We start from the raw sequence: 273,136 nt of genomic DNA, 5'->3' as shown, positions 1-273,136 counted from the left end.
TCCGAGATTAAAATCATTCAAATAATGTTCACAGAGTCGACTTTTCCCTTTTCGTTTACAAATGAAATCCTATCCTAAACATAGACTCAATATAACAATACTGTGCAGTAGGGAATCTAGACCATACCTGTTTGTAAAGCCAGGATGACAGAGTGCATTAGCCCTGCAGTGAAATGACAGGGCTGGGCATATTGTTAATAAAAAGCATACCTGAGACAGGTGCAGCATGAGATGGTGCTATGCTGCTGGGCCTGTGTGTGATATACAAGGGACCCGCCTATAAACCCAAACTGCCCCAAGAGGCATTACCAGAACACCCCTGCACTTGGCACCTGTCTCCGGGGAGCTTGCCAGCAGCAGAAAGGGATAAGCCAGCTTGTACCTGACTCTAAATCCACTCTGTTCAATTAATTCTTTTTTTTTTTTCATTACACCACAGGACTCAATGGGAAAAAAGAAGGGAAAAGGGGAACTTGATTGAAATGTATACAATCCTAAATTAAGCAAACTATTTATTCAACTGAGGGTTCAGCTAATTAAGAGCGCAGATGGAATGAAAACCAAAAGACACTGAGGTCCCGAGGAGCGGGTTTGAGAAACCCTGGTATACATAAAGTTAACCCAAATCACTACTTCAAATTAAGCACAGGGAGTGGAAAAAGAGGGCATGGGTGGAAGCTGAGTAAAGGTAAGGTTAGACTAGACAACAGGAGGCACTGTTTTAACACAGAGAGCTATAAATACATGGAATAGCCCACCGGGTGATGTGTTGCATCTAAAACACCGGGGACATACAAAGACAATCCTGTTACATTAAATTAGACCCACTTAGCAGAGGGATGCTTGATGGTCTGAACAGCCTCTTCTCTTTCCAAGGTGCATAAAAGGCAGAACTTCATAAAACTATCCCTTCTAACACAGGGGTGGCCAACGTAGGGTATTCCAGTCCTGTTTTTTGTTCCAACCCTCTTCTAATTTGCTTAATTGAACCTCCATCCAGACCCTGAAGTAGTTAATTATATCATTTTTACCTTGTAAACCTGGAGTGGACCTCCGTGACTGTGATTGGAGACCCCTGTTCTAACGTCATGCTGGGTCAGTGGTCGGACTCAGAGAGAAGAGATCTTGAACCTTGATTCCACTTGGCGGCCTGCATGAATAGCCATGCTGAGAAGGGTTATGGTGGATTTATGCTGGATACATGGGGAATTCCTTTTGTGAAATCTCTGACATCACTACAGCAAAGCAACTACGCTGCCACAAAGCTGCACTTCAATGCAGCTCAAAGGAGGCACACGACATTAATTGCATTTCCACGAGGTCCCTGCATGCGTGTGCAAGCAATTACTGAAGAAGCAGAACATAGAGAAAAGTGCAAGCTTCGCTCATGGCATAATTGGACGAAACTGTAACCAGGGGAGAGTTACTGTGAGGAGGCGGGTATACCATTCTGGATGGGGTTGGACACGTCACCTTTCCATTATTACTGACCATTACAAAAGGGACTAGCACATTATTTTCTGTGCAGAATGGAGAAAAAAAGAACTTGGTGTCACCTATTAATGTTTCCTCTTCTAGGGTTTGACACCTCAACTGGAATGACTGGAGTTTCATGTATGAAGATGGTCAGTACTGCGTGACAAGGCATGGGCTTATCACAAATTATAATGTTGGAGTGATTCTAATTGTAATTACTCAAATACGGTGTAAGGGGCTTTACCTCTTCAGTTCTAGTAGTCAGTCTTAGATGTGCTAGGTCATCCATAGCCTCTTTTGAGAAGCAAGAGGGCCAACTAGTGATCTGCCACTTTCGATGAGGTTTCTCTTTGTTTGGCAGGCAATACACTGAAGTATACTAGATGGCGCTGGGGCTTACTAATATAAAGACTGATCTTGCCTACTCTACATATGTCTGTGGCAGAACTGAAGAGCAGCTCCTGAACTCACAGGCAAAGCACCTTAACCACCCAGGCCAACGTTTTAAACAGGTAAGGGGTACACTAAACTGCTTCCACTTTAAATCTGTGTTATAGTGAAAGGAACATCAGTGGATATATAGACTCATTACCCCAATGCCTGAATGTTTAAATAGAATAGGGTCCCCAAATGGCTCACCTGCTAAAAGCACAGCCTCACAGCGTGCAGGGTGAGTCATGCCACCAGAGATTGCAAGTTCAAATCCTGGTTGTGTGGGACAGCCGTTCTTTCCATTGACAAAGGTATGTTAAACATACCAAAACGACAGGACGTGGCTCCTTTGAGCAAAAACTTATAGAACTGTCTAATATTCCTTTTCTTAAGCTTTTATATATACCTTATTATGGTCGTTTTTCACTCCACCAAAATAAATGTAATACATTTGCTGAAACAGTAACTATTTTTTTTCAAGATGATTTCATCTAACCTCTTTTAAATTAAAAAAAAAAATAATAATAATACAGAGGAAGCTAGCAAAAAAAGTTTCGGAAGGGGATTTTGTTTCAAGTCTACGGTCAATGAAATCGCAGGGGAAATTACAGTGAATGCACACTGAACACCTGATCACATCAGGGTATTCTGTATCATAGATAACCACAGGATGTAGAGGAATGATGCTTGATCTGTATATGATGTCAGCCAAGATGCTGTGATTCTTAGAAATGGGGCAGCCTACATCTTGGGCTGATCTGTTGCAACTCAATGACTCATGTGGTGTATTTCTCTTGCTTGGAAATGAATCCCTTTTATGGCCTTATAATTGATATTAGTAAATATTACTAATAGTTGATTCGCTTGAAGCACATGCAACAGGAATGTCTTAAGGTAGCAAGTGGAAAAATAAGGTCACACAATACCATAATGCCTCTAATTTATTTTAAAATATTTTAAATATCCTTGGCTTTTTAGTAAATGCTCTTCTAAAAGTATTTTTGCACTGTACTGTTTGCGTGGTTTTTGTGCAGTTTTCCCATGCATTTCCCATAGTTTACCCTGGTTTGCCATACCTCGTTATTCTTTTCAATGCTTGTCTATGCTTTACCATGCTTTCACTGTGTTTTATTACATTTTGCTGTGCTTTTACTGTGGGGAACTTTTATAAGGGTGTTTAGTGCCATCTGTAGCGTCTAGCTACTTCAAAGAAATACCACATAACAAAACAATGATTCGCAATTTCAGCATTGCAGCTTGACATAATTGCAATGATCTTTATCATAAATTGTGTTATTTATTTCTCTCTGTATACCGGCGCCACTTTGAAATGTTATCGCGGTATCTATCATAATCACTTTAAGTTAACAAAATGGCAATTAAAGCATTTGCAAAACTGATACAGCAGAGTTATCATCCCATGTTAATGTACTACAGTATTATAACTGATTGCAATTTGGGCCATTTTGAATGACTGGCCTCTTAGGTGTTTTGCTTGACGTCTCAGCACACCATTCTCACAGTGTTGGAAGCTGACCCCTCTTGCCCTCTCCCGGTCACTGTGTTCGTTCCCATGGCCTTAGCATGGACGTCCTGTTTTGTTTAATTTATCAATGCTCCAATCAATCTGGACAGGAGCCTAATAGTCACTTGAACGGAAAGGACTAAGGCAGGTCCTCACTCATATACTGTGCTTCATTGTGCACTATCTAAAAAGCACAATACATAATGCATTGATCCTAACCTAAGGGGAGTGGGGTGGCAGGGGGGTTCTGTTTTTCCACTCCTTACTTGGTTTCATGCTTGATTTATAGAATACCAAATTACATAAATATAATTAGAAATACAAAAAGAAACTTCATAAATTCAATGACATACGTTTTGACTAGCAGCCTGTCTCTGTGTCTTCGAAATGACTGTCATTGATAGTTTCTTTTAGTATTCCTAAACATAGCATGATTGGATTTTTAATAGTTTAATACAGTAGTCTCGGGCTAAGAGAACACCCATCGGGAAGCAAGCGAAGTGTTCTCTAAGACGGAGTTGACCGCCAGACACGATATGAATCAATATATAAATATTTATTACTTGTCATGACGCACGTGCATCAACATTAAAAAGAGAAAAGCAATAGGCAAGTGTATGTTAATAAACTATAATAATAAAGTAACAGACAAACTAAATTAACACAGCACCCCTACACATTAAAAAATGCAGCAGTAGCAGCTATAGATTCATTATGAATACCTGTACAGGAGCAATTTTCAAGACATGCACACAGATATTTAACAGAATGGTGAAGCAACTCGCCAGAACGGAAAACACCAAATTGCTCGGCGACTTGTGTCTGACTTGGGTTGCGCTTCCCTGTTTGTTTACATGCACTTGTGGAAATCAGAATAAAAAACGAGGGAATTTTTAATGATGGCAGTTCTGGAAAGATAAACCAGTCCATAAACCAATCGGCATGCCTCAAGACACTCTTGCGATGACAAGTCACATTTGAAAAGATTTAAGTGAAGTTCCTGTTCCTGTAGGCGGAGCATTTACAAAGGGGAAAAATCAGTTTCACCACAAGGCTGTTCTCTTAGCCGAAGTGTTCTCTTATGAGGTGTTCCTATACACGGAGACCACTGTATTACAAAAGTACATAGATAGAAAAAAGCATTACCTCAAATTAGGTTTCTGGTCAAAGGAGGCCTTACCAAATACTTGGCCTGACTGTATAACACCTGTGGTTTTTAGAGCAGTTTACAGCACCATAGAATCGACCTGGATTGAATCACAACCACTTATTTGGTTGATTCTAGTATTCAGGATAGAAAATATTAACAAGAGGGCGTTATTGGTTTACAGAACAGATACAGATTATGTTGTCTGCACACAAAATTGTGTATCTCCAAACCACAGCAGTATATAATTAGTAAAATCTAAAGCCAAATGCAATAAATAACAAAGTAATGGCAGAATGCCCTCCAAAAACAATATATAATCACACAATTCAATGCTAATAAGCTCTATAATTGCAGTTAAATTTGTCTGTAGCGTTCACCGCGTAATCATACCCTGTAATTAAGGTTACTTTCCACACACCCCCTTGAGAATTTTTTTTACTGATGATCTCCAGCTTCCCCCGGTCACAGTTCACTTCCATGAATATAATTTTACGCTGCGGAGCACAATCCAAGCATGGATTTAATAATTATGAACGCTGCATTAAGGTTATGGATTTAATATGCGGATATCTGTAGATTCGAATCTGCATTTCAATCATCTTACTCTGCCAAGCGGGAATTGCATTGTTAGTTTTTTTTTATTTTTTATTATCGTGAGGCGTTTAAAGTCAAGGGCTTACAACAGTATGCGGCTCTTTGATCACGAACAAATGGTATATGAGCTGTTTGTGACTTGCCCTAGTTGGTTTTACCATCTTGACTTCATTCATTTTTATAATTGTGGTTTGTTGGAACAATCTTTACAAAAGAGCTTTAGGCACGAAAATTGCATTAAAAAAATGTTTGTATAATTGTGCGGTTCCCAAAATGTAACTGTATTGCTTTTATTCTGTTTAGTTTTGCATGTGATGCTTTCAATTAGGATTGCCACCTGTTCCCCTTTTCCCTCCAACAACTCAATGCTATTACCGTAAATTAAGCACAAGTTAGATAAATCAGGATACAATATTACTGCAATAGACGCTTAATGTTAACTGGTTGTCAATACTATAGTAGTCATATTATCTATGTGGGTATAAATAGCATTTCTAAAGAGAGTTTAAACTTTTAACAGCCACCCTTCTGTTTGGATAGGACGTTTTTTTTTTGTACCTCAGATGTGGCAACTCTGTGTAACGCTAATTTCCTTCCCCAACTCACTTCCCCCCTGAGGTGTCATTTCACAGGCAGGTTTTTTCTGGAATGGTTATTAAGCACAGCGTGATCTAAGGAGTAGAAACAACATTAGCGAATGATACAGAACTCACATACCTAATACAATATTAAACAAATACAAAATTAAACCAGAGGAAAATGATAGCTAGCAGCCTTTTAAACAAGGCGGTACAGGGTGTCCTCGTGTAACATTATTTAAAAGCTTTTTCATCACAGGCACTTTCACGGTCACACCCAGCGTGGAATTTCCTGTGATTTTGAAGCATTTTTTTTTTTACATTTTTTTTCTTGACTTTGAGAACCGACAAGCTTGGGGAACGGCCAACAAACCTGGTGAAACGATTAGGCCAGTTGTTCTTCTGGCTTCCTTTAGCTTTGACAAGACAACAGAGCTGATGTAAAAAAAAAACAACACCTTTTGATTGTGGGACAAGGAAACAGCTGGGGTCAGGCCTAGGTCAGTGCTGTGGTTCCACTGTCATTCTCACACAATGGTAAATTTGTTTGATAATAACAAAATACAGCACCCTGTTATTACTGTCATATTCTTCCTTCTGTTTAATAGTGCCAGTCTTTGAAAAGCTATACCGCACCTTACAATGATTTTTCCACCATACATTCTTGGGGCTTCGAAATGAGTGTAAAAACTTGCCCCTCGCTTGTAACCTTTATTTTTGTGATTTATTTGTGTTAATTGCTTATTTTATACCGGTACTTATTATGCTTAATATTCTACAGTATACAATGTGTGTAATTCTACAAGCTACATCAGCAACAGTGTTATCTTCATCTTCATATTTGTTTATTTTTTATATAAATGTTTGATCGTGTTAGTTGTTGCTAAATATGTATGTTAACCAGACCCAGGAAAGGGTTAATGTTGAGACTTATTTAAAATATTTCCACGTGAGAATATGGCTGAAATGGAGTAAAATGTGGGCCTGGCACAGTGGGCCAGTCAATTATTCAATTTGGTTTAACTGATGCAGTTGCATATAAAAGGCTACACCTGGCCTGTATGCTCATTCCTGCACAGACTGGGGCTGAGGAAGGAACTCCAGAGGGCTGCTGCCAAACACCATGTAAAAGTGTGACTGTATACTGTTACCATGGGTTTAAAAATAATTGGCTTTATTTGTGTTAAGTAGTAACATCACTATTTCAACGGCTGCCTGATTTCCTGCCTTTTTTTGCCTAATCATTTTTCACCTAATCCTCACAACCACATTTTGTTTTCCTTAGATAACCTATGCTCCTGTCCAATTCCCAACCAACTGTCTGAAAACTCAAATGCTAAAGTTTTGCGATCATTGTCTCAGTGCTAGAGCACAATACCACATACTCTGCAGAGGTTCAATATGGAAATGAAGCTCAGAATGATTTGCCACTTGGTAGCATAGGCTTTTCCAAATTGCATTGGCTAGAACAGATATCCTCTGCCCGGACTCCCCAGTTCAGAGCTGTTCTCCGCACTCAGGGGTTTCCTGCACTGTAGTTGCTGGCACTGAGATTGCTGTGCTGTGATTTCTCCATCATGAAACGACTGGCTCTGCCCAAATTATATTGGACATATCTGGCTCAGACTCTCACCAGCTGTGCAGCACAGTGAGGCAGGGAATTCAAACCAAGTGATGTCTGTCCAGAGAGGGCTGGTCCAGGACACATTGCCAAGGCCTTCTGGACACAGTGCTAGTGTCTTTTTACGTAACACTTTACAGTAAGTGCCTCTGATTACAGTGTGTTCACATAGCAGTTACTTAGTAAATACATGTGTACTTACACATAGTTACAATGTTATTATGCATAGTTGCAATGCTCTTAATCTTTTTTGTCGGACACAACTAACCCTTTTCTGATACAGTTGTGCAGTTGTGTACAGTACTTGCATATATCATGCAAACCCCATTCAATGCCTTCTTTCTTGTCGTAACCCAACCAGCTGCTTCACCTGTTCACTGACATGTTTTCAGTCAATCGCTTTGACCCATAAGACACTGCTCAGGGGAAACGAGTTAAGAAGTGAAGCAGTAACAGACTTCTTGAGAGACAGGAATGGAAACTAAGAATAATCATTTAAAAAAAACAAAACATTTTCATATCTGGATTATATCATCCCTTAAAACACAATAGATCAATCTGACTTTACTGGAAAGTCTTTATTTTTTTTTCATTAGATACATTTTACAATATTTGTACAAACTGTCGAAAATAGATTCTTCTGTTTTGAGTTTCCACGGTGATTGTCAGTTTTTTTATGCGGAGTGCGCCTGTTTAAACATTCCAGTTTGATGCTGCCATTGCCTCCTCGAAAGCCAATAAATCAGTTTTCCAGCAGCTGTATATGAACATGCTCCAAAACCCAGAGCACAGCAAAGCAACAATTTTTAACAGATTTAGATTTGATTGATATTAAACAGATTGTAAACAGAAGCAACTGATATATATATATATATATATCACTGAAGCCCATCTATATATATATATATATATATATATATATATATATATATATATATATATATATATATATATATCTATATATATATATATACTTTGCTTTTTCTTTGTTAGCAGTGCCCTGCTGTGAACTACAGTGGCTGACTTGCCCTACATTATACTGTACTGCATCAAAGTCAAAGCACTTAACACACACACACAAAAAATTGGGTTTCAATTTCAACAAGAAGCCCTGACGTCTGACTTTAAACATTCTCTTAATGGGCAGGTTTCAATGGAAGCTGCCTATATTTTAATCATAAGCATGGAAGCCCAGCCTTAAAGATTACAACTATAGGACCCGGTTACAGCGCTCCATACCCCAATACCTGCCATGTTTTCCATAGTAGTATGGCAAAGGATCTGCCTTGTACTACCAGTAGGGGGAGTTGTGTTCCTTGAAAAATTAGCTTAGAGTGGAACCTTAAGATTAGTCTTCTTGTCCAAGGAACGGCAGACAGAATCAACACGAAGCTAAGACATTGCTAACCACACCACACAGCTATGCAATGTGTTTATAGGGTAAATATTTCACATCGTTACGGAAAACCATTAAGCAGTGGTTTGAGCGCACAACTGCTGTGCTAGCCTGAGCTGACTGCATCGATTGCTGTAATAACAAAGTGTCTGTGTCACTCGTGGGCGTTGTGGTGAAAAGCAATTATTACTAGATTTAAAAATGAGGTGATTGTTATAACTCGCACAATGCATGGGGTGTGCTATGAACAGGAAGTTTTTGCGTGCCGATTATTTGGAGGTAATAAAACAGTCAAGCAAAGTATTTAAGCAGCCAGAAGTGGCACAGATGCCGTTCTCTTTGCGGTTTCAAAGGTTAAATATCTTAGCACGCACTTCTTTCTAACTTCCTCATTCTTTTTGCAAGCCCTGAGATGCTTCAACAGATTACTGGCAGGGAATTATATTCAGAGTATTTGAAGCACATTGCATATTTCTACACATGTGTGTATTGCATGTTCTATTATATTTTTCTATACTTTTACATTATAATTCATGATTGAACTATATATATATATATATATATATATATATATATATATATATATATATATATATATATATATGACCATATGGATCCGTGTTCACTGGGACAGTTTGGGACAGTTCAGGATTTTCAACTCACAACTCACAGGCCAAGGCATTCTGGTACGTTTTACCTGTCTCAGGTACCATTCTTTCCTTTAAGAGAAGCAGGACTACGCTTACCAGAATGCATTGTTGTGAGTTGAAAATCCTGGACTGTCCCACAGTGAACACAGAGCCATATTCTCTTGTGGTTTTGAAGGTTAAATATCTTAGCAAATCAACAGTACGAAGGTCATTCTTGAAATCAGGACTGCGTTGCAGTAAGAATACCTCTGTTAAGAAAGGGGAACAAGACTAAAAGGCAAAAATATGAACAAGAACACAGACTGTGGAACGATGGTCAAAGGTGCTTCAGACGTTGATGGACGGACAACGACACCTGTGTCTTCTGTCAGTTCTGTTGTCAATTCAACGCAGGTCTTCTTTCTGTTCTTTAAGGATATTATCTTCAAGTATTGCTCATCCTTGTTAGACAGCTTTTTGGGTTTTCCAGTCCTGGGTTTGTCAATTACAGATGATGTTTCTCTGTACTTGATTATGCTTTGGATATCACACTTTGAAAATCAAGTGATGCAAGCTATTTCACTCAATGTTTTCCTTCTTTATGCAAGTCAAGGTTGTTATAATAGTAGAAAACACTAGTGGAGGCTTTGAGTAAAGTGTTGATGCTCATAATGCATCAGAGTAGAAAAATTGAACATGTCTAAGACTTTTGCACAGCAGTATATATATACACATACACACACACACACATTGGCTCATTGAGAACATGGAAAGAAATAAGGACAAAAATACATTATCTGGTCATCTCACCATAACACATTGAAGTGGTGAGATCCTGAGATGATTTATCTTGTGGTCAACATTTCTCTCCCTGCTTTGCCCTTAATGAGCCACTGTAGAATTGAGGAATGTGCAAAAAGAAAAATAAATACAATGTGTTCAACTAAAGCACCACATAGTCCACCAAATATAGTTTGTTTTCATACACAATAAATATAAAGAAAATCTATTCATATATAGAAAAGTTTTTGGTCGAAAGAGCCATCTTCCCAGTGTTTCACTATGTTTAACTTTGTCAAGGGAACGTGTTTGAAAACAAACAGTGGAGGTACTTGCTATAGTAACTACACTCTATTTAAATCTATTAATGTGCTTGTGATGTCCTTTACTACACAGTTACCTTTTTACTAATATATATTATAGACATTTACTTTTTTGCTACCTGTTCCACAGTATTTCAAAAAATAAGCAAGCAGCAAAAAAATCTTAAAGCGTGGTATTACTTTATTGAATTTTACTCCAAATACCAAAGACAGGTAAACCACTGAGCTACAACATGATACAAGGGTAAAAAAAACATGCCAGGTACAATCATATATGTTTTAAGCAATAGCAGCCCCTATTTTTGAAGAAGCAGAGAGAGTTGAGAGTATGTCATATCATAATTAAAAAGTCTGCTGCTGTGCTCTGATAGGAAAACAAGCCTGTCTGCTGTATAATGACTGTGTCATGGAAGAGGTAGTTAGCTGTGTTTTACAATGCTGTTAACTAAACACACCCATATTTTTACTGTAAATTGCATGTTGAAATGTCAGGGTGGAAAATGACAGAGGAGTGAGCTGTTTATCCTCTGTGCCAATCACGTGGAGCAAGAAATTCTGGTGAAGAATGCTGGACCAATTCGCCATTCAGCAATTTCTTGCACTTCAATTGACTACATAGGTATCAAATGTGCAGTTTTGAAAGAAACACCTTTTAATGCATTTTCATTTAAAAGCATCAGGTACAGTACTAGTATAATTACAATGTTATTATGCATAGTTATTATTATTATTATTTATTTCTTAGCAGACGCCCTTATCCAGGGCGAGTACTAGTTACGATGTACTTAATGAGTACATCTTTTTGCATGATATATGTAAGTACACAATTGTATCAGGTTAGGGATAGGGGTTTATACTGCAAAAAGATTTACACATCAAGTACATTGTAACTATGCATAATAATATTGTATTAATGTGTGAGTACACATGTATTTACTAAGTAATTACTATGTAAATCCACAGTAATTGGAGACACAATGCAAAGTGTTTCTGGAAGTGCAACACTATCTGAAAGCAAGGCTTGCAAACAGAGAATAACCTAGTGAAGTACAAGACGTTTCAAAATAAAAATACACATTCACTTTAACATGTGTTTCTTTCAAAACTGCACATATGAGACCTATATAACGACTAGAAGCACACAACACTGCAATCACTTTAAAGGGGAGTAGAGGACGTTTTGCTGTGTAAAAACATATCAAGGTGTATTAAAACATAGTGAAGGCATGAAAAAACATAGGAATGGCAACGCATGGGGGGAAAAAAAAAGTGGTAGTATATTGGCCTTTTTGGTAGGTTTAAAAAATAACAGAGCTATAGCACCCATAGCTAAATAAAACAAACCAGTCTCATTAATTATATTAAAGCAATCGTCCTGACCAAGTTTTTTGTCCCAATGGTTTGTAACTGTTCTCATGACTGCACAAGAGATCTGGTATGCTGGAGCTGAGTCTTATAGGCTAAGTTGAAACGACAGCTCTGGGTATTTCAGCATGAGAGAATAATTGCATCGCTATTCATTTAACATCTGCAATGGGCTGTCTTGTATTATATTCTGTCATATCTAGTTACTATAACACTCACTTGCTGTCTGATAAAAAACAAACCTGGAACCTGATGAATCTGCAGTAATACAATGTGGGGAAAGAAAAATGACTAATACAGACCATTGCAAGTACCCAATCTGTAGCGGTTTCTCAAACTCATGGTGAAATTAATGCTTGCTTTGCTGACTGTCCTCCATCTAACCCGACATTATCCTTTTTTTTTTATTTAGTAGCCGGCAATTATTTTTTGTATTTTCTCCCAATTTAGAATATCCAATTATTTTTAGGCTCAGCTCACCGCTACCACACCCGCGCTGACTTGGGAGCGGCGAAGACGAACGAACACATGCCGTCCTCCGAAGCGTGTGCCGTCAGCCGACCGCTTCTTTTCACACTGCAGACTCACCATGCAGCCACCTCAGAGCTACAGCGTTGGAGGACAATGCAGCTCTGGGCAGCTTGCAGGCAAGCCCGCAGGTGCCCGGCCAGCCTACAGGGATCGCTGGTGCGCGGTGAGCGGAGGACACCCTGGCCGACCTAAGCCCTCCCCCCCTGAGAGCTCCCGTCCACAGTCGGCAGTGGAATAGCCTGGACTCAAACCGGCGACGTCCAGGCTATAGGGTGCATCCTGCACGTGGAGCGTCTTTACCGGATAAGCCACTCTATCAGATTAAAACCAGATAGGATTTGTAAAAATGAACTACAAACATGAATGATCCCGGACAACTTGATACCCCAAAAGAAAACATGCAGGGGCAGCAGTATGGAGTAGTGGTTAGGGCTCTGGACTCTGGACCGGTCGTGGGTTCAATCCCTGGTGGGGGGACACTGCTGCTGTACCCTTGAGCAAGGTACTTTACCTAGATTGCTCCAGTAAAAACCCAACTGTATAAATAGGTAATTGTATGTAAAAATAATGTGATATCTTGTAACAATTGTAAGTCGCCCTGGATAAGAAATAAATAATAATAATAAAGGGGTGATTGAGTCTTGCCAGGGCTCTGTCAATTACTGTTCATAGCACTGCAATTACTAAGCTACTGTAAAATGAATCGCTACATACTGTGCAGGTCACTGTATTAGGAACAATTAAAAAATGAAAAAGACACATTATCGTGAGGAAATGTAAGCAAACCACGGAATGTGTCACAAAAATAAACCATGCTGTATATCAGGCCGAGAATAGTGAGCTGTTGGCTAGCTTACTGTAAAATTGGTAGATGCAGATTTTGAAATGGACATAGTATTATTATTTATTTCTTAGCAGACGCCCTTATCCAGGGCGACTTACAATTGTTACAAGATATCACATTATTTTTTACATACAATTACCCATTTATACAGTTGGGTTTTTACTGGAGCAATCTAGGTAAAGAACCATGCTTAAGGGTACAGCAGCAGCGTCCCCCACCTGGGATTGAACCCACGGTCCTCCGGTCAAGAGTCCAGAGCCCTAACCACTACTCCACACTGCCCATAGGATCAGTGATTGGCCTACATGCAGTCAGAGGCAAATGCTAACTGGTAAGGGAAGAAGACGGTTGCAGAGGATAACCGTAACAATACAAACCCAAACACTAAATGCGAGTGAGCAAATTGTTTCGATTAGAAAAATGCCCAGGGAGTTACTCGCTATGGACCCAACTGTTCCAGATTAGCGAAAGTCTACTATGTAAAATGAAGCAAGGATTCTGAATGTGAATGGGGCCTGGTAAACACATTAATTCACTGCAAGCCTTGCTGGTCCCCAGGAGATGAATAAACAGTACTTCGTATGTGGATTAATTCCAGAACAGTAAAAATGAGTGATAGTGCATGTTCAAGCAGTCAACGTTAAAAAATAAAAGCCAAAAAGCACTGGAATGGAATCTTCCACAATCATCATTTCTTAAAAGTCTACAGTGACACAACAAAAAGCTGGAAAAAGCAGCTTGTCTGAGGCACTGATACTGATAGGGCAGAGAACACGCTGTTTCGTGGGCTACTGCACAAATATAAATTCAAATGAGAAATGCATGCTGAAATCAGGGTTTAAATAGGGTTCTGTTCAAAAAATAAAAAACGTTTGGGACAGTTCAGGCTTTTTAACACACCCCAGTGCATTCTGGTAAGTGTACGTGACAGGTACCTGAAACGGGTAAAATGTACCAGCATGCATTGGGCGTGTGAGTTGAAAAGCCTGAACTGTCCCAAACTATTCTAGTGTACACAGAGTCATATGGTAATCTTTTCTTGGTTTCAACTTTTGTGCTCTGCTGAAAATTCAAGCAACTAGGGGCATGTGCAGGTTTAATTCTAGATACCCTGGCCTTATGGTTTATAAAACTCCAAGTTTATAGCAATTAGATTAATTTCATGAATGTAGTCACTTGAGACAATGACGAAACGTTTGTCTTCTTGATTCAAACAAATCCTACAGCATTGGCTTATAATCGCCGCTATTTACCGGTTCTGTTGGTCATTCAATGAAACTTCCATACGTAGGTCTAAAACATGGCACTATGTAAAAGAAAACACTAAAAAACATTTGATACGTTTTTAAAACACACATTTAGCTCCTGTAGAAAGTGTTACCAGTAGAATGGAAATAATAACTGTGTGCATTTTTTAAATAAACACCTCTTATAAAGCCAGGATGAACCCATTAGTCTTGTGACGGAGATAACCCATTCCACTGTACTCCCTGGGGAGCAGAATGTACATCGAAAAAACGACTCGCGTCCCTGACTGGGAGTTAAAGTTTGTGTAAAAAAGTTCAGTGAACAGGAAATGCCTGGGAACCAACTTGGGAATCTGCAGCCTATTTTTACATTCTTTTTCTTTTTTTTTCTTTTCCATCTGAACATTGGGCTCCCCAGGGCCTTCTGAGACCAATTTAGCTTGGAAACCGTTCCAGCAATTTTTCACAACTGCTCCAGGCCAGTGGCAACCGCTATACATTATCTTTAAAAAGGGTCGCCGTGACTAACAGGGGTTGTATTGTGCACCCCTAGCACAAACTTCAACCTTGGACACCCGTGTGTGTCTTTCAAAACGCAGTAGGAAAATATGGGTACCTTATTTTTAAACACTGGGTCTCTGATTTTTGTTTCTCTATCAACAGCAAGATTGGTTGAGCTTTATCCCTAACAGAAGAGACGGAGCTGATACATGTAAGAACTACAATAGCTGGTGGATAGCCAACTACCACTCAATACAGAAGAAATTCAAAGTTGTGAAACCCACATTTACAAACTGACAACCAAACATAGCACTTGAACTCAGAAACAGATGCGTTTTCCTAATATTCGCCCTCGTGTTAAAGATGTAGGGCTTTTATTTACATAGCACACACAGATTAATGAAAATAATACACATTTCAGTTTATGAACAACCTCAATTGCCACTGGTTCATAACCTTGGGTTCTCTACTTTAAAATGGCTGTCGGAGTCTACAGTACAGGCAAGCATAAGGACCAGCGCTCCCTGCAGGAGAGAGAAGGAAATGCAGTTGCTTTACTGAAAACCTGTTTGGTGCAAGGGCTGAAGGAACTGATAAGAAGACACAGTGTGCCTCCTAGAATAAACCAGCCCTGGACAGTCTGATAAGATCTAATCAACTCGCCTGATGTTTTGCAATACTCTATTAGATTGCTCTGTGCCACAGGGCAATGAAATATAGAATATATATCCAGTGAACTATACATTGAGATCTGTTTTGGTTTTAGACCCACTGAGATGATTGGCTCAGAAAGTTCTCCAGTGAAAAGTTTCCACGAGTTTTATTTTTAAAAACTTTTTTTTTTTCAAGTGAATGAATAACTTTGTTGTGTGAGCAAGATACAATGCAATATCTTTGTTGCAGCATCAATTTATTATTTTACAAAAATTTAAGCTAATTGCTAGTCCGTTTTAGTACAAAAAAAACCAAACACTTTTTGTAAAACTGTGATGTAGAAATGTTTCAAAGTGGGGTGTGTTGACATATATTTCAGTTTTCAGAACATTATATTTGGTTGGTAATGGGATGCACGCTTTCCAGGGCACCTCAATTGATGCCTAAAATATCTTCCCCTTTCAGGTGATATTGATTACCTTTGATCCTACTTTGCAAGCTTGAGTCATACTGGAGTGGAGAGCCAAATATTGGAGATGCCTGTGAATTCTATACCTTGTGTAAACAAAGCTGATGAGAGATGACTGACACACATCTTATTATTATTACCACACACTGACATCAGACACACCACACAGGTGCTGATGTGTCTGTAAATAATCTCTGCGATCACTCCACAGATAAGGAGGTATCGTAACTTTGCAGCTCAAGCACAGTGCACAGCAGGTCTGGTCTTTGCTTACATGTCAAAAAGGCGCATTTGATTTACAGCAAAGGTTACCTGCCGTGAAAAGAAAACACAAAAAAGATGCAAATAGTTCAAATCCAACTTGATCATTTGTTTCTGATTATCTACATGGAGTGAATTATTATTTTATTGAATTTGAAATGACAATAGAATAAAGCATGTGAAGAAATAACACACCTTCTAAGCACTTAAAGATTTTTTACCATCTGCATTCTAACCAGTTGTCCAGTTGTCTCCTTTTAACAGAGAGATGCTTGTCTTTCAAATTATTTTAGAAATATTTTCTTGTTGCCTCATTAAACGTTACAATGCCACGATAAAATAATTGTACAGTGTAGTAAAACACAGAGCATGTTAATGGATAGCCAAGCACTACAAGGAAGTAAGCTACACATACCTCAGCCTAAAAATATAGATTTTTTAAAATATAATTTCCTGTTTACAAGTGAAGGTTTATTATCATCTGTTCGCCGGGTTTCACAAGTGAGCAGAAGCATGAAAGTATCACCACACATCCTGTTGAAAAGCTGCAACATTCCTTTGCACATACATATTATATAGAGCGTACTATAGACTAATGACACCCCAGTGAGCAGCTTAATGCAAGTTCAGCACAATGCTTATAGTTTTCAAACATCGATTTCAGTAACCTAGTGTAGTTCCAGATGTTTTAAAATGAAAATAAATGTCTGCTGTAACATATGTTCATTTTAAGCATATAACGATATAACGAAGTACGCAACAACTAAAATATATGGAATTATTTTGTTGGCTACAAGGAACGATTTCATTGCTAGATGTATATTGGTATATATTTTGCTTATGAAAATTTAACATTTCTTTAATGTGGTTGTTTGCATGTCGGGCCTGGTCTGTATGAAAGTTATTATGGCTAACGAAATAAATCCATGAATCTAATCTTACCGTTTAATTGCTTTCATGAGCTACAGAGGTCTCAAATGTGCAGTTTTGAAAGAAACACACGTGTTTTCATTTTAAAACGTGGTATCTGGTACTAAATTAGGTTAAAGAAAGTTATCATATTCCGTGCATGAAGCACTGTTTGTGTGGGATTAGCCAAGAGTTTTGTCTAGTCTAGATTCTTGTTTTACCTCCATGTTAATATTTTACATGGATTCACATGGTAACTCATGGATGGAAAGAATAATCCCATTCCATAGCAGTTTGATCCATGCCTGGCTTTACTATGAGTTTATTAGGACACCGCTGAGCTTGACACCTATACACTGGGGCTAATCAAGCTTGTATTAAAATCTGGAATGGGTACAACTGCTATGCAATGGGAGTCTTATTTCCATCCTTTTAATGACGTGGATTGAAAATATTAGTACATGTTAAATATGCCAGGCAGCAAGATTGTAAGGAGATACACTATACTTTCACTGTCTGTACAAACATTATAGCTCTGTTTGAAAAGTCAAAGATCAAGCTCTCTTCTACAGTACCATGAGCACCAAAAATCTTAATAATATCAAGCATGGTCTGTACTGTTGCCCTCCACTGCTCCAGCATAACAAACCACATTGAAAGAAACCCTGGAATGTTTTCGACAAGCCTTTGTCTGTTTAAAAATGATCAGCCTAATGAACTGTGCTCCTTTTATAGCCTGCATCCTTCTAATAACTATACAACTATTGGCGCAGGTCATGTGCCTCCCAAGTCTTTGTTCAGCGCAGAAGAAAGTTGAATAGCCCTCCGTCTGTTCCACCCTGGCACCCTGCTTAAAAGGTCTCCACTGCCCTGAGGTTGCATGGAACACACATTAACAAACACAGGCCCTGCTACAGCGAGTGCTGCTGAATAACAATCTGCCCTTTTTGCACGGCAGGTTTAAACGATTGCAAACAGGCAGCAGCAGTGATACATTTGGAGGTAAAACCTGTATTTCTAGACGAACTTTACGGATAATGCATTCGTCAGATTTATTTCAAAATCGAATTGAAAGTCTTTTTTAATGGAGTTCCTCTTTAAAATACACAGTTTTTTTTTGTTTCTGAGTTTCATCAAGGTTAAATAGGTTTGTGTATATATATATACATAAGCTATCTGTAGAAACACTTCACTGGGATGTGCTGCATTTCCCTCAGCTGTAACCCTACCTCTGTAAAAATCACGTGGGCTTGAGTCAGCATTAAAACTTACCTGACGAAATAAAGGTGAAATAAAGGTGGCCTAAGCATTAACTAAGGCAATCACTTTGAAGAGTTTTATATATTTACCCTGCCTGGCTACTTTATTATCAAACTGGCATCTCCCTGATGTGGGGCATGTTCTCCTGGTATACACTGGGTCCCTTGATCACTGTGGAAAGCCAAACTGCTTTACTTAAACTTTGTTGTGGAACAAGTTCGTCCAACAGTTCTGCTCTTGTGCCTTGATAGTGATAGAGACTTTGAAAATGGTAATGCACCTCTCCACTGTGCCAGAATTGTACTGTATGTGAGGTGAATTCCTGCAAATCATTTTACAAATAGAATCAGGGAGTTCTATTTATTTCATTCATGTTTTCATTTGCTTTCTTACAGGTGTGAGAAAGTATGTGCGCACTTTCTTTCCTTTGTCCTTTGTCAATGAGGACTCAAGGGGAAGCTAGGTATAACCTTAAACTGCCCTCAGAAGTCTGCCTTGAAGAGTTTACTTAACTGTCTTGCTCAATTCCTGCCATTTGTGTGGTCACAACTGCTTACATTTTTCAAGCATGACTTCAAAGTTGTTTTAGTGCCATTAAAATGACTCATGAGATGTTTGAGTAAGGCGAGAAATACACTCCACCCCAAGGACAGGCCTTGAGGTTGTTTCTTAGATAACGATGAATCCATGCTAGGTCATGTGGGGATGTTTGTAGCATGGTGTAAGAGGATCTCTTTCAGTTTGAGTAGATTTATTTTCTACAGGGCAATATAGTAATAGATTAAAGAGATAGCAACTTAAAATGTAATTTAAATGGAGTTTTTACATTTTGCTTGTTATTTTATGGCGTGGCTCTGAGTTTTGTTGCTCCAGTAGGAGGTTCTTACGATTTTTCTCTAAAAGTCTAACCTGGCTGGTCTGGTGAATCTGAGAGTAAAAGCCTACATTATTCAATTCAAATCACGTGACAATGCAACCTTTCAACTCTGTCAGCCCCGCCTACTCTCTCTGACTTTATGTATGTAGCGAAGGTGGGACTAGCAGAGTTGAAAAGTCACATTGTCACATGGTTTGAATGAAATGAGGAAGATTTTCAGTGTTAGAACTTAGGCCAGCCAAGTTCAAATCAGCTCAAAGCTGGATATAGGCATAAAACATCAAATATTAAGGGAAATGTACAAAAAGCAATACAAATTAAATATGAAGCTGCTTACTCTTATTTTTATCACAATACTCTTTTTGCTATCATACCAACAGTATATATATAAATGCAAGACAAAAACCTTGCAATCATTGTAAAATATATATATATATATATATATATATATATATATATATATATATATATATATATATATATATATATTGTACTGTGATTCTTGATATATATTTTTTGTATACAACTGTAAGACGCCCTGGGTAAGGGTGTCTGCTAAGAAATAAATAATAATAATAATAATAATAATAATAATAATAATAATAATAATTTTGCTCGTTTTAATTTTCGCTACCATTTTGCTCGTTTTAGTAAAAACATGTTTTAACTAATAAAAGACTACAGTAAATCCTGTCCTATTTTTGAGTGTGCTACCAATTGCTGGTCTCTGGGACTTCAATCTACAAACTAAAGTTGGTGTACCTAACTATATATAGTGCAAAGAAGACCGGCAAAGATCCTAAGTGCCACTCATCTGCCCTCTATAAGAAACTGGGGAAATTGTTCTCTTGTTGTTAAAAAGCTCTATTTTGAGCAGAGCAGAGCCACTCTACCCTGAGCTGTGGGGTTTCCGTCTGGGTGATTGTCCCACTGTCATCCATCTACAGGTGTCTCTATTTACTAGAGCTACACCTACCTTCTGTGTAAATCTGTCTTCAGAAGATTTCAATCAACGTTGTCACAACAGTATGCAGTGTGTTGCATGTAGGGTTGCCATATGACTCCATGTACACAGTTTGGGACAGTTCAGGCATTTTCTAGTGTACATGGAGTCACATGGCAACCCTAGTTGCGTGTCTTATGTTCTTAAAAGAGTTAGCCAATTGAGGTTTTAAAATAGATTTCTAATGGTAATTTGACAAAGGAGGCCAAGTGTATTGAGCTTTCATATCTCTCTCTCCCCCCCCCCCCCCCCCCTGCAAATTTGCATTCCTTTTTTTAATTTGGAGTTTCCCCCACTCCCTTTTTTAAAATATCCAGTTATGCTCCCTCATCACAGCAACTCCCCTCATAAGTTCAGTAGAAATGACGGTCAAGCCAATCAATTGTCTTTTTTACAAATCTGTTCAAATAAGCAACTTGACCCAGCATAAGGTAATCTTTCTAGGTTTGAGTTAAACTCTTTTCATTTCCACTGCAATAAATATATTATTTCTGTTGCTTCTATTTATAATTCCATAAATGCTTTTTAATCTACCATTTTGTAAACTTTCCATACAGAGATGTAGAAGCCAGCTGAAACTGTCAGAATAGACTATATTGGCACTGCTTCAAGATAACCCTGACACTGTGTTCATAGGTTTGCCTAATGATATACCGTTTAACATTGGAACGAAATTCATGGCCTTTCTTTGTAGTATACTCTTAGTGCAATATTTTTCTGACAACGAGTCATGTAACAGGTTTAGGAAAGACCCCTTAGGGCTCAGTATAAATGAAAAACTCTTTGTAAGGAAGTATTTTACTGCGTTTCCAATTCACAGCTATTGTACTTCTTTTACAACTTATGCAATTTTGGTAAGAGGTGGGTTTTATAAATGGACTGGCAGACCAAGAAATAGTATTTCTCATTTCTCTGAAGACTAGAGACAGCCCATTTAAAAGAGGTTGCGCTTTAGGTTAATGACAATGACAACCCAGGCTCTTAAAACATGTTTTTAACGAGACAAGACTTGTGGCAGCAATGACTTAACCCTTTCAGTCCTGGAAGGACCTCAAGGCCTTAGTGCCTTATGTTAACATACGCTGTCTGATATCACATTTGAATCTCACAGGGCTCCTTTCCAAGTCTGAGGCAGGGTATAACATTTATAAGGGTTGTTCCCAACTGTGTGGTGATGAGCTGGTACATTAACTCACCACACCAATTACAGTAGTCTCACATTTTTTGCATATAGACATCCATATAAAAAAAATGTATACTATAGCTCTATTAGTACCCCAATTCTGGGATCTGGTTATGGGTGCTTTTGGACAGAATTTAGTTAATCATTAGAGTCCTCATTCAAAATGTGGACCTGTATTCACTGATCGTGTTTGTCTGTCTGTCTGTCTAGCACATTCTAGGGAATGCCGTGGATTTTTACCAGTGTTCACCATACTTTTATCATTGTTCATTTTATAAGCATTCTGTATTTAATAGTGAGAGTATGCTTGTGCATTGGTGATCCATGTGAAGTGTCGATAGACAAGCAAAGTGCATACAAATCCAAACAGTCCAGCATTCCAGAGGACCATCTGCATTTCATAGCTTACCAGCTAAAAAAAGCCAAGTGTGAAAGCCAAGTTCTTTGATAGTGAAACTTTCAGAACTCACAAACAGATCAATCAACTTTGTTTTCAAATGGATTGCATAACACTTAATAGGAAGCAAATCACTTGATGAGTTATGGGTTTTTTGGGGTTTTTTTTTGGTCTGTATCGTATTTCTTAAATACCCTGCGTTTGACATTAAAATCTAGTTGAGAAATACATGTCTTTCCTTCTTGTGAGAAATGCCTACGCTACGTATGAATAGCCACGTTTATATTGTATGGTATTATTTGTTTTTGATAGATCCACCGATCGGCAATTGAATGTTTTAAAAACTGAAGCAAAATGCAGTATCTGTCTGTGAATCTAGCTTCATATCGCCTTTGAAGTCTAGACTTACTGCCAATCCTCTTTATTATTACTATTATTTTGTTGTAGTAAATATTCGACAGATTCTTTCTGAAGAAGGGGGAGAATTCCTGCACCCTTTGTCTGTAGGCCGCATTCTTCCTCGTTCCCAGAAGTTGCCATGGCAACGCTCACGTGGCGATAATATGGCACTGTGCAGTTAGGAAACAATTGAGCACTCACAAACCTTCCACAGAAACCCTCATGCATTAGAAAATAAAAGAATTTTTCAAAATTAAATTGGGTTGAAATTGTGTGGCAAGCCATCAAACCCACAAAGGCCAGCAGTTCTCATCCTCAAACGGGCCAAGAAATTTGCTTGTAGAGAAATCTGACAAATGGTGCATTCAACTATTCAAATCCAGGGCCATGAGCGAGATAAATGTAATGAATCTGTAATGAGCCCAAGCACTGGGGTAATGCTTCTGTTTTTTACAAAGATTTGCTGCAAGGGGTCCTTGGCAGTCGTCTATCAGCGGGAGGTTCGGCTGCAGGTTCGATGAGAAACTACAAGCACACAGACACTTTTCAGGGAATTCAACTGAAGACTCTTATTATGTCTCATGAGTTGTTCATAACTCGGTTCCCTTCTGTAGCAGTATCAATCCTATCCACATATAGGTATTGGGCATACTGTCTCTACATCCATAACATAACAAAGGAGGGACCGAGCAACAAAATATACGTCCTCCATTTACACCTTCTCTCATTAGACTCTCATGTGACTTTTAGCCTCTTGCACGAGAGACTGTCATGTCTTAAAGGTACAGCACTCCAAACATAATACCATGATCGTCACAACATGCTGTACAGAAATCCTGTTGGGCAGCAGAGTGAGGTTCTGGCTTAACAAGATATTTCTGCTGCTGGTTTGGTCGTTCAAAGCATCAGTGTGTAAGTGCATTGACCCTTTGCAGCACAGAGCCACGGTTTTGCATTCCAACACGAATTATTATGAGTTCCCATTTTATCAGAGTCTGTAACATACTTTTTTTTCTCCCAGGCCTTGTCTGGCCTACTCATGTCCTTTTGGGATGTTATGATAGTAGACGGATGTTATTTAAACAAAAAAAAATAATTCTAAAGCTAAGTTTGCAAGTTCTCTGATATTCCAGCCTCTATGTCAGTGTAGCAGGCAGTGTGATGCATTGTAAAATGAATTGATCCGATGGGATATAAACTCGCTTATGAGTTGCATGGTTATCCCCCAGTCTCTGCTTGTTAATTAATTAACGCTTGTATTGTTATGCAACCTGTTGACATTTTCATTCCAGTTGGGTGCAGTTGGTTAAGTTGAGTATAATAACTATAGTTTCAATAATTAATGTTACATAGTGAAAAAAAAAAAAAATCCCTTTAGTTTATCCCAGGGTACCTAAGGTAACATCATTTATTAAAAACAAGAAGTGCTGTTGTTGGAAAAAAAAAACACTCCTAAAGGTATTATGTCATTTTTAAAAAAAACTTTATGTTTTTAATTTTTCCACTTTTTAAAGGTGAAAATACAGTAGTGTGCTCTTGTCTCTCTCAATGTATTTATTTATTTATTTGTTTATTTATTTTTATAGCACTTTAAGACAGTGCAGTAAAAACGGTCATAAAATGCTTGGCTGTGGAGTTACACCTATGGCTGTGTGGTCCAGTGGTTAAAGAAAAGGGCTTGTAATCAGGAGGTCCCCGGTTCAAATCCCACCTCAGCCACTGACTCATTGTGTGACCCTGAGCAAGTCACTTAACCACCGTCTTTCGGGTGACACGTAGTTGTAAGTGACTCTGCAGCTTAGTTCACACACCCTAGTCTCTGTAAGTCGCCTTGGATAAAGGCGTCTGCTAAATAAACAAATAATAATAATAATAATGACAAAAACGCTTGGCTGGAAAGGGGTTAAAAACGTAATGCGTTGTTGGGATGCTTTAACTTCATGGCGGCTGTTGGAGATACGCACACCAGAGACCTGGGCTCTCTGCCGTGGCTCTACGTAACATAAGCTGGCTCTTACTGAACAAGTGTGTTACAGAAGAGAGAGCTTTTAAAATGATGGAAGATTGTGCAGAAAATCTACTGTTTAATGCCTCTATTGCACTTGCATCGAGAGCCGGCACCATGGCTTTAGCGGCAGTGAATTCAAACACACGACACTGATGCTAACCAAGAGCTTGGCAATGCAGAGGCTGATTGCACAGCACAAAGCAAAAGAGACCATATTGCCAATCTATTGGCCTAGGGATATCAATGTTGGTTTAATTAAGTGTATTTCATACATAACTTTTTTGCAGCATGATCTTGATGTGAATTGGAAAGTTTTTCCATTTTGAGCATGGGTATGCATGCACGTTATGTGATTTTTCATGTTTGCTGTACTTATATATATTCCTACTTTTTTGGGGGATTTTTTTGGAGTTTTTTGGATGAATTACCCTGCTGGCCTTGCTGAATGCAGACTGGACAGCTGTTCTAGCGACAGTCCTAGCTGCTACGCCTTTTATTCAAACTACATTCTTCCCTGTTGAAGCCAAAAACCCGGGTTGTTCTCTGGGGCTTCTGATAAAAAAGAAACAGCAGACTGAGAAACAAGCTGCGTCTTTAAAAAGAACAAAAAAAAAACAAAAAAAAAAACACACATACCAGCCAGATCGCTAAATTATCATCTTTGTCTCGGATGTGACGGCTGCATATGTTTAGACTATGATTTATCCGTAGCTATCCCAGGCTTGAAATAAATATCTGACAGGGGATTGCTGGACTCAAATATTTCAATTTGTCAGTCCTGGGGAAAAAGCCAGGACAGAAGTATCCTATCAACCAGCCATTCCAAATCCTTAACGCTCTGGCAATTCCTTAGCTGACGTGATGCAGAAACCAAGTTTGATTTAAACGTCTCTGCATGACTCTAATTGCCAGATCCCATACCATGTTTAAATATGGGTTAGGTTAGTGAGAGAATACAGAGAACAGTCGTACAGGGGTATTATTTCATCTCATTTCAGGGAGCTTTACATCAATCATGTCAATCTAATGTAGTTTAAACATGTCTACAGCATACAGTTATATTTTTCTTTCTTGGAGAAACTACCTGAGTAAAGTATCACATAACACTGCATTTCAAAATGTTATGTCACATGAGAAATATGATAAAGGTAAACACGCTCACAGCTCAAGTTACACTCCTGAAAATGCATGTGAATTTAATTCGCTACATAGATTTCAAAAGTGCAGTTTGAAAGAAACACGTTTTTAGGTATCAGGTACTACAATGGGGTTAAAGAAAAGAAATGGCTTGAACACATTTTTTTTTTAAAACCTCACATTTTAGACCAATGTAGGGATTGGAAATGCATGACAAGTAGGGTTTGTGGAATTATATAGGAGGAGGCTGTGTGGTCCAGTGGTTAAAGAAAAGGGCTTGTAACCAGGAGGTTCCCAGTTCAAATCCCACCTCAGCCACTGACTCATTGTGTGACCCTGAGCAAGTCACTTAACCTCCTTGTGCTCCGTCTTTCGGGGGAGACGTAATTGTAAGTGACTCTGCAGCTGATGCATAGATCACACACCCTAGTCTCTGTAAGTCGCCTTGGATAAAGGCTTCTGCTAAATAAACTAATAATAATAATAATAATTATATGCACCTTACTTAGCTTAACCTTTGTATACTTAGTTGTGCTGATACTCCTACTGGGAAATTGCCTTAAAGTATTTATCGGCAGGTATATATATATATTTACGTCAGTCAGTATGGCAATATACATTTTAGAGAGCGGAAAATTAACTTCCAATCAGCTTTTAAAACATTCAGTGCAGATGTTAATTCCCATTGATTGGTACTCAATTGAAAATGTGAGGGAAGGACGGCTAATCTTGTTTTGAAATCAACACATTAATGAATGGATTTATTTAATACCTGCCGATAAATACTTCTCAAAGGCAATTACATGAACATCAGCACAGCCCTAACTGTAAATTGGCTCAATAATGGAACCACTGTATAAGAGGATTCTTGAGTTGGAAATGGGTTAAATAACTTCAATACGTTCCAGTACAATATGCTGTACTGTTTTACTGCACAGAATCCTTTGGGACGCAGCCCCCTGAAAATGCTGATGTTTTACTATGTGGGGGAAAAAAAAGGAAATTGTGCAAATAATTGTGTCTGTGGGTTGCTCTGTTCAAGCAATGTACTCCAACTGGCACACAATGGGTCCTTTTTCTCAATGAGTTTTACTCCAAGGTGGCATTACTAGCAATGTCTTGAGGGGAAAAGAAAACAACACCGTTAATGTTTGAAAAACGACTTTAGGTGGATTTCCGTGTCCTGGCTGCGAGGTTTCTCACTAGTTTTTTTTTCTTTTCACAATAAATGGTATTGCATGTTTTTTTATACCACATTCATTCTGCTACAAAAAAAAGCTCAGCAACATTGCTTCTTCAGAGAACGTATGGTCAGGAACTATCTTTCAAGGTGCTCCCCACTACATCTAAAGCAACTTAATCATGACCGTGAGCCCTTGCAGAGAGTCATTTGTAAACAAAAAGGTACCTTATAATTAAAGAAGAGGGGTAGCATCTTTGCTTATACACCTAATGTCCTGACCTACAGTAGTTCCATTTATGGTTCAAGTTCTTATTTGCTTGGGTATCAAGGTTTCGTGCCTTATTGTTGGTAGCTGCATGCCAACCTTTGCCTCGCTGTGTTTTAGCATAATCTTCAGGGTTGAACAATACCAGCGTCGGTCCGATTCATCTGATGAACAGGAACGATGACACTGTACCTCAGGGTCGTCACACTGGGCCTGGCAAACTTGTTTTGGCGAAGCGTTACAGAAAGTTAAACCCAGGAAGGTGAATCACAGAGGAGAAGACAGGACTATCATAGGAATCCCTTCGAATTCTTCAGCTTAAAATTACATGTTCTTTTTTTTAAGGATGTTTCCAGTCCTTCTAGTTGGTTATTATTGCAGTTCTCAGATATCTGCGTTGAGTTGCTTTGACTATGAGTTCAGGAGTTCTTGTTGCCTGCCTAGGGTTACCAGACATCCTGGGAAGACTGGGGTTGTATCAGTTTTCAGCCTTCATTTTTTATCCTAGTTAGTAACAGTGACATTGTTAACTTGTCTCGGTTTTGCTGTTTTGCATTCACATTTTTTTGTACAAAACTGCAGTTTGTTGACAGCACAGTCATTTATTGTACAAAAATAAAATAAAGAAGCTTATGGATTACTTGTTTAATAATATGAATGATGTGTTTAACAATTCATATTCTGTTTAACTTCCTGGACCATGGCTAGGTTTTTTTTGTTTATCTTGGAAGTGCCACCAGCCAAGTTAGCCTTTTAAGCTAGTGCCTGTTGTGTTTTGATTAACACAGCCATTTTTATAACTGATTACATATATATATTTATATGCAGTATAATCAACAAGTACAGAGAAACATCATCTGACAAACCCAGGACTGGAAGACCCAAAAAGCTGTCTAACAAGGATGAGCAATACTTGAAGATAAATATTCTTAAGGAATAGAAAGAAGACACGCGTTGAATTGACAACAGAACTGTCAGAAGGCACAGGTGTCGATGTCCATCAAATCAACAGTACGAAGGTCACTCTTGAAATCAGGACTTAAAGGATGTGTTGCAGTAAGAATACCTCTGTTAAGAAAAGGGAACAAGACTAAAAGGCTAAAATATGCACAAGAACACAGAAATTGGACTGTGGAACAATGGTCAAAGGTGCTTTTGGACTGTTGATGGATGGACAACGACACCTGTGCCTTCTGTCAGTTCTGTTGTCAATTCAACGCTTGTCTTCTTTCTATTCCTTAAGGATATTATCTTCATGTATTGCTCATGCTTGTTAGACAGCTTTTTGGGTCTTCCAGTCCTGGGTTTGTCAATTACAGATGATGTTTCTCTGTACTTGTTGATTATGCTTCGGATACCACACCTTGAAAATCGAGTGATGCAAGCTATTTCGCTCAATGTGTTTCCTTCTTTATGCAAATCAAGGTTGTTGTTGTTATAGTAGTAGAAAACACTAGTGGAGCCTTTGAGTAAATTGTTGATGCTCATAATGCATCAGAGTAGAAAAATGCAACATGTCTAAGACTTTTGCACAGCAGTGTGTGTGTGTATATATATATATATATATATATATATACAGTGCCTTGCGAAAGTATTCGGCCCCCTTGAACTTTGCGACCTTTTGCCACATTTCAGGCTTCAAACATAACGATATGAAACTGTAATTTTTTGTGAAGAATCAACAACAAGTGGGACACAATCATGAAGTGGAACGAAATTTATTGGATATTTCAAACTTTTTTAACAAATAAAAAACTGAAAAATTGGGCGTGCAAAATTATTCAGCCCCCTTAAGTTAATACTTTGTAGCGCCACCTTTTGCTGCGATTACAGCTGTAAGTCGCTTGGGGTATGTCTCTATCAGTTTTGCACATCGAGAGACTGAAATTTTTGCCCATTCCTCCTTGCAAAATAGCTCGAGCTCAGTGAGGTTGGATGGAGAGCATTTGTGAACAGCAGTTTTCAGTTCTTTCCACAGATTCTCGATTGGATTCAGGTCTGGACTTTGACTTGGCCATTCTAACACCTGGATATGTTTATTTGTGAACCATTCCATTGTAGATTTTGCTTTATGTTTTGGATCATTGTCTTGTTGGAAGACAAATCTCCGTCCCAGTCTCAGGTCTTTTGCAGACTCCATCAGGTTTTCTTCCAGAATGGTCCTGTATTTGGCTCCATCCATCTTCCCATCAATTTTAACCATCTTCCCTGTCCCTGCTGAAGAAAAGCAGGCCCAAACCATGATGCTGCCACCACCATGTTTGACAGTGGGGATGGTGTGTTCAGGGTGATGAGCTGTGTTGCTTTTACGCCAAACATAACATTTTGCATTGTTGCCAAAAAGTTCGATTTTGGTTTCATCTGACCAGAGCACCTTCTTCCACATGTTTGGTGTGTCTCCCAGGTGGCTTGTGGCAAACTGTAAACGACACTTTTTATGGATATCTTTAAGAAATGGCTTTCTTCTTGCCACTCTTCCATAAAGGCCAGATTTGTGCAGTATACGACTGATTGTTGTCCTATGGACAGAGTCTCCCACCTCAGCTGTAGATCTCTGCAGTTCATCCAGAGTGATCATGGGCCTCTTGGCTGCATCTCTGATCAGTCTTCTCCTTGTATGAGCTGAAAGTTTAGAGGGACGGCCAGGTCTTGGTAGATTTGCAGTGGTCTGATACTCCTTCCATTTCAATATTATCGCTTGCACAGTGCTCCTTGGGATGTTTAAAGCTTGGGAAATCTTTTTGTATCCAAATCCGGCTTTAAACTTCTCCACAACAGTATCTCGGGCCTGCCTGGTGTGTTCCTTGTTCTTCATGATGCTCTCTGCGCTTTAAACGGACCTCTGAGACTATCACAGTGCAGGTGCATTTATACGGAGACTTGATTACACACAGGTGGATTCTATTTATCATCATTAGTCATTTAGGTCAACATTGGATCATTCAGAGATCCTCACTGAACTTCTGGAGAGAGTTTGCTGCACTGAAAGTAAAGGGGCTGAATAATTTTGCACGCCCAATTTTTCAGTTTTTTATTTGTTAAAAAAGTTTGAAATATCCAATAAATTTCGTTCCACTTCATGATTGTGTCCCACTTGTTGTTGATTCTTCACAAAAAATTACAGTTTCATATCTTTATGTTTGAAGCCTGAAATGTGGCAAAAGGTCGCAAAATTCAAGGGGGCCGAATACTTTCGCAAGGCACTGTATATATATATATATATATATATATATACACACACCCAATGTTTGATGATGTTGTTATTATATTATAAATGATTGTGTTATTATATTACTTATTTTAACTGCTTCAGAGTTGCTTCAATGTTTTTTTTTTTCAGTTTTTTTACTCTGGAAATCTGGTAACCCTATGCCTGCCATAGACATACAGTACAACTGTATATTCCTTTTTGAAAATAAATGGCTGTGAACTGGTTCCAAAGCAAAGTAAAACTGTCTCTTATCAAATATAAAATAAATAGTATTTTATAGGTGCCAAAACACTAAGGTCCTATTGTAAGTGACTCTGCAGCAGCAGTTGTTGATGCATAGTTCACCCCCTAGTCTCTGTAAATCGCTTTGGATAAAAGCGTCTGCTAAATGACTCATTTAATAATAATAATAATCTCTAAATGGAAGCTAAACTGTGATGTTAATGTCACTTTCATTGGAAGAACTGTAAAACAATGGGCACTAGGGACCACACAGGCCCTTCTCCCAGGTGTGAACTGGTAGTGGATAGAAGATAAGTCTATCACACAGTGTGCTATCACAGCAGGCAGAGATTGTGTGGTCCCAGAAGCTAGTGGTAATCTTTATCATTAACTGGCAGTGCAATAAGAGGTGTTAAAGTTGATTGTGACAGCATTGTTTTGTATAGGTGAACGAATGTTTTTCTCCCATTCAACTAGGAAGAGATCTGTCAAGTTAAAGTGTCAGACTGGAATGTTTGTTTTTTTTATTTGCATGACATTATTACTGCCTCTCCCCTTTCTTATGCTGAATCCCTATGCTTGATTATTTTGCTTTATTGTAAATATGCAGATTTTGGTTCCAGACAACTTCCTGCGTCGTAAGTCTCCTTTGCTCCAATCAGATGTGTGAACGACAGTACAGCAGGAAGTGATCAGGCGACAGAAATCGATAGCATCGTTTTTTGAAAACTCCTGAAATAAGCAAAAAGAAGAGCTATGAGAAGATTTTTGATAAAATAAAAAGGGCACTGATTCTGTTTCTTAAAAATAATTCATATCAAATAGTTATATTGCTAATAAGACAATTAAAGCCATGGTTTATATAAACCCAGTTTTATTTTAAAACGACACTGCAATGGTTAACAGTGAATCATTTTAATATTATCAATTATTTTTTTTTGGTGAAAGAAAACGCTCATTGGTAGATCATGTTATCAACTCCCAATACAGTTCCAGACGTCAGCAATCTCTCTCAATCTTTCGCACATAACTGTGGCTTTGTATTTATAGCCTGCGATATGCATCTTATTCCATATTGCTGCTAAATGTATCTAGGGAAATGCCACTGTACAGTAGGTCTTCAAGGTTATTTTTTAACAAATGCCCTGCAATGCAAGTTAGTTTATGCACAGAATATTGCATTTAAATAGTATTCAGATTACCCAAAATCCAGATATGTATACAAAGAAAAAGCTGTATTTTTCTATTAAAATATACAACCTGCACTACAGTGAGAGCACTGTTTTCCACAGGTGCTAATGAAAGCTACCATACATCTCCTGTGTATGTACACCACATGTGATGTCATTAAATAAACCCTGTCTGGATAATTTGTGTCTTTCTGTCACGGCTGAAAGGGCCAGGCATTTCAAAAGCAAATTCATCCATGCACAGAGTTGATAGAACACCGCTGCTTACGAAGTTGGTCGTTTAGATGATATATCTAATTCAGTTGTGCATTAGTCTTCCTTTATGGAACTCAGCTCCCCTTATCTGCAGCTGCACAAACAAACCCATTAAAACAAAACCTGCAGCCCTTGCACGTTATCATTAGCGTCAACCAAGCTTATTCACGATTGCAAAAATAGAGCCTTGTACGGAGAACATTTATTCTATCAGTCTGGAATGTTATATATAGATCTATAGTACCTGGTTGTGTAAACATCAGACTTCTGAGTTTACCCACTTCTTTTTCAAGAGGGTTCTCTTGAAACCCTAGCAGAACCATTAGCACACAACTGCACTGCCAGTAATGACAACACCATGGACTGGGAATACAGTACTGGTATATATATACTCCAGTATTGCATGGATTGCAAGCTTGTTTTGGTTCTGAAAACCTGTAAAGTTACGTAGAAAAACGTTTAGGCTAATGCCTTCATTAATGAATTGGTTCGTACCACTGTGGTGCTTTCCTATGTCAAAATAGAAAATATTTCCAGGGTACATTCTTTGCTCAGTGGCTTGGCTAAATTTCTCCAGACTTAGCGTAGAACATTTTAAACAAACTTCACTCAAGTGGGAAACTTTTGACTTGCTGAGAAGATATTGACCCTTTCAAGTTGTTGGCTTTCCGTTTGCATGAAATAGATTTGTGTGTTCCACTCCAGGCCGTTTTGGATCCACTATATAAACATGAGACAGGATGCAAGATAGAAGTATGGTTATTTAATGCTACACTTAAGTTGTCTAAATGACCTCTGCTTTTTGTTAGATTTTGGCTAATTAGGATTCAAGAACATCCAAGAGTGCAATTCAAAACAATGAAAAACAAATTCAAAAATAGCATGTTGCACTGGTTCTGTTCCCCCCTCCTGCCCCTTCCCCATAAGGAGAGTATAAATCTCATCTCTCCAACCCCTTTTCAAAACCAGACAAGGCAGCATTCTGAGACCTCAAGTGATTAAGAACAAATGCAGAATCCATAAACATCCCATATTAAAATGAATAATGGTCTGAAACACAATTGAAATTCCGGCTGTCCGGTCATTGATTCCATCTGTTAGAATTCCAACTATTTTTGGGCAAATGTCCCAGAAAAAAAAAAAAACAAAAAAAAAAAAAACTTGGTACTTGAAACCAAACAACTGTGTACTGACTGACGAGACAAAAAAAAAAAAAAACCCTCTTTAAGGTAAAAAGAAACAGATAACTGAAGAGCAGGATTAACCTTTTCTCATCTCCTGTTGACGAGCTCATTCAACGAGCTGTGAATTACCCAGGTGCTCATTTAAATAGGACCGACCAGACATTTTACTAATCCTGAATACGAACCCACCTCCTTCCTCACCCCAGCAACCCAAAACAGACCCCGGCTGTTCCATGGATGGGGGGGGTTTACCCCCTCCCTGTCTTGTTCACACCATAAATCTTTTCCTTAATCACATTAAGTAGTGTCGGGCACTGCCCGTTGCCCATATTCATAGCATTTGCATTTCAGAGGCTGACAATGAGTTCTGCAGTGTTCTCTACCCATCTATGAGCTAGCTGCCTCAACCCAGCTGATTGGACGCATCTCTGACAGATGCTGGTGGGCCCATGCTTTGTGGGTCATGGTATTTTTGACAGCCCAGTACAAAAGCCAACTGTGCTTAGTGTGGCGTGTGGAAGTTCATACAGCTACTTCAAACTGCCACAACTGTTCCTGCAGAGTATGCAAATGGAACACTTCCTTATCTGAGAATGCGTTGCTGACAATTATAATATACCCTTAAAAACGGCTACATAAACTGTATGAAGTTTATCTACAGCAAATTCAGTAACACTTTGTTTGATTTGTATGCTAGGCACATCCATAACACTATGGGCTTGATCAGGGTGTCCAATCACAGTCCTGGAGATCCACTCCAGGTTTAACAGGTAAAATGAGATAATGAGCGACTTCAGAGTTTGAATGGAGGTTTAATTGGTTCAATTAAACAATTTAGAACAGGGTTGGAGCAAAGACCAGGAGTGGAAGAGCCAACTTTGGCCACCCTTGACGTAGCCTAGATTCTCAAAGCGATTTGCTCCAAATCAGGGCTGTCAAACTCAGCTCCTGGGGGGCAGCAGTGTCTTCTGGCTTTCATTCCACCCGAGCTCTCAATGACTTAATTGGTCTAATTATTTGATTAACTGGACACATTTAACACTTCTCTACAGGCCTCAAAATGTTTCACAGGTAGTGTACCTTGAATCAAGTGCATTTTTAAAACCATGAACTGTAAAAGACCTTGAAAAATATTAAATACGTCAAATTAAACAAATAATTCGATCATTTATTTTAATTGAGAGCTTAAGTTGGAATGAAAACCAGAAGACCCTGCGGCCCTCGAGGACTGGAGTTTGACACCCCTGCTCCAAATCATCACCGGCACAAATTTTTATCTGAAAGGAAAAAAAAACAATTTACTTTCAAGTTCCTAAGTTAAAAGTCTGAGTTGTTTATGGTGTATCTGGTGTGGTGTGTCTCTCCTTTCTGGGTTGAAAACAATGTGGTAATGATGTTAAAAAGGTGGTAGTAATCTCTTTGAAAACTGTCCTACATTTTCAATTAGAGTACATTTGGTTTGCAACAGTGTTATGAATGCTTATATATATATATATATATATATATATATATATATATATATATATATATATATATATATGTTATGTTGATTTTCAAAGTGAAGGATCATGCATGAAGTCATACCTTTATAAAGGTGTTGACATTCTAGTAGAGCTTTACAGTGCTTTATTACAGAAAATGGTACAAAGCAAAATACTTCTTGAATGATACAGACATCTAGGTCAGGATGTGGTTGCTTAATCTAATTGGCTTCACCTTAACTTGGATTGCTGTGCCTTATCTTCAAATGTATGTGTCTGCTTTTCATCTGCATGTAGCTACTGCTGTTGTCAGCTCTTTCTAAAAACCTCATCCTGTTCTCCAGGTAGATGTTTTATTTCATTTTCTAATGGGTTTTGTATAATAAATGAACAGTTCCTTTTGGCATTTGGCTGCACCCTACTTTATAACTACAGTTAATGAGAATGAATTCACTATTAAGTGCTGCAATGCTCAACGACTTGAACGTAACCCTCAATCATTAGATACAAAGCCTCAAATACCAGCACTGCATAACATTTGTCAGATTGTGCAATTATTATACATTTGAAATGAACCTGCTGCAGATTGATTAGCATGTATTTAATGGGCAGCATGTAATGAATGACTCTCCTCAGTTAGTATATAGTTAGTATATTTTTGACAGCTACTAAAATTGACTACAGATATGCATTAGGCAAACCCTACACTCGCTTTAGATATAAGCACTTAGGTGTTGGTTTTGGCTCGTTTTCAAGGGGCTAAAAAGGGGCATCTTGCCCTGGGGGCCTGCCTAACAAATGTTTGCCTGTTTGAAACAGTGAACCTTGACCTCACGCTGCTAAGGGACCCAGCACCACTGCTACAATGCGAGAGAAACTGGATAAGTGGTGGCGCATTAAAAATGATCTGAAAATCAACGACTTTCAACAGAAATAACAAAAAAAAATAAAACAGCTGCAAAAAAACAGAAAAGAAAACAGTAAAGGAAAAAGTTTTTCCTCTCCCGAAAACACTGAGGTTATGTGTGCAGTGTTCTGAGTGTATCTTTAATAGGGATCATTGTAGTAAGTATTACAACAGCTGTCAAAAGCTTTTATAAGGAGAATGAAAGACCTGCAAGTAAAGCAGAATGCCACAATATTAGACTCTCCAAACATGAAAATGTTCCCACTGTGGCGGTACCATTCTATTAATGACTCGTGCCATTTTATAACAGAACCATTGCATTGCCACCATGGAAATGCCACTGCCATTAATAAGGGTTTGCGTTGTAGTGCAATCTTTCATTACAACTCCCTGTCCTGCTACTCTTGTTAGCCTTTCACCATAGGCAGTGCGGTACAGTGGTTAAAGTCCAGGGCTTGTAACCAGAAGGTCACCAATTCAAATCCCACCTCTGCTGCTGCCACTGACTCACTGTGTGACCCTGAGCAAGCCACTTAACTTTCTTGTGCTCCATCCTGCGGATGAGATGTTAAATCAATGTCCTATTGTAAGTGCCTATAATGCAGTTCACAGCCTACCTCTGTAAAGCACTTTGTGATGGTGGTCCACTATGAAAGGCGCTATATAAAAATAAAGATATTATTATAGCATTGTTGAGAGCATGATCCCATTGAGGAACACCATTAATTATTTTTTTTACCAATTGGCCATTGCCTTAGGCCACCTCTCATCACTGGATTTGTCTGACCTCATCATGTCATGGTGTTTTGACCAGAACCACTGTACTGAATGCCGAAGCTGCTGCCCTCCGACCCTGGTTCGCCTGCACAAAGGGGTGACACACTTGTGCAATCAGCTAGCACGGAATGAGCTGCATTTGACGCTTCTTTGACAAAACCACTTCTATTTGCTCTCTTGACCGTGTTTGCGATGCAGTAATGGAGGGAGAGAGTGGGAGCATTCAGACTTGATTAATTAGCTTGTAGATGCCACTGTATACTTATAAAGGTCTATACCCCCCCACCGGCCTTCAACATACAAAATGAACAGAAGTCAGTAGGAGAGCCAACTTTGGCTACCCCTGTCCTAGATCTTACTGCATGTTGAAAAAAATTAATAAAAATAAATAGCTTTTTTTTTTTTTTTTTTTTTAATGGTGAGCACTATTAGCTGGTCTGCATGCATATTTACTTCTGGGTTTTAAGAAACCGAAACATCGAGTGCTAAATTAATAGTTCCAGTACGCTATGTAAATGGCATCACCCACGACCAAAAAACAAACCTTTAATTTTTAAAAAAAGCGAGCAGAGATGTAAACATTAATTTTGAACTTGGCTGTCAAAACATATTTATACGAGAGGGCTACACACCCATTAATCATTTCGTATTTCAACACGTTTTGTAATTACTGGGTGCAAAAGACAGCTTGGTGTCACTGACTTTGGACTTCAAGCACCTTCAATCAAAATTCTAGTTGCTTAACTTATGTTACGCATAAAAACACACATACACGTAAACACGCGTCATCAGAGTAAATACATATTTTTTTTACTCCACTTACTTAAACGAGCACTGTTTTTTTTTTTTTTTGCTTTCATAGATACCATTTTAATTTGCTGGACCGTCTTATTTAATGTAGATCTCATAACTACACTACACTTCCCATGATCCACGAATGCAATACGAAATTAGAGGGTGTATCTAACTCCAGTCCTTCACCTTTCATTGGCTCCCACATTATACTTAAACTCATACTCGTCAATTCATATTGCAGCAGTAGAAGAGGAAACAACACGTGACTGGATATGACATGCCAATAAACTGAGATCTGGCTCAGCACCTGCCAAAGAGAGCGCGAGCGCTAGACTAGCCATGAAGAATTTCAAAGGATTTTCTTCCAATGTATCGGGACGCAGGATATTTGCTAGGAAATCGAGACTGTCCTGGCCATATAGGGACTGTTCGCATATATGCACACCCGGTTGTTTCATATAAATATGATATATAATAGACTACATTGAAAAGAGGTTCCCCTATAAAGATAACAAAGGGGGTTCTTTTAGGAAAACGTGTTCACTGCTCTTTTTCAGTTGTGTGTTTTTTTGTTTGTTTGTTTTTGTTACTGATAGATTATATAACATAAGGTTATGAACAGTGAGCTTCTGGGTATGGGGTAATATCATTTCGAGAAGAACCAAAGACATTTCCTAGCCTACGGAGATTGCCTGCCCTGGAGATTAGTGAATGGCACCAATCTGACCCGGGGCCATAAAAAAATAGAATCTGGAAATGTCAACGGAATAAAAGCATCCTCAGTTTAATTTCTCTGTCAAAACACAGGGGGGTGTGGCAGGAGCCGACAATTGAATAAATGAGTAAATGATTAATTAGGCACCAGCCACAGGTGTATAAAATAGGTGTTCATGGGTGTTAGTTCAGAATTAGTGTTGAGAATTAATGTGCGGTGTGCGTGGTGAAGGTTAGTGTTTGTGTACTGCCCAGTCGTTTTGTTTACGTTTTGTAGTCTTTGTTTTTTCAAGTGTGTTCAGTTAAATGTTTTGTCCTTGTTGTTTATTTTGTAAATAAAAGTGCAGAACAGCGCTTAAACCTGCACCTGGCTTGCCTGAGTATCGTTTCCTGCCGTAACAACTTGGGCCATGACGTCAACCTGTCACACTAACCAAATTACTGAAACAATGCTGAAAACTTCAAAGTCCTCATGTCGCTGAAATTTAGGTTGCACAGGCAACGTGACATTAAGTCAGTGCTAATGTGCAGAGTTTAATTGCGATTTATATAGCCTATCCTCATGTCTCAACCCTTGTAGAAATGTACAAAGGTTGTACGCATGGTAAAGCGTGTCAAATCGTAATTAAGATTAATTGTGCAAAGCAAACACAATATACCATGGAAATTACCCACAGTAAAAATGTATTTCGGGTATATTTATGTAACCATTTTTCAATATGCACTGTTTTATGATTTTTTTAATGATTTACACAGACAGTTGACTTTAACCCTGGTTGATAAACTCCAGTACATGACGTACAGTACAGTATGTACACTAGGCAGATATCGACTTTCATTTCAGGGAAACACGCAAACCAGTATTAATAACCATTTCGATCGTTTTTGACCTTTTAACATACAGCAACTTAAGATGATAAGAACGAGAAAATATATGAACATTTGTACCGCCCCTGCTCATCCTGCTCTTAGAAGCTGGCTCATCTCAAAACATTGTCAAGTTGGGTCTTAAACATCATGGGTACATAACCTATTTCATACCCCTACTATGTCTGCTTGGCTAAGTTCCAGCTGTGTCCTTTGGTCCTGGTTTCTCTGCTGCCCTTGAAACACTGGCTGCTAGTGTTAACTTGTCAGCTACTTTTACGATTTGAAAGACTTCAACTCTAATTCTTCTTTGTTCTTGGCTAAACATCTTCTGTTTCTTCAGAGCTTGTTCGTTTAAGCCCTGGGATAAGTCTGGTTGCTCTTCACTGGATTAGTAATGAAATAACTGAGCTGAGCAATATAAAGGAGCGTCTGTCAGCTTCGCCAATGGAGCCCGGATCTTTTAGGCCAGGCAGATGGACAATACCACCATTTTGTGTTATGGATGTGGAGGTATCCTCCCAGCATTTGTTAAACCCCCTGACCCCTGATGGTCAATTGGAATTCCACTTTATACTTACATTTACACAGCTATTGTTAGAGACACCCAGCGTTAGTATTTCTAGGAAGAAAGAGACACAAACAAGACACAGTTTCTCATGCAGTTTACTTGGCAAAATACCCTTTTCAGTACTGTATACTCGTAATTGCTGAAAAGGGTCTCGATAAAAGCTAGAGCAACAAGCGACAGTCTCCCTGTTGCTCAGAAAGTAGGCCTCACACAGTATTTCTTTTTTAATGCAGGGGTTATGACCCAGAGCCTATCGTGTCAGTGCCTGCTTAGCAGGGCAGTAAAGGCAATCAAACAGATTGTTTGTCTGGGATTCCCACCAGCAGTGTCACAATGCCTGCTGAACTGTAGCATGTGTGCATTGAGGGCTTCTCGCATCCTGGTGTCAGAATGAGTTTTGGTTTGGGGGCCTGCTTGTTTTTTCGGTAAACAAACAGCGGAGTTGTGCAGGGTCTGCATTGGGGCAGAATTCCACACTCCACTCCACTTGGAAGACATTTCTGGTTGAAAATCAGAGTCCTTAATGTAGCTGTATGGCCTTACTTAATAATCTTTCATGTTTTTGGTTCTGTGCTGAGAGTTGCTGACAGCACAAGGGATGGTACAACAGAGCCATTGATAGACAACAGTGGTCACATTTTCATATTGGCATCCATTGTGAATCACAGCGATGTTAACCAAGGCACCACAGTGCCATTATCAATTTTTCACAGCTTTTTTTGATGTGACAGCATTACTTATTATTAAAAAAAAGAAAAATGACGATACTGACAGAAAAAATGGACAAAAAAAGGACAAAACCACACAGAAAGCTCAGCATGGAAACCCTTTGCAGCCATTCAGAAATTGAAGAAAAATACCCACTCCTTTGCCAACCTAGTCCTACCAAATCAGAACCACTGAACAGTACTTGTTCCAAATCCTGTGTAATACCGTTGCTTGTAATTCTGTGGTCTGCTGTATTTTCCCAACTGTGATAGCTTGTCTAGCATTAACATGCAGGTGTAATATAACCCAGGCTGTTTGCCGAAAAAGAACAATGAAAAGGTATTGTCAAACTGTACAGGACATAAAATACAGTACATGTCCAGCCTAGCAAGTACTTACAGCTCTCTTATTATGACATCTTGGCAATAACACGCTGTACTTGGCAGAATGGCTCCACAATCTTGTACAGGAAATGAACAAACATTTGAACTTGTCACTTTTGATGGACAGAAGTGAAGTAGTTAAATATTACTTTGGATTAAAGACTTACAATATGTTGTTTGTGTTACGTAGATGTTTGACAGCTGAAAAATGATACCTTGGGGCTGTACATCAGTGCCATTCCGCAGTGGCAATAGGCAGAAATGTTGATTTAATAAAGAGATAAGGGAAATTACTTTTTCCCCAGGAGAAGAGTGTTGGTGCTACTACACATCTGAATATACCCAGTGTGCGATTTGTCAAATTTCCAGTGTGGGGGGGATAAAATAGACAGACAACAAAACATAATGACAAGCCTTGATACATCTGTTGTGCACAATTTAAACAGTTAAGAGAATCACTAAATTACTTATTTATACCGAATCAACTGCTAAAAAAATCTATAGGAATCACACATTTGCCAAACCTGCCATCATGCAGGAGAAATGCAGTTATTATTTTTATGGATAGGGTATCAAAAGGCATCTAAAATAATGTTAAAACACGCTCATGACCTCATTGACAACTAATCTCTTCATTGCTTTTTTCTTTAGTATAGTATGCACTTCCGATGACAATAAAAAATAAGTTTGAAATACAGCAATTGAATGACGTTGACAATAGTTGATTTTCATTGGTTAATTTGCCTTGCTACGGTGGGTACAGCACTACTGTTGGATGGTAATGATGGGTGAGTGGAATCCGAGCCTGATCCACTTTATACAGCCGAACCTCATGATCCGGCTCCAGTGAAACCAAACTCCATTCCTTTTTTTTTTTTTAATCGTGTTAATACAATGTGCTAGTGATCTTACGGTCTGAAGTGCTTGGACCAAGCTTTTTAAAAGACAGTTTGTGCAAAAATGAAGCAGCATACAGTTATAATTTTAAACATCAGATGTTTAAAATTTCCCAAAGAAAGCAATTGTAAATTTTAAATCTTTTATCCGGATAACAACTGAAAGTGGATCCCAGGGTGTCAGCTTCAACAACATTACAGGGGAGTTGGTTCTAGATTCCCACGATTCTCTGTGTAAAAAAGTTCCTCCTATTTTCTGTTCTGAATGCCCCTTTATCTAATCTCCATTTGTGACAAGTCATCCAAGTGTAATTAAACTTGGTAGGGACATTCCTTAGCACGAATTATCTGGGTCATAGTTACTTATATATATATATGATCACAAGATAATTGATCTTAGGATCTCAACCTAATGTTTTAAAATGTCGATATCCTGAGATCATTTATCATGTGATCTCGGCATATTTTTTTTTTCTTTTAGTTTTTTCATGTCCTTCATGGACCACCGGAGATACAGCTATACTAAACGTGTTTCAGCACTTAATGTATGTAACACAGAAGACTTCGATAACCACTTAGAAAAACGTTTCTTTTTTAGTCTTGTATATTGCGTGATAAAAATACACAATGTACTTTATTTAGAATGGTTTTCTTTCAAAGGAAACGAAGGCAAGTACAGTACAATCTCCATATCTACCTGCTGCCCGTTCACAGATATAGTGTGACTGCAGGAAATGGCACAAACCGATACTCATTATGATACAGGATATGGATGCCGCTAGAAGCAGAGCGTTTGTTGCTGTGCGTATACTGTGAACTTTTTCGGGTTGGACTGTGCCCGGAACCTCTTGTAAAAAAAAAAAGAAAGAAAAAAACTAAAATATTTCCATTTTAAAGAAAATAAACACTACAATCAAATATTATATATCAGAACGTCTAAACACAACCAGACCATTTATTTATGTAATTAAATGAATTCCAGGTTATTTTATTTGTCGACATCATTTTTATGTCTTCCACTATTCCTAAATCGTAACAAATCCATACTTAACCTTCAAAAACGTAGACTGTATTTATATTTTGGCCACCAGTAGGATTTTTACTTGAACTAAGGCAGATGATTCAGCTGCTGCCAATCACTGCACAAAATACCTTATAAATATAACCACCTATTTCACTTTCTCTAAAGTCAATAAAGTATTTCTCTTTCTTCAGCCCTATGTTAAACTACCGGCAGCAGTTAGGGGTTTCGTACAGGCAGTAGAATTTGTACTGGCGGAAACCCCAAAAGGCTGCTAGACTACTGGTTCGAATCACTTATATTTGACCTAAAAAACCAGTTTAATTATTTAGGATTTAAAACAACACAGAGGACAGCATTCTGGCTATACTGTAATTTGTGTAAAAACACTGGCGTGAAGCGTGTTATTCTATTTGTCTCCGAAATTAAAAGCACACAAGGTCGACTTTAACCAACTTCGAGTTTCACCGACTACACACTGTCGACCCCGCCCCTTGGCCTGCCATATGTTTGTTCTGCGTTGCGATTGGCTCTTTGGAATGAGACGTCATGACAGAAGGCTGGCTTCACAGGTTGCTTTGTGTTTTAGAATGTCTGGATGTGTTTAGACTAACACAGAGTTGTATAGATTGTAACTCTACTCTAGTGACCAAAATAAAGACACTTCTGCGGCGCGTTTATCATAACCCTGTCAATTTAACTCATACTATATATATATTTTTATTTATTTATTTTTATTTTTGTTATGAAATAGCCGCGTTTATATTTTAAAAAGTTATATCAAGCTCTGCTAAATGCTTAAAAGAAAAAGGATACAAATTAATTAAACGGCTGGTATTGTTTTCTTTAAAAAAAATACATAGTGTGGAAAACGGATTAAGGCATACATTTTACTCAATTAAGTAACAGATTTTTTTTTTTGTGTTCGTGCTTTTGTATTTTATTTTAAGGTTTCAGAAGCGTGTTTACTTCTGTGTGCTACACAGAACTGACACACACACACACACTCGCCCGCAGATATTTTTTTTAGATTTGCTTGAATCCTAAAAGAAGTGCAAATGATGAACCGAAACGGAATGGTGTCAGAAATCCAAACGCGAATACGAACGGACCCTTTCAAAAACAACTACGATTTGGTTGGCAAAGAGCTGGGAAGGTAAGTTTGTGATCATTTTTAATTTCATATTTATACCAGCTTTAGTTTGCGGAGAATTCACTTTTTTTTTTTTTTGCACGCGAGTAAAGTCAATAATCTCATTGAGGAGGCAATGTGTTTGCTGCCCTGGTTATTACATTTTCTAAATACGTGTATCTAGTCCAGATTATAGAAAAAGACATGTACAATTTTATTAAGGCTAGATAACGTTTGCATGACTAGGGGACCGAATTATTTTACAGTATGTGTATATCAACTATAAACGCGGTTGTTTAATAATTAGTGTAATTGGTCGAGTTCCCTGCATGTTTTGTATTCGGCTTTCTTGACAGTTCGTTGCTGAGGTGTTTTGCAGTATCTGTGCTCATTTGTTGCACTTGCTTGTTGTTGAGTCTCTGTAAAGGGCCAAAGGATTGGAATTGTTAATTTTCACAGTCTGCTACAACGACCGCAGTTCACCTGCTTCAAGGTAGTTGCCGAGACTTGCACGCTTGCTTGCTTCTGTGTACAGGCAGCGATAGCATTTGTGCACCTGGTATGAAACTGATGCGGTACTGAGAACGCCTATAGCTGCCGTTAGTTGGCACACTTTATCATTCTTGCTTGATGATGACTGTAGGCACACTCAGTGCTTTTCACAATAGAATGTGTAGGTGGTTTAGGAAGGAATTAACCTAACATTTGTCACTGTGCAGTACCGTACATGATATCTGAAGATAAAACGTATTAGTAATAAGGGAAGGAATGTTAACGACTTGTTAGCTAATATTTTGAGAAAAAAAAAATTAAACCACTAGATTTTAGGATCAGGAAACTCATTTTTTTGTTCTGACTTGACAACTATGTATAAAGCATCCAAATAGATTTTCAAAGTAGAAACGAAACTACTGCAATTTATCGGATTTTCCAATGTGACCCTAGCACACAACCAAATCCATTCCTCGGGTCTCTCTCCCTGAGTTAGAGGCGTGTCCTCTGGTTCCTCCTAGAACCACATCGTAAATCTTACTAACTGAATGAACATTGCCCATCTGATGGCAGGAGAGAGGATTGCAGAGATTAGTAGGAGAGGATTATCTGGAGTCTATCTTTACCTTCATCCACTGTCTTGCACTGTAGAGTATTCTCCCCATTGAACACAATGGGCTGATTTTCTTGAGATGTTTGTGTAGTGAATCTTGCATGATTGGCACCTGTATCTAGAGGAATGTACCCTCTTTCCCTCCCTCGCTCCTTCCTTTCATCCCTCAAGTCTCACTCAAACCCCAGGTAGCAGCCTCATTATGATTCATACCCGTCAGCTAGACGTTTGGTAGTGGCCCTTTGACCTACAAGAACATTACACTGACATTCCTCTAGGAATCTAAAAGAATGTTAAGAAAAGCTGAAGAATGTTCACAGCCACCAAGGGCATGCTCCTTAATTAGCACCAAATGGTCCTTCATGTATGACTGTTGCTACCATATGTTATCAAAAGCTTTTAGTGTGTGTGTATTGTAGCATCTGCCCCAAAAGCATTGCAAATGCTTTAAAACATTCTACAGTAGCTGTGAACCCCTTCGTTTCTTATAGGTCTACATCAGGAGTGCCCAATCCTGGTCCTGGAGGGCCGATGTCCCTCCTGGCTTTTGTTGCAACTGTGCCCTAAATTACTTAATTGGACCAATCAAGCCCTTATTAGAAGCTTAATTGGTCCAATTAATCAATTTAATGTACACTTTGAACAAAAACCAGGAGGGCATCGGCCCTCCAGGACCAGGATTGGGCACCCCTGGTCTACATGCAATGTCTTAATGGTACGTTTGTTCAGTTCTGTCTGTGATGCAGATTCAGCAGGTAAAACCAATACCTCAACACCGCAGTTTGTGTGATGTTTAAAAATGAACAACTGGAACTAGCCAAGCCGGGAAGTGGTGTTTCAGTATGAAGTATGGTCTCTAGAAATGAATCACTCATCCTGAGACAGCCTCTACTAGACACTGAAGCAGACAACAGGAAAACGTATTTCTCAGTTTTACATGCATGGGGCATTGTTACATCCTGTGCATGCAACCAGTCTATTGCTGTTAACCACCACAATTCACCCCACCGCATCACTGGTCTGAAGAATTCTTCTCAGGCTAATTGTATGCAGTATCCACACAAGTATGTAATATGGATGTGGACAACCATGCCATCTTTCACAATGAGTCTGTTACTCCTTGTTTAAAAAGGTTGCTGCATTGCACCAGACTGAATTAATGTGTGCTTTTTGTTACAACTTGGACTCGCACAAAGAGAAGATATTCCAAAATATACTTTAAATAATGCATAGATTATACAGTTCAGTAGACTATGTGAGAAATGATCCCTTTTACACCCTCATACCATGTGTAGTAGTTTAGCCTTTTTTTAAAAAAAATTTTTCAGTAATTCTGGATTTTCGGCATAGAATCAAGAAAGCACCCTTCTAAGTGTAGCAGAGATGCTCGTTGTTTTGTCTTTCTGTCTTGGCAGGTGGCTGTGTTTGTTTGCAGTGCAGTTGGCTCAGAGCACTCTGCACTTTCACGCTAATTGTTCTATCAGACGGCCTCCTGTTGAGGGAAATTAGAAGTGCACCAAAGCTCAAAGTGAAATTTAAAGTTCGGGCTATACTCTTGCTGGGTGTCTTTGGCTGTCACATAATGGTGGCGGGTTTCTTGAAACTTCAGTACTTGTATAGTGTACAAAGTTTATTAACCACGATTGCGCCCTATCTTCTACCCTATCACACATGACAAAAATCATTGTTCTTTGGTGCACAGTTCTTCCCTATCCTTTATTTCAGCGCTGGTCAGTTCAAGTGATTTCGTAACTCTCTATTGCACCAGGAACATGTAATGTCAATGCCATCAGTATTGTACAGCTTAGTGGCTCTGGCACTAGTTTGTTAATTTTAGCTTGATTTGCAACATTACAAATTAATTTGCATGAAAAAACCAATGCTTGGTGAATTTGCCCCATCGTGTTATATACTAGCTACGTTTGCACACAGCATGGTGATGTTTTATGTAAGGTGGAATTTAGCTATAAACACCAGCTTGTACCACTTTGCAAGCCCAGCAGGGGGGACAATGTTGCTTCGCCTTGTAATTTCCTTTCCCGCAAGAACAGTACGTGCCTCTCTCATTCATTTTGTATTTACAGTGCAGTGCGTCTTGAAATGAACTTGAACTTGTCCTGTTCCATCTGCAAGACATTATGTGCCTGGGTGAAGGATGTAAACGTTCCGCATTTTATTTATATAAGCTTATAGTTTGACCTGGCAAAGCTCTCCTAATGCAAAGGAGGAAGCGCAGTAATTTTAGACCTCTGTTTTGCGGTTGAATTTTCACGCAGCGATGTGGACGTCTGTCGAAACTTAATGATTTTCCAATAGGTGCTTCTTTGCTTTAGGACATTTTCTCATGGAGTTGTGTTTTTGTTGCTAGTTACTGTTACTGGCTCCAAGCTATACTGTAAATATAAGCGTCCTTTCTCACAAGGGGGCTGAAGAAAGAATGCAGCCTCCCCACCACCTCCACCTCCAGCGTCCAGCTCCCTCGGATTATTTGTGACAGCAGTAGGGAGTGACCCATGACAACTTTTTAACAAATAATCAGTCAGCCGTGATCATATGTGAACAATTGGGACTTGTTGTGGCAACCCTTCAAAACAAACCTTAGATGTTGAAAAAAGCAAGTGTTGGTTTGGCCACTACTTCTCTTAATGGTTGCTGCTTTTATATATATATATATATATATATATATATATATATATATATATATATATATATATATATATATATATTTTTTATTTTAGTCTTTGCCAATTATTTTCTCCCAATTTGGAATGGCCAATTATTTTTAGGCTCAGCTCACCGCTACCACCCCTGCGCTGACTCGGGAGGGTGAAGACGAACACATGCAGCCACCCAAGAGCTACAGCGTCGGAGGACAACGCAGCTCTTGGGCAGCTTACAGGCAAGCCCGCAGGTGCCCGGCCAGACTACAGGGGTCGCTGGTGCACGGTGAGCTAGCTGAGGACAGCCTGGCTGACCTAACCCTCCCTCCCCCCGGGCAGCGCTCTGCCAATTGAGCACCACCCCCTGGAAGCTCCCGTCCTCGGTCGGCAAAGGAATAATTGGTGCACATACTGTACATCCTAGCACCTAGTTATATGATACCTGGTCATATTTATTAAAGAAGGGGGGGGGGGGGGGGGGGGTACCACGAGTGATACCACCACGACTTGTTGACCTAATGAAGAAACAGGAATTTGTCTGGATTTAAATGGAACGGAGTGGGGAGTGTGGATTGAAGCAAGGTTGGGTGGTCTAAATTAGACACTGACGTTACCCTGCAGGCTGAAGGTACCTATTGTGTTAATGACACTTGGGGTGAGGCATTGACAAAGATCTTCAAGAGGAGCTGTCCTCAATTGGATTTGTCTATTTTACTTGCTACAAGAATGGGAAATGGGCAGTCACTGGTAACCTGCTGGGACAGGACCTTTCAGTGGTTCCCCCAGAAAGCAGTTCACTGGTTTTCTGACTGGATGTGCCACAATAGAAGCCACCAGTGTGATTTGCAAAGAGCGAGTCGGCACAAGCATGGGCTCTCCCTTGTTTGCCAGTTTTTGCTGACTCTCACTCTACACCAAGTCCAATTTTTACGTTTGCTTAAAATGAATATGCACAATTAAATAGCTAGTTTCCACTGCATTTCTTTTTTCAGTCTCACCCATGCACCTTCATCAGTGACAACAAGCAGTCTGTTTTGTCACCTGCTTTATTTGCAAAGCAAATGTTATGAGGCAGACTGGAGAGGATGTCTTATCAAATCTGGCTCCTGGCGTACAAAGTGATACAAAGTATTTGGTTGTCTTGGCTCTGGATGCCAGCTTTAGTCTCACCCTCCCTTGGGTTCAGGGCAGGTAGTAGTAGATGGCACTGGTTAGCCTAAGGGGAATTTGACTGGGCTAGGATTTGAAAAACACAATGTTTATAGTTTAATATCTGGGTTTTTTTTTTTTAAACGGTACCAGTCAGGGATAAGGGTTTGTTTGTAGTGCTGTTTGCCAGGGAGGTCTATTTGCATGAATGTTTGAGATCTTAGTAACCAGTTCTGTGGGTGTCTAATCAAATTTAAGGCAGTATATCTCTCCCTCCTTTTCTATCATTCCACTCTTCAACAAGCTAGTGAACGTTGACCAACTGATTTTGGTTGCTGTGGGTTATCTGTAAAAACAAACACTCTCAAAAATACATAAATACCATTTTGGAACAGTAAATGACTCCTAACTATACAGTAATTATGAGACCCAGCTATTGCAATAGGCTAGAATTACATTGCTTCAAAGTAAAGGAAAATAAAAAACAAACGTAACGCTAAAAAGAATGACATTTTGAATTGTTGATTACTATTTTTTCTTTTGAAACTAATTTTGCTTTCAGCTGCCCATGTGATACGAAAGACAATCTTTCTTTAAAAAGGGGAAAGTCCAATCTGAATGATCTCTATTTTTTTTTTTCTACAATACTATCCCACCACAACCACCCTGTACTAGTCAGAGCTTATAGTATTCTGGATAGCACACCCCCCAGAGTGGTTCAAATCAGACTGCCCGGTGGCCAAAATTGACCTTCAATTTTAATATGACCTTTTACCATAAAGTGGCCATGTTGCTGACCTAAGTATTTACAGGATAGACAACAGAACTTCGGTTCTGTAATAAAGGCGTTCTGCTTAACTCTCAGAATCCACATCTGGACAACTCCATGAAAATGAGTCTGTAACTGAAGATGAGGGGGAGGACTAATAGTATTTTAGCCAGTAACTGAAAAATAAAGACATGTGTTCACTTCCCTGGATTTTTTTATGTAGTTATCTTCCCTGGCATTTGATTAATATACTTGTATTTCCTGGCATTTAATGTATATTGTTCCCTGGCATTTAATGTACAGAATCCCCTGGAATTTTATGTATATAGTTCCCGAGAATTTTATGGTTGGTTCCCTGGCACATCGATTTATATATAGTTCCTCACACAATGTAAAGATAATTAAAAAAAAAACAAAAAAAAACACCCACTGCATGAAAACAAAGCATGCAAAAGCTACGTGTGTGCAACATATACATGTCTCCTCATGTTTGAAAATGTTGGCCACCATAAAAGTTCACTTGACCACCAGGTTTTGAAAACTAGTGGCCAAATGACCATCAGCACACAAAGTGATTTGTCTCACCCTGGCTCCCCCATACAGTATTTCTTTCTAGGAACTTTAGTCCCACCTACAGTCCTAGTTTCAGAACATATTTAATGTTTAAGTCTTTCGTGCCTTTGTGCTAATGAGTTAGAATGTCTGTTTGACATCCTTGAGCATAGAAACTGGGTCAGTGTTGTGGTCACATACTAGACTGTACTTGTGCTGTTTAGGTTAGGAAATCGTGTGTGTTTGCTGTTAAAGGAGAGAAAATCATGTTACTGTTACAAAACAAGACACAAAACACAGAGTGCTTAAGAGAGCTCGGATTACATTAATTCGTTGTCTGGTAAATGTAACTTTTTTTTTTTTTTTTTACCGCTTTCAAAAAACAGGAGCTAATTAGAGTGGAGTAAATGCTGTGAAAATATGGCTGTATACTTCTTAGAAGGTGCTCCCATTAATTCAGATGGAGTAAGTGGAAAACGAATAAGAACACGTTGTTTCAATAGTGTAAGCTGCAGCAAAAGCATGTTAAATTCTGTATAAATCCACTTGCTTCAGTGGGATTTCATTACCAGTTTACCATAAATCCTCATTTACAAACCCTATCAAGCTGTGGTGCATTCCTGGTGTCATTGCATCACACTGTTCCCTAATAAACACAAACTCTTAACAAGTTGTGCCTTGTTTGCTTTAATCACCTGCAGAATTTGATCTAGGTGTTTTGTATTTTATTATTATTGTGGTTGAACCGAACACGGTGAACTAAGCCTATCTATTCATGTTTGTTGTTTATAGGGGGAAGTTTGCTGTTGTAAAGAAGTGTGTCGAAAAGGCAACGGGCAACGAGCATGCGGCTAAATTCTTACGGAAACGACGAAAGGGCGAGGACTGCCGAATGGACATCATCAATGAGATAGCCATCCTGGAAATGGCAAAATCCAACCCTTACGTGGTCGCCCTGCACGAAGTCTACGAGACGACTTCTGAGATCATACTGGTCCTGGAATAGTAAGTATATATGCCACTGTCAGCAAAACAATTATTTGTTTATTTAGCAGACGCCTTTATCCAAGGCGACTTACAGAGACTAGGGTGTGTGAACTATTCATCAGCTGCAGAGTCACTTACAACTACGTCTTACCCGAAAGACGGAGCACAAGGAGGTTAAGTGACTTGCTCAGGGTCACACAATGAGTCAGTGGCTGAGGTGGGATTTGAACCAGGGACCTCCTGGTTACAAGCCCATTTCTTTAACCACTGGACCACACAGCCTCCTATAAAATACGCTGAGCTCTAGTGCTGCACAAAATGGTCTTTCTGTTATTCGGATGAGCTCTCCAGTGTTGGGGGTTGTTGGTGTGGATTGCAAATGAAGAAACAGCTCTTGGATTTGGGATGATTGCTGCTTTTCTTAGATTCCATGGATGATCTAATAATTGTTTCGTGCAGCTCTATCGAACCCGTAACTGTACTGGAACAGTAAACTAATCCTGTTTGCTAGTGCCATTTAAAATTAGTTTTTTATAAGCAAATGGGGGTTTTGAAATGCATTAAGGATGCCACATTTAAGCGTGCATTCTCTGTCTGGAAACCCTGGCATCAAATTATGATATCCACTGAGAAATAATATATAAATAAAAAAAAATTTTAAGTTGAGGTTTGCAATAGCATGCACAGACTCGCAGGAAGTGTTCAGCACGACACTCCGGGTGTGTTTCTGAGAAATAAAGGATTTCATCTAGCATGAGTACGCTGACTTCCTGAGCAAAGCAAGCCGCAGACACCAGCCGTGCTAAAACATGTCTCTGTTCCGCTTGCTACAGCGTCATCAAAATGACTATCTGCTGTAACTTTTTTCCATTACCTAATAAGGAAATCTCCATCTGATTAACTGCTTATGATAATTACTTACTAACCCGTTTTTAAAAAAGTCATTAAAAAAAGACTGATCTGCAAAAAGTTGTTATCTACAGTATAAAGAAACATGAATCAGTCATAATGAATTTATGTGGTTTTGAGGTTGAATTACTGGTATGAAAATGAGTCTGCTATCTTGGCCTATTTTTCTGTTTTTTTGTCTCCTCTCTCTCTCCACTTTCATCAACCTCTTTTTACATTATACAAGTTTAACTACTTAAATGTTCATTCATATATAATAATTAATGGCATTAACAGTACTTCTCAAACGCATATATTGTCCATCCATATTGATCTGTAGTAGTCTTGGTCCATTAATATTAAAACCTGTATAACTAGAGCTGTGCTGATACATGTAATTTGCTTTCATTTGTCGGCAGGTATTAAATAAATCCATTCATTGTGTTAATTTCAGAATAAGAAAAGCTGTCCTTCTCTCACCTTTACAATTGAGTACCAATCAATTGCAATTTTGGAAGCGAATTTTCAATCCGGTGCCCTGACATTTTTACTGCTGTCGGTTTACGGAAAATTGTAAATTCGGTGTGGCAGGTGTGGCAGAATTGAACTCCAGCTCAAACTGTGCAATTCCCTTTGCGCAAATCCTCATGCCGGCCAAGCCTGTGAAAATTAGTGTCTGTTGGAACCATGTGATAGGTGGGGAAACCAACAGTTTGTGATTGATCTACTTACCTGGCTTAACAGTAACCCTCAGTGCAAGGACTGTGACCAAAAACAGGATCCTGTGCTTCATGCTGTCGTGATAATTGGAGCGATGGTGTTGAGAAAGACGGAACCAAGCTGCCTTGGTAAACAAATCTCGCATTATGAAGACTCTGTCACTTGGGCTTTGTTCTTATCAAAGCAGGGACCTCAAGTTTCATATTTCCCTGCTGTAGAACCATTATCAAAATTCTGCGCAGCTGTTGCTGCAGGCAAGCCAAATGCGCATGCAACAACATGACTTTGTGACGCACTTCCAAAGAAAGGTGCCAGTATGTGTGAAAAACCATCCATCTATTTTGGCACGCTTTATTGATCCCAGATTTTGGAACAGAGCTGTATAGCAGTACTGTGTGTTGACGTGCCAGGCCATGGTGTATGCTGCATTTGTGTTGGCTTTCATTCACGTTCTTTCAACAATGCATACGTCATTAAAGTACGCCACAATCCCAGTAAATCTTATCTAATATCTGTTGCCATCACTGTGAAAGACCTAGATCAGGGATGGCAACTCTGGGCATTCGTAACCAGTTCATTGTTCCAAGTTAAACTGATATACACCTCCACCGAGGTCCTACCTGTCGTTAACTACTTGATTATACATGTGAAACCTATAAAATGATGGCTGTGGTCACTGTGTGCATAATCGTAGCATGTTATAAGTTTATCTACAGACATAGAAATAAGATTCCTGCTGCACAGCAGTTTCACCCATTCCAAGCTTTGCTACAAGCTTGATTAGCCACGGCGTATAGGTAACAAGCTCAAGTGTGTCCTATTAAACGTAGTAAAACTAGGAGTGGATCAAACTGCTATGCAATGGGAGTCTTATTTCCAGCCCTGTATCTAGACATCCATTTTATAATGCATAGATGTTTTGGCAGGGCAACTTCAACCCATGTTCACACAAAAAAGAAATAAGTGACAAGGGGATATATACTAGATTTATTTTGCTCTATGAACTTTAAGACCAGTTTCAAACCTTTTTAAAGCTTTTTACCAGGAAGCTAAGCTTGTAGGCAGTTGTGGTTCAATCTTAGCTAAATGAAATGCAAATATTGCCCTGCCTGAACAAAGATAGCTGTACCTTATTAACTGCAGCTGTTTCAGCTGGTATGAACACAGTGCTGCCTTTACTTTGGTAATTGGAGTCTAGACGCTTAGCTACCAAAGCATGCTGTGCATAAAAGCGGTCTTTTCAACTTAAGGAGCGTTTTGCAAACAAAACTTCTGTATTCTTGTATAGCTTCCTCCAGCCTCAGAACTTTTCTGGGGAAAAAACTGAATGCATAGTTTTGCCAACAAAGCCTTAAGAAGCAGCTAGCCATACAAGTATACTGGGGAAGGATTTAAAACATTTCTGCACATCACTGAACATCTGCAGTTAACCTCCAAAATTGTTTTGTAATATGTTTTGTACAAATAATGAATTAGTTGCATGCATTTTAAACTGCAATTCTTATTGCAAATGCTAGGGATGGAATAGACTGTTTGTAGCATTCATTCCTCTCTCTACCTGTTCTCAACTGGCCTTGCAGTCAAACTATCAAAGCTGCCAGTTAAACGTCTGTTTTATCAGTCAAGCTTTTTATCCTCCTTTTTATATTGTCGGTTATCCAGCTTGCTTTACAAATTTGATTAATTGCACATCCCTGCAGGCTTTTAAATACCATTCCCTCAAGTTTACACTTGCATGCGAGAAGGCCACCCTATGCCGTGTGGTTTTGCATCAAACGCACGTCTGTGTTGGGTTGAGCGGTAGTGCGTGGGCTTGTTGTAAAAGTAGAATGAGCAAAAAAAAAAAAAAAAATTCCATTTCCGCTGGTTTGGGTTCAACTGAAAGAGCAAATAATATAACCAGGCCTGCTTCTGTGAAGCGCAGAGACAAGAGCACCACATCCTTTTTACGTGTTTTGATGAAAGAATTTATTGACTTAAAAAAAAAAAAAAAAAAAAAAAAGACTTGAGTTAAAGCTGTAAACTTCCACTGGTTTAAGGAACAGTTGTTTTTATTTCAGAAGAGCGTTTACAATGTTTATATTGTACTGTTTTTACAGATAGAAATGTACTATGCGGCTTAATACAGAGCCAACAGATTTTGACTGGAGCGCTGAAGATCAATTTTCATCCATTAAGTTAATCTTGTTTGCAATGAAAATAGTATTTATATAAAGGCAATATCTGCTAATCTCCTATTTGGAATGTGTATAATAGGTTCCTTTTGCGATAACACATGTTGAATGTTAACATGTGTTGCATATTTGTTTTATTAAATTTGTTTCCCCCGTTATGGTAAGTTGAAATTAAAACCTGGGTGTTTATATTGTTTCTAGCATTGCACAAATGCCAAACATACTGGTCTTTTAAAACTGTATTACCACATAGCTGTGTTCGGTTATACACTTAACTATTCCTTTGTGCTGGTTTACAACATTCTTTCATAGTTCAGACATCTGTATGCTGTCATCTTTAACCAAACAATAACAGCACAGGAGACAAAAACAGAAAATAAAACAAAAACTTAATAATCTTAATAATAACTTAATCCCCCAAAAGGATTCACCTGTGTCGGCCTTATAAAGGTACTCCTTTTAATAGAAGCTGCTTGTAGCTCAGCCCTGTCGCTGACCTGTCCTTTCCAATGTTTTCATCGTTGTGGTGGCAGACGTATTTGATGTCGCACTCCAAACGCTGATTAGCGGGTAAGGACAAACCAAGAAAAACAAAACACATTCCGAGCTTAATGAGGGGCAGGAACACTGGGAGCCCACAGACTCCTCCTGTCCCATTCAGCATAGCACACAGAGAGGAGACAACTGCCTTGACTACTTCAATATTCATTCCAGTTATTTCAGTACAGCTGGCTAACCTGTTATGACAATTCATAATATTTGGTGCACAGTGACTGTAAGACACTACAATGCAGGAATGCACAAATAAATTATGATACACAACAACTAGCCAACTCAGGCTTGCAGGGGTCAGCATTACAAACTACTTTCTGTTTCAGCCACTTCTGTCAATTGGTATAGATTTCATGCATGTGGTCAATTTCTCCACTATTCTCTGTCACATGGGGACTATGAGTTAGCTGGTTCATGTCTAGCCTCTGTCTGTTTTAAATATATTGCTGGTAATGCTTTTATAGTCTGTTATGGAACCAGGCTGGTGCCCCTTAAGTTTATTTTACCCACAAAGAGCCAAATGAGATTGGACCCTGGTCCTCAAGTTGAGATTTACAGTATAGGATGTTTAATGTTTGCGGTTTGTGTCGGATAACAATGCACTGAACAGAAGAATATCATTTAACAGGAAGCAAAAAGACAGGCAATCGCTGTTACTCAAAGCAAGGCTATGCAGTGACAGTTGTCTTGGCATGTGGAATTGCAGAGTCCTGGAAGATAAACTCATGTTTCTAGACTTTACAGAATGTTGCAGCCTTACCACAAACTTTTACTGCCCAGAAATGCCATCGCATGATTCACATTTATTATACTTTGGCATCCCTTGGAGACAAATCCTGTATAACTCATAAGACAAGGCACAGTTTAACATATAGCTCAGTGTGCAACTCATTTCAAAAGCATGTGTTTTCAGCTTTTTCTAAAAACATGGCTTTTATAATGACATCTCTTTGTACAAGCAGGAAAAAAAAGGCTTTTTCTTTGCGTCTGACTGCTATGTTCCCATTGGATCGGCTGCAGTCTACTGTAAATGTTTGCAGTTGACTGTAGAATTCTTAAAGCCAAGTCTCTCGCTGCCTTTCTGTCTGAAGCACCGATTTTTCTCATCATTGGGGAATGCTGGGCACCGTGGGAAGTAGTTTATGTGGCATAGTAGGGGAAACTCTACCGCTCTAGAATTGGAATTTGAAATGGTTGTAAAATCCCACATTTTGTTTTGCGGTGATCTTTTACTGCAGCAATGGAGGTGACGATCTGAATTCCTCTTTCCCACCAAGAGCTAGAATGTACTTGAGTTACAGCTGGTTGACCTGACCTTTCGTTAACGCGAGTCGAGATTGAAAGTGCAGAGCGCGATGCACGGTGATATTCTGAAATGATAGCTCGTCGCTCAAAGTGTGTCCAGTTTTAAATTGCATTACTCTGTGCACGTTGGCTCCATGACATGTTCACTGTTTTTTGAAATTCATCTCTGTGAAATTCTAGAGGCTTGGCTGAACTTGCATGACTGAAGACATTCTTGAGGTTTAGGCATGCTTTTAGTTATTTTTACATGGAAGAATTTATTTTGTTTTTAAATAAGATTTGTTCAGCTGTGTGTACAAGTTGTTCAGCCATCGTATATTTGGTGACTAAATCCATCCTTTGATTCTTCTGTTGTTTTTTGTTTTGTTTTTTTAACCTAAGAAAACATTCTTGGGTTCTTCACATTCCAGAACATCTTGTACTTGACTTTTGCTTTGTATGTGGAATAACAATCGTATGCACGTAAACTTTTAGATTTTTTAATGAGCCAATTTTTGGAAATAACACAAAAAAAAACATGGGCAAAAGTTTGAAAAAAAAATCAGTTATGCATTATAAAAGACACATAGATAGGAAACTTTAACATGGTACAATTGTGCACGCAGGGACTGAAGGAGATATTTGATTGACGTAAATAATTTAACAGTCTTGTTGATAAAAGTTTGAAAAATGCCAGTCAACTAAGGACTATCCTAGGGAAGCTTTCAAAACACGACTGACGGGGAGCGCAAACGTAATCTCCTTGCTAATGTGTAATCTGTGTTGGGTCAGTGTCGACGTCAGTAAGAATAGGTATGTCTTAAAGTCGGTGCTGCACTAATCCTGAATAAACATCCTGCTTAAAAACCTAATTTGGAAGCATGGCATTAAGCTCTAAGCTCATGTCTTTTGACTCTTGCGCTTATCAGCGATCTCTGATACAGCATTGATCTTGAGATTTAAAATTCTGAGGGACCCCATATACATAGAGAGCAGGGATTTCAGTGCATGACTTTTTTTGAAAATATGCCGTAATGGATGAACTAGAAATAAAAAGTGCTCTTTTTCTTTTTACATGAAGTAGGCATTACGGTGTTAAATGTTTTCCCAATACAGTAAAGGCTTAGTACCATAATAAAAGCCCAAATTATCCACTACACACTATAATTGTACAAATACATAGATGGTTCTGGTTTGACCTGTAAAACTTCAGACAACTTCACCAATCACACAATCCCCTTCCATTTGACTGGAATTTCGGTAGTGCTGGTTTGACTTGCCTCTGCTGGCCAGATATTGTAACTGCGCAAGTCTGCACAAGGTTACAGCAGGACAAGTGCCTAAGGACATTGTTTAGGTTTTCAATTGCGTACCAAGTAGAACCAAACATTCATATCTTCCATCTTTTCAATGCTTCACCTCCTTTATAAATTATACAATATTTGGGGGCCTCCTCCCCTGTTTTTTAGTTTGTTATTGCACTGCCTGCCTTACGTACCGACAGGAACAGAAGCCTGTTTTGCGTATCCTGTTGCCCTGGGTTACGGCACTTGGAATGCAAGGAAGTAGTGGTATTAGAGACTGGGTGTAACCGGTCTGCCAGACATGTTTTGGTTTCTGAGGTTAATACAGCAGTCTAAATTCCCACAGAGGGCTAAGACGATTGTTCTCTCCTGTGATAACGCAGATATAAATAAACGATGCATGTTTTCACAGCTGAGAGCACTGTTCGCTACAAAAAAAAAGGTTCCTTCGAAGAGACTAAAACAGTTTTCGGAGAGAGAAATGGCTTGAAACCGCTGGGGTTGTCCTTTAGGTCATGGTCTGTGTTGGTTGCTGGTGATGAACAAAACAAATCCAGATCCCACTATCTTATCAAACGGATGCGGACGGCAAATATTGATCTTATTTTGCTGGCACTGATCTGTCTCCCAGCAGTTGTCTGATCCAGTGTAATCAAGAACAAAGTCCCTGGAAATCTTGCTCATTCCAGGCTGTCAGGTGTTAGGCAGTGGCTGAGGCTTTGGGGTAGAATGGTGTAGAATGAGAGGAGGACTGGGCAGCAGTGTGGAGTAGTGGTTAGGGCTTTGGACTCTTGACCCAGGTGGGGGACACTGCTGCTGTACCCTTGAGCAAGGTACTTTACCTAGATTTGCGCCTATGAATACTAATGAGTTGTGTGTGTCTCTCTCTCTCTCTTTCAACAGTGCTGCTGGAGGTGAGATCTTCAACCAGTGTGTGGCAGACAATGATGAGGCCTTCACAGAGAAAGACGTGATCCGATTGGTCAGGCAGATTCTGCACGGCGTGGCCTTCCTGCATCGCAGTAACGTGGTTCACCTCGATCTCAAGGTCAGCATTGCCCTGGAGGATTGTGGGAATGGTGGCGAGACAATCAAATTCTGCATGGGGCAACTAAATGGGGGGGGGGGTTTCAATCTCATCACTGGGTTTTTTCCAGCTGCATTTTAATGTAAAACAGTTATCGTACGACACTTGTGAGATTTGTGATTAATCCATAATTTAACATGTTCCGATTTAATCATGTCAAAGTAAAAGCCAATAATAACCTGTCTAGAATTGTTTCCTAACTAAGATATTCGAATGGGAGATTGGGCTTTTGAGACACAGGTGACTCGTTTCAGCTTTTGGAAACACCAGAGATAGCTAGCACTACTAAGAGCACCAGAGTCTAGCTTTGTGCTCTTATATCTAATTGTGGGACACTGTGACACTGCCAGCCATTCCATTCAACTCAGAGCTGCAGCTACAGTGATGTAGCTAGACTTGGGCAAGCTGACTTAATTAAGAACTTTGATTCTTGATCAGAAGGAAACTGCTAATCGGCTGAAGGGATGAGCCAGGCTTGAGTTTCTAACCGTGATTGCCGATGTCAGATCCTGACACTGGCAAAATAGTAGATCAGGCTTTATCTGCTGAAGGTTGTTGGTTTATTAATTAAGTTAGTGTGCTGAAACTGTCAAAAATTAAAAAGTCAGCTGCATGAAGGCATAAAAATATTCCCTAAATACAGCTTGCAGTTAAGCTGCAATAGTTGAAAAAAATTTGCCTGATTTTATTTAACATAGTGTACTGCACTTAATTTTTAAATGTCGCTTTATAATGATGCTAACCACTGTGGCTAGCGAATTCTAAAATGCAATTCCTATACTCATGATGTGTTCCAGCCACGATTCTGGCCACGAATAGAGCTTTTTTTGAATGTTTTTCTCCTAATTACAGCCTCAGAACATCCTTCTGACCAGCGTCCGGCCTCTGGGGGACATCAGGATTGTGGACTTTGGCCTGTCCAGGAGGATGGACAATGTGAGAGAGGTCCGAGAGATCTTGGGCACGCCTGAATATGTAGGTGAGGAAAAGATAGCCCCTCGGAATCTGATCTCAAATGCTTTGCTGTGAAAGGCGCTATATAAAAATAATTTGATTTTTATAGGCTTCAGTCTCAAATCTGAATTCCTGTGGTGGTATGTCATTTACTGAGGGAGGGGGGGAGGGGGGACGGACTTCAGTTTGCTGCTTGTCACGCTGCAGTCCTCTAAGCCTTGAGGTCATTGAATCCTCCTGCCTTTCAAACTGCAGCCTACTGCTTCAGTCACTGAGATATTCAACCCCCCCTTGTAAGCTTTCTTAATACTTAACATGGAATGTTTTCTTTTTTCAGCTCCAGAAATCTTAAACTACGAGCCAATTCGTATAGCGACAGACATGTGGTGAGTACGGTTTCGTTTGAAATTCAAATCCCCTTTTTCCTGCACAATGGAGTTCTTGGACTATTGCACCTTAAGAAAATAAATGGATAACAGAGAAGTGCAGAGGAATCGGTTACTACTTGTCCTGTTTGTTCTGCTGCGATCTTAAACTTGTAAAATAAATTAGAATGAACTGAAAGATAAGCTCTTTGGGAAATTGTTTATATTTAAAAAGCTGGTCTACTTCATTTTCTTTCTTGCAGATCAGAATAAGTGTTCAGAGTTATAGATCTGATTTATTGGTCTTCCATTGCTGTTTTGGCAGCGAATGCATAAGAAATGTCAAGATAAGCTTCCACACAACACTGCTTCACCTTAGGTCTGACCTGAAAGACTTTAATCTATTTGTAAGAATCTCCTTTAGTGACTGCTAATTGTGCCAAGTATCTGCAAGTCCTAAATTTGATTCAATCCAGCATGTGATGGACTTCAGCCAAGGCCCTTAAGGTGAAAGATTAGTTTATTCTAGTCCCAGATACACCCAGTAGAGGAGCTCAGTGGTTTAATGGTCTTATCATAGTGGTATTTTATTGTGGTTGTTTAATTGTAATTTAAATGTGGGCATCTCTTTCAGGAGTATCGGTGTGTTGACGTATGTCATGTTGACGGGAGAATCTCCATTCCTGGGCGACGACAAGCAGCAAACCTTTCTCAACATCTCCCAGGTGAACGTCAACTACTCCCAGGATGTGTTCGAGGGCGTCTCCGACCTGGCTGTGGACTTCATCAAATCTCTGCTCATCAAAAACCCCAGGTATACCCGGACCTCAATAAAACTACAGGCATTGCCAGACCACAACTTGTCCATTTGGAACTAGAGTGAAATCACCTGAATTGTTTCAGAACCTGTGTTCAGGTTTCAGACGATACGTCTTTTATGATGGACGTGTGGAAACTTTAGAATTGGATCTGGAACGTAGATAAGTCTTGGTATCTTTTAAGGTTTTTCACTGGGAAATTAGACAGTAAAGCAATAAAAGCCTCACACCTCTTTGTCTAAAGAACCTTGATTCAAGGTTGCCAGCTTGCAGAAAATGTTACGTAAGTATTGAGAAAGGAAAACCTTGGCTCTGGGGTTGACCTGTAAATGCTATCACTCAATCATGCCGCTTGTTGAAGCACAAAATGAGGTTAGACCAATGACGGTGCGCTGTCATGTATTACTCCAGGAACGGTTGATCAGGGGGTAATGAAGTGTGTTTTATTTACTGTGGAGTATTTATTTTAATAAGTGACTGTATAAAATGTTATGGTCTGTTAAATGGTTGTGCTTATGAGCAACCAAAGGATGTTTGTATCTGTTTATGCAGTGATGCATGATCACAAGTCTTTCTTGTTGTTGGGGTATCAATCTTCTGAGGTGGAAACTAGCCAGCATGACCTGGAAGTTGTCCATTTTTATTGCAGGGGGCGGTAGAATGCAAAGTCAAGGCATACCATATTGTCTATGCACTTTGAAAATGGGATGGGTTTTGTACAGTAAGCTTGCATGGATGGTGCACATCTGTGCGATTTTGTTTTACAGCTTGGTTTTTGAAAGAGTGCTGTTTTGCATGTGGTTACTTGACAGTGGGATAAGATGCTTTGCATCAGATTTTCCTAAAACTGAACTATGAAAATAGTTTTGCAGTCAAGCAATTTTCTGCTTAACTGGTTCCTGGCCCCCGTCCTCAAGCCTCTGTTAACTTCAGAGGCTTGGCAACAACCTTTTGGATCCTGCAGAAAGAAAACGCTAAACACAAATTGAAAGAGCTTTCTCTAAAAGGGATGGGAAGTTGACCACAAAATCTCAGTAGTTAAAAATGCTGATTTACTATTTCTATTTTTTCCCACCTCCTACTGATATGACATTTTAGAGTCCAGATGAGAACATTCGGAAATGAAAACCCATTACTAGAAGTGGCATTTTCAATGTGGTTTTATCCTTAAACGTGTATTGCCATGGGCACTATTCACAAGCTTTAACTCAAATTGATGGCTTAAATGAAGTACGGTATACTATTAAACTGTTAAAGAACGCCACAACAGTCTAGAACAGCTCCATGAATGTCAAACATGAATCTGGCAAAGCATTCATTCTTTTATACCACTCACAAGTTACAGCATTGTGAAAAATAAATCCATAATACAGTAACGTTTGTCCAAACCTAATATATGCTCCTCTCCCCCTGTGATCACAGAAAGAGGGCTACAGCTGAAGACTGCCTGAAACACCCTTGGCTGTGCCAGCACCCCACTATCCTGGAGGCCCTGTCAGAGACAGAGGCCAGGCAGTCTGAATCGGAGCCAGAGAGCCCTGATTCAGCTGAGGAGCTGGTCCTGCAGGCCTCCTACACCATCTGCACCTCCCAGAGTGACCTGCAGGTCTTCCGCAAGACCTTCAAATTCGAAGAGTCCTTACCGGAGATCCAGCAAGAACTGGTCTGCTGATCTTTTCAGCAGTCAAAAAAGACAAAATGTAAATAAGAGTGAGCGTCAAGCTTCTCTGGACAAGTAGCCTTTCCATAAGGTCAGGTGAGGTTGGACCCGGGAGCAAATGTGGGACACCGTCTTGTGTTCCGAGAGTTCTGATGGTGCCCAGCAAAACAGGACTGGAATTTGAGTTGGACTTGGGAAAGCAGCTGTTTCTGTGTTTTCCTAAAAAACTAGACCTTTCTTGTTACCACATGCATCTTCCTGGGTTTTTATGGGTCGTTCCCATTTATTGAAGTTTCAGCAGAATGGATCTTGGGACAGCAATAGATCCAGATAAGCACAACCCACAATAAGTGGAAGAGGCTGGTTTGTTTCAGTCTCTGTTGAACTGCCTGATCTCACAAACAGCTCGCACAAACTTTTCTTTGTGATTTCATTATTGGCCTTCAGTCTTCTTTTTGAAACTGTCACTTCCAGAAAGAGAAATGAAAAAAGTTCAAAGTTAAGCACCTTTTTTAAGAGTAGGGGGCTGGCGGTTATCACTGGGAGCTGTACGGTGCTGGGTTTAGGTGGGGAGTGGGACGGGCGGGGGTAGGCTAACATGTCATCAAATTGTTGGGAGATACGCCTTCATAATTCTGTGGTTTTTAGACTGAACACAGATTCCATATGCAAGATGGGGCGATTTCAGATATTGAAATACTGACATTTCTAGGTGAACCCAAGCATTTCTGTGCTACAACTGATGTAGAGGGTAGGCTGACGATAACTTTAAGCCTGGTTCCACCTTTGAAAAGAGAAATATTCCTGCGTTTTGTCTCAACTTTGATGGTTATGCACTTTTTACTATAAACAACCACATTGTTTGAAAGGTTGAGGGTTATGTGTGTCATCATAAATGCAGTTCTGCATATTCACATTACAGTTGTTTTAGATAGTGTCTGTTTATCGGTGGGGCACATAATTGTATAAAACTGTAGCATTTATTTCTCCTGTAGTATGTCTGCATTTTTTCTAGAACATCCCACACTGTGCCAGGCACAGATGATTCTAGAATTTCTAGAGATGCGCCATTCAAGTAACATTGCACAGTATGTATTGGAACATATTTTATCATTTTTGATTTATTTCAATGTGACCATTTCAATGTTTCAGTTTAATCACTTTAGTGGCAAGGATTGTATTTTAGTGCCTGTCCTCTTTGTGGTTTTTTTTGAGGAATGATGTGTAAAAAAATAAATCTGCATCCCGGTTAGATTTGTTTAAAAAAAAAAAAAAAAATGGGTACAGGAGAATGAGGTTTCTCAGAAACTTAAAGAAATTACAGTCCGGTTCTAGATAACACGGGTTCAATTTTCTTTTGTATTTCGTCAAAAAACAAAACCCTGTTAAATTTTTATTTTTTTATTTTAGGACTTGTATTGTTTCCATTTGATGATGCTTCTTCTGTTTTTAGCTCTCTATACTGTGTGTTGGATTTATTAAAAAAAAAAAAAAAAGCCAAAAGGAGGGGCATGAGGTAAGATAACAAATCAAAACGGATGCTGAGCTACGTGTGGGTGTAACAAACTGGCTATGAGCTTTGGTTTGTTGCCTTATATATACCTGCGAAATATGTGAAACCAGCAGCCATGTGAAATCTAGTAATTGATACTTACTGAAGGTACCATATACTGAGTGTGTTTTGAAGTGCAAACCCACAGTGCTACAGACATATTCCTAGTGCCCTAACATTCCTTATCTTCAGTAGTCTTGCTGAATAATACATGTACTTTGTACTTGTGCGTGTTAACACATGTGGCAGGGGAAACGGATAAGACTCCCACTGCACAGCAGTTTAAGCCAGTCCATGTTTTACTGTAAGATACACTTATGGAATAGTTTCCACTTGCTCAGACTAATCAAGATAAGCCTGAAACGGTTTAAACTGCGCTGCAACTGGAGCCCTTATGTGCTACTGTGGTTGTACGTTTTAGAAACCCAAGAGGTTGAATCACAGTCTCATTTAAATCCAAACAGCAAGACACGACAAAGGAAACCATTGAAGCAGACGGGCCTGATTTGAATAGTCCTATTTTTGTCTAAACGGAGTGACTGTGCATTTGGTACAGTACATTTTGATTTTTTTTTTTTAAATGTGTATTTAGAAATAAAGTAAAAATCATGATCTGCACTAGGAATGCGTGTCTGTGCAAAAGTGTAGCTCACATCCCAAACATTATAAACAGCGATTTGTTGCCATTTAAAGTGAATAGTAAGCACAGTTTTCTCCTTGATTTACCTTCATTGTGGTTCTTGTGCGTTGGTACATTTGTTTTCATAATTGTATAAAAAAAAAAAAAAAAAAAAATTAATAAAATATTTTTATTTTCATTCCGTGTCTTCCACTTTCTTTTGTAGCATTTGCGTCTCGGCTAACAGCACACATATTAAAAGAAACAAACTGAATGTATTTCCCTTTACAAACCATCAAGGGCTATGATTCTAATATTCAGTCTTGTTAAAAGGATAATGTTTTGTGATCCTCAGGGAAGACCTCTTGAGACCAAAGTGACATTCACTGTGTATGTGTGTGTGTCTGTGTGTCAACATGCATGTCTGACATATGGACAGACCCCTCCCAGGTACGTTATTATATCCCAAATTCTAATACTGTCAATAGCTGAAAAATATCCCCAACAAGTTTCATGTATACTAAATGTGAAATACCTTGATCCTTAATACTACACCTGAACACAGATCATTTCTGCTTGGCGCTATCCTGCTCAAGCAGCTTCCAAACAAGGGAGCTTTGGCAAATTTCTGGATTCTTCCTTTTAATATGAATTTCCTTTGTTCCGGTTCAACAGCTACTCCATCTGGAAAAATAAATCATTGAGATCCTCCCTGCTGGTTCAATCTGAAGTGTATCCTCATCTCTGAGGGATTTCATGCTGTTATATAATCTAAATGATTTTTTTTTTTCCTGGAAAGCGGTTTTAATACAGTGTAATCGCTAGTGGTCAGAATTCACTTTAATGCTAGGCCCCAAAGGGACACCCCTGCCAGTCTCCATAGTTCAAAACAACAGTTTGCAAAGTCCAGCTAAATCTGGATTAGCACAAATGACAAGAAAATAAACTTCCCTGATAGAAAACTAACCTCCCTCGCTGTGAAAGACTGAGGTTTTTAAAGAAAAAAATATTATTCTAACTGAAGACCACATGGGCTATACATGATTAACGCCTAATAAGACTTTTTATACTTTGGATTCAGGTTCTTAAAGGGATTCTAAATGTATATGCTGCTCCAAATAATAAATTTTCCCATCTGATAAACAAATACTTAAACCAATTCATCAGTAAATAAAAAAACATCTCAGTTCTGCCTACTATGTATAGTTTAATACAGATGAATCTGTTTTATATCCCCTCGCTTAATATCATGCACAATTTTATTATCACGATTTTTCAAAAACCATTCGCCATGCACCATAGGTTCTTTGAGAAATTACCTCTCTTAATATCATCTCACAAACCTGCTTATTGTCATGTTTTGTGCAGTATGTCAAAAGCTGCATGGCTGGGCTTTACTAAGTAACTGCAGGATATAATTAATTTCCAACGCAACTAACAACCAATAATCATCTCGGCTGATAAACTGACATTTTGTGCAACCTGTCAAACACTACAGTTCAGTTACAAAACACCAACGTCGCCAAATTTTTCTCCTTGAACAGTCCTACATAAAAAAACACCAAGTGCCACGCCTAATTGATCGCTCTCATCAGTCGACAATTCATGCCTTATTTAGATAATGACACAAACTGTTTTGTTCCAGATAACGATACGAAACGTATTTGTCCTGTAATAAACAAAATGTACAGTATTAAAAAATATATATCCAGCAGGTGGCGGTGGTGTATATTCTTAGAGTTAGTTATGTACAGTACAGTTTATATGTAGCTTTGTGCACTACTGTTTGGTTAAGAGGTTAAAATGAAGCTTTGACAACCGGGACACCCTCGGATCAATAGGCGTATTGTGAGGTGTAAAAACTATTTTATGTTGAACTTAAAAAACTAACCTTACCAAAACCAACTCTCAAAACAAACCGCTTTTAACACCCTCCGGCGTGCATGTTCTCCATTTCTTCATGGACATATCAGCTGCGTCTGATTAAACCAACTCCTTTTTCGGGTTAAATGTGCCTAGCAGACTGGAAGAGAGAAGGAGAGGCCTTAGGAAGGCACATGCAGAACCCGGAATGTCTGACATGCTGCTTCCCCAGCAGTTCAATCAAATTCCCTTTTAAATCCAGCCCTTGGCGTAATGTCTGCCTTCTGTCCCACAAAAAACATACCAGGCGCCCGGCTTAAAATATACTATTCATGCAAAACATGGGATCCCTGTCTGGTTTCATCTCTTACAAGCTTCTTGCCTTGCCTTGCTTCCACCTCTTTTGCTTCTATCTAGATAATGCTTTTAGTGGGCCTCTTTTAAAAGCCATCCCACAGCATTAGATAGGTATTCTCTGACAGCCAGCAACTTTCTCCTTGCAAGGCGGGTATTGTGGATGGTGCTTGTTTAAACAGACATGCTGGTCACTGAAATCCCCTTTTCTTCTCTATTAGCTTTAAGGTTCTAAATGCAATCGACAAACAAGGAGGCCTGTTATCTGCACAATGGCTTCTAGTACAGTTAATGCCTCTTTAGAATTAATGTCAACCCACTGCTTGTCATATATGTATATATACAACAGACAGGACATGGTCACCCGGGTTGTGATCTATATCTTAATGTTAGACCTAATGGACAACCCCGTCAAGGTTATTTATAACGATGACGCAGGAAGGCATTAAGTGCTGTTCTTCAATGGAAACGGACCAGAGCAATGATTTAGTAGGTATGGGATTCAGGCACTTGTTTGTTGAATGTGAACACTATGTCACCAGCGCCCCCTACTTGCTAAAGCTGTCATTGCTGAATACATTGTTTCTGATCGGCATTTTTAATAACGGACTTGAAATGCGAACTTGTTTTTTTTTTTTTTCTCAGCCCATTCTCAAAATCTCATTTAAATACAAAAAGTCATCCTTAAAATGCTTTATTTAGAACAGAAGCCAGTTTTCATTAGTCTAGTAAACGCTCCATTAATCGTTGGTAACTGTCTGACACAGTCTTAGAATAATGAACAAATAGATTTCATAAATTGATTTATTTGATCCTTTTGGTGGTGGTTTTGCAACTATCTGTTGTTGCAATATTGAGTTTCATCCATGCATCTTAAATTGTTGTTTATCATCTCAATGAACAGATACTCGCTTTCACCCTACCCTTTGCCTTGTCAGAGCTGGTTGAGAACATTCAGTTCCAAACTCAACGTATTGTTGGCCACCATACCTTTGCATAACACGCATGTGGGTGTTTTTAGTTACCCTCATAAAAAACCCCCCTTCTAAATCTTTTCTTTTTGTGGTGTCTGCTGAGTGTTAGCTGAAGACTGTCAATGCAGTGAAAGGAGAAGCCACTTCAATAACTAAACCATCCATTTAGAAGTCTAATCAGTTTAAGGTGGTTTACCATATTCGCTATTCTTTACAATGCTTATCCATATTTTCACTATGCTTGCTATGCTTTTACAGTGGTAAACTTTTACAATGGATGTAACCCATGCATATACGATGCATTTACCATGTTTATTCATATGCTTTACCATACCTCGCTATTCTTTACAATGCTTACCTGTGCTTTACCATACTTTCACTATGCTTTATTACACTTTGCTATACGTTTCCTTTTCAGTACCAAAGCATCCATACATGTGGCTCACTGAGCTCTACAATACTCTCTTTTCAAGTATCCCATCTTAGATTTTTAGTATAAAAAGACTGCAAGGGCAATCTGTAGACTTACTCTTATAAAAGTTTACTGCGATAAATTTGCATGGACATTTTTCAGTATACTCTGCATTTATCATGGTTTTGCCCTGTTTTACCATCTCCGGACTTTAAAATGCTTACCTATGTTTTGACTATGCTTCTACTATACTTGATTACACATTGGCATGCTTTTAGAAGGGTAGACAGAAGCAAGTACAGTCAAAACACACCCAAACTGATGTTGCTAATCTTGAGCAGAGAACTGAAATTTGGTAGGATAGTTGCTTCTATAAAGCCAGCTTTTTTGTAAACTAACATTTAGTTGAATCACTTTTTTTTTGTACGACTCTATGAGAACTCGGTGCTAATCTGTTATGGCTCTTTTTGCTCATTTAAAGAAGTTGACAGTGTCTCAGTTGAATGCAGCGCCCCGTTACTGACTGTATAGTAAAGTGGCTGTTCCCTCTGTCTGGACCACAAGACGAAACAAACCCAGCTGCACACACTGTACCAACATGCCCTTCAGAATGAGTAATGGTTTCCTTGCCAGTAGCCTTGGCTAAGTGTGTCAACATTGTCATAGCAAAGCGCTTTCCCACTGCCTAACACAAGTAGTTCACATATAATTGGACCGTGGGTAGAGTTACCAGATTTTCAGAGTGAAAAACTGGAATTTTTCTTCTTCTTCAATTCATTGACGACGCTCTGAAGCTGTTAAAATGACTGTATATAATACCACAATTGCTGTGGCTACCTCTAATCAGGTTGAGAGTGTATTTCTTGCGCACTATCAACTTGATTAGAGGGAGCCATGGAGCACTTAAAAACATACAATAAACGATTCATTGTTTTCTTTCTATTGTCACAACATGTTAAATGCACAAAAAAAGCCAGGTTAGAAAAAATAGATCAGGTATTACCATTTAAACATGAGCTAATGCAAATACAACTGCAAATCCCCCAGCTTTCCAGAGAAGTCTGGTAAACCTTAACAACCATAGACTCAAATTGTAAAATTGTGAAGCAAGTGACTGTACTATATGTTCACAATTTTCACAAATATAATATCTGTTTTGCTTTTGTATTTTAATGTTTTATTTTGCCCAGTTCATGTCGTCTACACATAACGTGAATTGCATTTCGATTTATTTTTTAAAGGTTTATTAACAGAGACATAAGCGAGTTATCTATAACCCCCATAATGCCATTTTTTGAGGAAGGAAGTCAAGCTTAGAATGCTAAAAGTTGCCTGAATATTGTCCATTACTGGTTTTGTAACAATCATTTTAAAATGACTCTCTCAATACAGTAAACCGGATCCCAAACCATTTATTTTTATCTTGAGCTAAAAACCAATAAGTAGCATTCCTGTCTTTGATCAAGAACTATGTTTTGTGTAGGAAGAAAATGGAGCCACTATCAAGACTTGATTATAATGATATCTGGAGCAATTTCTGGGCTCATTTATTCTTACTGTACAAAAGCCAGATGTGATTCTTGCCATCGTAAATAATATTTCAGTGTTGAGACTTGGGTCTGTTTTCTTAATTAGAGTCATTTTCAGAAACATTGGCACATGGTTATGGGCTTGACTTTCACACAATAAAACCAATGTATTCACAATGTGTCTGCTTTAACTCACAATCTGTTTACTGTATCTTCTAATTTGTCACAGGAGGAGCAATGGTATAGGGCTGCATCTACGGTACTTGTATACCATTGTAACTGAATATTGGTTCCCTTGAATATTTGTACCCCCAGGGGAACGAATATTTGTGCACACCAGTGAACAATTATTCACCCTTACATGCATGTTTGTTTTTCATCCTATTTTTATGTAAATTATTCATGTCTAATGAATGCAGGCTGCTATCATGTATTATTGTAGATGAGACTGGACCTGCAAGTTAGGGTTAGGTCTAGGGTTAGGGAAAAGGTCTTAAAATTAAGGTGCATGCATATATACTAATATGCAAATAAATATGAGGGGTACAAATATTCAGAGGGGGAACCAATATCCCCGAATATTGGTTCCTAGGGGGAACTAATATTATAATCTAACAGAACCATTCTAGCATAACTTTCATCTCTGAGTTGACCAGTATCAAACTGTGTTAAATGAGTTTTCTTCACCGCAGTATTTTACTGTGCTTAAAATGCATAGTTTTACTATTTGCGTTTTTAATTTAATTGACCTGATTCATTCTAGCATGTGTGTTTTGTATAATTATCTATCGTTTCTTCTTAGATTTTGTTGTATACCAACTTGGTTATGTATTCAAAATAAAATCAAGATTTGAATAATGAGTTTTGAAAGAGCTGGACCTTGCATATTAGCCATTTAACCAAACTAATTATTCTTGTTATAGGAGTTTCCACACAAATTAGAATAATATGCGTTAATTTGTTTTAACGAGATGATGCGGTGTTGCCGGATGTCACGGAGAAGTGAGTCATTCGATCTTGGCTGAAAACGCACAGCCCCCCCCAGTCCCCCTCCCCTTTCTTGTATCCTGATCTGCTCTCTATAAAGCCTGTGTCTGTTTCTAATAAGGTAGGAAGTGGAAATCTTGCATTCCTATTGAAATATAACTAACACATTGTCAGCTAGGATCCCATTCCAAGTACTTTGCTGTAAACACTCCTAATTTACTGAAAATGTGCTTGAAAAAAAAAAACTGATGTAGGACCACACTTTATTACATTTTAGTGCTGATAACCAAGATTTCAAGCTCTTACATCTTTTTTTTAATGGAATAAAGGCAGACAGATCAAATAAAATATCACAGCTAAGGAACATTATACATAACAACAATAACTGTCAGTGACTACAACAGATTGAATCCTAATTGTACTTTGAAAGCTATTTATTTGGCTCTTTTACTGTATTTTACTTTCACTAGTGGGCTTCAATTACACACAGTGTGTGTTTTCTGTAGCATGTCCTTGGTTCAGTATGGCCTGGCTGAGGATTTAATGTTGTTCAGTACTTTCCCCAAGGTCATTGGCATCAAGGCAAACTAATAAAAGAATAGTCTGTTGATGTTTTGTGGGTTTTTAAAAAATTCTTGCCAACTTTCTTTTCATGGAAACATTTAAAGGAATGTGATTATCTGTGCGATTAGCTACCCATTTTAATATTGCGTGACATTTCTAGATTATGCGTGTTTTCAAGCCTTTTCTAGCCAAACGCAATTTGAAAGCGCAAGGAACAGACGGTGATAGATTTGTCCTGTAAGATACTATACAGTATATGTGAACAGTAAAATTTATTGTGCGTATAGATTGAAGCTCTTTAAATAACTCCTGCATCCTTTTCCCCTATCAATCACCAGCTTCGCACATAGACCAATCAGTATTTTTGAAGGAATGGTTGCTATTCCTTTATGACACATGTCACAATAGACCTAACTCATTGTGTGGTTTCTTTACATAATATTACCTCCTCTAGCATGACCACAGTACAAAATAGATTAAATACATTTTTCAGGCACTGAAAAACTTGACAGGTGCCACAAAGTAGTCTGCAGTTATTTACAGTACAAACGAATCATGAAATGAAATGTGAAACAACAGCAGGTTTTATACAGACAAACACCAGGCCGCTTGTAACCGCATTTGCAAGGACGTTTTAACCAAGCAAAATCCCCAAGGACGTTCTATTAGTGCTATAGCAATCCAGTGCTTTAACGCAACAAGCGTTTACGCAAGATACACAAAGAAACTTTACTCCTGTCCTGGGTTCAGCCTGGCTTCTTTCTAGACCAGCAGGGGTCTCCACCTGTTAATCTTGATTAATTAAGATAATAATTGGTGCAATTAAGTAACTGAGAGCTTGGTTGAAACGGAAACCAAACGACCAGTAGCTCTCCAGGACCAGGGTGGAGACCGCTGTTCTAGACGGTTAGTTGGATTGTAGTCTGCAAGGGGTTTGAAACTGTTCATTCTGCACAGCCAGACAAGCCAGCTCAACCACAACAGTAGTATTATTTTACAGAATAAGATATTGAAACCGAAAGATGTTTACAGGGCCCGGAGAAGTCGAAGGATCAAAACAACAAGATGAAAGAAAATGAAATGTTCTTGTACCCAACGGAAGGAAAGCATTGTTCATTTATTTAGAATTCAGCGACATCCAGTTTAAAGAAGCCAGTAACTGGCAGTGAGATGGGTTTGAGGGTGGAATTCTAAGACAAATCTGACTGCTTTGTTCATAAAGCGATCCTGTTTATGTACTTGCTCAGCAGAAGCATGTAAAAATAGTGCATTTAGTGCTGGGATACAGTGTTATACAAACCTGGCCTGCATGTGGATTTATCAATTTAATTATTTAGGAGCAGTCCAAACCACAATTTGTCACATAGCATTTTCACACATTCCTATTTTTTAAAGAGGTAAAACATCTGTTACAAAATTAAAACCAAACAACTAAGTAATATAATCCAAGCTCTCTGGGTGTTTGTTTCTGTATCATTAAGAGCAATTTTTCTTCTTTCAAAGATTAAGAGTGAATTAAAGAATGGAGAAAGCTCTTTGAAAAGACCCCAGTGTTTCAAAAGATGTTCCCTGGGCTTGAGAATTTATATCAAAAGACTATGTGTGAATGGTCTATGTTTAGGTAAACCTAGAAAGAAATATCAAAGGAAATCTGTTTCTCTACTTGAATGATACATTTGCAGAAAACCCTTCTAATATGCAATATAGTATTTATATGAGAAACAGATGTTGACTTGTTTTATATATATATATATATATTAAATACATGTATTAAATACATTCCTTTAAGCATCGTGCTTTTGATAATGACCAGATACACAAATTCAAAAAATGTTGGCTGTTTTCCTTCAATTATTGTTTCCAGGTTTCAGTAGACACAGTAATGTAATGAAAATCATGTTCCGCTTAGTTTTTGAAGAATGGCAAGACACATGATTTAGGATTGATCTGAAATAAACTCGCTTTTTCAGGTAGCAATTTTTGAAAGGGAAGCACTTTTTTTAGTGTTACACCAGCTTGTATTGACTGCTGTGCTGTAATGACAAGGCATGACTATTCAGTAAGGTTGTGGAGATGAAGTTAATCATTTTGGAAATGTTTCATATACTTGACTACTCTGCGATTTATTGCAAAACGGGAATCTTTTCAGAACAGACTTTTAAACTGCATGAATTACCAGGGGCCAATGGAAATTGAACACTTTGTCCATTTGCCTCTAAAAAGATAAAGCATTCCTTGACCACACACATGTTTTCAGTCAGAAAAGAAAAGTTGAAAATACATCCAGAAAAAAATGAACTGTGAACAATTTATAACAAACATGCATGTTCCACCTTGAATCTGACATGTTCCCTTTGTGGTGCTTCAGCGAGGTGCCTGCCTGCCCACAGCCCTGCTGTGTTTAACCTTCAAACACATGGAGTTCATTACTTTATGTTTTATCTGCAGGGTAAAGAATCTGATGCAGTCAAAAAGCTTTAAAAAAATTGCATTTGAGAAAAGGGAACTGCAGTAAAGCTGTAGCCCCATACTTCATCTGGATGATCAATATTTCTCTGATTTCTGGAGAGTGTGAGAGAGCGATGTCCCCCTACAACCTTACACGATAATGGTAGTTATTTATTACTAACAAATAAACCTGATGGTAAAAACAGGAGTGCAAGACATATACTGTATATAGAGGCCTAGTCAACAAGATAAGAGATAACAGCCTGTTGTCATGGGAACTGGATTGAGACTGGGGCCTACTGGAACATATCCAGACGAGTAAAGGACATTGCAATACAGTAAATGAATACAAAGTGTGGAGTAGTGGTTAGGGCTCTGGACTCTTGACCGGAGGGTTGTGGGTTCAATCTCTCGTGGGTGACACTGCTGCTGTACCCTTGAGCAAGGTACTTTACCTAGATTGCTCCAGTAAAAACTCAACTGTATAAATGGGTAATTGTATGTAAAAATAATGTGTAAAAAATAATGTAATTGTATGTAAAAATAATGTGTAATAATTGTAAGTCATCCTGGATAAGAAATAAATAAATAACAAAAAAAAAAAAAAAGTACAACGTACAATTGTTAACATTTAGGACATGTCATAAAATGTATTGCACCCAAGTTTAGCTATGAGTTCATTTTCATTGACAGTCCCTGGACGAACACAAAAACAGAATACAAATAAAATAACATTTACAGAAAGGAATATGATCGAGCAGCAGATAATTGTATATGAAGGAAAAATAAAATAGAAATAGAAAAATAAGGATACAGAGAGAAATGGCAGATGAAAAGCAGCAGACATATAAAGACATAGAAATGCAACTGAAGAATTATAAACATTTAAAATACACAACTAACTAATAAAATAACACAATACTGTACATGACAACACAGAACCCCCTAACAGCATCAAAACAGCCAGTGGCCTTTCCCGATGGTCTTAGATGAATCTGTAGCAATCAGAGGCAGCAGAAACAGGTGTGTGATGACACAGCTGAAAACAACAAATATATTAGATATTATTCAGATACATATATTCAGACATTACACGTTATAATTTAGAGGTAACTACTGTACAAGAAACTGATGCAAGGCATTAGCTGACATTTAATTTACTTCTTGGTTTCAGATATTTTTACTTTACAAATTATGATTGATTAGAGTGTTTAAAATTGTGGTTTGACTTTCATACACAACGTTGCGTAGAAAAATAAGTGTGCCTTTAAGAAAGAGCCTTGATTGTGTACAGCAAATGCAAAGTCGATTTCCGTCACTGTGATAGACAGCAGTGGTCAGCTAGCACCATCTGGTGGAATACAAAGAAGTAGCAACTATTTTTTGCAGAGCTTATAAAAAGTACGGAATGTACTGGCCAACCTACTCAGATGTTATTTCACATTGCTGCAATTATAGTATTTTACAACCTGGTGGCGCTGTGTGCTAGTGTAACGGGATGAGGCTGGATGCTAACAAGATAATCCATTCCAAGTGTCTTAACTACTGTGACCTGTTGCCACAGGTAAGTTAGTAGTGCTTATATCCCTTTACCTTGTCTTACCTGCAGCGGCCTCTTGTTAATTTTGGACAATAATTACTTGCTTCCCTAATTATTTAAATAAGTGTTTTATTGATGTAAGTAAGGATATTATGTTGCCGTTTATGTGAGTTTTGGACCCTGCTAATTGCTTGCTGCTGCATGTTGCTTGGAGTATACTGCCATCTGCTGGCTATATAAAGATATGTTTTTGGTGCATTCTCATCGTGTCTCTAGATAACCTCTTAAGTAGTATTTTGATGTATTCAATTACTTCCAATGTTTGTACCAGGATGTTTAGAGAACATTTCTCGATGAGCAAAATCCTTTGAAAGGCGGCCAAGTAGGTATAATACAGTGGTTAAAACAAATGCAGATATTGGTTCTGACAGTGTATCTCCACTAGGTGGCACTGGTGTCATTGCTGCGCTACCAAGAGAAAGAAGTGGAATGGGATTCAGTGCAAACAAGTATTCTTAGCAGGGATTGTGATGCCTCCTCAAACACTATCTATCAACTATGGAACAAGACAAACTAGATCAATACATACCTTATTTATTCACATTTGCCTTCATTCTTACCATGCACAAACGATACCGATAACAGTCTTGATATTACATAGTACTACTACTGTAGTTTGTATTGCTGTTTTTGATGTTATAATCAGGTTCCTCCAAGATTAATAAGAGACCTTACTTTTTTCCCCTTTTTATTATTCACTGTATCTCCTTCACGACTGTGCAGAATATACTATTTGTTTATTTAGCAGACCCCTTTATCCAAGGCGACTTACAGAGACTAGGGTGTGTGAACTATGCATCAGCTGCAGAGTCACTTACAACTACATCTCACCCGAAAGACGGAGCACAAGGAGGTTAAGTGACTTACTCAAGGTCACACAGTGAGTCAGTGGCTGAGGTGGGATTTGAACCGGGGACCTTCTGGTTACAAACCTTTTCTTTAACCACTGGACCATGGTGTCAAATGGAATGACAATACAGACAGTAGACAGTAGCTTGCCGTTGCACAACCAACAGTACAACTACAAAGCCTGGGGAATCCCATGGTCCTCTGTATGTTTAATTACCCAGGTGTTCCTGAGCAGACTGTGGGGAAACTCCTACGAAGTGTCTGATGAAAACAAAGCAGGAGATCCATGGAAAATCCTGCGCTGCCTGTACAGTCAGTAGGAAAGACCTCCGCGGAGATTATGGGGCTTTTTCCAGAGCAGTGACTGCATAGCTGTGAAGGATCTGCCAAGGGAGGAAGTGCCCGGCTCCTGCCAGTCTCCAGCCCCTCTAATGAGGCCTGGGTGGATCTCTCTGCACCGTACCACACAAACACTGAAGTCACATCAATAGCGTGAGTTTTATTCAAGGGTTACAATACCCACCTCAGTGTTGGTATCGTGAGTACATTAAAAGGAGAGGTTTCAAAGCCCATTTTTCACTCACTGTTTAGTTCCACTATTTGTTTGTAATAGGTCTTAAAACATTTATATAGCAGCCCATTCTTATGAATTCTGCCAGCAGCTTCTGAAAAGACTCCTGATGGCTGATTGTGGGGTGGGAAATATTGTACTGTGCATTAAGCATGTGCAACACTGATATGCTTCCCCACAATTAACCTGGAGGAGTATTTTGAAAATAAATACTGGCAAGCAATAATCTAAACAGCAATATAACATGCAGTACTTAACAAACATAATAGGATATAAAGGAAGCAATAAAACATTAAGGTGTGATTGATTACTTTTGACACAATCATATTGTTATTAAAGAAAGCTGTTATTTGCACAAGGGGTTGGTTCTTTCAATTCATATTATAAAAATAAGAAAGCAGAAACATGTAAATATAGTATGTACAGTTGCTGAGCCCCTCAGTTTTTAGTTGAGTTTAGAGAGGATTTTCCACAGTGCAGGTTCGTATCCTGGTTGTGCGAAGTAGGCCAGTTTCGCTGGGGACTCCGAAGGGAGCGTCACATTGCCTCTAGCGCTCCTGTGGGTTAGGGAGGTAAAACTGGCAGGAGCTGTTTCTCCTCATCGCTCTACAGCAAACCCTGCTGGCCAGGCGCCCAGTGAGCTCAGAGCGGACACCTGCAGGGCTGGCCTTTGTCCTCTAGAGGTCAGTAGCTCGCTGACATCCGCTCTCGACTTCCTGGGTGAAAAGGAAAGTGTTGTGAGGAATTTCTGCGGTGAGGAGAAAAACGATTGGGCATTTCTAAATTGGGAGAAAATCAGGGGAAAATTATAATTGGACGCACTAAAATAAAAAATAGAGATGATATTCCAGTTAATAATAGCAGGCAGCATGATTTTGCTCGTGAGGGTGTACTGCAGTGAGTATGCTTATAGGGTAAATTTATTCCTGTCCTGTTTGCTCAGGGCAGTTGAACTAGACTAAATCCCCTGCTATACAGCACTAAATGTGTGTTCTTGTTAGGGGTTAACCTTGCTGTAATATCCTTGCAGAATGGACATTCCTTGCCTTATTTGAAGATAAAACTTCCAGATGCCTTGCCAGGATTTTTGTTTCTGTCTTCACACAGTGAACCCTGCACTGTTTCCAGAGCTGGTTTTTTTTCTTCCCTTCAGCCTTCAGACATGTGCGATGTTCAGCCATTTATCACTGAGCTTAAAACTGTCTCTCTTGCCCTCTGGAATGTAAATTGGGAGCAGCGGTACCATACCGACTGGCCGTCAGGAATTCCACCCATGCCCTGGAGAGGGGGTGGGAATATTGATCACCAGGAATGAGCCAAAGGGAACGATCAGAGAGATAAAGGGGCCTGTTCGCTGTTTGTTTCAGTAGGGATTAGTTCATGTTTTCCTCACACAAAAGTTTGATAAATACCATTGATATACTATGATAATACCAGTGAGCAGCTCCCAGTATTACCAGCAATGGCAACACAATGAATATTATGACACTGCAATGGAATACCAGTGTGTATTGGTACCACCAATGGCTCATATCATTCTAGCTGATCCAGAGCAACCATTGCACCACACTACAGAGCAGCAATTATTATTATTATTATTATTATTATTATCTGTTTATTTAGCAGACGCCTTTATCCAAGGCGACTTACAGAGACTCGGGTGTGTGAACTATACATCAGCTGCAGAGTCACTTACAATTACGTCTCACCCGAAAGACGGAGCACAAGGAGGTTAAGTGACTTGCTCAGGGTCACACGAGTCAGTGGCTGAGCCGGGATTTGAACCGGGGACCTTCTGGTTACAAGCCCTTTTCTTTAACCACTGAACCACACAGCCTCCTATAATGCAATGCCATTAAAGAGCATGCATTAATACTGCAGTGCAACCATGTTAAAGCCACGTTGCCTAAGCAGGTATTGAGCAAAATGCTACAGATTTGTAGATAACCCTTCTCATGTAATATGCCCATGAGCAGACCTCAGTGCTAGGTCCGGGTAAGAGTTTCGAAATTGTGCTCTGTCTCGTTGCTCTTTCTCCAGTCAACCCGATTCTGAGTTTGTAGTGCTTTGGTCTTGCCCACTGGGCCAGCGTGTCATGAATCTCATAGGAAGGTGGTGATTCAGGTTCTTGCTCAACAGCCCTGGCACTCAGCAAGACCAGGCCAGAGAAAGACAGCTTGGTCCTGGATGTAATAAGGCTGCAGAAAGACAGGGAGCATTGTCACAATCCACTGATCACATTATCATCCAAGGAAAATGTGAGGCTTTTAAGCAAACCGCTGAACAAACAAGATAAGGTGGTGGCCAGAGATGCAATAAACAATTGTCCTTAAGTTTGCTTTGGTTTTAATTGAATTTGTTAACCATTGGAGTCTTTTTTTGCACATAAACCAAACCATTAAGTGCCATTGTAATTATTTGAGGACTGTCTCCAATTGTTTTGGAGCATTTTTAACTAGCATCCACCTGTTATTTTAATTTTCTCTTTAACTATATTGTTATGATAACTTACTCTAATTTTGATATCTGCAAAAGTTAAGTGGAAATGTAACTGATAATTTTGCAGATATAGCCCTTCAGGTGCTTTTATGACGCCTCGATATAAAATAAGAAACTGAAGAAACTGAAACATTTCTTGGTGTTTTTTTTTTTCTACCCACAGCGATGATAAAGCTCCATTTTCTATGTCGAGCTTCATAGCTGACGTCAAATTTCACTGGTCTGATTAGGAGCACGTCCAGCTTGACTCTCCTTAAAATAAGACCAGCAGTTTGTAACCAAAACAAAGAATTTTTTTCTGTGAAGAAATATTGATTTAGAACGTATCAAATTACATAAATACAGCTTTGTGTTCTGATTTTATTCAAAGAAAAAATAATTTGGTATCCCCCTTCCTGGCGAACACGTTGGACAATGATTAATCTGACTAAAATTATTCAAATCAAATTTAAAATCAATAAAAAAAGAAAAACAACAACATTGGTTAATTTCAAACAATACAATTTGCCATTTGATGACATAGTCCAGTTTTTAACCTCACCCCAGCAGTGATCTTAGATCTACGTTTTAATTGTGCAATGATTAATGATATGATTCAATCAATGAATGATTTTAACGTTTGCATTCTCCCTGGTTAAGTCTTGGTCTACAGTCAAGGCAGGTGAAAATGACTGTGTGTGTTTAATACTTGGAGGTTTTCCAGGATAATGTTCTAACCGACTGCTTTTAATCTAATTTCCACAAAGGAAAATATGAAGTATCTTATGTATTGACCAGAACAGGAATTCCTGTTTTTGCTGTAATAATCAAGCCATTCTAGCAGCTGTGTTCCACCTCCCTTTAGCACTGATCCTGGGAAGAGGGTGAAGTAGCCACCAACCCTAAGTTTGCTGAAGCATAGGAGCAACTCTGCATTTTATGACAGTCCTCAAGTGGTACTTCATATCATTTTTATTATATTAAAGAGTTATATGGCTAGAAGTTTAATTTTCAGTTTTTTTTTGTCTCCTTCCTTTTTTTTGCAGAAGTGGGCCTACATAGGGTCTGACACATGGAAAAAATAATAATGTGGCAATACGTTTATTTCAGCAAATATACTCTATTTCATTTTTGGCTAAATTCTCATCTTATTAACCCTTAAGCTTCAGCAGGGGTTCATTTGTGCCAGATTTGTTCCATTAATTAAATGACAAAAGTACTGTAATCTCTCAATCTCTCTCTCTCTCTCTCTCTCTCTCTCTCTCTCTCTCTCTCTCTCTCTCTCTCTCTCTCTCTCTCTCTCTCTCTCTCTCTCTCTCTCTCTCTCTCTCTCTCTCTCTCTCTCTCTCTCTCTCTCTCTCTCTCTCTCTCTCTCCTCTCTCTCTCTCTCTCTCTCTCTATATATATATATATATATATATATATATGAAAATTACACTTTTTGCACCCCAAAACGACACAACACCAAAAAATTATTAAAGGTCAGAACATTAATTTTACAAAAATCCGGTACCTTTTTGTTTATAGCTCAAGTCCTGCTCTTTAGGCAGTGGTGTTTAGGAGCTGTTTTATTTCCCTGTTAACATAGGAAGCCAGACAAGAAAACAATGTGCCATTGCAATCAAGCGCAGCATTGTCTTCGAAGTTTTCCAACATCTTGAGAATTGCAACAGATTGCTGTTTTGATATGGCTAATGGCAGGGTGGAATTCTTTTTAAATAGCCCCGAGCCCCGGCCCAGCTCCTGTTTGTTCAGCTCGGGACACAATAGGGTTTAATCTCTGAGGCTTTCAGCTTCTGTTGTGCCGGGGTTTCAAAAAGGGTCAGCTCCTCAGTGATGGTTTCTGATGCTGCAAATGCACTGTGTGTTGGAATGAGGAGAAACCACAAGCAATGGGCTATGATGTTAAGGACAACGGTCTGTAAGATGGGATTTGTACCAATGGGGTATTTTTGCAGAGATTCACTTTTTTTAAATTTATTTTTTTACTTTTATTAATGTCAATTCCAGTGTTGGCCCAAAAATGTGCTAACGTTAAGGTCACCCCCATACACACACTTTGCATTAATTATTTTATTTTTTTTTAATATTCAAGACAACTTAAACATATTCAGTCTTTAGCATATTGTTTAGCATTAGGAAACATGATCAAAATTAAAAGATGATATTGTTTAACAGTGTTTAAAACGTGGGCCTGCATAGGATCCGATACAAATTGAAAAAATAAGAATGTGGCAACACATGTTAATTCCTGTTACTATACCCTACGTTCCATTGAAGGTAAAACAAATTAGCCAAAAAAGCCACCTGATTGTGTAATATATATATATATATAATGTACATACCTGTACGTACATACATACATACATAGATACATACATATACATACTGCTGTGCAAAAGTCTTAGACATGTTCCATTTTTCTACTCTGATGCATTATGAGCATCAACAATTTACTCAAAGCCTCCACTAGTGTTTTCTACTATTATAACAACCTTGATTTGCATAAAGAAGGAACCACATTGAGTGAAATAGCTTGCATCACTCGATTTTCAAGGTGTGGTATCCGAAGCATAATCAACAAGTACAGAGAAACATCATCTGTAATTGTCAAACCGAGGACTGGAAGACCCAAAAAGCTGTCTAACAAGGATGAGCAGTACTTGAAGATAATACCCTTAAGGAATAGAAAGAAGACAAGCGTTGAATTGACAACAGAACTGGCAGAAGGCACAGGTGTCGTTGTCCATCCATCAACAGTCCAAACCATTGTTCCATAGTCCAATTTCTGTGTACTTGTGCATATTTTAGCCTTTTAGTCCTGTTCCCCTTTCTTAACAGAGGTATTCTTACTGCAACACATCCTTTAAGTCCTGATTTCAAGAGTGACCTTCGTACTGTTGATACTAAGACCGACAGGTTTCCCAGTTCAAATGGTTTGATCTCCAGTCCAATGGAAACATATGGCATTTGAAATCAGTGGGCGAGGGACACACTGTTTTGATCGCATTACCATACAGATGCAAACTGCAATGCGTGACATTCTTTCCTTTAGCCTCTATTGTAATCTCGTTGCTGGGAATACATACATACAGCTTGCATGCATATGTTTAGTATGACAGGTTTATATCATAACCCTCTACAGGAGGCAGGCCTTTTAAAAACACTGTGTTTTATAGTTTCTAGGAAGAAGGAGAGGGCTACGTGGCACAGTGGATAAATGCTGGAGCCCTAGATTCCAAAATGTTGGAATATTCAGAAACATTCAGCACAAGATTGCCGCACCTGCTCCTCTGACTATTAGCATTTTGCATGAGGGGCCAACGAATCGGGAAGCACAGAAAAATGACAGGAAGGACCTACTTGAAAGCTCAAAGCTAGATATTGAGAAACATGTATTCAACATCATGAGCAACAGAATTGCCAAGAACAAAAGATGTAAGGGGGAATTGCATTCAATAATACACAAGAAGAAATGAAGAAACAACAAGATCACCCAGTTTTGTTTCCTTTATTAATTGCTAATACACAAACACGTCACTCACTATGGCCATTGAACCTTATTTCACTAAAGGGCTGTTTTAAGGAATGTTTTTTTTCTTCTTTTTAATCCCCAGGACTTTTTGAAGAGTGTTTGACAGTTTCTCTAAAACAAATCGAAAAAAGGGTTTTGTGATCTTGATTTAAATCGATCAAAATTGATTTAAAAAAAAAAAAAAAAAAACAGTCCTTAACAAAACATTATTTATAAAGTCCTTACAGTTTATGAATGGGACTCATAATTCACACAGATAACGTATAACTATTTTCCAGGGAGATATCATTCAACTGATAGAACTTATTCTTGAATAGTAGTGCAACCCATTTTACACAAACACTGTAAACATCAAAATAAATTAACATGTAAAACGCACTACACACACAGAGTTATCACAGACCACTTACACACAACAACAAGCTTACCACTGACTCGACAACAGCAGAATCTGGTGTATATTTACTATGGTTGATTGATTTCTTTTTTGAATAGAATATTGTGATATGTTTTATTGTTTTTATTTTTTTTCAAGAATAAAATCTGAAAGGGAATAGATTTCCTGTTCATTTTACGCTACATGTATCACGTTGAAAAGAAGAAAAAAAAATCAGCAAAATGCCTTTTTTGTTTATGGACTTATATATTTAATATCCATAAAGCATACAGTTAATTTGGACAGGTAGTTTTGTAGATAGAAGTTCTCAGTAGTTATTCACACTGAGTTTGACCAACAGGGGGTGCTACAGAGCAACAGTAATCCAAGTTTAGATTGATTTGACCCATCACAGATTGTTTTTAATGGAATGACTCAAACTGTATGCCACATATTTCCATCATTATATCGCAAGTACTGATATAGCATTAACTGTATCCATTTTAAAACGAGAGTATGCTGTCGACTCCTATGTAAACAACCCGCTTTTTTAAACCAGAAAACCAGTATTGAGACGATTAATCCCTATTAGCATCTTACATCTAAACCCATCTATCTAGCTTATTACTGAGTTTGTGTTGATGCTAGAACTGATTTCTATGCACCACTCCGCACACAGCAATCCAATAGATGGAATGAGAGGCCATAAATACCGTGGCATCTATTTCATACTCTTGAAATTCTTGCTACAGGGCGTAGCAAGAATGGCATGTTTTTGATCCCCTTGTGCCAATAAATCTAAAGGAACGGACTTGGCATGTGCAGGCTAAAATAAATCAGGCATTAAAACAATCACAAGAATAATTGCAGCTTCACTCAGGAACACAAACCTATTAGCATTGACCGACTTGAAGACAGTCCTAGATAGCACTGGTCTGTAGGAATGCAGGGTATTTGAACTCTAAAGAGAAGATCAAGTGTTGCTAGGTGAGACTCTGTCATGGCAAAAATACAGCAGGCAAGTAATTTTAAAAAAAGGTGCCACGTACACAATGATCCCGCTTGCAAGCCTGCAGCTTCAGAACTTTTCCAGATCTTGTGCTCAGCTTCACTCTTCCTGTGTTGTGCACTGCACTATGAACCTGAAGAGCCTGGTTGCCCTTGGTTTACAGACCCACTCCTCTTACTAGGTGAAGAGCTGTGCAATTAACTGGAGCTTTACTTTTTATTAGTATAACCACAAAGGATTTCCTTCAACCTCAGGCTTCTCATGCTAGAATGCTGACTTTAATAAGAGCCTCCCACAACTAGGAAACTAAAACTGCACGTTAACAACAAAATAAACGCCACAGGAACGCATTAGAGATGTACAGTTTCTATCTTATTATTACTGGAATTGTCCTGTCGTTCACAGGACTGTGTAGCGTAGCCATTCATAGTATATTATGTGATTATGGGCTCCATAAGGGTTCATGTGATTTGGAGTCATCTGAGGGATAACTGTACTGGGGGATAATTATGAAGTAAAAAAAAAAAAATCCTGCGTTTCCATATGAATAAAATGGTCCTATTTCAATGTTACCTTAATGACGGAACCCCATGTCAAGGACTGTTTCACGCATGGCTTGTCTTTAAATGAACCCAGTTTAGTTTGCTTGGTACCTTTCTTTCTCTTTTTACTTGTTTGCTTCTTAAAATCAGGGCTGTTCAATACGTTAGTGCAATATAACTGCAGCGACAAAAAAAAAAGGTTAAAGGTTAATCTTAAACAAATTTATATGTAACATATTATCAATCCACCAGTTCAGCCATTAGTGTTAATAGAAGGCCATTTAACTCCACCACAAACAAACGGAAAGTTGTATTTCGGACTACAGGTTGCTTGCCACTCATCGTTACTGCTTGGATGCACAGAAACACTGTCCCAGTCAAGAGAGCTACTGCATGATACACAAACACACATCACAACACATTTCAAAACACAGACGGGCTGGGATCCCATTAGTCTTCAAACCTCCCTTCAAGGATGCTCCCGAACGAGAAAGGAACAAACTTGAAGCCCTGGCCGGTGTAGAATTTATTCTGGAACTCAACCCTGCAGAAAGATAAGACATCGTTATGGATAATGCTCAGTAAAATACCACCTAGTGTATGCACTTGTACTGGAAATATTAATAAAGTGTGATCAATACCAATGTACCCATTTTGCAATGTTGTTTAAGATGTGTAGTAGCCCATACATTTTTTTCTTTCATATTTAAACAAGTGCTTTATATAGTAAGCACATGTTAGAATAGCTCTCTAGTGATTTTCATTTAACAAACGTATGTTATTATTATTTTATTATTATTATTTATTTCTTAGCAGACGCCCTTATCCAGGGCGACTTACAATTGTTACAAAATATCACATTATTTTTACATACAATTACATTAATTTTTACACATTATTTTTACATACAATTACCCATTTATACAGCTGGGTTTTTACTGGAGCAATCTAGGTAAAGTACAGCAGCAGTATCTCCCACCGGGGATTGAACCCACGACCCTCCGGTCAAGAGTCCAGAGCCCTAACCACTACTCCGCACTGCTGACATATTGCTTTAAACCAAACCACTCTTCCATGAAAGCCAAACTTGTACACTCCACTTTTTAGTCATAATCTTAACATATTTTTTCAAAATTTATTTTTATTTTTTATTTATTTAGCAGATGCCTTTATCCAAGGCGACTTACAGAGACTAGGGTGTGTGAACTATGCATCAGCTGCAGAGTCACTTACAACTACGTCCCACATGAAAGACGGAGCACAAGGAGGTTAAGTGACTTGCTCAGGGTCACACAATGAGTCAGTGGTTGAGGTGGGATTTGAACCGGGGACCTCCTGGTTACAAGCCCTTTTCTTTAACCACTGGACCACACAGCCTCCTCATCAAATAAAGATGTTGGCTGCACATCAGGGTGGAAAAAAAGAGTTTCCAGAACGCTGTTAACACTGACCCAGGGTCATAACTGAAAGTGAAATTTAACAGGCTATGGAAGTATGTACATTTTTTAAAAAATACACTACTCTACCGTGTTATCGAATCTTTTAAATACACATTTTTGTCTGGTCAGTCGTCGATACCGCAGCCGTATCACTGAAACCTTTTACAAAACAGTAAAGAAATTGGCACAAGAGATCAATAGTGCATTTTCAGGCATGATAAAACTAAACTGCAGCCTGGTTTACTTCGAAAGAAAGTTCAATAATAAAAAAGGATTCTATGTTGTTCTTGGTTCTCTGAGGTCTCTGAGGTAAATGCATTTCTAGTGCAATCACAGTTCTACAACAAAATGAAGGAACAGAGAATGGTGGAACTCTGCCAGTGTCTGGGTGAAGCAGAACCAAATAAGGAATGAAAAGCATACAATTCAAATTGAAAACAAGCCCTCCGAGCCTCAGCCTCTTCACACACACTGAGAAAGATTTTCCATTCTGTGCGCCTTTCATGAAACACTCCCAAATCCACATTTTATGGTAAAAAGTTCAGCGGTGTTAACTGTAAAGGCCTTTCTGCTGCTGTATATTACGCAGGTCAGAGAACGGATGACCCAGCACTAAACAGTTAAGGCTGGACATGAACCGAGGGATTCTGTATGTAGAATACAATGTCAAATGAAAGCAGCGGCCGCCAAGATATAGCCTTCAACAACTCGGGTGTCAGTGCTGTAACAAAGACAACAGCATGCAGATTAACTTCCTGTACACGGATCCTGGTGAGTGGTTTCCAAGATGAAGCCTCTAAAAAGTTTTAAAATTGTACATGTTATTGCATCTTGGGTGCCTCTGTCTTCCATCCACTGTGCGACAGTGTTTGTAGATCTGCAGGACTAATGTCTTCAGCAGAGAACATGTAAAGGCTTTTGCCTGACAACCCCATCTGTTGTGACTGGGCGCCTGACCACATTTCCATAAGTGGACTGTGATTCCTTTGGAAGCTAGAGAAATCCAAGTCACAAGGCAGGTGCCGGGGTGGTTGTGTAGGTCAGAGGGCAAATACAAAACGCTGCCGCTAATCACATCCAACATTCCCAGGCAGGAATGATACAGAGCTCCGTGCTCGGATTCAACCGGATTACTAACACGAATGCAACACGCATGACTGGCCTTTAATCTAGGACTCACCAGTAAAGAATTATCTATGCGTGTTCACTGTGCAATGCATAAAACACACCAACCATTTCATCGCTCAAGACTCGGGACACTGAGAAAGTGTAGTCAAAACGCCTGTCGAAGGAGTTTCTTTTAGTATTAAGAGAAAAAATCAAAGAGAAAGCGTGACAAGTACATTTTTTGCCTTTCAAGGAAGTGCCCAATCAAGTTAATCATTGTTCGCTATGCTTCTCCAGATTACACTGGCTGTATACAGCACCTGCCCTTGATAAGACAGGCAATGTGCACTGTAGCACGCAGTTCTGATCACAACGTGGTTCAAGGCAGGCAGTCTTTCAACCCCAGTGTATAAACAGAGACAAGAAAACATTTGGAATGTAACACCTCCAAGTAAATGATTACAGTACTGCTGGGTGATAGCACTGGCTTGTATCGAGAATGCATTCAGCGCTGGTAAAGTATTCTAGCAGTATGTTCTGCAGTTGCAGATACAAGTAGATTTAGCAGAAGAACTAAGTGGCTGTGTTACCCTTGTGATTTGTGTATTGCACACTGCATTTTACCAGGCTCCTGTTAGTTGATTCACAACTTTGCCCACAGAGGGCAACTCAGAACTGTAAACCCACTTGCAGTAAAAGCAAATGCAGTTCCAAAAACTCTTCTTTAGAATAGCACTATATGCTCCCAATCCATTACAAATTAATGCCATTTTAATAATGAATGGAATTTCAGACCTAATAACGACAATCTCAGTGCAGATTTATTAACATCTCGTCTCATGATCGAACACATTTTAATGCTGGCAGCTGCTGGGTATTACCAAGATCATAAAAATCGGGATTTGGCAACATAAAAATGTTTCGTTTTTTAACCCTATGCTACTCTCTGGATACATACACAGTAGATATGATCTTTACGGTAAAGCTAATAAGAAATGTTTGTCTACATGCCTTTGATGTTATTCCTTTGCTATGATTGTTATTAAAGTATTTGTGTTAAAAACTAATTAAGGTAAATATCATTGGGCTACGAGGGTGCAGAATGCATGTCAAAACCATTATTTGGAATATGAGGGAATAATTTTACAGATTTTACATAGAACAAATGATCTGAGGGAAAAGTATTGACCGTTCAAAGTGGTAAAATGCCAAGCCCAGTGAAAAGCATGAAAAATGGGAATGTCCCGCTACAACTGCAAATATTTAGAGAGAGGCGAGGTTAAGCACTGTAGGAGGGGATGCTGTGTGGAATGTGTTCCACTTTCAGGAGCTGTCATCAATCTTGTGTATAAACTCAGGCTCAGCAGAGAATGTGTGTCTTTAACCCTTGCAGTCCTGAATTATTTTTGTTGAGCTGAAGAATAAACTCCTTTATTGAGTATACAAGAGAACAGGACAACATATAATATTATATATTATCTATATATTATACACAATCCACTTGATATATCGCGGTTGTCGGGGTCCAGTACAAATCCGCTATAGATCGAGGGCCCCGATATAGCGAGAGACCCATAGAAAAACAAATAGGCTAACAAATAATGTACAACCACTCCCTCGTTTTATCGGGGGCTTCAGATCCAATATAAATCCTCTACACAACCCGTTTTTTCTCATTTTTCGTATAAAAAGCAGCACACCGTTTTAATTCGTACAGCGGACGGCAATTGCTTCTCATCAACTTCAGTTACCAATTTCATGAGTCTTCCTCTCCTTTCTCAAATGCACAAACCCGCTGCATTGAAAGAATCCATTCCCAATATAGGAGGCTTGTTGCTAGGGAGCGGACGTCACTGCCCTGTGACTTTTGCTGGTGCATTGCTGCCACATGTGAACACCTCGATGGCTAAAATAAAAAACGCTTCAGCAAGTAGATATTTAATTTGCTTTGTGTACATATGATAACAGTACGATATTAATGCTTTGTTTTTAATTGTTTTGTATATTTTTGTTTGTGATGTGCAGCACGAAATCAAACAAACAGTAATTCTAAGTGCCCATGTATATTGCAGCTAAGGCATACGCAGTTAGACAGTAAAAATGGGGAGCCGACTCCAGGACCGCAATATATCCGAATCCGCAGTATAGCAAGCGGCGATATAACGAGGGGTGGGTGTATAGATATATTTATTTTTTTCACACGTTAAGTTCACATGTTTCAAAATTAGAATCTCACACTTTAAAAAACAAATTAAAAAGACTTTCAAACATATTCCTAATGAACTCGTAATAGCAAATATTTCCAGACACATACACAGCTCTCAAGCACACACATTCCAGCCATTATGATAAAAGGTACAATGAACAGCTTTTCATGTTTCCAAGCTTTTCGTATCAAGCTTTATCAATGCTGCCTTATGAAGACCTCCTGGCTATCTTTAAGACAAGCCTTGTGATATTTCTTTAAACACATAGTTTTCCATTGAGCTAATGGAGACACCAACTTTATTGTTTTCTACCCTGTTGCGATTATATTAAAGAAATTTAAAACAACTTAACCCAACGATTACCACTTGCTTACCATGTTACCTCAACACTTGCACATGTTTCACAAGTTAAAAATGAAGAAGCAAGTGAAAATCTATTGCTCACCAGTGCAGACGGAGGGCGTGCAGGAAAGCAGACAGGCCCTCCATGATTAGCAGGATTGCAATGGTCAGGGTGGCAAAGGCAGCGAAGATGAAGGACAGGATGAAGAATCCTGCGTAGCTGTTGATGCACAGGCCAATGCTCATGACCATTGTCCACAACACTTCAGACAGCTCTGAGACAAGGCGAGAGAGAGGGAAGGCAGAATGTCAGCCAGACACAATGGGTTAACAAACCCAATCCATACTTCCCACTTTCTTGCAAAAAAACACGGTTTGAAGGAAGTTAATATGCGCTCCCCTGACTATGTGACTCACCCTGCACATCACGCGGTTGTGCCGTTACCTGGGGGGACCCCCTGAGACCCCGTGCAGGGATGGAAATAAGACTAGCATTGCATAGCAGTTTCTCCCCATTCCAGGTATCACTATGAGCTTGATGAGCCTCAGTGTATAGGTAACAAGCTCAGGTGTGTCTTATTAAACTCGGAAATCAGGACTGGATCAAACTACTGTGCAATGGGAGCCTTAGTTCCATCCCTGCCGCGTCTGACTCATCTTATCCCTACTGATACTTACGTGCGTGAGCCAGGCTGAGAGCCCACAGCCGCAGGTAGGAGGCAGTGTTGGAGATGCAGCCCAGACAGTATTCAATGGTATGGATGGCCTGGTGAACGGCTGCATCAGCAAAGTCAAACTGCAATGAAAAAACGAAGCGGCTTTATAGCGCAGTCAAAACCAGCGTTCTCCAAGAACTGTGAAACAATAGATTACCACAGTAAGGCTCATAGTGGGCATTATCCACTTACTAGGGTCCAGTATGTGGAATAACTTCTCATTATGTTCATGCAAAGATGTATTCCATTGTGGTAAACTGTTCGGAATGTACATGTAGCCTTCTTTATCCCAATCTATCACAAGCTAAAATAGGCCACTATAAACACAAGAACCGGTGCTAATGATTGAACCGTGGTGTTCTATGCACGGGATGACATCTGAACACAGGATAAGAGGTATTGGAATTTTGGCAAATAATGTACTGTGATTGGTTGATTTCTGACATGCGATTTATAATGTGCATAATATATAATATTGCCGGACTTAAAGGCCACCCTGAATAAATGTTTTCCTACTTTCCTCTTGGCCAGCCCTGGCGTTCTTTATACACTGCCAGCCCTATGTGGAATTATTAATGTGCTTTCATGGAACAGGTCAAATATCTGAGTCACTACTGCTGTGTCCACACCACCCAGATCATACACACACACTCTCGCTTGTTAGTGGAATGTGCTGATAGGAAAAGTTAAGCAAAAAGTAGGAACAGGCCAAACAAGACAGACACACATGCAGAAAACAAACCAAAAATAAAAACCGTGCAATAACTCTTACCACTTCAACATCTGAAGGCTTGGGGAACAAAATAAAGGTTTTTGTTATATTTAGTGCAATGTACAGAATGCAATGAATGAGAACAACAGTTATCAAACATGCTATATAAAATAACACAATGGTACAGTCTGAAGTGGAAAACAAGTAAAGGACAGCACAAAGGTTAGGAAAACCATGCTGCCCTGGTACTGTCAAGGGATAGATATCAGATATGCACATACTGTAAGGTACTTGAAAAAAGATCACATGTTTGTCGAGGTAGAAGTTTTTAAAGTGTTTGAGAAAACTAGGTGATTATTTCTGTGAAGCTTATACTTTACTGTTGTCAAGACCTGCCTTCTCTGAATTCCAGTTTATTTCTAAGAGAAAGAGCAACCTGAACCTGAAATAGTTAAGATAAACAGCTTTTCTTTCCATGGTTGTCAAGCCCTGTTTACTTCTTAAAAACAAGTAATGTATCATTTCAGGAAGTAAACAGCTTCCTAAAATGAGTCATAATGAATCTCATTGTTTAGGGTGTGGTCTCAATGGCTGAATGGGGCTTTTATTTAGACAAAACACATGGAAAATGTGATGTTTAGGCAACTGGTTTATCCAAGCTTGAATCCAAGTGTTTATAATGTGAGTGGTTCTAGGTTACGTTGTTCTAATACTGAGTTGTTATTTTTATTATTATTATTATTATTATTATTATTATTATTATTATTTATTTGATTCTCCAGACAAGCTCAAAGCCAAGTGATTTAAAGAGAAATGATATTAACTAAAATTATCGAAAGAGAACCCAGAACTACTCAGAATGATTGCAGACACCATAAAAATATAAATACTTAATGAAGTGTTTAACTCTTAAAATAACTGCAATTCAAATGCAGGGTGCGGCAACAGTAAAGACAACAGAATGCGTGTATGTTTTTTAAAAATGCGATTTATGTTCATAATCACAGTGTTCTCCAACACCTTCATCGCTAACATATAATGGCTTGATGCTCTAGTGGTAAACTTTTAAGAACCGAGCTTGAAGCGTTTCATCAACATTTGCACGTCAAATTCAAAGTCTGACATATAGATGAAACATCAGCCCAAACGTTTAAAAGCTTGCCAAGCAGTGTAAAAGAAACAGCTTGATTACTTTATATAGTAATCAGACACGATTCAAAGAATCAGGAAAAGAACACAAGTGCTTTTAACAGCAGCAGTACTCAGTTTCTTGGTGGGTCACAAATATTTTTTGCCTGAGCAGCACTTTTCTACAACCGAGAAGTTAAATGATGTTACATTTACACTAACACTGAAACGGATCAGCTGGTAACTGGAAACTTCCATTTCCAAAGGATCAAAAAATTGTGAGCTGTAATGCAGTTTGTCATGGACTTTTAATGAACATTATGGGTTGAATAGAAGTTTTTATTTCTAGCATTTAAAACTGAGCAATCAACAAAAAGTTACAGCATCCCTTTTTTCTTACTGTAACGCATGCATGAGCTCTCTAACCCTCCCTCGCAAGGTGAAAAGAAAAGCTAGATTCTAAAGCTTGTGTTCTGTAGTCGAAGCTTGATCTCCTTTAAGCAGCGGGACTTTAAGCATGTGACACTGCACGCAGAGCCGGCGTTAGACTCATGGGGCCCTGGGCAGAGGCTAAGTCGTGGGCCCCTCTTTACCTTCCTCCTCCCACCCGCACATCAGATGACTTCCACTGCTACTCTGTTTGGAAAAGGACTTTCACATAAGTAAATAAACTTAAAAAAATTCTGAATGCAAACTGAAAGATCAGTAAGCTTAATTATTGTTAAGTACCTGTTAAAATGAAATTATACCATTTTATATTAACAATTGAACTACACTATGGCACTTTAAGGTGACATATGCGCTACAATTTTGAATTTTTGCGTTATTTATGTTTTTCACTACTTAGCCGACTGTGGCCTCCCTGTGGCCCGGGGCCCCGGATAACTGCCCTCGTTGCTGGCCCCTGAAACTGGATCCGGTTGCATGGCTCTGTACTCACCTCGTTCTCGTCATCCGAGTGCGTGGAGAGCTGATCATGCTGAATGATCTCTGCGTCTTCTTCAGTAGGTCCGTTTCCCACACGGATCCCTCCAAACTTTTGGGTTCCCTGTTAACAAGAAACAAATCGAATGCAATTGTGCCTTCTGTACACTCTAGACTTTAACAGAAGTTAAAATAAGCCTTACACAGAAGATCGATTAAATCTGCCTGTTTTGATCATCAGGAGCTATTCTCCATTGACTCCCTATTATTCTGTTTGAAATGTCATTGTAGTAATAATGAGGACGGAGAAATACCATAGTAGTTATATCCCAAATAAGCAATTACACAATAAAACTTTGGTCATGTTAAGTCACTTACTAGATGCTTTTTCCTCAGGTATTGATGTCTCAGCACCAGTGGTTTGACCACCAGCATCCACGGGACACACAATAAAGCCACAACCACCAAGAAACACTGCAGCCCGACCTGTTAATTTAAACACAGACACAAAAATAACCATGATGCATTAGAACACATTTCAGCTTCATTAGCCAACACTGTACTTGTTTAGAAGACTCGTTAATTGGAATTCTGAATTAAGATGCATGTAACAAAATAAAACAAAAAAGTACTTTATACAACACTGATATCCATAGAAATAATCTGATTATTTAAGATATAGGAGGTGTTGGTCCAGTGGTTAAAGGAAGGGGCTTGTTACCAGGAGGCTCCCGGTTCAACCCTATCTCAGCCACTGACTCACTGTGTGTGGCCCTCAGCAAGTCACTTAACCTCCTTGTGCTCCGTCCTTCGGATGAGACGTAAAACAAACAAGGTCCTATTGTAAGTGACTCTGCAGCAGCAGTTGTGATGCATAGTTCACTCCCTAGTCTCTCCAAGTCACTTTGGATAAAAGCATCTGCTAAATGACTAATTAATGAATAATGCATAATTCATAATATTGGCTTATGTCAATACTGTCTTTTTGTTGTTTGAAAGGCTGTTTTACTGTTCTGTTTTCCATAGCTGGTAATAAGAGAAAGGGTATCATGTTTAGGTCTGTATGCTGTAGTGAAGCAGGTGACAGTGTATTATTTGCGCAGCTGTGTTTTGTACCTGTCCTGAATACAGCATCTTGTTGGTCTGATCGCTGTAGTTGAACAGGAACATGTTGATGAAGTGGATGAGCAGGCTGGGAGCATCCTTTGATGTAAATGCATCGTAGGCGCCCCACTTGTAAATGATAAGGATGACCAGGTACCCGAACAGCGTGGACATGAAAATCATTTCGGGAATAAAACCAAGGTAGATGTTCAGGGGTTTCTTAAAATAGCTAGAAACAAAAAAGGGAGAAAAAACCAACTGAATCCATTTGCAAGCACGGATACTGTATTATAAAAAGTATTATGAAGTACCAAATTCTTTTCTGAAAAATCAGAACACAAGCTGGCTGTATTTATATTCTAAATCAGTTTCTTACAGAAAAAAAATTGGAGTCCTTTGTTTTGGCTGTGAACTGCTGCGTCCTATTTTGAGGACAGTCAAGTTAGAAGCGCCCGTAATCACAGCAGTGAAATTTCACACCGGCTATGAAGCTCAACACATAGAAAATGGAGTCTATTATGTATCATTTTTAGGCTTCAGTTTCTTATTTATATTGAGGCATCATAAAACAATCTGAGGGGCTATATATGCAGAATTATCAGTTACATTTAGACTTAACTTTTGCGGTTAACAAAATCATAGTATAGAATATTGTTAAAGACAAAATGTAAATAACAGGTGCCAGTGAAAAATGCTCCAAAAAATTACAAAGCAGCCTGTCCTCAAACGAGGGGTAAAGCTCCAAGGCATGACAATCTATTTGAGTCTTTTTATTTTGTCCAGTTATTTTATCCCTGTTTTTCTCCCCAGTTTAGAATTTGAATTATGTTCCCTCACCGCGGCAATCTCCACAACAGCCCACGATGCAATGCTTCCCGTAATCACCAGCAAGATTTATCTTGCAAATACGAAATACCTGTGGGAGGTGTGATTTAAAATACATAACAAGAGAAATGACTTACAGGTGATTGAGTAGGCTCAGGGTTACCCCAAACAGCATGTGGATAATACCCACAATAACTGACATCTTCATTTTGAAGGAGTTCAGGAAGGTCAGTTTATTGGTAGCGATATTCCAAATCTGTAACAGACAGGTTATGAGACTTGCATTACTGTGATGAACTGCAAACTTCTGAGTGCAGAAAAACTAATTTCAAGGATATACAGTTTCTCTTTGAACACTGTCAACTAATGCATGTGATGAAGACTTACCGGGTCTATTCCAATGGGATACGGTCCATTGAAGACTCCAGGAAGGGCAGGGTCCAGCTGAAGCAAGCGGTTGTTTTTCAGAATTTCATCTCTGCAGAGAAACGAAAGTAAAAGAACAAACATAGTATGAACGAAAAGTTGTGATCCGACCTTAGTTTTACCTTTTAGCAGACTTTGTGTATCTTGAACGTGTCTCATTTCTCCTGAAACCCTCTGGGCGCGTTAAGTAAGTGAGCCGCTCACAGCAGCACGGTGAAAGAACCCACCTAACGGCATGCTCAATCCCACTCTTACTGAGCAGCTCAGAGTGCTACAGAGCAGATTTCATCGGTGATCCGAGGTGAGCGGAATAATTCACGCTCAGAGCCGCTCAGGTTACTTAACACACACTTTAAATCTTCACGTTCAAGCAGAAACAACAGGAACCTCCCAATGATACCAGGAAAGAGCAGATCATCTACCAACTTACGTCCAGTTTGCTTTCGTGAACATGGGCCGAACACTCCAGCCTGAGCCGAACATGTTGAGCGATTTGGAGAAGCAGTCGTTGTAGATGAGCCCCGTGTAAATGGAGAAGGACCCCATCAAGAGGATCATGTAGCGGCCGCTGAACACCGTGTTGAACATCTGCATTAGGAAAAGAGAAAGAATTATGTATGTGCGTAACACAATTCCCCTGCCACAGCTGTGCATACAGAATTAGAACAATCAGTAACACAACAAAGTAGACTCACATTGGGGGCGTTTAATTTCCAAAACTTTACGATCGACTCTTTCACATATATATATACCGGTATATATACAGCGCTCCAGATAAGCCAATTATAGCCTGCCTGGAAATTGCCAGAATCTGTGCAAAAATCTTAGACAAGTTGCATTTTTCTATGATGCATTATGAGCATCAACAATTTACTCAAAGCCTCCACTAGTGTTTTCTACTATTATGACAACCTTGACTTGCATAAAGAAGGAAAAACATTGAGTGAAATAGCTTGCATCACTCGATTTTCAAGGTACGGTATCCGAAGCATAATCAACAAGTACAGAGAAACATCATCTGTAATTGACAAACCCAGGACTGGAAGACCCAAGGAGCTGTCTAACAAGGATGAGCAATACTTGAAGATAATATCCTTAAAGAATAGAAAGAAGACACGCGTTGAATTGACAAAAGAACCGGCAGAAGTCACAGGTGTCGTTGTCCATCCATCAACAGCCCAAAGCACCTTTGACCATTGTTCCATAGTCCAATTTCTGTGTACTTGTGCATATTTTAGCCTTTTAGTCTTGTCCCCCTTTCTTAACAGAGGTATTCTTACTGCAACACATCCTTTAACTCCTGATTTCAAGAGTGACCTTCGTACTGTTGATCTGATGGACAACGGTCCATCCAATGCTTCGGATACCACACCTTGAAAATCGAGTGATGCAAGCTATTTCACTCAATGTTTTTCCTTCTTTATGCAAGTCAAGGTTGTTATAACAGTAGAAAACACTAGTGGAGGCTTTGAGTAAATTGTTAATGCTCATAATGCATCAGAGTAGAAAAACGCAACATGTCTAATTATATATAATTTCACATGGTTCAAACGTTTAGACAAAATTCCAATCGTTTAACATCTGGATAGAGTTTTAGATGCAGAAACTACCAGCACCCCTAACCTACACCCAACCCATGGAACAGTATGAGAAAGACGGGATTCAGTTTATGTTCTCAAACAATGTGATCCTGGTGATCGCGATTGTGATACAGCAGCTTCTGAGCAAATTGTGGTCAATACCTCATTATCATTTTTTTGCGAGAGGATACGGCTTTCCCTGAGCACCAGCCACACCCCGAAACAGGTCAGCAGGATGCCGTGACCGAAGTCCCCAAACATCACAGCGAACAGGAACGGGAAGGTGATAATCGTGTACGGAGCTGAAACAGGCACAAAACACAAGTGGTGCTATATAGAACACAACAAAAATACTGCCCTACACACATTCTGTACACATTCTCAGTAGCAAGAAACGTTTACGCTAATCTGTCTGCCAGGATTATAAGACTTGTGTTCAGTATTGTTCCCAGGGGCTGAAATTAGGATTCTGATATTACGGAGTGGAATTTAAACAATGAGAAATGTAAACTAGTTCAGAAATAAGAGAGCTGAGATCAATCGTTTTGAATGTTCGAATACAGGTATCAAACGTAATTTACTAACGAAAGAAATATATCCTAAAAAAAAAGAAAAATTGAATACCATGCAATGCCATGTACGACCCATAACACAAATGATGCCGTTACCTGGGTTGATCTCCCTGTAAGTTCCAATGCCGTAGGCATCAACTATGTTCTGAAAGCCGGCAGTGAATTTGTTGGTTTTGTTGTACGTTGGCGGTGTCTGCTTGGTCTGCATTCTGTTCAGGATGGAAGGAACCGTGGAGCCACTACTTTCCTGGATGAAGAAAAAATGCATATAGTGACTACAGCCAAGGAGGATTGGAAGCATGCACAGCTACAGCCAAACGTTTTGCATCACCCCATAGAAAAAACTAATTTTGCTTCATAAAATCGAATGAAACCTGTTGAATAATGTTACATTAGCATACTGAATTACATACCGCTTGCAGTTTTCTGAAAAACTGACAAATATAAAAAAAATTGCCATTTTGAAATGCATGAAATACTGTACTACTATTATGGCTTCCGGTAGACTTTTACGATAACGTGTAGTTACATGTTAATTTAACATGTAGTTAAATTGCAGGGTAACAAGATTCTGGAATCACAGTGAAAGGATTCCACCTGTCATATTATGCAACATTGTCCCAGTTCTTAGAATGCGCTACTGAATGCACACGTATGGTGTTCAAACAATAATTTCTTGGGTCTTACTCAATACCTCGTGTTTCACCAATGCTTCGAACTGACAGATCGGGCCAGTCTTCATTGTTGAGCAAGCTTAAACCCACACTTGCAGCCAGCATTTTGTAACCTGCATCTGGATCAATGCAGGTTTCTTGACACGGAAGGAAGATTTCCTAAGCTTTCACAATTAGTCTTATTAAAGAGTTAAGAAATCTGCACATGCAAACAGCAGGTAACTGAACTCGCACTGTTAAACAGTGGGATTTTGCTTGATTAAGCATTGTTAGTAAATGAAACATATTTAGGGTACCACTAAACATACAGTGCCTTGCGAAAGTATTCGGCCCCCTTGAACTTTGCGACCTTTTGCCACATTTCAGGCTTCAAACATAAAGATATGAAACTGTAATTTTTTGTGAAGAATCAACAACAAGTGGGACACAATCATGAAGTGGAACGAAATTTATTGGATATTTCAAACTTTTTTAACAAATAAAAAACTGAAAAATTGGGCGTGCAAAATTATTCAGCCCCCTTAAGTTAATACTTTGTAGCGCCACCTTTTGCTGCGATTACAGCTGTAAGTCGCTTGAGGTATGTCTCTATCAGTTTTGCACATCGAGAGACTGAAATTTTTGCCCATTCCTCCTTGCAAAACAGCTCGAGCTCAGTGAGGTTGGATGGAGAGCATTTGTGAACAGCAGTTTTCAGTTCTTTCCACAGATTCTCGATTGGATTCAGGTCTGGACTTTGACTTGGCCATTCTAACACCTGGATATGTTTATTTGTGAACCATTCCATTGTAGATTTTGCTTTATGTTTTGGATCATTGTCTTGTTGGAAGACAAATCTCCGTCCCAGTCTCAGGTCTTTTGCAGACTCCATCAGGTTTTCTTCCGTCCTGTATTTGGCTCCATCCATCTTCCCATCAATTTTAACCATCTTCCCTGTCCCTGCTGAAGAAAAGCAGGCCCAAACCATGATGCTGCCACCACCATGTTTGAGCTGTGTTGCTTTTACGCCAAACATAACGTTTTGCATTGTTGCCAAAAAGTTCGATTTTGGTTTCATCTGACCAGAGCACCTTCTTCCACATGTTTGGTGTGTCTCCCAGGTGGCTTGTGGCAAACTGTAAACGACACTTTTTATGGATATCTTTAAGAAATGGCTTTCTTCTTGCCACTCTTCCATAAAGGCCAGGTTTGTGCAGTATACGACTGATTGTTGTCCTATGGACAGAGTCTCCCACCTCAGCTGTAGATCTCTGCAGTTCATCCAGAGTGATCATGGGCCTCTTGGCTGCATCTCTGATCAGTCTTCTCCTTGTATGAGTTGAAAGTTTAGAGGGACGGCCAGGTCTTGGTAGATTTGCAGTGGTCTGATACTCCTTCCATTTCAATATTATCGCTTGCACAGTGCTCCTTGGGATGTTTAAAGCTTGGGAAATCTTTTTGTATCCAAATCCGGCTTTAAACTTCTCCACAACAGTATCTCAGACCTGCCTGGTGTGTTCCTTGTTCTTCATGATGCTCTCTGCGCTTTAAACGGACCTCTGAGACTATCACAGTGCAGGTGCATTTATATGGAGACTTGATTACACACAGCTGGATTCTATTTATCATCATTAGTCATTTAGGTCAACATTGGATCATTCAGAGATCCTCACTGAACTTCTGGAGAGAGTTTGCTGCACTGAAAGTAAAGGGGCTGAATAATTTTGCACGCCCAATTTTTCAGTTTTTTATTTGTTAAAAAAGTTTGAAATATCCAATAAATTTCGTTCCACTTCATGATTGTGTCCCACTTGTTGTTGATTCTTCACAAAAAATTACAGTTTCATATCTTTATGTTTGAAGCCTGAAATGTGGCAAAAGGTCGCAAAGTTCAAGGGGGCTGAATACTTTCGCAAGGCACTGTATATACACACAGGCATTGTAGCAACTTTATAGAATATGTGCATGCACACATCAAAACAGCATAATACTGTCAGTTAAGTAATTATATTAAGGGTAGCTCAGGCACCTGAGTTTAACACTTCCAGTTACAGAGGATATAAAATACTTCTTCGTGTAACAGCAATCAATGAGTGAAAAAGGACAAATAGGGACACATGCCAGAGTTGTTCATTTCTTTACTCATGAACTGATCACTGCTGAGTTACCCACAAAGAAGCATTGTTGTTTTCTGCGTGATTGATTGACTGTTTATTTTGGATGATAGGTTTAATTAAATCATTTATTTTTGCTTCACGGAACAAGGGAAACTCGAAATTCTTGACCAGGCCGTTATTGTGAGGTCAATGCTACAAGTTGGAAATGGGTAAAGTAAATACACTTAGGACCAGCTTGGTTTAATAGTCTAATTTGATTCTGTTTTCATGGTATCCTTAGCCCATCAGTGAAGCTTAAAGCATCCTTCTAAAGGCATAAAGGCAAGTGACATGTGTGTTATGAATCACCCAGTATTACATTAACCAAGGGAACTAGAGGTTAGAGTAGACAGTTTTTCTTATGATTCACCCCACTTCACTGTACTACACATTCCTGAAGTCTAAATTTCAGGCTCCTTCAAAATCATGTAAACTATAACCCTACCAGGTGGTGTCTTTCACAATCATTTTGCTTACGAAGATAACATGATCCCTCCCAGCTATTACTGTGACTTTGACTTATGTAGGCCCACTTTTAAGATTATTTTTCATACTTTGCATTCCTTTTTATAATATAGACAAATGTATTTCTGAAAATATACCCAGTGGTAGTTCCATTAAAGGTAAAAGACTTCCATAGTTGATACTGCCTTTTTGGCCGTCACTTAGGCCGACCCTTATCTTATCCTTTATATACACACGTTGTATATATATATATATATATATATATATCCTCAGGGGTCTGTCTGTGTGGAGTTTGTTTTCCTTGTGTTCACATGGGTTTTCTCCGGGTACTCCGGTTTCCTCCCACAGTCCAAAGACATGCTGGCTAGGTGGATTGGCCTCTCTAAGTTGCCCCTTAGTTGCCCTGTGATGGACTGGCGTCCCGCCTTGCACCCTGTGTCTGCCGTGTTAGGCTCTGGCTCACAGCGACCCTCTATAGGATTAAGCGGTTACAGATAACGGATGGATGGCTGTATATATATATAATATATATATATATAGTTATTTTTTATATTATATCATTAGGTCATAAAGTGTCTACTTAATCAACAGCAGGAGTCGAAGAGGTTTTTACTAATTTCAAAATGCTTTTGTCACGGACGGTAATGTAGCTAGTGCCAGGGTTAAAGTCATTGCTCAGGCAGTGTATTTTTTTATTTTTTTTTTACAGCGAACAAGTGAGGTACAAAAGCTTATAATTATGCATTTCTTTGGGGTTACCAGTGGGGAACAATTGACCTCCAAAGCCACTGAATGCTGTACACTTACGGTGCCTCTGCGGAGAGCAAACTGAATGGAGTCCAGATCTGTGACCGGACACCAGACCTCAGCGATGAGGCACTTCTGAGTGACGTCGATGTTGCACAGGTTCAGGGTGTGGTAGATAGCCTTCATTTTCCTCACTTTGATGAACCACACTCGTGTTGTCTTGGCAGCAGCTTGCAGGACCCTCTGGCGATGGTCCTCCGTTTGATTTAAGACCTGAAATAAATAAAGGGCTGTAAGGGGACTGGCAAACATATACCCCGGTTATCCTGATTACTTCATTGCCACCAAGCTGGAGTCCTGATCATTTGATGTCAAAGTTCAGGTCTATATTTTGCACATTGATTAAACCAGGAGCTGTAACTGGAATTGGATAATTAAGACCAAAGTAATGCTAAAGGAGTCGCTTCTAAACCAGTACAGGTATCAGTTTAGTGCAGGAGTCTCCAGCCCTGGTCCTGGACAGCCCATATCCTGCAGGTTTTCTAGGAGTCACCAATGGATAAAGACCTGGAACATGTTAATCTTGACTAATTAAGCCAATAATTGGTCCAATTAAGTAACAGAGAGCTCGGTTGAAACGAAAAACCAGAAGACTCTGTAGCTCTCCAGGACCATGGTTGGGACCCCAGGTTTAGTGTAACTTAGTTTAAAACCACTACTAAATGTTTAGCCACTCAGTAAATGATTAAGCTAAACTCATCTAATAAAAAGCTCAACTATGTTGTTTTGTGCTCTACAATCAGAGCAAATTGTTGTTAGCCAAACTGGTCCAGACATGAAAAAGAAAAATGTATCATTTAATTAAGACTCGAGCCCCATTCTCACATGATTTCTGGCAGGGAGGATTTGAACCCCCCTCCCTGCCAACACTATACTTCTTTTGAATGTACTTGTTATAGCATTAGTATGGCAGTTTGCATAGTAAAATAGACAGTTCCAAAGAATCTTAACCTGTACAGAAATCATTAAGACATTCAGTAAAGTCACTTTCAAACAAAGTTCAAGCTCAACAGAAATCAGTAATGGGTATGCCCACCACTGGCATCGATGACGGCCTGACATCTCCTGCCCATGGATCAAATCATGAGCCTGGATAGCATGCCGGGGAATGGCAACCCACTCTTGCTCAAGTGCCTGGAAAACTCCTTGTAACGTCTGTGGCTCGGTGACGATCTTCAGATCTGGTGATCGAGACGGCCAGGGAAGTATTTGAACATTGTTCTGGAAAGCTGTGGTGGCCCGGGCTGTGTGCGGTGGTGCATTGTCATGCTGGAAAACGACGTTACAATGGTTCATGAATGGGATCACATGAGGCCGTATGATCTCATGACAATAGCGCCGAGCTGTCAGGTTGCCCTGAACATGAACAAAGTTGGTTCTGCCACTGTCTGAGATTGCCGCCCACACCATGACACTCCCACCACCAAATCTGTCAACCTGTCGCACGCAGCTGGCAGCAAAACGTTCATGACGTCGCCTGTATACCCGGGCTCTTCCATCTGCACGTTGAAGCAGAAATCTGGATTCATCACTGAACACCACTTTTCTCCATCTGTATGGGCCATGCTCTGTGATTATGACATCACTGAAGTCGTAGTCGATGATGTTGCAGTGTAAAAATCACTCCTCGAACTGGCTTTCTTGCTCGGATACCTGCCTTCCGTAGGTGGTTTCTGACAGTCTGGTCAGAAATTCTACGCCTGCCTGGTAATGCAGATGTTGTAGAGGTTGCAGTGGTGAACCTGTCACGTAAATGACGTAGGCATATAAGTCTGTCCTGGGCTGCCGTCGTCACACGTGGTCTACCGGATCTTGGGCGGTCAAGTGTTGTTCCACGTTGCTGGTATTGATGCCAAAGTCGTCCTATAGCGCTCTAGGAAACATTCAGACGCTGTGCCACGGCGGACTGAGATTCGCTGGCTTTCAAATGTCCAATAGCATTATTCCGTTGAGCCTCGGTAAGTCTAGGCATAACTTCAAATGTGTCTACAGCGAACACCAATAAGACATGCAAGCTGAGAACCCTCCACTTTTATAGCCACATCTCGGCTTGTTGCACATGCAGTGAATGCAAATGGTGTTCATTTTGGGAATATTCACCTGTTTTGTCATTTTAGCGTACGTCATGCGTTTTCGATCCTGACGATGTGACACTATCAGCAAAACATGTTTAAATAAAATACAATTCTTTTGATCAAGTTTTGCTGCAATTTTCAAGAGATTGAAGAAACAAATATCTGCTATGCGTTTCTTTTTTTGAAGGGTTATATTGTACTGGACCACCGTAGACCAAAATAAAACGTATCAATTTTATCCACACTGTTTATTCAAGGTTATTAAACTATTGCAAGACTATTGGCTTACACAGTGTCACGTGATGAAAAATAGTTTATGCCCACAATCCAGCCAACAGTCACTCTAGCAGTTAATAGTCCAAAGACAAGTGCCCTCTTACACCACAGGATTAATAAAACCAATATTGACTGCAGTTTTCACCTGTTCCCCGTGGGTTGACCAGTGAGTAATAAAGCCCACTGTCAATTTAACAGTTTTCCATATAAGCCTCAACACCAGTTAATACTGTATAATGACTTTTATAATTTCACCACCTTTCTTCACGATGCATGCCCACACACGGAGACGTGAAAGCAAGGGTTTACATACTGGGTCTTGCCGACCAGTTACGCAGAAAATGCAGTTTAACAACCTTCTAAAATATTAAACTGGAGTTTACCTGACACCAGGCAACGGCTGTAACTGATACAGGTGTTGGGGGAACGCACAAAAGCAGCTGGCTAATTGACCCTTAGCTGAAATTACATGTCCAAAGAGTGATTCACTCTCTCACTGACTCACTCACTCACTGAGTGGGAGACCATGGAAAGTATGCAGGGAAGATTTCCCCTCAGGGGAAGAATAACTGGCAGACTTATTTTGCCTGATAAGGAGACGTGCTTTTGCAATCCCAGATGCAGGCGTCCAGTAAATAAGGGAAAATCTAAAAATGATTGTGGATATCATCATTTAATGCAGCAGTGTGGAGTAGTGGTTAGGGCTCTAGACTCTTGACCGGAGGGTTGTTGGTTCAATCCCCAGTGGGGGACACTGCTGTTGTACCCTTGAGCAAGGTACTTTACCTAGATTGCTCCAGTAAAAACCCAACTGTATAAATGGGTAATTGTATGTAAAATAATGTGATATCTGTATAATGTGAAATAATGTATAATGTCATATCTTGTAACAATTGTAAGTCGCCCTGGATAAGGGCGTCTGCTAAGAAATAAAAAATAATAATAATAATAATGCTGTTTCTGCACTTATGGATTTTTGGCTATAAATGAGTCACTAAGCATATCTTTGGGGCAGTCTCTTATAAATATTAAGCAAATTCAGAGGGTGCAAATTATTCTTCGGTGAACAAGATTTTTAATCACAAAAGCCACTTTGCCAAGCTTATAAAAACCCATCTCTAACATGGCACGTCTCCTTAGTTTCCTTTTTTAAATATTTATACAGGGGGCTTTATATAAATGTGCCATTCTTAAAATCAAGTGAATAAATACCCCCAAATGATTAGATAACCCCTGCTTAGACTTATATACTGTGATTCATCTCATAAACTCACAATTATAAACTTTTCGGGGACTAAAACAAACTTAAAAGGCACCTCTGTGAAAAGCTCCAGTTGTTAACAATAGTCCTTATTCACTAGCCAGAAGTCTCCACACCCTGTAACTGTGCTGCCCAGATGTTGCAGCGAGATAAAGTTAGTGACCTTCCTATAGCACTCTGCAAAGTGCGGTTCTTTGGATGCGCTGGCGGAGGCCCAGCTGGTAACACATATTTGACGAGCGATAAGGCGTTTGGGTTTTTTCAACACAAGCAGGCGCCGAGGCAGAAAATTAAAAACATGTAGCTTCTAACTGGGGATCTGCTGCTTTCAAGCATGTATTGTCTTGTATCTTTGAATCCATTCCTGTTGAAATATCAGTATATTTGGATACAGAAGCAACTGGAAAGTGAGTAATGCTGGCGGACAATGTTTCCTTCTGCTACTCAAAGCATGCATGAGAAGACACTCTGGTACCTTTAAGTCTAGCATGTAACACTAGCAAATATTGAGTTTTTCTTACAATACTTTTAAAGGAATTGCCACCACAATAGTTCAAGACACAATACCTATACAATATTAATTTGATCAGTACAGTGAATATTTCTTGAAAGTTGACAGAAAGTTGACTAGTGTTCTATGGGCTTTAGTGACAGGGTCTGTTAAGCTGAGGGAACAGGAAGCCACTTTGTGGTTAGGAACTTGGTTTCAGGAGACTAGGTTTCAGGCCGCTGCATGGCACACAAGTTACCTCAAACTAGGCCTCCTGGAACCAGGTTTCAAGCCACTGTTCCTGAGTGGCTTTATATTCAGCTGTATACACAAGTAGGCAATTACCATCTGAAGGTCGTCAATTCTGGTGTTGACACCAGCTGCCATTTCCTTTCTCTCCTGGGGGGTTTCAGGGCAAGGATAGAGAGAGGCGCGGAACCTGAAAACAAAGCAATGCTCACATTTAACACAGTTACTCACTGCTATGACCTGCTGGCCTCCAACTGACCTTAATACAGACGTGCTCAAATTTGTTGGTACCCTTACAGCTCATTGAAATAATGCTTCATTCCTCCTGAAAAGTGATGAAATTAAAAGCTATTTTATCATGTATACTTGCATGCCTTTGGTATGTCATAGAATAAAGCAAAGAAGCTGTGAAAAGAGATGGATTATTGCTTATTCTACAAAGATATTCTAAAATGGCATGGACACATTTGTTGGTACCCCTTAGAAAAGATAATAAATAATTGGATTATAGTGATATTTCAAACTAATTAGTTTCTTTAATTAGTATCACACATGTCTCCAATCTTGTAATCAGTCATTCAGCCTATTTAAATGGAGAAAAGTAGTCACTGTGCTGTTTGGTATCATTGTGTGCACCACACTGAACATGGACCAGAGAAAGCAAAGGAGAGAGTTGTCTGAGGAGATCAGAAAGAAAATAACAGACAAGCATGGTAAAGGTAAAGGCTACAAGACCATCTCCAAGCAGCTTGATGTTCCTGTGACAACAGTTGCAAATATTATTAAGAAGTTTAAGGTCCATGGAACTGTAGCCAACCTCCCTGGGCACGGCCGCAAGAGGAAAATCGACCCCAGAGTGAACAGAAGAATAGTGCGAATGGTAGAAAAAGAACCAAGGATAACTGCCAAAGAGATACAAGCTGAACTCCAAGGTGAAGGTACGTCAGTTTCTGATCGCACCATCCGTCGCTTTTTGAGCGAAAGTGGGCTCCATGGAAGAAGACCCAGGAGGACTCCACTTTTGAAAGAAAAACATAAAAAAGCCAGACTGGAATTTGCTAAAATGCATATTGACAAGCCACAATCCTTCTGGGAGAATGTCCTTTGGACAGATGAGTCAAAACTGGAGCTTTTTGGCAAGTCACATCAGCTCTACGTTCACAGACGAAAAAATGAAGCTTTCAAAGAAAAGAACACCATACCTACAGTGAAACATGGAGGAGGCTCGGTTATGTTTTGGGGCTGCTTTGCTGCGCCTGGCACAGGGTGCCTTGAATCTGTGCAGGGCACAATGAAATCTCAAGACTATCAAGGCATTCTGGAGCGAAACGTACTGCCCAGTGTCAGAAAGCTCTGTCACAGTCGCAGGTCATGGGTCCTCCAACAGGATAATGACCCAAAACACACAGCTAAAAGCACCCAAGAATGGATAAGAACAAAACATTGGACTATTCTGAAGTGGCCTTCTATGAGTCCTGATCTGAATCCTATCGAACATCTATGGAAAGAGCTGAAACTTGCAGTCTGGAGAAGGCACCCATCAAACCTAAAACAGCTGGAGCAGTTTGCTCAGGAAGAGTGGGCCAAACTACCTGTTAACAGGTGCAGAAGTCTCATTGAGAGCTACAGAAAACGTTTGATTGCAGTGATTGCCTCTAAAGGTTGTGCAACAAAATATAAGGTTAAGGGTCCCATCATTTTTGTCCATGCCATTTTCATTTGTTTTCTTATTTACAATATTATGTTGAATAAAAAATCAAAAGCAAAGTCTGATTTCTATTAAATATGGAATAAACAATGGTGGATGCCAATTACTTTTGTCAGTTTCAAGTTATTTCAGAGAAAATTGTGCATTCCTCGTTTTTTGTGGAGGGGTACCATCAAATTTGAGCACGTCTGTATGTGATTCCAGAAAAACTAACAATAATAAACCCTTTCTGATCTCACCCTGCAAGGAATTACTGAAATATGTTTCCTAAAAAAATAAACTTTTTTTTTTCTCCAGTGAAACTTATGTAAGTTTGTTCAGTGGTATTAAGTATTAGTCACAGGGCAGTGACACTTTGTCAGCCTCGCACTTTCTGGAAACACCCATCTTGGCCTGTGGCCATTATTAATATAACTGTCCACAAAAGCATTAAACAGCTTGCTCACATTCAGGATCTTGTATCTAATTCTGTGTCTGATGTGGCTGTGAATGCATTAGTGTATCCAAGCTGCAAGGCTTTTACTGCTCCTTGGAAAAAAAACAGAACTGTCTCTTTTAAAGCCTTACCCTTCGCATATTTTCTTGACTCTGTTTTTCAGCTGGTCACCTTGAAAGAAGATGATGAACACTGATTTGTGGACTTGGTCTCCCTGCAGGAAAAAAAAAAAGAGGGGCGTGTAACAGGCAGTGCTGTGTGATACACAGCCATTACGGATTCTGACCCCTGTCGTGAGATGAGGTTAAAACCACAACTTCAGAGGAGCCCGGCTTAAAACGTATGCGGGGTCTCCACCCTGTCACACATGGTAAGAGAAATACTGACCGTGGCTGGATCCTCCAGGGGGTCCTCGATGTCAGCCTGTCGCAGGAACACGTTGCCTCGACACACCCTCCACATCATCCGCTCAAAGGTAGGGATTCGCTCCCGGTTTATCACTCCAGCCACGAAGCTGCATGGAATTTTCTTTTTAATTTAGATACCTCACAACACTTAGATAACAAGATCACATCAAGTTCAGCTTTTGAATTTTTTTTTATACTATATTTATTTATATTACATATAAACAAACAAATCAACTAAAGCTAATGAATGCATTTACACATGTAGCCTCACACTTCATCCCACACCATCTACTGTAAAATCTAACAAGTTGACAATCTATAACAAAGATGATTATAATAACATCACACTTAATATTGAAAATAAATAAATTAATTAATTAATTATAAATAGATAGATAGATAGATAGATAGATAGATAGATAGATAGATAGATAGATAGATAGATAGATAGATAGATAGATAGATAGATAGATAGGCTGATTAATAGCATTTATCTTGAGCATAATACAATTAATTGTAAAACAGACGTGATGTGTCTGTTTTACAATTAATTGTGCCTGTGATTGCTTACTGAGCAAAAAGTTGTCCCGCAGGCAGGTATACAAAGGATATAAATGACACATCTTGAGGTGCTCTGCACACGACTGTATAAGGGGGGAGGCTATACATGTGAAGCTGGTTGTTGCTGCACTCACCCAAGGCGCAGTGGAGCTCCTCTCCCCACCTCGCTCGGGTCCAGCAGAGAAGACGACTCCTCCAACAGCTCAGGATCCGCCATCTGCTGATGATGATGATGCAATTCAGCCTGAATTCACAAACCAATTGATAGCTAATCAAGCTAGTTAGTGGCATGCAGGGGAACCAGGAACCAGGAGAATGAGAGACAGAAACGATATAAAGGACAGGTCAAGAGAGAGACAGAAAGAGGTTAGAAATGAACAGGAAATAATAATAACACAACACAGGGTGAACTTGGACACACATTCGAGTAAGAAGAAAACCCAAAACTCAAGTGGCAAGGCAGGAATGATGTGGGGTGATGCAATGTTAAAGAATATGGGTTGCAAAATAGCTTACAAGAGGAGTAATTGAGAAGCTGACCATCTTTCGAACAGTGCACTTGCATTTTTAGACATCTGTACTTTCAATTTGATTCAAGTCCTTTCATTATGTTTATAATTCAAATTGGTTAAAAGGGGTATTTCATACAAATGTTTTTTGTGAGTGTGATTGAACTGGCAGCTTACAATGTGGTTTTATTCTTTGTGAGGATGTGAACAATAAAGGAATTGTCAGAGGTTAGGAAGAACCGAGAAACTAAATATGGTCAGCCTGCACATAACTCTCCGGTTACTAGAAGTGAATATGCATACAAAACAATACTTCAAAAATTACAGTTAACTTCAAATCTGCAACTGTTTAAGAGTTGAAAACAATTAAAAAGGTCTAATTAAGCAAATGACCAGTTCAATTAAGGGTCTAGTTAAGTAACTGAGAGCTCAGTTGGAATGAAAACCAGCAGACAAAGGGGGTCCCCAGGATCGGGATTGAGAACCACTGACTTAAGGTACCCATGCCAAGTTCATCAGTGTAACTAACAATGGTACTGCAGATTTTTGTGTTGAACTATGGAAGCATGGTGAATAGTATTTTGAACTGAAAGGGGAAATGTTCTTTCTTTAACTTACAGACAAACAAACACAGATGCTCCCATCCGTACAGGAACAGTAAACAGGTTTAGAAAAGAGAATACGCGGTTAAGCAGAGAACAGAGGTGGGGGGGGAATGGGACACTGCATGCCATTGTTTCTTAACAAACTGATCTCCCACATTGTCTACTGATCTCTAATATTAAAACACACAGAAGACTAGGAATAGAATACTAGGAAAAGGACTAACGTCATTATAAATGGATGGTTTCACAGACCTAAATTACCACTAATCATGGACTACCTAATGTTATATTAGGTAAAGTAATGGAAGATTAGTAATTAATCAGGGTCTATGAAACCAGCCTGAAGTGTCTTAAACAGCTGAACTTTCACCTATTTATTGGTATTTTTCCTATGTCTGCAAATGAGAATTTTTTTTATTATTTACGAATAAGGAAGGTTATTTTTACAGTGCATTTAAGTGAACCAGTAACATTACCCTGTGACAGACTAACAGAAAGAATAAACCAACACCCCACAAACAAACATTTGAAGTGCTCGTGCCAGTTTATGCATTTAAACAGTGCTGTCCATTGGGCTTATGCCATCTAAAAGCATAAATCCAGCTTGCATTGTTAGAGTAACAGTACAAATGTCGAGTTATTGTGATTCAGGTTTTTAACATTGGCAGTGTAGTAATACTAAAATAAATGTGTACAATTCTACGACAAACATTTCGACTCGAAGTATTCCTCAATATCTTAAAAAACACTGACTAATCGAAACGTTTGTTGTAGGATCTTAGAAGTTTCTTTTAGCGTTACTAAATGTACCACCGTTGAGTGTTTCAGAGTTAGGGACGATAATACTGGCAGTTTGGTTTTCTTTTGTCACAAATGGCTTTGTAAAGATAGGCCACTTTGTTTACATAGAAATGAGTGATAGTACAGTTCAGACCGCACTACCAGTTTTACAGCTGTGAGGATAAAAGTGCAAGACAGTCAAATGATTCATGCTTTTGCCTCCAGCCGGCCAAATATCTTTCACAATGACAAACTACTGTATGAATCCTCCACTTACAAGCATCCTGTTAACATAATGACTATTTAATGCTTTCACAGAATGTGTGTCCCATATAGCAGATACAGTAATGCTGTTTTAATTGGGTTTGCGATGCGGCACACATTCAATTTCCATTGACTGGCATACAGGACTTGAAGCCAAATTAATTATACAGTTGATATTAAAGTACAAGGCACCTCCTTTATAAGGCGGTCCTTTGAACTGTGGAACTGATTATAAGTCAGTGTAGTCGCGACTCCTATTTGCCCCAATAATGTCATTACAGAGGAACGCAAATAGCACGTTCAGGTCACTATGGCGCCCCACTATAGCGGTATAATGGGTCAGTCCATAGATACAATTACCAACCCAGTGCAAGCATAATGGAAGTGTAAGACATGCGACATACAGTACAACGAGAAAACGTTTAGGGCATGTTAATGGTGACAAAGTCATAAGGCAGGCAAGGTTCTCATCAGGTTTAAGAACAGGGTTTGCAGTGAGATGATTAACTTATTCTTAAGAATGACCTTTATCACAAAGAAACACTTACATGGGCAACTTGTTTACTTTAAAATGATTTGAAAATGTTCATCCAATAAAGGCGCTCCGCATGGAGTACAGGATGCGCCCTATAGCCTGGAGATCGCGAGTTCGAATCCAGGCTATGTCACAGCCGACCGTGACTGGGAGTTCCCAGGGGGCAGCACACAACTGGCCGAGCGCCGCCTGGGTAGGGAGGGATTAGGCCGGCAGGGCAATCCACGGTTCACCGCGCACCAGCGACCCCTGTGGCTGATAGGGCGCCTGCGGTTCTGCAGTGGAGCCATTCAGATCTGTGTTGTCTTCCGGCACTATATGTCTGATGGCTTCGCTGTGGATCAGCAGTGCGAAAAAAGATGGCTTGATAGGGGCATGTTTCGGAGGACGCGTGTTTCCCGATTTGCCGGGGGGGGGGGGGGGGGTTACAGCGGTGAAGCGGGATTACACAATTGCCAATTCCAAATTGGGGAGAAAAAAATGGGGTAAAATCATTGGCAATGACTAAATTAAATTTTTTTTTTTTTAAAATGATTAATTGAAATGTTGTTCAAGGAGCCCCTAAGGAAAGTAACTTGGTAACTCTCCAGCATTTCCAACGCAGAATGTCAGAAACTTCAGTTTCAAACCAATGACAAGTCTGATTTCATGACCAAAGCAGGATCTTCAATATAAAATGATAATGTGGGTCTAAGCCAATCAAAAACACGGATACCTCTGCAGTAACATGTGAAATGTAACGCAGCATGCAAATGTCATCAGTATCAGAAACAATATACTTTCTTCTACTTTAAAAGTATGCGTTACTTGTAATAAAAAAAAAAACATTCATAGCTGGTTACACAGACCATGATTAGCACTAATCTTACCGAAGGTAACAAGTTAAGTGCTTGTCAGTCTGTTAACCCAGCTGTAAAAATTAATGGTTAAATAGTAACACTATAAAAACACATTTTAAATAGAAAATGTATGTGTTACAATCTATGTGTGTGTTTCTTGACCAGAGTAAGTATCTTCAAATTACAATTCCCTTTATTATCATATGGTTTTTGCAATCATATTTGTTTCTCAAAATTAACATGGCTAAATTAAAAAGCTACTTACTCTTTGACAAACACACAGGGATGGAAATAAGATTTGTACAGAAGATGGAGCCATAAAACTTGGAATGGCACAAACAGCTCAGCAATAATCCCTGGATGCATGCAGTATACAAGGCAACATATATTAGTATCTAGTATTTGAATGGCCCTGAATATTCCGTAACTGTAGAAGAAAGATATAAGTTACAATGTGGGGTGAGGGTTGGGTGTCAATTCCTGTTTTTCAATTCCAATTCCATTTTGAATTCCTTTTTAAAATCAATTCCCAATTCCAATTCCTTCAAAGGAATTGGAATCAGAATTTATATTGTTGAGATCTAACTGTTGGTTGTTCAGCTGCTTTCATTTGAAACCAATTTAATTGACTAACAATAACTTCAATTTAAACCCTTAATGCACACAAGGAATTGCACGTTGTTCAAACGGTTTCTTCTTAAAATACATTTGAGAGTGATCACCCGGAGGAAACTGACACTTTGAATGACCAGATCCAACCTGTCAGTAAATTTCAAACCCTGCTTCGTGCACCTCATTACAAAAATAAAAGAGTTAGCATTACTTTATTTGTGGGACACATATGTTCCTTGTACCGTGAAGGGTTATGTAATTTGTTGCCACTGCGAGAAGCTCATTTTAACAGAATACTGCTGATTGCAATTTGGATCAGTGATGTGTTGGATGTGATTAAAAGGGAATTGGAACTGGACTTGCACTTGGAATTGGGGAATTGATTTTAAAAAGGAATTGGAATTGAAAAGCAGTATTTGGTTGGGGTTAAAAATGACGAATGTTTCTGAATCAGTAGCATTGCACAACCAGCCAAGCATGTTCCGGGGAATGAAAGCCAGAGTGACTTCGAAACTGGAAGCCGGAGCGCCGTCTAGGGGCAAAACAACTGATATCCTGACCTCGTCGAAGAACTGCTGGGTCCTTCGAAGGATGTGCTTCAGCTCTGTGAGCTCCAAGAAGTTCTTCTTCAGCGCTTCCTGGTTCGTGTTGATCTCCTTGAGCTCGTTTTCCAGTTTCTCAAACGTCGCCTGCACACAGCCAACCACAAAAGAAAAAAAAACGTAACTGATTTGACCGATCAAGCTCCATTAGCCTTCATTGCATAGGCATTAGAAGAGTATAATCCACTAGAATAGTCAATGCATTAATATTAAAATATGCGAAATGCAATTGCTAACGTGTCCACTAGAAGACTTTCTCAGTGTCTTTAACACTTTCGTGCATTAAAATGTTGAAAAAAGATGGGGGAAAAAAAGCAGTTCTGGACACAAATATATTTTTCATTGAAAATGTTTTCACCCACACATATCAAAAGGGAATGGTTTAATAACGTATTCTTACTGTAGACTTTACATGAAATCGGCTTATTGTCAACAAATTCACTTCTCACTTAATGATTCTGGTAAGCGCATGAGCAGCACCCATCTTTACACAACAAATCCTTTTTTTTAAATTACAATTTGTTTTTTAATGTGGCGTCTTACCTCTAAATCGATCATGTCTCTTGGAAAGGGGACCTCTGGATTCTCCCCAGTATCTATAATCGATATGTTGGCTTTCTTAATTTCCTTTTCCACAAACCCTTCGGGGGACAAAAAAAAAAAAAAAAAAGATTACTATATGACTCACGCCATTATGAGCATTAAAATTACCTATTGTCAAAAGCACAGGAGATCATCGTTTTTTTTATATTATTTCAGTTTAACATTTTAGATTAAAATCTATTCAAAGAAACCTTATTCTGTTCTGTGCAAGCCAAGTGCGTTTTGTACCTTTTAATGCACATTCCATAAAGAAACGATTCTGCTAGTCTATTTTAATGATCTTAACAGTGATCTTATTACCACCACTGCACAATTTGAAATCCTGATATTTTGCAGACCTCTATCAGTATGGTGTTTAGCGTTATTAAGGTGGTCAAAAAAGGATTACTATACAGTACAGTCTAAAGGTCATTTTAGATCAACATAGATCCAGTAGCTTTCCTTTGAGTCAGGGCTGTATTAAGTTAAAGTTGTATTAAGGAAAAAGACACTTACTCAGCTTTCGATCCATTTCTTCGCATCTCCTCACTTCATTAACAAATTTGCGTTGGAACACATTCACATCAGGGTTGAGCTGGAAAAAAATCAAAAAACAAAAGGGCACCTTACCAATCTGGGGTCTGCAATTCTAAACCCAGTAAAAGATACGATCAGCATCCTCTTCTCGGTTGTAATTTATTATAACTTACATCTCGAAACTGGACCATTCCCAGTTCTCCCAGTTCACTGACGCAGCAATAGGCAGCCTCAGACTGCAGGAATAGCTGGGCCAGGGTCATCTCCTCACTGCGGAACAGCTCCCCCATGATGAATCACAAGATAGGACTGTCCTCTATCAAATAATCTGATCCAATATGGTAGGGGCTAGAATAAATGACACACACATGTATTAGCAAGGCCACCATTGCTTCAATGTAATTTACCCATGCATAAGCATCCCAGTATAGGATAACATAAAAGTTGCAGCCAATGGCTTTTGTTCTGAATGTCCCTGTACAACTGGATGAATAGCTATGTGTATCAAGGATGGAAATAAGACTCTGATTACATAGCAGTTTCACCCATTCCTGGTTTAACTAGAGGCTTGATTAGCCACAGTGTATCGGTAACAAGCCCGGGTGTGTCTAATGAAAAACTATAGTAAAACCAGGAATGGATCATCCTGCTACGCAATGGGAGCCTTATTGCCATCCCTGTTGCGTTATGAATGCATACCCAGTTGGGATGATAAACACTTGAGCATAAAATACATATTCAATAATAACAATTCTAAATCGAAATGCCATTTTGATATGCGGTACACGTTATCAACCCACCCATATTCCACAACGTGACCTTTACACCATTAACGCAGCCTTACTTAAGTGATACTGCGAATGAAGGGTTTAGAGAGCACGTGACCCAAGAAAGACAGACTACTGATGCAATTGTTAAATCCATTGCATTTCAAAGTGAAAATAAACCGGTATTTCTACATTTTTTAAAACCATACCGCATATAGGAAGACTCTCCACAATCGTTTCAAGAATCATTACGTAACCATGAAAAACACTGTCTTGCTGCTTACCTAGTACTACTAGCACTAGTAGGGGTCGTATTGTGATACACGCAACACGTAATTTACATTGGAGGAGCTCCATATTCATATAGTGCGCTAGCATTATTTTAATTGACAGTTCGTACTAGGCACCATCTATTCTGACAGTGCATTTCATCATGTAACCAACCAAGCAAGCAGGCAGAGATAGATATATACACAGGCAATAACACACACACACAGTAATCCAATACCAGCACGGTATACAAAACAACCATTCTGCATGTACATTTAAAGTTTTAAAAAAATGTTACTTAACACCGAATAAAAAAGTGCCCTTATGGTCGCTTGCTGTAGATGTGAATCTATGTTGACGTTTTCTTTCATTTCTGCCGCAGTACTGCGACGACGCCATTTATTTTCTGAAGGACGATATATAAGCCGCATCAATCTCTTATTACACAAATACCACTAGCCACAACAAGAACATAATTTGAGTACCATATTTCGAATAAAAATACGATTTAAAAAAATGGTACCGGTACAGTATTACTGTAATACATTATTGTTAATGTTTTATTATAACATTTAAGTTAGGCTATCGCTGAATGACATAGTGTAGTGATGCTAGACCTTGAAAGATCTTACCCGTAAACCATGTATTTCTTATACTATTAATAGTAAAATAGCAATGCTACTAATAATAAAGGTCAACCTATTTATAAATGTCATTGTCATATTTATAGACGCAATCGTGTTTATTATGTTACACCTATCATTCTACTGCGGTAACCCTTACTTCATACAGTATTTAATAGAAAATAGAAGAAACCAAAAATAAAACGAGGCTGTGTGTAAACATAGAACACACCTATCGACTTAGTAGCATTAAGATTGAAGATTTTGATTTGAATTCTTCGAATACACAGCATCTACGAATGAGAGAATTTTTTTATCACAAGCAAAATGTTAAATGGCACTTGAAATCGTAGCTTGAAAACAGCAATGTCCTTTGTTCCTACCTCAGCAAGGTTCTCCGGGAAACAGCTGATATGTGTAGATATATCTTTCAATGGGTGCGTTCACTAGATTGCAAGTCTGCGGCTGACGTCACGGTCTGTGCAGACGCAGCGTGGACTGCTTTGGTACGTGAACTGCAGAAGCGCAGACTGTGAGGGTGAAATGGGTTGCTCTAGTTACGCCCATTGTATAAAGACAAAGATGGAAACCTTATTGCATTCACTGAATCAGCTTTAGTAAAATGCACATATATACGTTTGATATTGTGTTCAAGTTGAGCGATCTGTGCAGCCGCTACAGCCCGCGTCTGCGCAGAATGACAAAAGTCTGCTCGTCGTGAACGCACCCTCACTCTCTGTCCCTCAGAATGTAATGACGTCAGGGCACATAAACTCCACAAAGGAGGCCCTGTGTAATTGAGTTAGCCGTGCCATGAGGAGAGCAGTGCTGTCTTACATAGTACGGGAGGCGTGGTGAAGCATTTTTCTATCATGCGCTCATATCTCGTTTTGTTTAAGGTGTGAAAGCGAATGCATTGTGATAGTGAATATCATGCGTTAAGAGGTGACACCATCCCCGTCCTCTGGAACTCATGGGAAGAAAATGTCAATTTGGGGTTTGTTTGAGAGTAGGGGAGACTTGCGTGTTGAAACAGTGTTGTACTTTGTGAGAACAGCATATACCGAATACCGAAGCCCAGATATATTTTTGATAAGGTGTTTTTGCATTCCTTATTGCAAAGCTAAAACTACAGAAAATTGCGACATCATGGTAGAACGTCCTCAATGTCATGTTGAAAAGGTCACATTTTCTAAGAGAAATATCAAATAAGTTTGGACCTAAAAGGAAATACACACACACACACACACACACACAAAAACATTGAATGATAGGGTTAAAACTGATCCCCTTTTAACTTTGAAGTATTTTGTTAACTTTAAAGAACTTTAAAACAGTTACACTGGTGGTCAGAAATATAACATATCCAAAGATAATTTGGGAAACAGTGTGGAGTAGTGGTTAGGGCTCTGGACTCTTGACCGGAGGGTCGTGGGTTCAATCCCAGGTGGGGGATATTGCTACTGTACCCTTGAGCAAGGTACTTTACCTAGATTGCTCCAGTAAAAACCCAACTGTATAAATGGGTAATTGTATATATATATATATATATATATATAAAATAATAATGTAATTGTATGTAAAAATAATGTGATATCTTGTAACAATTGTAAGTTGCCATAACAAATAATAATTTATATTTGCAGAAGAAATAGGCAATTCATATTAATAAATTATAATTTACCTTACCAACGTCTTGTATTTAAAATGATCATGTAGCCAGATCCAGATCACTCCCCAGCCATTAAAGGGTTAACATAACAAAGTACTGTTAATATTATTTTGAAAGTGTGAGCTCTGGAGGTGTAGTATGCATTCAGAGTTATGCAGTTACAGCACCAGATGACAACAGCATCTGCTAAGTTTTTATGCTGTATGCATCTGCATATACCAAACCATTTGCAGTCTTTAAATGATATTATTGCTGAAGGAGGCTTGGTGCTCCGGTGGTTAAAGAAAGGGGCTTGTTACTAAGAGGTTTCAGGTACAATCCCAGCTCAGCACAGATGTGTGTGACCCTGACCAAGTCACTTAATGAACCTCCCTGTGCTCTGTCCTTCGGATGAGACATAACACAGATTTCCTATTGGAAGTGGCTCTGCAGCAGCAGTTGTGATGCACAGTTCACCCCCAAGTCTCTGTAAATCACTTTGGATAAAAATGTCTGCTAAATAATAATACACTGAGGTGCATGTTAGTTTATTGGACAAATGGCCATGTAAACTGTAATAGCCAAAGCTTAATAACATCTTATTAGACTAGCAACATTCTCATCAGTTCTTTGGTTTCCAGGTTTTAGTTTTGTACTCAGGTTAACATAGCAAGGTGTATTAGATCTTACTGAAAGCAAGGTAAAACACAGAAAGAGATATTACAAAGCACGAAAAGGTTTGGGAAAATCATGCAAATTTACCATGGTACACTTTTATAAAAGTAAAGCACATTTTTACAGCTTTGTGCTCTGGCAGAAAATGGATGTGCCTCAAAATGACAATAAAGTATGAAAAACAAAAAAAAAGATTGATGAAAATGTTGGTATGCCAATGCAAGGTAAGAAAATGGTTTTGAAAGCCACCGTTGAGCAGACTTTTGGGCAGAGATATTTCCCTCACTTGATCTGTGTTTGTCAGGTTATAGCCAGCTCTGCAAAAAGAATGTGACACTGACTCGATACTTAACCAGTGGTATATTCAGCAGCACTCATATTTGTTTTGTGCGAAAGGTCACCCGGGCTGGATTCCTGCTATAATGGAACAAAAGCATATTGAATTAGCAAAAGCTTGTTTGCTCTTTTTCATTCCTTGTTGTCAGAGCAGGGCCAACTACAACAACACATGCTGTATTTTAGTCAAGAGATAAGTTTGTATAGGGCAGCATTCTGGCAGCACCATCTGGTGGTGCTTTGTGGAATAGCACATATTGAGCCTGTTTGTTGTGTCGGTTTCTTATTTAACAAAGAAAACTAAACCAAATTAGTCTTGTTCATTTTAGTAAATTAGAATCTCTGTTATTTTCAATTGCACCATACTTCCATTTAAAAATGAGCAAACTCTGCCGTATAAAATATTCTGCCAAAATAATATAGTTTCCAATATTTGCAAAGATTTATACAGCTGTACATTTTTTTAAACCCAAATGAATTATTATTTAGCTAGGAGTGCCAAACAATTACACTTAAACACATGTTAAACACAATGGTTGCTTCTTTAAGAAATGCACTCATCAAAAACAATAACATAACAACCTAGAACTTGGCCATTTTCATTTAAAAGAATAGCAATTACAGTATAATACACTGTCCATACACTAGGAAAATACTCCCTTAGCACTTCAAAAAGGAAAAATGGCTTTATAATAATAATATGACATGTGTTGTGGATGACTGGTTGAATAGTTTGTTTGTTAGGTTTCTATACTTTAAACCCAAAACAGTTCACATGTGGTTCAACTAGACTATCACATTACCATGAAATAATCTGCTTACCCTGCCAGCTGTACAAGAGCAAATAACACCAATTTGCTGCCATAGAAATCACGAGGGCAATCAGTCACATCCAGGGAGAAGGATACTGTTGTGACACACAATCGTGTCTGATGCAGGTGTGTGTCCTGGTAATACAGCCACAGTCTAGCAGTTCATAGTGTGTAACAGACGGCTGTTTCAAGGTGTATCACTAGCATAGAGATTTACCAGAGAAACCAGAAAACAGGTTGAGGATTGAATAAAAGGAGAGGAGTTTTTGATTCTCTGCTCTGTAGAAAAGTGAATCTCTCCTGGATCATGGGCTACCGCGAAACATGCATCAGAAATGACTACGTCACATACACAATGACCGGGCGAGCAATGAAAAAGTTGTCTTTTGCAGTTAGAACGTTTCATTTCTCATGTTCGATATCTTATTGTGTGCACTCTCCATAGTTCTCAGTTTTTGTTTCTGCTGAGATCATTATTTGCCATACTTACTAAGTAGCACACACAAAAAAAAAAAATTAAAAAAATTCTGGAAAGACTTAGTGTTGCACAGGCTTCAGTGTTTACCCACTTCTTACTGTCAGCCTTCTGGAGTCTTTTCAGAAGACATTTTTGATGAAATAGTTAAGCACTGCAAATCTAAGCCCAAACAGCAACAGTGAATCATACAGAGCACATACATTGGGATATTGAACAGATAAGAAATGAAATATTTGGAAGATACAAGACTGAATCCCTTTCGGGTAGCCATGAGGGACTCCAAAACCTGCGGGCCAACTTGGGGACTGCACTATACCTTCAGAAAAGTGAAGAAAGCTTTTTAGAAGCCAGCACAAGGCATTCAATTCATACAAAACTGCTCTGCTACTGTATTTTTTATAGGGTGTGCAGGTTGTTGTTCAATGGATCCTTTCCTTTGTAGATGTGAAACAATAGGAAAACACGCTTTCAAAGCCTTACATCCTGAACTCGGATTCAGTTTAATGCCCCCTCCCCCCCCCCACACACACACACGCCCTGCTGCGGCCTAGGGCCTCTGCTGGCAACAAGCATTTGTTTTAAGTTACAAACTCAGATTTAGATCCTACTGGTGCATTAGCAAGGTCCACAACAGGAAGAGTTAACTCCTGTCTCATCTTCTCACAGTCTAAAATACCCTGGAAACCCGTAGGAAAGAGTGATTGAAGCTCTGACTTCACATTCCTCGCTTAGCTGTGCCTGTGCTTGCTCGCATGCGAAAGAAAAGTCCTCGCCTCCCCTCCAACTATTCAAACCATCCCAGAGAGAGAGGGAGGGAGGGTGGGACACTGTGTGGAGGGGTGGGAGGGAGCTTGGCAGGCTCATTTTATGCAGCTAGGTGGAGTTAACCAATGGCCTGAGAGTTTGGAAAATTCTGCAGGGTAGCTTGACTGGATGGCTTAGCAGAGCTGTGGCATTTGGGTTGAGGCACACATAGCATAACTGAACGGGCTCTCCACTCCAGCTGCTGACTCACTACCCAGGACAAGAGAGAAAGTCAATGAGAGAGAGAAAGTAAAAGAGAAAGAGAGAGAGATATAAGAAAATAAAGAAAGTAAGAGAAAGTTAACTACCTTGACTAGTTGCTACAGTTTTTGAAGTCACTTTTTTTTTTTTTGGTTCTACCACCACCAGGCAACCATGGCGGATTCTAGCGTGCAACTTGAAACTGCAGCCCTCTCGGACATCTCTGAGGACGAGCAAGTGGAGGATGAACATGTGGAGAAGTCGGACTCCCAGGTCAATGGGGTGATGGTCCTGACTCTTCTAGACAAGATCATTGGGGCAGTGGACCAGATCCAGCAGACGCAGAACAGCCTGGAGCACAGGCAGCAGGAGATGGAGAGCTCAGTGACAGGCATCCAGGGCGAACTGACCAAGCTGGCCAAGTCCCACACGACCACCAGCAACACGGTCAACAAGATGCTGGAGAAGGTGCGCAAGGTGAGCATCAACGTGAAGACCGTGAGGCAGAACCTGGAGAAGCAAGCGGGGCAGATCAAGAGGCTGGAATCCAACGAGGCAGAGCTGCTCAAGAGACGGAACTTCAAAGTCATGATCTACCAGGTACGTCACCCCAGCTACTCTACCCCTCTACTGCGTTTTCTTATTTGCAGAAGTGGACTTTATCATAGTCCTTTATCGCTGGCGTGGCCCGTTTGATCAATTTAATTCTGTTGGTTAAGCCAGTTTGTGGCACACAGCATGTTTAAAGGGTTAAACAGAAGATCCCTATATTTAAGCTGCTATTATAACTTGCCCTGTAAGTTGGTTTCTTGGTGCATTAGCTGAAAACAGCTAAATGTAAGTGCTGATATTCTGTCATTTATGAAGGTATGGGTATGGTAATATTTTTCGCTATAAAAGTTTACTGTGGAAGACCATGATCAAAGCTTAGCAAAACGTAATAAAATATAGGCAAGAATGGCACAGCACAGATAAATACTGTACTTGTTTGATTACTGGTGCCTAGTTAGGAAAAACAGTTGTGGTCGCAGAAGTCAAGCTAATAGTTTAATAAGTAAAGAATGAATGTCTTTAGCTGTTACGCAGTTGTAGTTTACTGTGGTTTACCATGCTAGAAATCTAGCATAGAAAAGCATTGCAATGCACTGACAAGCTTGTTAATCACAGATAAGTATAGAGAAACATCATAAAAAACGGTTAGCGGTTAATAGTAGACTATGGGAAACAACAAAATGACAGTGCAAATGTTCCATGGCAAACTTTTAATAGGGCGTGACAGGGGTTAACTGGTGTTGAAGCTGTCTTTCTTGGGAACTGTGTCATTAAGTGTTCTTTTTTAGGTCAAATTCTCATCCTATATAAAATATCATGCAATAACCATACATGAATTGAACTTTGAAAACAAAGTTTGGAATGAGCCACACCCTAACACCATAAAAGGCATTCTGTATAAGTTTTCATTGCCACAAACTGCGTATATTTCCTATAACATAATGCAGCAGCAATTTGTGAATTTAGAATCTCATTTTCTAACTTTTGGGACAGAAACTAATATCTAAGTTTGTTTGTAAGAGTGTACTTGCAACAGGTTAGTGCAAGTATGTTTTTCCTTTCACAAAAAGCAGGTGCGATCTTTGCTCTGAATACTGCATGCTGTTTTTCTTTCGCTGTGTGCTACTGGTTTTGCATGTATTATTTTATACTGGTTTTCTCTTTCCTGGATCTCATCAGAGTAGTTATATATGTTCAAGAGCTCTGGCTAAATAAAGAACACATGTCAAATGAAAATGTTGGTTAGATTCTTGTAAAGATACTAGCTGTAGGCTGTTATCTTCAGAAATCACAATGCTTCTTTTCTTTTTTTATCATACATTTTCAATGGTTGATTGTTCTGCAGTTAAGGGGTTAATTTGTAAGACAAAACTTGATTGTTTTTTTTGTCCTTGCTTTGATTCAAAAGGAAACAAGTCTCCACGTCAAACTTGTGTTGCTGCTGTCATGTGCTTTGTGTTTTCTGACCTTCGTCGAGCGCTCATTATGATCAACTAAGAACATTAGAAAGCTTTGTGCAGCGAATTTTTCAAATATGATTTTATTTGGCATTTGCCTTTTAGATGCACAATGCTGCATACTGGTATATGGGAGGTAGAAGATTTGCAGCTTCAAGATTAATTTAGAAAGCATTTCATAATAATTATGAAAGCAATACAACTATTAGGTGCGTTGATGCATATTATTTGCTTCTAGTTGTGCAGACTTCCTAATCAACACCATAGAAAGTACGAAAGTACACACATAATTACTCATGAATTGGAATCAGAGAGGAGGGGTGATCATAGAGTTTGGTGTTATTTATTTGTGCAATGCAGCCACTGCAGTTATAAAGTCACCCCAATTAAAAGTTTCGAAGCTGATTAGTACTTTAGTTTAGATTGAGGTGATTATTGTTCCCTGCAGCTAACACAAACCAAGTTAAAATTAGTTTGATGGGTATTTTAATAGCAGGATATCACATTGCAGTAGGAATGCTTCAAAGTGTGATGGAGAGGTTGGGAATTGTAAGAGTCAGGATTAGGTTTCTATTTGCCAGTTCTAGTAGGCCAAAATCTTCTAGCTCTCATCTCATTGAATAAATCTGTATTTCAGTTATGATTTTTTTTTTTTTTTTTATGATCAACGATCTTACAAATTGCGTTATTTATTGTCATATGCAGTTGCTTGATAGGTCTAAATAGGGATTTTCAGTTGTTGATTTAGCACATGTTTAACTCATAAGTCAAATTTTTTTTTTTCTGAAATTCAGATTTGTCCAGAGGCATAAGTAGATTTTTTATCACCTTCGCTCGTGGTTAGGGATTTATCCATAACTAGCATTGCCTGCATTAAAAGTCAGAAACAGACCTTGAAGACTGTATTATAGTCTATTTGGCAGAGTGGCTAGCAGCTTCCAAGGAGGATAGGATCTCTACAGCTGTATAACCACTATACAGTTTTTTAAATTTATTTAGATGTACTAACGAACGCAGGAATAATAATTTCTTTTTATATTTGATTTATAAATTAAAAAAAACCCCAAAAAAACAATGATTTATACTTATACTTGAGTGGAATGTCAACTATCGATGCTTTTGTTACATCAGCTGAAAAGAATGTTGTATTCTCTTTTAATCTAGAACTTCAAAGCTTGGAATGCACTTTGTATTTTTTTTGTAGCTTCTGGCACTTACCAAGGTCTTCTCATAAAAATAGTATTGGAAAAACTTAAATTGAGCATTTAATTCACTTGAATTATATATATGTACTCTTGTTTGTTTTTTTATCAACTTCTTAAAGCACTGTTTTTTTTGTTTTTTTGTATTCAGCCGATAAAGGACTTGTAGTCCGAAACGTCCTGATAATTGATTTGTAATCGATTATTCTACCTTTTTAAGTACCTGAAATATCCTTTTCTTTTTTTCCTTTTTCTTATTGATCATTTTGGTACTCTCTCTCTCTCTCTCTCTCTCTCTCTCTCTCTCTCTCTCTCTCTCTCTCTCTATATATATATATATATATATATATATATATATATATACATTTCTTTTTTTCATCTGTGGTCTCTCAGAAGTACTGCACTAATACTGTATATAAGAGAAGATAATAATGTTGCACATTCCTGCTTCTTTGTGTAGGTTCAGTTGTATTACAATCATATATTACTGGCATAGTAATTAAGCACAGTGTATGAACATACAATGCCATTGACTTTCCCCATGAACTGGGTTTTAATCCCTTACAAAACTTCCCTGCAGTCTATCACAATAAAATCATAGAGCATTTGAATAAAGTATAGTGTATGAATGGTAGATCACATGGTAGTGAATAGTAAAAAGAAGTACAAAATTAAGTTCTGTTTTAAGGGATACATAAACTAAAAGGCAGATGATTATAAATCCCAGTTGCTACAGGATAGCTGAATGACTCAGAAATTCATAACAAAAAGTTAATAGTTTACTTTCTAGATCAGAGATTATATTGTTAATTTAGAGATAGGCGATTGTGCTGTAACAATAGTAATAAACTAATAAATAAAAAATCCTTTTACTTTCAAAACTTTTTTTTATTCTTATTATGTATTATTATAATTATTTATTGCTTTTTTAAATATTTTTTTACTTCTTGACACAGCAGACTTTTTTCTGTTTTTTAACCGATGTGCAAATCATTTTGAGAGCCTGTGCTACAAAAAGCACTACAGAAATAAAATGAATTGAATTGAAATTAAATGGAAAAGTACACTCTTTGCATCGTTGTGGCTGCTCTATTTTTGCCTGGGCTTGCAAGTCAGATTAAATTACACTAAAAGAAGCTGCTACTGACAGGATCGATTGATCTGAGATCTACGTGGGCTTAGGTTTCATTACTGGTCACACACAACCTTACTCTAAGGATCGTGCAGGAGACAGTAGCTTCCCCACCCAAAAGCATAATGCATTGCACACTGCAAGCCCTTTTAACCAGCAGGCCAGTCAGATACAAACATGACTCATTGTAAAAGCATTCAGTCCCCTGAGCCAATGTTTTTGCTGCCATCGTACAGAAGGGCCCGCCTAATCAACCATTTGCGCAAGTGGGCATCTGTCAGTGCCCTGGAAAAGAGCACTGGAACAGAGTACACACGCATCTGTCTTCAAATGCAACATGTGCCTGATGAATCAATTTCATTCTTTTTCCCCTGGTCAAAGCAACATACCAGTGCTTTACGATACAACTTCATCAGGGATAAGCAAACAAAATTGTAGTTTCAGGGTCTGTTTTTTTTATGTAAATGGTTTTAAAAAAACAAACTATGTGAATATAATTAAAATCTTTTATTTAACATCATATAATCAAAGAAACTACAAAATTGATATTGTAATATGTCTACCAGAAGCCATAATATGTAGTACCAGTATTTCGTGTTAGATTTTGAAATGTCACATTTTTCAATTTTTGTCAGTTTTTTTGATAAGTTTATGCAAAACTACAAAGCGGTATATAATTCAATATGTTAACGTGACATTATTCAGCAGTTTTCATTCAACTTCATGAAGCAACATTTTTTTTTTATTCTATAGGGTGATGCAAAACTTTTGGCCATAGCTGTTTATTACATCGGTCCTGTCTCATAGGAATCAGAATAATATAGCTGGTCAGAAGTCAAAATAAAATCTTTCCCAGTTACTGATTTGTAAAAACTGTATATACTATTGTAGCTCACCTTTATGTTACCATTGTCTCTTAATACAGAACTACTGCCATTGACTGCATCGCCATTGAAGATCATTAGTTAATTGAAAGGTTCATGGCAGTCAGAAACTGTAGATTTTAGTTGATCCTATCCAGGGTGCCTTCATGCTGTGGAATCCTGCAGAATGCAGCACCAAGTTAGCACAGCATTGGCATACAGAGTCTTCACCCATCCGCATGCTGCTTCAGTACCACCCCCTGCCAGGGTGATGCTACACTATTGATACCAGATGAATCACCTGACTTGGTGATGGAAAACATAACTGAGACAGTGGGCTGATGGAGAAAATCGAGAAAACAAACCACTTCTAAAAAACGCATTACTCACAAAGTAAGCGATTCATAGAAAGTAATTATACTTTTCCAGAAGGCTCACGTTAATATAGACATGCTTACAGACTTCAACCTTTCATGTTTCTCTTGAGGGAGTTGGTACATTGCAGAGCAGATTTCACTTGCTCAAGAACATTCCCATCATTCACTGAGGGACATTTAAAATCAGTTTGATTGCCTAAAGTTTCCGACTCTTAAAATAGGTTTTCAGTAAGCAAATTCCAGCTGTTGTTGTCCCTAAGGTACCAGACAGAGAGTTACTGCAGGAACATCCAGTTGGGTTACAACACAACAGAGGGATAAAAATGGGTAGCTGCCCAGTTATTTCCATGAATTTTCTCAGACTGCTAAACAGTAACCCAAGGGACCTTTCTTGACAAATTATCGCTGTTGCAGTCCATATACGGGAGAGCACTGGACAAAACAAAAAATGTTTATAACATCCAATCTTAGTAACCTACATTTCTCAAGTTACGAAACGTCTGTGTTGGGATTTCTCTTTTGGCAACGCACCGTTTTTGTACATGCAGTTACGCAGTGCATGTTTTTGGGGGACGGTCTGACAAGCAGATGGAAACAGAAAACAGACTTGGACCCCAGTCACAATTGGTAACGAGAAGAAAAAAAATCCATAAAGAAACCTTTTAATAGGAAAAAAAGACCAGCTTGTCTGTGAACGCTAACTACAGGCTACATGTGTCTTCTGAGTTTCCTAGCTCTCAATGCAATGCTCTTGTGATAATATCCTGTACATGAAACAAGTGTCAGGCATTTCCATTTAAAGAGGAAGCATAAAATAAGCTATATATGGTATTCAGGACCACTTGGATCTCTGTAAGTTTGCCTGTTCTTCAGTGGCTCCAACTCTTGCATAAGCCTCTATGTTTATATTTGATTATTGCGAGAGAGGCATACCTTTTATAAGGCTATCTATTTATTATAAACACATATCATAAATCAACCAATCACAGTGAAGTATCTGCTAAAATGCCAATTCTAGTAATGGAATCTTTCTTCATATATGTTTTCACTAGGAAAGCAACAGGGGTGGTAACCAAATTTATTGAATGCTATAGCTGGTGAAATTACGTAGGGAATGAATTGGGCTTGCTTTGTGGACAAAGTTGGTTCTACATTACAGTCTCACTGCTAGGTAGAAAAATACAGGATATGTATGAGCCCAAAAATACAATGCAACTTGCAGCTTGACAAGAAGTGAAAAATATCCTGCATGTTCATTCTGGAGAATAGAAGCTCCCACTGCAGGATGGCAGATTGTTGATTTTTGTAATTTCCTGTTATTTTAATTAGGAACTGGTTTGTTTACGGTATCACTTAGCTAACATTTCCTATCTGTTTTCAAGTGAAGTCATGCATACTGTACAGTATACCCACTTTTCATATTTACTGGGGAAAAATGCCCACTAGTATTAAAATTCATTTCAATGTGCTCAATATGTTTGCAAAAGCACTGCTGTGCTGGTGGGTTTCCATCACATTGGTACAGGTGATTCAACACATATGCTGCAAAGCCTGGGAACAGGGTACATTTGCATATTATTATTTATTTCTTAGCAGATGCCCTTATCCAGGGCGACTTACAATTGTTACAAGATATAACATTATTTTTTACAAACAATTACCCATTTATACAGTTGGGTTTTTACTGGAGCAATCTAGGTAAAGTACCTTGTTCAAGGATACAGCAGTGTCCTTCACCAGGAATTGAAAACCCATGGAGCAATCCAGGAATTGAACCCATGACCCTCCGGTCAAGAGTCCAGAGCCCTAACCATTACTCCACACTGCTGCCCCAGCCACTAGTCCACACTGCTGCTGTGCAAATGTTAAATAGCAATGTATATACCGTGCAAATGTTATTTCTGCTATACCGTGATTTGTTGCACCACCTTATTTTGTAGATTTTGGCTTACTGTCCAAAATCAATGTATTTGTTTTTAATGTGGATAGAAGTAATAACCGAATAGCTGTACCACGATTATTCACGCATCAGTCAATGCTAATTAGAACCCACTCTACATTTCAATCCGTTTTAACCTGAATCCGCAGCATTGGTCCTGGCTATGTGTTTCAGAGTATCTCCTGTACATTTTTTGTTAATCTGGAAAGGTTCCTCCCTCCATGGTCTATAATTATTTGCACAGGGCCTGCAGTAAGTGGGCGAGGCACTCCTCTACATTCCTGGCTATTTTAAATACAGACCAGCCTAAATAGTACGACATAAACAATTTCAAACTCAACTCTTATTACAGCTTTTCTAAGCAAGAAAGCAAGCTATAAAGTTCACTTTTTGCATGTGTTATAAATCCAGTAAAACATTAGATGGGGCCATTTTTGAGAAGGCAGATTATTTTAGAGGAATAAGTCAAGTGTGATGGTTAGTTAGTTGGCTTGTTATTACGGTATGCCTTCCCCACTGATGCCAGTATTTAGGATGGGGGTTTTAATACAAGGTGCAAGGTGGTGCCAGAAACTGAAGCTTTTCATCATAATGACTCATTTACTAATGTTCCTTGTGAGTGAAACATGATACCTCATGGAGAGTTAGGTTGTAGATGTTCAGTTTGAAAGAAGATGAATGACACTCTCAACTAGGATTATATCTAATGCAGATTTATGTTCAAAAACTGATAAGCAGGATCTGCATGCTGAGTCTCTTAAGGATTGTTCTGGCAACATTGGAAGCAATGACTTCATCGGTACTACTCCAGACCACCCAAGTGACCCACATTTCGCGGGTCTCACCCACAAATTAAAACCGGCACACCTGCGACAGTCAGTGTACAACCCGCAAAATAAAACTTAGATGTAAAATCCAATTTAAGGTCAATCTTGGCTGTTTCCCAGACTACAGTCCTCTGCGTCTGCACAGTTATCAGCAACAAGACATCTTGTTTCTTGAGTTGAGATTGTATGTGCAGTACACTTCGTCTGTTGATGGGTTCTTAATTCAAATCGCAAATTATATCGTTTTAAATTCTTTTTCTTTTATTGATTCAAAATGTCATTTGAATAATTTAGATTAATCATTGTCCAACATGTATTGATTTTCTTGCTTTTGAACTTTGGGAGAAAAAAAAAAAAAAGTCAAATACAACTTTGTTGCTGTAGAAAAATAAAAGTTGATGGAATGTTTCCTTATTTTTCATGGCGGTTCAATCCACGGTATTGGGTGCTACTCTTTCTCTGGGGATATTTTTAGAGAGGATTAGGTGGATCTTTTCCTGTAATACGCTTCCTAGTTAAACTGTCAATGCAACTGCAACCAGATGGCCTCACACGAGTAGGAGGACAAGTGAGTTTTTATTTTAATACTATACCGCTATTAATAATACTATGTCCCCATTCCAATTCTGTTTATTGCAGTAGTTCATGCCAGCCACTACTATGTTGGTAGAACATATGCACATGAAACAGGATAGTTGCTATTCCAGAGATACAAATACAATACTTGAGTTGAATAACAATGCACATTAATAGTGGGAAAAATTCTATATTTTGTCATAGACACCACATAATAGCAATTAAGAAGTGAGTTAGTTACTATTTTTGTATATTATGTATTTTTTTTTTTATTTAGTCGTCACCAATTTTTTATCCCGGTTTTTCTCCCCAATTTTGTATGCCCAATTATTATCTGTATCCTCGGCTCACCGCTCACAACCCCCCGTCGACTTGGGAAACGGCAGCTGGAACACGCGTTCTCCGAAACGTGCTCCCGCCAATCCGTCATTTTTCGCACTGTGGTTCCACAGCAAGGCCACCAGACCTATAGTGCCGGAGGACAACACAGATCTGATGGCTCTACTGCAGAACCGCAGGTGCCCTATCGGCCGCTAGTGCATGGTGAACCGTGGATTCCCCTGCCAATCTAAGCCCTCCCTACCCGGGTGGCGCTCGGCCAATTGTGCGCCGCCCCCTGGGAACCTCCGGTCACGGTCGGCTGTGACATAGCCTGGATTCGAACCTGCGATCTCCAGGCTGTAGGGCGCATCCTGCACTCCACGAGGAGCGCTTTTACTGGATGCGCCACTCGGGAGCTCCCCTTTTTGTATGTTATGTTGATTGTAGGTTTACAGAAAAACTCATCTTAAATAGCAATGCTGTGGCAATACAACAATGGCAAAGCAACAGTTAACTCGTGAGCATTGGTAGCACCTACAATGGTATGATCCATTTGTAGTTGTTTTCCTATATTGCAGTTACAGTAGATGGTACCGTACCAGTATGCTACCCGATTCAGACCACTGTGCAATATCTGTTTAAAATCTGTTGCCATTGCTTGTAATGCTTTAGATATTCTGATAAAGTTAACGCACTGTTAATGTAATGGTATTCCAGTGGTGTTTGTTATGTCTGTCCTGCACTGCACCCTTGAAGCTAAAATAATGTTTGTTGTGATCGAAACAAATAAACAGAACTTGGATCCCTAGACAATGATTTCCCAAGCATGCTAAAAAGTATTTTGCAACTCTTAGGGGTATGCCAGTTGGGTTTATCCAAAATGCTGAGCTTTCACCATGTTGAAATAAAACCGTTTCAACATCCCCAATCTGCTCTAATGCTCTGATTTACGAAATTGGAAGCTCTGACTGCAGTTAAATCGTAGACATGAATTGCGCTTTGAATATAAATACAGCATATGGAATGGCAGTTATATCCTGTTTCAGAGTCCAGTTGCTTAAATTAGTCCCAGCAGCAGAACGGCATCCATCTCTGTCTATTTAGCCATACCAGGACCTAAACATTTATTCATATCTCATACCATGTTTCTTTGCAGTGATGTGGAAGTGAACCTCACCCCATCTGGTATTGATGACTAGCGCTGTATTTGGTTCACCTGGTAAAAGTCCTACAGCGCAGTTTAGCTGGGTATTCAGAAGGGAGTGTTGCATTGGCTCTGGTGCTCCCATGGGTTAGGGAGGCAAAACCAGCAGGGACTGTTTCATCCTACTGGCCAGGCGCTCAGTGAGCTCAAAAGTGGACACCTGCACCTGACCTCCAGAGGCCGGTAGCTCGCTGACATCCGCTGTCGAGTTCCTGGGTGTAAAAGAGGAAGCTGGCTCGGTTGTGGGAGACGGAGGACACCCACTGAAACGTCATTTCTCCTGAGCTGTGTGGGGAACTGCTGCGGTGAGGGGAAAAAATGATTGGACATTCCAAATTGGGGTAAAATAATTGGGCACTCTAAAAGAAAAAAAATCTCTGCCTGTTCCAGGCTTTGAAATGAAATGAAAGAAGCTGTTTTGAGCTACTGTGAAAAGACACAGCTGGATGAGAAGCAGCTGCCTGTGATTCATCGTCAGCACTTTCACCATGAGCTGCAGATAGCAGTGTGTTCGGGTAGTTATGGAGCAAAGGACCCAGTCCAGGCTAGTTGAGCCAGCGTGACCAAGAGATAATGCTCTGTAGAAGCAGTACCCTGATATAAGTGGGGGTCTATTCTATTAGCTAATGCTGTTTTTGTAGTTGCAATTGTTGTCATCTAGTTCAGTTTGAAGGCAAGAGGAGGGTCTGTCCGCCAAAACTGCAAAATGATTTGTTATATTAAGAGCAAGGTTAGGGTTAATTCCTGCTTTTCAATTCCAATTCTATTTCTAATTCCATTTTAATCAATTCCAACACATCATTGATCAATATTGCAATTAGCACTATTCTGTCAAAATGAGTTCTCACGGTGGCAACAAATGACTTAAATTGAAGTCACTGTTTGTTAGTCAATTAAAATCAAATGAATGCAGTTAAACAATCACAATTATTATGTCTCTAATATAAATTCCAATTCCAATTCCTTCGAAGGGATTGGTATTGAAAAACAGGAATTGACCCCAACCTTGATTAGAGACACCCTACACACAACGTATCAACTCTCATCTGTAATTCTTGAATTTATTTCTTTAAAAAAAAAAAAAAAAGTATCTGCAATTTATTAAGTGTGTTAAAAAAAATGCCATATATGACAATTTTTTTTTCTCCTTTTATATTAGTCAAGGCATTGAAAGAAACTTTTTCCTAAAAAGGAAATCTGCAGCAATGGAACTTTTACAAGACAAAAAAAAAACCTCTGCTTGCTTTTTTGGCAATGGATACAAATGTAATAATTTTCGAATGGCAAGTTTCTGCAACACCTGTAATTTCCAGCTCTGAAGCAGACACTTAAAGGAAAGTATGTCTGGGCTTATAGGGAGGGATAACTCTTAACAGAAGGGAAAACAATTAAATGATTAGGAATCTCTAGAAAACTAGGAATGCTTTATAAACGCTGTGGGTTGAAATGAGATTTGTATTGCCTGTAGCTGAGCATGACACTGTCTGCCTCATTAATGTTAACAAAAGAACAGCCCCAGTCCTTTAATGTTTGGATTGTTGTAGCAACAGAATGGCATTTAAAAACCAACTAGCCGTGAGTCATCACGAGGGAATTCAAGCATTAATTGTTTTTTTAACTGTGCATTTATGTTTAAAATGTTAAAGTTATCAGTCTTTCCTTTTTTTTCTGCATGCAATTTACAGTATATTGATTTTTTCATGACTCTTTAAGAACATTAGTATGGCTCTTTTAACCGAAAAGGTTTGACAGCTGTGGTATAAAGTATTCATTTAAGCCTTCCAGTATAAGCTGAGGAAAGTGTACAGCACATACGAAGGGACTGTGAAGTCTACTGCCATGCAGTGACATCATCAGACAGTAATATCGCAGAGAGGGAGTTTATGTAGATACTATTTGCTGCTCCTGTAATGTATTCAGTTTATTTATATTTTCAACATATCGGACAGGTAAATTTAACCCTTAAAAAACTGCCCATGGTAAATCTGCATAGTCATTTTGCAGTCTACCATATGTTTGTACAGTCATTTTTTCAGTTTACCATGCTGTTCTCTTGACTATGATACGCAAATACCATGTTATAACTGTACCAAAATGTGCTGGTACTCCCCTGTGTTCTATTAAGCTTGCCTAAGCGTTAAAATGCTTTCACTCTCCATTACTGCACTTTGCTATGCTTTTTACTAGATTTCCACGTAAACTCTTACCAGGGAACTGTTGGCCTGCCCACCAAAGAAGGATTGCACAGATACTGGCTTCAGATCGCTCGCCTTCTTACTTTACATTGTATATGCTTATTTGACCAAGGGTCAAAGACAGATACTTTATAATCGATATAGAGCTTAATGATTTGTGCATTTTAAAGCAGATTTATAAAGCAACACATGCACCACTCCCCAACACCCCCACCCCCCCACCCCCAAAGACAGACCTACTATTGTTACAAAAATAGCCATAATAACTCTTCCTCTGATCATCGTAGAGTCATTTTAAAAATAGACTCTGGGAATGTAGCTAGTCTTAGTTGGTGGACTGCACACAGTACAGCTGGTTTGAAACCATTCTGCTATAATTGGTGTCATTTACACTGATGAAAACGTATAGTTTACCTAAACCCTGTGCTAATAATCAACACATTTAAGGCCAAAGTTCACTGAAGTTGAATTGTCACAGTGGTTAGAGCAGGTCTATTTTAATGATCTACACAGTGGCAGGTCAATGGCCTGTTTTCCATAGTGTTTTCTTCTTTTTTTAACAGGATTTAAACCTGTAATTAATATAAAGTTAGATTGCTGTTTAGGTCATTAAAACAGTGCCTCGCTGTCTAAGCGTCAAAGAAGTGCAGAATAAATCTGCAGCGTAAACCAGATGGCAGACTACACAATCAGTACGCTCCCTTTACTGTTTGTCACCTATTGTCTTGCTGCTAAGCTCACAACATATGGGCGTATTGTAAAAATATTCATTTGTGAAACAAAACGCATACACGCACGCACACACACAGCAGCAGAATGGTTTTAATTATGTATAAAGTCTATATTTAAAGCGTTTATGTTATTTTTTCAGTATCTACTGCGCACATTATTTTGTCATGATCTAATACCACGACCGCTTTTGCAGATCTCCTTGTATATATTAAAGCTTAAATTTGTGGATGGGCCATCCAGGACTGAAATTGGGCTCCTCTAAGTAAAATAGTTTCAATTTTAAAGTGGACTTTAATTATGTCGCTGTTGCTGTGTACCTTTATATAAGTTTACTGCAGTAAATTTGCACAGTATGGTTTAAGTTTTTCGATACTTTTCTCATGGTTATACTATGCGTTTTCCATAGTTTACCATGTTTTAAATAGGCTTAACCATACTTCTCAAGACTTTACACTGCTTTCACAGTGCTTTATTACACTTTGCTGTGCTTTTACTGTGGTACTCTTTTATAAGGCTATTGCTGTAACAAGTGAAAAACATTTCCACATTTTCTCTTCATTGGTTTCACCTGGTTACATGTTAAAATAACAATTTAAGCTTATTATTGTTGTTTTTTTTTCCGTGGCCTTGCTTTGTTGCTATAGAAACGGAACTGTGTATCTGTTGCTACTCCAGTGGAATGTGCAGGTGGCTGGTTGCCAGGGAGCTGCCTGGAACTGTGACTGACAGAGGAGCACCCGAAATAAACCCCAGACCTGCCGTCTGTGGTTAGAACCAGATAAGGAGATAGAGGCCATTTAATGATAGATCCATTGAGATGCATATCATCTCCTCCCCTGGGTGTATTACGAGTGAGAGAGTTCAGTCACTGCCATACACTGAAGCCCATTACATGTTTTACTGCACCCAGCATTAGGTAATTCTCTACCTTAACCTTAGATGTGAAAGTCTTTTGCACCAGAAATTAACAAATATATGACATCACTTATTTTCTGTATTAAAACGAAAAGTAAATGAACCAACAGTTCAACACTTTACAAAAAATGAACATAACATAAATGGCCTACAATTTGTTGGTTTAGAAGAAATAAAATTAAATAGTGTACAATACAGAGGAATTAAAGGAAAATAAATTGAGAAATAGACTCAATACCACGATGCCTTAAATAGAAAGGAACAGTGGATCGTAATATATTAACTCTGTAGTAAATTACATCACAAACACATGAATAGAACGCTGGGAAGTTGGCGCTTTTTTTTTTTTTTTTTAATTGAATAAATGAGCAAAGTGTGTCTGTGTCAGAGCTGTGTGATTCCAGGATACATGCAAGAGGCAAATGTCATATGGATTAGATTTACGCATACATCCTGGACAAAATGGGATTCCCTGTAGGAAATCTGACACCAAGGTTATTTAAGGTGGTATTGTTATAGATGATAGCTTGGAGATGCACAGCATTGCAATATGATGTTTTAAGGTTTGGGTGTTTCCTTATTTAGGCATCAAAAGCTCTGTTTTGGGGTGGTGTATATACAAATAAAAAAAAAAGGTAAGCTTTAACCCTTTAAGGACTGTGTGGCAAAGTGGCTTGCAGTGCGCAGGTGTAGAGGTGATGCAATGCTCAAACAACAACGAACAGAGTTCACGGGTCAAACAGTTTTGTTGCACGGTTTGGCATCATTAAATAATAACGCTGGCAACTACACAGCAATGTATTAATAATTATACAGGCACGGCTCCGAGTCCTTTCTCGCGGTGCTCCCGCGTCGGTGGTGAATACAGTGATTGTGACTTGTGCAGTATTTATAATCCGGGCTGAATGCTGGCTTGACAGCGACAGCTCCCAGTTGTTAGCTGTCTACTAATTACAAAGCAAACACTATTAATACAAAACAAAACACTCACAAAAACACTCACGGTTAGTTTACAGTTTTTGGAATCCGTCCGTAACCATAACAAAGGAACAGATTGCTCGGCCACATCCCCTGATGTACCTTCAGTCACGCCCCCCTTTGGTAGCGAGTGCAATCTCCTCCAATCCATGACTGACACAACGCCTATCGCAGTAAGGCGCTGACTTCTAGTATTGTGGCTTCTCCCCCTTTTTGGATGGCCGACTTCCGACTGACCCTGGAATGAACTGTCAAACCATCCAGTCCGGGGCACACTGTTCCTGTTATACCGCGCCCTCACAGGTCAGGAGGGAGATTGTTGACTCGGATTCATTCGCTGTCTGTCGCAGTCTGGCACAGAGAATGTGGTTCAGGAGCTGTTGCACACATGGATTGTAAAGGCAGAAATATACTGCAAAGCTTAAACATGTTGAATAGAATAGTGAATTTATATTAAATGGTTTTATTAATACATGCGCAATTCTATTATGCTGCACAGAGCTAATTGTAGTAAAAGACTAGTTAGTCCACCTCCAATGCAGTTATATTATTATTATTATTATTTATTTCTTAGCAGACGCCCTTATCCAGGGCGACTTACAATTGTTACAAGATATCACATTATACATTATTTCACATTATATAGATATCACATTATTTTTACATACAATTACCCATTTATACAATTGGGTTTTTACTGGAGCAATCTAGGTAAAGTACCTTGCTCAAGGGTACAACAGCAGTGTCCCCCACTGGGGATTGAACCCACAACCTTCTGGTCAAGAGTCCAGAGCCCTAACCACTACTCCACACTGCTATTAGGGGAAATTAATTATGAGTACATTTAAAAAGTACATCAACATAAAAGATGCTTTGAGTGCTATTGAATGGTAAATGGTAATGCATCAAAGTACTAAAGAATACATTTATGGTAATAGCACAAATTACCCTCATGTAACTCAAATAGCACAGATTACCCTTATGTAACTCGAAAGACAGCTCTAGCCCTGTTCCTGAGGAGTGCTTGTCACACAGCAGATGAAGGCTGTGCTATTTGTAGCATGCACACAAAAATTTGAGAAATATGTAAGTGGACAAAACCTGAATACAAAAACCTTAAAACATGAAGTTGTACAAGTGTGCACTGAGACTGAATCACTTTCCTTTTTAACCTCCTCGGTCCTGAGACCAGGTGTGTTAAGACAAAAAAATGTTTTGCTGTGAAACGAGTTATTTATTTTACTTGAGACCACAAAAACAAACAAAATACGAGACCAGTATTTGGGACCCAGAAATATTGAACGCTCAGTATTCTGAACGTCTATACCCGATGGCTTTGTGGCGGACGGTAGGCCATTTCAAATGAAAAATGTTGGGTTTTATATTGTTTCATTCTAATAGGATTTCTCTATAGCGCATAGTGCCACCTGGTGGTTAATTCTTTTCTTAAAGGGAAAATCGCATACGAATTCTCTGCCGTCAAATAAATAAAGCCCTAGCAATGTACAGCACATTTCCAACTACTTCGCTTGATGCTCCTACTCTAGTATAGCCTCAGACTCTTAGGATAGTTGAAAGTTAAGTTTTTTGTATTCATGCCAGTCTGCGTGACTGCAACTGGATTCCACCTATTCAGCCCCCTGCCTTGAATGATACAGCCTTGACTCATAAATCCCCCCGTGCTCTCCTGCAGCTGTGTTCTTATACATCTCCCACCCTACCCCCTCCACCCCCAGTTTCTATTTCCAGCCAGACCAGGGAACAGGTGATTGATAGTTGCGTGATAAAGTCTATGCCCCGCTCAGATGAAATCAAAGGCTCCCTGACACACTGCTGTTAGCTCCTGTTGCCTTAGCTGTAAGGTAACAGGTAAGCATATTGAACGTGCAGTTAGCAGTATCCACTTTATATAGCTTACCTTATATATACAGTATTTCACCAAGAGATATATCTGAGCTAAGGCATTCTGTTTTACCAGGGTAAGCTGAAATGCATGCATCAATTCAGTTTCCTTGAAACTACGGCACTGTGTTTGGACTATTGGACTAATTTTTTTAAGCTTTGACATCAAATTAGCACCTAACCCAGCGATTAGGGGGACGGTCCTGTCATTCCATTCCATAGGACCAGCACACTATTTATCTATGGAACTATGGGAAAACGTCTTTGGAAAACTCAATTGCATCCAGATGGCTAACCAGATGTTCAAACCACACGTCAAAGAAGGGGAGTTAGAAATTGTATCAAAAGCTTTCAGGGTAAAACCCAGACAAGGGAAGGGGGATTATTATCAAAGTGTGCCTGTTACGTTGTAGTGGTTTTGATTTGCATGGTACAGTACAGTACAGTTGCCATATGTACTTCAAAGGCCTGGTCAGCTTTTATATAGTGTACGTGGCTTATCAAATGGGAAGAGAAGAGCAGCTGAGGGGCTTTTTCTTTAAAAGCAACAGCTGCTGCTAAGAAGCTAAATGATTCCCAATAGATTGTCCATATTTCTGAAACTTGGCCCCATTAGCATGTATTTCCACTCACTGCTGTGCTGGGTGCAGTAGTGTAATGTCCTGTGCATTTCCATGAGAAAATTGGTCTTCTTGTCTGTAATTATGAACCTCCTAAACTCAAGCATATCAAAAACATATATTTTGGATACCGTGACTATACGTTTGGTTGCTCCATAATAAATCTTTCTGCTTAAAGTAAAGCCAATTGATGTTGGAACAGTTCTCTAGTTCCTCTGTATTGTCCAACGTTGAGAATATGGTTTGTTTTTTTAGGAAGCATATGTTTTTTCTATGTATCCACAGGTGAACAGAATAGCTCAGTTTTTTTTTTTTTTGGTGTGCCTGTGGGTGTTTCCATTGTCTTTAAGAACAATGCACAATGCACAACGCACAACCTGGAATTGGGATACAATGGGGGATGGAGCGGTATGACTCAGTGTCTGTAGGATATGGAAATTCCACAATCTCGTTTCCAAGTCTCACATACCAGAGTTCACGCTCGCTGAGATGTTACTGTTTCTGCATGTACTTTGAAAGCATGCGCTTGTAGGCTTGTAAGAAAACATGTTTTCTGCTTATCCAAATCAGGCAGGTTATCTCACTATCTTGCACAAATCTAATCTGCAGTGTTTTAAATTCCAGAATTTGCATTGTGTTGTCTTGGTGTCTTTATTTAACATTTAAAGCATTTTTATTTAAAGCATTAACTTTATAAAAAAAAAAATGTATGTGATGTTTGTTTTTTTTTAATTCCACAATGCCATTGCTAACATAATGCATGGAAAATATCAAACTAATGATTAAGTTTATTATTTGGTCCAGAGAGCTAACAATGGGACAATTAGCATTACAGAAATAGAAACCAGTAAGGGCTTTTTGGCAGCAGAGGGAAGCATGGGATCGATTTAAGTTTGACTCAAAGCGGTAAAAGTTAGCTAATTTCTTGGCAGATGACGGAACTGTGGAAAATATAATTATCCAATTAGGAAAAGTTAGCAAACTGTGTGGTCAAATCATTATCTAGGGATAGAGCACAGGAAAATGGGGGGGGGGGGGGTTAAGGTTATTTCCACCCCTCCCTACTACTGTAGTGCAGAGGGGGGACTGGAAACACTGTATTGTCCCCTCCTCACCAAACACAGACAACCAAACAAGTTTAAAGAAAACTGAATGCGGATGACACATCTGCTACTTATCAGAACTAAGGTTTTGAAAGAACTCTATGGGAGTTGTAATATCAGTCCATATGTAGCTACTGTTCCAGTCTCCAAGGATATCTTTCCTGATCAGTAAATTTCAACCACACCTTACTGGTGTTCTGAAAAAAATATATATGTACAGGGTGGCGGTATTAAGGTTTGCCATTGTTTTGACCATTAAAATAGACCTGGTTCTTACTTTTTTCAAATAGGAGATATTATTGTAGGTTTGTCGTTTTAGTTTACTGAAGCAAATCCCTTCTCAAGCTAACTAAAAATCCCAATCGTCGTTTTGATTGTGGACAAAGTGAATTACAATCAAGTGGTTTCAATGAGTGTTAGAAACAACAACATCACTTTTATGATTTACAATAAGTTAATACGTTGTGGTCACCTCGCTACAAAAAGGATATTGCTGCTCTAGAAAGAGTGCAAAGAAGAGCGACCTGAATTATTCAGAGTTTAAAAGGCATGTCATATGCAGACAGGCTTAAAGAATTTAATCTATTCAGTCTTGAACAAAGAAGACTACGCAGCGATCTGATTCAAGCATTCAAAATTCTAAATGGTATTGACAATATCGACCCAAGGGACTTTTTCGACCTGAAAAAAGAAACAAGGAACAGGGGTCACAAATGTAGATTAGATAAAGGGGCATTCAGAACTGAAAATAGAAGGCACTTTTTTACACTGAGAATTGTGAGGGTCTAGAACCAACTCCCCTGTAATGGTGTTGAAGCTGACACCCTGGGATCCTTCAAAAAACTGCTTAATGAGATTCTGGGATCAATAAGCTACTATATATACATATATATAGTAGCTTATTGAGACTATATATATATATATATATATATATATATATATATATATATATATATATATATATATATATATATATTTTAGCTCAAAGAGCCAGCTGCCCAACGTTTCGATATGTTGTACATATCTTTCTCAAGGGAGCCTGTGTTTGAATCCAAACATTGGAGGTATTTATAGGTTTTTGACGGCATGACAACTACTTGTTATTGTTTACATTCAAATTCATGATTTATTCTTACATGATGTAATGGTGTTCTATATATTGTGACATAATTTTTACTTCTATCTTTGAATCTGTATTAATTCCAATTAACACTACTTTACATAAACTTATATTTTTATTATGTCATGCAATGCTGGCTCTGAGGATCAGTCTAGATTTGGCCTCCCCAGCGCATCAGCATGCACAACTTTTGAATGAATTTTGTTTATTTATTTAAATGTTATATATTTATTGAAGTTAATTAGTTCATTCTTTTCTGTTGAGTCCCGCTGGCATAATCGTGTTCAGTCTATTTATCCATTTACTTTCTTTTATTCTTCTATATGTCGCATTGTCTAATTTGAGCTGTTCTAATACTACAAACTTTACATCATTTATGTCATGTCCCTGACTGGTGAAGTGCTGTACTATTGGTTCATTCATTTTTTTATTTCTAATTAACGAAAGGTGGTTCTGAATTCTTTTATATAAAGTAGTTCCAGTCTCTCCAACATATTTGATTTCATCACATTTTTCACAGGCTATTCCATAAACAACATTGCTATTTTTACAGTAGGTATTAGTTTTTAGTGGATATGTGGTGTTCTTATGTTTAATTATATTTTTACGTTTGTCTATGTGTTTACACACTTTACATCTACTAGTGCATATGTTAGTAGAACCTATTTTGTCAATTATTCTTTTATGTTTACTGTGAACTAACATATCACCTAAATTAGCTTCTCTTTTGAATGCTACAACTGGGGCCTTAAGAAATACTTTTTTTAATTTTTCTGAATTATGTAGAATCCGCAAGTGTTTCCAAACTATCTTAGAAATATTGGGCAAAAGTTTAGAGTAAGTCATTATTAATGGGACTCTTTTGACCTTTTTATCTCTATTTTTATAATCTAGTAGATCATCTCTTTTTAGTTTATCCACTTTTCTTAACTCTGTCTCTATAATTCTTTCTTTGTATCCTCTTTTTTTAAGATTTGTTTTTAATACATTTCTTTGTTTTACATAGTCACTTTCTTTTGAGCATATATATATATATATATATATATAGTCTGCTAACAACAAAAAACACATTGACAAAATAAAACTAATAGGCTAAATGTATTAAATGTAGCTGGTTTTATTTATTTAAGCAGTTATTAGAAAACATGGTATATGTAGCCTATATTAAACTATTTATTGATATGACTGTGTTTTTGGTACGTAGTGCTTTGGACTTGAAAAGGGAGTGTTCTGAACGTGAATTCAAAGTATACTGGAGTGTTTTGAATGTACTCTCATTGCACGCTAGAGTGTTATCAACTTACATTCAAAACACTCTATAGAGTGTTTTATACTGGGGAGGGTGTTGGGCGTCCTACACCAGTACAGGCCAGTGGAACACAGCCAGCTGTCAGCTCTCAGTGCCAGGTGTGACTGGCACATTGACTTCTCTGCAGCAGAATGGCAAAGCAGGCAGTTATTTACAGAACAGAGCAGCCAAGATGGTACTGTGAGGTAACAGGACCGCTACACTAACGTTGTTGTTCTTATTCAGAACATAACAGGATACAATGCTATATTTTTTCTTTAAAAATGTTGTACTTAAGTCATTACTTCACAAGACAGCGTTTTCACCATGCCTTTGCTTTCAGTCGTGTCTTGGAACAGAGTCAATTAAAATGTGTTGAGCCTATTTGGTATTTAATAATAGCAGTGTATGTACACCTGTCAACATTGAGAAATTGTAACAGCACAAACGTACTGTATATCAAAATACGGAAAGCTGAAATACTAAGTAAACAAAAAAATAAAGATTACCAAAATTAACTATATACACATTAAAGAAAAAAACACAGTACTAGATCCAGAAACGCGCACACACACACACCTGTCAACAGGTGTAAAGTGCTGAACTACTGGTTCATTTACTTTTTTTATTTCTTAGGTGATTCTGTATTTTATACAATGCTGTACCTGTCTGTCTTACATATTTTATTTTGCAAAATACACCATAAACAAGGTTGCTAGTTTTGTAGTAAACTATTATATGTAATATTTTGAATAGTGTTTTCTACCAATTTAGATATATAACATCTACACATCACTACTATAAGTATGTTTCAGTATAACTTAACATGTACCAGATACTTCCAGCTAAAACTAGCTGGGGACTGAAAAAAACAAGATGTTGGGAGCGTTATACAGTGCAACCAGCAGAGAGTGCCGTTGTAACATTAACAGGTAGAAACTTATTTCAGTGCAATGCAGTTTCATGTACTGTACAGTAGTTGGTGAAATAGTTTGGCACTTCTTTTTATTTAATGATTATATTTGAGCAAAAATACGACAGTTTCCTAAAGTTATACCTAAAAAGCTATTGTAAATAGGATTACTACTGTCTATATGCATATACTGTATATATGTTTATGCATGCACACAGAACATACCATGTTCTTATTTATTTAGTAGAATATATAATGTGTGTTAAGTATTTTACATGATGGTTAGGTTTATGCATTTAAGAGAAGTGCGATACTTCTCTGCAGTCTTTTGGCAGGTAATTAATTTCTGTGATATTAATTTCATAATACAAACTTTTTGTATTATGCTTCTTCTCTTGAAATGAATGTGCCCAGGTGTGATGCATACCACTTACACGCTTGTCGTTCTCCGTCTGTCTTTGCAGGACGAAGTGAAGGTGCCCTCCAAGGTGAGCGTGTCCAAGTCCCTGAAGGATCTGGAGAAGGTGGCGGAGGAGGGCGAGGAGGAGTCTCAGCATGGCAAAGCTCACGAGGACGGGGACGAGGAGCAGGAGCAGGAGCAGCTGCAGCTCTCCTCGGACGAGGAGGTGGAGATTGAGGAGATTATCGAGGAGTCGCGGGCGGAGCGCATCAAACGCAGTGGCATGAAACGTGTGGACGACATCAAGAAGGTCTTCTCCAAGGAGAAGATGGAGAAAACCAAGCTGAAGACCAAGGAGAAGATGGAGAAGACCAAGCTGAAGACCAAGGAGAACCTGGAGAAGACCAGGCACAACATCGAGAAGAAGATGAACAAGCTGGGCACCAGGATGGTCAACACCGAGCGCAAGGAGAAGATAAAGACCTCCAAGGAGAAGGTGAAGAAGTCCTTCACGCCAGACCACACGGTCTATGCCAGGTCCAAGACCACCATCTACAGAGTGCCGCCCTTCACCTTTCATGTAAAGAAGTTCCGGGATGGAGAAGTGGAGGAGGTGATGAGCACTGAGATGGTGGAGGTGGGCGAGGAGGAGGACGAGGAGACCACAGAGCTTCTGATGGAAGAACACAACCCCGAGGTGCAGGCCTTGCTCGAGCTGACGGAGGAAACGGATGCCTTCCTGGCTGAAAAGAGAGATCGAGATAGAGACAGCGACTAGGATGTGACACTGAGCAGAGGACTATGAACTGTGAGACCTGAAAAATAATGGACAGAATCTGGGTTTTAATATTATAACCGCTTAAAACCCAGCGTGCAATGTAATGTTTTATTTTGTTTTTTAAGCTTCTGGTCATGCCCTTAGCTGAGTTTTAGCACGTAGTAAAATAACAAGAGACACACAGTCCAATATAAAATGAATATATTCTCAACCACAAAAAAAGGCAACTTTGTTGAGCTGTGTAGAGGGAGCCTACCTGAAAGTATTACCAGAGTTTTAAAGCGCTAAAACACACAATATAATGTTTAATTTAGATTTTAATTCTTAAAAAAACACAACAATACAGCAAACTGATGTCACAAGTGCTAGCTAGTTGGCTACCGATAAGTGGATGGAATTAAGAGATGGGGATTTGAGTCACTATAATTATATAGTGTCGAGAATCGTGATAAGGGACTGAAATGTGTCAGTCTGTCAAGTGATGTTGATAAATTGGTTACACCGTTTCCTGATAAGTGACTATATACAGTACAGCTTCCCGGTTGTATTCGTGTATACACGAATTGATAGATAATAGAGTTAGAATGAGTTCAAAGCACTATAAAGAAACTGCAATTGTCTGGCAATTGGTGTTTATAGCTGTCATTATTGAGCTGAATAACAAACAAATATATAGTGTGTTCCTTCAGGATGGAATTATGTACAATTGTATTATTAAGTGTGTATATATATATATATATATATATATATATATATATATATATATATATATATATATATATAAAATCAGGGGCGTAATTTGCTATAGGGCAGGGGGGGGCAGTTGCTCCCCCCAGACCTTGGTTTGCCCCCCCCCCCCCCAGGCGATCTATATGACATTATGTCTCCCATTTTTTTATTGCTTAAATATGCATTTATATGGAAAGAAATGATTAGGCAATGTTATAGATGAAAATCAATGGATTTATTTTTCTAACATATTTCCGCCATTTACAGATGTTGCTATTAGTTCGGCAAAAACAATACTTACAGACTGGTGTTGACAAATTTGCTCAGATGAACGCGAGACGCTACCCCCTCTAAAATGCTCTAAAATAGAATTAAACTGCATTCTTACCCCTGGCGGGAGGGCTTAGGTCGGCCAGGGTGTCCTCGGCTCACCACGCACCAGCAACCCCTGTAGTCTGGCCGGGCGTCTGCGGGCTTGCCCAGAGCTGCATTGTCCTCCGACGCCGTAGCTCTGAGGTGGCTGCATGTTGGGCCTGCAGTGTGAAAAGAAGCGGTCAGCTGACGGCACACGCTTCGGAGGACAGCGTGTGTTTGTCTTCGCCGCTCCAGAGTCAGTGCTGGGTGGTAGTAGTGTGAGCCTAAAAATAATTGGCTATTCCAAATTGGGAGAAAAAAAAAGATAAAAACAATTGGCGACTACTAAATTAAAAAAAAAAAATGATGCTGTACCGCTATTTGTTGAATGTAGCAGTAGTTACAGTATGTAACTGTGAAATGTTTACTTTACTGCGATTTCGGAAGCTGACAGGAGAGCAATTTGGTTACTGTTAAAGCCTTTACCCTCTTTTAAAACACACAAGTTTCAGTGAAAACGACGACCGTAACGTCACACACTTTATTATTATAAAATGAGTGGAACGACAATTTGGACTTTGTTATAAACCAGCGCTGTGCTTTACAAATACTTGCATTGCACATTTTGTAGAATTTATCTTAAGAATAGGCCTAAGAACGATGTTGACAAAGCGTGCCTTGCTATCTCGTTGTAAACTGTCCCAATTACTGGCTGTTTTTTCTCATTTATGATGGTGCTATTTGGGACAGAATGCTCAATGCTGTCACAACTTTGCCGCCCGCCACCCAAAATTATTCTGAAATGATGCCCCTATATATATATATATATATATATATATATAGTATCCTAACATGTACATATATAGCCAATACATACAGGTATTATCTAAACAAGGTTTAAAATTATAAATATTATAAATATTATATATATATATATGTATATATATATATATATATATATATATATATATATATATATATATATATATATATATATATCCGTAAATGGAAGCAAAAAATAACCTTGGTCTTTGAAACCAAGTCACTTTTTATTTCTTGATTGTGTGTAGAGACAGTATTATCATTTCTACTACTACTACTACTACTATTATTATTATTATTATTATTATTATTATTATTATTATTATTATTATTAATCTTTATTTAGACATGAAAAGAATGCATTAAGTCTGAAGTCTGGTTTGTTACAGGATATTTCAATTATAAGGCAAAAACATAAACTTAATCAAACAGACAGTCAGTAATGCCTTCATCAGTGTCCTCAGTATTATACAGCTGATTATAATCATTTAGAACGTAAGGTGCTTGATAAGATATGGTCACCATGGCTGCACCATTGACGTAACTGTGTTTGAAGACATCACTGTAAGAGCCGTGAATTGCTAAGTAAATAAAACCCATCACAAGGCAATGATTCCCAACCCTGGTCCTGGAGACCCCCTTTGTCTTTTCAGCTCTTAAACAGTTGCAGAGTTCAATATACTTATAAAATAGTACAGCTAACTTGAAATCTGCAGCAGTTTAAGAGTTGAAAACAAGTAAAAAGGTCTAATTAAGCAAATTATCAATTAAGGGTATTGTTGAGTAATTGAGAGTTCAGTTGGAATAAAAACCAGAAGACACAGCGGGGTCCCCAGAATCAGGGTTGGGAACCACTGATTTAAGGTAAACAATAACACCTTGATGGAGGTTGCGCTGGAAACACATACAGCACAAAATGTCCTGTACAGTAAAGTCTGTTTTTTTGATTAATATGATGTAAAAATGTGTTTGGGGGGAAAAGAAAAGAAAAAAAACCCACAAGCTTTAATCAGAGGGTTTCCTTAAAGGGGAAGTGATGTTAGCCAAAACCTAGTAGATTAGTTTTGCCTGGGTGTTTTTCAAGAATTAGCCGTGCACTTGCAGCTGTTGGTATGGGTTCAAGTCATAAAGCCAATAATAAAGGGAAGTGACTGCAGGACTAAAAAAAAAAAAAAACTTCTTGTAACCTTCGGAGGGAGTTTTTTTTTTGTACCTGGTCCAAGTTCCTTTTTCATATTGTGGCAAACCTGTTTTAGAGTAACCTGATTTACTACTAGAGCAATTTAATCAAAGTGCAACAGTGCAGCAACATACAGGGGAGTGTCATTATAATATAAATGACTGCGTTCTAGAAAGGAAATTATGGTTTCAGAGTTGGGGAAGGTATTAATGTTGTGGATATGAAAATGGTAATTGAAAAGCAGAGAGACCCGGAGGGCAGATAAACTAAGGGATCCCGCCAGCACTAGAGCTGATTTGACGTCAGTCTGTTTCTTGTACTATAAAATATGATAGCATATAATATAATCAAAGATGCTGCTTCTTTCTTTTTCTGCTAACATACAGCAATATAAATAATGAATAAGTTGCAGTTAAACATGATTTACTGTTGCAGGGTTAGCTGGCCTAGAATGGGTAGTCATTGACCAAGCACATCTGCAAGGCTTTGTATCCCTTTCATTGTTAAATACTTGCTTTTGTATCTTCAGTAATAGTAATGTACCTTCATGAATAAGCCCTTTGTAGCCTTCAAGCAACTTCAGTTGCAGAAAGCTAACCCACTCTTTCCATCCAAATCTGATTGTGATTACAACTTATGCTATTACAACTTATGTTCTAGGTACAGTTTGTCCTGTTCAGTTTTTCTTTCGTCAAAGCTTGATCTATCAGTGTATAAACCACAGCAGACCTAAATGGAGCCAGGTTGCTTGTGTATATCAAATAAATTAATAGCTTTAACTATAACTTGCAAATGCAATTCGGTCTAAAAGATGGCAGATCTAAATACCATTGATTAAATGATGAAAGTAATTAAAATAGCAGATTTGGGCCTATTTTAATATTTAGACAGTAAGCCACAGTTTAGATAAATTGCGTAGAACCCATTGACTTCTCTAGAGTTAAGACAGTACGTTAACCCCAGTGCATAGGTCTCTGTTTCACACAACGATGAATCAGCTTAGGACTCTAGTGGGGTTTATGAGATTAAAATCCTGTTCGAGATCATATTGTGCAGGTTTTAGCTCAACTGTATTCCCATACCTGGGACTCTATGAATGTCTTTGAGAGCTCAAAGGGTTTGACTTTGTGAAGAAATGCTGATACTGTACTGTGTTCGAATTTTAGTTTTACATTTTCACCGCGGAATATAATTGCTTCTTTGAGTAAAATCAGGTGTACCTTTTTTCTTTTGATGAAATAAGCGAGTGTCTCGTAATGTTTCTATTACTGTACTGTACAAAAGCATCAGCAAACAAATACAAAAAAAAAATGTGGATGCAGAACAAACTGGGGAACAAGCATAAAATATATTTTCAAATAACAAACTGGGTTATTTCTTGAATCTAACAGTTTGTTGTTCCTTTTAACCATTACAGAAACAATCAATGTTCCTAATATTTAATTCTTACCTGTTTCTATTCTGTACGTTCTGTATATTCTGTATAGTCGCTAGATCATTATTTCTTGTGCTTTCTCACCAATCCAGCAAAACATGCTTAAAAAAACACCTCCTAGATGCTGATTGTGGGGAAACTGGGGAAGAATATTAGTGTTGCATGGAAGTCCATAGGAGAAGCATTGTGCGCCGAAGCCTGTGCAACATTGATATGTTTCCCCACAATCAACAGAGGCAATTTTTGCTGGAATACTACAGTATAGCATGGGAAATCATGATCTAAGCAGAAACAGCAATGGAGAATCATGCAAAACATGCATGATACAATATTAAACATTAGGACAACGCAGCTGATAGAAAATATAATTTTACAACCCACACTATAAGGAAATGATTACATGAAGATTTACTTGTATACAAGCCTGGATGTTGCCTCTTCATCAATGGGTGCCCAATGTATATTACAAGCAGTTATTTGACATACTATTCAGTTAGAAAGACTTGGGAAATAGCATTGTTTTTATTTGCTTCCTGGCACATGTAAAATTATATGCTGTAACAGTATTTTTTATTTCAATTTACATGACTATCCTGGTGATCAGATAAAAAAAAAAAAAAATGTAAAAAAAAACAAAAAACGAAATGTTTACATTGACCACACAGCATTTAGATGGACAAGCTTTATGTTTCCTTTTCTAGTTGCATCTTATTTAGCCAAAGAAAAGAGTTTGCTTTCTATATTGTATATTATCAGACGCCTAACCACTAATAAAACAACTGTCTGACTCACAGTCTTTGTGTCTCATTTTCCTAACCCCATGGTAATTCAATATGTAGCAGAGCACCATTCGTGTCTATGGTCCACAGGTTGTTTTTTTTTTACTTTCAAATTTCACATTTATTTATTTAACCAGGATAGAACCCTTGAGATCTAATTTGCAAGGAGGTCCTGGCAAGCGAAGGCGACAAGAAATAACATTATAAAATCAATTGGCAAAAAGAGACAAATCACTCAAACAGGACAAAAACACTTAAATTAATCATAAAAAACGCTTTTATTTTGCAGTAATGCTAAATAAAAGCATTAAAAAATTGAACAATTCCAATTTACATGATCATAGTCAGCATTTACAGGATTTTCAACTCTGGTCAGATTTAAAATACATATTAATGAGTGATCTAAAAAGGTATTGCGAAGAGGCTGTTTTTATGTTCAAAGGCAGTGAGTTCCAAAGATGAGATGCTTGATGTACAGAGGCATGTTTGCCCATGTTAGATCTCAATTTAGGGATTTTAAAAGTAGGCACATCATTTGATCTTAGTGCATAGGTAGTGTTACATGTCTTTAACACAGATGTAAGGTAACTTGGAGCATTTCCAGTGTACACCTTATAAACTTTATTGGGGACATGCTGATATTTTAGTACTGCTTTAGAAAATGACTTCCAAAAACTGGGCTACTTTCCAAAACTGGCTCATTTCCAAATAAGAGGGAAAAAAGCTCTTGCATATAACTTTCATAGCTGGTTTCGTACAGAAATACAGCACAATCGTTTGGGACACCACTACTGAAGGTTTCAGGGGTTAAAGGTTAACAGGCTTGACAGGGGGGTCGTACTCTGCCAATTGGAACATAAAAGACACCAATGGAGATTCAGCCTGCCACTTTTCCACTCTGTAAGTGAGTTAAGAACACAGCTGTCTGGTCACAATGGAACAGTAGCTCTCACTTTCTCAGCCGTTGAAACGGCTTGGCTGTTTGTGGCTGTATGCCAGGACGTGACCTTAAGTTTCGTGCATCAACAGGAAAAGCTTGTCCACCTGCATTCATATCCTGCAATGATAAAATTACACAGGTGGCAATTGAATTAATAAAGATTTCAGAGGCCCACAGTAATCCCAAAATACATTCAATTCAATTCTTAAACACATGGTGGGTGTCCCACAGGGATAGTGGGATCGCCCTTACTAAACAATATGAAATGGGAAAACCACTGGTTCTGTAATAAGGGGCAATTAGCATTTAAATAGAAAGTTAAACACTGATATGCTAATGGTGCAATTTTACCAGCCTCATACCATTAGATTCCTAGGCTAAAAGCTATATAACTACAAATGTAGACTAACCTGTTGTTTTTTTTTTTTTTGGAGGGGGGGGGGAGGGGGGGTTGCATAGTGGTTAAGGAGCTTGCTTGCAGTGTGCATGGTCATGTCTTAGCTGCCAATTTGTAGGGAATCCTACTTTACGTTTTAGGTCCGCTACTATTTACAGTATTACACTGTTTCCTTTATCTATGCATCTGTATACTCACAGTAACACATGCTGCATGTTATATTAACACACACAATACATGTAATCAGAGGGCGATCCTGATTAGTTGTACTTCCTATGGCTGTTGCGAAACTATCTGAAGTCTGCAGAGTGATGTTATCATTGGACACGGTGGCTGTAAATGTAAATGTGAGGGAACGACAGCTTTTCTTGTTTCGAAATCAACACTCCTAATAAAATCAACAGTTAGGTGGTTTATTTCTCACTGTGTTAAATGAAAGGTTGTTTTTCTTTACCTTTTGAAAAAATTAGTAATTTACACTTTTGAGTAAAAGACTTTGAAAACCAGCACCGTTGTATAGAAAATGGTACCAAAAAGCTTTGTATATCTGACCCTGTATCTTTAAACCATTATAAAAGTCTTTGACCAGCATTTTTACTGGCAATATGTTTTACTGTACCTGTGTGTTTTTCAGGGGTTTTCAATCATTGGAATTGAATAATGTGTAATTGTTATTTGTTTATTTAGCAGACAATAACAGCTGTCACTGACAATAACGTCTCACCTGAAAGACTGGTTAAGTGACTTGCTCAGGGTCACAAAATGAGTCAGTGAGTGAGCCGGGATTTGAACTGGGGATCTGGTTACAAGCCGTTTTCTTTAACCACACAGCCTCCTTGCAAAGGTAATGCAACGTATTACCAGTGTGTATTGTTTGGTCATACCATTGCAATCTCATTGATATGTCAGAATGTTAGGTTTTAGCCTGCCAAAGGCTCATAGTGCACCAAAGCACCTTAGTGCAGCATTTGCAATGGCATACAGTGTCACAGCCCTGCCATTGATAATGCTCATCCTGTGCCTTAAACTAAAAGGGTGTGATTGTGACAGCCACTCCTGTAATGCACGAAAACATAATCATGATAGAAATTAGGGGCAGATGCTGTGCTAGTTAGAGACAAGCCCTTATGTGCCAAACCCATCTTTGAAAATAAAAGGCAATGTAAACGGAAGGCTAAGTGGTTTGCTGCATGTGTGGGGTGTTAACAATGCAGCCCCATAGCTGCATTCTGGTCATTCCTTTACCACATACTACAGAAGTGTGACTTGCATTTTCCAGTAATGCGGGACTTTTAAAATAAATTCATATAACAGACAAACCCCTTATGCAAAGTGTGAATTTGGTTGGTTAACCCCTCCCAACACAGAACACTGACTGTATTCATTTTTTTAATTTTTTTTTTTTAATTAAGAAAATATCACATATCATCAACGTACTTTTCATTGTATACATCGCTTCTATTACCATAGATATATATTGATCACATTGAAAGGAACACTGAACGAGTCACATGAGCTGATGACTTTCATACTAGTATGAAATGTAATGTATACTTTTAATTACACTGTAAGTATAAGGTAAGGATTTGAAATAATTAGCGAGGAGGGCTTTGCGTTTTCAAAATATTTATTTTGTTCTTGCTCCAGGGCAAAAGTCACTTCTTCTGGAAAATTCAAACGGCACTTGACCGAACGTGTAGGAGGCAGGTTAGGGTATGCGGAAGGCCTGTGGTTTTGTTTGTTGTTTTTTGGTTTTTTCATTTTCAAATGGTGTGCTTATACTTGTTTGTATACCCTACCCAGGAATGGGAGAGACATTTTGACAACTTATTTTTCTTCTTCTTCTTCTTCTTCTTCTTCTTCTTCTTCTTCTTCTTCTTCTTCTTCTTCTTCTTCTCAGTTTAACATTTCTGTATTTTTTTGGTTTTTCTCATATCCATGAACTCATGAATGAGTTGATGTATATATCCGTGATTAAAGTTGGGGCGCTCTAGTCACATCGTATTTATTTTTAGGGGTGGCCCCAAGTAAAAGGTCAGGATAGGGTCACAAACGTAGACATACCATTATCGATATTACTTGATCGACCGAAATGTATAGCTTATTTTAGATTTGAGTTAAGACTACAGAGTTTTAAGTAGTGGGGCTCCCGTACTTAAACCAGACACAGACAACTTTGAACTTGTCGAAAGCTATAGCGTATTAAGCAAATAGTAAAACAAAAAATAATAAAATAACACTAAACACCCTGATATTTGCAAAAAAAACAAACAAACAAAAAAAAACTGAAGATGCTCCGCTGACCTCATATATTGCACACTTGCACACAACACTGAATAATTTAAAATTAATAATTTATAGTATCAAATATTATTTGATATAATGCCTATTATTATCATAATATATGTTTGTTTGTTGCACCCTTAAACGACACACACACAAACCAGTTTACTTCTTTACTACTTTTTTTTTGCACCACTTCGAGTTAAATGTTTAATAAAGCAATATGTATTATTTCTTTAATACGTAAAAACAATAAACTATTTTCTACTCACAGAGAGCTTTATGTGGAGCAGTGTCTCCTTCAGTGACGGTAAAGCTTTTTAGATATATTGTCTTTTATTTCTTATCTCTATAGTAAGCTACGACTACGGCACATTTATATTTTTAAGTCCATGGACATACTCGCATGTCATCTGTGACGTCACCTACGTCTTTTCAAAGTATTCATTCCTTAAAGGCACAGTGCTCCATTACATTGAACTGCGATCAAATTGGAGGCTAGCAAATGTAAACAAACTAGAATACTAATAAAGAACGTATGAATGTTTTAACCACTTTAAAGATATTAACTTTTAGTTTTTAACATTTGGTTGCTCTCGTAAAGTACTTCAACATGTAGGCCTCCGCAGAATCATTATGAAGCCCAAATTTTCGGCATGCAAGAACAAGCCCACCGTTCTAGTACAAGGGAGCACACATTTTATTTGGGCTATACCGTGTCAGCATGCCAAGCGGTCCCCTCAAAACGTATAAATCTGTGTAGATAACAAAATTACGTAATACCTATAACGGTAGCCTAATTGTCATCTCAGAAACATCAAGATGAAGTTTTTAAATTTGCTTTGGGTTTTCGTCAGAAATAATAATAATAATAATAATAATAATAATAATAATAATAATAATAATAATAATAATAATACAACTACCCTACTCTGTCCACTACAATATGTACCGGTACTGATCCTGGCGACAGTGTTACTTTGGTTTCTGGATGTTCTATTCACCCCAAGTTTTGTTTTTTTGTAATCACCATTTTAATTTTATAATACTCGCACGGATTTTCTTTTTTTTTTTTTTTTTTTTTATATTTGTTCTTGTGCAGTTACTATACAGGCTTGTGCACAACAGGGCTCTGGGCAGCACCACGCCAGTCGGGTATGAGGATGCTGGCATTGCATGGTGCTGACACAAGCCAGGGCACGGTATGGAATTTTACAAAAATCATGGAAACAATGACGTACGCTTTCATAACAGTGACAGAACAATGCAGCACGATGCTCCAGGCGTCTTGGCAGGGGCGCAGCTAGGAATGGAAATTTGGGTGGGCCCCAACTTCGGATGGACGGACAAGTATCAAAGGTCTGACGTCACAGGAAACAGTTTGCATCACAAACATGATTTAAATCAATTAAAACTCTGAATACATCAAATATCTCCCCGGGGTTTGAGCAGAGCAAAGTAGCCAAGACTGAAAATGTCTGGTACCAAGGCGAACATTTTTTTTTGCAGTTTATATAATAGTAGTTGTACTTATACACTACAAATACAAAGCACATATGCATACAACCCACAGAAACAAACACACTGTGCACAATAACTGCAAAAACCGTTTCATTTGACAAAAAAGGGCAAACAGAAACTAAAAAAAATCCCTATCCCTTGCTTTTTTTCTTAGCTGTATTGTAATCTCTTAGCCATATTGTAATAACTTGTTACCTCTGTAAGTCACCCTGCATAAGGGCGTCTTTCAAGCAAAAATTTAAACCTTCAAAACTAAACAAGCAAAAAATATATATATTTTTTAAAACAACCTTGAGTGGCACATTGACCAACATGTGTTGTAAACCTTTTAAAATTATGCTGACACGCTAATGCAATTTCCATATTTTGCTGCCTTTAAAATAAATATTCTACAAAGGAGATAAGTTAACAGCAAACCTTAAATGACAAAACCTTTTTGTGTTTCATTAAATTTCTAATACTAAGTAGAAATAATTATTTAAAGTTTTAAAATCACAGATACCTTCAAATGATTAATAAGTTATATCTTTTTTTTTATTCAAGAAAACATAATAAACACACACACATATATATACACACACACACACACACACACACACACACACACACACACACACACATATATATATTTGTTTGACCCCATTGCCATATTAACCTAATGCACGGGGCTGATCAAAGCATGAATTCACAGTGTGAAATATTGTAAGGAAAATAAATGCCTATTTTTTCACGGTAAATTTTATTTATTTTTTGCTTATGAAATCAGGTCTTGATCCGCCAATGCCCGCCATTGCTACAGTACACATTACAAACACTCATTTTTTCACGGTTCCCAAAATATTTTTAAGTCGGAAAACTGTCTATAGACGGAACACTATATCTCCCATGTAAACCATTTAAAATGTTTGAAGCAGTCAACAGAATACATGTACTTGCATATATTCGCAGTGAATGCTCTTTAAAAGTCAATCAGGCAGCGTCACCAAACCAGCGAGAAAACAGTATTACATTTCAAGCAATTATTAAATACAATGAAAGACAGCCAGTTACTTACCATTGCCTAGTTAGTAGTATCCTCTCATCTCCGCTCCACCTTACACAGGATAAAAATCGCACATATCTCAAAGGACAGTAAAGGGTGTTGGTGTGGGGAGTGGGATATTTTTCAATATTTTACACATTAAAAATAAAAGCAGATACTTGTTGTTATTATTATTATTATTATTATTAGTAGTAGTAGTAGTAGTAGTAGTAGTAGTAATAAACATATTTTATTATTATTACTAGTAGTAGTAGTTGTATGTAATAGCATTCACTGATATTCAAATGAAACAGTAGTACAACACAGATTTTTATTTTTTAGTTCTGCCCTGTCTTCGCCTGCCTTTTCGCGTGTTACCTCCTTGTTCCCGCCCTTGAAAAGCTCACAAATACCGGCTGGGGATTGGTCAACAGCTGTTTTCATGTTGCTTTCGACGGTTCCTCCTACTCCTGCGACAATTTTCTCCGACAATTTCGCGGACTGGAAATGGCTAGTTTTGGTTTGGGGATAAAAAAAAAAAAAAATGCGATATGGAAACTAACGATATTATCGCATAAACACTCTTTCGCAAGAGCGGGACCAAATCAATCGTTAACCTCACTTAACAAACCGGTACGTAATAGGACTAGCATCCGATATTTACACATATTTGTAATTTAGAATTATTATTATTATTATTATTATTATTATTATTATTATTATTATTATTATTATTATTATTATTATTGTACGTCAAAATGAAATGCTTCCTCAGGCTCACGTGGTATATCTTTTTTTTCCTCGTGACTCATAAATGAAATGTGCAGAGAACGTAAGTATCATTAAACTGACGATGACATCACTGCCAGTAACTCATATGATTTCCTGCTGAGCTGTTCTAGGAGTTAGCCTTCCCTCCCACCGTGTACATTTATTTATAAGTAACAACAGGCGCTCAGATGAGATCCAATCAGGGGGGTAGATAGTTCTGTAAACAGCCGCGGGGAGGCGATAATAAACACTACCGCGCAACCAAATTTTGCATTCTAATCACGCCTTTGTCAGGTTTTGCCTAGCTATTGGTCTGTGATGCTGGCACTTCGATGTTTCCTGCTGTAAGGTTACTGTGTGATTCTGGTGTCTGACTGCGACAGCGTTTAGTTCAAGAGTTGAGTTTGGGAAGGGGAGAATAAATAAAAAGTGTACGCAAGGGTTGTAATCCAGTTATAAACGAGTACAATTCTTATTTTCTTCGCTGAAACGTTTCTTTCACAGTTTGTGTTTTTAGACGTTGAACTTTTTTTCCGCGTTCAAATCCTGGTTCCCAAGAAGTGAATCTTCTTAGTAAAAGGTTAGTAACGTCAAACGTTTTTCTTTTTCTTTAATTTTTTTTTTTTTAACTTTTATAAAGTGTATATGTGTGTTTTCTATTTTTATCAGTTTGAATTAACGTTAAGAATGGTTTGTCACGGGTTCACTTCTGCACCTTTTGTTTTTAATTTGTTTCCTTACAGTAACAGAATGGGGTTTAATTTGTATTGCAAGGGTACCGGTATTAATGAACGAAAGAGTTGCCAGTTGCTCTGGGAAGAATGTCTGTACCAGCGCTGGTGTTTCAAAGCTAAACAAGATTAAGTAATGATACAAAGTGACATTTTTGGTGACTAATCTGGTGCACAATATGTGTTTTCCACACGTGATTTAGTTTTATTCCCTTTAATATTACATTTGCGGAAGTCACCACAAATAAAATAAATATCTATCTGTATTCTACTGTGTCACATGTTCTCATGCTTTTCAAATAAACAAAAACATGACATTTCTCTAACTAAAACAAACGTGCAAATGTCCATCATATGCACCATGTATATACATTACAACACACATTGCCACAATTGCCAGTTTCTAACAATCTAGACAGTACTGTAACTAAACGTCAAGTTTTTTTTGATAACTGCTGTTTAATCCATCAGTATAAAAATTGGCATGATAAACACTCCATGACCCTCGCTTGAGTTTCTTTGACTTGGCTGTTCTGCTTGTCCATCTTCCGGTCGCCAAAATGATTGCATCTATAGAAAGGATGGTGAAAAACCAAATGCATGCTTGGGGATTCCATTCGGGTCCACCAGTATAAAGCCCATACATCACAGCAATTTGCCTATTCAGATATTTAACACATACAACCTCCCTGGTAGCTGTGTGTTGTATTTCACAAGTGTTAAAGTAGACTACTAATTCTGATTAATCTGTTATGAAAATATTATTCGATTAATCTGATTAAATGTTCCAGCCCTACATGCCACTAGCCTGAACTCCACAATTTACAGTATCTCTCTGTGTATAAAACATAGGCTGTTACATTTTCAGGGAATGGAGCAACCTTTTTTGACAATGGATGCGATTGCATTGCATTATAAAAAAAAATAAAATGCACACGTTTTGCAGTCATCTCCATGCCCCTCTGCAAGAAGAAATTAAAAGGTCATTCAAATCAATTTGTGTCAAATGCACATTTACCACATGAAATAGGTAGCATGATATAAAGTATCACACTCTGCAAACTGAACTGATTAGTCCTTAAATATCTCCTGCCTTGTATTGAGTTGTGTGTGGTTTTTGTTTAGGTACAGGCTTCTGAAAACGGCAGCTAGTCTCATCCTAATTAAGTTTTCCCAGAGGCCCCACACCGTGCCTGGGGATTTCCTCATCTCATCAGGTGGACCAAAGAGGGGATTGCTAAACCAATTATGCCAGTGATTTGCCTCAACTTATTATATTTTCTAAGAAAGCCTTTGAAACAAGATCCCAGCATTATTTGCCCAGGTCATTAAAATGGGCGTTCATACAAGCGTCAGGCACATTCTCACCATGTGTGGCATGAGTTGTTACACAGCTCTTCCTTTACATGGACAGGGCACCTACGCATCCTCTTGATTTATTATTATTATGAATAATAATATTTGTATATTTAGCAGGCGCCTTTATCCAAGGCGACTTACAGAGACTAGTGTGTGAACCATGCATCAGCTGCAGAGTCACTTGCGACAGCGCCTCACCCGAAAGGCAGAGCACAAGGAGGTTAAGTGACTTGCTGAAGGTCACACAGTCAGTCAGTGCGTGAGAGCTGAACCGGGTCCTCCTGGTTACAATGTGTCATCAACCATAAATGGACACTTCCCCAGAATGTGTGCCACTTGAAAATACATATGCATTTCCCTGTTGCAAATAAGTTTGATCTACAGCAGCAAGAAGTCCAATTCAAATGTTTTTCTCTGGTTTATTTTTTAATCAATCAATCAATCAATCAATCAATCAAACAGACTGTTTTATATAGCGCCTTTCATATAGGACCACCATCACAAAGCGCTTTACAAGACACAGTAAAAAACAATGCATAGTACATGCAGAAATGAATTAGGTTCACATTGTGTATCATTGACGGGACTGTTGAAGTTACAAGGACATGCTATGAGGTACTGATTAGTCATGTCATGTTATGTGGTGGTAAAGTGGTTTATTACCTATGAAAAATAGTTGCAGTACAGATATATATATATAATATATATATATATATATATATATATATAGCCTACCTGAGATAGGTTTGCTGTCTTGCCAACTGCAGCCACATGAAATAAAGCATCATTCAAATCCAACTTGCCTGTACAGGGATGGAAATGAGACTCCTATTGCGTTGCAGTTTTACCCATTTCAGGCTTTAAAAGTCAGTTTTACCCATTTCAGGCTTTAAAAAGTGCTACTGGAAGGAAATCTTTAGCTTTTGCTGCAGTTTCAGATTGGAATGCATTGCCGATGGGACTTCGATCAGAGACTTCCCATCGTCAATTAAAAAATGTGTTGTTTCACGATCTGAAGAAGCCCTGTGTGTGTGTATGATGTGTAGAGTTTGAAATGTGTATTCCGTGTTTTTATGCGATTTGTAACTTGCTGTTGGACGCCGTCATAAACAAGCTAATTATAGCTCATGGCCGCCTTCCAATACAAATTTAAAATAAGTATTACAAACCTGTTCAGCCACAGCGGGTAGGTAACAAGATCAGGTGTGTCTTATTAACCTCATAGTAAAACCAGGACCAGATGTGCAGCGGGTGTCTCTCCATCCCTGGTGTAGACACCACATAAGTCTGTTAGTCAACTTTAATAATAGGTTAACTTCTTGACAGTGGGGGGGAAAGAAAATAGACTAAATGAAAAAGTTAGTTTCAAGGACAAACAATCTGTGGATACAAATAAAAGCCCCCCCTGAGATATTTTAGATATTTATTTCATGGGAAGACAGACGTCACATGCTGGAAATTGTATGGATAAAAGTTGTAATGGGCTTCGTTATAATATATTTGCAATTCAAGCAATATAAGGTTTAAATACACAGTATTATTTCAAGGGCATGGATTCTGCAGAAAACCAGGCAGATTTGCTTGTTGTGCAATACAGTGCATTTTCTGTTTACTGAGTGTTTATCTGAAACTGAAAGACCAAAGTACTGTAGTGTGCAAATTTATTAGAACGACTCAAAATGTGGTGTTTATATACTTTATATACAGTACCTACCTGCATGAAAACTAGGTTGTGTTTTAATAGCAGGCACACACCCAGTAATGGGTGGTAGACTTGCCCTGACATACTGGGGTTTAATGCACAATAGGTCAAGATGGATGTGAGTCTCCTGGACTGTATAAATTCAAGATAAATGCCCTCATGTTATATATCAGAGAGTAAGGACTAGCGTAAAATGGAGAGGAAGGCAACATGATGTACTGTACAGCTCTGGCCAAAAGTTTCACATCACCTAGAATTTTAAGATTGAGACATTAATCAATTTTTTAGATCTTTTATTCAACATCATGTAATCAAAAACTACAAAATGATATCACAAAAGTCTACTTGAAACCATAATAGTAATATAGTATTTCAAGTTAGATTTCAAAATGTCACATTTTTCAATTTCAGTTTTTCATTCAGTATATGGCAAACCACAAAACGGTATTCAATTCAATATGTTAATGTAACATTATTCGGCAGGTTTCATTCGACCTTTTATGAAGCAAAATTAGTTAATTCTGTAGGGTGATGCAAACCTTTTGGCCATAGCTGTAAGTGTTTAAGTGGGAGTTGTCCTCATCTCATGTACTTCTCTGAATAAAAAATTGCATTTAAGATATATTAGTTAGTGCAGAAATGTTATTTTTATTGGGGCAAGACATAAAAAAAAAACAGCCAAACTTTTCATTACCTGCAATGGAAACACAGGCACAGAGAAAAAAAAAAAAAAATTGATCAGCACTGTGAAATCAAGAGCGTGATTTTGAGTAAATATGTGTTTTATATAGAGATCTTTAAGTAGAGTAAAATCGAAGGTTAATCCAGATGCAAGTTAACAGCGAATAATTTGCTGTATTCAGAACAGTCTCATCGGCAGGAATATGTTTGCTGTGTGGGGGTTAGAACAGAGGCATGCTGAGATTCTTAGACTCGCCTTTGTGCAACAGCCGTGACCTTGTGTTTTATTCTATACTAGTATGCATTTTAGAGTTGATTTCCTGAAAATGTTTTTATATAATGTACAGGCATGTAGTCTTCCAGAAAGGCAGTGAAATTTACACCATGAAAACTACATGAGCTCCTAAACATGGACTGGTAAAGATCAGCCGTTGAGGCTCCCTCTTTTCTTCCACAATGCAAAACTCTGGATTTGTTTGCACTTTTTTTTGTGCCAAAAGAAACGCAGTCTCAGTATCCTCAGGTATGAGTAATACTAAGCATATGCATAAAGCACTCGATTAATTTAATAGCTGATCTCTAAGTTTAGTCAATGGCTAAATGTTTAACAGCCATGATAACGTGTGTAGAAGTAGACACCCCTACTGTGTGGTTGGAGATCTGTGGTGCCTTGTCTGACCAGTTAGCTTCCAGAGTTCTCAGGAACAGGTTGAGGCGGTTCTTACAGTAAGAAGGCTTTCAGCTGCCAGGAATTAAACATCAGAACGAGAAAGAGAGGAAATCGAGACCTTTACTCAGCCCAGCTTTGTTAGCTTTACATGTTGTCCTTTTGGAATATAAACTGATGAAGAAAGAACGATCTGTTCGTATTAGTAGCGTGCTTATTGATGGTGAAACCAGATTGAAGGTTAACAGTAAGTGTGGAATGTTCATTGGCACAGACAGATGTTTGCTTCATGATGTGTACATGTTTAGATTGATGCAACTGTAGTTTACTGAAATACTAACAAGTATTTTGTGCAGAATATTATTTTTTTTAAGATGGTGGTGGGGGCTTTCTTAAATGCTTAGTTTTTTTTTTTCTATTGAATAGAAACACAAACATAAGTAGTTCCCATCGAAGTCGACAAGTTCCCCCGTCTCAATGAGAGAACCTAAAATATTTTATTTTGTTTTTGGTTCCACTTTCCTGTTGCGTACCACAGATACATTTTTTGGTATTGCTCAAACCAGTTCTTATAAAGTAGATTACATGTGCAGTTTTCGGAACATCAGATGCGTTTTATGTATCGTAGTGTAGATGTCTGAGAGATTTGACTCAAAAGGACTTTAGGCTGGTTTACTGTAGGCTTGCAGGATTTTTTTTCCAGTGCCTTTTGTTGTCATTAAAGGTGTTAACCAGTCATATTAAAACCGTATGATTATCAAATGATGTGTTGATCAGAATGAAATTGAAACTAGAATTTGTGAATTTTCACCAGACAGCTGAAATTCATTTAAACCCTTTATTTCGGTACACATTGGTGCATTTAACTCTCCATGTCTGTTCAAAACCGCATCCTGTTTAATCTTCAAAACAGACATTCAGTATGAATGCGTCTGCCAAGAAGTTAAAGGTTCAGTGGATCACATAAGGTATATATGTATGTGTGATATATATATATATTACACACACAGTGTTTGCTTAAGGACTTACAGATTGAGGGTCAATGTGGCCCCCTCCCAAAATTTTAGGGGGACATTTTCTTCAGTGATGGGGTCAATATGTGAGCCTCTCTGCATGCTCATTGCCAAAGACAATAACAATCAATCTGTTCATGTTTATTTGTTCAATCTATCTGTTCAACTCCAAACTTTTATTTACCACTACACCACTGATAGTAATGTCTGATAAAAAGCGCAGTGGGATACTGGCCTACTTTTCTGTCATTAACAAGAAGCCTAAAAACAACTTTGAGAGGTAAGTTAAATTTCCACAAGGCTACTGCAATACTGTATTTATTAATGATAAATACATAAAAACAGCAGGGATGTAACTGTTACAGTACGTACCGTGCTAAAGTGTACAGTATGTGCATGTTTGTTATATAAATTCATGAAGACCTTTTATTTAGGAGGCTGTGTGGTCCAGTGGTTAAAGAAAAGGGCTTGTAACCAGGAGGTCCCCGGTTCAAATCCCACCTCAGCCACTGAGTCATTGTGTGACCCTGAGCAAGTCACTTAACCTCCTTGTGCTCCGTCTTTGGGGTGAGACATAATTGTAAGTGACTCTGCAGCTGATGCATAGTTCACACACCCTAGTCTCTGTAAGTCGCCTTGGATAAAGGCGTCTGCTAAATAAACCAAATAATAATAAAAAGTAACATTTATTTTGGTTTCGTGACCACTGATTTTATATGCACAATATATAGAAATTACAAAAGCAAATGTGAAAAAAAGAATATTAATGTATTTAACTTTTACTCATTATATACTGTAGGAAGAGGGACATCATTTTTGTTTATATCGTAGTATGTGCTGACCGTGATTTTGCTTCCACGTATGCTTCAAGTTCAAGTTCTTATCTGCTTGCGGGTGTGGGGTTTCGTGCTTAGTAATTATTGGTAGCTGCATTCAGACCTTTGCCTAGCCATGTTATGTAATCTTCCACTTTTTTTTTTTTTTTAATTCAGTAAAAAAGTTTTACTTTGCGAAGCGATAAGACCGATAACAGTAGATGTGAATTTATTGATAAGAAACATAACTTGCACATTACAGGTGGAGCCCCCCTAGTTAATTTCATTTGGAATTTAAACTTGTACAGACAAGCTGTTCAGAAAGACGTGATACTGTATTATCGCTGATTTAATTTCAGAAGTCATAAACTATGTTTCTTTGTTTTGGTGTAAACGGCCTGTGGCGGAGTGTCCCGCCCCTATTTATTATTATTTGTATTTTTGTTTGCGGCGCGGGTAAAAGCGCCGCGTCTTTTGTTATTATATTTAAAAACCCCGTGAGGATGCATGGCTGATCAGCTACTGATTATTTAACTAGCTGACAGTCATGCATCCTTACCAAACGCGTGCAGACTCTGGCCGAGGGATAATAAGATAATTACCAACTAGTTAATCCCTCGGCCAGAGTATATAAACCAGCAGCACTCTGCACTCGGGGTTGAGAGTGTAGAGGAGAGTACGGGAGAGCGGAGAGAGAAAAAGCAACATTAACAAAACAATTGCTAAGACGTGCTGGATTTTCCAGCACGGCACTTACTTGTTTGTTTATTTATTCGTTTGGCCCTCGTGCCCTTTTGTTTGTATTTTGTTTAAATATTTTGTTTATTTATTATTAAATACGCTGAGTGCTTTTGCACTCAGTTTCACCCGTGACGTCACGGACCAGGAAGTAACTGACTCCAAAACAGTGGATGGGCGGGTGAAACTGAGTGCAAAAGCACTCAGCGTATTTAATAATAAATAAACAAAATATTTAAACAAAATACAAACAAAAGGGCACGAGGGCCAAACGAATAAATAAACAAACAAGTAAGTGCCGTGCTGGAAAATCCAGCACGTCTTAGCAATTGTTTTGTTAATGTTGCTTTTTCTCTCTCCGCTCTCCCGTACTCTCCTCTACACTCTCAACCCCGAGTGCAGAGTGCTGCTGGTTTATATACTCTGGCCGAGGGATTAACTAGTTGGTAATTATCTTATTATCCCTCGGCCAGAGTCTGCACGCGTTTGGTAAGGATGCATGACTGTCAGCTAGTTAAATAATCAGTAGCTGATCAGCCATGCATCCTCACGGGGTTTTTAAATATAATAACAAAAGACGCGGCGCTTTTACCCGCGCCGCAAACAAAAATACAAATAATAATAAATAGGGGCGGGACACTCCGCCACACGGCCACATAAATGTAAGTGTAAAACTGTAGGACCAACAGCACTATGGAATACAGCCTGCTGTTTTGAGTGTTGAATCATGTTTTCAGTAATTCCGTTTATAATTTTTTCCTTTTTTTTAACATTAAAACAAAAGTGAAAGCAATGAACTGATATGTATGTGCATACAAATAAAAAACAGTGCTTCACTTGTTTGAATCAGTTTTACATTTAATGTACTTGTATAACACCAGTACTGCTGTCAGATGTGCTTTCCAGAGTGACGTTTTTTACAGTGTGACACTCAGGTTTGGGGCTATCAGAAAAATACTCATTTTTAAATAAACCTTTAGAGTGCAATATATGTACGTGTATTGCTGTTTTTGTAAACATCTGAACGCTCATTAATACATTACCTTTTAACTGTTGTTGAAACGATGTGTGTTCCAGCACTTTTTTTGGGTGGGGGGGGGGGGGGGGGGGCCTGGAGTACTGGATTTACTGTTACCTTCAGCAACACCCCTGGAATAAACATTCTGATGTTGCTAACGCCTAAATCTACAAGCTAAAAATGCAGCCTGTCGTGGCTTAAATTATGTAAATCATAAAAAGCCGATTTCAAGAACAAATCTGAAGAAACTCTGTACTTCTAGAACTGAGTGAAAAAGATCTAGTAACTTGCTCTTAAAGTATGGTTCAAGTACAGTTTTTCTTTCATAGACGAGGAAACGAAAACACCGCTAATCTCCGTAAAAATAACTGTTGTACTTCCCTATGGCAATGGCCGTGAATATGTCACTCAAACATCAGCATTGCAGACCAGAAATCACCAAGGTGGTCTTAAGACAGTCCCAATACCTGATATACGAATGTACTCGCAGCCAGATTTCGGAAATTGTCCTGTAAAAAGCTTTAAGTGGTACGTATGTTTCCAAACTTCACCCAGAACAGCCAAGGCTTTTTCAAAATCCATGTAAAGTGATGCTGGAGTTGAAGACAGGCACGTTATTTCAGTTTCTGGACACAAGAGCGAACTCGGTCTCAAGCATTACGTGACAAACACGGATGCAATGCAAAAAAGGGGAAATAAATACATTTCTTCGCGCAAGTCTTCAGGAACAAGTCCCCCCCTGCTGTGACAGCGATGCTAATAATACCTTTCCTACACCAAATCAGAGCAACTGTTTCAACAATTCAGTTACTGACGACGCTTCAGGACACTTACATGCTAGTGCTGCAAGCTTTACGGGATGTACATTTGTTTTTAATAAATAGTTTTTTTATTATTTTTTATTATTATTAGTTTATTTAGCGGACGCCTTTATCCAAGGCGACTTACAGAGACTAGGGTGTGTGAACTATGCATCAGCTGCAGAGTCACTTACAATTACGTCTCACCCGAAAGATGGAACACAAGCAGGTTAAGTGATTTGCTCAGGGTCACACAATGAGTCAGTGACTGAGGTGGGATTTGAACCGGGGATCTCCTGGTTACAAGCCCTTTTTTTTTGTCAGAGTTTTGTCACATTACGGTCGATCCTGGACCAAACCATTTTTAGACGGAGAAGGGGGGGTTTGAATGTTATATTTAACAAAAGTAAAAGTTATTTTCACTGTAAAGATATTTGTGTGTCTAAGTGTGATTTATAATACTGTTTATTGGTATTGCGTCTGGGGAGGGGGACACACGGGCACGTTAAGAGAAATTCAGCGGGACATTTTATTTCAGGGGGCCATTGGCACAGTGGCACAGCCTAGCGCGAACACTGTGTGTGTGTGTATGTCTAATATATATATATATATATATATATATATATATATATATATATATAAACAAACATGCCCAGAAGAATTATAAACAAGAATACAAGAACTACACGAGGCTAGCATCAAAGCGGGTTAGAAAATAAATATACCACTGCACAGGCAATTGAAGTCAATGGGATCAAGCTTGAAGAAGTCAGTAACTATACTTAGGACAGTTAGTTTCGGCAATGGAGAACCAATTGTGCGAAATCAACAGAAGAGCAAAAATGCGCTGGAGTGCCTTTGGAAGATTAAGCATGGTTCTGAAAGGGAAACTACCCTTATGCCTAAAGAGGAAAGTCTTCAACCAATGCGTGCTGCCAGTGCTAAACCTGGACCCTCAATGCAAAAATGACTCAAATTACAATAGACTCAATGGAGTATGGAAAGATGCTGCTGGGAATAACAATAAGAGACAGGAAAAGAAAGGAATGGATAAGAGCGCAAACAAAAGTATGCAATGTTATAATAAGAGTGAAAAAACTGAAATGACAGTGGGCCGGACATGTAGCAACAAGAACAGACCATCGCTGGACCAAAGAGATACTCGACTGGATCCCAAGAGATATAAAGCAACCAAGAAGACCTCCAGGGAGATGGCAGGTTGAAATTAGGAAACACGCCGGAGCAATGTGGATGAGGGACGCAGCAGACAGGCTTTTGTGGAAGAACCTTGGGGAGGCCTTCATCCACCAGTGGATTGAAAAAGGCTGATGATGATATAATTGTGACAGGTTAAGGGGAGTTAACGCATCTTCTGTACAGGGCAATGCAAATCTGACTACCTGGAAAGTACTAGGCTTTGCGGTCTCTCTTTATTTGTTTTAAAACAGCAGTATCTTTTGTGGCTTCCAATGCATCCATTTCTCTGTGGCTTTGGTAGCAAATGGTTTTGTAACTTTATGCAATATAGGCCTATTTGTTTTACAGCTTGTTCTAAATGTTTTGAATTTCTGATTGACTGGTGATCTTGTTAAGTTCTGGATACAGAATTGTCCTGTAATGTATAAAAAAAAAAAAAAAAAGATTTTATAATAGTTTCCTGGTGGCAGGTGCACCCTTCCCCCAGAGGGCCACTTCCTTTAAGCCTTGGGCCAAAACACTGCTTTCAGTTTTCAATTACAGTGGTTCTGAAACCTTTTTGGAAATGCAAAAAATGATTGTATTTGTCCTTGCTCTCATCTAAATACAGTAGATCTCTACCAAGTTTGAATTTGTTTTCTTTTAAAAGATAGTTAAGAAAAATGAATGAAGGTGTATTCCATAGAGAAGTTATTGAAATATCCCCCTCATGTTATTTCAACCCTTTTTGATTGCAGGGTGTCAACAATAACAGATGCTTTGTCAATTCAATTAAGCATTAATGTTTTCTTGTTTACTGGCACAATTGTGGGGGGGTTGCCAACGTATAAACATTTAAAAGCAATGTCACAACAACTTGTATAGGCTTTTATTTTAGACCGTTGACTGGAGTTTTTGTATCAGGATTCCCAAGTCCGATAGAATGTCCCCACCACTTTACCCACTCATACTGTACCGTATGCATTTACTTTCATGTGGTCTGTATTACTGTAATGATAAAAGGAAGTAAAGACAAGGTGCTGGGGGTCTTATGAAACTAAAACTGTCTAATTTAGAAAGGTTATAGCTAATGTGGTGATCGTCACATTCACAGTTTTAAAAGACACTTCTGCAACCATGTATGTATTTCTATTTATTTATTTTTAATATCGTCCCTTACTAGTAAATAAAGCCCCCAGTTTACCATGCCTTTCAGGTAGTGTATAATTGCACTCCTTAGTTTTGCTATGCTTGGAGATTGAACATATCTCCACCCCTTCAAAAGAGGACTTTTCTGCCATTAACCAGCCAGCTGCTTCCCTAATGACCGTGACATGCTTTGCAGCCAGTTATACACCAGAATGACCTAGGAAATGCAGGTGTAATAGACTACAGTGACTGGAAGTAAGGCTTGCAAACGATATGGTACCAGCTACTTTTTTTTTACATATTTAGTTTTCTCAAGGATCTCGGATTTATCCCATTTTGGATCTCATTACATACCACCAAGTGGTATCAAGTTTAACCTTCTCCTTTTATAAATGTGCATACTTCTGTATTTCCTAATAAGAGGTCCACATTCTTTAGCCCAGCTATTCTTTTGGAGATTAATGAGATAGCAGGTTTAGTTCAGTTTACCGCAACATCCCTGAGTTTGCTGTGTATATTCTACTTTGTTTTGTTTGTTTGTTTGTTTGTTTGTTTGTTTCAGGGTAAATTGAAAACAGGAAGTTGCTGAGCTAAAGCTTTTGAGGTTTAACACTAGAACCGTCACGGCAGTCATTTTGACGAATTGAGGTTTTCAAATTGAAATTACTCTGCGTGTCTGAAAGTTATGCGGTTGTCCGTTTTGACTTTTCCTAAATACATGTATATAAATACCCTGACGTCGTTTTGAAAGGCAGGATCACGAAAATAAGGACGTTTATAATCCCCCACACCTAGAACTGCCAGAGCAGTCATTTTTGACTGCTTTTTGCAATACATGTTTTTATTTTGAATAGAACCTACAATATTCTGTTTTATTTTTATACACAAGCCTGTTGTTATCTCTACTGGACCTGGCAGCCATCAATTCCTTCATTTTGTACAGGGAATGCACCGGGTAAAATATCGGCGAGAGATTTCATCTTGAAGCTAGCTACAGTGCTTCGGCAGAAACATTTCAATCGGAAAACTACAGAGCAGCAGAGTGCTGCAGCTCAACCTGGATAACGTGCTACACCGAGGGACATACGCAAGACAAAACATGTTACTTAAGTTTTAAATTAAAAACTACTTTCGTTTTTACAGTTTTGTACGTATATACCTGTTTACACACTTTTTTAAAAATGTTTAATTATAGTTTTTCATTTCTTTGAAGTAGTGCTTGATATGTGGTAAGTTAGAAAATAAACCCTTTTATGTTTGATTGTTCATTTAAATATAGCGTTTCAGCTGTGCAGATGTTTGATATGATGTGCTTGAATAAAACTTTTGAGTTGTATCCAATAGTTTGTCTTTCATTTTAATATTGATGTCGTTTTAAAATGTAACCGTCATAATGACTGCCTGCGGGGGTTTTAGGTATGAGTATAACCGCGGCGGTTCTAGTGTTAAATTATGCAATGACATATCGGCGTAGTAGCTAATCAGTATTACCAGCTTCTAGGATATCTTGAAGAAATAATAAGAAGGATTGGGAGGGAGGAATCCAAGATATAATAAATATCTAGATATAATTGGCATGTTTGACAGTCTCAACAAAAAATATTTAATATATAAAATCTATATAGAAATCACTGCACAACATTTCCAGCAAGTTGGTTTAAGCAAGGCATTTCAGAATGACGTGCTTGCCTTTTTTCTGTCCCATGAGATTCCGAGTCGCTGTAAAGCAGCACAACGCATTTTTGACCCAGATGGTGTTCCGTAGAGAACTGTGTGCGCATGCATAATCTGGTTTCTTTACTTTTCGCTGTCCTGCAACTTTTAAACCGAGGCTCAAGAGCTGCTGTGTTGACCCTGTGTTGTGTGTGTGTGTGTGTTTTTAATCTATTAATCTTGGATATCACATGCAGCTCTTTTTTTCATTTGCCATTTTTTGAAACTGTCGCTCAACTTCTGGTGAGGCGGTAAAGAAGTGCAAGCTATTGTAATTTGTCGTGAATACGAACATCTGTTTTTTGAATCCGCTTACGTCAAAAAATATTTGTTTGGATATTTGCCCCAGCACTAATTTGTAGAATATAACACACACTTTTACAGATCATTTCTGCGTGTTCTATACAACATGCACTTCATACACATGGTGTAATACGAGGGAGCTCAGTCATGCACATTATATACAGGGTACTAGGGATGTGTTTTTGGTACATTTTTATGAACATTTAAATGCTATGCAGGTGTCGACGTTTAAACATTTAAACCATATCTACATAAACGCACACTCTTTATATTACATTCTGATGTATATTGACAGCCCTGGTTACTATTTTCTAAGCAAAGAATGTAAAACGTATTCATAGTTGACAAATGATACATCAAAGATTATTATTATTTTTTTTTAAACAAATGATTTGTGTAAAAGTGTATTGGTAAATTAAAGCCTATACATAATTTATTTACACTTGTGCATTCTCTGAATTATTGGGGGGAAAAAAAACAACTTCCTTTTAAAAGCGTGTTTTGCGTATTCATAGGCATGTAATAGCTAAATAAATGTCAGTTGCCATCTAGAGCGTTCTGTTGGTTATGGGATGTTTGCTTTTTACTGCCATCAGTAACTCCATCCACAGTAGTTTGGTGAAATTTGTCACGTGACCAGTTATACATCTAGCACAGGCGTCTCCAACCCTGGCCCTGGAGAGCCCCTCTCCAGCAGGTTTTATAGGTGTCTTTACATCATCAGTGGCTAAAGATCTGGAACACCTGTTAATCCTGACTATAAGCCAGTAATTGGTTCAATTAAGTAACAGAGATTGGTTGAAACGAAAACCAGAAGCCCCAGTAGCTCTCCAGGACCAGGGTTGGAGACCCCTGATCTAGCATAATATTCAATGTTTAACCACTTCTTTTAGAGTTTATCCATTTTAAACATTTAAAATTCCCATCCCTACAGGGCATCTATCGTTTGTCAATTCGCACTGATTGTTTTTCTTTTCTTTATCTTGTGGGTCTTGCCTTACTGTTTCGTTTCCTGGTTTTGCTTTTAAATATATTAATGGGAACTGATGTATGCACCCAGTTAACTTCCTTGAGATAACAGGAACATTGTATCTTCAGGTTCCCCCCGAGCTATTAGTCCATAATGGCGCAGTGGAATCAGTTGCAGCAGCTGGATCCCAGACATCTGGAACAGCTTTATCACCTCTACAGTGACAGCTTTCCAATGGAGCTCAGGCAGTTCCTGGCCCCCTGGATCGAGAGCCAAGACTGGTAGGTATAGGAGGCCTGACCCAAACATGTCTGTGTCCAGTGGGAGCAACACTTTACAGTGGCCATGCCCAACATCCTAAAGCTGAAGGAACATGAAACCACTTTGTGGCTTGGAACTTGGTTACAGGAGGCTGGGTTTCAGGCCGCTGCATGGCACACCAGGGGAGACTGAGGCGACTTTGCTGTATCAATCCCAAACTAGGTATCCTGGAACCAGGTTTCAAGTGGCTTTATGTCCCCTCAGCTTTAAGGTGTTAGACAGAGGTTGAAATTAACCAAATGTTAAGAACAAAAATTGCCTGAAGACTCAGTTAAAGCTAAAATTAAATTAATGGTGGGATGGAGAGGAATTTGCCATTCAGTAGAATGCAAAGTTGTTGGCCCTTAACAACAGTAAGTCTGCATGGATGCAAATCCAAATCCTTAAACCCATTGCATTTTGACTAACAGAGAGCAGTATGCATAGAGGTGGCCTATTAATTAAATATCTGTTTCCTGCATCTGTTCTGTGTCACCCAGCTGGTATCTCTCGAAACCAAAGTGCAGACTTCAAATATGCAAATTTCAGTGGTTCTAGCTAAGTCTTGTTTACTCTTAAACGGAACAAAAAATGATAACGCAGCTAGGGAAAAGGGCAGCGGAAATATGACCATGTTATCATCTTGGATAATTCTTTGTAACAGAAGACATTCGAAGCATCACTGAGCGTTTAGGTCAGTCATTTTGGCTTTTTTGTTTTTTTTCCTCCTAAAGTTTTAAATCTCCTTTTTATCCTTTTTTTATTACCATAGTACTTCAAGTTAAACAATAATCAAAAAGTTATGACTTGAGGACCATGTTACTGGATCCCCCAGCTAATGCACTACTAATATGTCATTGTAAGATCTAGCTTGTTGTAGATGTATTATTTGCACTTACTGTGAACTACGCTGTATTTAAATCTTTAATCTTGCATAGTAACCTTGTACTGCCCTGTAACACCTGTAACTCGCCTTGGGGAAAGGCGTCTGCCAAATAAATACATAATAATAATGTCCTATTTCCCTATGTAATTTAAATCTTGTGTAATGCAATTATTTTCAGGTGTGTAGTATCTGTTCACTTTTTTTTTTTTTTTTTAAACAGGACTTTTGCAGCCAACAAAGAATCGCATGCTACGCTGGTGTTTCACAATCTGCTTGGGGAGATTGATCAGCAGTATAGCCGCTTTCTGCAAGAGAACAACGTGCTTTACCAGCACAACCTCCGGAGGATAAAGCAGCATCTACAGGTGCACACTTTTACTCATTCACTTTGCTGTTACAGGTGCAGGTTTTCAATGCTTTTGAATATTTCGATATTAATTGAATTAAAGCAGTTGTATAATATTGCATTGTACCCCTAAAAATCCCCCCCCCCCCCCCCCCCAAAAAAAAAAAAAGCACTTCTGCAGAATGTGTTCTGTTTATTTGGCTAATGGGAATGCCTGCTGTTCAGCCAACCCAGTAAACTTGCAACTGTAAAAAAGCAAATTGCATTTGTTACTTCTTGTGAATGTAAGCTTGGTCATAAACGTAACCTGAACGTAAACCTGTAATGCTATTGACCCCCAGAGCAAGTACCTTGAAAAGCCAATGGAAATCGCGAGGATCGTGGCTCGCTGTCTGTGGGAGGAGTCTCGGTTGCTGCAAACTGCTACAACCGCAACTCAGGTAGGAACTGCAGCGTGGTAATGAAGCAGAAACAGTGCTGATGCTTTTGATTGAGCGTTTTATATGCATTGTATATGATGGATTGAAAACTTAATGTGAGCGTGTGTGGGTTACCTTCTGTGCGGGATCCAAATGAAGGGTGTGTGTTAATTAACAAATGTACTTTTATTAAACAGGATGGGCAGGCCCCACATCACACAGGCACAGTGGTGACCGAAAAACAGCAGATGCTGGAACAGCACTTGCAGGATGTGAGAAAGAGAGTGCAGGTACGGTTTGTTTTTCACTGAAAACAGTGTATGCATGGTTTTCCCCTTAAATCCAGCCGAATTTTATCAAAATTCACACTTCACTCTTTTTTTTATAGATTTGTCTGCCTAAACTGGATTTGTTTGTGCATGGTTTATATCAGGGGTGTCAAACATACAGCCCGCGGGCTGGAATATCGTGGAATATCATTTTTTGATTCAATAGAATACCAGACCTGTAAACTCTCTGTCATTTGCTGGGACTCCCGTTTTTTGGACAATTCTCCCAGGACAGATTTTATTTCCCTTATTTTGCTCAAAACTCTACTGTTAAACCCCTTTATGTCAGCAAACTTTTAATTTCTGCAAACGTAATGTAGTGTCTGTGGTTACTGCAATTCCTGTCCGTACCTAGTAGGATTTAGGACCCATGGGAGCCCTGTGACATGCATGCATTCAGTGCATGAGGCAAGCTCACATACTTGACTTTACTATGGCTTTGCATGCAATAGGCCACCCCGGTAAAGAAACAAATATTGTTGCAAATTCATGCAATGCTGAAAAAAGGCACATTTTCTGTGAACTATGCAGGACTGATTTTTAATGATGGGAGCAAGAATTAATAACTTTCGTTGCCAGAGGAAAAACAGAGATCAGGAAAGTTACATATGCAGAGACCTTTTACATGTTGTGACCAGTTCAGCAAATCTGTAGTAGACATGCTCCCAGACTCACAAATTGCAAATTATTCTGCAGGAAAATTCAGATTGATTTGATATGTGTTTTATATACAGTACTAGTGTGTTCATTTAAAATAGAAGATAGTTGACAATTAAATGTTACTGACAGTGGTATTATTGATTTGCCACATATGTGCAGTGTAATGAATAATGGTGCAATACCACCATTGTGTATTTTGGCTTTTTTTGTTTTAATGACGAATTTAGGTTTTTTTTTATATTTTTTATAAAGTAGGTGCCATAGCTCGTCCTTTTTTAGGTTTGTTGTGTGATGAAAGTAACCACGCCAGCTGTGTATGTATGCCTTGCTGTTGTGCAAAATCAACTACACTGGCCCTGTTTACAAAGTATTGTGGCTGCTGCCAAATCAGCTGCCTACAACTACACTACAATAAGAACCACAGGGGCCCAGAGAGAATTTGATTGTGAAGCGTGTCATGCCTGTTTTTCTGTTTTGATAGTTTTCCTTTTTTTAAAAGCAATTAGAAGGAGCTGGGGTATGGGGTGCAGGTAAATAAAATTGCAAAAAAATCACAAAAATATAAAATGGATATGGATCAATATTTTATTTAACACTCACCAAAAGAGAGAATATTAGCGACTGCTCCTGCTGCTTCCTGATACCTGGGACCTCTTTGTTTGAACCAGCGCATCAACATCTGGAGCAAATGACTGGGCTGAGGATATCTTGAGTATCGAGTTAAGGTGTGTGTCAGTTAGTTGAGAACAACATTTAGATTTGTTGATATTCATGATGGAGAAAGCTTGCTGCTTTTCAGAAGACACTATCGGCAGCATTTCTTCAAAAACTCCATCAGAAAATGGTTTTGAAGAAACAGCTATTTCGTGGGCAATCACATAGCTCGCCTTAACAGCAGCATCACTTATGCTGCAAGCATTCGAAAACATCGACTGCTGCTTTTTCAATGACTGCCAAGTCAGAGTATTTATCTTCACGTAACGCTCCTATATATTTATCATATTTCTTGCCATGGTTTGCTTCATAGTGTCTTAATGTTGTATTCTTTCACAACAGCCACATGTTGCTTACAAATTTAAGCATGTTGGCTTTCCATTCATGTCCACAAAGAAATGCAGAATTCCCCATTTCTCTTGAAACACACGGCACTCTTGGTGGACTTTCTCTTCACGGATAGACATAGCAACACTTGTCACCTACAAATCTACAAATTAGAACTAAAACCCTTTTTCTGGTATCACTGGTGTCTTAACTTGAACCATCAGATGCACTGCCTTCTCACTTACGTGGTCGCCGACTGACGGCAATCGCAGCAACATGACAATTTGTGTTGCTCATGCGAAGGAAGTCGCTCAGAGGCATGTTTGCGCATGTGTTCCAAGAGGTTACAGTCAGTGAATCAAAATATGTGCTATTTAGGGGAATGTAAATATGCCTCGTATGATAATTGTTGTTAAATATGATAATTTTGAGGTTTTGGGTTCGTCTTTGTATTTTTATACCTGTCACTTGGCCCGCGCCAGGGTTTTGGATCAGACCCGACATACAAAACGAGTTTGACACCTTTGGTTTAATAATAATAATGATGATAATAATAATAATAATAATAATAATAATAATAATAATAATAATAATAATAATAATAATAAAATGCACCAGTCCAAGTGTGCATTTTGGGTTTTTTGAAAAACTCAGTTTGTTTCACAATCCTAACTTTTTTCTAAATTTCAACGTAACATTTTCAGCCTGAAAAAAAATTATTGTGCATATCTTGTGTTTGCAGGACTTGGAACAGAAAATGAAAATGTTGGAAAACCTACAGGATGACTTTGATTTTAATTACAAGACCCTCAAAAGCCAAGGAGGTGAGTCATTAGTTATGTGTGTTACATGTGTGCAGTGGTAAAATGTGGGATTTGTATTCCCAAAATCCTTGTCTTTCCTCTTGTGAGAAATCCATCCCCTAACTACTGGGATAAAGTGGAGGTGCTGGTACACACGCATCACACTTACATACTTATCTTTTTGCTTTTACTCAGAAATACAGGATCTAAATGGAAACAGTCAAGCAGCAGCAACAAGACAGAAGATGGCACAGCTGGAACAAATGCTAACGGCCTTGGACCAGCTCAGAAGGGTAAGAAACTTAGTTAGCTGTTATGCTTTTTATTTTTTTTCCTCTTCCCCGATGAACTTTGGCGCCAATTGTAAGGTGTTCATTTGGTACCCGTAGAGACATCAGTCCTCTAACAAATGAGCTACCTTCTCATGCTCAAACCTGCACTGAAAAAAATTGTGCAATGCGATAGCTATGTCATCTCCACCCTACCCTCTCTACTTATGGATTGCGTGGCTTGTTAAGGTATACAACATACTTGCTTGATAATATGCAAACCTTTGTGTGTGGGTGTGATTGCTTATTAATCTGAAACTTGTTTTAATGCATTGTGTTTTGCATCAACAGCAAATTGTAACAGAAATGGCGGGCCTCCTGTCTGCCATGGATTTTGTTCAGAAGACGCTGACAGATGATGAGCTGGCGGACTGGAAGAGAAGACAGCAGATCGCCTGCATAGGAGGGCCCCCTAATATTTGCCTTGACCGCTTGGAAAATTGGTAAGAAATCTTAATGTAATTGCTAAGCTTCTGGTGCGAAAGGCAGCTCGACCTGTTACGCCGATCTTTTAAGGTAACATTGTAAAGCTGTGGCAGGGTGTAAGGATGAGGTTCCTCCTTTTTTACTTTTTTATACCAACTGTTTTTATTGAGGAAATCCTTCTGCTTATTAGGCCAGATCACTTCTGACTTACGAGTCTAGTGGAATTTTAAAATGTAATAAAAACCAGGAATTGTCAAAAATGTATCTTATGCAAGTATTCAATTCAAAGGACAAGCATGGCACAATCAACATTAATAATTCAAAATAGGGTATTTTTTTGCACAAGACCCAACCCCCTACCCCACTCCAACCATCAACCCCAACACCAATCTCTTTCCAAGATTTCTCCCGCCCCCCCCCCCCCCCCCGACCACCTTTCTTTGAGCCCCACCCTCCCCAAGAAATATTGCTATTTCTTATTCCTCCACAGTTGCTCAGCTCTGTAGGAGTTTGTCTCAGTCGTGTGCTTGTTCTCTCTCCCGGTCCCCGCAGGATCACATCCCTGGCCGAGTCTCAGCTGCAAACCCGTCAGCAGATTAAGAAGCTGGAGGAGCTGCAGCAGAAAGTCTCGTACAAGGGAGACCCCATCGTCCAGCACCGGCCCGTCCTGGAGGAGAGGATTGTGGAGCTCTTCAGGAACCTCATGAAAAGGTGCGCTCTTTGAAAGGGGCTGCTCAGCTCTGAGGGGTGGGGCATATGCTCATGTAAAACTAGAAAATCGAGTATACACTGAAGAAAGCAATAGCCAAATAATTATGATTTTTTTGAAGTTATGGAATATGTATAATGTTTATTTAATTGTGATGGAACATTTATTTTCAGGTTATTTCCAGGTTATTTCAGTATCATAATCTTTTAAATTACGTGGAGTGTCCTGTCTTAACATCTTATATGTACATATGTCACACAGTAAGAACAATATTCTTCTAGATAACTGCTTTTTTAAATAAAGGAATTGACATATGCACCAATTAGAATTACAGTAGGCTGTTTTCATATTTATATATTGATTGATATGTAGGCGAAACCCATACCAGTTCTATCAGGTATCCTTTATGTGCTACTTGGGTTTCACCTACTGAAATATATAGCCAAGTATGGAGATGTCCCAGTTTGATAATAACCGCTTGACATTTTATTTGTTTTTATCCTTCGAGTCTGTGTTGGTGGTGATTTGCAATAGATTACAGTACTATATTATAGTACTATATTATTACAGTACTATATTATTATAATACTATATTCCAGTATAAAAATGGAATTGCAAACCTTTCAAAGTCGGCATGTGAAAGTGAAGTGTTCACTAAAAGTATCTTGTGTGTCTTTTTGCAGTGCCTTTGTAGTGGAGAGACAGCCTTGCATGCCCATGCACCCAGATCGGCCCCTCGTCATTAAGACAGGCGTACAGTTTACCACCAAAGTCAGGTGGGTAGGCTGACACTATTTGACACTTGACCTTCCTTCAAGTTTGTTAAAACAACTGCTACTTTAAAAAATGATCAAGAATACAAGTTGATCTGAACCTTTCAGTTCTGAATTGTTTTTGTTGAGCTGAAAAATATTTTATTGAGTATGCATGAGAACAGGACAAAACATGCATTTCTATAATACCTCAGACTGAGACCTAACATATGCTGTTGATTTCTGACGACATATGTTAACATGCAGCGCTAAGATAAGGCTGGGCTTTAGGTTAAGAAACAACGACAAAAGCATGCTGTAAGGTGCATAGTCTCAAGATTTCCTACTCTTTGTTTAAAAAAAAAATGCTGTGTAGATTTAAGAAGTGACACACGTTACTTTGTTTGCAGGTTACTGGTGAAATTTCCTGAATTAAATTATCAGCTGAAAATTAAAGTTTGCATTGACAAGTAAGTAAATACCATTCTTAACTAAAGGTACCTTTTTATATATATTTGTGGTGCTACATTCTTGATCCATCTTTTTTTTATTTTTAGTTTCTAACCTTTTTTTATTTATTTATATTCTCATTTTACAGGGATACAGGAGATGCTTCATTAAGGGGGTAAGATTTCATCCGTTTCTAAATATGTGCCATAGTGACAGTCAATGGATAGACAAAAGCATTACAATAATATTACTTTATGTACAGGTGTCTGAAATTGATGCAGCAAGAGAAACTAGAGAAAAAAAGTTGTTTTAACCCTTTAATGCATGGCGACCTCATATGGGGACAGGTACTGCAGAGTGAAAAGAAGCTTTGGAGGACAGCGTGTGTTCGTCTTCGCTGCTCCCGTAGCGGTGGGCTGAGCCTAAATACAATTGGGCATTTCAAATTGGGAGAGAAACAGGGTAAAAATTATTAAAGGTAAAAAAAAACAGAAAATGGTGCTACTGTTTCTCATATTCATAAATATGGAATGCATTTTAAAAGGATAGGTGGCTTTCATAGCAAATCTCATTTGAGGTGCTGTACATAAAGTCCCACAGTGGGAGTGCTTTGGGATCCTTCTGTAAACTTTGTAAATTTCTAGGTCACGAAAATTCAACATCTTGGGCACAAACACAAAGGTCATGAACATGGAGGAATCCAATAACGGCAGCCTGTCTGCTGAATTTAAACACCTGGTGAGACCGTTTTAATATTACATTTGATCTTTTTTACTTTTTTTTTTTTTTTTTTTTCCTGTTAAACCGATACAGTAACTTTACTCAGAACTGCTACTATATCTGTGAATGTTCTGGTATTGATGGTGATGACGTGTTTCATTGCAGACTCTGAGAGAGCAGCGGTGTGGAAATGGAGGAAGAGCCAACAGTGATGTAAGTACAGAGGGCTTAAAGGAATCCCCTTAACTAGTGTACATGTGGTCTGACTTGGGTGTTCCAAACATCACCCGAAACTCCTAACATAAAATCATATTCTGAGGTCAAGTCCTTCGGTCGATTTTAACTAAATTTCTTGCGTAGCAAAACAATTTTGGTTATTTTGATTTTGGAGAAAGGGGGTTAGGAAATTTTAAGTTATAATATGTTTATGCAAGAAAATAGTTGTATTAAAATAAAATTGTCCTAGCACTTGGATTTGATGTCACGTGATATTCTTTTATAAAACTAACCTCTCCAGTAAGTGGTTTCCCTGGCTTAATCGAAATTTATTTTAGGATTGGAATTTACCAAGAAATGACTGAACATAAAAATCTATGTATTTGTGCTGGTTAGTGTTTTGTGTCCCTGCTCCATGGTCTTGTGTTTTCCTATCTTCTCTCAGGCGTCCTTGATTGTAACTGAAGAGCTGCATCTCATCACCTTCGAGACGGAGGTCTACCACCAGGGACTTAAAATGGACTTGGAGGTTAGATTTGCAAGACAGTGAAATTTTGAGGATTTTTAATGAGCAACTTTTGATTATTATTATTATTATTATTATTTATTAGCCGATGCCCTTATCCAGGGCGACTTGCAATTGTTACAAGATATCACATTATTTTTACATACTATTACCCATTTATACAGTTGGGTTTTTACTGGCGCAATCTAGGTAAAGTACCTTGCTCGAGGGTACAGCAGCAGTGTCTCCCACCTGGGATTTGAACCCATGACTCTCCGGTCAAAAGTTCAGAGCCCTAACCACTACTCCACACTGCTGCCCTAATGTCATATTTAGTTTAACTAATGTTATTCGTCTGGTTTTGAGTCGCTTCTTTTTGTTTGTAATTTGTCATTTTCTGTCATTACATCATGGTGTGTCTGTGGTGTTTTTAAAATAAATAAAAATAAAATGAAGGTGAGATTTCATACTGGCTCCAAGTTGCTCTGTAAATAAATACATTTAAAAAAAATGTTCCGGACAGTAACAAATGAGGTATATAACTGCTGTCCTTCTTTTTTTTTTTTTTAATATATATATATATATATATATATATATATATATATATATATATATGTAAACAGACCCACTCCTTGCCTGTAGTGGTGATCTCCAACATATGTCAAATGCCAAACGCCTGGGCCTCCATCCTCTGGTATAACATGCTGACCAACCACCCAAAAAACGTGAACTTCTTCACCAAGCCGCCCGTGGGTACCTGGGACCAGGTGGCAGAGGTGCTGAGCTGGCAGTTTTCGTCTACCACCAAGCGAGGGCTTTCCATCGAGCAGCTCACCACCCTGGCTGAGAAGCTGCTAGGTCTGTAGAATAGCGTGTAGCAAATTTTTGCATCAGTAAAAAGTGGGTATCAAGTTAGTTAGAAACTGCTATGGGGTTTACGTTGGAAAGAAACGGTGCACTGGAACAAAAGCTTAGTAAATCTGTCCCTAGGGTTGTTTTTTTAGTCCTTGGTACTCGTGTGAGGTTTCTTTTCTGTCCATACCAAACCAGGACCTTCATCCAACTCCTCAACAACTAGGTTCAATTAAACTATTTAGAGGTCTGGTAGGACTAAAGCTCTGGATTGCACAATTAAATAATTTTAGGACGTGGTTGGAACCAGGTCATGGATGGAATAGATTGAAAGCGCCACAAGCGACTACACCACTGCCTTAGTATAACAAATCTAACCGTGCATTGGAAACACATTGCAGATCAGATTTAGTTTGGAGACTCCAGACTGCTGCACACATTTCTTTCACTACCTCTTAAACAATTGGACAAAAATAATTTATAAGTTATTTTTAAATACTATATTCATGAGTTGCAAAATATATACCGGAGGGTATGTTTATGTCCATATTCCACCTCAACTTAACTTTTTTTTTTTTTTTTTTTTTTAGGTCAATGTGTTAATTATTCAGGATGCCAAATTACTTGGGCAAAATTCTGCAAGGTAAAATGAATATAGATTTACTTTCTTTTGATGCATTTTGACATCTGCTGTATTTTGGCATATCAGAGCAATTGATCTTGTGATAATTTTACTTTGTTTTATCTGCAGGAAAACATGGCAGGCAAAGGGTTTTCATTCTGGGTGTGGCTGGACAATATCATTGACCTGGTGAAAAAATACATGCTGGCGCTTTGGAACGAAGGGTAAGTTATGATCGAAGATTTATTATTTATTTCTTAGCAAGATCCAGAACTATGCTGCACTGTTTGTCCTTGTGCTGGACAACATGTTGAGAGGTTGCCTTTCTTTGATTTGTCAGGTACATAATGGGGTTCATTAGCAAGGAGAGGGAACGAGCCCTCCTGAGCACAAAACCCCCTGGGACCTTCCTTCTAAGGTTCAGCGAGAGCAGCAAGGAAGGGGGTATCACTTTCACCTGGGTGGAGAAGGACATCAGCGGTAAGCACAGCTAGTCCTCACTCAGGATGTGAATGTGGTTGATTTTTAATACATCGTTTCCATGAGCACGGACTGACCGCCAATACGAGCTGACCCGGGTTCTCCCGCATTCCTCCTGAACCCTGGTCAAGTCGAAAGACTCGGTTTCCATCTAATGCGAGTTTCTGAGGCTAAGGTCACATTCCATTTGTTTACAAAACCCGAAGGATGGACGTAGTTGCTTTTGCTTCCTATAATCCTAACAATTCTTACAAGAATATTAAAGCACAGAGAAAACTGCCCACCCCGAATGTGGATTAAATGTTTACGTCCCCTCGTGTTGTGACGTACTTTCACCCATCCCACTTTAGAGAAAGGGTCAGAAAAATCAGTGGCAGGTCAGATTTGCAGCCCATGCGGGTCAGCTAAACTTACTTGGAAACGCAGTATCTGGGTCAGCAGGGTTTTCAACCTGGGTTGAGTGGTGCAAGGAAATGAGGTATAAGTAATACAGCATCTTTCTGTCAATGCGAAACAGGCCTGTTTTTTTAAAATCTCCTCTGTATACTTCTAAGGCAAGACCCAGATTCAGTCTGTGGAGCCCTACACCAAGCAGCAGCTCAACAGCATGTCCTTCGCTGAAATCATCATGGGCTACAAAATCATGGATGCCACCAACATCCTAGTGTCTCCCCTGGTGTACCTGTATCCCGAAATCCCAAAGGAGGAGGCGTTTGGGAAGTACTGCCGCACTGAGAACACGGAGCAGCCTGACTTCACTGAACCAGGTAGTAGTTGATTGTCCTGTATTGTGTATAGAATCCCATTTGTCACACCAAGCCCAGATTAGGATGAGCATTTCTAATGAAAATGCTGTAATGCAGTCTGGTTTGGTATGTTTGTTTTGTTTTGTAGGGTTTAAAGAAAAAAAAGTAATCCTATTGCTTTTTCAAAAAAAAAAAAAAAAAAAACCCTTCTGGAACTCATTAAATGGTTTCAGGGTCTGTCTTTACGGGAAAAGTTTAAAAAAAAAATATATATATATATATATATATAATATATATATATATATATATATATATATATTTGTGGACTTTCCCAAGAGTTATGTTGTGTTTCCCAAGAGTTTTCCTAGTGTAGCGTTAAACAGGCATAATTTAGATTTCTCATGCTTCTATAAATAACTTTTTAAAAATTATTATTAAGACCGCTGTTTAGAAACAGGGCTGACAACAGATTATCTTCTGTATTATTATTATTATTATTATTATTATTATTATTATTATTATTATTGTTTTTATTCACAGATTTGTGGTTAATTAGCATATAACAAATGTTTCTTTTTTTTTTTTAATAGGCACAGTCCCATATCTAAAGACAAAATTCATCTGTGTAACACCGTAAGTATTCTAGCTTTTTGTAATTTATATGTTTTGCTTTTATATTGAATGGCTGCAGTAAAAAAAAAAAAAAAGTTCCTATGGCTCTGAACAATGCATTACCTCCTTCAAATGCAAGGTGTTAAATAATTTCAATAAAAAGTGACCTGGCTTGTACGTTTTCATCTAGTGCATCTTTTTGAAAATGTGGTACCTCCCATTTAACGGGGGGGGGGCTAAAGAATGCAAAGTTAAGTTAGATCATTAAAAAAGGAAATGTTTTCTTGAGTGTACATGAGAACAGGACCCTTTTTTTTTTTTTTTTTTTAGTATTTATATATATTTTGGTAAATGGGGCTTTAAAGTCCCGTTTGGTGCTTTTAAAACCTCTAAACTCATCATATTGAAAAATAACTTGTGTAATTATTACAGTTGAAGAATCTTTGGGCTCAAACATCAAACATGTCTGTACTCGCTTGTATAACAATACAGCTGAGAATATTTCTTACTTGCATTTTAGGATTGAGACTAAACTATATGAACATAATTTAACAAAATCTTTTATTTAACAGCATGTAATCAAAGAAACTACAAAATTATATCACAAAAGTCTACCGCAACGTTGGATTTCAAAGTGTCATATTTTTCACTTGTCAGTTTTTTCGTTAAGTATATGGAAAACTACAAAGCGGTATGCAATTCAGTGTTGTTCAGCAGGTTTCATTCCACATTTATGAAGCAAGTTTTGAACATAGCTGTAGAAACCGTCTGTTTAACATACAACGCTAAGGTGGGACCTTGAGGTCCCACCAGGACTGAAAGGGTTAAAGGTCTCTCCAGAAGCACAGTTGCTAAGGCAACGGGGATACTGAAGGCAACAGGAGCATTCTCTACAGAAAGGTCCATAGTAGGGCGGCTGCGATTTTTTAAATTGAAAATCGATTTTTTGGATTGATTCCATTCCTCATTGTATACATCGATTTTATAAGTACTGGATAATCGGTTCAATAACGCTCATAATTAATAACGTTATTTAAGTTTATCAACGAAACTGCACCGATGCCCTACCTTGCTATTTACAGTATTTCTGCCAGACAAGCAGTGGGCATGCTCTTCTTTTCCTGCTCGTGTTAACTAGCATCTGATTTGCTGGGCCCATCCTACCAGCGAATCAGTTTTGAAAATGCTTTGCAAGTACACGCCCCTCTGTGTATTCGATGTAAACAAACCAAAAAGCATGGCGCGTTGAATCCAGAGCAGGGCGACAGGCTTGTATCCGTGGCAAACAGCCTGTAAATAAATTGTGCACATTGAAGAAAACTGACTGTATATAGTTTGCGCTGCTTTGGAGTTTCAAAATGAACTGTTATATAATGAATATTTAACAATATTCACTTAACATTAAAAAAATAATAAATAAACAATCCGTGATGTTAAACGCTATTTTGGAGTAATGATCAGCTTGACCTATAGCGGGAATGCATGTTGTGGTAAGTCAATCAATTTTATTATAATAATAATAATAATAATAACTAATAATAATATTATTTCCCCTCGCATTTAGTTGTTGTGCTCAAGCTTTTATTTCACAGCAATGATATTAAAATCCGGAATGGAGCGGAAATGTATGTGGACGGTACAATCATCGATATTTATTCGAGCGATATATATTTTGTGTGCCCAATTAATCGATTTTGCTATTTTGAGACTTAACTGACAGCCCTAGTGCCTAGTGAGAAAATGACCTGTCTCCGTAGGTGCCCATCCGTCTTCATGGACCTGCCAGACAGTGAGCTGTTGATGAACGGATTTGGCGGGTAGGGTGACGTGGATCTACATTTACAAGATACTTAAGAGCAGTGTGGTGGCGGATTAATGCTCCATAGTTTTTTGTTTGATATCTATCCTGTTCTGTAACCTGTGCAAGGAATGCATGCCGTCTCATAATCTCCCAGTGTGCATCCTTTTGTTTTTTCAAATGAGCCGTCTTGTTCTAGCAGTGACTTTGCATGGATTGGCATTTCTCTGGTGTTATTGTAAAACTGCCTTTGGTGGATATTTATACTGGCTGCAATAGCCAGGACTGGTGCTGCATTTCTTTTGTATGTTGAGTGGCAGCATCAACATGATGGTATACTTCTCTTCTGTTAAATGCCACTTTAATTTATTCAGTAATTTTAGCAGACGCTTTTATCCAAAGCAACTTAGAGACTTGGGGGTGAACTGTGCATCACAACTGCTGCAGAGTCACTTGCAATAGGACCTTGGTTTAACGTCTGATCCGAAGGACGGAGCACAAGGAGGTTAAGTGACTTGCTCAGGGTCACACACAGTGAGTCAGTGGCTGGGATTGAACCAGGAACCACCTGCTAACAAGATCCTACCTTTAACCACTGGACCACCAAGCCTGCTATCTAAATAATAGAGCTTATTGCAACGTACTCTACTATTTAGTCCTACTAATATATTGACTGTTTCTTTAAAGATTTGATTTGAGCCACTTTGGGGCGTGAATGTAGTGGTGAGGCTAATTAACTGTTTGTTCAATCTGCTTGTAGTTGCAGGTCGCTTGAATTAGAACTTCTAATAAAACAAACATGTTTCCCTCTGACCTGGTGTTTTTTGTTCTTGCAGGATTTCTTTTTTTTTAAGGGAGTCAAATCAGATGTTTCTGCACATTTCCCTTTTCCAAACTAACCACAACACTGTGAAGATCACCTAACTCTGCATCCTTTCTAACCAATTTTTTGTCTCCTTTTGTTTATTTATTTATTTATTTATTTTTTAAAATCATACATGGTATACATCATACAGCAAAAACGGTCCAAATCAGATTTTGATGGCTTGTTTTTCTTGTGAAAACATGTCTGTTCTCTCCATTTTAAGTTGTATGTAATATATATATATATATATATATATATATATATATAATATATATATTTTTTTTTTTCTTAAATCACAGACATGGCGAAATAAAGGTGGCTCTACACTGGAAGCGAGCAAATTTTGTATCTACATCAAAAGCGAATATTTTAGCAGAAACTGTCACATGCCCCTGCCCTACTCGTGACTGGTGGGGAGAAAAATAGACCACATTTCTATTCCTGTGGAGTCGCTCCCTTCACTAAGACAGCTGCTCGTGTCGCTCGCAGTCGGTGCGGACACACCCCTAGATTCCAGTCACTTACGAATGATTTGCTTGCTTCCAGTGTAGATCCACCTTTAGAGAATTAGGAATCGGAAGAATGATCTACAATCCCCCCCCCCCCCCGCATTAACTTTGGATAATTTAACTTGTACAGTTTTTGCTTTGTTCTGTGGATTTTTTTTGCTATTTTGATGCTTTATGATATTCTGAGTACCCTTCTTTTTTTCTTTTGTTTAATGTGCAGGACAAACTCGGGTAACACCAGCGACCTCTTCCCAATGTCTCCCCGCACCCTGGACTCACTGATGCACAACGAGGGCGCAGAAGCCAGTACCGGAGGACAGCTAGGTAAGCAAGAAATCACAGAGCAGGGGGCATTTTTATACTTTTAATAAGATTCAGCATTACATATAGAATACTGTATAGGTGATATGCAACACAAGCTGATAACCACTTCTTGAAGTCAGAGCAGCTACATAGCCTCGAGTAGCCACCTACGGTATACTAATTTTCGATTGTTTCGATGTTTACGGCCTTTTTAAACGAGTAAGATTTAATTTTAGACATTTTAAAATTGCTGTAAAACACGTGCTCAGTGGCAGCATTGTTTGAACCACCGAAGCGCCGCTCCGTCCTGAATTTCAGCGTATGCCACTGGAGTGGAATGTGAGCAAAGATTTGAAACTAGTCCCCACTTAATAACACAAATATATCCCACGCTAGATCTACCAACATTTCAGATAGCCATCAATATCACAGTCTAATTATAGTTGCCGTTTGACACACCTCGTATCTCGGAATCTGTTGAGATTCTGAATTTAAAAGCTGATGTGGAGTAGTGGTTAGGGCTCTGGACTCTTGACCGGAGGGTTGTGGGTTCAATCCCCAGTGGGGGACACTGCTGTTGTACCCTTGAGCAAGGTACTTTACCTAGATTGCTCCAGTAAAAACCCAACTGTATAAATGGGTAATTGTATGTAAAATTAATGTGATATCTGTATAATGTGAAATAATGTATAATGTGATATCTTGTAACAATTGTAAGTCGCCCTGGATAAGGGCGTCTGCTAAGAAATAAAAAATAATAATAATATCTTAAAATTTGCCAATATTAAATGTATCATCTCCCACCTAATATTGGCTTGTCGTTTTAGGATCCTGTGACTCATTTTTTTGCATCAAAACAATGTTCTGATTTTAGTTTTTTGTTCATTAACGTTCTCCTTAAGACTCAGTTGGCACACATCTCTCTCATTTTTTTAGTACTACTGATGATGATGATGATGATTTACTTTTGTTTTTTTTTCTTTTTATTCACAGACACACTTACCCTGGACATGGAGTTCAGTTCAGACGCTGCTTCACCCATGTAGAAGAAAAGATATATTCACTTTTTTTTTATTTTGCACCTTTTGGTATGGTGTATGTATAATGTATGTATAATGTGTGTGTGTGTGTGTATATATATATATATATATATACACACACACACACAATGGTCCGTCGCATACCCGACTGCAGTGGAACCCGAGTAAGGACATGTAAAAAGTCGGGTAAATGAATCCTGTTTTAAATACCATTATACACAATTACTATATTCACACAATTATTGTTTGAGATTCAGCTTTTATTAGGGAAGCTTCCCTAAATCCCTTGTTTAGAAAGATACAGGGTATTAATGCTTGTGACGGGGTAGCAGTCTGCCCCAACTGATACAAATCAACACGAACAAGGTAAATAAATAAATATATAATATATTTAATTACTATATGCATAAAAGAGATGTAATCAATTTCATATGCATAGTTTTTAAAGCGTTACTAGCAATGTTACACAGTAATCCACAGCTCCACATGCATTACTGTGTTTCTTTTTTTACCTTTTTCATAACGCCGATAAATCATTGCATCTGTTTTTTTGGAGAACGATATATCGATAGTGAAAAATTAGGCATCGCCCCAGCCTTTTTTTTTTTTCTTTTTTTTAATGCACAGTATGTGCAATCACCGATATATGGTCATGTGGTTGCTTTGCTTTCAAATGGGGTGTTGGTTTAGTGAAATACAAAGCTTTGTTTTTGTATCCACAAAAGTGCTGTCCTCCAGTAAGACTAAATAAATGTATACTGTATGTGTAGTAATAGTATTATGTACCATATTAGTTTAGTTACATGTTAAACGTAGGGAGACATTGTATGGATTGGCATGTTACAGGAATAGAGGGGAGTCTGGACAGTTGTGTAGTCAATGCCGATTGACAAATATTATATATTTCCTCTCTCCTTTTGTGTTATTTTGTTCTCCTTTTTTTATACAATTTAAAGCTGTGCTGATCATTCAAACTGTTAAGGTAAAGCAAGCATTCAGCTTTATTGGCGTAGAATGTTGCCAAGATGGCATTTGTATTCATTTTGTAATCAGCAACATTGTAAATGTGATCTTGAAGCACTTGTTTTCTGTACAATTATATGCTGTAAGTAATTGCCTGAACATTTTAATAATAAACATTATTAAGCTATAAAAAGGTCAGTCTGTCACAGTTTTTATCAATCACAAGGAATAGTGAAATGTTGAATTAGTAGTTTATTCAATATCTGATGATCCTTGCTAAAACTGGGCAACCCACAAACAATTGTTTTGAGGATTTGTTTCTCCGTCACTACAGAACAGAATTATTTTTAATTGAGGGATTTTTTTTTTTTTTTTTTTTACATCAAAGACCCTCCTTCTTCATCATCGCTTTTTTATTGTATTACAAAACATTTATCAAATTGAGTTTCATCTCAAAAAGGGGTTTTTCCTTTTACAGAACTTCACATTTGGTTCAGTAGTTTCATCCTTTTCGTAAAAGTTTCTACTTGACTGCAAGGCACCCGGGTTTCATCTGAGATCCTTTATATTACACCTATTCAACATGACAAGAGAGTTCAATCCATTTCATCCTGACTAGTCTCACAATTGCTACAGTTTGGGTGTTCTCTAAAGTCATGCAAATACACTGTGAAATGGGGGCAAAAACCTCTTTTGTACAGATACATTTCACAAAAAAAAAATATATATCTTGTTTGAGAGGCATTATTTATGCATCTACTGGCTTGAGTTTAAAATAAATACTATAACACTGTGTCATACATAATAGGATCAAATATAAGTAGTTTTCTTCAGGGCCAAACTATTGAACCAATTAATCAGGTAATTGGTTATATAGTTTTTCCTTATAAATGATACAATTTAATGTATTAAAAAAAAAAAAAAACATTTTATTTTAAGGAAGCTTCAATTAAGATATACATATCTGACAATGGATTGCACTAAACAAGCAACCTTTTTGTACAAAACCTAAAACTGTAATGCATTCCAAGCATATTACCTACTAATGTAAAAAAAAAAAAAAAGTTTCCGGTAACAAGGACTATTTGTAAAGATTTCTTCTGTGGAAATCTACAAACAAAACACTGCAGGGGATTTCCCTAATCTGGGATATGTTCACCACAGGACACCAGTACTTCCTACAGCATGAATTCCGGAGCAAGATGTTAAAGATTAATTACATTATGAAGAAAAAAATTAATAAATAAAATGATATACATGTACAGTATATCCCTTCCAATCAAACATCTATATCAAAGATAGGCAACTGTGCCCCTTCCACACCCGTCTGCTTCCACCAATGCTTAGTTATTTAATTGCCCCAATTCATTTGCCCACCCCTGATCTATATGGGATATTTATTGGACTCGTTTCTCCCACCTGCTGGGCACTTAACACATTACAATTGTGACAGTCATTGTCCAGTTCGTTTAAGAAAAAAACAAGTGCAATCCTTCGAGATAAGCCCCAAAGACCCACATTTTAGAAAAATGTAGTTTGGAAAGCAACTTTTCTTTTGTATTGGGGAGAGAAGCTTTGCGTGTGGAGGAGTATTAATGATACCTACCACCGAAGAGGTACATTAAACTTCAATCGTATCTTTCACAATTTTACAGATCAGGTGACCTGGTTCCCCTTGTATGAAATCACTGGTCTGGAATGAGCAAAAGATAAGCATTGCTTAAAGTCACAGCTGGTTGGTTGCTGTTTACACCAGCATTCTCCTGTACAGCAAATAGAAGGAATGTGTGCGTTCTGTTGTGTAGAACACGCTCAGCTAATTCAAAGATACACTCAGTGAGAATTCTTGGACTTCTAGTCCAAATGTTTTAATGTATTTTTTTCTTTTAGTGTTTTTAAATGTTGCACTGTTGAATGTTTAGTTATGCACATACTGTATAAGGGGTAGGAGAAAGGTTTTTAAAAAAACACACACACAAAAACAGTAAAATGGCTGTATTATAAATGAGACTGTTATGGGTGCGCTCTGCCATCTTGTGGTCATAGCATGTAAAAACACTGCACCTGATTCAGTGTATTTTTCAAGATACGTAATTGCTAAATTCGTTTGTTCGGAAAGGAGAAAACACCCAATAAAGTTACCAAACCAGAAAAAAAAAAAACCCTAATGAATGGAGTACATAGCTTTGAGATGTGTCTATATAATTTCAAAAGGCTTGATAAATATTGTCCATTTGAATCCAAGGATGTTTGGTAACATCTGCTGGTTTGACAGGTGAAAAGAGGCCTTGAAAGCAGGAATGAGGCAGAGAAACAAATGGTGGTTAAAATAGTCCAAAAAAATAATAATTCCAAGTATTGCGGAAGCAGTGGAAATGGCAGGGAGGCTAATAAAGGAGATGGGGTGAATTGATTTTTTTAACACATTTAAGTCTTCCAGAGCTTCTGTGCTCAAAGCCCATTGTAACTGGTTGGAGAAAACGATCACCTAGGCAACGCCACATTCACTTCCTCTCTCTGGGGCTGGCGTTTGCTTTCCGCAGGTTAAGCAGGACGGCTTTATTTGTCGTAAAGTCTTGTTTTTCTGTCTTCTTCAAAATACATGTTAAAATGTGCATGTTTTTTAAATTATAGGCAAACCTCTATAATCCAAACTAACTGGGATCAGGGGGTGGTGGTACAATCTGATTGTTAGAACTGTCAGAAGGTTTACATGACTTTTCAATCAACAAACACCCTCAAATAATATAACCAAAGGTTATGAGCTGGTTGTGCATTCTCTATGATAAAAGGACAGGTTTCCAGGGAGCTGTTTGGATAATCAAGGCTCAGATAATTAAGGTCTTACTGTATTACAATAACAATGATCCCCAACTATACTGTTTTTAATGTCTTTTAAACATTGGTTAGTCATTACCTCTCTAACTCTAAACTTTAAGGTGATAAACAGGTTGGCAGGTGCTTCCCTACATAAATGTAGCATTTATTTTTTATTTTTTTTGACAGCCTTAGAAAATTAGGGCTTTGTTGACACCAGTATTACGCCTTAAACTTTGTTTAAGGCGTAAGAGCCAGACATGATGGCCGAGCCACTGACAGTGATATGGCAGGTCTTTGTTAAACCTGGTGTATGTATAGGACACATTGCAATCAATTGGGCAGTGTGGAGTAGTGATTAGCGCTCTGGACTCTTGACCGGAGGGTTGTGGGTTCAATCCCAGGTGGGGACACTGCTGAGCAAGGTACCCAATAAAACCCCAACTGTATAAATGGGTAATTGTATGTAAAAAATAATGTGTAAAAAAAATAATGTGATATCTTGTAACAATTGTAAGTCGCCCTGGATAAGGGCATCTGCTAAAAAATAAATAATAATTAGAAGAATTGTTATTTTTGAGACATAATAATTGTGATTGTTCACTGCTTTTGTTTGAAGCCAATTTAATTGACCCACAGCGACTTCAGTTTAAGCAATTTAAGTTTGGTGTGTGATGCTCCCACCGTCGCTCGCTTTATATCAACTATCAAGACCCATCTGTTCTCTCTTGCTTTCCATGCTCTAAGCCTGATCTCTGCTATTAGCTGCTGTGTTGCTGCTACTATTTCATGTATTATGCTACTATCATGTATTATGCATTTCTCTGTATTTAAAGTATTATGGATTTTCTTGTTGTTACTGCATCTTGTCAAGCTCTTTGTGATGGTGGTCCACTATAAAAGGCACTATATAAAATTGATTGATTGATTGATTGATTGATTGATATAAGCGAGAATCTCATTTATACAGAATACTGCTAATTGCAATTTTGATCAGTAATGTGTTGGAATTGATTAAATGAGAATGGGAACTGGAATTGGAATTGGAGATTGATTTGATGGAATTAAAAAACAGGAATTCAGCCCACAACCCTGATCGTGTGTGTGATGGAGAATGGATGGGACAAGAGACACCGATGACTGCTTATTAAGGCTAAACCCAACGTCAGCTTTATTCAGATGCCCACCAAAGATCAATGCATCCATGCGCTCCTGTCATTAACCCTGTGCAAGGAGTGTTTGTATCCGTTTGCTGTCTAAAATGGATCATAAAAAATACAGCAACCAGCAGCTCACAGCAATGTCCTTCGAAGCCAAGTCTGTCGTCACTGCTGGATTCCTGGTAAAACTGTTAAAACGATAAGATTTGATTTTTATGAAAGGTACCATGCTGCGGGGTAAAAGAGTAAGCTTGTCCTTGCTTATCAACAAGCTGGTAGGCTTGTTTAAAAAGTCACTTTATTATTTGTATTTAGTTCGTTTTTAGTTCTTTTCGAAGATCTTTTATTCAGCAAAATCTAACTTAAAATGACAGTGCTCACATGTTTGATTGCACCTATACAGTAACCCTTTCCAAATATGGCTTTGTGCTGGCAGTTACAATGTTTTGCCACCAGGTAGCGCCAAATCCAACAGCACCAGCTAGTGCACAGCAGTGTTTTGCTAACATGGGTTATATATATATATCTAAAAAGAGATTGTTATTGCCAGTTGCCAGGCAACATTTAAACATGTTGACTGAGAATAGTTCCTTTCCAGATTGAAATGCAAGTATTTACATGGCAATGTTGTATTTCCATGGCAATGTTGTATTTAAACAGAACATGTTAACTGGATTGTTCCCATTTTAATTTCAAGAACCCATGAGAATTTGAACACAACCTTTTATATATTTTCTATTTTTACAGTATTTCTTTTTTAGAACATAAGGAATGAAATACATCCAACTGTACATACTAAAGGTGTAATTTTGTCAAGGAGTTCTGGTGAAACTATAAACCCACGAGCGCAAGCCCCTATATGCACAGTAGGGTGTACTTTATTTGTTAGAATTAGTCAGAAACAATTGAATTTTTTTTTTTCATTGTTGCAGGATTGATCAAAACATTTGTCATTTATTGTCAAACTGAAGGCTGATTTATAGTGCATTTGATTTATCTTCAGGAACAGTGTACGGTCAATTGATCTTTTTTATGAGGTCACTTTAAGGTTAATCAGTGTCTTAAAGGGCTAATAAGAAGGACTGCATGTTGAAACCTATTCCAAAATCCATTCTTTTTAAGTCCTCTACGATTGCCGCAGTAACTCTGCACACTTCTCAGTGCTTTGTCATTGCCTTTTATAAACTGCTCTCAATATGCTGTCCTATACTGGGGCAGCAGTGTGGAGTAGTGGTTAGGGCTCTGGACTCTTGACCGGAGGGTTGTGGGTTCAATCCCCGGTGGGGACACTGCTGCTGTACCCTTGAGCAAGGTACTTTACCTAGATTGCTCCAGTAAAAACCCAACTGTATAAATGGGTAATTGTATGTAAAAATAATGTGATATCTTGTAACCATTGTAAGTCGCCCTGGATAAGGGCGTCTGCTAAGAAATAAATAATAATAATAATAATAATATACTTTGCTACCCCTTTACTGCAGTATAAAATGCCAGCCTCCATAGAGCAAATCACACAGCACTAATTTCCCATATGCCACCAGTTTGCAGTTAGCTGTTTTCAGTCGTACACATTAACCCTTAAGGAAAGTTTGGTGGTTTCAGTTCCCGGCAGATCAGTAAGAAATGACGAACTCTGCGCCCACTCACTCTCTCACTCACACTCTCTCTCTCTCTCTCTCTCTCTCTCTCTCTCTCTCTCTCTCTCTCTCTCTCTCTCTCTCCTGCAGAGCAATTGCCTGTCCCTCTATCTAGAACTCGAAGTGACAGAGAGAGACCCTCCGAGAGGGCAGAATACTGAAAGCAAATTACCGTGAGAGTTTACAGCACCGTGACCATTTTCGAACCGGGGTTAATAACAGCAGCCGCCAATATGGCCTTTCTCTCAATACTTCTATCTGCTGCACTTCATCAGTGTTTCCGTGTTCATTATACTCTAAAGACCTTGTGTTGTAGTCTATTAATCACTCGTGTCACTTCATGCTGACCAAGGTGAAATCTGCCCTGTGTTTAGACAAGCAAAGTCAATGCCAGCCATAGTGGTCCCTGCAATAGTTCTGCAATAGTTTTCATTCCTTTCCAAAGCCTGCAGCATTACTTTATATTCTACTGGAACCAACCACACTGATGTTTAAATAATAGGAAAATAGGCTGGGTTTAGTTCACCTCACAGTATAAGAGAAGAGACTGAGGGTGGGCTCTGTATTGGGGAGAATAGGGTTTCTACAAGCCAGTTTATGCGTCACCAAGCTTTTCATTGCTTTATTTAACTTGGTGGGAGTCACGGCAACCTGGAGCAATATATAAATTGCATGTTTAAATGCAAGAAATGTGTGTACGCCTGAAATTATTTCCTAAAGACGCCCACATGCTTTTTCACTTTTTATAGGAAAGATATACAGTCATGCCCCGTTTGTTATATTAAACAACAATGCATTGACAACAGGTTATTCATAATAGTAAACAGACATCCACTCATTCAGAGAACTCCTTTCATCACAGTACTTCGCTTAGGGAAGCTACTCTAAACAGAAGTGTAATCACATGCTCCGCATTTTTTATATTGCAGCCGATTACCAGCAATGGCTTATGAAAGCCCAGGTTAGAAAACTGGTCTCTAATTACTGTGTATTTACATTGTAGTTACTTAGTAAATGCATGTGTACTTACAATGTTATTATGCGTAGTTACAATGTACTTAATGTGTAATTATTTTGCATGCTATAACACGAATCCTAACTCTAACCCTAACCCTAAATCTAACCCAAACTCTAAACCTAACTCTAACCTTTTTTTTCTGATACAGTTGTGTACTTACATATATGTGCAAAATGATTTACACATTAAGTACATCGTAACTATGCATAACAACATTGTAATTAGGTGCAAATATACATGTATGAACGCTATGGAGTTTGAAAAGTTGCCCTGCCACAAAAAACATATATGCATTATAAAATAGATGCATACATAGGAAACCTAACATGGTACAATTGTGCACACTGTGGCTGAAGGGGATACACTTCATATTCAACACATTTTTCGTCATACCGTGGCTGTACAATAATCACATAAATAAAATTAAATTTCTCCTCTTTAGTAAAAGCTAATTTAAACCAGAGCATGCATCAGAAATTCAGTACAACTGTCTGAGAAACCATTAACATTTGGTTTTCCTTTACAGTCTCCCACCCTAATGCTGATCAGCCCCAATCTTGCTCAGGTGGTAGCTGTCATCAGAGGAGAAGAACAGATAATTCACGGCTGTGGCATAATGCAATGAAACAAGACATTGGTTAGTTGCTTATTGTGATCAATAAAACTTCATGTGCTAATCCCTAAACCCTTTTAGATAGAACAGTGCATAAAAAGAAAATGTAGGATTATAAGATTATACTGTCATTTTGGAACATGTTATCTGTATAATTTGCTACCGTAACCTCATTTTTGAGGTCATTTATTAGTCAAACAAAGCTTGTGTGTGTGTGTGTGTAATGAGATCTGTAATTTGAAATCCAACAGTGAATATATGACATGATTTTTCAATGCAAATCCTAAAATTGATTTTAATGGATTAAATTATCGATTATACATAAAAGTAAGAAATATTATTTTGTGTCTGGCTGTCATATGAAAAAATAAATCAATTAATAAACACTAAGGTTCTCTATTAAATGTATTCTAAATAATACAGTCCCTGTAAAATAGTCAACTGACAGAACATTTACAAGATGGTACAGTGTTTATCATATTTTATAGACTTCAGTAATCCATTGCTTAAAATACCTAATTTAATATTTTCTATTATCTTTTTAAATATAACATTTTTGGCATGCTGACTATTGCTATTCCAACAAAAAAAAATGCACTGGTTTTTAAAATACTTCTCAAAGCAGCACAGTGCACTAAAGCCCATAGGTGAATAATAATTGCGCACTGAAAACTGTGCAACACTAATATACTTCCCCACCTTATTTCAGAAAATCAGCTTTGAAGCAAATTCATGCCGGAATAGCAAATAATGATCCAATCAACAATATGTGAGGGTCTGGAACCAACTCCCCAGTAATGTTGTTGAAGCTGACACCCTGGGATCCTTCAAGAAGCTGCTTGATGAGATTCTGGGATCAATAAGCTACTAACAACCAAACGAGCAAGATGGGCCGAATGGCCTCCTCTCGTTTGTAAACGTTCTTATGTTCTTATATAGCATCACACACAATAGGATATCAAGCAGGTAACAAATTAGATATTTAGAAAATGTAGATGATTTAAAATTGCCCCAGCAATCCAGATCTAAGAAGCCTGTACTTCCAATAGTTGCCTTGAAATGTATTAAAATAGAGAGATCATGATTAAAATACATACCAATCTAGTCTTCCCTGCATCATCTTCCAATCATTGTCATCCCTTCTTACAACCATTTCCATATAATTGGGCTTTAATGGATCTCTGTCCAGGTGGTCACCATGTAATTAGGCATGCATAATAAATGCAACCTGGTTTCTTGAAAATCAGCAGAGAGAATTACTGGAAGCCCTTCTAATGCATTCCTGTTTCTAATTGACGGCTTACCTTGTTTGGCATCACATAAAAATTATAATGCCGGGTAGGTGGGTGTAGGGTGGCACAGCCTGATCTGGTAGGAAGAATTGAAGGAATATTTTAGGCGTAAGATAACCAAAGCATTAAATCCTTAGCATTTGAAGATTCTGTGTATGTTATTCTGAAATTTGTGGATCCATATTTATTAAGAACAACAAAAAATGAACTGCTGCTTCCTGGTACCTTTTTTATTTCCATATATATATATATATATATATATATATATATATATATATATATATATATATATATAACAAAGGGAACATGAGTTTATCTTCAAACTAGGAACTTTGGAACATTTTGGAATGAACATTCTATTCTGACATAATCATGACATCATCCACATAATTCTTGAAAAAATGGCCTGCTCTGTGTTTACTTTTCTTTCTACACAGCTAATGAAGGGCTTTTGTCTGAAACGTCATCATTATATATATTATATTATATATAATTAGTAGGGCAGCAGTGTGGAGTAGTGGTTAGGGCTTTGGACTCTTGACCGGAGGGTTGTGGGTTCAATCCCCAGTGGGGGACACTGCTGCTGTACCCTTGAGCAAGGTACTTTACCTAGATTGCTCCAGTAAAAACCCAACTGTATAAATGGGTAATTGTATGTAAAATAATGCGATATCTGTATAATGTGAAATAATGTATAATGTGATATCTTGTAACAATTGTAAGTCGCCCTGGATAAGGGCGTCTGCTAAGAAATAAATAATAATAATAATAATGATCCTTCTACAGCTCCTATTTTCAATAACACTCCTCTAATGTCTTACAGAAGAGACAAAAATCTAAGAGAGCATATGGTCCACAGTAACATTCGACCCAATCTTAAGGGTACGTTTTCATGCAATAGGTCATGTTGTGCAACTTGTAAATACAGTCACAGCAACACAGTAGTTAAGGGAGCAAAATCCTCATTTACTATCCATGATACTTTTACTTGCATTAGTAAAGGAATAGTATATTGCATTGGCTGCATCAAATGTAACAAGCTATATATTGGTGAAACAAAACGACGCTTGGCTGATCGCTTTGTGGAACATCTGAGAAGTATACGAATTAACACCTCTACCTTTCCTGTCGCCAGACATTTTAACAGAAATGACCACACTATAGAAGACATCACAATTTGTGGGATGGTTCAATGCTATGGAACTAATGCTGTCAGGAAACAAAAGGAATGTGAACTTATTTTCAAACTAGGCACTTTGGAGCCATTTGGAATGAACATTCTATTCTGAGGTCATCATCATCATCATCATCATCATCATCATCATCATCATCATCATCATCAACATTCTGGAATTTTGTTTAAAAGACTACTTGTTTGTTTTTTATCAACTTCTTAAAGCACTGTTTTTTTTGTTTTTTTGTATTCAGCCGATGAAGGACTTGTCCGAAACGTCCTGATAATTGCTTTGTAATCAATTATTCTACCTTTTTAAGTACCTGAAATATCCTTTTCTTTTTTTCTTTTTTCTTATTGATCATTTTGGTACACAGCAGTTTTCCTTTTTCTCAAACTATATACACACACACACACACACACACACACACACACACACACACACATACACACACACACACACACACACACACACACACAATGGTTGGCCTTTCTGCTGATATTTAAATAGGATTTATATTACACTGTGGATACATTTGCATTAAGAAACAAACTTAATCAATAATTTATTACTGATAACCTGTTTTTTATGACGTATTTTAATGTATTTTCAATCACTGCCAACTGAACTCCTATTATGCAAAAAAAAACACTCTTACAACAATTGCAAAGAAAGTTATGAAATCCGAGAGATCAGAACGCAGATGAATCTCTTGTGAATTAAATGCAGAGTGCCTGAGGGAGGATCTCTTTCGAAATATTGCGGTACTGTGACAGAGAGAGCAGTTTAGCGGATTTAATCCCAAACTAAGTACAGTAAGGGTTAGTGGTGTAGCAGGGACTGTGTCAGCCTCAGTATTATTCAGTGACGATCTCACGTAACACCTCCCCCTGTTACAGTACCTATAAACAATAATGGTTGAATATATTAAGAAAAAGTAATAAAAATTGCAATGATAACCAAAATACACATGCCAAGCACTTACCAAACATTAGCAATTATGCTTTCATGTTTTATCTACAAAAACATTTTTTTTCAAGAAGATTCAGAACAAAAGATGGAGGTCAGTGCCTCACAGACCAATCCTGTGTTTGACAGCCCATACCTAGAGCATTAAATACATTAATCAATGGATTAATCAATTATTAATCAATTATTAGTCATGTTAATTGATCTGTTAGTAACATCAATAAAATCACCACATTAAGTCGAGTAACATGGATAACATATCGCTTCAAATAAAATGATGTATTCATAATATATTAAACATTTTATTGATATATTGTGCCTTTAGCACCCCCAAAATAACTTTACAAACCATTTTTACAGTGTGCTCAATCTGTGAAATGATGACCACCACCAAGATGTTTAGTACATTCATTTAGTACCACTCTTAGTTGTAGTAACCATTGCAGAAACCCGGTTTTTGGGGGATCGTTCTGTATGCAATGGATGTTGACAAGTTTTCTATATAGTTTTGATGCTACCACTACTGGAAGAATTTCAAACATGGAGGTATGCCCAGTCTCCTACATTCAAGTTCTGGGATAATTTTCTCCAAGTTATGCTAATATTACTTCTAAATGTCCGTGCAGAGAGAGAGAGAGGGTGATTGGAGCCTATACACACAGCGTGCCATGCTTCCATACTTCTTTGCTGCAAACAGTCCCAACTCTGCCAGGTAGATACCAATCTACAAATACTTGATAAGCTAAATTTTCCTGAAGAAGTACACATTGCCTTTGAATCTGGGGAATTTGCTGTGCGTCAGACTCCTGTTTCTTTCAATGGAATATGGAGTGACATGGGAACAGAGAAAACTGTCATCAAAGACTCAAAAGGCAGCAGTGGGATTGTAGGACTGACAAGAATGAAGCCAGACATTGTCAGACCCTCAACAGACATGTCCTAGGTGAATATACAAAAGCTATGAGAGAAAGAAATGGCCTAACAAGTAGTGAAGAAAAAGTCCACAAACAAGTCCTTGCCTCTGCACTGAAGAGGGGTGAATAGCATGTTACAAACCATGTCATCAACAATATGATAAACCCATTTAACCCTGAATCACACCCAGAGGTTCTTATCAACATATCTACTGGACTGCTTGTAACATCAGATGCACAAGCATCTCTATTGAAAATAGGAAGAAATCTAGCATCAAAACGTTGCTGACATGGCCAAGAAGACCAAATTTAAGTCTGGCAAGGGAGGGGCGATCACAGCAGCTATCAGTCCAGAAATTGTTTTCCACAGAGCCCTATCCTTATCAAGATGCAAAGATGATGTTTCAATGGCAATTGTTCTGTCACCCAATAGGACCTGTGTCTGTGTCCCTCTTCCATGCTGATGGAACAATAAAAAAAAATCAGACAAAGCTGAATTTGGGCATCAGCTGGAAGCTCAAGTTGAAATAATCCATGAGCTACAAGGATGCAAGAAAGAAACCACAGTGTACATTGGAGATACCACGGCTGTCATTCAAATGATGGCTGGAGATAAATTCCATGCATTTGATGAATTGGCTGCTGAGTACTTGAGGCAGGTCCTAAAAGGATTTGACAAAGCTAATTTTGCAATGGAAGTTTTTGATAGATATGACAACAGCAGCTCTGTGAAAACTGCAGAAAGACAGCACTGGACAGGATCTAAGGTTGGAGGCAAGCAATAACACATTTTGCCAAATTGGGAGAGTGTGATAAATAAGATGCAATTTCTGCATCAAAGAAGTTAGTAACAGTGCTTTATGACCAGCGTGAGAAAGAAAAGGAGACCCACCAAGACCTGAATTGTTTGTACTTCAATCTAGACATCAAAAAGGACAAGTCAAGCCAATCTTGGCAAATAAAGATTTGGATGTCGCACATAGGCAAACCAGATATTGGCTCACCATTACAACAAGATAGAGAAATGTGGATGATGAACTACTTACTGTATTATTCAAAGGCCCAATGGCATCTGTGCTATCTGCGAGACCTTATTTTGTGCCTGTACCAGTAGGGGTCGCTGCACAATCAGTAGTCAGAACAATTTTGCATGCACAGAACTGTGTACATGTCAAAGCAATGAAGACTGTGGAAACCCATGCACTCTCGACAAAGATCATGATGAAGAACATGATGATGATAACGATGTTGACTAGAAATGTCACCAGTGCTATTACATTTCAATAATACCTGTACAACAATGGGGCAGCAGTGTTGAGTAGTGGTTAGGGCTCTGAACTCTTGACCAGAGGGTGCTGGGTTCAATCCCAGGTGGGGGGGGGACACTGCTGCTGTACCCTTGAGCAAGGTACTTTACCTAGATTGCTCCAGTAAAAACCCAGCTGTATAAATGGGTAATTGTATGTAAAAAAATAATGTGATATCCTGTAACAATCGTAAGTTGCCCTGGATAAGGGCTTCTGCTAAGAAATTAATAATAATAATAAAAATAATAATAATAATAATAATAATAATAATAATCATTAGATTTTATTTTACCCTTTAGATTGTTGTTGTGATGCATTGAGGTAACAAAGAAATCCAATTTGATGTCTTGAAATAATGCAGAATCATTACAAAAGAAACAAATGCAGATATTTCAATGTGGTCATTCTAATGTGTTGAGGGTGTCATTGTTTAGCCCCTGTTTCCATGGTAACAGCACCACTTCACAGCTCCACGTCATACCACATCTTAAAGTAGACAAAATACGCTTTCAAATGAGGGTGAGTTCTGCATTAATAACATTGCATACCACTGACAGTGGTGAAGATTCTGTCATTGAGTGAGGATAGACTTTTTTTTTTCTGTGTGCCTATAGTATATTTCAAAACAGCTTTGTTAGTTGGTGGTTTTTGCCTGTTATCTCAAGCAGACAAACGTTTTGCCTTGTGCCTTTGTCAGTGTAACGATTCAGACTGAATGTAGTGGATTTATTATATTAATCAACTTCTTCTGACTTAACTTTTTTTTTTATATGTTTTACTTTATAATCTCGGATTCTGTTTATTCCCCCACCCAGGTATTCTCTAAATAGTATCATCAAAGTATTCCTAACTGTTGAGCAGACCTTTGTGAACTTTGACATGATTTTTAATTGATTGACTATGTATGTTCAGTTGTTTTCTAGCTACATAATTTTCTTCTTAAGTGTTTAATACTGGCTTTCAAAACAGTGTCATCTTATACCATAAAACCCACCTCTTGCCCGAGGGGTTGAGTTCTGCCAGCCCACAGTCCTAACTGGGGCTGATTTTGAACTGCGGCTGATAGAAATAAAGCAGGTTTGATAACCTTCAAGTCAGCCCCACTGGGACATAGAAATGTAGCATTCATTTTGGCAAGGGAGACATGACCTAGCTTAATGCCTCATGCCAACTAAGGGTGGCACATCCTGGCTTAAGCACAGTGTCTCTTTACTAACACCATGAGTACGAAGGAATTAGCCACCAACATCAAATCCTGTGCCCACTTTTGCTTAGCTGCTGGCTAAGCTGATTTATAACAGGGCCTTAGCCAGCCATGAAAAATCACAGAGGCACTTGCCCTCCTCCATCCCTATTAAAGTTTTTGTAACAGGTTTTTTTTCTGATACTATTATAGAATCTGGAGTACCTGAAGTTCTAAATTTGCAGGACCTGTGTGGTTTTGCCAGTGCAAACAAGCAGCTTTTTCTTTTCAGCATTCAAATTCCAATATAAAAGAAAATACGAAATGCAGCAATGCCAGAATAATTGTTGTAGACACTATACTTAGTTTTAAATCCTGATCAAACAAATCATTTAACAGTGATGTCATCATCCAAATACCGAGAATATGCTTGCTTGCATACAAGTTTTGTGTGATATTAATTATAAAATCACATTCAGCAATAAAATGAGCTTAAATGGGTTGACAAGACAGACAGAATCGTGAGGTGTAAGCACGTGAGGGTCGCAGCTCCAGCTTTTTGACTGACCAAGCTGTTTGGCTGTGTTCTTTTTTATACTCATGAATATGCATTTGACTTCTATTAATGTGATTGGCCAGCTGCGAGGCTCCTTGCAAACCGCAGCCCAATAAATACAATTAAGAACAATTGCAATGATTAATGATCTGTTTGCATTGTAAGAACACTTGCTTTAAATGCACAGCAAATAATTTTATTCCACTACCTTTATTCTGCACGTTAAAGTTATTCGCTGGAGTAGGTCGAGGTCTTAGTTAATCGTCTCGTTCCCTTTTTAATAAGTCTGTGTCGATGTATATTTTCACAGAACGTATTTTAAAACTATCTCAACAGCGGGACAAGGGAATTGATGTGTGCACACAACGAGCGATGAAATGCGTTTTTATTTGCGGCAAAGCAACGTGTAAAAGGCCTAAATAAATAATTATTAGTATGATTTTAACCGAGGCCCAGGTCTCGTGTGCCTCATAGCCTTGTATATGCTGCGGTATATTTTTAGTGGCTTGGGTATTTTGCAGCAATACTGTGTTTTAACTACTCAAGTGACGTGAGTTTCTTATATGACGGTGTCTTGTTTTCCTGTGGTCTGGGGTATTTTGGATGAGACAAAGTACATGCAGACATTTTCTGAAAGTCAAGGCACAGACTAGGAACCATTGCTTGCATAGCCTGTAGTGTGGTTTGTTTAAGACAGGCAATACACATAGCAGTCTACAGATGTATTTTATGCTAGTGGCTTTAGTGTGAAATTGTGCATTGCTTTGTAAACTGTGTAGTTATACAGGAGAGTGATTGTTATATCCATTACAATGAGTGTGGAGACACAGTTTTAAAATACCTTTTGTAACCAGCAGTAGTATTTGCATTCTTGTTAACTGTCCTAGGAATAGTAAACACATGTTCCATGTGCTTATGAATGCAGACAGATGGCACTGCCTTTTTTTATAGTTATAGCTTATAATTCTGATTGAGCGTTTTGAAGTTATGTTACGGCCAATGTTTTGGATTCCCAAAACGCTTCTCTTATATTTTTGGCACGATCATTTTATGAGATGAATGTAACTTGAAGCACTAAAATACTTCAAATACAGTGGGGGACCACACAGTACACAACACGGCACCGCTTTTTTAAACATGCAACCACTAGAATCGCTCATGCTTGGTATTGGTTTTTTGATTGAAGAGATCGGTGTGTCTACAAAAAGCGTGTTTGCAGAAGGGCCGGAAGTGGGCGGGCAGTTACAGAGAGAGAGAGCGCGAGCAAGCAAGATAACTGCGTAATAACCGACTCTAGGCAGGAGAGAGTGATAGGGAGAGAGAGACGAGGAGGGGGATATCTGTTTGCTTGATCATATTGGGGGAGATTTGTTATAATTTTATATTAAAACAATAACAACAGTTTGGACGTTGAGACACGGTAAGAAGCTGGTTAATTCTGTGGTTTGGGCTTTTGTTAGCGTTGCCTTATTGCTACTTGCGATTGCGAAATACATTCTGAAAGATAGTAAACAAACGTTACTCTTGCTGTACAGTTTAGGTTTAATTCTTTTTTTTAAATTTTAAACTTGTAATAGTTATTTTGAAAGTGTACCAACATATTTTGTAGTCTAATGTTTGCTGACGTTCAATACACTATTTATTCCGCGTGTTTTTAGAAATACATGCGTATTTTATCATAGTGGTGGTAGTGTCACTTTTTTTTTTAAAAAAGTGTACGTGCAAGAGAGTCTTCAACAGCGACTGTCTCTGTCCTGTGCCCCGTCTGTCAAATGAATGAAGATAAGGGGCGAAATGTAGTATCGGCAATTAAATCTATGTATCTATTTATCGAGCGATCTCTATCTGTCTATCATAATATGTAATGTGTAAATCGCAGATGTTTCGACCTTTGTGGGGTGTGATGATAAGGTTTCAAAACATACCGACACGGCGCTGTATGGGTTTTTTTTTTTTTTTTTTTAAAAAGACAGCTTTGTATATGAATATGGCAGTTTGTTAAGTACACGCATGGTTGAAAATATACTAGCCTTGTGCAAAAAAAACACCAGAAACACGGAATTAAAGCATTTCAGCTGCGTTCTGTTTTGTTATGGTCTTTATTTTTCTGAGGAACTAAGTGGGAAGTGATAATATCTACAAGTTCCCAAGGCATAGGTTTGAACGTTTGTTTTGTCAACTTGGAGCAAGAACACAAGAAAAGGCTACTGGTTTTGTGCCCGAACTGTCATTTAATTTACGAACTTGAACTTAGTTTTACAATAACTAATGTGTTTTGTTTTATTGCAAACCATTTGTTTTTACTTTATTTTTTTTTTAAATGTTAAAGCATTTTATTTATTCACATGCTGGCCAACATTTGTTATGTTTGGGAGGCTTTGAGATTCTAAAGTCATATTTTTAATATTTAGTTTCCAACAAAATAAACACAAGTTTTTACAATTTAAACATCAAAACCTGTACACGTTTTTGGTTTATAGATTAGCTGGGGGCCACTGTCTTCACGGTCAAGTATCTAGCTGGTAATCACCACTGAGCCGGACATTACTGCTTTAAGTAAAACTTGAAATAGGTTGAAACTGCCAAGTGTTGGGGATATGTACCCCATCAATAGGAGGTTATTTCCGTCCCTGCAAGTGACGTGCTAAATGTGGGCTGATTTTCATTTTAACCAGGTGTTGAAACAGCATATTTAAGCTGGTGTCTTGTTTAGTACTCTTGCGTGTCTCTTACATGAACCCCGGACAACCCTGTGTCATCAGATGCTTATTCCGTATTTGTTCTCCTATATATATATAGATAGAGAGAGAGAGAGAGAGAGATTACTTTTTTTTAGTATAAAGATACAGGAACTACTGTGTTTGTTTTTCTATAGACATTGCTTTTTTAAAATGTGTGAAAGTGGACAATCTCGTTATGGTACGTGTCTATAAACAGATTTGGAGAATGTGTACACATTTTTGTTTTAATTACTGGCCTTTGGCTAACAAATCTGTATTGCTTTCTTCTTTGCGGGCTTCAAAGACCCCGTAAACAGGGTGAGTGACCCCCCCCCCCCCCGCATAACTGATCCTGAAATTACACTATTGTGATCTGGAAAATCAATTCGTTCTTTTTTGACACATACAAAACTATCGCAAGACAGATTTGTAATCTCATTAGACATGTTATTGTTTATAGTGTAGTTGCTTTTTAAGTACCGTGTAATGAGCACAGATTAAGTTTTGTATGAACTACGTGCTACATGAAAGTGCTGAGAAAACAGGAATTATGGAGGAAAAGGTGTTGGACTTTTAAGGTTAACTTCCATATAAAGTTGTACACCAAATATTAGGGTATTAGGGTATAGGCTGAATAGGGTATTTAAAATGTAACCCTTTCTTGCTTTGGTTATAGGTTGTGAGTGTCTGTTATGGGGAAAGTTCTCTTGATTTAGACATACTACTTTTTTTTTTTTTGCCTTCAGTAGACTTCACCAGTGGCAGCAGTCCTGTTGTATGGGTATCTGAATTGACAGAGTCCAAACATATTGACATGCAGTTATTAAATACTAGCTTATTTCCCAGTACAGTCAGCACTCGGATATACGACACTCAGATACACGTCAGTCACGTTTTTACCGTCCCTGTTTTAAGAAACAAATCAATTCCCAATATCTATATATGTAACAAATTAATGCACTTACCCGTCGCACGCCAACTCCGTCACCAGTTTTCTGATACAAAGACCATCACTTCAGTGTTACAATTTACTTGATTATCCGTCACAGCCCGCGATTTTCGTTTGTTTGTTTTTTGTTGTTTTTTTCTCTCTAATGCCAAATCAGTCTGTCTTGATTGTGCAGTTACACAGCGCTTCCTCCAGTTTCACATGACGAAAATGCAGCAAAAACAAAGCAACGAGACAAGCTACGGTAATGTAAAACAGTTAATCATTAAACAGTTTTAGGTACTGTGATGTATTTTTTTTTAATCTGTGATCTTTAGTTGCTTTTGTGCATTGTCCTTTTTCAAGTGAACTGTGACATTAGGGCCTTATCGAGCACTATATTCTGCAATTTTGAATACTGACTTTGGATACTGTTTTATTCTTGAATCCTGTTTTTTTTTTTTTAATAAATCTTTTGCTAAATTGCATTGCCTTTTACGTTATACGCAGTTCTGTGCATGGGTAACATTTTGATTTCATTTTGCTGTTGGGTCGTTAATGGGGACTGCAGTGTCTCTTTTGGCAAACTTGCTATTTTCAGAATCATATCGTTTTGAATTAAAATACTTCTGTTGAAAATATTGTACTGTACCAACAAAACCAACTACAGTATATCTAAATGGAAGCCTACTTATTTTAAAACACAGTCCTTTCAGCTATGTATTTGTAGCTTTTTTTGTGTTCCCTGAAAAACAGACAAGGGTTGGAATGGGCCAAAATGAAATAATCAGATATGCGTCACATGTGTTTAACTGTCACTAAAGTCAACATTTTATAGGGTCGGATATGTGAGTGCTGACTGTATATAGTTCCCTCCTTCTATATTTTTGTGCAGTGAACATAGCAGAGAAATATTGATTGGGATTGAATCAATAAATTATCATCAATGATCTTCTTATCAAATCTTTTATTTTTTGTTCAGTAGGGGACTTGAACCCCACCTAAATACCATGGTTCTAATGCAAGATCAATTACATTTTTGTTTTGGATTGAAAATAAAATCTGCAACACTAAATAATTTAAACAATTACAATGGACCTGCAAAGAAGGTGGTTAAGGAAAAGTAAGGTTTTTTGAAGCCTGTCCACACCCAAAAAATATCATTGGGTACCCTGGAAGGGTGGAGTTGTCAAGCCACGAATTGCCAACTTAACTTTTCTGTTATGAATATTCTAGCTGTATTTCTTTAAAGGAGTGTGGAGCTCTTTATTTACTGGGTAAAGGGTTCATTGTTAAAAAGACTTGCAATTGATTGTCTGCAAACCAAATCGACGCAGGTGATCTGAGTGTGGCGTGGTTTCTTTCATCATATCCCTTGTGTCCTAAAATATTTCACTTGTGGGTTCACTTGGACTTGTTAGTCGAGTTTGCGTATGTCTGCATAAACAATTCATTTCTTCGAAATGGGATTATTTAGACAGCTACCAATAGATGTTGTTTATTGACAACATTAGATCAGGATTACAGAGAAAAGTCAGTGTGTTTGAACTTGGCTTGACTTCGGTGAGTTGAAGGACACGGCTTGATTGCTTGAGCCACTTGCTCCATTCCTCTCTCTCTCTCTCTTTTGAGAGTCAGCCACTACAATATGAACTGTACTGTAGAGCTCCTTGAACAAGTCCTGTTCTGTATGAGTGTCAAGGGCTGTCTACATCATGTTCTACCATTGTACTATTTTCCGTTCTGTCTGAGATTGGAAACAGTGAGACAGACATTTTACACCTCAAATAATTGCACTTTGGCAAAAAGAACTTGGTTTGGCCAGTTGGGTTTTGTCCAATAGCATTTGGGTTCAGTGCTCTCTCGACTACAGCCTTGTTTCTGTAAACACATGTTTCTGTATAAGAAAATGGGTAGCTACAATAGGTATCTCGTATCACTAACAGACTACTGACAAGCCCAAGAGTCTTTGATGATCAGACGTCTGTGTTACAATATCCCCCACATTTTCAGTGGCTTTAGATTGCTGACTGCTGTGTTTTACACAAACACTTGCTTCTACATTCACTCACGGGATGCAGAAGCAGGAGAAATGGTTGACATTTTCCTTGAGTGTGTCACGTTTGAATATATTTTCCCAAAAGGAATTTTAGCTTAATACTGCAGTAATAAAGGATGTTTCTAGCAAATTTTTGTGTAATGATTTTATTATAAATGATCAGGGTACAGTTTTTACTCGGTCTGTTAGCAGGGGGTTGGGGGTTAAGGCTGCTACCCACCAGACACAAATGAACAGAACCTATACTTTTTATAAGTATCTTTCACACCACAGGCGACGCGACAGGTGACGCGAGAGCAGCACTGAAGCGACATGAAATAAATAGGATTGAATCTGATTTTTTGCTATTTGATGCTCGTCAACTAGGGCATTGAGCAATCAGAGAGCTTCAATGCACGTGGTCCAGCAGGGTGAAGCAGTATCCGAAATGACGCATCGCGTCTGGTGTGTGGAGACATGTTTTGTTATTTCTGAGGGAGAAAATGAAATGGAGTCAAGTCTAAGGGTGGGCAACAACAGCATACAGTACTTGTCCTGAAACAGCTGACCTTTTAAAGAAAAACATGGGTTGGGAACACCTGACTCAACACTGCCAGCAGGGAGTAGAGGCAGCCAGGATGACAATTATTTAATGGTCTTGATGTTGGTGACTATTTTCAGTGATTCACTGCCTACTCTAATTCCTTAAGGGAAGCTGAGGTTGGAAATCTGCAGCACAGTCAGTTTTCCCTGAATGGTTCACAGATTCAATCATTTTTGAGTGTGTCTTGCGAAACGTCAGTAATGTAGCTTGCCAGCCAAGCGCCTACGATGGCACTCTTCCAAAGTCTCGTCTTTCCTGTTGTGACTATAACTTCAACCAGTTGCCATGCAGAGCCCACATGTCCAGAATGATCTCACAATGAGAGGAACGTGACTTTGATCGCTTCATGTTGATGCTGTGAATGAAGAGTGAGCTGTGTGTTTGTGTTTTTAATGGATTGATTTTGTTTTGTTAAAGGAACCAACTCCGTCTCCGTTTACACCACTGATTTACCATTGACAGTTGAAGTACTGTAAAAACCTTTGTATAAGTCTATATTCTAGGTATGTTTAGGGGGTCCTAAAAAGGGGGGAGCAACTTATACACCGGTGTGACCTATAGGCATTTTCCTGAAATTGTTGTCTCAAAAAGCGGGGTGGGGGCAATTTATACACCAGTACGACTTTTATACAATGGTTTTTATGGAATTTGTGCTGCGGTTGGACTGTAAAGATGTTGTTGTTTGCTCAAGTTGCATGCTGACAATATCAGCCGCATTTCACTTGGGTTGAATGAGCTGCTCTGCTCATACTTTCTTTTTAAACAGTTAACTTGACTTGCAAGGCAGAAATATGTTTTTATAATAAAGTAATTTGTCTTTGTTGGCTTCCTTCACAAATAAAGTCGTGTAAACGCTTGTTTCATTTTTCAGTATATAATTAGGGAAATCTAACAGGCGTGCTCATTAACTTGACAACAGTGGTGTGTGCATACAGCCCAGCTGTTCTTTCCCATTCTGTGTGGGCTCCATTCTGTTTTTAGTTGAGTGAAAGAAAGCTGTCTGCTATTCAGAATCCTCAGGTTTTTTTTAACCTTTTAGTTGCAAAGTGAAGCTTATTGGTGAAACAAAATACATGCAGTTTTAAAGAATTTAATGTAATCATTTCAGCAGATGCAATTATTTCAGCAGATGCAATTTTGAAGTCTTTAAATAGAAAGTTGTTTCAAAGGGTTAAAGGGTTTTTGTACTTTCGGTTTTATTTTTGACAGGGAAATATGACACAGGAAGTCACTACCCACCTCGGTCCAAGATAAGAACTCGTTCATAACGACCATATTTCAATGAGGCTGTATGGAAATGTTGAAGCTTGGAAGCACATTGCTTCAAACAATGCATGGTCATCCAAAATAATTGCAGCTATGGCCAAAAGTTTTGCATCAACCTATAGAATTAGCTACTTTTGCTTCATTAAGTCGAATGAAACTTGCTGAATAATTATCATATTGAATTGCATACCGTTTTGTAGTTTTCCCATATACATTGACAAATTTTACATTTACTTTTGCAATATCATTTTGTAGTTTCTTTGATTACATGATGTTAAATAAAACATCTAAATGATCATTTATTACATTTTTTTTTAAAGGTCTCAATCCTAAAATTCTAGGTGATACAAAATGTTTGCCTGTAGACTGAGGAGATGAAATAGACTGGAGTTCTCATTAAATCACTAAGCGATCAGTTCAATTGAAGTTATGTAATGTTTTTTTTTTTTCTTTTGTAGTTTTCAAAATGAAAGTGAATTCTCTGTGGTTTTCACATTCTGTTCCAGTTAAGTGTCTCTTCTGTGGCTTCTCCCCCCCCATCATTTTTTTAAATATAGCAATAAAAACAAATGTTCAGTCTTACTGTTTTAAAAGGTCGACAAAGCAGACCTTTGCCTAAACTGCCACAGCAGTGTTCCGTAGATACAGTATATTAAAACACAAGCAGAATCCAGTTCTGTATCTTGTTCGTGCTGTTTTTGTTCATTTCGGAGGGTTCTTGATGTGCTGACTATTCTCGATAGTTACTGCCTTGTGTAATTCCTAAAGGGAAGTTTGTGGGCGGTGGGAAATCTGCAGCAGTGTCGGTTTTCCCTGAACTTTTCATAGATGAATCATTTTTTAGTGTGTTTTCTTGCGGAACTCTTCGTCTTTCCTGTTGTGACCATAACTTCAAGCATGTGCCATGCAGATTACAGTACCAGTATTTAGGAAGCACCACCTGTAGTGTTTCCATTCTAAATCACCTGAATATAAAAAACAGCTTTCTTGGATGTCTGTGAAAACGCTTATGACTTGGACACACATTGTGAGATTGGTTTTGAAACCATTTTAAGAGGAATATGAAACTTGAAAAGGTGCGGTTTTTGTTAGCTTGAGAAGAGGTGCTGTCGAGATCTAAACACTCAGCCAGATTTATCATAATCGCACACAAAAAACAAAACCTTTCCAAACTTTAATTTATCTCTTTTGTGTGTTTGTTGCTACTGGTTTTATAACATTTAGTAAGTTTAAATTCTGTATTGGGATACGGTGCAAGTTGATTAAGTATACGGATCTTATGACAGGTTGTATAACACATGGCTATGTGACTTCTGAAAGTTCACAGTGTGCTGGTCTATATCCCTGTGCTGTCTGACAGTGTGTTGATAGATGGGGATACAGTGACAGAGGGCAGCTGGTAAACAAAGTTTTCTGTGCTGGTTTTATCACTAGCAGTTATCTTTGCCGTGCATTATCACAGCATTTTTTTTGAAGTGCTTTCGAGGTATGCCCTGGATTGGAGCTGTGTGAAATTCCTTAAAACCAGCAAGGATCAACTCTGCTATATCCTGGAACAGAAGACTGCAGATTGAACAAACTGAACTGTGATGTGGGCTACTGCCTACATGAGCTATCAATCCTGTAGAAACCACTGGCCCTGGGCCTACTTGTATATTATCCAATGTTCACATTTTATAGTCTGAGCTTCACACATATTTTATTAGATGCAATCAGCAACCAATTATAGCCATTGAAAAGGGTATTACTTATTGTGATATTTTATTATTAAAAAGTAAGAAGCAAAAATATGGAGAATTCACAAAACTATGTTCCCGCTCGCTGCTCGCCACATCGCCACAAGCGAAATGTTTTCCTGTGTGGCTCAACTAATTGTCACCAAGTTCACCAAGGTGGCGAAGGCTTTGAAAAATGTACTTGTGCAAGACTATGCCAGCATGATTACTTTTGAGTGTGTGCTGGTAGATGAATCATTACTGTTTTGTTTCATTTCATTTAGCTTGATTACATAACATACGCACCAAGGTTGTGTTTGGCGGGAGGATGATTAGAAACAGTCAGCGGACAGCGCTGATTGTAAAAAAAAAAAAAAAAAAAAAAAAAAAAGAAAAAAGTCATCCAAACAGAGGAAAATTCTTGACTTTACCATTTTTTGTTAAAAAAAAAACAACTGACAAATGATCAGAATCATGTTATGAAACAGCCCAGTAGAGCAGGAATACGAGGTACCCATGTTTAAAAAAACAAAAATATGACTGTGATAGTAACTGGGAGGTGAAGCCAGTTCCAATTCCATTTCCAATCCCTGTTACCTTTTGTACTGTTCAGTTTTACGGCATAGTCTTTACTGAGGTTTATGTTGTAGGCTTTATCAGGTTACCTGACAAGTTCATTAAGTTGTATACAGTATTTGTTTGCTCAATAAAGCCTTTGTTGTAAAATGATTGGAATCAGAATTTGAATCGATTAAAAGGAACTGGGATTAGAATTGGAACTGAAAAAATGGAATTGACCCCAACTCTGGGTGAAGCAGTCATGGATTCAAACATACCCTTGGCTAATACATGTTTTTTTGTAAAACCTGCAAAGCTGGTTCATGAAAGAACATTTTCACAGATGACAAGCCAGCAACAAAACAAAAAGCAGACGACTTCAAGACGAACACAGTTTCAAAAGATCACAGGTTTCTTTTTTTTTTTTTTCTCGCTGTTTGCTTTCTCTTTAAAATATGCTGGAATATATTTTGGAAATAGTTAGGTTCCAAGAAGATTAGGAAGAGGAACAATTAATAAAAGAACACATTTTATTATTTTAAAAAGAAGGATTCGTCTCACTATGATTTACTGAGTTTTAATGTCGGAATCGGTACAATATTACTGTCAGTAGTCCCAGGTGAAAAAACATGGTAACCTCCCCCAGGTTTTTAAACACAGTAGTGGCTGTACAATCCTACTAATATTATTAATCCCATTAGTACAAGATTGTGTAACTAGAGCTGTGGTTGTTCAGGGAGGCATTTATATTAACATACACTAATAGCACTGTCTACTAGCACAATTACGCTTTACCGTTCTGCAGTGGAAAGAAAACCGTTACATGATCAAAATAACAGAAAGGCTTATGCCACACATGAATGTCTCTGCAAACCTATTCAGAATTTAGGAAATCTGGAGGTGTTTAGGGAGAGGGTTGTTGGACAGTTAGTCAATATGTTTATTGTGTACAATAAAACAGTTTTACGGTTAATATTCCTTGGTGTGGCTTAAAGTGTCCTTCCATCGATTTGTACAACTAATAAAAAAAATAACTAGTTTACATTCCACAAAACAAATTCCAATGTTCTGTTTTACTCAGAAGTTGCTGGAAAGCAGTCTAATTAAGTTTTAAATCGGTGTTTTGGTAAACAGGAAGCCTGCTTCAGTGGTTGCTATGGAGCTCCTCCCGTTGCTATATGACATGCGCAGGGGAAAGGAAGTGGAACAGAAACAGCATGGCTACGCAGGGAGCTAAAGTGTTTGCAAAAAAAACCATATTGTTAATTAAACAATACTTATTTAACAGTGATATGTTTTTGAAGTTTAGTGAACACTCATTCATCCTAGCGAGTAATAGTAAAGGTTGCAGAAACATTTATTTGAGTTCAGACGGGGGGGGGGGGGGGCAATACTTAGATTCGCTAGTGTCCTCTATGCTATCCTTTGCTGCACTGTCATTTATGCTTTTGTGATCTTTTACGAGACTCCGGCAAGATCTGTTAAAATAATATCATTTATAATAGGACTAACAATTAATCGCAGACATTTGTTTGTAAAACTTGTGGATTTCCGTTTACCTTGTGGGGACGATGCAGTGACCTGTACTACAATGGTGTAAAGCTATAAGTAATCTGATCTATATGATCTTCTTACAATACACACAGCGACAAACTTCAGTTTCATATTTCTGTATAGTTTTCTGCAATAAACCGAAATTCTCAGATTTTAATAAAAAAATAAATAAAATAATAAAATCTGCGTTATTCCACAATTAAAATTAAAGGTTCTAGTTTGTCTTTGTCACCTGGATGACTATTGCCAAACTCATTGACCCAATCTTCCGGGGTGATTTGTATCGTTTTCGGCATCTTTAAACAGCTTGTTGAGTAGTAAAAACGCACTGGTAAACTGCAGCTACGTTTCAGCATGAATGTGACTTGAGCATGTCCCGTTCACCAGAAGCAGTTTTATTTAACAAGTATGTTTACTAAATTTAAAGCAGAATTGCTTGTGTTGATGATTATATATGATAACTGTATTGATTTTGTTATAAACAACCCAAAAAAAGCCTTGCATGTTTTTTGCAAATGTAAAACAAATTCTCTGCCTATTCTGCAGCAAACAGTTGGGAATTGAAACAGAGACCCCCTGTTTGGTGGTGTTTCCACATCTGGCAGCAATACACCTTTTTACCATTTTCCGAATCTGCCTGCCACATAGGCAGCTGTGTTCCCCTTCGCACGTCACTTCCGCTGGCGTCTCCCGAGACAAAGATCTACATAGACAAGATGGTCAAGTCCTCTAATTTAACACTGGAAATTTTGTCCGTGCCTAAGCGGTGCATCGTGGGAATCCAAAGAGCCCCAGTAGTGGCTTTTCCCCGATCTATATAATGTAAAATCTGCCTCATTTTCTATTCCAAGCCTTCTCTTTTTAAAACGATTGCATTTTTAAACACGATTCACCTAGATTTATTTAGAGACACCTGTCCTTAACACATACGTGTTGTTATTTCTGTGATCCATGTTTTCACCTGGTCTGACAAGCTTTTTATCGCCGAAGTGCAGACAGAAATTGCCACTGTCATGCATATTCATGACCATTCTGTTTGATCTTTGCATGGAGAAAACGACTGAACCCATAGCATAAGCAGAAGAGACTGGGGAGCTTACCTGGTCCTGGTCTGTGACTTGTTTTGCTGCAATGAGGTCCCTCGTCCGATAGCAGCTGGGACAGCAGTTTAGCTACATTTGGAAAATCCTAAAACGATTCAGCAAGCAGGGATAACGGGGGCTGTATGCAAATGAAAAAACCAAGCTCAATGGATTGGCTTAAAAATATTTTATATTCCTTTTAAAATTGAAACTAAAAAAAAAAAAAAAAAGCTACAGGATATAGAAAAGAAAAAAAGATTAATACAGTTTAATTTGAAAATAATAATAATAATAATAATAATAATGCTTGTATCTGAAACCTGTCTGTGTTGCCATCCTTTTTGTCATTTCATTTGAAAACTGTGGAATTGTCAAAAAACACTGTTAATGTCTTGTAGCACTGTAAAATAATCCATAATGAAAACTGTGAACTTTCATTAACCTGAAAGTCAATTACATTCCTAATACTACTATAAAATGGTTTAATTGCTGAGAAGTGGTGGCCAGTGTAATGGTAATTTGGCATTTGGGAGGCCTCTCATTTCCTTACATTTTTTTTTTGGTTTGCTTTTCCCTCCGCTGCAGTATAGCAGAGCTTGCTTATACTGTTCCTGCAAGTAGCAGAAGATGGGCAGTCTTTTAATCTTGAGTACTGGTTTTGAATTCAGCCAGGGGAAGACAAAGTGAATTGTATTTGGGCAGTCTACTCAGACTAGGAGTAGACATTGGGGCCCATATTCTCACAAAACACAGTCATAACTGGCACTGAAAATCAAATTACTTCTATTTACAACCATACAAATTTGCTTGTGAAATTGTAAGCGGTTGTACTGCATGCGAAAATTGAAGTGAAATAAGTCAACCATGCAACTTTTGTTCACAAACATATTGGTGCGTTTGTTTTTACATAACACTTTTTTGTTTGCTGCTGTATACGAAACTTTACAATGCAACCAGTATGTGGTTTATTGTGAAATCTAAAAAACACACTCAAATAGGTCAGAGGCACCAGCTCTTTTTAAAGTATTATTATTGTATTATTATATTTCTTTATTGCTAACGCTTAATTTGCAACTGTTTTCAACTACAGTTAATGGTAATGTTTCAAATGTTACATCGAAACCAGCATGAGATTAGATTTTTTTTTTTTTCAGATAATTGTTCATTTCAATGGGTGTGGTTCCTGCCCTTCAAGATATGCTGTTCCTAATTATTATTATTATTATTATTATTATTATTATTATTATTATTATTTATTTCTTAGCTGACGCCCTTATCCAGGGCGACTTACAATTGTTACAAGATATCACATTATTTTTGCATACAATTGCCCATTTATACAGTTGGGTTATTACTGGAGCAATCTAGGTAAAGTACCTTGCTCAAGGGTACAGCAGCAGTGTCCCCACTGGGGATTGAACCCACAACCCTCCGGTCAAGAGTCCAGAGCCCTAACCACTACTCCACACTGCTGCCCTAAGACAGAACTGTGTCTGGAATTTGGAATGCTAGCCTTTTATTACAAACTAATTTCCAAGGCGAATATTCTGCAGACAGTACTTGTCTATAAATGCTGAGCAGGATTGTGTGATGTACTGTTAAATAAAACTGCTTCTGGTGAACGGGACATGCTCAAGTCACATTCATGCTGAAACGTAGCTGCAGTTTACCAGTGTGTTTTTACTACTCAACAAGCTGTTTAAAGATGCCGAAAACTGGGATCAACCAGTTAAAATGCCCTGCATTAAATACTTTTAACCCTTTTGCGCCCCTTTGTCGATCACTGCAAAAATCCTGTTCCAGTCTGATGTTGGACTCCGACATCACAAAAAAACTTGTTTTAACAGGTCATGTGTCGGCTCTGAGCGGAGAAAGCCAATATAGGGTGTTCCCCAATCGTCTCTGATCAGAAAGAAGGCGGAACCAGCCGAGTATCTCTTCAAAAGCCAGAAGAAAAACGATTTGAACAGAGAAGTGCAGAGACAGATCATAATGGCAGAGAGCAGATGGCAGAGAAAGACACTGCAGCCTGAAGAACTTGCAGAGATGATGGAGGAATAAGTCAGTGACTGTGAAAGTAGTTCAGATAAAGATTTCGAAGAATCCAGTGAAGAAGAAATTCATTTTTCTCACAGTGACGAGTCAGAGGAGGAAAATGAAGAAAACGATCACGATGTGGAGGCGGGGTGGAGACGCGCACCTGTAAGCGCGGGTGGTTTTGTGATAGATAGGTGTCTACGTTGAAAAGTATCGCACACTGGATATTTACATCTGTGAGTAGCATGTACATAGTTATATTTGTTCTGGAATTGTTGTTGGTTCAGATTTGTGCACTTTCTTTTGTATTTTGCATTTCTCAAATAAATAGTTATAAAATAGATGAAAAATAGTTTTTGATTATTTTTTTTTTCACTTGCTTTCTTTGTTAGGGGTGTCTTGCTGATTTACAGTAAGTTTCGAACCTGAGTGATTGCAATCTAACTCAGCAAAAGCAAATCATTTCATAATTTTTTTTTAAGGTTTTTTTGTTTTTGTTTTGCAATGTTCCCCTCAAATTGTAAAAAAAATAAATAAAGAAAATAAATAAAAACTTGTTTTTGGTTGAAAAAATTGGTGTAATTTTCTTTCCTCAGAGTATCACTTTGATTTATATAGTGATTTTGAAACTTGTTTTATGTAGATAGCCACTTTAATTCAATTTGAACAGCACATGGTCTAAAGTGTTATTTTGTTCCCCAAAATTTAATAAGACCTGACCAGCCTGACAGATTCAAAATAATTGGACTGCAAAGGGTTAAATAACCAATACCCATCATTTATAATTGACTGAAATTACCTGCTACAGTAGATTATTTACTGTCACTGGCCCGTGCATCAATACTGCATCTTAGACTAATACTAGAACAATTCTAGCGTGATCAATGGCTATTGCTTGGATTGTTCCCTTTTGAAGGGATCAATACTTTGTTTTACGCCTGATCTGAGTCCACTATAAGACTTTGGATCAATAACCCCTGGTTAGTCTGCATGTCCTTGCGTAACTCTGCGTTCTCGTCTTCTTGTTTGGGAGCAGGTGTTGTGTCTCTTCCAGAAGGTTTTCGCATTCAGTTTGCCTGTCTTAAGTAGTTGTCATTCCTTAAAGGTTCTGTTCAAAAACTGTATCTTAAAATCATGTACTCCTACTTTTAATTTATAGACCAGTATATATTTTTTTGAAACGTGGAATTATACTGGTAGCATGCGAAATACAAAATAAATTTCCACTTCTTCCGGTTGAGCAAACTGTTTTGTCAATTTGGGGACTTGCTGAATGTAGTTAATGGAGAACCAGATGAGATACAGATACACCCATTCTGTCCTTCATTAACAAAGATGGCTCAACCAAAGCAAGCTGTTTTTTTGTGTAATAGACAAACACTGCGTCTGTCTTTGCCCTTGTTTCTATGTGACTGTCCGCTGACTGCCGAATAGTGTTCCTGTCAGTCCAGCCTACAGTGATGATGTCATAGGAGTCTAAATATGGGTGTATTGAGGGTTTGGTGGTATGCGTTGTGATTAACTGTGCAAGTGTAGCCACTCTTGTCAATTTCATTTTGATAAGCACAATACTGTTCTGTTAAAACAAAAAGACTTTTAATTTCTTTTTATATTTTTAAATGTAGCACTGTTGTTGTTAAACAACTAAAAGTTTAAACCTAGATTTAAAAGCCTTCTCAAACACAGGCCAAATTGTGTCTCAGATTAAGAAACTAAGGCTATTGAATTGTGGAAATAGGAACATTTCTATACAAATAGTGTACAGTGGAGGATTGTGTGTTAAACAGGCCATAGCTTCACAGCAGCCTTGCTCTTTCACATTCACAGCTGAATTGACACTTTCCCCAAACAGCATCTTGGAAAAGATGACCAAAATCAGATTGCTTTCCCTATGGGGTGAAAAGGGGCAAGTTATGCAGTCTGTGAGGAATGTGTAGCCAGTGGGCTGTGTCTTTCAAGTCACTCTCTGAATGAGGGGGATTCGTCAAGCTATCCTTGATTTTGTCTGTTTTTTACATTGAGGTTACTTGGATTATGTTTCTTTTTTTATTTTATTGTTTTCTCAAACATTCAAGCGTTTCTTGGTTGTGAGCACTGCATTGATAAGAACGTACAATCGGTGTGCATTTGGTTACACAAATGTAGGGTTGTATGTTTTCCGCTGTGGGCAAATTGCCTGCATTGTACATTTTCTATTGATTGAAATATTACTTGTCGTTTGCCCACACTGGAAAATATAGGCGTGCAACAGAGTGGTTCATTACGTATGTGGGTCGTCACTGAATAGTACTGAATCAGACACAGAGCAGTGGGTGTTGACACTCAACACATGCACGCAGATTTAATCCACACAGGCTACCACTAGGGGAGGGTTTCCCAATCCTGGTTCAGGGGACCCACTGTGTCTCATGGTTTTAATTAAACCCTTAATTGAACTAATAATGTGCTTAAAGACCCTTTTAATTGTTCTCGGCTCCTAAGAAAAATTGCTGATTTTCAAGTTGTTTATAAAATGGTATAGTTAACTTGAAATCTCCAACTGTTTAAAAGCTGAAAACAGTGTTGTTAAACTAACGGATACTTCAATTAAGGGTTCAATTAAGTAATTGATAACTCAGTTGGAATGAAAACCAGAAGACACAGGGGTCCCCCAGGACCAGGATTGGGAAACCCTGCACTAGAGCCCTAGTGTCGGATTTAATGAAGCAAACAAAACAAAGCTGAAAATAAGTTAGTCACACAAGGCGAGCGCTAGCCTCATTAAAAGAGACGTCCCGCTCCAGGAACCTACTACACTACGAAACCCATACTGTTTGGTATCATCACCCCCTAAACTAATCTTCTGCTGTTACTCCCGAAGTCCCGGCCTCCCAGCGATGGTCCTGGCTGAGCAGAGTCTTCACAGCCACTGTCTTACACTTGAAGGCTTCCATAGTAGTTAATCCTGTGGAGCGGAGACTCTCCTCCTCGATGTCAACAAAGGTTAATCCTGTGGAGCTTTTTGAGCTGTGCGCAGCCTCCCTGGGCACGGCCCCCAGCCAATCCGCACCTCCCTATCAGCTCAGTGCCAGGAGAGCCTAACTGCTCAATTGGTTGCCATAGCGACTCTTGTTCCTCATCCCAGCTGCACACATCCGTGCAAGAACCAGCGACAAAGTCCTCCCTGTCACAAGGCGGTAGAGTCTTACTTGCTGTGCTCTTCGGATTCTGAATAGGACTTATTGAAAACAGTACTTGCATTACTCTTTTATAAAAAAATAAAATAGATTTATGCTGAAGTACCTTATAATTCCTTGTGCTTACCGCAAAAGTAAACAACCCTCTTAAATGTTGCACCCTCTGAGCCTGTGGTTTCAATCATGCAATCATTCCCAAGATATGTATGTGTTCAGTACATCAAGATCAGGATAGTCTTTCCTGTTGCTAGAGCACTTAATGCTGAATCCTCATTAAAGTTCCTAGTAGCCCAGCCTGACTTTTTGAAAGCATTTTGAGTGATTCTGTGTGCTATCTTAGAGGCTTGTGTCTGCTGTATTTATTTTAGAGGTGGGCATAGATCTGTCAGAGTAGATGTTCTGCTGGGTTGTACTTCTCCAGGCGGAAATGTCAGGAAACGAACTGCTGTGGAATATTGCCAGAAACGCTTTGCACTCATTGCAGATTGTGAAGGCACTGTAAATGCAAGCTTGGGCTGCAAACTAAAACTGCATTACTTGAGTGCTGCTGCCTTGATTGCCCTTCGCACGCACAGTCTGCCTCTGCAGCCTGACATTCGTGAATATTTATTTTCAAGATCATACTGTAGCATATTTCAAGCACGTGTACAGTATTATAGATAACAAAGATAAAGATAGCCTACTCTTTAAAGTAATAATCTTTGGTGTTGAATAGATCTTTGAAGCAGAGTGTAGTTAATGATTTACAATAATAATCTTTTGGTATTGAATAGATCTTTTGAAGCAGAGTACAGTTAATGATTTACAGTCAGTTCTGTGGATTGCTCATGTACAGTCCATTGAATGTAAAATTGTAATATGTGTGTTCACTAAAGGGACTATTTCTACAGATTATGTTATATAATATCTATCATCTGTTACTATTTTGTAGGTGTATTAAAAATGTAAGGAATTTTAACATTAGGCCAATGAAATGACCCTTAACTTCAAATTTGTGTCGCTACTGGGTTAGGCACAAAATTAAAAACACCTGGTGCTCTAACATTATCATTAGTTGCAGGCAGGACAGCACTGATGTACCGAGGGGTGCTTGAATATTCTTCAATGATTACCACTTGTAATTTCTACAAGTTGGGGGTACGAATGTGTGATGTGGGGGAGACCCATTCATTCTTTTGACTGTTCAGTAATGTGACATCTCCCATACAGAAGCATCTGTCTGATCTACTGCCTTGCCTTTCACAACTAAAACTGACTTACAACAGAGACATGCAGCTTCTATACATTGCACAACATCCCATTTGCAAACACATTAGTCAGTCATGTGACGCACAGCCCATTTCCACCTGTGTGTTTTTTTTTTCAATATTTTTATTTATTTATTTATTTATTCATTCATTCATTCATTCATTCATTCATTCATTCATATGCTTACCAGTTCCATTTTCTTCAAGCGAGGCTTCTGGGATCAGCAATGGTTTATCTCTTCAATTTTTAAATCTCAGGCTTTACGATAGGAAGACATTTCATGCGAATGTTATTTAGTACTTGACATCTGTTGCAGCTTGCAAAATGATCAATTTCAGCACAATTTAAAAGCAAATGAAGACAGACTAAATCGAGCGCAGAAAGAAGACGTTTATAGTTTCTATTCAAAGTGTTTGTTAATGACAAAAAGGCTGTGAGAATTTCATTTTGTTCCTTGACTTAATCAGTCTATACTGATTTGAAATCACATTTGGGCCACTGAATGGAAGTGGTGCTTTTGTTTCTCTAATAAGCTCTCTATGTATCAAACTAATGACAAGTGCAAGATGTTTGTTTTGGTGCTATCCATATACACAGATGTTTAATCACAGCAGTTCTTAGTTTTGCCAGTAATGATGACACACCAGTGCAGCAAACCTTACAGGAATGGTCCGATTTCTCATACTGATATTTTTGGTATGTTATTAAGTTATTATTAGACTTTTACAAAACACTGGTTTTAAGCAATTACAGTACACGAGTTTGACCTAATGAGAGATTTGCATTAATATTTTCCTCCAATCTTTTTCAAGGCAATTAACCAATATAATTAAGCAATTTTAAAAGCAACAAAAAAAACAAACAAGACAATACACACACGCAGAGTGATTTAAAACCTTTGTATGGGGGAGATAAAATGTAGATCACATTTATGTAATACTACCATTATTAATGGAAATACCCATAAGCTGTTGGTCACAGTTATTGCATCCTGTTATTGTTTTACAATGCCAGATGTGAATTGTGTATATATATTAAATACCCTTGACAAATGCTTTTTAGGTGAAATGGGAAAAACTTAACAAGGGCAAGATAACATCTTTGTTAATCTGTTGTTATTAAAAAGAAGTCAGACAGATTTAGTTTTTAGCGATGCAGGATTTTGTGTCGTTACTGTGGATTTGATAGACTTAACCCGAAATTGTCATGGGTTTGTGAACCTGTTATTGTCCTTTCAAAATGTAGGTCAAGCCCTCGGATGGGGATTAGTTCTGTATATTGTATTTTGGGCTTCAACTTTCTTTTTCTTGGGATAGTATGGTATCCAACAGGGCTTCATAATGCATCTCAGTGCATCTGTTAATGTTGATTTATTCAGTAAGAAATTGGCTGCCGACTGCACTTCTAATCAGGGTTGGTGTAAAAAAAATAAATAAATAAAACAAAAATAATTAAATTCCAATTCATTATTAAAATCAATTTTCAATTCCAGTTCCCATTCCATTTTAATTAATTCAAATTACGTGTTCTTCAAGGACTTCAAATTGGAATGGATTAAAATTGAATTGGAATGGATTAAAATTGAATTGGAATGGATTAAAAGGAATTGGAATTGACCCCAACCCTGCCTCTAATATTCTCCTGTTATGAATCATTATGAGATCTCTAGTAATAGAGCACTTCTTTTTTTAGTGTTGCAATCAAAACTGAGATCAGTATTTGCAGTATTCCTTGATCATTTCTTTTAAGAAGTACATTATGTTGACATTCCATTCATTTTACTTCTTTATTTCACTAGTGTAATTTGACTTTAAAGAAGGCTTTTTTTAGACAGGCTAATATAAATATATAATGACATCACGTCTTCAACATTAAAGTTTTCAGTGGGTTTTTTCCCCTCCTGTTTCTTCCTGTGTTTAGGGGAACTTTGGTCAAAAGTACGTGTACAATGAGTAATTTTCATCAAAACTGAACCACTGACTCAGCAGGTCTTTAGGTTTGTAGCGTTTTTTTCTCTCTTATTCATTTTTCTGGATGATCCAGTGCTCTGAGATATTGTCTTTGTACTTGGTACTGTATTGTTTAATTTCCTCTGGGGCAATTTTGATTTGTAGGCTAAAAAAAAAAAAAAATAATAATAATTTCACGTGTCAGCCACCACCACATAACACTTAACATATTCATTTTACAGTACCATTGCATCAGAGATCCCTTTGTATTATGTCCACAAGGATGCTGGATTTGTATTTCACAAGTTCACTAATTGTTTTTATATGTTAAAAGTGCTCCAGAGGGGATAATAACACTGTCTGCAGCCAAGCATAGTAAGTAGCATTAGCTTCCTCTCATAAACCTCAACCGCCTACAGTATGTCATTCAACCCTGTCTCTCTCTCAAGCAGAGACCGACAGTTGAGTTCAATTGTGATGTTAGTCTGGTATACAGCTAGGGGCGGCACTGACAGTGATGTGAACCAATCACATGACAGATGGAGACTATTGCCCGGTGGGGTCAGAATGAGGTTTTAACCAATCACAGGCCAGAATTTCCAACCACTGATTCATATAGATAGATATATAGATAGATACTGTAAACGGTGGGAATGAGTTTAGGGGAACATTAGTTTTAAAATGCATTATTTATATGTTTTTTCTATTTACTTCTATAGCTAACCTTTTTTGCAGTACACCTCTTACCCACAGCATTCAAGAAAATTCTATAAATTTGCTTGAAGAAGATTATTTTAAACACACATACAGTATAATTGTAGATTGCCTGAAATATACCCTCCCCTCCCCTCCCCATCTTCACTCAAAGATCAGGTCCTGTCAGGACATGGCTAAGTATTACCTGCCAGGGAATTCTTCAGGATCTGTGTCTGCTTCCCAAGGGCGCTGTGGCAAACCCTCCATATACTTCCACTCTCTGCTTTTTTCAAACACTGTTTTGAAGATTAGTATTACTGACTGCTGGATGTTCTCCTATGCTCTTATGTTCCTATTTTTATATTCACAATGATTTAAAGAATCTCTGTTTCCTACCTTTTTGTTTTAGACATTTCATGACATTACTTATACAGTGCACTGTATATCTTACAATATGTTAGATATTTTTTCTAGCAGTATGTATTTGTAGCTTTTTAGTATGTACTGTGGAGTGCTCTGTATAAGTACAGATAAGTCCTCTAGGCCGTCCTCTTCCTGTTCAGATCTGCTAAACAGTGCCTTTTTCAGTCTGGGTGTCTTTTATATTAGGTACACCTGAGCGAAACATTACAATCCACCAGGAGTAAAATTATATATATATATATATATATATATATATATATATATATATATATATATATATATATATATATATATTTGACATGAGAACTTTACAAAGCAGTTTAACTTTAAATGTAAGGGCATATGCCTCCCCCAGTTTGAGAGATTAATAAAAATAAAAAAATAATAATTTACTGTTCAGGTTTCCTTTATACATTGGTGTAGCGTGTTCCCAGTGTTTTATTAGCAGATGAAGTAAACCATGCACTGTAGCCTGTTATAGGTGTGTGTCTAGCAGACCCACATGGAGTTCTGCTTTTCCTATTATTGCTTAGCCACTGGGACCAGATGGTTTATCTACAACACAGAGGCTGTGTTATAGTGGATTAGTGGCGGATTGGCACAGAACTGCTCAATGAGGCTAGGTGTGTGTGTGTGTGTGTGTGTGTGTGGAAAGGGTTTATTGCCCTTTTGAAATGACCTATCCCTATCAGAGGTAGCTCTGTTTCCTGTCCCGGATGGTACATTAAAATACTGCAAGACCACAGGTATGTTTTCAACACTGTTGCCCCACCTCCCCCAGCCTAGATGTTAACTCTTTCCTAAATCACAAACTGTAGAATGATCTACCAGGATATCTCACCTCTTTTAAACAGCTTTAAATCTCACTTATTTCCCCTGTCCTCCTCAATGTATAAGTGTAGTTATTTTTAAGGATTTATTCTTTGCAATATTGTTAGGTAGTATCTTTATTCTAAACTTTTGATGTATGAAAGGCGCTATGCAAATTGCCATATTTCATAATACAGTACAAGGCAGTTGTATTCATATACTACCTCTAAGTGTGTAGCAGTCAAAGGAATTCCATGGTTCTATGTGGTTCGATGCGAGTCCGGCATACCAAATGATAAGTTAAGCTCCTGGCAACACCTGGAATGGCTCAAACTGCTATATGGAGGGATTCCAGTGCTTATGCAAAGTTATGCAAACAATAACACCGCTCTTTACAAATCCAACTGATCTACGAAAAGAAACAACTAATCAATGAAGTACGGGTGTCAAACGTAACCTGGGTTTAATTTTGCTTTAATATTGTGTTTGCACCCTGAGTAGCTCTGTAAGTTTTGCGGTAATGCAAAATCGAGAAGTTCCCCTATTTAACACTGATCTAACACTTCCTTACTTTAAAGTAACATTGAGGCAATCTGAGAATTGACGGAAACTACAGTTATGTGTGTTATTTCAAGATTCGTGCGGGTCGAAGTCTGAAACAGGCCCCTTTTGAGTTATTTCTATAGTCCTAAACTACTGTAGTTCATTAAAGACAGTTTGACACAGTGCTGAGGATTTACCGAGTTGTGTAGAGCAGTCTAGACAAGTTTTCCACAAGTAGAAAAACCCCTTCTGGGATTTCTCGCCACAAAATTAGATTCAACGAAAGAGCCTGATTGTAATTTCAATGCTGATATAGCTAAATGGTAATAGCTGGGCAGTAGTGTGAAGTAGTGGTTAGGGCTCTGGACTCTTGACTGGAGGGTCATGGGTTCAATCCCAGGTGGGGGACACTGCTGCTTTACCCTTGAGCAAGGTACTTTACCTAGATTGCTCCAGTAAAAACCCAACTGTATAAATGGGTAATTGTATGTAAAAATAATGTGATATCTTGTAACAATTGTAAGTCACCCTGGATAAATAAATAATAATAATAACATGCATGCAGTGTAATGTAACTGTAATTACACATGGTTTAAATAAGGTTTCATTTAGGGTGTAGAGAGAGACTTGCTTACAACTATATTTATCCTTAACAGAATCTGTAACCTGCACTGCCATCCCAGTATTTTGTTTTCCAGCTAATTAAAAACTAAATAGGCTAATAATAATTGTATATTTGTTTTATATTTTGAAAGAATATTCAAACATGAAATGTCCTTAATCAGGACTACCTTTCTAACTATTGAAGGCTGTATAATAATACTCATTACTGATTTAAGGTTAGAGTGGTCTATTAAAAATAAAGTAATCATAAGCCGCATTATCTTTTTACACGGAGTACCAAAAAACTCAAAAGCTTGGCACTTTTAAATACACAATAGAATACATGAGAGGATGATCACTGTCTCGCTGTTTCACTGAACCTGGTTACTTTCAAAACGGAACTCCAGCATTATGGACAAAAATGTCTATAGAAAAGATCTCCACTCTAAGCAGCAGACCAGTAAACATATCTAAAGTACAACAGTAATATTTAGAGGGACATTTTTTTTTTTTATTTCCCAGTTATTTTCATTTCTGCAACAGAGCATTTGTTATTTATCTTGCATCTAGGTTACTGTAAATGTCAACCCTGGATTTTAGGATTGCTGGTGAATTCTTCTGATCAAAGTGAAAACATGTTTATTATGATTTTGGTTCAAAACAAAACCCTAGTTTTGTGTTTTGTTTTGTTTTTTTTAAACCATTGCAACATATCCAGATTAAAAAAAAAAAAAAGATTCCTTATTTTATGCAAGCCACAAGTCACGACATGTGTTGATGGTGCGTTGTTCATATAAGACTGAAACACAGCTGTGCCACTCAGTATATGGGTAGATTTGTTCCTCCCCTTTGTACATTCTTGATATTAATGCATTACATTTAATTGCATTTTAAAAAACAACATTTAGAGATGAATTGGGCAAGAGTACACTTGTCTGTTTTGCACAGCTGGCCATGATTCCAGAAATAATAATCTTTACGAAAGAGAGAATCTGGGTTGAAGTATAAGTGCTTGTGAAACGTGGTGGCTGCGTGATTCTTGGTTTGCTTTATAGCTTTTGATCATTTTATTTCCCCTTTGCAAAAACTGCAAATTGTATTGTGGATTAAAAAGCCTTGACAAATGGATGGCACTGTATCTTAAGATGATGAATAATGAAATTCCATTTCTGCTTTGAAATTGTTGGGAGTTTCAAGAATTGTCGTAGAATAAGAGCATTCGGATGCATTTTCCCTCTTGAATTTAAAAAAAAAAAAAGGCATTGAATACTGTAAAAGAATTGCAGCATTGAGAACATGGTACTGTACCATTGCTGTTTAATACTGGGATTAATGCAGTCTTTCCTTATAAAGATTCTGCAATACTTGAAACGCCTTGGGACAAGGGTATTGTTTTGAAAACAGGAGAGATCTGCTGTACTCCCAGTGTTTATTTCATAGAAGAGTCGATATGCATTCACAGTGTGTGTCTCCCGATATCCAGTAAAAAAAGAGATTAGGCATTCATGACAGGAATCTGAGGAGTCTGGAATAATAGACAACTGATTCGGGCAGCTTTAGGAAATGCTTTAAATCTGCGGGGCAACTGAACAGAATATCTGTATAATACAGTTGGTCATTGTGCTACACTAAGTGTAAAACATCACAAATTCAGTGCTGTGCCCTTTGGTTATCTATTTGGGACCGGCTGACTCATTTCTTTATCTTTATTCTTCATGCTTGCCTTTACTGCTTTTATTAAAAAAAAAAAAATATATATATATATATATATATATATATATATATATATATATAAATATATATATATATATATATATATATATATATATATATATATATATATATATATATATATATAAATATTACTGATTATTTCAGTATACAGACGAGAGTGTGCCGTGGCTCAATTTGTCTTAACAGTAGGTCCGTCTGTATTTAGAAAGACAATGATATAAAAAAGTGCAGTACAATACAATTACATTGGGGTACTGAATACAATAAAATTACCCTAGGATTAACTCATTTCAATGTCTTATATTCCTACCCATGTATGTATTTTTCAGTATAAAGTATACACAGTAGTTTACTGCTCCTGTGGGGTTATATTTCCTGTACTACAAAAGCAGTCTGCAGTTTTGAGTGGCGTTCTCTTCCCTAGACCCGTATATAGTACAGGTCTGCGTAGGTGCACAGATCTCCTTTAGATCTTTAAAACAGATCTGTGGCAAAGTGGTTAACAGTGCGCAGGAATACAGCAGTGATCGATGAAGAGACAGACAACGGTAATCCAGGTGCATTGTTGTTTATTTTTAGAATCCAAAGTCTGATGACAGAACGGCAGTAAACAATAACAATGAGAAATTGGCAATACAGCGGCGTGTATTGCACTGTTTTAATCCACGGGTTGGTCAAGAAATAATAGTCCCGATCTTATACACCCACACATAACACAAAACACAAATTCAAGTCCACAGTGCGTGCTAAAGTGCTCATGGTGTAAATACAGTTATTCGTGAAACAAAGTGCAGTGTAGTCCGGGTTTGTGCAGGCCTCTGGCGACAGCTCCGGATCATGTTAGCCGTGTAAAGAACAACAAACAGTATATTTAAAAACGACAAAACAAACAAAACACTCACAATAATAACACACGTCTTTCATTCCAGTTCAGCTTAACCATAACAAGGAACAGATCACTTGGCTATGCCCCCTAGGTTAACTAGTGCAACCGCTCCTCCAATCCGCGGCTGCCACGTCGTTTCCCTTCCGGGTCGATGATTTAGTGTATTGTAGCTCCGCCCTCTTTCTAGATGACCGACTTCCTTCTAACCCTGGGAATGAATTGTCTGGCCATCCAGTCCAGGGCACGCTGTTACCTTTACACAGCGCCCTCACAGGTCGGGAGAGTGATTTATCACCAAGAATCATTTTCATGGAAGATTGTTTTATAACTAATTCTATGCATTGTACTGGAAAATATATGAATAAGGTTACAGGTTGGCAAATGATATTGGCATAGCTGTTGACAACATGCTTGCGTGAGTGGGCTCATGGATTTGCACAGCAGCTGTCAAACAAGACAGAATGTAGAGTGAGGTTTTAAAAAAAGAAAAAGCAACACTCAGCTGTCAGTCCCCCCCTTTGTTCTTTCCCGTTGGTGTCCTGATGTGTTTTTTGTTTTGTTTTTGCCGGCGTTCGTTTAGCAGTTTTATATTTTCCAGTGTTTGCAAAACCATGGGTTTTGTGGTGTTATGGAAATATATATGCAACAGTACTGTCCATTACAGCACAGGTGAAAAGCTCTGGATGCTAGTTAATTGTTATTGTTAATTGTGTTTTTTAATTTTGAAATGCAATTACATTTTATATGCACTATGCACTATCACAATAGTAGGACAAGTTCAAGAAAAGCCAATCGAAGCACAAGGCAGGACAATAATTTAGCATAACAGCATAAGTGCATAACAGCTAACCTGGTGACGGCTCAAACATTGGGATCGTTCAAAAAACTACTTTAAGTCTGCCCTGGCGCTAACAGTAGATTAAGTGATGAGCATTGATGTTTTTTGTAAGTGGGAATGAGGAACCTAGTTAGCATTGATTGTTTGCATGCTGGGTTTTACATCCCATTATACTCCATACGCAATACTGTGGTACAGTAATAAACCTTGTGCTACACCGATGCAATTAAATAGCAGGGAATGCAATTTATTTTTCCCCTTTTTTTACTGTGCAGTTCTTGATGTGTATGTGGGTTACAGTATGTTTGAAAATAAAACCTTGATTGTATTTGTTTTCCTTCAAAATTCATTACAAGAAATCCAACTGAGGTAACATTTTGAAGTATTTCACACAATCGCATTTTAGTTTAAGCCTATGATTTAAACTTACTATGCAGTATGGCCTTGTTCGCAAAAATTAAACACTCTGGGGTTAAATAGTACTTTGAGACTGGGAATAAAACATTTTCTTAAGCAGTTGACATTTTGACAACGGCAAAGCTTTTAAAAAGTAATTGTCAAACCATTCCTTAAATAGTCCTTTTGTGAATAAGAGTCTACACCATTTTATATTCTTCCTTTGTGGATGCGGCTTGCTGTGGCATTTGATTGGTGAGGTAAATCAATTGGTTTTGCAAAGAATGATTTGCTCTGTTTTTACTTTAGTAATCAAATATCCTCTGTTCACACAGATACTGCCATACAATGGCTAATTTGCATTAAGAAAAATGATTCATATTAAGCAAAACTAATACAAACAAGATGGAATTAGACTAAAATAGGCCCCAGACTATGATCCATCAATGCTGTAACATATAAACAGAATCTAATGAATAGAAAGAGTTTGCATTCTTTATTATAAAGCAGCTGCAAGCCTTACGATAGATCTGGACGCTTTAACTTATGTAGGTCTTGCGATATGATAAGTCAACCAACTCCCTGACGAAGGCATTTGCTTTAATCTATTGCAATGACAACGCAGGCAAGCAGTTGATGTATTAACAACTGTAAGCCAGGGGATACTTATTGTACCGTACACTCAATCCAGAGCAAAATTCAAGTAAGGTGTATGCAACTGCCTGTCAACTGATTCCTAGCGGCAAAGACATTATCTGTGCACAAAAGGTAGGCCCTGACTGCTACGTTAATACAGTAAAGATTTTAGATTGTCTCATTTTTTTTGTTAAATGTTAAGAGTAAACTTATGCACACCGCAGGCAAGATGAACAACACAAAACCTTAAATCTACATGCTTCTACTTTTTCTTCCATTCGGTTTGAGTTTGTGTTCATTTCAAGCCCTATTTTCCATGATGGTATTTATTTAACGCACTCAAACGACTAATTATTTTCACCGTTTCAACCCTTCTTGTTGTTTATCCCTTACAGAATACCCCACCTCATTTATTACACAGCTACAGAAACTGCCCCCCCCCCCACACTTTTGAAATCAAAGTTATGCCACTGCCTGTACTGACAATTAAAGTTTCACATTTTCCCTTCAAATATGTAAATCTCAAGCTTAATGCTCTACTGCCAACTACATTTCTTTTCCGTACAGCACTTAATTCCGCGTTAATCTTTCTTTCTGTCCGTGTTCTCGTTAACATGGATTCCATAGGGCTCTAGTTAATGTGCATTCACCAGAGTTCATGAGCTCTCTCTAGTTGTACAGGACAGTAATTGCTTACCATATGCCAGCGCCCTCTAGTGATCTTTGTTTTGCTGGCAATACACTGCTGTGAACTAGAGGGCGCTGGTGCTTATCATACTAATATAAAGACCCTTTGACTGATCTAGCCTGCATTAGATATGTCTATGGCAGGCAATTAGAACTGAAGACCAACTCCTAGTTAAAGCACCTTAACACTGTACAGTGCTGTTACTGTCCCCTACATATTGAATTGAGGAGTAATGCCTTTTTGTGCCAGCCAGCTACTGTTTGCTTCGAAGGGCAGGCTACCAGTAAATACAGTAGTCTGAAGTCCAGTAATCTGTTGCAGTGTTTGTGGTTTTCTGTCGTAACAATTAAACAATTGTGGATTGACTCTAAATGGTTTGCATTTCGTGCCAGCAAGCATCAGTTGTGTGCGAGTGCCAGGAAAAATACAACTCCTGGTCATGAACCTGGTTATCTAATGTCCGTGATAAAGTACAATCCTTTTGTTGTTTTTGGAAGTTTATTATTCCTGGCCAATATGACTGGTAGCTATTATATTGGCTTATTGCTCAAGTGTTTTAAAATGGTCCCTTTTGTGGTAATTGTAAGCTTACTTTGACATGCTTATTGTTTTTGGGATTAGTCTGTAAAAATATTATTGAGTTTACTGGCTCCATCTGCTCCTATTTCATAGTACAATGCAGATACTATACTACAGCTCCTCTCTGCCTATCAGCAGTCCTCACTGCCTCAGGCACTCAGGCCTTGTTGCACATTGGGATTTTCCAAGCTATTTGCATTCTCTTTATCTACTCTAGTCCTTTTGCTCTCAGTCTTTTGCACTGTGCTTGAAGCCTTAACTAAAGGCATCAACAGTGCAGGCATTACTTTTAAGTAAGGTGGAACTACTGTTATGAAATCCAAACATGGGCAGCAAAAACACAGCATTCAACATGCAAACAGACACGGAATTGCGCACAGACTGGAAGAACTTCACTCACTGACATTTCAGCCGAGGCAATGTATCTCACTTAAGTTCACACAGAATCAAACTGGCTGACCCGCGCGGCCAGTTGGATTCCAGGTCAGTAAGTTTTGATTTTGCTTGAATACAGCAAACGATGTCTTTTTTGGGGGCAACAAAGCATAAACAAGAAGAATCCCCGTCCCTGGAGAAGGAGCATTTTCTTAACGAAATGCGTCAAAGCCCACCTCCGACTGAGAAAGAAGTAAAACGTTCAAACTGCATTTGACTTAAGGTTGCCGACCGTCCATACATTTACGGCCGGTCAGTAAAATAAAAAGGCACATTTTAAAAATACAAAAATGTCCTTGATTTTGAATCGAAATAAATATGGTATGTTTTTGTATTGCTTTGTGGCTTTCCCAATCTGCTCGAATTACATATACCTTCATCTTATGTGATGGCAGTGAAACGCATCAATAGAAGAATGGGAGGGTGTTCTAGTGTGTCTGCAGGGTTTTCTCTTGTCGGTACACAGTGTTCTTGTATCTACTGTATCAGTAACTTCTACTGCACTGTAGGGAAATGCCGTATTTGCACTACAGTACACAGTGCGGGCTGTTCAGCAGCATAATGAAAATGATGTCATTCCGGTTGGTGCAGGAATATAATCTTGTGGTGTGTCCTAATTTAATTTTATTGACACCTAGGCATCTTGTTTTTAGCCATTCAAAATAATAATAGCCTATTTTTTTCATGAAGGAACATTGTAAATAAAACAATAATATTTAATTAACAGTGTCTCATTGCTTTTTTTTTAAAACATTTTTTTAACCTTTTTAAGCTAAAAACAGTGCAATTACAACAAACACCCCAAAACCCTACTGACCTATCTTTCCAGTTTTGAGTTTAATATTAGTTCGGCCTAAAATGTCTTTTATTGCACTGTTTCGTCAGTCTTTGGTAGATGGTAACGGTGCAGCGTCTGTTGCAATGATTCCATGTGGGCGCTATGTCCTTTTCAACTTTTGAAAGTTCATATTTAGTAAATTAAACCAGCCCCTAGGTTAAGGTCTCCTTGAAAGAAATCTATTGAGCTTTATGCCATTCATGAGTTCAACATGGTACTCACTCCAGTCACAAACATGTCACAAGATATTCATTATGGTCGTGCGCCTTCTCTGGCCTTCATTAGTTGGACTTGAGCCTGTCTTAGGCTATCCAGTAGGACTTACTGAAAAACTAACCCCTACACCCAAAACCATTTGAACCCTTACCCTAAATACTTACTGTATTGACCAGAAAATATTGTGCAAATGAAAATTTGGAGTAAATGCGTTTTGAGAATCTAGTCCTACAGTATATGTACGCTATTGTATGTAAATGATTTAGTTTGCATTTACTGAATAGCAGCCTTTGACAACCCCAGCTCGAAAGAGGGTAGATTTAGCAAAGTCTTTTGAGGCATTTTTACTGAAGAAAGAACTTTTTTTTACTGAAGAAAGAAGAACATTTCTAAATTGAATGCAACACAGCAACTGAGAAGGTGCCAGAGGTGTTCACTGGTTTTGTAACATTCACATTTGTGAATGGAAGACCTTAATAATCTGTGAGGTCTCCTATGACTCACATTACAGTATCCCTGTTACGGTAATGGTTATTTAAGGAGAGGGAATGATACAGAACTGCATCTACTATAAGATACTGTAGTTACTCTACAGTACTGTGAACGTTCTTTGGATAAAATTGAGAAACTTGGGAGTGATTTATCTGGCAACTTAAAGAAATGAAAAAAAAAAAACTAAACTTAATTTGAATTTACATAGGCTACTACTACTGTATAGAAAATCTTGGAAAGTCGCGGTGCTCCGCCTCAATAGCATTATTACATGTGACAGGCTGTAATTGCATGATGTAACAACTTTGCCTACAGCACTGTAGATAATACCCCAGGCAGTTGCATGTGATTTATGATTGATAATATACAAAAAAACACAAGTGTTCCAGGTCAGCTACGTCTGCTCTATAGTTAAGTGTTCTGTTGCTTTTTAAAATCTATTTTACTTTATTTCCACTGCACTGTTCCTGAGACGTTCCTTTCCATTTAAATTGACAATTTTGTATCGATAAAGGTCTCAAACCACCAAAACATTACACTTGGAATATGCTGAAATGCATGGCAACAGAACTGCATCAAACTGTCAGTCCACATCTGAACCAGCCCTGGCTGTCTGAGCTCAGAGATGAGGGTTATAACCACTGCACCTACAACATGTAGGATGCTGGGTGGTTTTGTTTTGTGGTTTTACTGACATCAATGGAAGGTACATTTGTTGCATGAACAGCTGACCTTTATGTACAGCGGTGAGTTTCAGTATCTGTGTATTCACTATGACTGTACAGTTTGTAAATTACAATCTGGTAGACACCTCAACTGAGCTACACTGGTGTACCCCAGGGTGGACAGGATCTTGTTAAAACAGAAACCAGCAAGTTCCTGGTATGTTAGTGCTTCATGTGCTGTTCATTTGAATTGAATGGCTGGGGAATCCCCCATAATGTAACCACACTGAGTATTCGTTCTAGTTGAAAAATTCCATCGCTCATGTATCAGTGTTGTTGTATAGAGTTTTGCTTTTTTATCTTCCAGAATTGAGTTTTAAAAACAGAGAGAACTTGAGTGAGCGTGAAAATACAGAGGATTTGTACTGCGCAGTCATCTTTTTGAGTTGGATTCCAGACAGGGGCTTCCCAAAGCAATTCAGTGGAACTAATAGCTTTCTTATGTTTTCAGGAAAGGACCCAGGACTTGAAGCTGTGCTTCCCTGACTGCTTGACTCACAGAGCACACCACTCAGTTGTGCCTTTACCAGGAGAGCCCCAGATTGGTACAGATTTGAGCTCTTCTTAAGCGCTTACTTTTGCCCGAAAAATAGTCGAGATGTCAGTTGTGTCCTCTGATGCCACCCCACATTAAATAACATGGCCACAGCATCACATATTTCTCTGGATAAATCATTCTTTTGACTTTCATAAATAGGTGTTTTAGAAGTATGTATATTGACTGCACATTTTACCATATAATGGAAAACCATCTGCCACTTACTTTTTCAACCTTCAGCAACAGTTTTTCGCTGTAAGCCTCAATCTCGTGCAATGTTTGTATAATATTACATGCCTACTGTAACAAAACTACTGTGACACCTAGATTTACAATCCATCTTCTGTGTCTTTTAATCTGATGGACTGCACTGTACAGTGTCTTTTTTGGTAGCCATGGCGAAGCTTCAGACTGCACATTCAGTTGTAGGTCCAGAGAAAAATTGTATTAACAAACACAGCTGTTACATAAAAAAAAAATGTATTGAATTTGTACACAAAGTTGTTATGTTGGAAGGTTAGTTTTCTTCTTAATAATAATCAGCCAGTGTTCTTCAGGTCAGGTTTAATTAGTTGTATTCCGCAACAAAGCGAATTCGAAGACAGTGCAGAACGCAGTCACAACAGTACTACAAGCAAACTTCTAGGTCAGCAGATGGAATCTGAGCAACAGAGCGGATTGCAAGGGAACTTACAGGTCTCGGCAGGTGGTAGTCGAGCCTCGCCCTGGCCTCAAGATGTTGTCTGAGCTGCCAGGGCACAGAGATGGTATGTCTGAGCTGGCGTCAGTGTAGATGTAGTCTTCTGAGCCCCAAAATTACTTTGTACAGCACAGATATATACAGCTAGCTTATGTAATTTCCTTGACCAAATTTGGTCTTATTTCCCTAGTGCGATCTTTGGTGTGAGACAAGCACATTAACAGATAAGATCTGCATTTCTTCTTCACTCCACCAAGGTCAGCAAAAACCCAGATAGCAAGAGTTTACTTAAGCATTAATCTTGAATTGCAATTATTGAGGAGGCACAAACCTTTCTGAATGTTGTAAGGTTCTAGGCAATTCAGCAAAAATAATTAACAACTTGATGTGTTTTGCTCAATTCTCAGACATACCCACGCATCACAAGGTCGAACGATAAGGCTGGTGGTTGCAAACTGCTGATGTAAACCAGCTATGTACAGTCTGATTTTAAGAGTTCATTGCCTGTGTTGATTCAGAGGTTACATTAAACACAGGAAAATCACAGAATGTTCAAGGATAGAGTTTCAATGATTTCTCACTTCTTTAACATTTAAAGGGTCACATAAAAGTATCACAATTTATATAAAACTTTACAATATGTCCTAAAACGTGTATCGCATGCTCTATGCCCTTGTACAGTGAGCTCAAGCCCGCGTAAACAGAAAACTTGCATTTGTCGACGTACAACTTCTATAAAGTACTGGACTGTTTTAGTATGAGTGAAAAAAGTAGGCAGAAAGTCAATAGAATAGACCATCCAGGTTAAATTAAGATCTTGTCTGTGCTGTCGACTTGATAAATTTTCATTGAGGTTCACATACGTATTTAAGTACAGTGGTGTGTACAGTATATGAAGAGGCTGTATAAAGGGATGGATTTAAAACTGCCATTGATTGCGTAGACCTTTTTGCCTCGCGACCTGGGTTCTGGTTTGCAGTAGCTATGGAAGGGTAACAGATGTTGGAAGTATAATATCAGGGAGAGTGTGGGTGGGGTTGTAGTCTTAGTGCATGCTTTCAGAAGAACGGGATTTCTTCACTTTCAGCATGGCTTGCTTGGATTTACCCCACCCCCTTAAAAAGACTGGGGTAATTCCAAGCATGCCTCTGTGTCTCGCACACGCACACACACACATGCCAAGGGGAACCATTTACAAACATGACAGTAAATCCCCAAGTGAAGCTAAAGAAGATATAAGGGGGTGCTGACACTTATACTCATGATTGCCTTTGAGAAGTATTTATCAGCAGGGATTAAAAAAATCCATTCCTTAATGTGTTGATTTCAAAACAAGAAAAGCTGTCCTTCCCTCACCTTTACAATTGAGTACCAATCAATGCCAATTCACTTCAGTATTGAGTCTTTTAAAGGCTGATTTTATTTTTATTGCAGTAAAAATGTCAGCGCCCCGGATGAGAGGAAGATTCACGTCAAGTCGGCTATTGTCATTTAATAGGTACTTGGTTGTAAAGGTGAAGGAAGGCCAGAAATAATCCATGAATGGATTTGTTTAATACTAGATGCTTTTTTTTTAATACTACTTAAAGTTATGAGTAGGAGTATCAGCGCAGCTCTACTGTCTTAAACCTAATGTTAAATTGACATTTTAACTGCGGGAGCTCAGCTTGAATTGGGGGTCTCACCACTTAAACAGCACCCCAAGACCATTTGGTACAGAGGAGCCACATTTTAAAGGGGGGGCTGTGAAAGCCTCAAGCATCAAATTTCTCAGTCAAATTCACTGGTAACTGTAAATCGGTCCCTCTGTTTCCGCAGTGTCAATGGGGTCTGTTACATCCGTGCAGAGCAACTAATGGTTTAACTATCAAAGAGATTTATGCACGCAAGCAGTCCTGTATAGCGACTTGCACAAGTTATGTTAGTTTGCAGGTTAAACCCCCATAGACCATTCTTTCCCATACCTTGCCCAAAGGATCACTTTAACATCACTGTTTTTGGTTTTACTTTACGTACTTGTACATTGTTAATAGAAATATACCCCAGAAAATAGTCCTGTATGGTGTATTTCCGATGCAATATGTATAGTGGTGTAATCTTTTCAATCTGTCTGCTTCGTGTCTGTAATCTGAAAAAGATGACCATGTGGGTTAAGGGTTAGATGCTTTGAACATACAGTAAATGTTTTGTCTGTTTTATCTTTTTTACTAGAATTTGTAGCTAATGAAAGCAGCCCTAGAACACAGTAAGCACCCAGAGAAACGGTGAACAATTAGCAGTGATCTATGTTAGGAATATGGAACTGGAGCAGGTGCCCCATTGAAGGTAAATCATTATGTGACATGATTTTTACCACGGGGACTCTTTTGCGGAATTGCAAGCTATTTCTGTAGCGCAAAATCTCCTCCATTAGGGGTGTTTGTGAAATGAGTTCTGGTGATCTCAGCTCTCTTCTTAACCAGAATGTGTCCGTCACAACTTTATCGGGAGTCAGAGGCCAATGGAATTAAGGAACGGAGAGACAGCCCTTCCTAAATCTGTACAATCAGATCAATAAGCAAATATGCTCTTGATTTAAAATGTCCCTAGATTCAAAGGTCACTAGTAACACCTTAAAAGTGAAAGCATACTTTTAGTTCAAAGCCATCACAAATTAAGAACAGAGGTCAAATAATTATGCTTCTATAAAAACATCATAGAAATCGTACAGAACAACTTCTTGCATACAAAAAATATGTTTAGGTGATATGATTGAACTTATTGATATGAACAAACAATAAAAAGAGAGCGCTAGAGAGTTATTATAGGTAGAATTTAAAATCTGCCCTTATAAGGAAACTGCCATTGATATTATAGCCAGCCCGCCCCCGCCCCCCACCCATTCATACTCTGCAGCGAGTTGCTGAGAAGGCATTTCTAGTATTGGTATGAATCAAGAGAAACCAGTAACACCACATCTGCAGCACAGCACTTCTCTCATTTCTGTTTGGTTGAGGTGACAGAGCTCTTCTGGCTTCTCACTTTCACAGCAGCACCATGCTGATTGGAGGGAGGTAATGACCTCATGTAAAGGAAGTGCTGTAGAGTAGATGGGCTTGGTAAAGTTATGAGGGTTTCAGTATAGAGTGCATCACAAAGTTATAGTCACTAGCAGATAAAATATTAACTCATTAATGGCCAGGGAGTGTAATACATTGTGAACGGGCTGGCTGGTGGTGAGGTCAGACCAGGAAGAGAATGGACACAGAATGAATTGTGCTGTTGCACCATTTTATTATAAATGAACAAAATAAAAGGTTTAAACACAAAACAAAAAGGCACGTTGGCCCAAAATAAACAGACAGACAAAACAGACAGTGGACAAACCTCAAAACAAGTGTCGTGCGAGTCCTTCCGCACTAGTAGCATTTGTTATTTAATTTCTCCTTCTCTCTCGCCCGTTCTCCACTGCGCACACCCAACCTTGTGTGTGTGAAACACTGGATCTTTTATGCAGCTGTACCGAGACTCGATTTGCTAATCAATCATTCAATTTGAATCTCAGCACATGAACTACTTGTGCACTCCCCGTGCCCCCCTACAGATACCCACTTTAATATGCACGTGAAGTCATTGTGCATTGTGCCTAAAGACAGATATACATTTTACATCACCTGTGCTACATATCCCCATTTATACCCCGTATGCCAATATAATAATACATATAACAGACAACATAAAACACAACATACCCACATACACAAAGAGATTTAAACATTTTAAACGCTATATACAAATAAGAATAGTAGTTCACTATATTACGTTTAACCGAAAATGTACTGTTCGGTAGGCTTTTTTTCATACTTTTCAGCATGTTGATGGATTGTAAACCACTGTAATTGAATACCGTATGTCAAGATCAACATAGTTTAAATACAGAAGTAAAATATACAGATGACTATAAATACTAGTCTGCTTTTTTCCCCTTAAATACATATTCAAGTGCAGATTTGCAGCCTAATAGACAACTACTGTAAAGTATGCAGGCCGAAGTTCATTTTTCTGTAATTGGTCTCTGCTGGGTAATGAGTAACGGTACAGTACAGGATGTGGTCTGTCACTTCCAGGCTGACAACATACGTTTGTGGTTTGCTACAAAGGCTGTGGAATAAACACAGAGTGTATAGGTTTCTATACGGTTTATGTATAGTTTTAAGTTAGTGCTCAAGAAAAGGTAAGGGATAATGGCACTGGCTACGGCAGTGGCGTAAATTTGGTTTCAAAAGTTGGGGGGGGGGTGGCAGTTTCTGTAGCTGATGCATGCATAAAGATTATTTTATCTGAAATAATGAAAAAGTAAGGGGTACATGTCTACCATGTAAATTACACCTATGGGCTACATTTTGGCATGATGACATTAGAGCTGTGTGCACCACCTTTTTATTACTTTTTGATAATTGATGAACTTTGAAAATCAAAGTGGACTATGCTGACTCCTGGACATGTGAATCTGGAGAATGAGAGTTATTGCTGTACAAGGGCTTTAGTGGCTATGCAATTTTGCCGTGACCTATACAAGTATGCATTGATTGTAATATGCATTTTTCTTTTCTTTTTAGGTTAGTGGTGTTAATCTCCAAAAGAACCTCCTGCATTTACATGATAACAGAGACTTCAGATCAGAGGTAAGAAATGATAATCCTCTTCATTGGTGACATTTTAACGGAATCTATAAGCTTTCAATAGGACATCGTGATTTTTTTTTTGTGTTTTTTTGTTTTTTAATGGTCAATATACAACACTTACAGAACTCTCTTCTTTCTGATACTTCGTCATCGTGGTGTACTATTTATTAGCCTTGAAGAGTGAAATCACAACAGTAAACAAAACTACGGCAGCCTGCAAACCAGTGAAATACTGACATAGTTTAAGTCACTATCACTTTCACTCATTCACCAGCTACTTACTGGAAACGCAGAGTCTGCTTCTGCGCAATTGGGCTATGTCGGCTCAGGGGGTGGAAGGAAGCTGGTATAGTGGTTACTGCTGCTTCTGTTTGGTCTGTCTGAATCATCTGACATCTCGCAAGGAAGCTGATCCCCGCCTGCCGCCTTCCTCTGCTCGTGGGTGCCACCATGACGCTGATCAATGCTACTGTTGCTACTGAACGCTTACCTACTCCCTGCAGACGCCCTATTCATTCAGAGTTGCCCCCCCCCCCCCACCCCCCCAAAAAAGTTGCTGCACACGGCTGTAAACATTTGAACTTAATGGCTGCCCATTGAGGCCTCTGATTTGGATTTCGAAAGACTGTGTATGAGAGAAGGGCCGAGGGAGGTAAGAGTACTGCTTTATTTGGATCAGTAAGTGGACTGTTTTCTTTCCTGTTTTTCAACTGCTCCTTTGCATCAACAACAACAAAAAAAGACAGGACGCTTGAGCAATACCTTTCCAAAAAGATGAACGATGGTTTTTATAAAGTTCTTTTAGCTGTAGCATAGCAAAGCCTGCTGCTTGATGTCTGTGGGTTAGATAGTTAGCGTTCTGCTTTGATGTCATTCACAGTAAGGCAGAGGCCATCTTCAGTTGGACTGGGTTACACTGGCATGGGGAGCTTGTACCAGTACTGCATTAGCTGAAATCTTCTTCCTCTCATTTGTAGATGTTTCATCCAAACACTGCACTTCAAAGAAATTGCTAATGTTGCATTTCTCCATGCGGAGAGACCACTTACAATACATGTTGCAGCGCTGTATATTTTACATACCATCATTAAGCTGTACGAAAAGGTAGATTGAAGACATTATGTTGTTGGAAATACAACAATAGAGGATACAAGTATGCACAGAGCAGTACAATTTAAGAGCTACGGTACTCTGCGGTTAAGAGAACACCCCTCTTGTGTTTTGTGAGTGATTCAGAACAAGGCTGACTCAAAACCTTAAATGCCTAGAGCACGATTCATGATCCCATTGGGAAGAATGAGTGTGCAGTATCATAAACTTGGGATTGATTACTCCGTCGGTTGATGTAAGATCACACACAGTTTTGGAAATGCTGACCACATAACAAACCCAAATTCCACCGTGATGCTAAAAAGTAGCTGGCCATTCATGACTCCCACATATTATTATTATTATTATTATTATTATTATTATTATTATTATTATTATTTGCTTCTTAGCAGACACCCTTACCCAGGGTGACTTACAGTTGTATACAAAAAATACATATTGCAGTACAATTAAGATCAAGATACAAAATACAATGACTTTAGTCCTAATAAGAGCAAATACAAAACAAAATGCGGTTTGATATTGGGGCAGTTCAAGAGCAGGTAACAGTGTTGATAGTTACATCAGGGTTAGATACGCGTGCAGGTGAAATACAAAATACTACAGGTTGGGTTAAGTGCAGGATTAAATACAGTTGGGAGCAGATAAGTGCAGGTTGAAGTACATTAAAGGCAGAGTGCTTTATTGTCCAGAAGGGAAGAGTTGAGTTTTACTGGTGTTGTCTGAAGAGGTGAGTCTTGAGGAGGCACCGGAAGGTGGTCAGGGACTGGGCAGTCCTGACATCCATAGGAAGGTATTTCCATCACTGCGGGGCGGGATCTGGAGGCAGGAGAGCATAGAGGAGGTACAGCTAGTCTTCTAGTACAGGTGTTGAGGAGAGGTCGGGTGGGGGTGTAGGGGGAGAGGAGGGTCTGGAGGAGCTGGGTGGAGTCTGGTCAAGGCGTCAGTCGGTAGGCAAGTTATGATGGCCACAGATTGTGCTAGACATTAGTCACCTGCAGATGCAGTTTCTTTTTACATTAAAGATATGTAGGATTCACCCTTACTATAGTCTAGGATAGTAAAAGCAAAGGTATAAGAGCATTGTGAATGCACAGTAAAGCATAGGTATGCATTGTATGTCCCATAAAAGAATAGGAACGCATATTAAAAAAAAAAAAAAAAAGAAAAACATGGTACACCATGGTAAACTGATAAGTCTTAACTACAAATGTACCACATTTAAGGACAGTGCTCCCCAGTTGTCGTTTTTACACGATCATGATATTATAACTGTTTTCTATTAAAATGAAAGGTTTTCAGTTCATTTTAAACTAGTCAAGGGAAGTTTTATTTTGAGAGATTTAAACAGAAGAAATGATATTGTACACTCCGCTTTCACTTCCCTTTTAATTAAAATTAAAAGAAATAAGATTCCTGTGTTTTATTAAGAAGTATAAATAGCCTACATGAAGTATTTGATCCTACTGCTTTAAATTTAGGATTGGTTTTCAATCTACTTTTTTGTTGTGACCGCTAGCAATGTGGTTGACTGCAGACCACAAATTAAAAATACTTTTACTAGTGCTGTATACTAGCCAAAATAGTACAAAAGCCTATATTTGGAAGTCATAAAAAAATTCCCCACAAGACTCATGTGTAATGTTGGTAAAAATGTGTCCGAAAGAATGCCATGGCAACACAATAGGATGTTTGTGACACAATTGTACATAAGACAGGCTGAATTCTGAATGCTGTATGTGGTATACTGCAATTGCATGTCCTTGACCACTAACAAAATCATATTTTAATGTATTTCAATATTTGATTTACATTAAGCAGTTGCCATATTTTAACAAAGGCTGTAAATCCATGTTTAACAGATTAAACATTCAAACATTTTGTGTAAAGTGTCCTACACATTTTCAATGAAAGATTTGACTTGATTAATGAAGTATTTATAGTCACCTTTTTTATATTTAAATTTGATTTGTTTCAAATTTGACATTGATTATCACCAGGGATCCTAGGAATCTGTTTGCTGCGGGGGAAAAAAGCGAATTTTCTGTGTTTTGGCGGAGGCTTGGAGGCTTTTTTTTATTTGTTTGATAACCAAATTAATACACTTATGTATAATCATCAGCACATGCAATTTTGCTAAACACTTACACAAACATAGTTGTTCAGTAAAAGTGCTTCTGGTTTACAGAGGTCAAGGTTGAACGAGGCGCACTGTCACGTTCATGTTGAAACATTTACTAACAGTTTACTTCAGGATCCAGTGTGTTGTTATTAAAGATGCTAAAAACGATGACAAATCACCCCTAAAGATCAGGCCAGTGAGTTTGGCAATAGCCTACCAGATGACAAAGAAACTAATATTTATACTATTTAGTTTTTTATTATTTCTACACAGAAGTATTTGTAATGTTTGATTGCTGGCACTTGTGAGTGTGCATCTTCCTTAATTTAAAAGTGTACAATAAATACTTTCTGCGTTAACTGTTATTCAGTAGTGTTTTTGTGTTATGTTATATATTATTTAACTACACAGGTTTACAATGCATCAGGATACTATAAATGATGACATTTAAAAAAAAAAATATATATATATATATATATATATTGAAAATCCATGCTAGAGCCACATTAAACAGTTCAACGTTTAGTGAAATGCTACACAGTTTTAAACTTTGAAACATTAAAACAGCTTAAGCCTTAAATGTTACTCAGTTTGCATGTTGTTATTATTATTATTATTATTATTATTTATTTCTTAGCAGACGTCCTTATCCAGGGCGACTTACAATTGTTACAATGTATTACATTATTTTTTACATACAATTACCCATTTATACAGTTGGGTTGGAGCAATCTAGGTAAAGTACCTTGCTCAAGGGTACAGCAGCAGTGTCCCCCACCTGGGATTGAACCCACGACCCTCCGGTCAAGAGTCCAGAGCCCTAACCACTACTCCACGCTGCTGCCCTGTCTCACTTTACTTCATTTGCAAAACAAAAACAAAAACAAAACAAAAACAAAAACTGGTGATAAGGTTGTAACAAAGACAAAGAAGCAGAGGAAAACATTTCCTGGTAAAGACCTAATTTAAATTAATTAAATAAATCTCCCAGTCCATTATTTTGCAAGGAATATATTTGCTCATAACCATAGTGATTCATACGAAGCTCATTTATCCTGCCATGCCTACATTTGCAAAGATAAATTTGTTTAAATAATTGTTATACACTATAAAACTGAACTGCTGCTTCCTGTACCTAGCTCTTTTTTTTATTGCACCTTTGTATGTCATTGATTGTTTTATTGTTAGTCATTGCCTTTCTGCATGCTTTAAAATAGGACCAAACGTAAAATACCAACACCCAAAACAAATAAAAACATGTGAGAATATTATGCTAATTCAAAGCAAGGAAATGTTACAGCTGCACTCCAGTATAGCATGTATAGTCTATCAATTGCCTCTAATTCAGTGTGTTACCCCCTACAGTATAAACCTTACTCGGGTTATCTAGGGACACAAGTCTTGTCCTCTATTGAACTGCACTGGCTCTATTGCTTGTGTTACAAAGTGTCATGCTGTATAAGATCACTTGACCTACAGTAAAGGGTCACAGTAGAAGGAGAGAGGACAGACTGTGCACCAATCATGCAGTGCATGGAAATGGTTAGAATCTTTTTATTAAATGTTACAAGGATACAACAATAGGAACTGACACAATGTCTGGGTTTTATATATATATATCAAGCCTCAAAAGAAACTTAGCAGTGTTATAACCCATTTATTTTCGAAAACAAATAAGGTGTGTAAATGATGGACATTGACAGAATGTTTTTGGTTTCTCAATCATTCATCCTTGACCATGACACACTTGGGTGACTATGACTGAAGCATATGCACTTAATCACCTAATTAGTGAGACAGTTGATTGGACACTGGATATGGAGCGATTTCAGCCGTTGAATTGCAAGCTTGAATAAAAGCAATATAGAAAATAACAGAATAAAAAACGATATGCCACGTCTGTCAAGAGAGCAGCACCTTCGTGCAATCGGCATGTTGGAGGCTGGACTAGGGCAGCATACTGTGGCTCGCTGTCTTGGGTGCTCACAGCCAGCAATTTCAAACCTGGTGAGACTGTATAACCATACACACTCTGTCAATGACAGGCCACAAACTGGGAGACCAAGAGTCACAATACCTACCCAACATCGACAGATCATTTTGCAGCATCTTTGTGATGTCAATTATTAATCTGTACAATAAAAAGTCACTGCACCTGCTCTAAAAGAGAGTTTGTCATTTTTCGATCAAATATAAGTGATACGTTTCTTTTGATGCTCAAATATAAGTGATAAGTTTCTTTTGATGCTTAGTATATACAGGATACCTCCTACTGGTATCTCCTTTAGGTTGTCAAGATGGTAGCTAGCTTTGTTAATAAGCCTTGTTAGCATGGCCTTTTGTCAGTTGTTATTATTATTATTTATTTCTTAGCAGACACCCTTATCCAGGGCGACTTACAATTGTTACAAGATATCACATTATATTTACATACAATTAACCATTTATACAGTTGGGTTTTTACTGGAGCAATCTAGGTAAAGTACCTTGATCAACTGGCAATGTCTTTTTGAAGAACGTCATCTAAGACAGTGCCAAAGAGCTCCCTGTTTGATTGTGATCACGTAGGGTTAAGCCGTGCTGTTCTACTGTACATGCAAGATGTGCAACAAAGGGTTTGATTGTGAAAAGCCACTAGATGAAAATCTAGTATACCGTATTTCAAATCAATTTTAGACCACCAGACGAGATTCTTTGGGTGAGAAGTGAAAACTATATTTAAAGGAGGCATGCAGGTTCTGTATATGGATAATAACATTCTGTAATGAATTGAAATGTTGTTAAGTAATGAGATCAGATTTTTCCATGAGCTGGTAAGTACAGTATTGTCAAGTATCCGGAAGACTATAAAGAAATTAACCGGACCACTACCCAATAACAGTGGTATAAGTAAAGTGTTTTTTTTAACCTGCGTTAGTTTGGACTGTATAGGCTAGCGAGGTTCATGACTTGCTGGCTTCAACCCCTCTGTAGTTACTTGATGTTCTGTATTGTCACGGTAAAGGTGTGTGTGTGTTTGTTGCTGTTGTGCTGCTTTGGTGCAGTATTACAGCTGCTTTATTTTCGGATTGTTTCTCTTGTCACCTCTCTCTGCAGGGTGTAGAAGATGGCAGTGTGGATCCAAGCCCAGCAGCTGCAGGGGGAGGCCTTGCACCAAATGCAGTCTCTGTATGGGCAGCACTTTCCCATAGAGGTTCGCCATTACCTATCGCAGTGGATTGAAAGTCAAACATGGTAGGTAACAATGGAAGTTACTAGTGAGCTAGGAACTGATCTGCGTGCAAATCTGTCTGCCACAAATGTAATGGGTTTGGTGTTCTCAGTCTAGTCCGCAGTGGTCCACAAAACCAATTCAGATTGTGTCTCTATTGACCTATATGTTTTTGTAGACTAGACTGTAACGTATTGATTGTGCAAAATACACAAAGAATCTAGGACATGGTATGCTTTTTCGCAATGCTGAAGGCTGTGGTTTGGGGATTTTGGCTGGAGATGTATGTTACTAACTAACATACTTATTTATGCTTGAAGGGACTCGATCGATCTGGAAAATCCCCAGGAAGAATTTCGAGCAAAACGCCTGCTGGAAAGTTTGGTGCAGGAGCTGCAGAAGAAAGCTGAACACCAAGTTGGGGAGGATGGTTTTCTACTGAAAATCAAACTAGGGCACTACGCCAATCAACTGAAGGTTTGTTACTTGGCACTAGCATTGTTATTAATCCTTTTCAGACATGTTCGGTGAGACAGATTTTTGCCAAATATTGCAACTCCCTATTGAAAATAAGTGTGTTTTCATGAACAATGCAGTTCTTTCTTTCTTATTTTTTTTTTAGTAAAGCAAAACCATCGTTGTGTTCACTCCTTTGTCTTGATGTATTAGCTTTAAGAGAATGTGTTTTACTTTAGCACGATAGGCTTTATAATGACCAATGCTAGATTATAGGTGAGCTACAGTCATTACCATATATAACAGATTAATGTTTAGCATGCTATTTCCCCATGTAGAAAGTAGCACAATAAGAATTTGGCTCTCCCCAATGAATCACATACAAATAGTGGCTGTGTCTTGTTTAGAGATGCATTATTTTTATAAGTCTGTGCCCGGTAAAACCTGTACAGGGTACTGTAAGTATTTAATTCAGACAGACCTTGTTTTTCTAGAGCACCTATGACCGATGTCCGTTGGAGCTGGTTAGATGTATAAAACACATTCTCTACACTGAGCAGAGACTTGTACGGGAAGCAAATGATGTAAGTATTTCTTATTTATACAGTGTTTGTTTGTATGTGTGTCCTCATTATTATTTCTTATATGTAAGGTATGCAATTTAAACTATATGGTTTTAGATTAACACATTTCTAATAACTTACAGTACCAGAAGCAACTTTAACATAGTTTTGTGATACTACTAATGTGGTTGGAAAAACCCAACAGTTTTTAGTTTATGAGCCATTTTAGTTTAAGACAGATACCATAGTAAGGCTCTATCAATTACATGGGCATTAGGTGTGCAAAATCCAATTACCAAATGAACAATCAATTGAAGTGGCATAAACAACTCAAAGTGTTGAATCAGTGAATTATTTTTTACTGATTCAACACATTATTGCTGATCTCTTACGGAGATACTGAGTGTAATTCATTGAATTTGCATCCGTTATATGAAAATCCAGTCTTGCTCTATGCACCCAATTCAGCAGTTTTTAAAGATCCTCATCGTTTTCTGCTAAAATTATATTTAAAGAACTAAAGACTTCCTTTAATTTATAATTAAAAGGAAGAGAATGGCAGCTTTTTTATATATATATATATATATATATATATATATATATATATATATATATATATATATATATATATATATATATATATATACAGTACTGTGCAAAAGTTTTAGGCAGGTGTGAAAAAATGCTGTAAAGTAAGAATGCTTTCAAAAATAGACATGTTAATAGTTTATATTTATCAATTAACAAAATGCAAAGTGAGTGAACAGAAGAAACATCTACATCAAATCAATATTTGGTGTGACCACCCTTTGCCTTCAAAACAGCATCAATTCTTCTAGGTACACTTGCACACAGGAACTCGGCAGGTAGGTTGGCCCAAACATCTTGGAGAACTAACCACAGTTCTTCTGTGGATTTAGGCAGCCTCAGTTGCTTCTCTCTCTTCATGTAATCCCAGACAGACTCGATGATGTTGAGATCAGGGCTCTGTGGGGGCCATACCATCACTTCCAGAACTCCTTGTTCTTCTTTACGCTGAAGATAGTTCTTAATGACTTTCGCTGTATGTTTGGGGTCGTTGTCATGCTGCAGAATAAATTTGGGGCCAATCAGATGCCTCCCTGATGGTATTGCATGATGGATAAGTATCTGCCTGTACTTCTCAGCATTGAGGAGACCATTAATTCTGACCAAATCCCCAACTCCATTTGCAGAAATGCAGCCCCAAACTTGCAAGGAACCTCCACCATGCTTCACTGTTGCCTGCAGACACTCATTCGTGTACCGCTCTCCAGCCCTTCGGCGAACAAACTGCCTTCTGCTACAGCCAAATATTTCAAATTTTGACTCATCAGTCCAGAGCACCTGCTGCCATTTTTCTGCACCCCAGTTCCTGTGTTTTCGTGCATAGTTGAGTCGCTTGGCCTTGTTTCCACGTCGGAGGTATGGCTTTTTGGCCGCAAGTCTTCCATGAAGGCCACTTCTGACCAGACTTCTCCGGACAGTAGATGGGTGTACCAGGGTCCCACTGTTTTCTGCCAATTCTGAGCTGATGGCACTGCTGGACATCTTCCGATTGCGAAGGGAAGTAAGCATGATGTGTCTTTCATCTGCTGCAGTAAGTTTCCTTGGCCGACCACTGCATCTACGGTCCTCAACGTTGCCCGTTTCTTTGTGCTTCTTCAAGAGCTTGGACAGCACATCTGGAAACCCCTGTCTGCCTTGAAATTTCTGCCTGGGAGAGACCTTGCTGATGCAGTATAAATACCTTGTGTCTTGTTGCTGTGCTCAGTCTTGCCATGGTGTATGACTTTTGACAGTAAACTGTCTTCAGGAACCTCACCTTGTTAGCTGAGTTTGGCTGTTCCTCACCCAGTTTTATTCCTCCTACACAGCTGTTTCTGTTTCAGTTAATGATTGTGTTTCAACCTACATATTGAATTGATGATCATTAGCACCTGTTTGGTATAATTGTTTAATCATACACCTGACTATATGCCTACAAAATCCCTGACTTTGTGCAAGTGTACCTAGAAGAATTGATGCTGTTTTGAAGGCAAAGGGTGGTCACACCAAATATGGATTTGATTTAGATTTTTCTTCCGTTCACTCACTTTGCATTTAGTTAATTGATAAATATAATCTATCTATTTTTGAAAGCATTCTTACTTTACAGCATTTTTTCACACCTGTCTAAAACTTTTGCACAGTACTGTATATATATAGATTATGCTTTATTAAAAGGCAGATATTGACCTAAACCTTCAAAAGAAAATAAAAAGGTTTTATTTTTCAGAGGATCTATGCTTATAAGATGATTTTAAAATGCTTTAGCTACCGTAGATTTAAAACAAAGATATATATATATATATATATATATATATATATATATATATATATATATATATATATATATATATATATATATATATATATAATATTGAGATTCCAACACACTGGCTTGACCCTAACCTTACATTTTAACACAGTGAGATATCATATATTATTTGCATTCAAGGCTCAAACTATAATACAATCAGCCAAATATGTTCCTGTTTAAATCTTATGATTATCAGGTCTTGTAGAAAAGTAGCACTTTATCCTGTTTTCAGTCTAGCTCCCCAGGTGGAGGTCTACTAGACAGCATGTCTCAGAAACACCTCCAGATCAACCAGACCTTCGAGGAGTTGCGTATGATGACCCAAGACACTGAGAATGACCTGCGCAAGCTGCAGCACAACCAGGAGTACTTCATCATTCAGTACCAGGAGAGCCTGCGCATACAGGGTGAGTTACACACATTAGTGAGTGGTGTTCTCTTTATCAGAGAGAAGGATTCAAATGAAGTAAAAGGCTTTGAAATTTTCCCCCTTTTTTGTCCTTTTCGAGACCATATTTCTGTCAATATCGTGAGGCAGAGTACAGTATTGACATGGGAAAGGCATTCCGATAATGTGTCTGTTTCTCTGGTCCCAATGATGGATGTGTGGCACATTGTTAATCTGTAAGCAGTGAAACGGCATGCACTGGTCTGCTGTTATTGCTGTGAGCTACCTTTCTGCTTGATGTAACAGCAGACTGGGAGCGCATACTCCAGAACTAGGGAGCCCAATGCCTAGTTTCCATCTGATATCTGGGACTGACTTTTAAAACAATTTAGAATTAAGTCGTCTTCTACATCACAAGCATATCGAGATGAAATCGGTTTCAAATGGGACCCCTGTCAGCCCCTGTTAGGATTGCGGGATGGCAGAACTCAGTCTCTCCAAATATCCAATGACCGTGATCTTTAACTTTTACACTGTATTTAGTGCTAAAATAACAAACAAGAAGTCTTTTTTTATAGTGTCTTCAAATACGGCATCTGCACAAGGATACCAGGCTTATCTTATCAAATTGGGGCTGGCACCTTTTCCATCTGCAATCTACAATCCAAACAGCACGCTTCCATGAAGACAATGAAAGTAGTCAAAACGTTTGCCATTGAATTCAAGGTTCTTTGTTACCTAATAACTGTCCAATGCAGAAAAATGCAGGAGGCTGGTTTTAAATGTGACTGTTTGCCTCTGCTCCCCAGCTCAGCTGTCCAGCCTCTCAACGCTCCCTCCCGCTGACCGTCTCTTGAGAGAACCCGCTCTACAGACCAAAAGAGCCACTGTGGAGGCCTGGTTAACAAGGGAAGCTAATACACTACAAAAATACAGACTGGTAAGTACTGTGTGCGGTGTCTTAAAAGAATGCATATGCGTATTGTAGTTTTAAAAGTTTTGAAGTTTGCCTAAAAGTTTTGTCAAATATATACATCTCAGCCAGAGATGTAACTATTTCAAATTCAGTAAGTCTGAAGAACCTCACTACTAGCTTCAGTGGTACGTTTTGGATCACATTTTGATATCTTGTCTGCTTGCTTGGCTCACGCCACGCAGGATCTAGCTGAGAAGCACCAGAAGACGCTGCAGTTGCTCCACAAGCAGCAGACGATCATCCTGGACGACGAGCTGATCCAGTGGAAACGGCGGCAGCAACTGGCAGGCAACGGGGGACCTCCTGAGGGAGGCCTGGATGTGGTGCAGTCCTGGTGGGTATCTCAAGACGACTTACAGTTGTTACAAAGTATCACATTACAAAATACAAAATATCACATTACAGATAGGAACAGTTATAAAATACAATAAAATCAGTAGTAAGTAAGAGCAAATTCAAATGAGAGAAAAAAAACAAAAACAAACAGTAAATAGCCTTATACAGTGTATAAGGCTGGGCCTGCTTAGTAGGGGATCTCCATGGAAATTCAGGGGCTCGAAGTGATCTTCGTGGCTCAGCAGGGGAAACGCTTCCCTTTGGAGATCTAGTACCAAGCATGTTTCCAAGAATAACAGCAGCATTGAAGGGGTTATAGCAAATAAACTAAGTCTGTAAATATCACCTGCTGCGCACTTAACCTGAGGGAACACAAAGCCACTTTGCTGGGTGGAACTTGGTTTCAGGAGAATAGGTTTCAGGCCACTGCGTGGCACACCAGGGGAGACTCATGTTTGATTACAGCAAAGTTGCTTCAGACCAAGTCTCCTGGTCTCCTGGAACCAGGTTTCAAGCCACTGTTCCTGAAAAAGTGGCTCTGTGTTCCCTCGACTTTAGATTCACCATGTAGATTTCACATTTGCAGTTTTTAAAGAGGTTTAAAGCAAACATGTACGTTGCTCAGGCTAACTGCTCTTTGCCCTTGATCTGGCTTTCTCTGTTAGGTGTGAGAAGCTGGCGGAGACGAATTGGCAGAACCGACAACAGATCAGGAGAGCAGAACACCTACGACAGCAGCTGCCCATTCCGGGCCCAATAGAAGAATTACTTACGGATCTCAACAAGCAAATCACAGACATTATATCCGCGCTCGTGACCAGGTTTGTGCTGCCTTCTGATCTTCCGTTTCACAGAGAGAGAATAAGGTTCCAAAAGAATACCGAGTTGTTGGGAACCTGCGTATCCCAAATTAACATCTTTTACATCCTCGATCTGAACAAAATAATAAATTTGCTCTGGCCAATTGAATAAGTATAAACAGGAGTCTGGATGAAGGTGAGTTTATTCCCAGTATTCCCAGAATTCGATATTGCCCAAGCAAGGAACAACCAATGGGTCAATCGGCCTCTTTTCATTGTGAGAAGATATACAATTCAAAGATCAAGGTTACTAATATATACTATTGTTTTATATCAGGCAGCATTACCATAGTACAGCTGTGCTAAAACACTTTAGAATATAAACCTTACACCAGCCTTGTATCAAGCCAGTCAACCAATTGTTTAATCATCATTTCATTGTTTGTGTGGCCAGTTATACTGGCTGTAAATGTATGCTGATTGAAGCCGCTGCTAATTGAGTCACAGGTCCACAGGGATCATTGTTTCTTAGAATCAGTGACACATAAATCAGAAGTAAGGTCGGTTGTTGTTATTAGTTGTGAAATAAGACAAGCCACTGTGCTGAATGCGTTTTAATCCCACTGCGAAAGTAGATGGGACCATAAAAAAATGGCGCTTGTGATAGCCTTGCATAGAAAACGTGTAGGGTAGAAAGCAGCATTTGTTTGGTATAATTCACTTTTTTGGATGAGCAAGTACCTGTAAAGCTGCTGATAGTATTGGGTCAGTATTTTTTTATTTTATTTTTTTACACAATGCAGTGAGCATTACCTGCGTGGATAATGAAGAAATGGCCCGCACAGAAAGTTGTATTGCTTGTTTTTTGTGTAGACCCTGTTTTGGAAAAGCACATGCAAATTTGATTAAACCATCCATTCCAGTTTTTTTTCACAAAGCGCGCAGTAATACACATCTTGTCTAGTTACCTGTACACTGTGGCTTATGAAACACATAGTAAAACCTGGAATGCCTTATTTGTCTATTTGTACTGTTAACATATGTCAGAGTGACATAGTTTTTTCAGATTTGCATATGCATTCAGTGGCATGCTATTGAACAAGCTGGTGTTGATCTTTCTAATGGTACACATTCTTACAGCGTGTTCTCGCCAGGAATGTAATGTTACAGTATGTTTGTTTTGGAACAGCACCTTTATTATTGAGAAGCAGCCCCCCCAGGTGTTGAAAACGCAGACGAAGTTTGCCGCTACAGTGCGCTTGCTGGTTGGAGGGAAGTTAAATGTCCACATGAACCCGCCCCAGGTGAAAGCCACGATAATCAGCGAACAGCAAGCCAAGGGCCTTTTGAAAAAGGAGAACACCAGGAAGTAAGGATTTCCCTTTATGTTCCACCTGTGCTCAGACATTCTGTTACAAATATGCATGACTGACACACTGCAGCTGGAGTGTGCATCATTATTATTATTATTAATTTCTTACCCGACGCCCTTATCCAGGGCGACTTACAATTGTTACAAGATATCACATTATTTTTACATACAATTAACCATTTATACAGTTGGTTTTTTTAACTGGAGCAATCTAGGTAAAGTACCTTGCTCAAGGGTACAGCAGCAGTGTCCCCCACCTGGGATTGAACCCACGACCCTCTGGTCAAGAGTCCAGAGCCCTAACCACTACTCCACACTGCTGCCCACACCCTTGTTGCACCTTGCCTTTTCTTTTCCAGGTATTGGTGGCTGCCTGTATGTGTTGTAAAATAACTGGAAGCAGTGGATAACATTGACCATCCCTTTTAAAAACCTGGAAATAATGGTAGCCTTGTTAAAGTAATCAAGCACCAGGGGTTCTTTTTTTGCCACATAAAAAAAAAGATGTCCTGACAATTTTAAAGGGGGTGTCATTTCCATTAGAACTAATAGATTGAGATTTGTACCTCTGGAAAGTCGGAAGTGGTTCTTTTTTTTTACTTCTGCTATTCCTTTTTTTTCATTCAGCTAAAGTACATGCAGAACAGATCAAACCAAGCTATAATCTTCTTCTTTGTTTTAGTGACAGTAGTGGAGAGATCCTAAATAATAACTGTGTAATGGAATATCACCAAGCCACTGGAACCCTGAGTGCCCACTTTAGAAATATGGTGAGTTGTGTGTTTTGATTATGATAGCAGACCTTCCTTTAGGACCTTCAACCACAGCTTGTAGTTGTAGGAGCATGCTTGTTTTGGATCTCAGACTGAAGTAGGGGCAAACATTTTGATAGGGCAGAGGAAACTTGTGTGTGTACCTGTAGCTACTTTTTTTCTGTTGTTTAGTGTAAACAGACTAAACAGGAATTTAATTTAAAAATTGCACGTGATTCAGGGGGGGGCGGGGGGGACCCGAGGGGATGGGGGATGGACACTGTAGCATGCAAGACCATTTTTATCCAAAAGCGAGGATGGTCGCCTGCGACAGCTATAGCTTGGAATGGTGTATTCTGTGTTTTCAAGCTGTTTTCTTTTCTTTGCCAGTCCCTGAAAAGGATCAAGCGCTCAGATCGGCGTGGAGCAGAGTCTGTAACAGAAGAGAAGTTCACAATCCTTTTCGAGTCACAGTTTAGTGTTGGTGGAAATGAGCTCATGTTTCAAGTAAAGGTACGGATTGACTTGTTTGGTGGGGGTGAAAAATAAGGTTGAGCTGTCATTTCTAATTTTATGTTTAATGTAATAATGTATGTTATCTGAATGATTGGTTTTGTAACTTGGTAAGTAATTAATAATCAGGATTTTTTTTTTTTTTTTTACTTCTTTTCTGTAACCTTTTCTCTCCCTCTAGACGTTATCACTTCCTGTAGTAGTAATAGTACATGGAAGCCAAGACAACAATGCTACAGCCACAGTTCTCTGGGATAATGCATTTGCTGAGCCGGTGAGTTTCAATTACTATTTATTTATTTGTTTATTTATTTATTTATTTTTAAACTAGAAATAAATAACTGTACTGCAAAATAGCTTTTGTTCCTTAGCAGTTGTCACCCATTACACTTTACAGCATATGTCAGGAAATAGTTTGCATTTATCTTTTCATTTTTAGCAGTACATTTTATTCATTTTATTTTATAATTTTTTTTTTTTATTATTTTATATACCGCTCATCCGAGTATGTTGGAACTTGGGCATTCCTTCAGGATATCTTAAACAAGATAATTATATTCTACTACATGACCTTTTGCTGCTGATTTCTTGACATAATGAAAACTACATCTTTTAATATATCTTCAATACACTTTTTTTCTAACATACCCTTTTAACCCCAATGAAGACTCTGTAATGCGAACCAGTTTTGATATAACTATGTATGGACAACTATTTGGAGACGCTATTCCACAAACTCTTGCTCTGTGCGAAGATCATACCTCTTTGAATATGAATACGGCCTTTGTAGCATAGATGCCGAGCTCTGCCTAAAAAAAAATAAAAACACGCTCTTCATTTGAAGTGTTGAATCTTGTTACAGCTCTCCTTTGTCGCTCCGCAGGGACGGGTGCCGTTCACTGTTCCTGACAAAGTGCTTTGGCCGCAGCTCTGCGAGGCTCTCAACATGAAGTTCAAGGCGGAGGTACAGAGTACCAGGGGCCTGTCGGAGGAAAACCTGGTGTTCCTGGCACAGAAAGCCTTCAGCAGCTCTAGCATCAACCCAGAGGAGTACCGCAGCTTGACCATGACCTGGTCTCAGTTCAATAGGGTGAGGCTTTCCGATGTGCCGACAAAGGGAGGAGGTTAAGAACATAAACCACGGACTTGCAGTAGCATCTCTGAAATATCACAGCAATCCAAACTGACGTGTTTTTCTTCTTTAGAATGTGGTTGTCATTACATCCTGCAGATTTTTTTTTTTTTTAAAGCTCTCTTTCTAAAGCTCTACTTTGGTATCATAAATGTTAATTTTAGTAATTAAAAACCATCAGTAAACTTTTTTTTTTACTGGCGGATGTACTTTTCATCTATAAAGTCAAATCTGTGTATGAATTATCACACAAAAGGGGAACATCATCTCTTTAACGACACTGAATGGTGTTTTTATTTATTTTTATTTTTTTAAATATAGGAAAGTTTACCTGGCCGGAACTTCACATTTTGGCAGTGGTTTGATGGAGTCATGGAACTCACAAAGAAGCACCTGAAACCTCATTGGAACGATGGGTGATTAAAACCTTTCAATTTATTTTCAAAAGAGAGTTTTCGTCTGTACAGAGCATGTTAATCAACTCGACCTTCCTAACTTCCCACACTGTGGGAAATTAAAAAAGCAAGCCTGCCCACATTTCCTGTCTCTATGTTGTTTGCAGTCATTGTGAGTGGTTCTGAATTTGGTGGCTCCAGTTGTTATTTTTCTCTTTTTACTTGGCTTATAAACTTGCTTTGAAGTTCTTTGAGAATTCCAAACACTTAACAGATTTAGCAGACTTCCTTGTTCCATTCAAACCGTGTGCCGCTTGCTGGACAGGGGGGTCTTGGTACTGACCAGTGCACTAAAACTACATATTAACGCATTAAAGTGTGACCTCTGTCTCCTGATGCAGAGCCATCCTGGGGTTTGTGAACAAGCAGCAGGCGCAGGACATGCTCATGTCGAAGCCGAACGGCACGTTTCTGCTGCGGTTCAGTGACTCGGAGATTGGCGGCATAACGATTGCCTGGGTGGCGGAGAATCCCAATAAAGTCGGTAGGTTTGGCTTATTTGCTTGACTTGGCACTGTTGTTTGTATGAGAGAATGGTTGTAATGGAAAGTTTTGCTTGGTATTGTGCCATCTTGTGGATCAGTTCTGTATAGGGTTACTCGTGGAAAACTGATGTTATTGTTATTTATTTTCTTGTTTTCAGGTGAGAGGATGGTCTGGAATTTAATGCCGTACACAACCAAAGATTTCTCTATCCGATCTTTGGCAGACCGTATAAGTGACCTGAATCACCTGCTGTTTCTATATCCTGACAGACCGAAGGACGAAGTGTTCTCAAAGTACTACACCCCTCCTCTGTGTAAGCCTAGTTATCTGTTTCCAGCTATTGTCAACAGTGTAATGTTTTGTCACAGTCGTGTTATTTTAAATGACTAAAACACAACTTTTCTTTCCTTTGCAGCTAAAGCAGTGGATGGATACGTAAAGCCACAGATCAAACAAGTAGTACCTGAGTAAGCTGACCGCTCTGTCCAATTCTTGACCGGTTTAAATATATAGAAGCAATGCACTTGGTCACTAGCTGCAAGACTGGGAGTCTGAATTCAGTCAAATCTATGCTTACACAGCCAAAGCCTATTACTGTGTTTGAGTAGCACGTGGCAAAATGCATCACCATTTTTGTGAACTGTTCCATGGTTTCAACTCGCTTTGCAATTGCATTGACATCTATAGCAGTAGGCTGATTTTCTTTTCATTTACCAGTAACTTGACGTGTCAAATTACAAAATGCTGTCAACAGAGCTGAGGATAAGCAACGAAAGATATGCATTAATTTTGTTAGTGTTGGTTTTAAAATGGCTTACTATAGCAGCCTTTTCTCGTTCACTATACTTTAAGATCATCTATGCTGCTTGAGCTCCTAATAAAGCTCCTTCTAATTTAAAATAGATAGTCATTAGCTGCTCTGTGAGGCAATGGCCCTGGAGTTTCATTAACATTAATGTGCTTTTTCTCCCTTTTAATTGCCTCTTCTGTATTCCCCTCTATCTCTGTTATTGCCTTTGCTAGTCAACGCTCCAGGCTCCAGTCTCCTCTGTCCGTTTAAACAGGGGCATTAATTCTGTTAGGATCGTCTTCTGTCTGTGTTGAAAATTCAATTGTGTACCCATTGCGTTTGAATTAGGATCTGCCATTATCCCTGTACTTTTAAAATGCCAATTGCCCATTACCGTTTAATTGAATATGTTCCTGCGTCAATATCCTGCACTTCTTAATGTGACCGAGTGAATTTATACACTCAACCATTTTTTTTTTTTTTTTGCTCTAGGTTTGCCACAGCCTCTTCAGATTCTGCAAGCGGAAATCAGTACATGGATCAAGCCTCTTCACCATCTGTAAGCCATACACACACATACGGCTTGTATCCACCAAGGTAGGTAATCCTGCTTGTACGGCTGTAGCTAGCCATCCTTTTGGAGAAAAAACTATTTGGTATTATTTGGATCATAGTCTATGAAACACTCCCAAAAATGCTACACTATATCCTAGCCGATCCATCTGTTCTGAATGTCTCCTGCTAGACATTGTAAATGTCACAGCCGTTCGTTTGCCCCTTTTAAATTATGACCCAGGACACCAGAAATAGCTTTTTAAGCGCTGACGCGCTATTTTTAATAACCAAACAAAAAACGAAAACAAACACCTAGCTCTACTTGAGCAATAACTACAAAACAGGGACCTGAACTAACTTGCAGGAAGGCTAAGCTGTTTACCTGCCATTTAAAACAAACCACACAGATCAGAAAGGTTTTTACACTAGCTTTTTCTTTTTACATTTGAGCACACTATCAAGCTTCTATACACACCAGCAACCCTGAACAGCCTGGCTGCTTCCTTTTATATACCCTGCACCTGGCTGTAATTTACAATGATCACCAGGTGCAGGGGATAATTACTAATAAAACAATTAAACTATGCATACGCACATGTTTTATGCAGGGAGGATATTAACCCCCTCCCTGCTGTGTTACAACATCTTAATCATTTTCCATTCCAAATCTAAATTCCTAACCTGCAGTTTAAAGTATTTTATTTTCAATGCGCATAATAGTCCTTAAAAAAAAAAAAAAAAGAAAAATCACTTTAGTTTCCTAATTAGTACACTGAAGAAGGCAGTAGAAACATCTGTACATGTGACTTTTTTATTATTATTATTTTTCAACCTTAAAACAACATCTGTATACCAACACTTGAATGATCTGTAGTACAAAAAACTATGTGCTTTTGGTCTGAGGTAAAAAGGGTTGTTGCAAACAGGATCTCTTACTCAATCTAGATGAAAGTTTTTTGTCATGTATGATTGATTCCCTCTTGTTATAGCTATAATAAACTGTACACTAATATCTACAAAATGTTGTAGCCTGAAATTATATATAATCTCAAGCACAATAGAAAGAAAGAAACGCTGATGTACTGATATACGGGTAAGTTAGCTGGGTTGAGTTGAGTGGGGGACGGAGGGGGGTGATGCTGGGACGCAGCATCACCGTCGAGCCCTCTTGAGGTGTCGTGGGCTAGTCGACGAAACACCGAGGAAGGAAGGTGCCCACTTGAAGACCCCAGAGATGTACCCTACTTAGCTCAATCCAGACGGTTGTCATGCTGATGCGCTGGGGAGACCGCACTGTGGTTGATCCCCGGAGCCAGCATCACAGCCGTTGTGTGCTGATGCGCCAGGGAGGCAAAGTAAGCTTCAGCCAAACAACACCAGGCAGAAGGTTATCTACATCATCATATGGAAGGAAATGCAAATAGAGACACAGGTGGATCACATTACTGTAAAGCTACGTCTTAGTTGGTGCTCATCTTGGCGAGAGCTGAGTTCAAATCAGCATGAAGTTTTAACACCTACTCTCATGTATAATATATATAATGCCTATTGCAATCCCTGGTTTTGCTCCAAACTAAATGAGCGAACCCCTCTAATCTTATTCCCCAGCGCTGACTCAATAATGGATGGAGATGGTGACTTTGACCTGGATGATACAATGGATGTAGCGAGACATGTGGAAGAGCTGCTACGTAGGCCAATGGAAAGTCAATGGATCGGACACACCCAATCGTGACCTCTTACTCTCCCCAAAAGAAAATCGGCAACATTTTCTGATGGTTTAATTCCATAGATTTTTTTTTTGTTTGTTTTTGTTTTTATTTGGTTTTGTTTTGTTTTTGTTTTTTAAAGAACTATAATGTGAAATGTTAATAATGGTTGTGAATCAAATATTTTTTTGAGCATGATAATGCAATGCAATTATTCTTTTTTTTTTGTTTGGAAATGTCTCGTTATTTCCTTGCAAAACAAATAACGCTGCAGTTTATACTACTTGGAGATATATAGCTTATTATATTGTAAAAAGGCTAAATGTTATTTGCATGGTTTTGTTATTTTTTTTCTGCTGTTTTTCATTCAGTGAGAGAGAGAAAAACCTACTGTGCAAAATCAGAAACAGTTGATTCGACTGAATGGTTCACCGAAGTTCTCTGCTGCAGATATTCAATTCACTGCCCTTTTACAAATAAGAAAAAAAAACATTGTTTGTTTTTTCTTTATGAAATTCATGTAGGTTTTGTTGTTTTTGATATTAGTTACAAATGTTTAAATGTTTCTGTGTGGGTTCTGTGTTTTAAAGTAGTGTTAATGGTATGTTAAAGCTACATGGGGAAAAGGTGCACCACATCCACTTAGTGGACTGGACGCGATATGAAGCAGGGTTCAAAATCCAATACAGGCTTCACTTTTATCAGATTTCTGGGCACAAAGGGTTGGGTCAGGGGGAAGGGGGGGGGGGGGGGGGTGTACTGTTGTGCCCAAATTTATTAGATGTAACATCTCCCTCTTTTTGTGTTTATGTTATTTTACGGAATTGAGAAATGCTGTATATGTTACCGTTAAATACGTATGTGAGACATCTGTTTAAGATGCTTGACATGGCAGAATGAAGCAGCAAATAATCCACGCCCCCCCATAACCAACAAAACAAGCCAACTAGCAACTAAATTAATTCCTGATTTTTTTCAGGTTATCATGAAAAAGCCATAAAGATCTCAGGAATGTGACTGATTTGCAGATTACCGTATCATGGGGATTGTAACATACAGTGTTAGGGAGTTTTTAAAAAAATATATATATTTAATATTTTTAAAATATTGCTATTTTAGTACCATGTATATCTATTGCATATTGTTCTAATCACGACGCACTCAAAAAGCCACCATCCCCTATTTCTGAATTGCATTTTCTTTTTTTAAATGCCATGTAGAAGAATGTGACGATCGCATCAGAAAGACTGGTACAAAGCTTTAGTTTAATTTTGAATGTATGCTAAAATAAATGTACATTGTCTACATAAGAGTTGGATTTTTCCTCCCTTATACAGTTACTACGATACAATAATTAAACCGGGAAAGTTATTATTATTATTTTTATTTTTTTTGCTGTTTTTTTTTTCTCACCTAATACATTGTGTAATTTGAATTAGGTGAAGTTCTGTTTTAAGTATGTTTTCTTGTGTTTGGTTTGGTTTGCTTCTTGCTTTTGCACCAAGATGAAGCAATTGGAATAAAGTTTTCTAAAATAATTCTATCTGTAAATTGCAGGATATGTGTCTGATTTATAGTTCTTAATTACTAAACTGGATGTGACGCGCCTGTACGCAGCGTTTATAGCAACCATTTATTTATGGCTTGCAAATTTTTTAAAAAAAGTTTTCAATACAGTGTTGATATGACATTGAAGTCATAATATGGTGTTAAAAAAAAAAATGTAAACACAGCTTTTTATTTTGTTGAAAGTTTAAGCTGCTCTAAAACATGTTCTAAAAGTTTGATTAGTATTGAAATACAACAGTGCTTATCCAAAAACTTTTAAGAAACTTTGTTATAATGCTACAGCAGTACTGTTGTGGACAGATGCGCAATGACTCTCGAAGGTATTGGAATCCCATTTAATTCGACTTTTTGTAAAATGTTCAAATGTAAAAAGTGAATACTGAGGCCACTGAAAGTGATTGTATCATACAAAAATAAAATTACATCTTGCCCGTTGTGCACTTTCGTTCTCTCATATTGCACTCAAATGTGCAGTTTTGAAAGCAACATGCATTTTCAATTTAAAAGAAACCTGATATTTGGTACTACACTTGATTAAAGAGATGCTTTCTGGTAGTGCTGCGCTTCCTTGGTCGTTTCGCCTGGAGAGTGAAATTGTCCCCACCCCATCAACGCCTTCTTTCCTGTCATTAACCAACCAGCTGCTTCTCCTAATGACTGACATGCTTTCAGCCAGTAACAAACTTTGACACTAGACACTGCTGTGGTGAAACAACTCGAGCATAACAGACTTTCTAAAGGCATGGAAACAGTGAACTTTTTTTTTAACCTAGCTACAATACAGTATGTGTGTCTTTCAAAACTGCTTATTTTAAACATTTAACAAATGGCAAGAAAGATGTAAGGAATTATTTTTGTGTTGTGTGTTTTTTTTTTTTTTTTTTTAAATTATTTTAACTATTGAATGGCAAGGTGTTTAATAACTTGGCTAGCAACTTAATCAGCAACCTGACAATGACCAGATAAAAACAAACCTATAATTCAATATCGCCACCTTCTGGAAGAGAAGCAAACTGTATCGAACTAATACAAGCTCTGATTCATGTTGAATGAGAGCTCCAAAAAAAGGCTAAAATTAGAAGTGTTCAATCCCCAGTCTCAAGATCTTTTTGTGGTAAGGCCTTTATAGAAGACTTTATTTTTAAATAATAATAAAATCACTATTCTTTGTTTGTAATTTCTCATAGTTTCCAAATATTTTGTGTAAGACAAATACAGCGCTGGATTCTTGCAAAATGATGAACTTGAAGAACAATTACAAGAAAGGTCAACATTTTGAATTGAAAGCAAGTCATTTATAAGACACTTCCACTTCATGCACCAATGTGGAAAAACAGGTCACTTACTCTGTTGTGCTGTGTCTTGTTTCATTCTCTGTAGACCTTATCAGGTTTATTAAGTGCTAATGTCTGAACTTCTTAAACTTGAAAGCCTCTTTTGAACTGAGGCAGAAAGAGCAGGGCTTCGGGCAGGCTTCCTGTAGGCTGATGTTGAGCGGCTCCAACGTGTGCTACCAGGAAGGAGAATTTACCAGTATGCCAGTTTCGTTATCATTTTTCTGGGAAAAACTAAAACTTCAGTCACAGGAAAAGCATTAAGTAAAGGTCTGAGCAGTTTGCTAAGTACTCCTAACTCTGTTAGGGATTTTCCGTCCTGTAAAGATAATTGGCTTGGATAATCCTGATATTTCTTGTTTGTGTGCACTATAGTTATGACGTGGGGAAGGGGCTACTTTCTGCTTACACTTTATTCCATCCTTGCTATCTGAGGACAGCTGATGCAAACATGTATGCTGTAAGGACAGGTCTTATCTCTGCTTCAGCTTAATGAAAGTGCTTAATTAATGCTGAGTGACCTGATCATTTTAACGCATGCTTTAAGAAAAACTCTGTAATTTTAAAGCTTTTATTTTTGGTTTGCATCAAAACAAAAAGTGCTTATATTTACTGCCAAAATATTTGAACACTGGCCTATGATATATGTATTTTAACCTGTTACAGAGAAGCAATATTTGTTATGGATTTGTCTCCTACTGTTCTGCTAGCTATGTAAAAAAAATAATAATAATCTTGAAAAATCTAATCCAACTCTAGTATGTTTCTTTTGATAAACTAAAGGAAACAGGACAGCATCTTACTGAATTAAAGAAGGCATTATTATTATTATTATTATTATTATTATTATTATTATTAGCAGACGCCCTTATCCATGGCGACCAAATTGTTACAAAATATCACAGTACAAAGTATCACATTATAAAATATCACATTACAGACGAGAGCAGTTATAAGGTACAGCAAAATCAGCAGACAATAAGATAAAATTAAAATAAGAGCAAAATAAGTCCAGTATAGTGGAGAGTTGTGAGGTTTACAGATGCTGTCTGAACAGGTGTGTCTTGAGGAGGCGTCGGAAGTTGGTCAGGGACTGGGCAGGTCGTTCCACCATTGAGGGGCGAGGGAGGAGAAGGAACGGGCTCTGGAAGCGGGGGAGGCGATAGGGGGTGTGGCGAGAAATGATAGTCTGAAGATAGGTGGGAGCAGAAAGGTCGAGACAGCGATAGGCGAGTACAAGAGTTTTGAATCTCTATGAAGCAGTTCTGATTTCACAACTACATTATTAACCAGGGATGCTAAAACCTTCGAGTGAGAAGTCAAATGTGTTTTTAAGCCCTGGTTGGTTTCCAACATGTACATTTCATTTGTAATACTGAAAGTTCACAGTAAACCACGGCGATGAATAAATGAAAGTAATCACACGGACAAACTTCAACGAAACAATGCCTCATACGCATATCTCAAAGGAGTTTAAAATTCTGCAAGACGGGGCAGCATTTGGCACGACAACGGTGCGAGAAGCTGACCGTGGGGGAGGCGTCTGGCTGAGGCTCATAAGTGCGCAGACGTGGAAGACTGATAACGCGAACCTACAGTTTTTATGCATGCATTAACCACAAACATTTGTTATCGTTTTGATATAAGCGACCAGGAACCAAAAAAAGGACAAATATTCTCTAAAACCAACGAAGGAAAATTGTAAGCCCAGTTCTGCTAGTTTTAAGTGGAACTGGTTTCCCTGGAGAGTATGAATCGCTTGCAATACAGCTTCTGCTTATATGGGCGGTTCTGAAACATCACGACAAGCGTGCGACGTGCAGGGTCACTGGCTTGTGAAAGAGGAAGCGAATGGGAAGGGAAGGTAAGACTGTGAACTGTTTATGTTGTGTGTTGGGAATGGTATTGTACTCGAATTAACAAGGGTTTAAATAAATAGTTATATTGCTTCTCGCTTGTGAGAAGTAGCTACTCAGCTATGACGGTTCTATCCATAAACAAATTAATTCGACGGTCAAAACGTTGTCATAGTGTTGCCTAAATTAAAGATATGCGCCACTCTAAACGTTACACGGTGGACAACTAATTTGATCCAAGTTATATTTTTTTTAAGCTGCCGTATGCATTTTAGAGTTGTGTGTTAATTCATGTTCATGTTATTAATAATAATAATAATTATTAACAATAATAAACCCGTAATACATGTGCAGTACAACTTAAGTGACGTAAGTTTTTTTTTTTGTTATATTTAATTTCCAGGTTTTAGTGACCAACATTTTTTTTGTTAAAAATAATAATTGGAAGAGAAAAAAAAAGAATGCGTTTATTTTCAGATTGGCAGGTGTATTTTTAAAAGGGGTATTTCGAAATGTAGAATATACAATATTTTTGCTTTGTGATAATACCTAACGAAAGCACCGTATTTTCACGTTCGTTGCTCTGGTGTGACGGAATGTGCAAAAGCAACCTTTGACTTAAACAAAGACTTACGAGTTAAATAAAACTAACTTTTGTGTTGCTTTTTTTTTTCTCATCAGTTTTGTCAGGTAAAGTGTGACACCAACTAGTTTGACAGTCGGTTGAAGCTCCTGAGCACTTAAATAGCTCGCCCCCTGGTGTTGAGTTTTGTGTAGCGCACCCTGGTCATGTGGCTTCCTCTGTTGGTTGTGGGTGCTAGCCTCCTGGGCTCAGGGGTAGCCTTACTGCTGCTACTGTGGAAGAAAGACGTGAGCTGGAGGCTGAAGGGTCAGAAGAGGCCACTGGGCAGCCTGCTGAGCCACTACCTGGCCCTGAGGGTGGTGGGCTGGCTGGGGAGGCGAGAGAGACAGCGACTGGAAAAGGACACACTGGATATAAAGAGGGTGCAGGAGGAGACCTTACTGAAGCACATCCGCAAGAACCAGAACACAGAGTATGGACAGCTGTACAGATTCGCTGAGATTAAAAGTAAATGCATGTCTCTGAATATGCGTTTTCCCCACTCTGCTGTGCCTGTTCCCATTTTCACTTCTCTTCCCAATAATTGATTAGTGAAGTTGCAGATTCAGGTATATACTGCGCTGAAAAAAAAGCTTGCAATTTCTCTGTATCCACCTCTCACTAAATGTCTTGCTATCCCTTCTTAAGTGATCATCCCCAGAATAGATTTTAATAAACAACTGTGTCTCTCGTTGACGTCGTTTATCCCTACATTTAGTTGTCTTTTTAGGGATATTTAACAATCAAGGAGTTGGAGTGGCTTAGAACCCTTATTCTTCATTCCTAGAAAATTAATAACATTTTGGGGTCCCACTCTGAACGGCTTTAAAAGCATCTGCCTACATTTTAAAGACCAGCTGTTTAGAATGCTTAATTTGTAGTCTGACTCGTGGGGTAAAACCAGGAACAAATACCCTACATGCGATCACCAAAAACCGGCGACTTGAACGTTGTTTTGACCTGAGCAGCTCGTTTCAGATGCTGAGATGTTCCAACAGCGCCACCCGTTGACCCGCTATGATCACTACAGTGAGTTCATCAGGAGAGTGGCGCGGGGGGAGGAGAATGTCCTGATTGCAGAGAGGCCGTCCATCCTGGCCGTGACCTCGGGCTCTAGCAGCATGCTCCTGAGCACCAGAGCCACCGACACTGAGTTCTTTATGCAGGTCAGTGAGTCCCTGAGCCAGACACTGTCTGCAATCTGTGATCTAAACCAGCTACTGTCTGCAGCCGGTGATTTAAACCAGCCACTGTCTGCAGCCTGTGATTTAAACCAGCCACTGTCTGCAGCCTGTGATTTAAACCAGCCACTGTCTGCAGCCTGTGATCTGCATACAAACGAACTCACTTACTGCAGGAGTTAACCAGCTGGCAGTTAGTCTCGCTTTCTTTTAATTCATGCATGCTTCAAGAGAACAAGGTATCAGTTTAGCATGAGTCTGATTGCTGGTACCTGATCATGACTTGAGATGCATTTCAATAAACTACTGTAGGTATAAAAACTGGGTACAGCTTTCAAACAGCAAATCTCTCTCTAAACATTATAGGAAAGCATCAATACTGCACTGTGGTGCCCACTTTGATATTACAGTATGTTGTACTGATATGGTCTGTCTGCTGAATGTCAGTAAAATTCAAAGTGTGAATTGGCATCTTGTGTCGTCAAGTGATAATTGATTAAAATAAAAATACATTTCTGGAAAAAAACAAAAACAACAAAAAAAAAAAAAAAAACATTTTTTATCTGGGGAATGAGTGTGGCTCATGCTTAGCTCCAGAAAATTAGCATTTGACTTTCCTGGCGTAATTACAGGATTCGGCCACTGGATGGCACTTAATACAATGTAAAAGTCCCTGCACATGCCTAATATACACTACCCTAGCTCCAACACGTATTGATTGGCAGTACTGCACACACCATAAGGGCGAAACTGCGACTGATCACTGACCAAATGAACAAATACTACAGATTTTTCTTTTTGGGTCTGTGTATTTCATGGCAGGGGATTGTGGTGGGCCTGCATGCCATGCTCAACACCTTCCCGGAGACCCAGAGCCTGCAGAAAACAGCCAAACTCTTCTACACCCCGACCTGGCAGCAGTCTGAGGCGGGCATCCCAATCGGAATCAACTCCTCGACCCACAACATCTCCCGCCACATGCTGAATCTCTACTCTACACCGGCCCCCGCTTTCCAGATTCCCACGGAGCCCGAAACGCTCTACATCCACCTCCTCTTCGCCCTCAAAGACCCCACGCTTGGGACCCTCGAGGCTAACTTCGCCTCCATCATCTACTACGCCTTTGATGTCTTGAGGGTATTGGCTTTGAGAGTTCCCTGGTGCAGAGCTGTCCAAGCTGATTGGTTAAAAAATACACATCTATTACCATGGAGTTCATAAGTGCTATTAAAAATAATAAATAATTAACTTGTGTGCAGTGTAAGGTTATGTATTCAATCTTTATTCAAAGTATGTGAAGTTTCATCCACATTAATGTTGTAGAACAGGGATGGAAATAAGTCTCCCATTGCTTAGCATTTTGAGCCATTCCTGGTTTTATAATGAGATTAATAAGCCGTACCTGAGCTTGTTACCTGCACATTGTGTCTAATCAAGCCTGTAGTAAAACATGGAATGGGTGAAACTGCTATGCAATAGGAGTCTTGTTTCCATCCTTGCAGTACATCGTAACAGCACTCTAATGGAGGGTTTATCATGGTGGGTTTTCAAGCATGTTTAATTAGCCTGGTTAAGGAAGTTAAACATAATCTAACATCCATACTTGAATCTCTCCAAGCTGATCTAAAACACTCAAAAGTGCAACTTGCAATGGAATCCATCCGTAGAGATGCCAGAGTTTTCAGGCACGTCAGTAAATCCTTCCTTCTCTTCCCTGCTGTTCAGGAGCGCTGGCAGGAGCTGGTGGAGGATATCCGGCAGGGCAGAGTGAACCCACAGCTGGGCATCGCTGCGGACGTGCGAGAGAAGCTGGACTCCGTCCTCCGACCGGACCCCTGGCGTGCTGCCGAGCTCGGCGCCCAGTTTGAGAAGGGTTTCCAGGGGATCGCGCGCAGGCTCTGGCCCGACCTCAACCTGGTGATAACGGTGGACTCGGGTTCAAACTCGCTCTATGGAGACCTCCTCAAAGGTCATTGCTGCCAGGGATTGCCCTTCTATTCCCCAGTCTACGCTGCCACGGAAGGTAAGGTACATAAAAATAAATATAAAAATAAATACGCTTTTATCTTTTGCTCTGGATCTCCTTTACTCCGCCTGGTTAATATCTTATATCGCCGCTTTGCAAAAATGAAGTTTAGGATTCTTATCCTCAGCACCGTATGACTTTCCCTGTTTTGAGCTGTGCTGTGCCATGCTATCCTGAGAACACTTTCCTAAGTGTGTGTGCCCTGCAGGTCTGATTGGAGTGAACCTGTGGCCTGGGAGCCCCGAGCGGCACTACCTGCTGTGCCCGCGCTCCATGTTCTGCGAGTTCATCCCGGTGGGCAGCCTGGAGGAGCTGCAGCCCCAGACCCTGCTCATGCACCAGGTGAAGGAGGGCGAGTGCTACGAGCTGGCTGTCAGCAACGCAGCGGGGCTGTGCAGGTACAGAGATGCAGAGCGGTTTCACACAACTTGACAAATATATCAAGTAACTTATTTGTTCTTTCTTTAAATCACCCCTGTAACCTCAATGCAGCTCTCCGAATCAAATCTACCCTCTGAGTACATATGGTACACCAGAGTGCAACCGTTAACCTGTCCCCCTGAAACACCCTGCCCCTAGCAAATGCAAGAAACACCACATTTGTCCCACATAGTATTTCTTACTGATGTATATCATCTAGCTGTTGCGGGGGAAAAGATGTGTCTGTCTGTCTTTTTTTTTTTTTTTGTTTCTTTCCGAGTACTAATTTTATATTTCCAAACGTATGCACTGTAGCTGCATGCTTTTTTTTATTTTATTAGACACTTCATGTATTTTTAGCTTCTCGCCACTAGATGTCAGCATTATCTAGCTATTGACAGTTTTTTTTTTTCACGTATAATAACGACAAGCCGTCTCTCATTTTCAGGTATCGCATTGGAGATGTCGTGAAGGTGATTGGCTTCCACAATCAGTGCCCCATTGTGGAGTTCAGGTACAGGTATGTCATCCAACCTCGATTTTCTGGTTGCATTTTCCATCTCACACTGTCCACCCTTTGGAGACTATAACACTTCAGTGGGATGGAAATAAGACTCCTATTGCGTAGACATCTCACCCATTTCAGGTTACCCATGTTTGATTAGCCGCAGTGTATAGGTAACAAGTTCATGTGTGTCTTATTAAACTCATAGTAAAACCTGGAATGGATCAGGCTGCAATGCAATGGGAGTCTTATTTCCATCTCTGACGTCACACATTAACAGTAATACGTCGATTACCTGTTTAGTAAAAGTTATTGTTTTAAAGATAAAAAAAATGTATTACTTGCACTGGAAACTGATGTACTATGAGTCTTGTTTAAAACTATTGCACCATTAAAAGAAATGTATCCAATTCTTTGACAAATGTTTCCCCTACTGTAGAAATCCCCTGCTGTAGAAATCTTAATGTTTTCAATCTATATATTTGTATTTTGTTATTTTTGTACTACTACAGTGTCTTATAGTTCTGGATACAGCTATTGCACACTGAATTTTCCATCATGGTACAGTATGTATAATTTAAAGATTGCAAAGTGTGTGTCAGAAAGATGCTGGCATTCTCTTGAATGGCAAGGTGTTGTTTTGTGCTTTCAGACACGGTCAGATGCTGAATGTACGTGGAGAGAAGACCTCAGAGGAAGTGTTTTATCAG

At 38.5% G+C, this 273,136-nt stretch overlaps 6 protein-coding genes across 18 annotated transcripts in view; 5 read left to right on the top strand and 1 right to left on the bottom strand.

The window, feature by feature from the left end:
- The first annotated feature begins 42,736 nt into the window (after window positions 1–42,736).
- On the top strand, window positions 42,737–64,709 carry stk17al (serine/threonine kinase 17a like). The gene is made up of 7 exons (XM_034055791.3): window positions 42,737–43,335; window positions 50,339–50,551; window positions 58,359–58,503; window positions 59,395–59,521; window positions 59,834–59,882; window positions 60,496–60,675; window positions 62,102–64,709. The coding sequence occupies exons 1-7, from the start codon at window positions 43,238–43,240 to the stop codon at window positions 62,349–62,351; spliced, it is 1,062 nt and encodes a 353-aa protein (XP_033911682.1). The 5' UTR covers window positions 42,737–43,237; the 3' UTR covers window positions 62,352–64,709.
- A 17,925-nt stretch (window positions 64,710–82,634) lies between these two features.
- atp6v0a1a (ATPase H+ transporting V0 subunit a1a) lies at window positions 82,635–117,384 on the bottom strand. Of its 6 annotated transcripts, none has more exons than XM_034055485.3 (22): window positions 117,136–117,380; window positions 115,266–115,440; window positions 115,072–115,150; window positions 114,517–114,614; window positions 113,932–114,060; window positions 109,362–109,447; window positions 108,647–108,773; window positions 108,391–108,473; window positions 106,212–106,305; window positions 101,765–101,977; window positions 97,780–97,930; window positions 97,274–97,413; window positions 95,962–96,119; window positions 95,493–95,583; window positions 95,243–95,361; window positions 94,293–94,509; window positions 93,555–93,662; window positions 93,193–93,300; window positions 91,185–91,202; window positions 90,375–90,492; window positions 89,800–89,971; window positions 82,635–85,145 (listed from the first exon to the last, which is right to left on the bottom strand). In XM_034055485.3, the coding sequence occupies exons 2-22, from the start codon at window positions 115,380–115,382 to the stop codon at window positions 85,052–85,054; spliced, it is 2,520 nt and encodes an 839-aa protein (XP_033911376.1). In that variant the 5' UTR covers window positions 115,383–115,440; window positions 117,136–117,380; the 3' UTR covers window positions 82,635–85,051. The 6 variants fall into 6 exon arrangements, with proteins under 6 accessions (XP_033911376.1, XP_033911379.1, XP_033911378.1 ...); XM_034055488.3 differs by having other exon boundaries at window positions 109,362–109,444; window positions 117,136–117,374; XM_034055487.3 differs by lacking the exon at window positions 117,136–117,380 and adding an exon at window positions 116,985–117,086.
- Window positions 117,385–121,590: 4,206 nt separating this feature from the next.
- Window positions 121,591–150,416, top strand: LOC117433276 (caveolae-associated protein 1-like). The gene is made up of 2 exons (XM_034055394.3): window positions 121,591–122,309; window positions 144,390–150,416. The coding sequence occupies exons 1-2, from the start codon at window positions 121,884–121,886 to the stop codon at window positions 145,101–145,103; spliced, it is 1,140 nt and encodes a 379-aa protein (XP_033911285.3). The 5' UTR covers window positions 121,591–121,883; the 3' UTR covers window positions 145,104–150,416.
- A 7,171-nt stretch (window positions 150,417–157,587) lies between these two features.
- LOC117433411 (signal transducer and activator of transcription 3-like) lies at window positions 157,588–190,044 on the top strand. 5 transcript variants are annotated; one of them, XM_034055650.3, is made up of 24 exons: window positions 157,588–157,915; window positions 172,299–172,451; window positions 173,577–173,721; window positions 174,044–174,142; window positions 174,319–174,411; window positions 176,894–176,975; window positions 177,150–177,247; window positions 177,575–177,726; window positions 178,262–178,420; window positions 179,102–179,194; window positions 179,581–179,640; window positions 179,769–179,795; window positions 180,265–180,358; window positions 180,506–180,553; window positions 181,002–181,085; window positions 181,685–181,919; window positions 182,504–182,556; window positions 182,665–182,759; window positions 182,876–183,015; window positions 183,570–183,782; window positions 184,352–184,394; window positions 186,131–186,190; window positions 187,766–187,869; window positions 188,842–190,044. In XM_034055650.3, the coding sequence occupies exons 2-24, from the start codon at window positions 172,324–172,326 to the stop codon at window positions 188,892–188,894; spliced, it is 2,358 nt and encodes a 785-aa protein (XP_033911541.1). In that variant the 5' UTR covers window positions 157,588–157,915; window positions 172,299–172,323; the 3' UTR covers window positions 188,895–190,044. The 5 variants fall into 5 exon arrangements, with proteins under 5 accessions (XP_033911541.1, XP_033911543.1, XP_033911539.1 ...); XM_034055648.3 differs by having other exon boundaries at window positions 157,589–157,915; window positions 183,570–183,785; XM_034055649.3 differs by lacking the exon at window positions 157,588–157,915 and adding an exon at window positions 162,582–162,722 and having other exon boundaries at window positions 183,570–183,785.
- Window positions 190,045–205,641: 15,597 nt separating this feature from the next.
- On the top strand, window positions 205,642–264,451 carry LOC117433413 (signal transducer and activator of transcription 5B-like). 3 transcript variants are annotated; one of them, XM_034055654.3, is made up of 21 exons: window positions 205,642–205,912; window positions 237,357–237,450; window positions 242,742–242,807; window positions 249,136–249,273; window positions 249,571–249,727; window positions 250,201–250,290; window positions 252,882–253,056; window positions 253,847–253,977; window positions 254,196–254,347; window positions 255,015–255,170; window positions 256,339–256,518; window positions 257,204–257,291; window positions 257,664–257,786; window positions 257,968–258,060; window positions 258,670–258,876; window positions 259,240–259,334; window positions 259,715–259,857; window positions 260,017–260,172; window positions 260,275–260,326; window positions 261,142–261,246; window positions 262,813–264,451. In XM_034055654.3, exons 4-21 carry the CDS (start codon window positions 249,146–249,148, stop codon window positions 262,937–262,939), a joined length of 2,358 nt encoding a protein of 785 aa, XP_033911545.1. In that variant the 5' UTR covers window positions 205,642–205,912; window positions 237,357–237,450; window positions 242,742–242,807; window positions 249,136–249,145; the 3' UTR covers window positions 262,940–264,451. The 3 variants fall into 3 exon arrangements, with proteins under 3 accessions (XP_033911545.1, XP_033911544.1, XP_058862693.1); XM_034055653.3 differs by lacking the exon at window positions 237,357–237,450 and having other exon boundaries at window positions 205,643–205,912; XM_059006710.1 differs by lacking the exons at window positions 205,642–205,912; window positions 237,357–237,450 and adding an exon at window positions 240,450–240,468.
- A 2,563-nt stretch (window positions 264,452–267,014) lies between these two features.
- The window catches only part of ghdc (GH3 domain containing), a 9,961-nt gene continuing 3,839 nt past the window's right edge, over window positions 267,015–273,136 (top strand). Inside the window, exons 1-8 of one of the 2 annotated variants that reach the window (XM_034055535.3) lie at window positions 267,015–267,680; window positions 268,354–268,762; window positions 269,273–269,460; window positions 270,298–270,612; window positions 271,201–271,498; window positions 271,710–271,899; window positions 272,370–272,441; window positions 273,079–273,136. The exon at window positions 273,079–273,136 is cut by the window's right edge and continues 76 nt beyond it. In XM_034055535.3, coding sequence (XP_033911426.1) covers window positions 268,462–268,762; window positions 269,273–269,460; window positions 270,298–270,612; window positions 271,201–271,498; window positions 271,710–271,899; window positions 272,370–272,441; window positions 273,079–273,136 — 1,422 coding nt within the window. In that variant the 5' untranslated portion in view covers window positions 267,015–267,680; window positions 268,354–268,461. The other variant, XM_034055536.3, reaches the window with a different exon arrangement.

Source organism: Acipenser ruthenus, chromosome 33 (genome assembly GCF_902713425.1).
Source record: "Acipenser ruthenus chromosome 33, fAciRut3.2 maternal haplotype, whole genome shotgun sequence".
Lineage (NCBI taxonomy): Eukaryota > Metazoa > Chordata > Actinopteri > Acipenseriformes > Acipenseridae > Acipenser > Acipenser ruthenus.
The sequence above is the reverse complement of the archived record's forward strand: the minus strand, read 5'-3'. Positions and strand labels throughout refer to the sequence as shown.

Excerpts from the sequence above, each read along its gene's own strand:
- LOC117433276 (XM_034055394.3), top strand. The coding sequence starts at position 121,884 with ATGGCGGATTCTAGCGTGCAACTTGAAACTGCAGCCCTCTCGGACATC. Across the intron at positions 122,310-144,389 it reads TCAAAGTCATGATCTACCAG|GACGAAGTGAAGGTGCCCTC; the intron begins GTACGTCACCCC and ends CTGTCTTTGCAG.
- LOC117433411 (XM_034055648.3), top strand. The coding sequence starts at position 172,324 with ATGGCGCAGTGGAATCAGTTGCAGCAGCTGGATCCCAGACATCTGGAA. Across the intron at positions 178,421-179,101 it reads TTCAGGAACCTCATGAAAAG|TGCCTTTGTAGTGGAGAGAC; the intron begins GTGCGCTCTTTG and ends GTCTTTTTGCAG. Across the intron at positions 180,554-181,001 it reads GAGGAAGAGCCAACAGTGAT|GCGTCCTTGATTGTAACTGA; the intron begins GTAAGTACAGAG and ends ATCTTCTCTCAG.
- stk17al (XM_034055791.3), top strand. The coding sequence starts at position 43,238 with ATGATGAACCGAAACGGAATGGTGTCAGAAATCCAAACGCGAATACGA. Across the intron at positions 58,504-59,394 it reads TGGTTCACCTCGATCTCAAG|CCTCAGAACATCCTTCTGAC; the intron begins GTCAGCATTGCC and ends TCCTAATTACAG. Across the intron at positions 59,522-59,833 it reads GGGCACGCCTGAATATGTAG|CTCCAGAAATCTTAAACTAC; the intron begins GTGAGGAAAAGA and ends TTCTTTTTTCAG.
- LOC117433413 (XM_034055654.3), top strand. The coding sequence starts at position 249,146 with ATGGCAGTGTGGATCCAAGCCCAGCAGCTGCAGGGGGAGGCCTTGCAC. Across the intron at positions 253,057-253,846 it reads GGAGAGCCTGCGCATACAGG|CTCAGCTGTCCAGCCTCTCA; the intron begins GTGAGTTACACA and ends TCTGCTCCCCAG. Across the intron at positions 259,858-260,016 it reads GGAGAATCCCAATAAAGTCG|GTGAGAGGATGGTCTGGAAT; the intron begins GTAGGTTTGGCT and ends TCTTGTTTTCAG.
- atp6v0a1a (XM_034055485.3), bottom strand. The coding sequence starts at position 115,382 with ATGGGGGAGCTGTTCCGCAGTGAGGAGATGACCCTGGCCCAGCTATTC. Across the intron at positions 114,061-114,516 it reads GAGACATGATCGATTTAGAG|GCGACGTTTGAGAAACTGGA; the intron begins GTAAGACGCCAC and ends GGCTGTGTGCAG. Across the intron at positions 106,306-108,390 it reads GTCAAGAAAATATGCGAAGG|GTTCCGCGCCTCTCTCTATC; the intron begins GTAAGGCTTTAA and ends CTTTGTTTTCAG.